This window comes from Haemorhous mexicanus, chromosome 12 (assembly GCF_027477595.1).
Source record: "Haemorhous mexicanus isolate bHaeMex1 chromosome 12, bHaeMex1.pri, whole genome shotgun sequence".
Classification (NCBI taxonomy): Eukaryota; Metazoa; Chordata; class Aves; order Passeriformes; family Fringillidae; genus Haemorhous; species Haemorhous mexicanus.
In genome coordinates this window covers 20,349,964-20,579,850 of record NC_082352.1, presented here as the reverse complement: position 1 = coordinate 20,579,850, position 229,887 = coordinate 20,349,964, and the positions used below count along the sequence as shown (strand labels likewise).

At 57.1% G+C, this 229,887-nt stretch overlaps 6 protein-coding genes and 1 long non-coding RNA gene across 15 annotated transcripts; 4 read left to right on the top strand and 3 right to left on the bottom strand.

The window, feature by feature from the left end:
* Positions 1-36,110: 36,110 nt before the first annotated feature.
* On the top strand, positions 36,111-135,353 carry GSE1 (Gse1 coiled-coil protein). Of its 5 annotated transcripts, none has more exons than XM_059857474.1 (17): positions 36,111-38,039; positions 70,868-71,030; positions 119,428-119,646; positions 122,902-123,101; positions 124,427-124,608; positions 124,741-124,938; positions 125,133-125,324; positions 125,892-126,202; positions 126,558-126,882; positions 128,529-129,109; positions 129,656-129,768; positions 130,231-130,501; positions 130,605-130,727; positions 130,835-131,203; positions 132,157-132,432; positions 132,805-132,908; positions 134,420-135,353. In XM_059857474.1, the coding sequence occupies exons 1-17, from the start codon at positions 36,111-36,113 to the stop codon at positions 134,552-134,554; spliced, it is 5,691 nt and encodes a 1,896-aa protein (XP_059713457.1). In that variant the 3' UTR covers positions 134,555-135,353. The 5 variants fall into 5 exon arrangements, with proteins under 5 accessions (XP_059713457.1, XP_059713460.1, XP_059713458.1 ...); XM_059857477.1 differs by having other exon boundaries at positions 36,910-38,039; positions 124,430-124,608; positions 130,620-130,727; XM_059857475.1 differs by having other exon boundaries at positions 36,910-38,039; positions 124,430-124,608.
* Positions 135,354-137,599: 2,246 nt separating this feature from the next.
* On the bottom strand, positions 137,600-142,217 carry GINS2 (GINS complex subunit 2). Of its 2 annotated transcripts, none has more exons than XM_059857471.1 (5): positions 142,061-142,217; positions 141,283-141,397; positions 140,529-140,628; positions 139,287-139,413; positions 137,600-138,851 (listed from the first exon to the last, which is right to left on the bottom strand). In XM_059857471.1, exons 1-5 carry the CDS (start codon positions 142,148-142,150, stop codon positions 138,726-138,728), a joined length of 558 nt encoding a protein of 185 aa, XP_059713454.1. In that variant the 5' UTR covers positions 142,151-142,217; the 3' UTR covers positions 137,600-138,725. The 2 variants fall into 2 exon arrangements, with proteins under 2 accessions (XP_059713454.1, XP_059713456.1); XM_059857473.1 differs by having other exon boundaries at positions 137,600-138,797; positions 142,061-142,192.
* A 1,785-nt stretch (positions 142,218-144,002) lies between these two features.
* On the bottom strand, positions 144,003-147,147 carry LOC132332836 (uncharacterized). Its single transcript, XR_009487995.1, has 2 exons — positions 145,689-147,147; positions 144,003-144,376 (listed from the first exon to the last, which is right to left on the bottom strand). It is a non-coding gene; the product is annotated as an uncharacterized LOC132332836 (long non-coding RNA).
* A 6,738-nt stretch (positions 147,148-153,885) lies between these two features.
* Positions 153,886-160,713, bottom strand: EMC8 (ER membrane protein complex subunit 8). The gene is made up of 5 exons (XM_059857470.1): positions 160,446-160,713; positions 157,124-157,200; positions 155,804-155,873; positions 155,241-155,335; positions 153,886-154,560 (listed from the first exon to the last, which is right to left on the bottom strand). The coding sequence occupies exons 1-5, from the start codon at positions 160,641-160,643 to the stop codon at positions 154,401-154,403; spliced, it is 600 nt and encodes a 199-aa protein (XP_059713453.1). The 5' UTR covers positions 160,644-160,713; the 3' UTR covers positions 153,886-154,400.
* A 1,666-nt stretch (positions 160,714-162,379) lies between these two features.
* On the top strand, positions 162,380-166,619 carry LOC132332834 (cytochrome c oxidase subunit 4 isoform 1, mitochondrial). 2 transcript variants are annotated; one of them, XM_059857468.1, is made up of 5 exons: positions 162,380-162,484; positions 163,198-163,277; positions 164,034-164,201; positions 165,415-165,546; positions 166,354-166,619. In XM_059857468.1, the coding sequence occupies exons 2-5, from the start codon at positions 163,199-163,201 to the stop codon at positions 166,488-166,490; spliced, it is 516 nt and encodes a 171-aa protein (XP_059713451.1). In that variant the 5' UTR covers positions 162,380-162,484; position 163,198; the 3' UTR covers positions 166,491-166,619. The 2 variants fall into 2 exon arrangements, with proteins under 2 accessions (XP_059713451.1, XP_059713452.1); XM_059857469.1 differs by having other exon boundaries at positions 162,407-162,484; positions 164,037-164,201.
* Positions 166,620-167,406: 787 nt separating this feature from the next.
* Positions 167,407-183,220, top strand: LOC132332833 (dual specificity protein phosphatase 22-A-like). 3 transcript variants are annotated; one of them, XM_059857466.1, is made up of 8 exons: positions 167,407-167,533; positions 167,653-167,728; positions 169,038-169,071; positions 169,561-169,643; positions 172,593-172,642; positions 175,429-175,503; positions 176,412-176,583; positions 181,848-183,220. In XM_059857466.1, exons 2-8 carry the CDS (start codon positions 167,708-167,710, stop codon positions 182,085-182,087), a joined length of 675 nt encoding a protein of 224 aa, XP_059713449.1. In that variant the 5' UTR covers positions 167,407-167,533; positions 167,653-167,707; the 3' UTR covers positions 182,088-183,220. The 3 variants fall into 3 exon arrangements, with proteins under 3 accessions (XP_059713449.1, XP_059713450.1, XP_059713448.1); XM_059857467.1 differs by lacking the exon at positions 169,038-169,071 and having other exon boundaries at positions 167,491-167,533; XM_059857465.1 differs by lacking the exons at positions 167,407-167,533; positions 167,653-167,728; positions 169,561-169,643 and having other exon boundaries at positions 168,829-169,071.
* Positions 183,221-186,353: 3,133 nt separating this feature from the next.
* On the top strand, positions 186,354-195,597 carry IRF8 (interferon regulatory factor 8). Its single transcript, XM_059857463.1, has 9 exons — positions 186,354-186,424; positions 188,755-188,929; positions 190,608-190,791; positions 191,779-191,867; positions 192,299-192,410; positions 192,689-192,736; positions 193,383-193,769; positions 194,276-194,391; positions 195,319-195,597. Exons 2-9 carry the CDS (start codon positions 188,756-188,758, stop codon positions 195,487-195,489), a joined length of 1,281 nt encoding a protein of 426 aa, XP_059713446.1. The 5' UTR covers positions 186,354-186,424; position 188,755; the 3' UTR covers positions 195,490-195,597.
* Positions 195,598-229,887: the final 34,290 nt, after the last annotated feature.

The following is a 229,887-nucleotide window of genomic DNA, read 5'->3' as shown; positions in this document are numbered from 1 at the left end:
AAAACCAAACCACCCCAGCCCCTCGCCTGGTGCCCTGGGTGTGCATCCCGTGCCCGGGTAATCTTCCTCGCTGGAGTAATTTCCTTGCCCCCAGCGGGACTTCTCTTGTGAATAAAGCCATGTGGGATAAGAGGCTGAAAACCACAGCCTGGGAAATTTATGCAGAGGAGGGAAGGAGGGAAGGAGGGAGATTGTTCCTCGCAGGCGAGCGGTGGCTCTGATTGCTGTTCTCATGGCAGGCGGAGCGGGCTGGGGCTCATTAGCAGGCGGCGGGAGGCAGGGCAGGGTTCCCGAGCTCACAAATTGCCTCGGAGCAGAGGCTGGTGCCTCCTGCCCTGGATGCCGTGCAGATGGGTGCCCAGGAGGGTGGGGTTGGGCTGGGAGCGCTCCCCGTGCCAGGTGTGGGGTGCTCAGTCCTGCCCCCATCTTCCAGCAGCCTGGAGTCTGTGATGCTGTTTCCTCTCTTGAGCAGGAGGGGAGCCTGGATGTGCTGCTCTTCCGAGGCTCACTGGCAGAGAGTCGGGGTCTCTCTGTTTGTGGTGTCCAGGGTGGGGTGAAGACAAGGGCTTGAAAGATCAGGAAAGGGAGTCGTTGAGAAAAAATACAGAGTCCCAAGCTGAGAGGTGAAATTTGAGGTATCATGGGCAGGAAAAGGTAAAGGCTGATGGTTTTTCATGGGGAGAGTGCCAGGAACAACCTGGGCTGAGCAGAGGACACGGAGCAGGGCAAGGGCAGAGCTGTGATGAGACACATCCCCTGGGATGTGTCTCATGGTCCTTTTCTTGCAGACACAAGGCAATGTCCCCATTCCTGTGGGACTTCCCAGGAGTGGTTCCACACCCAGGCTCATCCTAAACCCATCCCTGTGGACTGGCTGCCCGCAAACCCTTGGCAGAGGGGATCAGCATAATCCCCCCAGACCCTGCTTGTCACACTGAGCCCCGGCAGAGCCAGCGAGCTGCGTGTCCCCACGCTGGCACTGCCACCCCAGGTGGCCTTGTTTTCCTCGGCAAAGGCGGATGGGAGCCACCATCTTCTGAGCAAAGAGCATTTTTAATCTCCTGCTCCCGCTCCATGCAATTAACTTGATTCCCTCCCCTCGTTTCCTGCAGAGGTTTAATTAAAATGCATTGTTCGCCTCGCCAATTATTTGCTCTGTCCCCCGGATAACCTCTGTGCAGCGGCTGCTTCTTGGGGCTTTTTTTTCTTCCTTTCTTTCTCTTTTTTTCCCCCCCTTGTTGTTACTGAGGTTTCTCTCTGCTCCCCCCTCGGCAGCTCCAGCAGCGTTTACCTGCCCGGGAGAGCGGGATGGGGGAATTATGGAAGCGCCGCAGCCCTGCACGCACAGGGGCGAGCGGGGGCCGCTGCATCCCTGCGGAGCCGGGCGGGGGGAGCGCATGGAGCTCCGTGCCCCCGAGCAGCTGAAACAACAAGACCTTGTTGACTCGCTTTGAGTTCCCGGCACTCGGCAGCTGCTGCTCCAGCAGGTGATAATTGAAACCGGGAGCGAACCTGGATGGCGGCAGGGGTCGAGATGTAGTTCAGCCTTCAGCCCCCTCCCTCCTCGCCCTGCTGCCACCGGGATTTGCACAGGGTGGGGACCCTGGGGGCGGTGGGTGACAGTCCCCAAGGAAAGGGGTGGTGGAGCAGGGAGTGAGCGGCTGCAGCTCTGCAAGGTCATCCCTGGAGGAGCCGTTTGGGAGAAGGGGTGTTCAGCGCTTTCTAAAAATAACCCCGGAGCAGGACCGAAATAACAAGCTGCTCTCGAGCAGTGCTGGGCTTGAAGCCGGGCCAAGGCAGCTGCTGCCGGGCCGGCGGCGGCCCCTCGGGTGTGCCGTGCAGCTGGACCTGGCGGGGGGGCCACGGGAGTCCCCCACACCGGCCAGGGGGCGAACATCGGATACGGGCTGGCTCGGAGACACGCTGATGCTCAAGCTGAAAGAGGGGGAAAAAGGGCAGGGTCTGCTCGTGGGAAGGTCCCTTAGGAAGTGGGGTTGATCCCCTCGGAGGAGCTGGGTGTTGGGAGGGGGGACACGGCCATGTGGTTTCCTCCTTTTCCACGGGGTCCAGTTTGGAGAGCAGGACTCGTGTCTGGATCTGTTGGAAAATGCTGGGTGTCTGCAGACTGTCAGCATCATCTCCTCCTGCAAAGTCTCCTTAATGTGTCCCCAAAGGCTTCCCCACTCCTGCCTTTTGCAGATCCTGCCCCAGTTCTTGGCTTTCCTTGCAGGGGCTCTGGCAAATGTCACATTCCTGGTGGTCCCACACACTGGGATTTGCTGACTCGCTGATATCGAGGTGAAAGTCTGGCCTTGGGGGGGTCATCAGGCTGTGTGCAGCTCCAGGCTGCAAAGCAGGGGCTCCTTGACTGCCCTGGTAGCCTGAGGGGAATTTCTGGAGATCTGGGATGATAGAGAGACCTTCTCACTCTCTGCACCCTCCTGAAAGGTTGGAGCCAGGTGGGAATGGTCTCTCCTCTCAAGGAACAAGGGACAGGATGAAGAATTGTGAGATGCTAGAGCTGGGGAGGCCAGGCTGTGTTTTCTTGTTCCCTGGAATGATTTTGGGAGCCAGCACTGCTCTTCCCACGGTGATGGGGTTTATTGGAATGTACAAGGGATTGCTGAGGATGGGATTCAGCTGTTCATGGACCTCTGCTCCTTGAAGTTCCAACCCAGCAGCCTGGCTGGATCTCAGAGAGTCACCCCTGAGAGATGCAGGTGGAAATTCCTCCTACAGGACGTTGGGAAGAGCTGCTCTTGGGGCTCCAGGCTGAGCAGACATCCCTCAGGGAGGGTTGGCTGGGCACTGCATTCTAGCCAAGCTCCCCTCTTCTCCCACCCACTTTTCCAAATCCAGCACTGCTCCAACTGATGAAACTTGGAGCAGTTTCCAGTCTAATTGCAGCTTCAGAGTGGGAATCCCCAGCCATGCAGGGAGGATAAATCCTCTTTTATCCCTCTGGAAGAGGGTACAGCAATAGCCTGGGGAATGCAGCCCCACTCATGCATCCTTCAAGGGAAAGGTCCAAACCTGCCTCATGTTCCTGCTTCAAACCTGGCTCGAGCTCAGCCCTGGCTCCTCCCAGCCAGACCTGCAGGGCTGATTTCGGGGAGAGAAGGGCCCAACTCTGTGTCACAAGCTGTTGGCACTCAGACTGGGACAAGCACATCCATGGGCTGACAGTGGTGGCCCTGCTCCACCCAGCCAAGCAGCATCTGGTCCCTCCTGGGGCAGCATGTCCTTCCGAGTGCCTCTCATTTTGTTTTTATTTTGATGTTTTTTAGGCTTAAAATCCATACTCCTGGCTGTTCCTGCCCTTATATGCAAGTGCTCTATAATTGAAAACTCTCAGTTGTGTGCTTCTCCCATGCAAAGAGAAGGCTTCAAAGCAGCAGGTGGAAATTGAGCCAATATCTTGGCTGCCAAAGTGAAAATTTGAATGAAAATTTAATTTTTCCTTCGCAAAGCAGGGAATTGGGTTCCTGGGGCCTTGGCCAAAAGTCTGACATGACCCTAACTTGCAGGGGCAATGAGGGGAGCAAACCCCAGCTCTGGCCCAGGGATAGAGGAGATGCAGTAAAGGAGATTTTTCTGGAAGTTCTCTTGGCCAGATGAAGTTTCAGCTTCTGTGTAACAATAATGTGATTTCCTGGTGGTTTTATGGGTTTAGTGGGTTGAGGAGAGGGGCCTGAGTATCTCCTGGGTTTTGAGCATCACCTGAGGGGCTCAGTCCTTTCCTACAAGGACACTCAGCAGCCTCAGAGCCTGTTGATGGCGTTGAGTGGTGCTCCCAGACTCCAGCTGTGCTTCCTCCAGCTGCTTTTCTGCAACATCAAGCTGTTCTCGATCCTCTTTGGCATGCTGCTTTTCATCCCCACCCACCTGGTGGCCCAGGACCCTGTGCTTTCTGCCACTGTCACCTGCAGAAGACAGTGATGAGCATCTCCTCCTGGGCTGGGGGCACCCAAAGCCTCCTGGGGGGTGCCAGGGGCTGGATCCACTGTGGAGGGTGCAGGACAGGAGCTTCCCATCCTCATGCCCACATTTGGGGACTCGAGGGATTGCAGGGAGGGAGGGAAGAGAGGAGAGAGAATGTGGCTGTGGAGTCACTGCCTGAGCTGGAGCTGTGCCACTGCCGCCTCTGCGAGGGAGGAGTGTTCCCCCGGGGGGCCGGGGGCTTTCAGGGGGGCGTGTGGCCCCTTAGGAGCGTTCTCTTGCATCCCACGTGGATTTGATTTCCCAGCCCGCGGATTCCTTTGGGCTGAGGAAAGCCGGCGGAGCCGCCTGGGCGAAGGAGCCTCACGGCCGCAGCGGGCGGATCCCTCCCGGCTCTTATTTTGTGTTTGTTTTTAATTGAAAGACAAAAGGCCGCGTGCTAGAGGCAGCCTGCCTTTCCCTTTGTCCTACGTCTTCATGGGATGAGGAGAGGGAGGCGAAGGGAACACAACAACCCCGATGTTACCCATCCCTGGGGCCAGCATTCCCTGTTCCCATGGGACCCCCAGACCCCACCGAGTAGCAGCTGCCCCTTTCCTGGGGGTGAAGGGGGAGCAGCTGCGGGGTGATGCCACAGGCAGGTGTGTCCATCGCTCCTGCTCTCCTGGGCTTTAGTCCTTTCTTCTTTTTTTCCCTTTTAATCCCTGGAAACAAAGCCAGAGGGCAGCTGCACCTGGCAGCGCATCCCGCTGCAGGCAGGGCGGGGGCTCTGCTCGCATGCGGGATCTCGGTTTGCAGGTGATTCCCGAAAATCCCTTTGCCAAAGCCAACCCTCTGCCTGCCGGGGGCCCGGGCAGCTCAGGGTGTTGGCCGGAGCAGGGATGTTTTGGGAGTCCAGGAGGAGAGGAGCCCACCTCGCAGCACCCAGGGCTGCCCAGCGAAGGGGCGGCTATTTCTGGGCTGCAAAAGGAAAATTGTCCAACTGCTGAAATTGGCAGTGAACCCCAGGACTATAATAAACAACTTCCCGGCCAAGGTCCCTGGCTATTTTCTCTCTGTTTTGGCTTGGAGAGGAAGATTTATTTTGTTTGCTGCTTGGAATTTTTTCCCTTGTCTTTTTTTCCCTCTTCCTTTGGAGGTATTTAAAGCCAACAACCCCCTCGAGGTCAGGCTGGGGTTGCTGCTCTCCAGGATGTCCCTGGATCTACAGAGGTGTCAGTGCCACCAGCTCCCATGCTGGCACTCCAAGCAGAACTTTTTGGGATGTGTTCAAAGCCCATCCCTTACAGACCTTCAGGGCATTTGTAGCCTCCAGATGGGCTTTGATAGCAAAAAAAAAAAAAAAAAAAGAAAGAAATAATAGAAACCAAAGAAACAACCAGGAAAAAATTCCGCCAGCTTCCAGGAAGGGTTTTCTTGGCTGTGGGACTGACCAGTCAAGCAGGAAGATGGATTCTCTGCACAACCTTTTCCATCCTCATTCTCCTTGGGGAGGTGTGGGCTGCCAAAGCCTGGTTTGGGAGCTCCCACACTGCTGTGCAGTCCCTGGGTGCCTCTTTCCCCACCCTGCAGAGAGCTCCCAGGTGCCACAACCCATTCCTGTGGGATACAAAGGGCACCAAGCTGGATAAATCATGCTCAAGTGACGGGGGTATGCAGTATCTCTGCAGGGTGACAGCTTCAGTGGTGCTGCAGCTTCCCAAACCCTGTGTCTGCAGGAGGCTGGGGCACTGCAGGTGGGATATCAGGAGTTGAGAGCTGTGTTTTGGGACCGCCCTTGCTTTGCACAAGTGATGGAGCAGCAAAGTGAGGGACTGCCAGCACCCAAACCCTCTGGGAGCAGGGGAAGCTCTTGGCACAGGGCTTTCCTTGCAGGTGGAGGGCGAGGATGCAATTGGAAGTTTGTTGTGGAGGGGGTTTGGTGAGAGGCTGCTCCCCTCTGTTTGTTGATGTAAACTCTCTTGGAATGACATTTTCCCACTCAGTTTTCCTGAGGCAGGACACACTTTGCTCTTGAGCCAGGAGCAGGGTAAGTCCAGGTGTGTTTTCCCTGATACTGACTCCTCAAGGTGCTGCCAAGGACGTGAGGATTTGGGCAGAGTGCGATGCTTCAGCCAACTCTGGTGCCACAAAGCCACCAGCTGTGGCAGAGGGGACCCCCAAGATGGATCCTTTAGGATTTTGCATGGAATTTCTTCTTTTTCCCACAGAGCCAAGCTGGCTGGTTGTTGTCAAGCTGAGTGTGGCCATATCCAAGGTCTCTTCCCAAGGGAGGACCAGTGTTTGGCCACTGATTCCCTTACTCTGTGATGTCTTGGCTGTTGCATCCTGGATTTACTGGGGTCATTCCCCACCAGAGGGGAAGGGCAGGACAGGATGGGCAGGTGGGGTTGGCAGCACTCCCACAGGTGCAGCACCTCTCTGCAGAGAGCCCTGTGGAATACGAGGTGCTATCCACAGTGGGGTCCATTGGCATGACCCACATCTGGCTGGAATTTCTAGGATGCTGGGAGCCAGCTGGGAGATACAGAGTGGGGCCAGGATGAAGCTGTGCAGAGCGCATGGAATCAGGGGCCAGGTCTCAACACAAATATGGGAAAGGATCCCTGGGGCTGAAGCTTTCTGAGCTGGGTGAGCTCAGAGCTCTGTTTTCACCTCTATTCCAAGTGGATTTGGTGTGTTTATATGGACAGCTATCCCTCAGCAACCCAAAAGTGTATCTTCCATCCCTATAGCTGGAATTGGGAAATGGATGGGATCTTGGAGGGATTTCCACTAGGGCTGAATGGGGACTCCCCTCATGGAAGCAGGATGAGAGCTGGGGTTTGGCTGTGCCCTTGCTGCATTTTCCCAATGAAAACGAGGTGCTGCCTGTCCTGAACCCACATCCCTGGATCCATGTGACCTGGGGAGGCTTTGCAGCACCTCCTGGGTGAGCTGCAGCCCTGGGGAGCTGACGCTGACACGAGCCAGATTTCGGAGCCGGGCACAGGAGGCTGGCGAGGCCTCGCCTTGGCAGAGCAGCCCGGGGAACAGCTTGTGACAGCCTCTCTCCCTCTCCGAGCGCCTGCTGGGGTGCGTTCCCTAACCTTTCCTGCCTCCATTCCACTCCTGTGTTTCTCTCTCTCTCCTCTTTTTTTTTTTCCTTCCCTTTCCCCTAACTGTAAATGCGCCATAAAAATGGATCAAATTGCTTAAATCACTGTCATTAAATCAGTGTGAGTCCCCCCTCCGCCCCTGTGCTCGAAGCCTGGCAGAGAACATTTGTTCCAAAGGCTGAACAGCCGTCTTATTGCTCTGAAAGCATATTTGCTGCTTGATGGAAGGAGGAGAGGAGGAGAAAAACAGCCTGCAAGGGAAGGAGGGGGGGTGAAACCACCGGGGGCTGGCTTTCCTTGGACACAGAGGGGGGAGTGGGGGCTGTATCCTGCAGGCTGGGTCCATGGGAGGTGATGGGGGTGACAGAGATGAGGGGACTGGGGCACCCCTGGGGTTGACTTTGATGGTGAAGCTGGGGTTTCATGGTACAGGGGATGCTGGAGAGGGGTGGTGGGGATCCCAGTGCCAGCACAGACCACACAGACCCATCCTGCAGTCCTCCAGAATGCTCTCCATTGAAGCCCAGCAGCGATGCTGTGGAACAGCTTGGTCTGGTGCAGCACAGGATAGCAATGAATTCCCAGTAAACAGGGCAGGTTGGGCTGGTGAACCTTCCCGAGGCTCTGGGCTGATAAAGCCCTGCCAGTCCCAGCTTAAAGAGTGGCTTTAGACCCGCTGGTGTTTGCACATCCGAATAAAAAGCTTTTGCAAACCCTCACCACAGGCCCAGGGGAGCTGGGGAAAAGTGATTGCTCTGTAAATTTGGAATATTTTGGGAGCCTGGGTTTGGCACGGCAGAGCAAGGCAGCAATGGAGGCAGAGACAAGGCTGGCTCCAGGAGCTGACGCCGGCACCGGGCCACAGGGGGGAATGCAGGAATGCTTCTACCCAGGTGGTCTGGAAAATCCCTAGAGAGAGCAAAGCGAATGCAGAGGAGAGCCGGGAGCTGGAGGCGGATCAAAGGGCTGGGGAAGGGGCTGCCACAGGTGGCAGGTGCTGGCAGGGAGAGCACATCCCAAAGGCACCGCTGTGCCCAGCCCTCCTGCTTTGCCAGAGCTCCTGGCTCTTGCTAAGCCGTTGCACTCATCAGCGGCTTTCAGGCGCTTTGTCCCCAGGAAGGTTTCTCAGAGGATGCCGATTCCCCCTGCCTGCATCCATCACCCTCCGCCCCGCTGAGCCGGGACGCCGCCTCCTCCCCTGGAGCTGCCTCCTGGGCTCTGCCTGAGGAACGGACTGAAGTTGTCTCCAGGATCAAAACGTGACCCCGAGGGTGCTGTGCTGCCCGTGTACCATGGCAGGGCTGGTTGTAGCCTCCTGCTGCACCGATCCCAGCTCCAAAGCCCTGAGGAAAGCAGGAAGATGAGATGTGCTGGCACAGATCCCTGTGTGTGGGGCAGAGCTGGGGGCACAGCCCTGCTCCTGCCTCTGCCCTGGGTGCAGGAGCTAAAAGCCAAAATGCAGAACAGCTCCAAGGGCTGGAGAGCTGCCCGAATTTCCGTAGCTCCAGATTAAAAACGCACCAGCTCGGAAAGGCTGCCCAGAGGCTGGGGAAAGGCTCAGCCTCCCCGAGGCTCAGCACGCTGGGGATGCCTCCAGGTGCTGCTTTGGGGAGCCAAGGTGGCCCTGCCCAGCCCTTTGGATGCCCTGTTGTTCCAGGCTGGCAGGGACTCCCATGCCCTTGAAGACCCCGTAGATGGTGAGCAGGGACCCCCTACCACGAGATTGGATCTGAATGGAACCTTTCCAGGCTCCCCCTTGGAAATGGGAGCACGGAGAGGGCAACACAGCCCTTCCCTCCTCCGTGGGCTTTGCAGATTAATTATTCCCAGGGTAAGGAGCTGCTTAATGGCTCTCCCCCTCCACCCCCTCCTTCCCATGGGAAACTGCAGGGACAGCTTCTCCTTGTCCCTCAGGGGTGATGCATGTCAGGCTGAATCCCTGAGCATCCTGCTGCTTGCTGGGGACACTCAGAGCTGATCCTTGGCCCTGGTCTGAATCAGGAACCCCTCCCTTAAAGGCAGCAGCAGTGAGTTAGCATCTCCTGATGCTGTGACACGGGAATGCTCCATGGAGGAAAGCAGGATTGATAGGAATAATCAGGGTTTGTTTAACCATATTGAACTTTAGGGTGAGGGGCAACTCCCCTGTTCCCAGCTTTTGGTCTTTACTTTGGTTTCTGAGTGCCTGAGGGCAGCAAATCTGTCTTGACAGAAGTGCTAATGGAGAAAAAAAATGGATATTAATTCAGGGGAAGTGTTTCCAGACAGGGATTCATCTTTGTAAGCACCACTGAAGTACAAGAGCTGCTCTGCTCAAAGCAGGAGCAGTGATTTTTTTCCAGCTGCATCCCACAGGGATGCTGAGAGACAAAGCTCACTTTGGGCTCTTTTGGACCAGATACAGACCTGGGGGTTTCCCATCTGACCGAAAATCCACTCTACCTCCAGGTTCCACATGCCATGAGGCAGTACAGCGGGTAGGGAGTGACTTCCCTCCTTTCCACCCCCAAAAACCCTCTGAGAAGCAGAGATGTGTCATCATCTCAGGCATGATCCAACCCTTGACTTGATTTCCCTCAGCCAGGCATCCCAGGACCAGGAATTTCTGCCCAGGGATGGTGAGGGGAGGAGGGAGCAGATCCCTCCTGGCAAAGGCAGTGGCTGCCACAGAGCTCTCACAGCTCCCTTCACAGCAGGTGTGTGTTTATTGCTTCCTGCTGGGAAGGGTGACACCTGGGATCTGTTTGCTCAGGACCTTGTTAGGGGCTTGTGGGCTCAGCCACTCTCTGACTTTGCCTGCCTGGAACGCTGCAGCAGGGATAAATCCTGGCAAACCTGGCCTGGCACAGGGCTGTGAGCTGCTTCACCAGGAGATCCACCTTGTTCTGGGGGCTGCTCACCTTCTGAAGTTAGGAAGCCATCAAGGACCTCTCTGGCCAAACTCTCCATGAACTTCATCCAGCTCTGCCTGGGAGCAACTGAAGTTGCCAACAATGGTCAGAAAAATTGAGCCATTATGTTCCTAAACATAAAGAACCCTCTTTCTCACCTCCTCAATGGCTAGGCTGTCCTCCTCCTTGAGCACTTGTTTTCTGTTGGGGATTAGGATTTTTCCTTCTCTCATGGAATTTTGTCCCATCTGTTGCTAAGAGAAAATAACGACCGGCATTTAAGAGACAAAGGAAATGGCCAAGATGGGCAAAGGGTGCAGCTGGCTACTCTCTTACCTGGGGGGTTTTCTCTTTGGAAGGGCAAAAATACCTCGAGACTTTGGTGGGGGCTGAGGGGCTGGGCTTGGCTCCTCTGCATCTGAGGGGAGACAGGCTGGGGTTGCTGTGGGGAGAATTCGCCACCATTGCAGGATTCTGCCTCCTGCTGTGAGTGAAGTTCTGCTCATAGGAGCAGCCATTGCACTGGGACCTTATAACACCCAACCTCACTGGAAGGCACCCTCACCATCCACTCGGGTGCCTCAGGGGACAACCCAGAGCCCTGGGCCCTTTTCCTCTCCAGACGGCCTATCCCGGCCATGTTCACGAACCTGGCTGCCGCTGCCCTTGGTTTTTTGCTATGCTGTCTGCCGGGACACCCTGTGGCTCCTCCTACAGCTGCAGAGTTTCAGATACATCTTTAACTTCTGCTGGATCTGCTCCTCCCCGCCCTTCCAGCCACCGTTCCTGCTGCCGCCTGCCCTCGCCACCCATCCCGGCCGCCATCACGGCGTGAGGGAGAGCCGCGGCGCCACAGCGCCCCCTGCAGGCTCGGAGGAACCAGCGCCCCTCCCTGCGCGGCCGGGAGCCAGCAGTGCCCCTGGTGGCCGTGCCCGGAACTGCAGCGCAGGGGACGCGCCCGCAGGCGGGAGAGGCCGCGCTTGGGTTTCTGCTCTTTTCGTTGTTTGTTTGCCTTTTTATGCATTCTAGTAAAGAAACATTGTCCCTTTTCCCCTTATTGTCACCTGAAAGCATCTTCATTTCAAAGTTATAATAATGCGGAGGGAAGGGCGTCATATTTCTTTTCTGTTCCAAGGGTGGTTCCCGCCGTCCTTGGCAGACACCTGTCTTCCAAACCAAGATGCTTTCCCAGGAGTGGTGTCTGCCCGTCGGATGGACCCTGAGGCCAAGAATCCAGCAGAACACAGCTGGACAAGGTTGGCAGGAGTCATGCTCGCTCCTCCAGCCTCTCAGTGGTTCCTGCCCTTCCCAGTGCTGGTAGTGCTGGTGGGCTCTGGGCTGATGACTGGCAGGACCTTGAGTTTCTGTGTTCCAGTGAACTTCTTCTTCCCACTCCTCTGCCAAAACCAAAGCATTTCCAAGCCACTCTGGTGCTCCTAAGCCATATGGGGTCACATCCATTCACCCAGATGAGCTGGGGACTAATGAGAGAAGGGAACTGGGACCAGTAAGGAAAAGATGGGAAGAGCTGACGTGAAAGTGAAGAGTGAGGGAAAGCTGTGGGGGCTGAGGGCACATCTGGGGGTGCTTTTCTCCAGACACAAGGAGGATGCCGGGTGGATTGGGATGCACAGCTTGAATCCATGGAATCTTGGGAACACCACCAGAGCCAGCAGGTCCACACCAGATCTACCTGGGAGGTGGGAGAGTGGTAGGAATGAAAGGGGTGTCTCTGCTGGGAGGAACACCTTGGGCAGGAAGGATGATGCAGCCTGGTTTGTAGCTGCCTGGGAACCTCTTGAGCTCTGGAGCTCTTTCCTGACGAGGCCCCACAAATCCCACAGTGGGATCTTGGCTCAGATTGCACAGAATAACGTATGGATCCAATAGAGCACAACCCCTGCTTGTCAGAGCTGCCGCCGAGCTCCAGCAGATGCAAAGTTTCGAGGAAATTGTGGTTTCTCCATGTGTCTCTGAGCACCGGATCCAAACAGGGTCCTTCTCCTCCACCTCCTGCTCTCGCTGGGAGGTAGCAGGACAGCAGGATGTTTCTCTCCCTGCTTTCCTCCCTTGAAGGGATGCAGGAGGGGCTGTGATTCCCTGCACATGGCTTTCCCTGGGGAGCTGTGCTGGTGGGAGAATAATCCCTTGTGTATTTGGAGAGCAAAGCTGTTGGTGGCAGCCTGCTCCAGCATCCCCACGCAGGTAACAGTGCCCAGGCGTCATTGCTGGGCTCGTTTTCAATTAAAAACTGATTTGCTACAGCCTTTTGCTGACCTTCAGCCTGGCAGGCTGCTGCTCTGTAGGAGAAATCAGCCCCGCTCCCCACCTCCCTCCCTCCCTCCCTGCTCTTGTTTCCTTCCCCCATGCCCGAGATAACTCCCTGTCTTGCTCTGTCATCATGTCTTTATCTTAACCCTACAGATTTTTCCCTTCCCCAGCGAGCTGGATGATTTCTTAATGCTTATTGACAGGGGTTTGTGAGCACGATACAGGACCCGGGAGCAGGACACAGAGGAACCTGGGGGAGGTCCATGCTCCTGGTGGCAGGAGGGGCCACGCACAGACAACACCCTTGGCTCGCCTGACAGACCCACGGCTGTGCCCACACCCTGTGCTTGCAGCTGATGCTGCTGCATAACCAGGGTCCCAAGGGATTCTCCTTCCCCAAGGCCCTGAGACATCTCCCATTCCCACAGCCTGATGCTGCTGCATAACCAGGGTCCCAAGGGTTTCTCCTTCCCCAAGGCCCTGAGACATTTCCCATCCCAAATTTGTGCCAGCACTGCTGCTGCTGCATAACCAGGATCCCATGAGATTCCCTTTTCCTGGGGCTCTTGAGGCATCTTCCCACTGCTCACAGAGCATCATCCCTCCTCCCTGTGTGCCTTGGAGCTTTCAAGGCCGTGGCGTGGGCAGGAATTGCCAGGCAGGCTCTGGCTCAGCAGCTCTGGTGCCAAGCCTGGGGACCCGCAGGCAGGGCAGCTTTGGCCGGGCCCTCTGCCAGTGCTGGGACTGCAACGACAGCTTTGGATTTAGCAATCTGCAGACTTTGCCTTCCGGATGCCAGCCTCCCTGTGCCTCCTATGGATTTGCTTATGAGAGGGAAAATTACGGAGCTTTGGAGTGAGGGAGGGAGGAGGGAGTTACCTGTTGGGATGGGCACTTTCTGCCTGGGGATGGAGATGGGGGTGGGAGGAAGCGTGACTCCAGGGTAGGTTGCAATCCCCTGGGGGTGGAGATTGGATCTCTACCCCGGAGATTTGATTAATTTCCTGGAGATTTGATTTATTTCTTGCGTGGAAGGCATTGCCCAGCTCAGCTGAGTGTCTCTGCAGGCTCAGCTAGCAGCAGTGCCTGTAAGGAAAAGCCTGAAGTGAGAGATAACAGGGACATGGGACCAGAAAGGCTCTTTGCCAGCCAGGGGGGTGGAACAGGCACACACGGCTTTGCCGAGGCGGTGGCAGCCGGGCTGAGCACGGGCACACTCAGCACACACGTGGCAGCGAGGGACAGCGGTGTCCCGGCCAGCCCGGCTGGAGCCCCCGGGGTGGGAGCCGGGCTGTCCCCGCTCTCCCTGTCCCTGGACCAGCAGAGGGCAACAGTGACCTTTACAACCGCCTTGTCCCCAAAAAAATCACCCTCCCTGCACCTGGGAGGCTCGGCTGGTGCATCCCGGCTGCGGGGGACACGGGGGCCCCGGGTGGTCCCATGGTCGTGACCTGGGAACGCTCAGCATCTGCTGTGCAAAGTGGTGGCACCTGGAGTGGTGACCCCATCGGTGGAGTGACAGTCGCCACCTTGGAGCCCATCCATGGGAAGGAATAATCTCTCCAAAGTGGGAATGATCGTCTCAGTGATGGCTCCGAGCTGGGACTCGTCACCCCATCCATGGCCCATTATTGAGCTCCAATGTGGGCTATCACCCAGGGAGAGCTGCTCCGAGCCCAAATTTTGGGCCTGAGCAAGGCCTGGAACTGCCTCCAAGGGTGATGGGCTTACCAGCAGCAGAGCTGCTGTGTTTCCTAGCCTGTGAATCCTCCCCGTGGACACAATTTCAGATAATAACCAGTCGATGAGAAGTGCTTGGATGCTTCCTTGAAGCCCGAGTAACATCCCTGGTGCTTTGGGAGGGAATGACTCGTGGGAAATGTGCTGGGATGGGCTGCGGGATGTGGATCTGGAGGAACAGGGCTGCTGGAGCAGGGCTGCAATGTGCGAGATGGGCACAGCCGGAGCCGGCTCAGCTGCAGCTTGGAGGCTGCGGCAGGATGAGCGCCGAGGGACCTGAAACCCAGACAAGATGTGAACCATCACCCCCAACCCTCAGCGGCCAGCCCCTCTGCAATTAGCCTCCTGAACCAGCCAGCGGGCTGAAGCCGCAATTTTCTTTCTGGAACAGCTCTCTCCCTCGACCTGCGCCAAGGTCACCCCCAGAGCGGTCGTTAGCGCCGCATCGACCTCCCATTAACGCCCCGAGCTGCCGGGAGGGGCGGTCGGGCAGCCCCAGCCCTGCCAGCCTGGCCTGTCGGAGGGGTGGGAGGGGGGCCCTTCGATCTTCCCGCAGCCGTGGGAGTCGATCCATTTGCTGAAATGAATGGGAAATGCTTGAAAGGCTAAACCTCAAATGAGGTATTGACTATCTGCCGAGCCGGGCAGCGCTACCTGCCGCAAGCTGAGCCCTGCTCCCATCGCTCTGAGTGTGCCTAAATCCTCTGGACCCCCCCCCGGCTGTGCCAAAGGGCTGCTGGCATCCCGGCTCAGGGATGCTGGAGCAGGCATCACCTTGGCATCAGGTTTTCCAGGGCCCACTCGCCAGGGAGCCGGAGCCTTCTGTGGGGCTGAGCTCCAAGGCGAGACAGTAGGGCTGAAATCCTGCCGTCACGCTTGGGTTAATATTAAACCATTAAATGTGCTCAGGTCTTAATAGAGGGGCTGGTTGGAGTCTTAACCCTGTGTTTGCTGGCAGCCGCTGAGTGTCCGCCTCTCCTCTGCCAGGGATGGCAGTCCTGGCCCTGCTTTGCACGCTCTCCCTGCCGAGGTGTTTGCTCTGCAGGCTGTTTTCATCTATTTTATTTAATTTAATTTCATTTCATTTTCATTTCCCCCCCACCCCAGATATTCTCCTGCCTCCTTTCCCGGTCCCAAATCCAAGGCCACCCCGCCAAATATGTTTTTAAAAGTCTATTCATTCGAAATGCCGCGGTACTCTGCAAAAAAATGGTGTTTGAACAAACTCGAAATCATACTTTAAAGAAAACACAGCTGTTTAATTACAGCCTGCATGCAAAGCAGCCTCCATCATGGGAGTGGAGGAGCTGGGTGCTGACTGTGTGTTTGGCCTCTGATCCCCTTTAATCTCCGCAGTCAAAGGATTTTGGTTTGATTTCCTTTTATTTCCCCACCCGCCTTGGAATCTGCAACCAATTTGTTGTTGTTGTTTGGGAAATAAACCCCAGGGAAAAGGTCTGGATCCGGCACAGCCGGGCTCGCACCGGCTCTCGCCGTGCCGCCTCCTGGTTACCCCAGCGCCAAGAAAAAAATCTGTTTTCCCTTTGCCCATCCTGCTCTGCTTTTTTTGGCCCGTCTCTCTCCCGCCCCGAAGGAGCCGATGACTTTCGCATCTGCTGCTGCATCTGTTTTCCCCATCGGGTCCGAGAGCACCGATAGCTTCAGCTGGGAATGGGAACCCACTGCCGAGCCAGGGCTGGGGGGAAAGCCTTCCTCCAGAGTCCCTCCTCCGTGAGGAATTGAGTGTGAAAAACAGGGGGGTATGTGAATGGCTGGGTGTTCCACCGGGGCACGGAGTCCTTCAGAGGTGGTAAATCCAACCTCGAGTTTTAGGCAGTGGGAAGAAGACGGGGATTCCAGTTGCACAGCCGCCTCCCACATCACATTTTTGGGATGGGGAGCCTGTGTTTTTTGGGGATGGTGAGGGTAGCAGGCTGCTTGGCTGGTGAGGACACACAGATGTTGCTGCAGGCTGCAGCCCCGGGTTCATCCTGGTACAAATCCAGCGCTTCCAGGCTCTGCCTGAGGGGGATCCAACAGCAGCGAGCAACAAGGCAAATAACCCCTGGCCCTGGATTAAAGCACAGAGCTCCAGGCGAGCCCTGGTTTGCATCGCTGAGGAGTGGCCGGGGGCTGTCCCCAAGCTGCAGTGGCAGGGGTTGGTGTCCCAGGGGATTGCTGGCTGCAGAGCAGGACCACCAGGGCAGCAGGATGAGCTCCCTCGGCTCCGGCAGTCAGCTATTCATCCAAACAAGATGTGGGCAAGGTGGGAGGGTGAGTGTCCTCATGGTATCTGGGGTCACCAGCTGTTGGGGACAGTGAGTGATGTCTCCTTGGGCTGCTTTGTTTCCCTGAGGTGACCCTGGGCTAACTTTGGCCAGGCTTCACGCAATCCCAACCTTTCCCTGTGCCTCTTCTTGCCCTGCTGAGCTTTACCCCGTGCCTCCAGCCCGGTCAGCCCCTGACTGGACCCTGCACCTTCCAAGGGCTTCAAGCTGTGCTCAGCTCCAGCCTCCAGCTTTGATTCCCCCTTGGAGGCTGCACCAGCCTTTCATTCCTCTCTGCTCCTCCGTGCCCGGTGCCTGTGCCATGAGCCTTTCCAGGCGAACATTAAAGCCTTTGTCTGGTTGGGAGTGCGGAGCAGACCATTTAGGAGGAATTAGTGGTTACATTGAAAGGGGAAAATAAGGGCTCCTGGGTTAAATGCACTTTAAATGTCTTAATAATTGCAATTGGCCAACTCGTTCCTCCCCGGAGCCAAAAGCCTGTAATATGGGAAGCTTTTCTCTAATCAAGAGCAGCACTGATACCTTATGTAGGAAGCCACATAGGATGGAGGGAATTATTTCTCAGCGCTGCCTGTCTGTCATCCCCCCGCTCCCGGCCGGCCCCTCCGAACCCGCCGGTCACAGAACAGCCGGGGAGGCTTTGGGTTTGCTCCGAGTCCCAGGTGCTGCCTGTGGGATTGCAGCCACGCTCCCTGCTCTGAGCCAGGGTGGCCTTGCTTGTCCCAGTGCCACCCCCCGGGCTGTCCCCCTGCCTGGGCAGCCTGTCAGTGCCATCCAGGTGGCTGGCTGAGCCCCCGTGCAGACACAGCCCGGCTCCCTGGCTCCAGCCGCCGCACAACCACGTCATCCATCAGCGATGACAAGCTCCTTTTGCAAGGAGCCTTTGTTGGCACCCGGTGCCGAGCCAAGCGAGGGGGGAAAATCGGGCTGGCTGGCTTGCGGCAGACCTCCAAGGCGAGAGCGTTGGCCCCGGCAAGGAGCAGCCCCCTCCCTGCCAGCAGCCGGGGGAGGGAGGTTAAAAGGTGCAGCTTGGAGGAGGTTAAAAGCAAAGCAGCTTTTAATTTATAACGTGGCCGAAAGAGAAATGGTAGCCAAAAAAGATAAAGATGCTGAAATAGCTGGAATTCTCCAGCCGCCGCGACTCCGAAGGGTAAAGCCACTGGAATGCGTGTGTGTGGTGGGTGGGGGTTCTGCTCTGTCCCCCTCGGGGTGTCCCCCACATCCCCCTGGGGAGAGGCAGGAGGGAGGGAGGTGGTGATGCCCGAGGGTGTCCTGGCACCCACACAGCTCCACCAGGATTGGGACTGTGGGGTGCAAGCCTGCTGCCACCCCGCCTGGGTGGGGGCAGGCTCGGAGGTGCTCCCAGGGCAGGGCTGGGGGCCAAAGCACCTCCGTGTTTGGGCTCAGGGCTTGGCTTGGGCTTTCTGAGCTAAAATTGAACGGCTGCCTGAGGAGGAGGCTGCTCCTGCCCTGGAAGGCAGAGTGAGCAGGGGCTGCCCCCCAGCTGGGTGCACCCCCACTGGCAAGGTGGGTGGCAAAGAAGGGGTGCAAGCCAGAGGGGAGGTCTGCTCTTCCAGACGGGCCATAAGGCTGGGTCTGCCCTTTTGCAAGGTCTTTTGCAGCTCGGGTTTCTCAGATCTGGGTAACCTTCAAGCAAGGCTGGCCTTTAGCACCTGGCTGCATCGCTCAGGGCTCGGGCCACCGGCCCGTGACGGGGACCAGCCCGCTCCCCATCTGCTCCCTTCTCTCTCCCCATCCACTCACAATAGCCCATTCACAATTCCATCCCTGCTCTTGGAGGAGAGGAGGAGGAGGGAAAGAGCCACCAAACCCTGTCTAGATGGGGAAACACCCCCAAAAATGACTGGGAGTGATCCATCCCCTCACTGCCACACTTGCACGGACGGGGCAAAACTCATCCCAGCTCCAGGGGTGAAATGCCTCTGTCGGGGAGCCTTGAGATGGAGCTGGTGGTGCCAGTGCTGCCTTCCCATGCTGTGCCATCTGCTCCATGCTGGGAAAACCTGCTGGAGCTTTATTTTGGGGACCAGGAGAGGAGAGATGCCCCCAGCACACCAGTGTGCCAGAGCAGCACTGCCCTGAGGACACTCAGTGGGAGCTGCGCGTGTCCTGGCTCCCTGCTGGAGAATCCAGCGCTCTCCCCGGGCTGGCAGCACCTCCAGACGTGGGTCAGGGGGAGAAAGAAGGGGCTGCTGGAGCTCTGTGAAGTGCAGGGCCTGGCTGTGGGTTGGCCTCGCAGGGCCTGGCAGAACAAGGTGTCCCTGTGTGGCTCTGGCAGCGCGCCGGGCGCAGCTCGGCCGCAGACACCGCTCGTGTGTCTGCCAGCGCTCCCGCCCGGAGCTGGGCTGGGTGTGCACACACAGCCCCTGCTCTGGAGCTGGGCTGGACATCCACACCCAGCCCCTGCTCGTGAGCTGGGCTGGACATCCACACCCAGCCCCTGCTCTGGAGCTGGGCTGGACATCCACACCCAGCCCCTGCTCTGGAGCTGGGCTGGACATCCACACCCAGCTGCTGCTCTGGAGCTGGGCTGGACATCCACACCCAGCCCCTGCTCCTGAGCTGGGCTGGACATCCACACCCAGCCCCTGCTCTGGAGCTGGGCTGGACATCCACACCCAGCCCCTGCTCCTGAGCTGGGCTGGACATCCACACCCAGCCCCTTGCTCTGGAGCTGGGCTGGACATCCACACCCAGCCTCTACTCTGGAGCTGGGCTGGACATCCACACCCAGTCCCTGCTCTGGAGCTGGGCTGGACATCCACACCCAGTCCCTGCTCTGGAGCTGGGCTGGACATCCACACCCAGTCCCTGCTCTGGAGCTGGGCTGGACATCCACACCCAGCCTCTACTCTGGAGCTGGGCTGGACATCCACACCCAGCCCCTGCTCTGGAGCTGGGCTGGACATCCACACCCAGCCCCTGCTCTGGAGCTGGGCTGGACATCCACACCCAGCCCCTGCTCTGGAGCCTGGAGCTGGGCTGGACATCCACACCCAGCCCCTGCTCTGGAGCCTGGAGCTGGGCTGGACATCCACACCCAGCCCCTGCTCTGGAGCTGGGCTGGACATCCACACCCAGCCCCTGCTCTGGAGCTGGGCTGGACATCCACACCCAGCCCCTACTCTGGAGCCTGGAGCTGGGCTGGATGTGCACACCCAGCCCCTTGCTCTGGAGCCAGGGCAGGTCTGAGCCTCCTGTCCCAGCTTCACCAGCTCTGCCTGCACGGATGGATGCTCTGACCCAGTTATTGGCTCTTTGCTATTGCAAACTCCAGCCAGGCATGAAAACCAGGCCTGGATGGACATGGGGGAACTTTTGGGATTTGTTTTCCTTACAGGGCTGGAGGCAGAACCTTCCCATCCCTTCCCCAAACAGCACAAAACCACCCAGGGCATCATGGGTGGTGTCAACAGAGCCAGGCTGAGCTGCTGACACTCATTTCAACTTCCTGGTTTCTCCTTTCCATGGTTCATTTTCCTTCCCTTCATCTGGGAGATGGGACAGGAGGCTTCCTTGATTTTTTCCACGGTGTTTGTGACAGCAAATCTTGCACCTATGGTTGTTTAGTGGGAACAATGTTAAAGCAATGGAGTTTATTTATTGCAGCACCCCCAGGCTGCCAGGCATCCCTTCCCAATGGGATTGGAAGCAAAATCCAGGATAGGCGGCCAAATTATCCATGTTTTGTTTGTGTGGCAAGAGGCAACAGCTCTTGGGATGGCACAACCCTGCTGTTGGAGTGGAAAAGCCTGGGATGCTTCCCCTCTAGGATGAAAAAAATCCAATTTTCTGGTGTCTACAGGGAAATCTGAGGAGATGGGTGTGTCTTTCCCCCCCATTCTCTTCCACACTTTCACAGACTCAGCTTCCAGCATCCCTTTGGCCAGAGAGGAGCCCCATCCCATCTCCCATCCAGATCCCAGCTGAGGTCTGCCTGGCTGCTTTTATCCCAGGCTTTAATACAAATAATATTATTACCAGGAGCTAATGAGGCAAGAGCGCCTCAACTTCCCTGCTCCTTGCTGCACCTTCCTTATTTACTTCAACTTATTTAGAGGGAAAAAGAAGTAAAACCAGAGCCGAGCCCTCCCCCATACCCACTGCTGCATAATTAGTGCTACAGCAAACCCCTTAATGCCATCCCTGGAACAGGAACTGCTCCAGCTGCTGGCCTGGGAAACAAAAGGGATTTTTTTCCCCCCATGGCTTTATTGTTATGGGAATACCCAATGCCCTGCTCAGAGCCATCTCAGGCAGATGTTGTCAGCCTGAAAATCCCACCTCCTGAAATCCCACTCTTCCCTAGTGCTCCTTCCTCTCACCACCATGGAGGGTTAGCCCTGGGGAGTGGGATGAGGATGGAGCTCCTTCCTCCTGCACCATCCTGAATGGGAGCAGACACCAGAGGGAATCTTCGTGGATAAGCCAGGGAAGTGGTGATGGGGAGGGTTGTTTTCCCTGCTAGAAGCTGCTTTGCTGCTGAAAAAGCTGCTTTATTTTACCCAAGGTAAGTCCCACCCAAGAACTTCCCTGCAGCAAAAGCTCCAAACCCAGCAGGTCCACCCAGGAGGGTGCCCGTGGCCCAGCACAGGGAGTTATTTCATCATGAAATTAAAGCAGCTCCTCTCTCTGCTCTGCTTTCACCCCGAGACTCAGCAGACACCGCTGAGCTTTTCCCAGCTTGTTAAGCTCAAGCCTAAGCTTTGAAACGGCAGCGCTGTCCCTGCGCTGGGACACCGGGTAAAAATAACGCCGGGGGGATGAAAGAGGATTTGCCATTTTTAGTTGAACTGCTGGAAGTTCTGCTTTTTGGCAAGTCATCAGGGCACTGCAAGGGGGGCTGCTGCCGTGCTTCCCACCCCGTGTGGGCTCTTGGCTTCGGTGGGGTGGAGACCTCACCAGCGTGGAGCTGCTTTAACTAAAGAGAGCGGCTGTGCCAGATGGGAAATGTGTTGTTTTGCAGCTTATGTTAAATATTTTTTAACCTAGAAGCCATTAACAAATAAAAACTCTGCGGTATAGAGCGAGGCGATGCTCCTTGTGCTGCTTTTCCATCACAGTGTGCCCAAGGGCTGCAAAAACCAGCTCAGAGGCTCCTCTCTCCTTATCAAACTGAGCAAAACCTCTGGTTTTCCAGTGGCTGGGTGTCAGGATGGCAACAGGAAAAATCTGCCTTCAGATCCAGCTGGATTAGGACTCCACAGCCTGAGATTTCCTCTTGTGCCCATGGTTTTTATCACCATCAATGTCCCCACAGATGGTCTTGCTGTCCATATGACGGCCTAGGAGATGTTTATTTGTTGGGAAAGGAATTAATCCATGGCTTTAATCCTGCTGAGCTCCCAGATTTGCTGCTGCGGAGCCATGAGGAATTCCTCAGGTTAGCACTGATCTCTGTTCTGGGGAAAAAAAGGGAAGTAATTTTCTTTCCATGGGCTGGTTCTCCCTGCTTAATGCTTCCCCTGCAGCTCTCCCAGTCCCTCTGCATCCCATTGCCCAAGGCCTTATCCTTCTGCTCCTTCATTTCTGCACTTGGCTTCCCTGCAGGGAGGCAGCATTGGGCAGCTCCAGCCCCTCCTCCTCCTCCTCCTCCTCCTCCTCCATCGCCTTCGCTTCCTCTCTGGTGGTGCTCCCCAGGCTGGGGTGCAACACGAAGAGTGGTTTGCATTGATCCATCTGCTGCCTCGCTTGGATCTCCCTCCTGAGGGATTTGGGCTCACTCTGAGCCTGGCAGTGTTCAGGAGTCGCTCTCTCCATCTTTCATGCTGCCGAAGCTCAGCTCCTGCTGCCTCGCCCCAGGCCCTTCCCCAAAACCTCTGAACGTGTTCAGCACCGGCCCCACAACCCCCTGTGGTATTCTCCAGCAGGATCAAGCCTTTATTCCCTCCCTCTGGAGCTGTTTCCAGCCTTCCCAACCTCGCTGACCTCTGCAGAGGCTGCGGCAGCCTCTGGCAGCGCTCTGCACCCTCCACCTCCCAGCCCCTGTCCCCTGCCACGCACCAGCCGTGGCATCTCCCTCTGAGCACGAATCCTGCTCAGCCCCTGGCAAATTCCCGTGCCAGGAGCCGTTAGTGGGAATGTCTTGGCTTGGCCAAGCTCCCTAATTTGAAGGTTTGCCTCCAACACGCCCGTGCTGGCGCCCAGCGCCGTGTCTGTGCTGCCGCGTGGGTGGTGGGAGCAGGTTCAGATGGTTTCCCTTTATGGAGCTGGGAGGGAAAAAAGGTTTTCCTGGGGATTTCTCAGCCAGAAAGCTGCTATTTCTTTTCCATGGATGGAGCCTGGGATGTCCTGCTCGGGTGCAGAAGCAGGGAGTGATCAGGGAGATTGGGGCTGAGAATTCCCTTTTTCCAGATCCCAGCTGGTGACAGCGGTCCCTGGACTGGGGAGGGGGAGCCTGGATCACATTTATCCAGGAAATCCTGAAATGTGGAGAGTTTTCCTATGCATCCCAGCCTCTCCCCTCCCTCTCTGGGAGTCCTGGCCCTAGGGGAATGCTGGGGGCTCCTCAAGCTGAACCCCTTTGTCCTGCTTGGGGTGAGGGGGCTGATATTTATAGGAACTATTTCAGTGCTGGTTCAAAAACCCCACGGAGTGCCGGGCTGGATCCGTGTTCTCAGGGACTTTCCCTCCTGCATTTGTCAGTGTCAGCAGGAGTAATTTCATAAATATGCTGGGAGCAGGGGTGGGGACTTCACCCAGACTTTACGTCAATGTAAACAGCCCTAATTGGTGCTGGAGCCTCATAATTCCAGGATTCTCCCCCCTCCTTGCCCGCGTGCATCGAGGAAACTCGCGGTGCCAAGGCGAAACGTGTTTTCATTCATAAATCCTGGGAGGGGGGAGCAGGGCCTCGCTGGCATTGCATGCCTGGGGGTGCTTTTTTTACATCCCCCTCTTCACCCTCCTCAATCTGACTTATCACTGGCTTAAAGCAGTGGCAGAAACATGGAGTGTTTAATGGGGGAGTGCTGGGAAGAGAATAAAGCCATTTACTGCTCAAATGCTATGCTGGAGGCTGCTGAGGGCCTCTGGGAGCCTTCATCCCTCTCACATTCACTCACTTGATGGCCTCTGTGTGACTGGAACCATGTGGGCTTTGTCGGGGGGGCAAACCCACCTGCCTGCACCCCACCTGGGGGTTTCAGGGCTGGGACAGCCCCGGGGGTTGTGGGATGGGGTTGGGCAGGTCGGCTCCTTGGAGCAGGCAGTGATCCCTGTTTTCTTGCTGGCCTGCATCACCTGGGGGCTGCTTGTGTTTAAAAATCCATCCTGTGCTGGGAAGCAGCTGGGAAGGGAGGGAGATGGGTGAGGGTGCCTAGCAGGGAGGCACAGAGCCCTCCAACTCCTCCTGGGCAGCCCCCAGCCCAACATCCCCAGGAGGCAGCTGCCAATCACTCACTTGCCCTACAGCTCTTTTTTTCCTATAAAATTAGGTTTCGAAAAGAAGAAAAATAAATTTTGTAGCCTCTGGGGCTGTGTCCTGCTTCGCTGCAATCATCCCTGAACCACAGCAAGAGTTGGCAGCCATGGGATGTGTCTCTTCTGGCTGCCCTGCTCCATGGGGATGGGTGTGAGTGTGGATTTGGGGTCCCAGGAAGGGCAGCTTCACCCCTTCTTCTCCTTTCAGTGACTCAGTGGGTGCAGCACGGTGTGTGGGAGGATTGTGGTCCCTTTTCTAGGCTGGGAAAAGGGAAATGACTTCTGGTGTCCCGACTTAAATGCTTCCCACCCACTCATCCCCAAATCCAGGGGAAATCAGCCATTGTGGCTGTGCTTGCTTCCCACATCTCAGTCTGTGGGGACCGTGATGGATGGCAAAGCCATGTCACCAAGCTGGGGGAGCCCAGTGGGTCCCTGGGGGGCTGCCCATGGGTCAGACCCCTCAGCACCCGGAGGGTGTGGCTGCAGCTTCCAACACCTGGGAGGCTGCTGTGGGTGTTGGATGTGCCGTGGTGGAGCCAGGGGCTGCTGCTTATGCTCCCAGCACAATCTGGGCTTGTCAGGGTGACTTCAGAATGACACAGAGCTGGGCTCCATCCTCCCCAAGCAGCTCTGCTCTGAAAGGCAAGCCTGCTGATTTAATCCATGTTTTAGAGGACACGGTCTCAAGCTATGTCAGGGAAGGTATAGGTTGGATATTAGGAAAAAATCTTTCACCGAAAGAATAATAAAGTACTGGAATGCTCTTCCCAGGGAGGTGGTGGAATCACCATCTCTGGATGTGTTTAAAAAAAGCCTGGCCATGGCACTTGGTGCTATGGTCTAGTTGAGGTGTTAGGGCACAGGTTGGACTCCATGATCTTAGAGGTCTCTTCCAACCTCATTATTCTGTGATTCTGCAACTCTGTGATTCTGTGATTAGCACCTCTGTGCTCCAGAGCTGAAGGGAGAAGCCCGGGAAGGGCAGCGGGCAGGATCCGGGTGTCCCCAAGCAGGACCAGCTGCCCTTGTGCCCAGGTGCGGGACGTGCTGGCCCCGGTGTCACCCTGCCCTGGGGCACACACACGCTCATTTGCGCCCTCAGCCCCCTGGCTGACTTTGAGGGATTGCAGATGTTTTCTTTGCAGCCCGGTCAGTGCGGGAGGAGCGGCTCCGTGTCCATCGGAAGCGCTGTAAATCACCGCGATGGGTTCCTCAGAAGGGCTTCCAGCCAGGGCCATAAACATCTTGCCTCGGGCCAACGTGACATCCGTGGAGCTCCCCGGCCGTCCCCGGCCGGCGCACGGCTCGGCGGCTCTATCCCATCCAGCTAGCACTCAACAGCTGATAACTTTTCCCCCCTGCCTTTTCTTCCAAGAGCTGGGCCGTTCTTCAAACTCAAAAGCTCGGAAGGGCCTCCAGCCAAGGGTTTAAAGCCCAAGGAGAAGGTTTTGTGAGCTGGGTGGTTTAGCAGTTACAGAACACGTGCTCCAGGACCCCCAGCACGGGCCAGGTCCCCCCAAGCAGAAGCTCAATCCCTCCCCTGTGTGCAAAGGCTCTGGTGACTCTGGAAAAGGAAATTTATTTCTACTGGCCACAGCAACTCCCACTTCTTTGGGGAAGCAGTTAAAAAAACAAGAAACCTTTGAGCACAATTAAATTTTTTAAACCGTAGTCATCCCCTCTGTTCTCCAGTGATTTCCCACCGGCAGGGTTAGGAAATCATGTTTTACATCATTTTGGCTGCTGACCCTCATGAGAGCTGCTGGATTTCTGAGAGGAGCTGGAAGGGATCTTCTGAGCTCACCTCAGCCCAGGCAGAAGAAGCTGTTTCATAAAGAAGTACAATTAGCAGCTTGATCTAAAGAAAATAGCATGGAAAAAAAAATCCCAGAGTGATGGATACTCTGTTTGCATTGTGGAATATCAAGTCTTCTGTGGGGAAAAAGATTCCCTGTGAGCACTCCTGCTCTGTGTTTCTGGGTCCTTTGGGACCTTCAGGGAAGGGGTGGCCTCCCAAAAAAGTTTATAGTGGATGTGGTCTGGTGTGGAAAAGTACAAACAAGGGATTCTAATTTAAAGTTGTCAATATTTAATCACTGCACAGTCAGTGTTTCATCCCCAGGTCGCAGCATCTTCGGCAGGATGAGCTGGGTCACAAGGACATGGTGGGGCTGTGGGACCATCATGAGAGTGGGAGAGTTTTCCAGTCCCTTCTTCTTGTTCCTTCAGCAGGGTCTGGCTGGAATTTTATCCTGGCTCCCAGTGGGTCTCTCCATATGGGTGGCTGCTTGGCATAAGCCTCTGGCACAGCAGAGCTGCCTGCCCTGGGAGAGCTCCTGAGAGCCACCACTTGGCCTGTAGACAGGTATCTGCTGCCTTTCACAGCATTTGATGCTCTGCCCCTGTCACCTCCAGCTTTTCTGTTGATCCTGGGGGATTTAGGGGCTGCCCCATGCCGGGGTGTTGCACGCAGCATCCTGGCTGTGCCACCCACCCCAGAGCACCGTGCTGCAGGTGAGCTGCTGGCAGCTGAGCAAGCCGGGAGCTGCTCCCCCACCTCCTGCTCTCCCTCCCTCCCTCCCTGCAGAGCGTTTGGACAAATAAAGTTCGGAAAAAATCCGAGCTGGAGCTGCTGACTCCTTGTGCAAGCGGTTTAAAATAGGCCACGCTGTTCCAGGCTGGCGGCAGCCAGCTGGCCCCGCGGCCTCCCCGCTGGAAAACAACCGGGAACAATAACACGGGAGCCCCGCGCCGAGCCTGTCACCGCGGCCGGGGACGTGACCTGCTGCCACCCGGCCTGCCCGGCCCCCGCACGGGGCTCAGGGACACTGGCAGGAGCAGGAGGGCAGCTCCATGCCACATTTCCCTTGGCCGAGCAGGTGGGATGCCAGGGCGGGGAGGCTGGGATGGGCAAGGAGCATCTCCGGTGGCATCTCCGCGTGCTGCTCCGGCTGTGCCCGTGCCGCTGCCCCAGCGGGGTCCCGGGCAATCCCCCCGCTGCTCCCATTGTGTTTCTGGGTTTTGAAGACAAAGCAGCGCTGCTGGCCGGGAGCCCAGGGGGAAGTGGCCCCAGGTGGGCTGGACAAGGTGCCGGGGGGCAGGCCCACGTCCCCCCTGGGGCTGGCCGGTGCCGGAGCCCGCGGTGCCTTTTCCGTGCTCGGCGGTCCTTCGGGGACAGGAAGGGCTGCATTGTAAGATGGCCTTCCAGGATTTCCTCCAGCAGCCCTCGGGGCAGGATGAGGCCGTGCACCAGCTGCCAGGAGAACCTGCAGGGATGCTGGGGTGTCCTGGACACTCTCCACAGATCCTTTCCAAGCCAGCCCCAGGGCAAGCCCAGGTGTTGTGGTCCTGGTAATCCCAGGATTGGGTAATTCTTCAGGGGAGGGCCAAGAACCCAACAAAGACACGAGAGCCCCATCAGCCCTGAACTGATCCAGCTCACCCAACAGAGCCTTTCACCTCCCTGGCCCCAGAAAAGTGTGTGAAGACAGCAATGGGATCCCAGTGCAGGTGGGTTAGCTCAACGATGATCCTCGGCAGTCTCAGGGCATGATGTGGCAGTGAGAACTCAGCTGAACACAGAGCAGGAGGAGCACAGTCCCCTGAGGGAGATCTGAACTGCAGGTGTGGTGATGCAGCTTGTGAGGATGTGAGCAATGTCCCTGAGCTCCCAGGGGTCCAAGGATGTCACCCCATCCCAAACCTGCTTGCACACACAGTGAGACTGTCCCTGCCTTGTTCTCTTGTCCCTGAACACCCCTGCTGGCACCTGCTTTGCTTCCCTTTGTCACAGTGATCATTTTGGATCTTCCTTCCAATGTGGCCTGGGAAAGTGGGAGGGCAAAGGAGCCATCCACAGGAACAGAGCAGCTGTTGTGTGCTCCAGCAGCACATCAACCCTGGCTAGGGGCATCAACCAAAACCTCTCCAAGGAGTGCAGCAGCTTCCCTGCCACCGCCAAGGGGGACATTAGAGCTGCCACTGGTCCTCTGTGCCCTGATGATGACTATTCCTTCTTGCAAGGTTTAATGGTTGCGTGCAGCTTGCCTCAAAGAGCTCTGCACCTTGGCTGGGGGGAGGAGGAGGAGGAGGATTTGGCAGCCGGGAGCAGGGGGATTAGCAGAGATTTGTTGGATCTCAAGGAGAGAGGTGCCAAGTTTTATTTGTCAGAGCAGGAGTCCTGCGGGCAGGGCACATCCCCAGGGATGCTGCGTGTCCCTGTCAGCTGGATGCAGCACCCAGGGCTGGCTGAGGGGGATCAGGGATTTCTGTGTGAGGAACCCCATGGGCCACTGCTGGGGGGAGATTCCAGGGAGGCAGATTTTGGTTTGGAATAACCACAAGCTCCTGGATGGCATGGGGGTATCCTGGAGGATGGAGCTCTGTGGGGCAGTGAGAGGTGCTCCATGAGATGTGCTGTTAAAACCAGCTTGAGTTTAAGCTGAGCCCATGCAGTGCTAGTCCCAAAATGCCCTTTGGAGGCAGATCCCTGCTGTGGGAAGCAGGGAAGGTGGTGAGCTCGTACCCAGGGCACGGGGAGCCTGCAACATCTTGTGTAACAAGGAGCGAGCATCAAAGGGAAATGCCTGAGCGAAGCAATAACCCATGCTAACAACAGAAAAAAAAAAACCCTCTCCCCTTTCATTTCCCTCCCTCCCCTCTTGACCTTGAAGAATGCTGGAAGGTGTCATGTCATCAGCATTTCCCAGCCGCTGGGAGCTTGGGGGGGGGATTTTTTTCTTCCTTCAGGGCACCCTGCCAAGAATAACAGCCGACTCCAGCAGGTCGGCACAGGAAGGGAACGGCTGGAACCTGATTTGCAGTCAGACGCTCCGAGAGCCAGAATGCGTTTTATTGAAGAGGTCTCCAAGGAGGCATAAACCTTTCCCCCCCTAAAAAAAAGGAAAAGAAAAGAAGAAGAAAAAAAAAAAAAGCCTTTCCGATGAAGCTGTATTTTTTTATATGCGTTTTAAAAAGTCTTTAAGATAAATTTGCTTTTGGGTCATGCTGCTGGTGTTGATTTAGGGCAGGAGTGGGAATGGGGAGGAATGGGCTGCATGGAATCCCTTGGATGAAGGGACATTTATTTTCCTGGTGGGATCAGGCTTCATCTCTGCCTCCTCCAGCAGGGCCAGCACATCCCTTGGGATGGATGTGTTTAGCAGAGGTCAGAGAGAAACACAGGCACAATTCCTCCCAGGAAGGGGATGTTGCTTGCCCGGGAGACAACCTGGACACAGGTCAAGAGGTCCAGTGTCCCCATCATGACAAGTGCTCCTGTGTCCCACAGTGTGGGAGGTGTGGGGGGCACCGAGAGAGTCTGGAATGGGAAAATCCCTGCTGGAAACCCAGGTTTGGTCAGGGAAGCAGTGAGCAGGACAGAGGGCTGCACCTCAGCTGGACAGACAGGACAGGAGCTGGCAAAGGAGGCGATGCTTGGCCCATGTGGAATCTCTGGGATGAGGGAGGGCTCTGGGGCTGGGGGTGCCTCTCAGCAGGCACGTGGGGAGCAGGGCTTGGAACAGGGAAGCCATGAGCTGGTGGTTATGGGAATTTGGAAGGGCTGGGCTCACATTCCTGCAGATTCCTTGCCTCAGTTTCCCCAGATGTGAGAGCTGCAGCGTGTCCGGAGGGATGTGCCCGTCACGGCTGATGGGCTCCAGTGCCATGTGGGGAGGGTGAGCCCACAGTGACAGGGGTGAGTGCCTGTTTCACCTGGATGGTGGCACCTTTCCTGGGCATCCGTGCTTGCCATGGTGGGGCTGGGCCCTTCACAGGCTGCTCTGGCTGCTGCATGGCCACGGATTCCCGTCCCATTATTGCCAACAAGAATCTTTCCAACGCAGGAGTTTCGCTTGCCACCCTTTGGCTACACAAGGGGACAGTGACTCCTGATCTGGTCCATTGTTTCCTGATCTGTTCCACTGATTCCTAATCCCTTCTAACCTGCCTACACCAGCCTGCCTTCAGAAAAGAACCAAACCAAATCCCATCCATTGCTTGGCACCCCAAGGCACAGGAGAACCTCCCAGAAAAGCTCTTCCACCAATTCTTACAGGAAAGACACTGGAGGCAGCCCTTGATCTCCAGCTCTGGGGGTGAACCTGCTGAGCTCCCAGCCCTTGTTCCTCTGACCTCATCCCCCCAGCTCTCTAAATCCAGCAAGACATTCCCAACCAGGAGCACAGCCCCAACCGGGCTGGGGTTGTTTGCAGAGCTCCATCCTTGGGAACATCTGGAACAGCTGGCTCGTCCCACCTCCAGCTGGCTTTGGGGGAGCAGCGACTGTGGGTGGTCACACCCTGCGGAGCCACCCCGGGGTGCCACAGGGCTGGTGACAACATCCATGGGATGGATCTCTGTGCTGGCAGCTTGGCTCCTCCTGGCACATCCCCATCCCAGCCCAGGCAGGATCTGAGGGTGAGGTGATCCATGCAGCTCCCAGCTCCCTTCTAATTCCTTTCCCAGCTGCTTTTGCTCATGGCCATGACCAGGCTGTAACCGGAGCAGGTCAGCGTTTTGCTGATGGAATGTTTTTCCATCGGGAAATACCAATTTCTGTGGGAACATCTCAATTTTGACCAAGTTTTCTCTTTTTTTGGGGAGGTGTGGGAGGGACAATACTTGAAAACCAGGCTTTTCCAGAGGTTAACCTTCTGCCATTGCTTTTGAGATGAGCACAGAGGGTGGCTGTGGCATGGGGAAGGTGGGAATGAAAGGTGGTGTGGGAATAAGACCATGGCTAAGGACAGACCACAGTACAAAACAGTAAGCAAGAATAATTTTGAAAAAGTCAAAATGAAGTGAACTGGTGTATTATTCTCAAAAATACTTTCATTCCGGGTTTTGGAGTAAGATTTGGGCTTTGTCTATCTCTTCCTCTGCTTGCTTTATCTTTTCCCAAGTGGTGTTACTTGAGCATCCCCTACATCCGCTTGGGTTTGACATCCTGGCAGGAGGGAGAGGGGATGCCGAGGGGGATTTTCAGCTGGGCAGGAGCTGTAAGCTCCACCTGCCTCCCAGGGGGTGAGGCTGCTTGCCTGCAGCCCCGCATCCAGCCCCAGCTCCCGTGGCAGCCCTGTGGGGCAGATCCACCTTGGGCTGCTGAATAACGGGCTGGCAATAGAAAGCTGAAACCCGAGACCGCGTCTTCCCGTTGCATCTTCGGAGTCATGTGAGAGGTTCCTTCCCTCCCATCCCACTCGGCAGCAGCCAGGGCTTGCCTCGAAATAGCTCCTGGCACTCACGGGGCAGGACCTGGACCCCGCCCGTCCCGGGGAGCCGATGCCATGCCCGGCCCTGCTGCGGCTCCCTGCAGCAGAGCCTGGAGGCCAAGCAGGAGCACAGCAGGCTTGGAAAACCCTTGGAGCTTGAAAAACACTTTGTGCTGCCCACAGGGGATGCCAAGTTGCTGGGATGGGTTTTTGCTCTGGAAGGACACAGGGTGCAGAGTCCCTGCTCGATGCCAGCGCCCAAGGGCACTGCAGGGGTCCGGCTGCTGCTCCCGGATTTTTACTGCTCTGCAAACTGTTATTATTTGCAGTGACAAACCTTTTCTTCTCTTTTTCACCCCCCTCTCCCTCTCCTCTCCACCCTTTTTTAATAGCAGCCTCTAACAGCCACACTCATTCTTCTTTGTTGACACGGCCCTTTGGCATCAGCACTTGGCATTTGCAGAGCTGCTTGCCCTGGAAAGGAAAAGAAAAAAAAAATCTCTTAAAAAAAAAAAAAAACCTTCTGAAAAAACCCCCAAGCCAGCAACTGGGCCCTTGTGCCTTGCAGGGGACGTGGCTCCCTCCTGCCCACGGGGACACGGGGGGAATCAGAGCTGGTCCCACTGGAGGTGAGCAGGAGGAGCAGCACGAGGTCAGCACTGTGGGTGCCCATGGAGGGATTTGGGGCATGGACTGAGGCTGCTGGATCATCCCCTTATATTCATGGACTCACAGGGTGCTCCTGGGGATCCTGGTTGGACTCAGCCCCCGTGAACACCGTGCCAGGCACCGAATGTGTCCCCACATGGCTTTGTCCTCCAGCTGTCACAGGAGCAGCAGTGTCTTTCCCACAGCCTGGGAGCGCCCAGAGAGGCTCAGAGTGTCCCCACCGGGCTGTGGTGGCACTCAGTGGTCCCCTCCTCTCCCCAGAGTCACCTCCTTCCTTCCTGCCTGCTAAGGACCATGCCAGCAGCATCCTTCCCTCTTTCCCTGGCTCCTCTCTCAGCCTGCAGCTGTGATCCCAGCGTGGGGTGGCCGTGTCCCCTTCCCCTCCACCCTGTCACAGCTCCCTGTCACCTGTGCACAGCTTTCCTTGGGTCATTATTTTTTGATTCCAGGCTGTCTGCTGTGCAGAGGCAGATGTTCCTGCTCTCACCAGCTGGGATCTTGGCCAGGAGCATCCTTGACTCACCTGCGTGGCCAGGCAAAGGACTGGGGGAAAACAGTTTGCAGGAGAAAAACTGCCTGGGCTTTTCCAGCGAGAAAATCAATGAAGTCAGTCCAGAAGTTCAAAGAAAGGTTGAAGCAGCAGATAAAGGATATATCCCCACTCTTTCCATGAACCAGCCCTATCTCTCCCATCTGAAAAATCAGCACCAACTGAGTGCAGAGATCAGCCTTTTAAAAAACAACAGAAAAAAAAGGAAATAAAAGCTTGCCGAGACAAATACAGCTGTTGAGTGCAGAGTTCAAGGTCGCTGAACTCCAGACCAGTGTCCCAGCGTCCCATGGCAGCCACTCTGCCACCTTCACCCCAGGCAGGTGACACTGTGGAGCTCAGCCTGGCCACCCCGTGCCTCAGTTTCTCCAGGTGGCATAGCAGGGATCGTCACCCATGCTGGCACGGGGTGGCATTTAGATGTCCCTGCTGGATTTTGAGCAGGGATGATGCCAGGCCTGGGCTGCCCTTCCCAGTGCCCTTCCCTGCCTGGCTCTGCTCTCGGGCAGGAAGCCAGGAGCCCACGGGTGGAGTGGGAGCCTGGACAGGCGCCGTGGAGGCAGCGGCTGTTCTGCCTCCCCGGCCACACTCGGCTGGGAATTGCCTCCTTGGAGAAATATTCCCTTTTCAAACACCAGACCCTGCCGAGGATTATCCAGAGGGGGTGGCTGGGGCAGCAGTCACGCTGTCTCGAAGGCACTGTGTTGTTTGAAATGCTCTTTAAGGCACTTGATGACTCACAGCAACAGCTGGAAGGAATAAGCAGTTGGTAATTTCCATATTAACCTCCCGGTCCCAGGGATGTGGGATCTGCAGCACGTGCCTGCTCCTCGGGGTGCCAGGGAATGGGTGCTGCTGGGGCCTGTCCTGCAGGGCCCCAAGGGCAGCGGGAACTGGGAGAGAAACTGGGATAGGGATAGGGACAGAGATGGGGATCGGGATGGGAATGGGAATTGGGATGGGGATGGGGAGGGAGATAGGGATAGAAATGGGGATGAGGATGCAGATGAGGATGGGAATGAGGGTGAGGATGAGATGGGACAGAAGTGGAAAAAGAAAGGAGTATAAGGATAGAGATGGCAATAAGGACGGGGTGGAAATAGGAATGGGGATGGCGATGAGAATAAAGATAAGGCTGGGGCTGGCAGTACGGATGGAGGGAGGAATTGAGGCAGGAATGGGGATGGAAATGAGGATGGGGACAGGAATGGGAATGGGGACAGGGATGGACCCAGCACCCTGTGGGCTGCTCATGCCTCCATCCTCAATCCCTGCCCCATAGAAGCCAGAGGAACCTCCCCGCCCCATGGGGCCGATCACAGCTGTTTGCACAGCACCTTGCACAACTGGTGCTGAGTCCTGATGCAAGACAGGGCCTGTCCCCTACCTTGTATGGGACATCTGTCCCCAGGGTTTGTCTTTGAGCAAGGCACCCCCTCTGCACCGCAGCCAGCAAGGTACAATAGGACATTGGCCATCCTGAGCGAGGCAGGAGCCACCCTGCCCTGCCTCCCACTGTGCTCACAGTGCTGGGCTGGGGGAGCAGACCTGGCTGTCACCACCCTCAGCCCAGGGGTGGCTGTGCAGGCCCAGATCTGGCAGGAGGGCCGCGCGCCAGCGGGAGCCGCGCTGGAAAATCCTGCGCTAGGCTCGCCTTGATCCCCGCGCGCCCCGGGGGACGCGTTTGCCGCCAGGGCATATGTTTTCAGTTCTTGCCGAGGCCGACTTGAGAAATTTTCTCTCCCTCCCAGCTTCTCTGTTGCAAACAGCAACCGCAGGGCTGGGGCGGCACAGGATGATAAATGAGCTGCTCTGTCCGGGCGCAGCCAAGGCCCGGGAAGCTGCTCCGAGGCCGCGTCCCAGTGGGGCGCGGGGGGAACGGGGGAGCCGGGGGCTCGTGGTGCCTCCGGAGAGGGGCACGGAGGGTCGGTGTTTCGGGGCAGGGTGGGGAGGGGGGTTTGGTCCTGCTGAGCTCTGGACTTTGAATACGGCGTGTTGTTTTCTCGCCCATCTGTGGAGCAGGCGGGAGAGCATCTGTCGGCTGCGCTCGAAGGGTGGGCTGAGCTGGTGGCCGCAGCTCCCGGGGGAGCTCCAGCTGGGCAGCTGGGTGAGGCATTCCCAGATCCGGTGCTGCTGCCTGGGGTCAGGGATCCCATCCGGCCCAGTGGCCCTTTCCATCCGGGAAAAGGGGTGACTCCGAGAGACCGTGTGCATCTTTAAAGAGCATCTGAGTCATGCCCACCCCGACGCGCGGCGTTCCCACTGCTCTCGGTGCATAGAGCAGCCACCACATCAGCCCTATAAATAAATAAAATATAACGAGGCCCTGCTGCCTTCTGGAAACCCCTGAAAAAGCCCCGTGGAGCCAGTTCTCCCAAGGTATCGTATTCCCGCTTTGTGTGTTGCCTCCCACCCCCTGATTCTTTACTACCGGAGCCATCTGCGTGGAAACTGGATCCGGGTCCCTGAAGAGCCCTCCTGCCCCTGCCCGCGCTCCAGCTGATGTCACACAATCTGTTTGATCTCAGGGCCAGTTGCCGGGGAGCACCGGACGCCGTCACCCGCAGTCCGGGTGGGAGGTGACACCAGGGGTTGGTCAGCCTAAGGGGGACCCAGAGGGGTGGCCCGAGGAGTGATGAGGAGCAGGGGACAGCGTGGCTTCTGTGCATCATCTGGGTGTGCTGGCACGTGGCTCAGGCATTCCTCCTGCTGTCCCTCTGTCCCCGTGTCCTATCCAACCACTGACCTTGCCTCTTTGGGTTTCATCCTGCACCCTCCCAGCTCAGGGAGATTTGCAAGGACAGCACCTGGGATATTGCAGTGACTTGCCGTGAACTCAAACTCCACAGCGCTGCAGGGAGCAGGCTTCCTCCTAAAAAGATTATTTGAAGAACAAAATCCCCCTTCCAGCTCCTAATATATTTATTTAATCGGGAGAGCCGTGCCGAGCCGGTGGGCACGCTGACGAGCCGCTGGGGTGGTTAATCAGTCAGGTTTAATTGAGGCTGGCCCTGGGCGCAGTTAGCGCTTCCGCGGTGCCTATTGTCCAAGGACAGCAAAGTGCTTTCCAAGCATTAAATCTTATCGCGGGCTGCGAGGCAGGTAAGGATATACCGGGATTATTGCATGCGCCGCTGAAACGCCGCCAGCTCCGGCTGGGAACGCATCAGCTATTTACCAGTGAGTGGCAAAGCGACGCAGCATTTTAGGACCGAGCGGGAAATAGAATCTGGTATTGAACTGGAACAGCGGCAGTAGTTTGAAAGTGGGAAATAAATTACCGGGGGTGGTCGGGACACCGAGTTAATGGCTGGAAAGGGCAGGAAAGGGCCGCTGCTTTCGGTGGGATCCGTCCTGCCGGCGTGAAGCAGGACGTGGTGCCTTTGGGGAGTGCGAGCCGCACAAAGCGCCCTGGTGCTGTTAGGGGGTGGCGGGCGGGACACGGGTGACGGGCGCGGAGGGGACAGCGCGTGCGGGCCGCCCCGCGTGGGGCCGGTCACAAACCCCCTCGGGGGGCGGCTGTGTAAATCCCCACGTCCCTCCCCCGTGGGGTCCCTCGGCTGCGCTCCGCGCCGGGCTGGCGGCGGGCGGGCGGGCGGGCGGGCGGGCGGGCGGGGGGTGGCAGCGGCTCGTTCCTCCCTCCGGGCCCCCCCGGGCGGGCAGGTCGCGGCGGGGGGGCCGGGGAGGAGCCGGGCCGGGGGCGCCGGGGCCGGGAGGCGGCCGGCAGCCGCCCTTCCTCCGCGCCGCCGGCGGGACCCAAACTTTCGCACCGAACTTTTATCCCGGGTTTATTTTTGTTGCTGTTCGTGGATATTTTGTTGCCGCGGGGAGCTTTTTTTTTTTTGTTGTTGCCGTTGTTTTATCATAATTTTTTTTTTCTTTCCTTTCTCGCTGCCTTCCCCCGGCGGGAGGAGGCGGGCGGAGGGGTGGGGGGGGAGCGCTCCGCAAACCCGCCCCCCGAGCCTGCGTGTCCGGCGGAGCCGCGGGATGAGCCGGGGGCGGCGATGAGCGCGGCGGGGCCGGGGGCGGCGGCGGGGCCGGGGGCAGCGGCGGCGCCGCTCTCCCGCAAGCAGCGGCTGATGGCCGCGCTGGCGGCCGGCGAGGCGGCGGCGGCGGCGGGGGGGGGCGGCCCCGGGGCCGCGCAACCCTCGGCGCCCCCGCTCTGCTGCTTCATCTGCGGCGGCGGCATCAGCCGCGGCAAAGAGCTCAAGCTTCAAGTGCGACCCCCCCGCGACCACCGGCCCTTCTTCCCCTTCCTGCAGCACCAGGAGCCGGCGCCCGGAGCCCGCGCCGTCTCGGCGGAGGGCTGCGCCCTGGTCTGCGCTGTCTGCCGCTGCTTCCTGGGCGAGCAGTGGGACTCCTTCGAGCGCAGCCGCACGCCGGTGGAGAAGCGCATGTACTGGCTCAAGCGGCCCCATCAGTGCGAGGCGGCGGCAGCGGCGGCGGGGGGAGCCGGGCTGCGGCGGGGGGCCACGGGCTGGGACCCCGCCGCGCCGCCGCGCCGCGCCGCCGGCCACCCGGAGGAGGAGGAGGAGGAGGAGGAAGAGGAGGAGGAGGAAGGGCCGGCAGCCGGCTCCGAGCTCTCCGAGCTCTCCGACGCCGAGCCCCTGTCGGAGCCCGAGGGGGCGGGCGGCGCGGCGCGGGCCCCCCCGGCGGCGGGGAGCGAGCGGGGGCCCCCCTGCTGCTCCTCGGACAGCGAGATCAACATCACCAGCGAGGAGGAGGAGGAGGAAGGCAGAGAGCGGCCCGCTTGGGCACCGGGCACCGCCTGCTACATCTGCGGCAGCCCCCTGGCACCGGGCGCCCAGCACCGCGTCCACGTGCAGAAGCAGGAGAAGAGCTCGCCGGGACCTTTCTTCCCGTTCCTGTGGCTGCACAGCCCCCCGCCGGGCGCCCAGCCGCTGTCCCCCACCGGCAGCACCCTGGTGTGTCCCTGCTGCTTCGCCTCCCTCATGCAGCAGTGGCAAAGCTTCGAGCTGGCCAACGTGCCCGTGCTGCAGCGGCTCTACGTGGTGCCCCTCGGCGCCGGGGCCATGCCCGCCAAGGGCCGCCGAGGGATGAAGGAGGACGGCACGGGCATCCCGCCGGTGCCCGAGGCTTGCTACCTCTGCGGGGAGGAGTGCGGCAAGGAGGCGAGGCCGGTGGCGGCCAAAATCACCAACGGCAACGCGAAGAGCACCATGCATTTCCCCTTCCTCAGCCTCCTGCCCTGCCCGCCCGGCGCCAAGGGGCTGAACAAGCACTGGGAGGTCAGCAGCTGCCGCAAGTGCTTCGGGGTGCTGCAGGACCTGTGGGCCATGTACAGGGCCTGTCACAACGAGGAGCTCATCTCCTCCGTGCAGAGTTTCCTGGGGAGGTACCACCAGGTCTTCTCCGCCGGTGACCTCGCCAGCCACCCCGCTGTCATCAAACCCGGTCCCACCTCTGTTTGCTACATCTGCGGGGCCGAGCTGGGAGCTGGCAAAGAGTTCCAGCTCAACGTCAACCCTCCAGGGCGGTTTGGGGAGAAGGAGCCCTTTTTCCCCTTCTTGACCGTCTACCCGCCCGCCCCGCGGGCCAGACCGGCCGACTCCACCGGGCTGGTGGCCACCTGCATCCTGTGCTACCACGACCTGCTGGGACAGTGGCTGCAGCACGAGGGCAGGAACTCCCACCACCCCAGCAGCGCCTGGTCCCGGCAGTACAAGGTGGAGACCTTCGTCTGCTTCTTCTGCCGGCAGGAGAAGAAGCGATGCCTTGGATTAAAAGCGGTTCAGGTGGCCAGGCTTCCCGTCTTCCTCTACACCCTGCGCGTGGCCAACAGCCTGCTGGTGGACGATGGGAAGCAGCTGACCATCGGCGCCTGTGCCGAGTGCAGGGCCGTGGTCCTGGCTGGCAAGAGCATGACCCCGCCAGAGCTGCTGGCAGTGGCACCCCCGACTCTCCTCCCCAAGGTAAGGCAGCTGGCCCGGACCCCATCCCTCCTTTCCCAGTGCTTCCCACCTCTGGAATCCAGGAGGAGTTGGAGCAGTGACATAGATGGATGCTCTTCTTTTGGGTCTGGGTCCTGGGGGTGGATGCTAATGGATGGGGTGCCTTTAGCAGTGAACTTTTGGAGCTGTCAAGCTGTGAAGGAACAGATAAAAACCCTTCCGGGAGGAGGGAAGAGCCAAGACCTGTCCTGTTCCAGAAGTGTCTGTGTTGTTGGCAGCTTCGCGTGAGGGAGGTGGGAGCCAGGACAGAGGAAATCCCAATCCTGTCCTGCTTGCCATCAAGGGTGCTCAGAGGTGCCAGGGAGGGCTGTCTGTCTTGCCCTCCCTGGGAGCATCCTTGGGAAGCTGGAAGGAGCTCATGGGCTCTGTAGGAAACTTCCCTACTTATCCCGTTTTACAAGGTGCCTTAATGAGGGGATTTCCCTCGGAGAAGCCCCAGTTCTTCCCACAGCTGCTGGGTGAGCACAGGGCTGGGTTCCCCCCACCCGTGCTGCTCTGGCTGTCCTGCAGTGAGGGCTCCCCAAAAGCCCTGCAACCCTGAAGGGTGTCACAGGTGTCATTGCCCAGGTGCTGCCACATTCCCCAGGTGCTCCTTTCTGTGGCTCCCCCTGGGGTTACACAGGTTGCTTTGAGGGCATCACCTCAAAAGCACATGGCAGAGCAAAAGTTCATTCCTCCCAAGCTTGTCTTTCCCGTGGGATGGGAAAATAACAGCTTTTACTCCCAAATTTCCAGCTTGTGGGAGCTCTCCAGAGTCACTGCTCTGTATCACCAAACCAGGCCCCAGGCTGGACTCGTCAAATGCCAGCATCCCAAATCCCCGAGGTCATTTTCAAAGCCTTTCAGCTCCATCCATAGCCAGAACCCTGCAGCTCTCTGAGGCGCTGGCATTTTCTTTAGAAATGTAAACCAGTCCTTCCCAAGACAGCGCTCCTTTTCTCTCCCAACACTCTCTCTTGGCTGCTTACAAATATAATTTCCCCTTCAGCTGTGCTGGCTCCTGACCTGGGGGGGACACTTGGAAAGCCACCAGGCAGGAGCTGCATTCACCTGGAGCATGCCAGGATGGCACAGGAGGTTGGGTTGGCACCAGTGCTGGGAATCCTCTGGAAGCTGTTGCTTTTGGGGGGTTTCCCCCCAGCTCTGTCAGCCTGCGCCGGATGGTCCTGACATAATTTTGGGTCGTTTGTGGATGCATTTCCATGGTTGCTGGGTGGGTTGTGATGCCCACATTGTCATGGGTCTGGTGGCATTTGCAAGGTGCTGGTGGCCATGGAGGCCTCAGGAGTCAGGTGAACAACCTGTGGTGCTGATCCAGGGCAGGTGCTGGAGTACCCCAGGTGGGTGCAGCTGATGAGAGGGGCATCACCTGCATGTCCCCAGCTGGTTTTCCAGGCCTCTGCCCCCTTGGTGTCCCCAGACCACCTCATGGGGACATTATCAGCAGCAATCCTGTTCCAGCATGGGTGGGTGCTCTGGGTGCTTCCCGTGGGGTTCCTTAGAGACCCCTCCCTGGATCCCAGCATTTTTCAGGCACACGAGTCCTTGTCTCCACTGGCTCCAATCCCAAACTCCCAGGATGGCCCAGAGTGTGTCCTCAGGAAGGGACACTATTGAGTTCCTCCTCTTGTTCCCAGGTTTGCTAATGAGCAAATTAAGGGGCTGCTGCAAGGGGCTGGTGGCAGGAGGCACAGCAGAGCTGCCTGGGGACATTGTGGCCGGGCTCTGCCCTGTCCTGGTGGGGACTCTGGCTGGCCAGAAGGTCCTGGCACATTTTCCCTCCCTGTCTCCACATGCTTTCCAGCAGGCTGAGACCTCACAGATGTCAAGGTTATTTAAAACACGGCTTAATGCTTGGGTAGGGCACTTGGTTAATTTAGCTGTACCCTTGTTCAGCCATTCTTGCTGCTCAAAGTCACCCCAGATGAGCCTTTCACTCTTGTGTGACACCCAGGTCCCCGTTCTGGTGGGACCAAGCTGGAGGGAACGAGCCTGAGCAATTAAAATCATCTCCCCAGTTCTCCTTTCAGCTCTGCAACTTCATTTTTGGGCTGCACTTGCTTTTTTGCATCCCCTGCACACAGCTGTGGCGTGCTGCTGTCTCGCCTGTGTATGGTTGACACAAATGGCTCAAAGCTTGAGGTCAAATACCCCAAAAGCCACCAGACACCCCCACAGGTCCCTCTTCTAGCAGGGCAGCAAGAGCAGGGTGGGGCTAAGGTCCCCTCTGTGACAGCATGGAGGGGCTGATGGGGGACCCCCACATCTGGGGCTTGCCAGGAGGGAGGAGCCACCCATATTTTGGGTGGGTGGTGCCTCTGCTGCTGGTTTGGTGGTGGGGAGCAGTGGAACGAGCAGTGCTCTGTGGAGGTGTGGTGGTGCCTGAAGTTCTCCCTGCTGCAGGAGGATCTCCTGGAGGTGAGCTCTGCAGAACCCTGCTGTGGCTGGCAGGTGTGGGGTGGGCTTGGGTTGTCCCCTCCAAGAAAAAAAAGGCAGTGCTGGGTGTAGGAAGGGCGTCTGGCATCCTTTGGTTTGTCACCCTTGGTCCCCAAATGTGCGCTGTGAAAATGGATTTTCCGTCCAGCTGTGCCCCTTACAAGGGGATGCTGTGGAGATCAATGCACTTATTGATGTAGGGCTCTGACTTTGGGGTGTCCAGGTGGGAGATCTCCTGCTGCTGATCTGGATAAATTGCCTGTGCATCCCACTGGGATGTACATCCATCCCAGGAGGAGCTGGTTCCTCGAGCAGCTGCTGCTGGGAGCTGTGGCTTTGAATAAATCACAAAATGCCCAGACTTGGTTGCTTCCCAGAGGTGACAGTGACCTGTTCCTGGCTGGCTGTGCCTTCTCAAGTCACCCCCAGGCTCTCCAGCCCTCTCCACAGGGGTGAAGTGATGCATTCCCAGCTCAAGGGCTGCTTGTCCTCAGCCTGCCTGGCATTCTCAGTGTCCTGTGTTCACCAGGAAAAGTTTCCCCTGTCCTCCAGCTCTTCCCATCTTCACCTTCCATCGCTCTCTCTGCACCTATGTACCTGTAAAAGGACTCCTCTTGAGGTTTTCTGGGTTTCTTTCCCCTTAAATGCAACTTTTTGGAAATACTTCTTGGTGTCTGGAAAGCTCTCAAATCCTACCATAACTCAAGCCCAGCTGTTCAGGACAACCGAGTGATCAGGCCCAGCCCACAGGGGTTCATAACCAGCAGCTCCTTGTCACCTGATGTCCTGTGACAAAGTGACCCCCACAGTGGCTGAGGGAAGCCTCTGGATCTTGTCTGTGTGGTCTTCAGTAAAGGCTTTGGCAGCATTTCCCGGGAGAAACTGGGTAAAAAACTGTTCCATGGGTATAAAACTGTCTGGATGCTGGGCCTGCAGGGTGGCAGGGAATGGGGACATGTCCAGGTGGTGGCCGGTCACCAGTGGTGTCCCCAGGGCTCAGCATTGGGGCAGCAGAGCTGGGAAGGGGCTGGAGCCCCAGGAGAGGCTGAGGGAGCTGGGAAGGGGCTGAGCCTGGAGAAAAGGAGGCTCAGGGGGGATCTTGTGGCTCTGCACAACTCCCTGACAGGAGGGGACAGCCAGGGGGGTCGGGCTGTGCTCCCAGGGGACATTGACAGGAGGAGAGGGAACGGCCTCAGGCTGGGCCAGGGCAGGCTCAGGGTGGATATTAAGGAAAATTTCTCCATTGAAAGGGCCATCAGGCTGTGGCACAGCTGCCCAGGGCAGTCGTGGAGTGGCCATTCCTTGAGGGATTTAAAAAATGCAGCCCTTGGGGACATGGTCACTGGTGGCCTTGGCAGTGCTGGGGGAACGGTAGAATGATGATCTTGGAGGGTTTTTCCATTTTCCAGCCCAAACAAACCCGTGGTTCTGTGCTCAGTGTCCTTTGGTGCTGTGGAGGTGTTGGCTGGATCTCACTGCTGCTCCCAGTCTGGTCCTCAGGCTGCTTTCTGGGAATCACATGGTGTTTTCCATGCCCCATTCCCACTTTTCAGAGCACACCTGGGGCTGGTGGTGTGGCTGCTCCCAGCCTGGGCCTCAGGCTGCTTTCTGGGAATCACATGGTGTTTTCCATGCCCCATTCCCACTTTTCAGAACACACCTGGGCTGGTGGTGTGGGGCTGTGCCTGACAGGGCACAGTCAGGCCCCAGGGGCTGAGTTCACTGTATTTACTAATTGCCAGCAGTGCTGTTGGCTCAGCTGGGGATTTGGCCCCTGCTGCAGGTTCCCAGCTCCAAAGGTCATGGCTGCATTTCCAAATCACTGCGTGGAGCTGACAGCTGTTGGTGGGCACTTTCCTTTTGGCTTTCGAAAAGGCTTTTGGGCAAAAATCAAAGAGTTCTTGTGTTCTCCACTAAACCTTGTCCCACTGATGCTGAGCAGCAGCCAAAGCTCCTGGATGCCAGGAAAACAAACCCAGAAGGCGGGGAGTGATGCCTGAGCCCTCCTCCTGCATTGCACCAGGCCAAATTATGGGATATTTGGGTGCACTGCAGCATCAGAATTAAGAGGGCCTGTGTAGGAAGAGCCCCAGGCACCTCTGCCTTCTTTGCATCTTTTATGGATTTTGAAGGAAATCCAAAACCTTCTGGCCACTGGCAGTGTTTTGGGTGGTGGTGCTTTTTTGGCCAAGCTGGTGGCACCTCTGTGTCCCCGCCCCAGGCATCATGTGTGGGCTCCAAGGGGGTGGCACAGGCTGCTTTTGGCTTCTCCTCATCCCTTAAACAAGGAGCAGAGCTGGTCTTACTCACCTCAACCCTCTGGCTTCCAGCTTGGGTTGGTTTTGGTGGTTCTACCTGTGCTTTGTGTGGCAATTTCTGCCATCACGAATTCCAGCAGATTCAGAGCAGAATTTCAGCCAGCTTCATTGGGATAAACCTGTTCAGTTTGCAGCGTGTGAAGTTGTTTTTAGTGAGGCCTTTCAGCAAAGCAGCTGCTCAGCCAGCACCGACCCGGGCTGGCATTTTCAGACGAGATCTCAATCCCAGCATGGAGGTGGCAATATAATCATGATATGACTTCATGTCTCGGGGCACGGCCTCCCTGGGGATCGTGTTCCCACATGGCAAACAAAGAAACAACACGGGGAAAATCCGCCCTGGGCTTTCTCCTACCGCTGAGGTCAGGGCTGCTCTGCTGTGTGGGAGCTCGCACCTGGCTGTCCCTCCTCTTCCTCACCTGACACTTGTCCTGTGTCAGTCACCCCCTGGGGGGGTGGCTTGTCCCCGTGGGGTTTCCAGCTGGGGCTGTTTGTCCTTCAGCCCTGCTGTGGGGAGCAGCTCAGGGGTCTTTGCTTTGGCCGAGCTGACCTTGCTGGACCAGCTGTCCGAAATTCCAGGGCTCCCGCGCCGCTGCCAGCGCCGTGTCCTGCAGGCCTTGTGCTGACTCCACAGCTCACCAGCTGGCTGCTATATATTTATTTTTCACCCTGCCCTCCCTGCTCTTTGCTTTCTCCCCGCCTTTCCCAAAAGCAGCAGTGCTGCAGGACTGGCAGCTCGAGCAGGCACCTGCCAAAAACGCTGCTCTGACAGTGTGCTGCACCCCCCAAAACACCCCCTGTGGGCACCCTGGGGAGAGGGACCGGCTCCACTCTTACCCCACGCAGTGAAAATGCTTTTGCAACCTCTGGAGCATCCTCTGGAGTCGCAGCCAAGTCGGGAGATGGGGTAAAGGGCCGGCTGGCCGGCTCTGGCTGCTGCAGCTGGACAGATGTTTTGTCCAGACACTTGGCCCTTCTCAGCCGTCCGGGAAGCTCGGTCACAGAGGGCAGCCTGGGATGCTCTTTGGCTGCTTCCCAGCGAGGAGGGACTTCCCTGCACAGCAGCGTGGGTGCCTGGTTTTCCAAGTACATCAGGAATGGCAGGAGTTGGCCCTCAAGAGACCAGCTGGGTCCTGTCCTGACGGCCCTGTCACTGTCCTTGAGTGGCAAGGAGCCATCTGTCTCCTGAGCAGGTTTTGGGGACCCACAATGTTTTGGGGCACCGGGCACAGCTGGTTTGCCAGGAGCCTGTTTACACCTCTCTGGCTGCAGGAGGTGCCCTGGATCCATTCCCACTCTGGTTTTTGGGGTGGGGAGAGCTCTCTTTGCTCCCTGATGACACCTTTGGCTCCTTTTTTGGAGATGGTCCTGTGCTGCTGGGCAACATCTGGCCAGATGCTCCTCCCTGCAGCAAAAGGCCTGTGCCACACGATGCCATCCTGGCCGGGAAGGAATGGCATAAAAATGTCCCTCTGGTGTGTCGAGGGGACACTGCCCTCTTTGGGGACTGCCAGGGTGGGGACTTGGGTACAAATCCAGGGAGATGGTGAGGCAGGGACATCCCTGGGAGCTGGGGCAGGAGCCCGGCTGGCGGTGGCAGCCTCCCAGCCATGCCGAGCTCTCTTCTGCCGGGAGCAGCTGGTGGCGGGAGCCTTTCCAGCAGCACGATTCCCCTGGGACCCGTCCCAGGGCAGTGACAGCCCCGGGTCCCCACAGCCAAGGCGGGTGGCAGCGGTGCCCCGGGCGTGCCTTGGCTCCTGGCGGCGCCGGTGCCGCGCGGTGCCACGTGCCAGCCGCGCCGCGGGGACCGCGGGGCTGCTCCTGTGCCAACGGCATCGCTCCCAGCCTGGTGGCCTTCCCTGGGCCTTGTGGAGGGTGCCAGAGCCCCGGTGCCAGCCCAGGCTGCTGCGGGCAGGTCGTGGTTTGCTCCCGGTGCTGGGGGAGCAGCTGCTGCAGCCTCTCCCCGGCACATGCAGCCGAGCCGTGCCCTGGCTGGATGAACAGCCTCATGCAGCTGCTCTGGCTGCTGTGTGACTCCTTTTCCCTGCTGGATCTTTGGTAGCAGGGCAGGGATGAAGGGGATGGCTCCAGGGTGGAGTTTTGGCTGGGCTGGGAGAAGGGTGACATTACCTGGGAGTGCTTCGCAGCCTGGCGTGGGTATGACGCTGCTTCTCCCTCTTTGGTTTCCTTCTTTTCCTCCCCTCTTCCACTCTAGCACAAGTGCTGCTGGGCTTTAGTAGCTCTCAGGAGACTGAAGTCATCTGTTTACCCACAGAGCTGGCGTGCTTGGAGCAGCAGCTGCCCCGGCTTTCCCTCTCCAACCTGCCAGAAAGGTGCCTGTGCTGAGCGTGCCGTGACCTGCACTGGGGCAGAGGAGCCTGTGGCTGCTCCAGGCTGCCTCACATCCCACCCCATCCCATCCCATCCCATCCCATCCCATCCCATCCCATCCCATCCCATCCCATCCCACCCCATCCCACCCCATCCCACCCCATCCCAGCATGGGGCTGGGGTGTCCATGTGCTGGTGCAGCTGTAGGAGCTCCCTCCATCCAGAGGACTCCCAAAATGCTGTTTTGGTGGCTGTATCCAAGCACCAGTGCTGGGTGGGCCATTCCTGGTGCCACAAGGACCTGCTGCAGGATTTCCTGAGGGTTATTCCATTCCAGCATTGCCTGCCCTGGTATCCTGGCAGAACCAGGTCTTGGCAAGGGTGAGCAGCTGGGTTTTGGGGCTGGCTTTGACCAGGAGTGCATGGGGAGGGTCCTGGCACCCCCACGAGGGATGTGACGAGGGCAGGAGGGCTTGCAGGGACTGGTTTGCTCTGTCCCAGTGAATTTTTGTCTTCCACTTTAGATCTGATACAAAGCTGAGGCCCAGCTGGGATGGGAGGGAAGGTCCTGATGGGAGGGGGGTGGTGGCCACCCCACAGCCAGGGGCATCCCCCCCAATTTAGGATGGACAGCTGCCTTCCCTGGCCAAAGGACAGGAGCCTGGACTGCTCCCAGGCTTCCAGCCCCTCTGTGACCCCCTGAGGCGTGCTGTCACCCAGTGTGTCCCCAGCACCTGCTGTTTTTGGGGCTGGGGATTCCTGTTGTGGGTGCCCATCCCTGCAGGATGTGCATCCCATGGCCACAGCTGCCACAGCCCCGTGCAGGTGGAGTTCTCCCAGCTGACCCTCCAAAATGGTTTTAATTGTCCTCCCCAGCTTTGTCCCTCCTTGGAAATGGGGAGTGCATCACCTGACGGATCTGAGGGACCGCCAGCAGCCACCTCTGTCCCTGGGGACACCAGGGAGGGACCTTGGAGCCAGGAACATTTTGGTGACAGTCAGGACGTTGGGATCTCACTCAGTGTTTTGCAGCCATGGTGGGACAGACAGACCCAGGAGCGAGGGGCACACAGACAGCTGAGGGTGTGGGGCACACAGCAAATTGCTGCCATCCCCTTCCAGCTGCTTCCAGCATGTTTCTGCAAAGGGGCTGACTTCAGTGAAGCTTTACATCGAGTGATGATCAAGTGCTGATGATTCCAGTTATTATCCTGGCTGGGAATAAGTGTATATATATATATTTATATTTATATATATATATATATGGATGGATGGATGGATGGATGGATGGATGGATGGATGATGGATGGATGTCTCCTGCCCCTCTCCTTGTCCTCACTGCCAAACCAGCCGCATTTTCTTCTCCCCATCTCTCCCCGTGGCTGTGGGAGCAGGCAGCAGGAGTTATCCTGGAGTGAAAACACTGCAAAGACAAGGCCTTTCAGTTCTCCCTGGAGGCAGCGCTGCCAAGGTCAACTGCTATGGGGACAGGGCTGGGTTGTCCCTGCTTGCCCCACTCTTGGTGCTGGGTTGTCCCTGCTGGCCCTGCTCTTGGTGCTGGTGGCACCCCAAGGGTGTCCCAGCTGTTCCCAGTGTGGGGCTCTGGGGGTGTCCTGGCTGTTCCTGGTGTGGCATCCCAGGGATGTCCTGGCTGCTCCCAGTGTGGGGCTCTGGGGATGTCCTGGCTGCTCCCGGTGTGGCACCCCAGGGATGTCCTGGCTGCTCCCGGTGTGGCACCCCAGGGGTGTCCTGGCTGCTCCCGGTGTGGCACCCCAGGGATGTCCTGGCTGCTCCCGGTGTGGCACCCCAGGACTGTCCAGGCTGTGCCCGGTGTGGGGCTCCCAGGGATGGAGGGAGCCAGCTCTGCTGCCTGCAGACACAGTCCAGATGCTCCGGCTGCGGCGTCTCTGGAGGGGGAGATGAATTCGCTCCTGCCGTCTTCTGTTTTCAGTCCAGAACATCTGCACAGTAACTGGGAAATCTGGGCTTTCTCCTGCTTCTCAGCCAGGTCCTGTCAGCCCTTTCCTCTTCCAAAAAGGGGTTTGGTGGTTGGTTTTTTTTCTTTTTTCCTCTCCTTCCCGCTATTGCTTGTGCTGTGTAACCTGCTCCCTGCTGTGCATCCTGTCAGGGCTCTGCTTGGATTTTACTCCAGCAGGAGCTCATGGATGTGGATCCCCAGGAGCAGATTTTCCTGTGGGGCTGTTCCCTGTGGCACTGGGATCACCCAAGCTGCTGTATCACTCATTGCAGTTTTTCCCCCCTCGCTGATCTCCCCGTGCTGATCCTGGAGCCTGGGTGCTGCATGCTGAGTGCCTGGGGCTGGACAACCCCTCCCAGAAGCTGGCACTGGGAAGCATTTGAGGCTGCAGGGTGGCCCCCACCCTGCTCCCTGTTCTTTCCAGCAGTGAGTGGCTTGGCCAGGCTGGCCCTGGGCTGGCCAGGACAGCTCTGGGCTTGGCAATATCCCACAGGGGTGAGGTTTGTTCCGCAGCCGCTGGCTCAGGCTCCTGGCACAGCTCTGGTGGGTGCTGGGCACCTCCTTTTCCTTGCTGCTGCTTCCACCATGCCATGGGGACTCTCAGGAAGTGTCACCCCAATAGCTGAGTCCCTGGAGGAGGAATAAATCCTTCTGTCGTGTCCTTCCTCCCTTTCCCATGCACAGACAGTCTGTGCTCTCACCCTGACCTTCTCCACCGGAGCTGCTGGGGTCCAGTGAGCCCAAATCGGGCTCCATCCTTTATCCACCGTGCTCCTTCTCACCGATTCACACCGATTTCCTGCCTCTTTGCTCATCTTTTAGTCCTTGTGCTGTGTTTTGCCCCACCCCTTGCTGCCCTAGTTCTGGCTGTGCTGGCGCTGTGCCCGGTGCCCTCTGCTCCGAGCGGAAGGAAGGGCTCCAGGGAGGGATGGCAACGTCGGGGTGATGCCAGCAGGGGTTTGGCTTTGGCTGGGGCAGGGGACTGAGCCCTCAGAGGGGCTTTGGGGCCATGGATATCGTGGGTGCTGCTCCCCCAGGCGAGCAGGGGTCTTGCAGGACACAAAGAGACGGTGGAGGAGGGAGATGCCACCTCTCCTTTTGCATTTTGGGGACCTTGGGACAAAATGCGAGTGGTGCTGCTCCCCCTTGGGCTCCCTACTCCCAGAGCAGGGGGGGAACCCTCAGGATGAGATGATTTTGAGTGGTCTTGAGGGCCAGCAGGCTGGCTGGGCAGGCTGGCTGCGAGCTTGGCACCCGCAGGCACCTGGAGGTGACGTGTGCCCGGTGTCCCTGTCCTGGGGACAGCCACACAGCTCTGGCCTCACAGCTGCTATTTCTGGCCAGCCCTTGGCCTCTGCACCGCAGCCACCACCGCCGGGGCCAGCAGCTGCTGCCCTTTCCCTTCCCATCCCCTCGGATCCGTGGGATGGTTGGAGACAGGATGAGGAATCCCCCCAGCGTGGGCAGCAGCTCAATCCCCTTTGGGATCCTCCCTCCAGCCCCGTTTTCCTCCCGTTTAAGCCCGGGATGTGCCTGTGTTTCGTGGGCGGCTGTAAAAATAGCGCTTGGTTTGAGTGAGGAGGGTGGCGGGGAAGGGCCGGGAGGGGGCCGGGGTGCAGGGGGAGGTCCGGTTTCTCCCTTTCCTGGAGGAATTAGGGAGGCCACATGCTGCCAGGAGTGTTTGGCTGGTAGAGGCAAGCGGAGGCTCCGAGGAGGCGAGCAGGCATCCGCACAGATGGAAATTTGATCACCCACGGCTCAACAGATTGTTTGATTTATTTTAAAATCAAGCAGATGGCTGCAACAGGAGTTTGTTTAAGTTCAGCTCCGAGCTGGGCCAACGGCCAGGATACTCGGGGGTAGGCGTGCCAAAAAATGTTCAATGACTTTGGTCATCACCCACCTCTCCTCCTCCTCCTCCCTTGCCTCGCTCCAGCACACACACCCCGCTCCCCCTCTTATCGCATCCTCGCCTTCATCTCTTGGCTCCTGCATCTCGCTTTGTCTCTCCCGGCGGGCGCAGCCTTGCCCTCCACTTTTCCTCCCCTTCCACGAGCTCCAGAGGGTTTAACTCTTCCCCAGCCATCCCCTCGCCTTGGTTCCCCTCTGCTGGAGGGGTGCAGTGGGGGTTGTCCCCAGGGGAGAGAGGGAGAACCCCCATCCCTGGGCTCTCTCCTCGTGTCTGTCTTCTCTGGGACCAGTCTGGGGGGAGAGGAGAGCTCTGGGAGCTGGCTGGATGCACAGAGGGATGCTCTGACCCATACCCTGACCCCCATGGCTGTCCCTCTGTGGTGGGGAGGGGGTGGATGCATCCTGGTGTCCCCCTGCCCCGCCCCGTGTTGGTGGCAGCCTTGATGAGTTGGGGTCCCAGCAGCCTGGGACCCCCATGGTGGGCTGTGGGGGGTGAGCTGGGCATGGAGCAGAGCCCCTGCTGCAGCCCGTGGTGGCTCTGGATGTGTTCCTGGCCTTGCTGCCATATGGCCAGCAGGGAAGGGGCTGGAGGAGCCAGTGGGACCAGCCTGGGATGTGCTAAACTGCTGTAAATGGGATGGGGCCTGCTGTGCTCAGGGCTTTAAATCACCCAGTGCCACCAGGCTGGCCCTGCCTGGGGGGGTCTGACCACCCTGGGGTGGCACAGGGTCCCCAGCACGTGTGGCCGTGTCCCCTCAGCCTGCCAAGGGCCATCTGGGATGCTCTCTGTGGCAGGGACAAGGAGCTCTCTGCACCTCCTGGGCTGAGTAGGTGGGATGCTCCAGGACCACCGGGCATCCTTGGTGGCCTTAGGATATCCCTGTGCCCCACAGCAGCTCCCAGCACCACGGCAGGTTCAGTGCACCCTCTCCCTGCAGGCTTTCCTGCCAGAGGATTGCCCATTCTCCTGTTTTTGGGAGCAGGACTGTGTGATGAGACCTCTCCCCAGCTCCCCTCTCCTCTTCAGCCATGGCTGGGGGCTGTGGCTCCTGCTGGGAGCAGCGTGTGGGGCTGGAAGGGGTTAAGGCAGGCAAAGGAAAACAAGAGTGCTGCAGGGCCTGGGTGGCTGACAAGCCAAACAACTGTTTTTGACTCACTGTTGCTGCCTTGCCAAGTGCAATTGCTTCCACATTCCCATCCCCTGGCTGGAGGGGCGCTGGGAGATGTTGGCTTTTTGCGGTCAGGAGGGGAAGGGGGATGCCGGGGGAAGGGCTGGCTCTGCACTGCTTTTTCTCAGCTCTTCTCTCTTCAATTCCCCTCCCTGGCCAGGGCCAGGAAGGGGCAGGGGGTGATGCTGCCTTGGGGGGTGATGCTGCTTGGGGGGTGATGGTGCCAGGGTCACTCGGCCCAGCTTCTGGTGGAGCATCCCCTCTGCCAGAGTTAAAGGTGGGAGAGGGAATGGGGAATGGGGGTGTAAAATGCACCCCCAGGGTGTCTGTCCTGCCTTTTCCTGCTGTTTGTCTGCAGGGAGGAAGCTGAAAAGTGTCTCCTTCTCTGTCAGGGGGTGCTGGTGGGTGTTGGGGGCCAGCAGCACCCATTTCCCCCCTCCCTCCATCCCCTCTGGAGTGGAGCCCCACATCCCCAGTGTCCTATTCCGACCCTCCTCAGGGGTGGGGAGTGATCCCATCGCTCAGAGATGTGAGTTCTCATGTGGGGCTGGGCCCCCCACCTTGCCTGGGTGGGGGCAGATCTGTCTGCAGGGCTGGGGGGGACCCACACAACCCCAATAAAATCCCCAGGCCTCCGGGTGCTGGTGCCGTTGTGTTGGAGACAGGAAGAAATAATTCCGTGGAGAAGAGGCTGGGGAGTTGCAGCGAAGATTTGAGCTGCTCAGGGTCGCTGCTTTGTGGAGTTAATTATCCTCTGAGTCTGGGTTTTTGGGTGTTTTTTGAGTTGGTGGCTTTTGGTTGTTTTTTCCTCCTTGGGATTATTTCTTGGCAAATGAGGCGTCGTTCTAAAGCACTGAGCTCTGCTCCCTCAGAACTCCTGGCTGCTAAGCGCTGTGGAGGAGATCCTGGTCTTAAAAAAAAAACAAAACAACACACCAAAAGAAAAAAACCACCGTCAAAAAAAGCCCTGCTGCTTTTGTAGTGTGAATTTGGGGTCTGGGATAGCTCAGGAGGATTATGTGTTCCTGGAGGTGTTTCTCTGGGGAAGCTGGAGCAGGAACCTCCTGTGGGCACTGGGATGGGCAGGGGAGGATGTGGAGATCCTTGGAGGGGTACCTGGTCCCTGCAGGGCTGTGAGCTGTTTGGGGTCCCCCACAAAGTCCAACCTGGACTAGGGGTCTGGAAGGAACCCCCAGCATTTGGGAAGCTGTGGGGGTGCGCTGTGGGCTGACCCTTGGGTGAGGAGGGGGTTTATGGGGCATCTTGTGTGGCAGCTGTTTCCCCATTTGGGATGTTGAGAGGTTGGGACATCACTCCAGGATCACATTCCTGTCACCCTCCGGCTCTTGGGGCTCTGCTGCTGCCTCCTCCCTCTTTGGAGAAGCCATTTCCCCCTCCTGACTGTGGGGAGGGTCAGACTGTGCTGGGACAGTGGGACTGAGGTGCAGAGGATGGCCTGGATGCTGTGGGACAAATGGGATGCACACCTGGAGCTGCTCCTGCGGGATCTGACTCCTCCCTCTCCTGCTGCTGTCCCTGGTCAATCTCAGCCGTTTGCCGAGTCCCAGGGGAGGGAGGCAGCAGCAGAGCAGGAGCTGGTGGTGCTGGAGGTCAGGATGCAAATCCCTTCCCCTGTTCATGGTGAAGGAAGGACCCCCAGAGCTTTCCCCAGAGTATCCCAATGTCCACCAGGGATGTGGGAGAGCACTGGTCTGGCAGCTGAGACTGCACCACTGGGACAGACACACCATCCATCACCCCAGCTTCAGCAGAGCTGCAGCCCAACCTCTGCCCCTCTCCTGAGCACCCACCACCCTGCAGGACCCATCCACGCCACTCCCAGCCCGCTGGCACCAGGGGTGTCACCACTGTCACCAGGGCAAACCCCCCAGACTCTGCGCAGCAAACCCGAGGTCCTCCCAGCCACAAGTGGCAGGGGATGCTGGTGTCCCCGATGCAGGACACCTTGTCAGCTCCTAATCCCGACATGAGAAGGCAATTAGGGGCCGGGATGCCCTCGCCGAGGCGGCAGATGGGGCGCAGTGCCGCCGTGGGGCTGCCGCTGGGGCCGGGGCCGGCTCTGCCTCCTCCTAATGTGTTTGCAAATCCTCCCCAGCTGAGGGGATTAAAGCCGGCATCTGGCTCGCTTTAGAATATTAAAACAAAGGGAGTTGTAGGCGCCATGATCGGGGGCAGGCGAGGGAGGGAGCGGGGCCGGGGCTGGGGGGGCTGCTGGGAAAGTCTGCAGGAATTCCCCCCCCCGCTCTCCCAGCCTTTCCACGAGGTTCTCCCTAAGGAATAAACCCCGCCGTGGGTTTGCAGCAGGGCACAGGCGGCAGCACCCGGGCACCAGGGGGATGCTGGAGGCGGGTGGGCCGCGGGGGTGCTTTTTGGGGGGGCGAGGGAGGTTTCTCTCTGCTTTTTCCACCCCGTTGAGCTGTTCTGGAAGCGGCAAGAATTCAGGAAGCCGGCGTGCGGCGAGTGCCAAGTCAGGCTGTACCGCAGCCAAGCCCCTGCTTGTTTTCTCGTCTTGCTGGAGCCAGTAAGTGACCTTATTAGCTTAGGGGGCAGCTGCCTTATTAACACACATCTGGCGGCGAGGGGGCCGCATAGGCCCGAGATTGTCTCCCTGCCTGCTCCCAGCATGGCTGGGGGGGCTCCCCTCGTGGCTTCTGCCACCCCTCCCGGTAGCAGGGCTGGTATCCAGGCAGCCCCACTGCCCCCATCCCCCTGGGAGGGGGTTTGTGCTGGGGGGGCAGGATTAGGCAGATGGGGTTTGGATTTGTTGGGGATTAATAATTTAAGGTTAAAATCTGTGTGAGGTTATAATCTGCAGGGGAGGGAGGGGTGTGGGGTCCCCCAGCAGCGTGGAGCCTGTGCTGCTGGCATTCCCATGGATGCTGCCCCATCTCCCATCTTCCTCATGGGGCAGGCTCTGCTTTTTGGGGCTCAGCATCACCCTGCGGGGTGGGATCACTCAGAGGGGCTGGACCACCCATGCAGTATCCTCACATCCCTGCCAGCAGCCGGGGTGGGCACTGGGATTTCCTTCTGGATTGGTGTCAGCATCTCCTGCAGCAAGGAGAACCTCGAGCATGCTGGCTTTGGGGCTTTTCTAGCACATTTGGCTCTCGAAGTGTGGGGTTCCCAGGAGGATGGGAGCTGGGAGACTCCTGCCGTGCCAGCACAGGGAGCTGAGGGCTTTTTGCTGGTGTTGAATCACCCCAGGCTCTGCTCAGGGCAGTCCCTGTGGGTGCCCATCCCATCACAGCCACCCATCATCCAGCCCTGTGCCAGCGCCCACCCTCACCCAGAGCTGCCCATTTCTTCTCCCTGGCTACATTCAGAGCCAAGCTGGGAGCACCCCTGTGCCACATCCCCTGACCTGGCACATCCCGGGGGGAGCTGGGCGCCCGCCCTCCCCTCCACCACACAGGGATGCCCTTTGTCCTTCTTGGCTTGTGGGGGAACTCGGCAGCTCTTGGCTTCTCCCTTCTGTTTTGGAAATTCAAAACATTTGCAGGGCGGCCCACTCGCGCCCTGCCGCCACGGAGAGAGGCACTTGGCTGACTCCTCTGCTTTCCTTGGCCGCTGCTCCCTCCCGCTCACGCTCCCTGTGGGGGGGGGGGGGCTTTTCTCCACCTCCTCACCCCTCTTCTTTCTTTTCCCCCCCTTTTTTTTGTGTTTTTTTTTCTTCCCTATGCTGTAAGCTTGGAAAAACACCCCCAGCCTGCAGGAAGGGCCATCGAGGGGGCCGGGAGGCAGAGCCCAGGGCGAGTGTTGTGCCCTCCGGCCCCTGGCACTGACCTTGCTGTCTGCTGGGAAGGGCGGCTGTGCCGGGTGGCCGGAGCAGCCCCGCGCTGCACCGGCACTAATGAGCTCTGCCTGAGCAGCAGGATTAATTAGCTGCTGGGAGGAGAGGGGGGAGCATCCTTCTGCGGGGGCTCTGTGCCACCCGAGCCTGGCACGGCGCGGCGCCCAGGGCTGAGGCGGTTTTGGGATGCTCCAGGAGGAGATGTGGCTCTCCCTGGAGCAAATGCCGTGAGCCAGGAGGGGAGAGGGAATCCCAGTGCCACACTGGGAAGGTACGAGAGCTGCTGATCAATCATGCAGGCTCCTGCTCTCTGTATTCCATTTCTTCCCCCAAAAAGAGCCTTGTAGGTTTTTTAATTGATGTTCCCGTGCTGTTTCCGAACCCAGGGTGTGACATGGAAGTGTTAAATATGTCCTGTGCAATCTAAAATGACAATGCAGGGGACAAAGTGGCAGCTGGGTATGGGCAGGGCCTGGCTGTGTGCTGGGGGTCAGCCCTCACCCCAAAATCCCTAGGGCTCAGGGATGCTCAGGAGCATTGTGTTGGGGACTGTCACCCTCCTGGAGGGTGTCCCCAGGCTGGCTTTTGGTGTCCCATTTAGCTGGGTGGATTTTTGGGGGGGTGGCTCTGTGCCTTGTCCTCCACCAGCTCCTCGGTGCCCCTCTCCTCTCTGGAGAAGCAGGCACGGGGCAGACGTGACATCAGGGAGCCCTGGAGAGACAAGCAGGGACACGGTGTTGAGGCCGGGAAGGTCGCGAGGACGCGGAGCTCGAACTTGAATTAGATGGTAATTGCGACGTGCCTAATTACAGGGAAAGAGCAAATCACTCCGGTGCTTCATAAAGTGTCTGACACGGAATAACGAGGATAATTAGCAATCAGATGGGAAGCTGCTGCCTGCCCGGCCCCCGAAAGCCCTGGGGAGCCCCGCACCCCCTCCCCTCCCGCAGCATCTGCCCCTGCCTGGGGTGGTTTGTGCCCCCCAGCATGGGACACCTGCCCCCCAGCCCCCCCAGAGTGGGACATTGGCCCAGCAGAGCCCCCCAGGCTGGGCTGAGGGACAGCTGGTGGCCGTGTCCCCTGCCCAAAGGGGTCTGGTGGCTGTGCTGTGTCCCTTGCCATGTATGTGCGTGTGTCCAGGTGTCCGTCCCCAGCGGATCCGTGTCCAGGTGTCTGTCCCCACCCCCGCGTGTCCAGCTGTGCAGCCCGTGCCTGCTGCCAGCCATGCATTAATGCTGCCTGACGCTAGAGCGCACCAGAAGCATGTCGTGACATCCTCCCGGGGACACGGCTCCCAGCAGGGCCACCTGCCCCGGCCACCTGCCCGCAGCCACCCTGCCGTGACCCCGGAGGCACCCGCGGCCACCCCGCTGGGGACCCGGGCTGGCCTTGGTGGCCGCAGGGGACATCAGTGGGTGTCAGGGCTGGGATTGATGGTGCCTGATTGCACTCGGAGGGAGTGGGAAGGGTGGAGAGTTGTGGCACCCCAAAAATCCCCCCTGCCATCCCAGCCTGGCTGCTGTCACCCCTGGGGGACCGGGAGGAGGGCAAGGAGTGCCTGGCTCCCAATTAGCTGCACTTTTAATGATGCTGCTGTTGGTTTAGGGAATGTGTGTCCCCCCTCAGGGAGGCTGGGCTGTGCTGGGGAGCTGATCCTAAACCTCCTGTCCTCCCATCCCAGCACCAAAAGGCTGAGGAATATCCTCCCTCTGGCATGAAGGGACCTCCCAGCCCCAAAATGCCCCTGGCTGAGGGGTGCCAGGCTGCTTTGGTGACTTCACTCCAACTCCTGCTTCCCCTGGAGCCACCTCGCTCCTGTCCCCCGCCCAACACCAGCAAGGCCCATCCCCCTGTCCCCTTCCCAGCACCTTCTGGGAATCCCACAGCAGATCCCACCAGGATTTTTGGACTGGTTTGCAGAGAGGGCTGAGCAGGCTGGTACCACCATGGGGATGATGTCCCTGGTGTCCCTGAGTGCTGGGGCAGGGTGGAGGTCACGCTTGCTCATCCTCCTACGTGCCTGTCTCCTTCCCGCCTCTCCTGCTGGCTTCTCCTTTTTTGTTTCCCCCTCTTGGAGCAGCTGTTCTCTAATAAGCTGTTAATGATGATACAGTAAGTAGGAGCAGAGAGTCCTGCGGGAGCTGCCACGATTTGTGTAATTGGCCTCAGAGGAGACAGAAGTATCTAATATTTACATGCCGGTATTAGTCCCCTGGGAGCCTGTCTGGGCTGGCACGGGAGGCAGCTCCCAGCCTCAACCTGTCTGCTCCCAGCTGATGGATCCTCACATCTCCAGTGGGTGGGAACTGCCGGCTGGGAATGGGGGGCATCCCCCCCAAAAAAAACTGGGGGTGGCTGAGCATCCCCAGCAAAAGCTGGGGGTTTTTTGTTGGTGTTGAATCACCCCAGGCTCTTCTCGGTGCAGTTCCTGTGGGTGCCCATCCCCTTGTCCCCATGTGCCACCAGCCCTGTGCCAGTGCCCACCCTCAGCCAGAGCTGCCCATTTCCTCTCCCTGGCTGCAATCAGAGCCAAGCTGGGAGCTCCCCTGTGCCACATCCCCATACCTGGCAGGGGGATGTCTGTGGGAGCAGCGGGGCTGAGCTGAGCTCCCAGAGGGGATTTGTGAGGTTTGGGGAGGAGGCAGGAGCTGGGCATGTCCCAGAGTGAGTTTACCAGGGCTTTGATCTGGCTCTTGAGGCACAAACATGCTCCTGAGCTGGCTGGTGCCTAGAGCAAGGAGTGGCAGTAAGAGGGATGCTCGCCGTGTGGCCACCAAGCACCCTCTGCCCTGTGCCACTGGCTGGGGTGGGTCCCTGGGAGCTGTGCTCCTGGAAGGGCAGGTTTGGAAGCAGCACTGTCACCGTGCTCCCAGTGGGCTGGGTGAGCCGTGGGGCTGGGCAGGGATTGCTGAAATTGCCCCTGCCTGCAGCCATGAGGCCGGAATGCCAGGGGAAACTGAGGCATGGCTGGGAAAACTGAGGCATGAAGGGCTGAGGAGCAGCCTGCCCACCCTCCTGCCTCTATGTGCTCTTGCCCTGGGCTCCATCCTCTGCTGTAGTGTGGGCAGGGTGCCACCAGGGCTGTCCCACTTCCCTTGGTACCCCCTGGTGTCCCCAGAGCTCTGGGGTTGTCCCCTCCTGCTGGGGGTCAGTCTCTGGCCAGGATTCCCTCAGCTGAGCTGTTTTGGGATGCTGGGGCCATGCTCACTCCAGTGCTCCCCTTCCTGCACCCCCAGAGCAGAGGGTAGGGACTGGCATGGGGACACCAATGCTGAGCAGTGGGGCCAGGCAGTGGCTACATCCCAATTCCCTGCCTGGGGTGGAAGCTGAGGGGTCCCCCAGCCCATCTCCCATTGCATACTGGTGTGCTGGAGGGGCCCCCAGCCCTGTAGGATTGCATCCCCAACCTTTCCCACCCAGATTCCCACTCTCCATTGCCTTGGCAACCCTGGAATTGTGGCTCAGCTGCGAGGGGATGGATGTCTCACATCCGTGCTGGGGGTGCCTCCAGGGAGGGTGAGGGGGATGTGGGGGGCTGATGCAGGTGGCCAGGGGGGTTTTTTAGTGGGGTGCCAGGCTGGGCACAGCTGTTCACCCTGCACAATCAAAGGCACAGTGTTCTCCAACTGTTTTCCAGAAGGCAAGTGGGCAGCTTTGCTTTGGAGGTGGCCTCATCCTGCCCGCTGGGACTGGGCTGGGAGCCACCAGGACCTGGCATCCGGGGTTCTGTGGGGTCTCCAGGGGGCTGTGGTGGGGAATGGCTGTGGGCTGGAGGTCGCTGAGCTCTGGCAGGGCCATCAGACCCTGAGCTGTTGGCAGGATGGAGACGCTTGGCTGGAGCCCTGTGGCTCCACCACGCTGCTGTGGTGGGGGTGAGGAGCTGTTGGCTTCTGTTCTTCCCTCCCTGCCTCCTTCCCTCATCCCTCCTGTCATCCCTCCATCCTTCCCTCTGTCCCTCCCTCCCTCCATCCCTTTTCGGTTGTCCTCCCTGCTCAGGACGTTCCAGCCTCTCTGTCCCTGGCTTCCTGCCAGCCTTTTCCCACACTCCCTAATCCCGGGCTCCAGCCCTGGCTGCTGCTGCCCCGGGAGCAGCTGCTTCAATCTCCCCGAGCCAGGGAAACAGGACCTGGCCCTTGACCTCCCAGGGAATCTGGGGGTGGCAGGTTTGGCCTGGGGACAGCAGGGGTGTCCCCAAGTCCCCTGCTGTGTCAGCCACCCCTTGTCCCAGGCAGAGCAGGTGGATTTATGTTGGCAAGGGGTGCGGTGGGGAGCAGGGCAGCACCCCTGGGTGCACACAGGCTCCTGTGGGGTGGAGGGGGGTGTTCACGGCCCCTCACACCCCTGTTCTGTGGGTGTTTGGGGGGGACATCCCCCCACCTCCTTCCCTCCCTCCTGCCTGATCTGTTCAATCTGCTAAGCAGGGGAATAGTGCAGCAGCCATCTGTGAGCCTGCCAATAATGGGATTAACTCCTTCCCCTGGCCGGGCCGAGCCTGACGCTCGTTCTGGCACCCCCTTCCCGGGGCACCCCCTCCTCCCGCCTGCGGGGGCAGCCAGCGCCGCTGCTGATGCTCCAGGGCTGGCTGGGGACAGCCCCGATTTGCCCTCCCGCGGGTCTGAGCCACCAGCATGGACTCACCCTCTCCTGCCTCAGTTTCCTCTCTCTCCTCCGTGTCCCTCTGCCTCAGTTTCCCCCCTCCTGCCTGTTTTCCCCCTCTTCTGCCTCAGCTTCCCCTCCCGCCTAGCAGGGTGGATTTGGGGCATTCCGGAGGGTTTCCCTGCGTGGGAGTGGGAGCACACTGAGCTGTGCGTGAATCCCTGCGTGTTTGTGGGTCCCGCTCTTTGAGGCAGAGGAATGCACGATGAGAGCCCACCCCTCTCCGGGGAGGGATGCAGGGATGCAGGATTAGAGCCCAACCCCTCCCCACCCCTCCGAGACGCTGCCCTAGGCTGGGGCAGAGGCGACACCGCACGTGGGGGGGTTCAAGGGACCCCCACCCCCAGCCCTGCAGCTTCAAGCCCTTTTGCCGGGGGCGGGATGCCCCCGCTAATCCTCTTAGGCTGCGCCCCGGAGCAGCTGGCGAGGCCGGCCCGGCCGCTGCCCATCCTCCCTCCCAACAGGTGCCCCCCGGCCCCCTCCCCGCCGGGGCTGGGCGGGGGGCTCGGGGCTCCCCGCAGCAGGCAGCCCCCCCTTCCCCTTCCCCCGGGGCCGGCCCGGGAGCGCTCATTAATTATCTAATCTTCCCTTTATGTTTAATTTACAGCCCCGCGCGGCTCTGGCCATATGCTGCTTTTGTTGTGTCTGGCTCTTTGTTGTGGCAGGCAGCGGGGGCTGGCGAGACCCCCCCCCCCAGCCTTTGATCCCCCCCTCCCCTCCCAGCGCCACCCTCCAGCCACCCCCGCGGCACGGTGGCGAGCCCCGCGGAGGGGGTAAGTGCCTTTTTCTCGGTTATTAATTTCCCTGACCCCCCCAGCTCACCGCAGCCCCCACCTCCCCAGCAGTGCGGGGGTGTGTGTGTGTGTGTGTGTCCCCCGCCTCTCGCCGCCGGCTCGGGATGTGATCGCGCGTGTGCGTGTGCGCGGCGCTGCCTCCTCCCGCTGCCGCCGCCGGGGTCACCGCGCCGCCCGCGCCCCGCACCGCGCCCCGCACCGTGCCCCGCAGGTACGTGCAGGGCAGGCAGCTGCCTGTGCCCTCCCCTCGGACTGTCCCCCCGCCTTACCTGTGCCCCCCCCCCACACACCCTGGTTGTATCCCCCATCCCATCCCATCCCATCCCATCCCATCCCATCCCATCCCATCCCATCCCATCCCATCCCATCCCAGTACCACTCTTACCCTCGGTGTGCACTTCCCTCCTCTCTGCCTGTACCCCCCTCACACTCGTACCCCTCCATCCCCATCCTAAATGCCCCCACCCCTCCTGTATCCTCCCACCCCTCTATGCCCCCCATGCACTGCCTGTGCCCCCCACATGCCTGTGCCCACCCTGTACCCCCAATCTCTGCCTGGACCCCCCTTGCTGTAGCCCCCCTCCCACCCCTGCGGGGATTGTTGCACCCTGTGGGGATTGTTGGGGGGATAAACCCTGTGCCCCCCCGACTTGTTGTGTGTCCCCCCAATTTTGCTGGCTGTGTTTGGGGTGGCTGTGGAGGGACCCCTGTGGCGCCCTGACCCGTGGCAGGTACTTGGGGGGGGCTTTGTGGAACTTGCTGCAAACTTTGTGTGATGCTGCCAGGTGCATTCTGCACTTCCCGTTTTTTCCCTGTGGTTTTATTTTAAAAAGTAGCAAAATGGTTTTCCTGCACCCCAGCAGGCCCATACACAGCTCTAATGGGCAGATGTGCCCACCCTTGGGGGGTTCAGGTCTGGCTCCTGGGGGGCAGCAGGGAAAGGGTTTGGGTCAGCATGGGGCTCCGCTGTGGGTGATGGGGGACGCCCCTGGTGCTCTGCTGGGTGCTGAGCTGGGATTTGCTGAGCTGGGATTTGCCCCCCAAAGAGAGATGGTGCTGGCCCATGGGGTGCCCCCGTGGGCTTTGCCAGTCCTGGTGTGGGCAGGGGATACCCAAACCCCCACCCCAGAGCTCGGGGCGGCGCACAGGGGGCTGTGCTCGTGCTGTCTGTCTGTCCACACCTCCCGCAGCTGCTGCTGCTCTCTCCCTGCCAGCCCAGGGTGAGGAGGGTGGCTGACTGCACCGTGGGAGGGTGGGTGCCAAGCCAGCAGCCCGCCTTGGCCGGAGGAGCCGAGTGCTGGGCCAGGAGCTGGGCTCGGAGCACTCCGACAGCGGGGTAAGGTCACCGCCACTGCCAGCCAGGTGGCCCTGCCAGGGCGTGCTGGCTCCTGCGTGCCAGGAGCCACGAGGTGGTGGCAGGAGCTGGACCTGGGGTCACTGAGCCGCTCACCAGGTGAACAAATCTCCTTTCATGGGCACAGGAGGCAGCTGGCTCTGCAGGCATCCTACCGCCTGACATTGCAGGGTCTCTGTTGGACAAGGGGCTCCTTGTCCCCAAGGGGATGCAGTGGCTTGGGGAACCCATGTCCTAAAGGTGGGATGTGGCAACAGGGGACAGTGCCAGCTGCTGGTGTGGGTAATGACATGGGGGTGGCACTGGATGACCAAGGCACCTGTCCTGGCAGCAGAGAGGGAAACAGAGTGGACACCACCAGCACCCCTCGTCCCTGCAGGTGGGGCTGGCTTTTCCCATGCAGCCCTGCGTGCCATCAGGGTGACTGGACTGGCCCTTTTTGATGTTGTTTTCTGCCCACCAGGTGTGGGGAGCTGAGGAGGGGTCATGCTGCCATGCCAGGTTGCCAGTGCTGCCATCTGGCCATGCTTGTCCCCATACAAAGCCCCGGCCCCACACTGGGTGTCCCTTCCCAGGGAAGTCACCACAGCTCTGTGTCATGGCCAGTTCACACTGCATGTCACAAGCAGCCACAGCACGAGGCTGGGTCCCCCCCCATGGCAGCCCACCCCCTGCCAGCTGGGGAAACTGAGGCAGTGGGGCAGGAGGTGGCTTGCCCGAGGCACCCAGTGCCAGGGCTGGGGAGAGCAAACAGGATTCTTGGCACGGGCTGGCAGTGCTGCTCTCTGCCTGCAGGCGAGGGTTGCTCTTTGCTGGGTGTGCAGTTTTGCTGCTGCTTTGCACCCCAGCTCTGGCTCCCTGGGGACTGTGCCTGTGTCCCCACAGGTGATACCCCTCACCGTGGCACTGCTGAACAGGGCAGTTGTTTTTCCCCCTGGGGGTGGTCGGTGCCCAGCACTGTGTGTGGCAGGGCTGGCACGGAAAGCAGCTTGGCCTTGGCCCCCTGCCTGCTGCCGTGCCCTTTTCCAGAGGCAGCTGCCTGTGGGCATGGCTTGGCAGCTGTCCCTGCTGCGGGCTCGGCCGGGGCAGGACCCTGCTCCCCTGGGCTGCCGGGTCACCTCCGTGCAGGCTTGCAACACGCGGGGCCACCGCTGCCATGAGTTTGCAGTTCTCAGCTCAGCCCTGGCTTTTTCTCCCGGGTTTCTGTGCCAGCTCCATCCCTAAAGCAGAGGAGGGGATGAACAAGGAGCCGGTTCTCCCCAGCGTGCCGAAAAGTCCCTCTGGAGAGGCGCCCAGTGGCGTCACCCCTTGTAGAAGCGATGTGTCAGCTCTGAAAGCCCCTGGTTTTCCACCTTGGAGCTGTGTGCGGGAAGGGGGCGGTTCTGTCCCCGCTTCCAGGGCACACGGGAGCCCTCGGGGTGGTGACATTCCCTAGTCCATGCTCGGTTCCGTGCCTCCCTCCCAGCTCGCTTGCCAGCTAATGGCGCGGCTTATTCCTATGGCTTTTTAAGTGCTTAATGGCGCGCGGGGCTAATGATGCAGCTCCCTCTGTTCCTGCCGCCTGGATGGAGGGATGGATGGATGGATGGATGGATGGATGGATGGATGGATGGATGGATGGATGGATGGTGTCAGATAGCGCTGCCCGAACCTCCGGGAATGGGGACAGGGACACGAGGAGGGGCCCAGCCGGTGCCCCGTGGTGCTGGGGCTGGGAGCGGGCGTCCTCCTGCCTCTCCTCCCTCCCCTGCACGGCTGCTCGGAGCAGTAATGTCACCATAAACGATATTTATCACGAGGTGATAAAAATCTATTTCCAGCGACCTCTTGGAAATGGCCCTCATAAAACCAGGCAGCAGACGGAGGCAGGAGGCAGACAGCGGGGAGGGGGCACGGGCAGGGAAATGGCTGTAATCAGCCACGGAGCAGAGGCTGGATCTGCCGGGGAGCCAGCCCTGCCTTTCCCGACCCCGGGAAATTGATGGCAGCCGTCAAGGCCAGAGGGCTGCCTGGGCACAGCTGGGAGGATGCTCGGGCATCCCAGGGCTTGAGCATCCTGGCATGGAGTATCCAGGCTGTGAAGGGAGGGCCAGAGGGATTTTTGTCTTTAGGTAAACAGGATGGGAGGGTTCTGTCCATCCTGGGGTGTTCCCAAAGTGACACCTGAGGGATCTTGAGCTGGAGTTGGTCCTGGAGCAGCAGACTGGGATGAAATGCTGGGCTACCAGCTTTCCTCCAGTGTTCCCAGCCACAGGGATGGCCCCCTCCACTGTCAGGCACTGCTGGGTCACCCCAGTGCCCCCTGTGTCCCTCCTGGGGGGCCACCATTGGTCCCAGAGCCCCCCCCAGCTCCATCCCTTCAGTGCTGATGGCCAGGTGCTGATTCAGCATCCCAGCACTAATTACTGAGCCCATGGTGGATCCTGGCTGTAAATTCTCCATCAGGAGTGGTGGAAAACCTCCCTGGCTCCTTTCCCTGCTGACTTGAGCAGGGGCTTGTGATCCCGTGTAATTCATTGGGGTGCTGAGTTGGCAGGAGGTGTCTCATCCTTCCCCACCCAACTTTGGGGTTCACTGCCCCCCAGGAATCCCTCCTCTCCACAGAGGTCATTCCTGGATGTGTGATGCTCAGCCCAGCTTTGTCCCACTAGCACTGGGGACAGCCCGGGTGACCCCATGTCCCTTCTGTACCCCAAGTGATGCTGCTGGTCTGGGCATTCCTGGGGGCTTCACCAGGCTGGGGGGACAGAGGAGACCTGGACCACCCTTTTGGGGCTGGGGAGGTGGGATTGCTCCTAAAAATGGGGACAGTGCTGGACCCCCCTTGTTGTCCCCTGGGGGAGGAGATTGTGAGGGAAAAGAAAACAGCTCCCAGCTGCAGGGTCTAATCTGCTGCCCTGATGAAGAGACTTTAATCACTTAAAGTAATTAACCAGGTGGGGCATTGGCTGGACCCCCCCACACGCCTGAGTGTCCCCTGCCTGGGGTGGCTCCTTTGAGGGGGGACACAGGCTGGTGAGGTGGGGGCTGGCTGGGCGTGCAGTTCCCAGCCGTGCATCCTCACAGGGCTGTGCCAGGAGGGGACAGCAAGGACGATGGGGACATCCCGGAGGATGGGAACATCATGTGCAGACCCTCAAGAACCCCGTGGAGGGACGTGGTGCTGCTCAGGGACTCGATGCCACGGCGGGGCTCAGCGCGGTGACACGGTGGGGTGTGTGTGGCAGGTATTATCCTGCATTAAAGTTTCCCCTTGCAGATGGTTCACATTTAATCTGCGGCTTAAGGCAGCGCCGGACCTGGCTGTAAGTCTGTCTTTAGATGGCAGGAGGGAGCCGGGAACGGGCGCTAAGCTGCCCGGGGATGGAGAAGGGGACACGCACTGGGGCTTTAATGCCACCCTGCCACAAGCTGATGGCCCAGCCGGGGCGTGGCCCGCGCTGGGATTGCCGTGATGTGCCCTCCAAAGAGGGATGGGGACCCCCAAATGTGTCCCCTCACCCAGCAGAGCCTTGCACTGACCTGGCTGCTCCTCCCTGCCTCAGTTTACCCCTGAGCACGCAGGGATCGGCATGTTTGGGAATGTCCCCAAAACTTGAGCCGCTGTGGGGTGGGTGGGGTTTTCCGGAGTGAAAAGCCCCTTGTGGCTGCCTCTGGTTCCCATGGCAGGTATTTAGGGTGGCGGGGAGGGGACATTGGTCACAGACTGCCCGGCAGCTCTGGAGCTGGAGGTGGGTGAGCTGTGCTGGGTTGTGGTGTCCCTGAGATGGGGATGGGGAGCAGGGGCTGGGGCCGAGCAGCTGCGTGTCCTGGGGGTCTCAGCAGGATTTGGGTGGCAGACACCAAGCTGCATCCCTGCCATCCCAGCTCTGGGGGTCCTAGAGCCGGGGCTGGGCTGTGGTGACAGAGGGAGGTGGGAGCTGCAGGGACACCTGAGGCCAGGGAGCGACTGCCCCAGGCAGGGCAGTTTGTCTCAGGGTGGAATGGCAGCATTGCAGCTGTTATCTCTCGAGTCTAATGATGACTGCGAAGGCTCTGTGCTGCACAACCTTCAGGAAATCCTTGTGGATTTCAAAAAGCTGATTGTTCCCTGCAGGGCCAGGACCAGGAGTGGCAGTGCTGCTGCCAGCCCTGCTGTCCATGCATGGGTGGGATGCTCACACCCTCCTCTGCCTCAGTTTCCCTGCCTGGAAAGGAGGCTGAAGGGAGCATTCCCCAGCCTGGCAGGGACTGGCAAACACGAGCTAGAAATGTCCCCATAGTAGGACAGGGACCGAGCAGATCACATCCTGCCCAGCCAGCCTGGGGCTGGGCTGATGGAAGGATGAGCATGGGGAGAATTTTGAGTGGATTTGGAGCATTGTGGAACACAGCACTGCCCGGGCACGGGGTGGAGGTGCTGACATCCCCACCAGCCACTGCTCTTGTCACAACCTGGAGAAACTGAGGCACGGGAGGTGACACGGCGTGGCCGGGGCTGCCGGAGCAGCGAGCAGCCGCCAATCCCCACGCCCAGAGCCCCAGAGGAGCTCGAGGAAAAGCCGGGAGCGGGCGGCTGTGTGCCCCCCGCCTCCCCCTCCATCACCTCCCTGTTCGCTGGCGAACAAATGTCTGTTCTTGCAAAAAAAAGAAGTGACAGGGGTCGGCGCAGCGCTTTCCACATGACCTGCCCGGGAACAGAGGACGTCTTTGTTAATCCAGCGAGCTGTCAGTTCAGCCTCTTCACAAAAGGCATAAACCACTTATTGCTGCTCTCACCCCTGACCCCGGATCCGCCTGCGCGCCCTCCATTGTGCCGTCTCGAGGAAGCTGGCAAACAATTTCGGCTCCGGCTCCCCCTCCCCACCGGCGGCTGCACGCGGGGGCCGCCGCTTGCCCCGCCGGCGTGGGGAGCCGCTGCGGGGGACCCCCCTACACACACACACACACACACACACACACACACACACAGAGAGCATCTCCCTCCCCCGGCCGCATCTGCGCGCCCGCCGCCTCGCCTGGCAGCTGCTGCGAGGGGATGGGGGCTGCCACAAAGGGAGCACCTCCCTCCCTCCAGCCGTGCCTCCCTCCCGGGGCTGCCGGAGCAGCTGGCCGGAGCCTGCAGGCTGCAGAGAGGGGGTGCTGGGTGCTGTGCCCTGTGGCCCCCTGGCCAAAACCCCGTAATGAGAGGGGACAAAAGCTCCTTAGGGTCCCCGGCTGGGACGGGCTGGGACGGCGGCTTTAGCCAAAGCCGCTTATGGCCTGGCACAAAGCTGCTGGGAACGGCCCAGCTCCTCGGGGCTGGCGTGGATGGGGTGATGGTTGTGCCCTGCCAGCCTCAGGGTGCCCGTGGGGTCACACGGGGTGACAGCTGGGGAAGGGGGCTGAGCGTGTGCCACTCACCCTGTCCCCTTGAGCCCAGCACCCGGACCCCGCGGCGGGGCCGGTGTGCGCTGGAGCAATTAGACGCAGTCACTTTGGGGCTATATATAACCCAAATTGCTGCCTGCAGCTCGTTAGCTGCTGTCAGAGCCGCTGCGGCCGCAGCGCTGAGGTGGTGTCACTGGGGGGGGGGGCTGGAGAGTGACGCAGGGACCTGCTGCTCCCCAGGGATGGGGCATGAGGGGGGCTGTCGTCATGCTGGGGTGGCCACAGGGTCAGACCTTTACTGGGGATGGGGTCCTGGGGGGATGTGCTTCACCCCGTGTGTTGTACCGGCTTCTGTTCCGTGTGGTGCAGGGTGGCTGCAGTGACACACGGGGGTCACAGCCAGGCCTGTCCCCCTGTCCGCTGTTCCCAGGGCTTGTGGCACAACCTGGGTGAGTGTGCTGGGGCATGGGGAGCCACTGGTGCATCCCTTGCCCATGGCAGTAGTGTTTCCAGCCTCGTCTGCCCTTGTGGCATCCGGCCTGACCACAGTCTCCAGCCCCTTCCGTCCATGCCAGTTCCCGCCCGGGCTCCCGGCACGTCGCGGCTCTGCCGGCACAGAGCCGCCCCCGCGCCGGCGAGGAGCGCGGCACCTCGGGCTGTCTGGGGGCAGCTGCGAGATGAGTGCGAACATATTGTGTGGGCTCCTGGAGCAGGCGTCACGGTGTCGCTGCTGGAGAGCGAGCGGGAACCGCAGCCCTGCCGTGACAAACGGCTCTGGCACAGCCACAGCCGTGCCCACGCGGGCGCCGCGGCACAGCCGCTGCACCAGGACACAGAGAGAGGATCCAGGTGGGCACTGATGCTTATGGATAGACCACCGGTGCGTGGTGTCACCTGCCACCACTGTGGCCCATCCCTCCAGCTGTAGGAATTTCCTGGAGGGCCATATCCCTATCTTGGGAAGGGTTAACGGCGCTGTGTCTCAGTCTGGAGCCTTTTGTTTCTTTGCCTATTTTTTTTTTCCCCCCTTCCCCTCTTTAATGAGGAGTTAGCACAGCTGTAATTGTAGGTTCCAACTTTCCACCAGCAAACACGCCTGAGAAACTTTAAATACGGTGGAGATGCATGGAGCCAGCCACCACCCCTCCTGTGGGCACCCATCAGGGCCAAGCCGTGCCACCAGCAGGCACCCCAGCTCCCCAGGGGCACCCCAGCCTGCTCTTGTGGGAAACCCTCTGTTTTCAGGCTGCTGGGACAAGGATGAGAAGGGCAGAGGCTTCCTGGAGGGAAGAGCAGCTGGAACTGTCTGGGGGAACACACGGCAGGGGCTGTGCTGTGATAAAGCCCCAGCAGGAGCCAGGGGGCTTGAGGGCCTCAGCGACAAAGGGAACTGGGGGGAGCCTGCTCCTGCAGCCCTCAGCACTCCAAAAGCACCTTTTATCCTGAGCGCCGCCTCCAGGCCTGGGGGGAGCCAGGGGACAGCGAGGGGTTCTGTCCCCCAGGCCTTACAGCCAGCCCCTGCATCCCCTGGGAACCACAGGATGCAGCCCCTCCATGCTGGGCATCCTCCTCACCTCATCCCGTGCTCACTCACCGGAGCTGGCATCGGCGCTGTGCCAAAGCCCGGAGCCGGTGCAGCTGTGCCGGTGCTCGCCAGGCTCTGTGCCCGCCGCCCTGCCAGGGTGATGCCAGCCAGGGGCCAAAGATTGCATCCACCCCCAGTGCCCTGGCTGCTGGCAGCACAGGGGTTTTCCGGGGTGCTGCCAGCCGGGAGGGTGGAGGTTGGGGTGATGCGGTGGGGGCTCTGCCGTGCCGTGCCCGCGGCATTCCCGTGGGCGGCATTTCCGTGGGTGGGTGGCACTGCTGCTGTGCATGCTGCAGCCTGTCCCAGCAACAGGGGAGGCGGAATAGGGAAGCCACGTTTTTGGGTGTCCCGGAGGCACAGGAAGTGCACTGGCGTGGCCTCCTGCCCTTTGCTTTCCCACTCCACCACTGCCATCCCAAAGCTGGGGCAGAGCTGGGAGCTGCGGCAGGTATTGAGCCCAGGGATGGGAGCAGAAGGAATGTGTCCTTGGTGGGGAGGGACACACTGGGGACAGTGGGAACACTGGACATGGGGACACTATCCCTTGGTGCCATTCTGTCCATGGACTGCCACGCTGCCTGCCCTGGGCACCATGCCAAAGGCAGGGGGGCACCCTGCTGGTGGTGTGGGGCACAGGTGACATGAATGATGTAGTGTCTGGCAGTGCCTCTCTATGCCTGTCCCTGGAGGCCACCAGCTCTGTTTTGACCCCACTTGAGCTCTCCACATCCTTCATACCAAGAACCTGCTGGGGTAGATGGGGACAGATGCCACCCAGAAGGGGTTTGGGTAGTGTGATGCCATGGGGCCATCCTTGCCAGCTCTGGTTGGAGCCTTTTCCCCATGGTTTTGCCACTTGTGGAGCTGGCCTCTGTGCCAGCTCCATTCTTCCCATGTTAATAACATCACATAACGATGTCACATCGCTGTCACCTTGCTGCACACCTACCCCTGACCTGGACGTGCCTGAGGCTGTGCCCTGTGTCCCTGATCCCTGTTGTGGATCTGTCCTGGGAGCTGTTTCAGGCTTGTCCATCTGAGTGTCACAAGTGGGCCGGCCTCAGCTCAGTGTCATTCAGCAAGCACAGATCCTGGTCCCCTCTCTCCATCCCTGGGAACATGTGGGATAAACATCTCCCAGATCCAGGAGGAGCTGAGCTTCATCACAGTGGGACATGGGGGATCTGCCAGATCTCCCCTCAAATTTCAGCTCTTGGTGGCAGAGCACCCTTCCCTCCCAACCTCTTCCCAAGCACCTCAGGGTGCTGCTTAGCAAATTAGCACCCAAATCAACCTGCTCACCTTTAATTGGGGGTGAGTCTTTGAGGATGTGACTGAGGAGGAAGGCCTCCACTCTGAGGGGCTGCTGCCATGCTTTATCTGGGTGGACAGATCCCTCCTAATTGAGCAGATATTCCGTGTTCGCAAACAGATGGCTCCTTTGCATCAATTATTCCTTATCTGTGTAACCGGGGATGATTTGCTGACAGATAGTGCCGGGTGAAGTTAAAGCAAGGAGGCAGCCGGTGCTCCGTGCGGAGCCTGGGGGTCCCAGGGGACAGGGGTGGTGAGGGGGGGTGGGATCCTGGCTGCCCTTGGGCAGGTGGGACCCATCTCTGGTGCCTTTGCATCTCAGCATCCCTTGGCAGGAAAAGATAGGAGGTGGGGGCTGTGGGGCTGATGGGTGGGTTGGGGTCTGGGGTGCTCCCTGGGGAGCAGGAGGGTGCCAGCCTTGGCCTAGCTGTCAAAATCCACTTTCCCCACCAAGACCCTGGTCTGTGACTTCCCAGCTGCGTCTTGCCCAATGCTGCTGTGACACGTGATGGGGAGTGATTAATGCTAATTAATGATTAGTTGCTCCGGGTATCAAAGTGCGCCCCAGCCTTTCCCATGCCCACAGGTAGGGGATTGCTGCCTGCTGCTGCCGGTGGCATTGTCCTGGGAGGAGGAGCAGTGGCACGGCCTCCCCCCTGAGACATCCCTGCCACCTCCAGGGATCCCACACCCAGCTGTCAGAGATGGGGCCTGATCCTTGGGCTTGTCCCCTGCCCGCTGTGAAAGTCACCTTCTGTTAATCACTGGGAAAGAGAAGAGCATCCTGCCATCACCGGGGCAGCTGGTGGCACCCCGCCAGTTGGGGCTGGGACGTGGTGGCACTCGAGGACTCACGGGATGTGCCAAGCGCTCGCGGTTGTGCGGCGCTGCCATATGGATTCCATAAATTAAACCCTTCCAGGAAGCAAACGGTAAATTTATACGTCCTCTCATGTGCGTGGCTCATTGAGTCTAAGGGCTTCCCAGCTAAGCATCCACCGATCATCCATCTCCATGTTTATGGGAGTAATCCCGAGCAAAACAGGATCAACATAAAATCCTCACCATGGTCCTAATGTCCCCAAATCAGGTGCACCGTGTCAGCTGTGGCAGAGGGAGGTCACCTGCATCCCACCTTACCTGGGGTGGGCACAGCATCCTGTGAACCTGGGCTGTCCGTGTGTCTTTCCCAGGGTGGCACAACAGTACTGGAATGAGCGTTGTGTCACTGGCTGTTGCTTTATTAAAGCTAAACAGGAGCGGTGACAGCCCAAGCTGTGTGCCCGGGCAGGAGGGTGACAGCTACAACAAACCCCGGGCCACAGCAGCGCCCGGAGGTCGAGGAGGGGGACTGTCCCCAAACAAGGCACAGCGGGAATGCCATCCCCATCCCAGCAGCACGTTTCCCTCGCCAGCCTGGCAGGGAAGGCGATGGGGGGTTGTTGATCTCGAGTAAACACTGCCCGGTTGAGTAATCGGGAGCTGCCTAACCGGCCAGCTGCCGCCGGCGGGCGAGGGGACGCCGCTTTGATTCATGTCCTCACCCCCCCTGCAGCCTTTCTTGTCTGGCTGTGCTGGGAGCCATCGGCCGGATCCAGCTGTAGCCCCGCGGCGCGGGCTGGCGTGCGGCTCCCGTGCTGGCCACGTGCACCGGCCGGCAGGAAAACAAAAGCATCTTGTGTCTGTGCGCCCCGAACCCCCCTGTGCCCCCCAGCCGTGCCGGCGCTGCTCCGACCGGGAGAGGCAACGGCGCTGAGTCTCTGTCCTGCTTCTCTTCCAGGCGTCCTCTTCGTCCCTGGAGACAGCCGCCACCAAGCCTGCGGCCGGTGAGTCCCGGCACCGGGTGGCCAGCGCTGGGGAGAGCCCGGGAACGGGCAGCACTGCCCCAGACATCGGCCAGCGGACGCCTTTGGATGCGGAGGGCGTGGACGCTGGAGCCACAAGTAGGTGATGCGGGGGGATACGGGAGGGTACAAGGCTGCCATTCCCAAGGGATGTCCCCTGTCCCACTGTGGGGTGACCATCAGCCCGATGTGCTGCTTGGGACTCCCGGTGAATGCTCATGCTCAGCGGCTCGGGGTTGGGATCCAACACCCGCAGCCCCACTGGGAAGGTGACCCCGACAGCACCGCAGTCCCTGCCCGCCATCCCCGGGGCCGTGAGTCAGGCCGTGAGCGCCAGGGAGAGCTGCGGTGTTGGGCTGGCTGTGCTGGGGAGCTGGGGGGCCCCCGGGGCTGGGATGGACCGCGGCTCCAGGGACTCGGCCGCCCTGTCCGTCAGGAGCAGCAGCATTTTTAGGAGAGGTATCACGCTTGCTTCCCTCCTGCCGCCTCCCTGGACCGGCTTGTTTGCCAGCCCTTCCCGGCGGGCGCGCCTGGGCCATGCCAGGCTCCTTTGATCCGGTAACAACCGCCGATGCCGGTTCCTGGCGTTGGGCTGGGAAGAGTCAGGAACCGCAAGGTGCAGCGGGCGGGAAGCTGGGGCAGGCAGGGAGAGCCACGGGGCAGCCTGCAGGGCCAGGGGGCTGCTTGGCAGTGGGGATTTGTGACCCCTCACATTCCCTAAGAAGGAGGCTTCTCAGGAATGCAGTGGCCCATGTCACCCATCGATCAGCCCCATAGGGATTCGGTCGTGGGTTGGGGACCCCGCAAGGTGCTGTGTCCCCCAGGGGGGCTGGGATGCATTTACAAGCTGCTCACAGCCCAGCCGGCAGTGGTGTGGAGGCAAGCTGGGAGCCGTGGCCTGGAACGGGCCCGCTGGAGTCAGCCCGGGATTTATTACCCTGCCAGTGGCTGCCGGGCAAAGGTGACAGTGACTAATGGCTTGTTACACGCCTGCCACATCTCATCTGCGCGCCGCGTCCGGCTGCTGCGCTCCCAGCCCTGCTGTGCAGGCAGCCTGCGCTGCGTCCCTTCCTGGGGGGGACACAGGGGTGACCCTCCCTTTGCCCCCGCGGGGACCTCAACCAGAGAGGGTGACAATGACAGCTGGACAGCTTGGCATGGCATCTATCCCCGTGCTGAGCTTGGAGACCCACACTGTCAGTGTTCCTTGTGGCCAGGCAGAGCCATGCTGGCATCTGTGGGAGCACCTCCATATCTTGGGGTGGTGACACATCCCAGGGTGTCCTGCTGAGCCTTGTGTGACACACGGGACTTCCCAGTGCACAAAATCCCTTTGTGGTTGCCAAACCATGAGGCACTGCTCTGCCAGCACGGTGTCAATCCCATGCCAGGGTGGTTGGGCTGGGATGCCGAGGGGATCCTGCGTGCATGTCCGGATGGATGCTGACAGAACCACAAATGCATTCACCAGGAAAATTAAAAAATTAACAGGCATTGGCTCGCTCTAGATTAGTAAAGGCAGGAGATAAAAGCGGCTCTTTATACCTTGTGAGAATTGCTGATAAGGGCATTTGTTCCTCTGTATTCTTTAAAAAGAATGCAATAAAAATTTAAAATAGAACGGGAAAAGGGAGTTGGGGGGGGAAGCACGAGGAGGACTGGGGGGGTGGCGGACAGCAGCAGTAGCGTGGCAGCACCGGCGTGGCGGGCACTGGGGCCTGTTGGAGGAAGAGGAGGAGGAGGAGGATGGAGGGGATGCAGAGGCGAGGGTGAGCTGGGAAGGGATTTGGGGGGGGGGGGTGTGTGTTGTGGTGTGGCAGTTTGTTTGGGGACAGCTGAGTGTCCCTGTCATGGCCTGTGTCTCCTCCTGCAGAGATGCCAGTTCATGGCTGGCAGTGCCAGGATGAGATTCCTCACCGAAGCCTCCTTCCTGCCCGAGGGAGGTGGGGGTCTGGCCTGTCCGAGCCAGCTGAGCTGGTCTGGCACGTGGAGCCGACTGATGTGGCCGGTGAATGATGGGCAACTTCCTCCTGTGCCAGTGGGCTGAGCCCCACCCCACTCATGTCACTGGTGTCCCCAAGGCCAGGTGGTGGTGGAATGGCACAGTGATGACCACCATCCTCCCCACCTGGGAGGGACGGTGCTGTTCCCTCTCCCACACTTCGTGCAGGGGGTGCCTGGGGAATTGGGGTGCCCCGAGGGGGCTGTGCTGTGAACACCCCTTATTTCCACAGGGTCTGGGCTCAGGACCACCCTGGGTGCTCACTGTGCTGAGCGATGCTGGCACCCCTGAGCCCCAGGGTATCTTGGAGCAGTTTTGGGGTGAGGGTCAAAGGCCTGGCTCCCATCCCAACCCCTTGCCCCCATCAGTGCCTGGCACAGGCTTGCCCCCATCTCTACATTTGGGGAGGGGTCACCCCCAATGTGCGCCGCGATCAGGAGTGACACCCCCATCACCCTAGTTCTTGGCACGCTGCAGAGGGACGGAGACCCCGCACGGAGACCCCGCACGGGGGGAACCCCGCACGGGGGGAACCCCGCACGGGGGGGAACCCCCATTCCCGGTGAATTCCCGGTGTTCCCGGGTGGGTGGGTTCCTCCCCGCTTCCAGCATCCCTGTTTTCGGAGCGCCCCGTGCCTCGCTCCCGGTGCCCGCCGCCCCCGCCCCCGCGGCCCTGCCCTGCCCTGCCCGGCCCGGCCCCCGGTGAGTCACGCTCCAGCCGTGCGGCTCTCGGGGCGGCGGGCGGGCGCCGAGGGAAGCAGGAAGCGGCGGGGGAAGGCTCGGCACGGCTCGGCTCGGCTCGGCTCCGCTCCGCTCCCTCCGGCGCTGCCCATGGAGGAGCGCAGCCCCCGTTGGACAGCGCGGCCCGCGGGTGAGTGACCCCCCCCCCCACCCCAGCAGCGCCGTGGGGAGGGGGCAGCGGGGTCCCCCCCCCCGGGGAGGAGTCGTGCTGGAGGGGTGGGATGGGGCTGGTGTGATCCCGCCGCTCGCAATCCCCCCCAGCCCCTCTGCGGGGGGTCTGGCAGGGGGGATGGAGGTCACCCTGGGGACCCTGTGGTGGGAGGGACAGAGGTCACCCTGGGGCTGAGAGAGACTGTGCTGTGGGGGATGGAGGTCGCCCTGGGGTTGGAGGACCCCATGGTATAAGGGATGGAGGTCGCCCTGGGATTTGGGGGCACGGTTGTTTGGTGAATGGAGGTCACCCTGGAGTTGGGGGACCTCTCGGTGTAAGGGGCAGAGGTCGCCTTGTGTTTAGGAGAACTCATGGTATGGGGCATGGAGATCAGCCTGGTTTGGGGAACCCCGATGTAAGGGGAACAGAGGTCACCCTGGGTCTGGAGGAACCCATGGTTTGGGAGACCAAGGTCACCCTGGGGTTGAGAGACCCCATGGTTGCCCTGAGGTTGGGGCTCCCTGTGATGTGGGGGCTGGAGGTCACCTTGGAGTTTGGGGACCCCGTTGTGTGTGGACTGATGTCACCCCAGAGCTGGGGGACCTCATGATACAGAGGGTGGTGGTCACCCTGAGCTTCGGGGGTCACTATTGTTTGGGGGATGGAGGTCACCCTGAGGCAGGGGGACCCTGTGGCCTGGAGGATGGAAGTTGCCTTTGGCTTGGAGGCCCTTACTGTGTGAGGAGTGGAGGTCACCCTGGTGGAGAGGTACCCCATCGTGGGGGGGACAGAGGTCACCCCGAGCTTCAGGTGCCCTGTGATGTTGTGGACAGAGGTCACTCTGGCCCCCAAGGAAAATGGAGGTTGCTTTGGAGTTGGGGATCCATCTGGTTAATGTTGTGGGGAGACCCTCTGAGTTCTGTGGCCTCAGAGTCTGGGGCCAACTGAGGTGCTCAGTCCCCATGACCCCCATTCCAGAGAGACCCCTGGGGTCATTTCCCATGGCTGGCAGGGCACAGGGTGGCCCTGACCTTGACCCTTCTCCTTGCCTTGCTGCGTGCCCATCTCTCCATGCAGGCATACAGGGTGCAGTGTAGGGCCGTGCCTCAGTTTACCCACCAAGATTTCCGGACACCCAGGACTGCTGGAGCTGGGGAGGGACCGTGTTGCTGACTGAGCTGGACGCGGGGAGCCCGGGCACCGCACCCTGTGCCGGGGTGATGCCACGGCCCCGGCGTCTCGCCTGCCTCCACCTTTATTGCCCTGCTCCGTCCTGGCTCTTCCAGCCCTGCCTGTGCTGCCTGCCGTGCCCTTCGCCCTGGGGCTGCCGGCTCACCGTGCCCTGTGTCTGCTTTGCATGGTGACATGGGTGCCAGTCCCCAGTGGGTGGCATCTGTCAATCGAGTGCCCCGTTGGTAGCATCTGTCCCCATGCTCTGGGCAAGCGCCCACTGCCAGCTCTTGGAGCAGCAGGGGTGAGTGCCCCGCTCTCTTCATCCTCATCCCCATCCTCCTCCCGTGGCTGAGGGCACAGAGCTGTGGGTGCCTGCTGGGCCACGAGCAGGATCCAGATCCAGGGAGGGAGTTAATGGAGGGAAAAGGCAGCGGGAAGCCAGCGCCTCTTCCTGCAAGGGCGCGCGTGCGCCGGCAGCACCGGGGTGAGCCCGTGTGGTTTGTGGGTGTGAGCGAGGCGAGCGTGCGCCCGGCTGCGTGTGCGCCCTGTTTGTGTAACCTGCCGGGGAGTGCCACGGGCACGGCGGCCTGGCAGGGCTGGCCAGCCAAGGCTGGGGGGTGGGTGTGCAGGGGGGCTGGCTGTGAGCACACGTGTGTCCCTGCGTGTGTGTCTGTGTGAGCATTGCACAACCTTGGGGTGTGAATCTCTGCGTGCTGAGCGCGGTGACCCCTGGCTGGGGGCACGCGGGGTGCGTGTGCCTGCACGTCCCGCGGGGCTGAGCTCCTGTGTGCACACACGGGGCCTGTTCTGGCCGGCACAGGGGGGTGAGCGTGCTGGCTGCAGGGCAGGGAGCTGCAGCAGGAGATGGTGGCTTTGGCGGGGGGCCAGGCTGCCGGGGGGTGCAGGGGGGGTGCCGAAGGACGCAGGAGAGTTTATTCCTTGCTGGCACGCCAGTGGCTGGGACGGGGGTACAGGTTGGGGGGCAGCTTGAGGAGGTGGTGTTAGTTTTAATCGCTGCTCCTCTGTTTGTTCCCAGCCCTCTCCCTCAGCATGCTGTCTGGCCCGTGGGAGATTGAGGCCTAAAGGGGCTGTTCCTGGGGGGTTTGTGCCTGTGCCAGCCATGTGGGAGGTGCTGGTGCTCTCCCCCACATCAGGGCACAGTGCCATGGGTCACACCTCTGTCACGGAGCCCTGGCACTGCCGCCAGCTCCGCGTGTAAGGCCTGGCCTTACTGTGGGCAGCAGCAGATGGCCTCTGCCATCACGGCCCAGTGGGGACACCCAGCCCAGACCAACGTGTGCTGGCAAAGCTGGGGTGCATCACCCACCTGGGGGGTGCTGGTTGCCCCCGAGGGGCTGTGGGGCAGCCCCGCCGAGCCCTGAGAAGGAGCAGCCGGGACAGAGTTTGGCCTCCGGTGGCTGCCCGGGCAGGCTGCCAGGGGGATTGCCCTTGAACTGGCCCTTGCCATGCCTCGTGCTTCATGCCCCAGCTGTCCCAGGTCCCCCCCATGTCCCCCCGCCCTGGCACCCCACTGCCCGCTGGCGGTTGCACCGCGGGGCAGGAGGAAGCGCCCCGGAGCTCCCGCGCCCCTAACGGCGGCCGCCTTATCTCGGGGCCTTCTGGGCCCCCCCACCCCTTATCTGCCACGGCCGTTGGCCCTGGCTGGGCTCGCAACCCCCCCTCGGCCCCCCCAGCCCCTGCGGGGTCAGCCCTTGGGGGCGGCCGCTTGGCAGCCTGCCCCCTCGATCCTTTTTGAAGTTTCAAATCCATTTAAGTCAAGAGGAGGGAAAGTTATTGCCTCTAAAGCCCCTTGCGTTGAGCAGTAAATCCTCTTTGCTGGGCCAGCGCCGCCTCCGAGCACCCGCGGGCCCGGGGGGGGGTGACTCCCGGCAGGAGGGGGTACAGCCTGGATGTGTGTGTCCCCAACACCCTGCAGGTGGCTGCTTTGTGGCTGGGAGAGAGTGGGAACCCCAAAACATGGTCAGTGTGGGGTTGGGGCTCCTTTGGAACCCCCCAGCTGAGCAGGCAACAACATCACTGTTGCCTGCCCACCATTTGCTCGCTGCCTCCTTGCTCACCCTGATTTGGCCCAGCAGGGGGGTTCCCCTTGTGACATCAATACCGTGGTGTCCCCAGCAGCGTGGCACAGCACCCCCCTGCTGCCGTGCACCCTCTTTGAGGCGATGGAGCAGGAGCTGGATGTGCTGCCAGCACGCTGGCGCGTTTTATTTGATTTCCTTTCTCCTGAGCTGGCAATATTTAAATATTAATGCCTGCCTCTAATTGCTGGGTCAGAGGAGCGGGGCGGTGCGGGAATGGGTGCCGGGGCGGCTGATTTTGTTGTCTCGGGGAGTGTTTGCCGAGGAAAAATGTTTGTGCACACACACATAATTTTACTCCCTTGGGATTTACTTGGCCTTGGGAGCGATGCAGTGGGGGGAGGTTCAGCTGTGATGCCACCGGGCCATCATTTTGCAGCAGGGCACCCACCCCCCGCATCCGGGGGCCCTTCTCCCGCGCCCGCAGAGGGATTGTTAATAGCAGGGGAGGGGGGTGTTTTATTTTCTCTCCGGGCAGCGCGGCGTCAGATGCTTGCGTGCTCGCTTCCTGTAATAAAGCGACCGCCGGCGCGCTTGTCACCTGCTCTCTGTTGTGCTGCCAAGCGCAGACATGCCGCTTCTCGCTGCGGGCCCTGGCGTGCTCCCCGCTGCCGCTCCGTGCCCGCCCCGGGCGCTCGCCCCGTGCCAGCGCGGCGGTAGCAGGTGTTTGGGCAGGGTGTGATGGTGCCTGTTGCCGCACGCCCCGTGCGGGCGGGGGCCGTTTAACTGTTCCTCACCGCGGCCGGGCCCCCTTTGATGCCCTCCCTGCTCGGCGCTGGGGTGTCCCGCTCCCCTGCTGTTCGCCAGCGCCGTGGCAGAGCCAGCCCAGCTGCAGGCAGGTGGCTCTGGTTGTCCCCAGCTGTGCCGCGCAGTTGGAGCGGGGAGGTCCGTGTGCTGCAGCGTGTGCCATGCAGGGGATGTGCAAGCTGCTTGGCACTGCTGTTGCCCACTGTGCTGTGCTGTGCCATGCAGCTGGCTGGGACACCAGGCCACTGCCCGCTGTGCTGTGCAGCCACCTTGGAGTGCCCACTGTTCTATGCTGTCCCTTTGCCTGCACAGCCCTGGTGCTGTTAGGGGATTTTTCCCCATTGGGAAATATCTCTGCTCCCCTTTGGATCCCTCATTGGTTTCCCACCCACCGCAGCCGTTGGTTCTTGGCTGTGCAATCTCCTTCCTCCTGCCCGCATGGCAGTCCTGGTTAACCGGTGTTTGCTGGGTCCTGCTCCTGTTAACCCCGGCCAAGGGAATTCTGTACCCTTGAACCTGGCAGGGAGGCTCCTTGCAAGGGGCTAACACAGGGTCTGCTCCCCACAGGCAGCCTGGAGCATGGTAGATGTGGGATTTAGGGATGAATTACACCCAACTATCCCCCGTGGAGGAGGCAGGCTGGGTTTTCCTCCTTCCCACCCGCATCCTGCCCCGCTCCAGCCCCGGCTCCCGGCGCTGCCTTTGTTTCCGCTGTATAACAAGATGATGGGTTAGGGTCAAGCTGCGGGTTCATAACTTGTTGGAAGACTTTGCCGAACAATAAAGGTGTCTGGCTTTATATCTGCTCGTATTTTATCCGCGCCACGGCCTTTCCCCAGCGCCGGCTGGGATTTATGGCGGGGGATATTTGAACGTGTCGAGGCGAGCTGGGGAAGCCGAGGCCGACCCCCTCCCCACGCCTTTGCATTCAGCGCCTGGGCGCTGAAATATTTACCTTCCAGCTCCTCTGACAGTTCAAGCCGTCTCGTGAAGCAAAGGTTATTGAACTGCGAATGTTATGACATTACATTTTTGTGTCTGCACTTTCTAGATGCGTGATGCAGCCTGAATGATAAGTGATCTCGGGGTTAAGGGTGGGGTTTTTTTTTTTTTTTCCCCTTTCTGTTCCTTTCCCTCCCTCCCTGCTCTCCTCCCTGAGCTGTCAGCTCTGTTGGCGCTTGATAACGCTCCCTTTTATTGCCCTGCCTTTGCATTCCTGCTGCTGGGCTCCCTGCAGTTGAGGTGGGTGCTGGGAAGGCAGGAGAGGGACATTTCCAGCTCAGAAGCCTGGCTGCCTTGCTGTGTGCCTCAGTTTCTCTAACCCTCATGCCCTGAGTGATCACCCATGCCAGCAGCCCCTCTTCATGGTTGGTACTCCCAGTGCAGGGAAATGCTGCATCCTGTATCCCACCAGGAGCAGAGAATCACAGGATAGTTTGAGTTGGAAGTGACCTCAAAGCTCCTCTCATTCCAACCCCCTGTCATGGGCAGGGACACCTTCCACTAGTCCAGGTTGCTCCAAGCCCCATCAAACCTGTCCTAGCCATGCTGTGGGACAGGAGGTGATGCCTGGTGTCACTGGTGCCAGTCCGTGCCCATCTTGCAGCTGCATTGGTGGGATTTTGGGGCGCTGAGGTGATGCTCCTGGTACCCTGGTATCCTGTCTGTCAGGACTCTGAGCATCTCATCAGCTGTCCCCACTTGAGACGCAGCATACCAGGTGGCCAAGTGGCCAGGGGGACAAGTGACAGCAGGCCTGGGCTGTCCCATACACACTAGAGGGCAGCAATAAACTGGATCAGTGGGCTGTGCTCTGTCCCTGGGGGCATTGAGGGGTCGCACCCCCCAGATTTGCTCTGGCACAGGGGGTTTGCAGCGGGGACACACTTATTTTTCAGGGGTGCCTAAACAAAACCATTGCAGTAGGGTGAGGCCCCTCCAACCACCCTGACCCACAATGTCATTTCATCCCAAGAGCAAATTAATTAAGTCATTCTATAAGTTTGGCTGCTGGTGAATCACATCTGCACCGCCCTTTCCCCCAGCTTTTCCCTGGGCTCCCCCTCCCTGCTCAGCTCCCTGTAGGAGTCAAGATCTCACCCTGCAATGCCTGGAGATTTTCATGGGCTCGGGGCTGGCCGAGCATCCCGAGCATCCCGGGTTGGGGTGGCTGCCAGAGCTAACAGAATCCAGCTGTGCTCCCAGGCAGGCAGGGGGGGCCGTGGGGAAAAGGGGGAAAAAAAAAAGAGGTCAGGGCCCGGGAAATTAAATGTTCATAAATGTAGGCCCGAGCGCTTAAAAAGTAGGGCAGTGCCATTAAATCTCATTAAAGTTTAATACCTATCAGTGCCACTTCAGGCAGCCCTTGGACATTGCTTTAATTTGATGGGTGTTAAGGGAGAATTATCAAATAATTGTGCTGGCTGGGGACTTGCTTTTATCATGTTACATGGAAAGCTCTCCCGGCTTTGTGCCGCACATCAAAACAGCGGCGGGTAGGTATTGTTCTGGGGAGGGGATGGGGGCAGCTGCAGGGGGGTCCCCACTGTCCCCATTGCCCTCAGCGGTGACAGGAGGGATGAGGGACACCAGATCAGGTTGTTACAGGGATTAGTTGCCCCAGTGATCAGCTTTTTCTGCCCCAGTTTAACCCATCTGCCCCCAGCGGGGGTTTGCTGCCCCAGGCTGGCAGCCTTGAGGGTGACATGGGGACAGGGAGCATCCTGCCATTGTCCCCCTTAGTTCTGCTGTCATCCCTGTGACTTTGCTGGTGTTCCCATGGCTCCTGCCACCATCCCCAGGGGCCTTACTGGTGTCCCCAAGGGTCCTACCATCATTCCCCTTGGTCCTGTCATCATCCCCACGGGTCCTGCCATTGTCCCCATGGGTCCTGCCAGTCTCTCCATCAGTCCTTCTGTTGATCCCATGGGTTGTGCCAGTGTCCCCATGTCCCAGCAGGGTTGTGCCACTCCTCCTGCACTTGCTACCTCAGGATGATGCCAGTGTGGGGCTGTGGGTGCTGCTAATTATTGCTGATTTTTGGAGAGGCTGTGGGGTCTGTGGGGAATTGCAGATGGGAGGAGCTGGGGATGGCTGGCTCCATGCAGAGGTGAGGACATGGGCCCATGCATTTTTTATAGAGTGCACCCGGGGTTATTTTTATTTCTTTCTATTTCCTTCCTCCTCCCCTCGCTGTAAAAGTCCCTGTTGATAAAGAATTAGTGCCAGGTCGTTAGTCCTGGTTTTTATGAGATAAACCCAGGCACAAGGTGCTGTCGTGTAAACGCCGGGGCCAGGGGAGCGCAGGGACGGGGAGAGCGGAGCTGCTGCCATGAATTATTCAGCAGCTCCTGATTTCACATTATTCTCACTGATACTTTTACAACCTGTCAGTAAATAAAAAGATTCTACATTATTTATAGAAATGGACCCGAATTGGGTAGGAGAATTTACTGTCGCTATTATTAGGGGCCGCTCAGCGCCGCGTTAATGAGGGACGGGTGGTGGTAAATGCTGCTTCCTGTGGGCATGGTGTCCCCTGTGTCCTTCCGGGTGCCACCTCACTCGCCAAGGATCACTGTGTCTCCTGTCTCTCACTGCTGGGGCTCCACGGGTTTGGGCTGTTTGAAGGGGGATATCTCCTTCCTAAGGACATCTTCTTCCCAGTGACACATCCCTGCAGGTGACGCCTGCCCCAGGGCATCCGTGTCAGGGAGGTCACCTTCCAGGGGATGACATCTTCCCAGGGATGTCTCCTTCCTGGGGACATCTCCTTCCCAAATATGTCTGCTTCCTGGGAGCACCTTCCTCAGGACTGTGTCTTCCTGGAGACATCTTCTCAGACACATCTCCCTCCTGAGTATCACATCTTCCAAGGACAATCCTCTTCCTGACACTTTTCCAGAGACACCTCCCTGTGGATGACACCTTCCTTGCGGGGGATGTCTCCTTCCAGAGGATATCTTCCCAGAGACATCTTCTTCCCAGGGACAACTCCCTGTGGATGACACCTTCTCAGCAAAGTCCCCTTGCTGGGGACATCTCCTTCGAGGGATGTCTTCTTCCTGAGCACATCTCCTTCCCAAAGACATCTGCTTCCTGGGGTCATCTCCTTCCCAGAGACCACATTTTCTCAGGGTCATGCTCTGCCTGGGGATGTGTCCTTCCCTAGGACATCATCTTCCCTGGGACACCTTAGCAGGGACATCCTTGCAGTGGATGTTTCCTTCCAGGGAATGACATCTTCCCAAGGACATCTCCTTCCCAAAGTTATCTGCTTCTTGGGTACATCTTCTTGAGAATGTCTCCTCCCTGGGGGACCACATTTTTAGGAACATCTCCTTCCTGGTGACCACATTTTCCCAGGAACTTCCTCCCAGGGATGTCTCCTTCCCAGATGCTAGCCCTGGGACACACATCTCTGCCAGAGGAGGATGCTTTCCAGTCACCATGCAGTTACATTTCTGTCCCCATCCAGTGAATTGTTCCCACCATCCCTCCTGGCTCTGCATCCCACCCTGTGGCAGGAACTGGAGGGGCTCCACTTCCAGCCTGTCCCCTCCTTCCCATTTGCCTGCCGCCAGCACGGGAGCCATCCCACCCACACCCCGCCAGCCCCCCAGATCCCATCTGGGCTTCCTGCATCCCTGATGTGACAGCTCCAGGGAGGTGGAAAAGCATCTCACGGGGTTGGGAAGCCCCAAGGAGGGGGGTGCTGGGCTGTGGGTAAACCAAGGCACGGCGGCGATGGAAAAACCAGGAGGAAACCCAAGCTGTAATGGTTTGTCTGCGGTGTCCTAAGGTGGCTGCTCCCAGGCTGCCGGTGACAGGTTTATTGGCAGGCAGGCCGGGCTGGAAGGATTGTGGGCTATTTACAGTGCTGGGGCCGTGACTTTGCGAGCAGACAGTTAACATAAATTCACATGATGGATCAGTTATCACTTCATTGAACTGGTGGCGGATCCATTGAAGGCTGTGCAGTAACATACTGTTTCCTGGCTCTGTGCAGCGCTGGGATACATTAAATACACTTTATTTATAGCTTACCATTGCTGCACTGTGGGCAGGAGAATGCAGCTTTTGCAACTATCATCTAATTTTATGATGAGCATTAAAGCAAGGCCTATAATTTGCACCTTTTTATTCATTAGACACTGGTGCAGCCATAAGTCAAGAATGCCCAGGGATTTAGATGCAGATCCAGAAGATAAACTATTGACAAGCCAGATGTATTTTTACATTAGTGTGCCTTTACAATAGTTTATGTTGAGAGTGGAATATAAATTGCATTATTAAATACGAACCACTCTTGTAACTGCTGCTCTTCCTGCGTGTGTGCAGGCAGGGTGGGATTCGGAACCACAGAGCACGGAGGCTTTGCCTAATGGCTCCAGGTTGGGGGGGGATTGTTATTTTGGCTTATTTTATCTGTGGATATGCTGATGCATCAGAGCAGGGGTCTGTCTCAGCGCTGCCCCTAGGAGGAGGCATCCTGAGGGATGAAGAGATGTGGGATGTCAGAGCAAAGCCATCCCAACCACGTGCCCCCAGCAGGGACCTCGGCTCGGCCGCTGCCACCTGGCCAGCAGCGAGTTAAATCCTTTTGTTTCTGAGGCAATACAGTTTATATTATGAGCATGAATAAAAGATGGTTGTGCTAGGGGTAGCTGTCAGGATCTTCGCCGCCTATAAAGGCTTCTACTGTAGCTTGACAGTAAAAGACTGTGTTTGGGGACTGATGTGGTTTCTCAAAGGAGCTAAATAAATAAGGGACGCTTATTTTTACACCAGTAAAGGCTGCTGGAAATTTAAAGCCCTGTTTATCTCGCTGAAATCACGGTGTTTATTGTTATCTCGTGGAGGGGGAATTTGCATGTTCACTAATAATTAACCCAGCCTAGCGTTCTCCCTCCCGTACCTGTGGCAGCCCTGCCGTTATCTGGGGGGAGGAAACGCTTGCAAATCAAATGCAAATATTGACCCTGCCTGGGCCGGGCGCAGTGGTGGCAGGAGGGCAGGATGGAGGGGCTGGGTGCTAGTGTGGGACATGAGGGGGCAGATAGGAGCCACCCCCATGGCCACCCCATCCTTATTTCTGCCCTATTCCCATTGACATCTCATCCACACTGATGCCCTTCTATATTTCCACCCTATTCCCATCCCCATCCTGTCCCCATTGCCACCCTGTTGCCATTACCACTCCATCCTTATTTCCATCCTATTGCCAGGGCCACCCCATTGCCATTGTCACCCTCTGCTGCCCCATTCCCATTGTCACCATGTTGCCACCCCATCCTTCTTTTCACCTCATACCCATTGCCATCCCATGTCCACCCCATCTTCATTACTACCCAGCACCCATTGCTATCCTGTATCCATTCCTGTCCCCATTGCCACCCCATCCATATTTCCTCTCCATCTCCATGGCCACCCCTTGCCCATTGCCATTTCATCCTTATTTCCACCCTTGTCCTACAGTCACCTCATTCCCATGATCATTGCCACCCTATCCTTACTGTCACCTTATCCCCGTTGACGCTCCATCTTCATTTCCACCCTATTTCCTTCACCACCCTATCCCCATGGCCACCCCATCTTTATTTCCACCCCAACCCTGTCCCCACCCCGTGGCCACCCCTTTGTGGTGGGCGCTAACAGGCGTCCTGTCCCGTTTGCCAGTCCTGGTGCCACCAGATGCTGCCGCTCCGTGTCACACCATCATGTCGCTAGCAGAGTGTAACGGGGAGAGCAGTCGGTGCCTTTGTTTCTCCTGCTCTCCGCACAGCTGTCACTTCCAGTGATCAGTAGAAAAATCATCACCCCACCGGATCATACATATGGAACGGTGTCTGTGCGGAATATTTATTGTAACATGTGTCGAGGCCGCGCCGGTCACGAGCCCCGGGCTGGGCTCGCGCTGCGCCAGCCCCCGAAGGATGCTCCAATCCCCTGGGCTCTGCCTGCTGGGGAGCTGTGGATGTCCCCACAGCAGTGTCCCCACAGTGGCTGGGGGACTCGGGGCTAATTGTGCTTTGTGGCCTCAGGCTGTGCAGCATTGTCTGCCTCGTGGGGGACTGGGAAAGTGTTCCCTCTCCCAGCTTGTCCCCACCTTGCTCCCAAAGGATGTCTTCAGGCTGGGGGAGCAGCTGAGTGTGGGGGTTTGCAGAGCTGCAGCTGGTAAAGCTGCAGGGGAACAGAAGCCTGGGGCCTGCCCTTTACTGGGGTCACCTGTGGGGTGGCCCTTGGGATCTCCAGGGGCAGGAGGTGAAGGCACATGGGCACCTTGGCCCCGTCAGTGTCTCTGGGAGCTCTCTCCCATCTCTGGAGCTGTCAGCTCGGCACCTTTCATGTGTGATGGGTAAACAGCGTGGCGCGCCTGCCGGGGAAGGCTGTTGGATCCCTGCTGGTGCTAAAGCGACGTCTGGCAGGGACGGGGAACGTGCCGTCGCCTGCGCGAGGCACGGCGGACGTGACACCCCGCTGGGGCTCCGTGTGGCTGTCCTGATGGAGAGCAGAGCCCCAGCCGCCCTGGTGTCAGGGCGAAGCTGTGCTGGTGGCATCCGTGGTATTCCCTGCAGGTGTGCCACTCCCACCACCAAAAACCAGTTCTCACATCCTCATCCCACATGCTGGTGCTGGTGGGGACACAGACCCCCCCCGTGCCCCCTCTCTATGCATTTTCCCTCTCCGGGGTGGACAGATGCCGCGCGGGCAGGACGGGGTCACCGGGTGCCCCCAGCACATGGCTAGGGGAAGGTGTTGCCAGCGCCTTTTGGCACCCGCTGCCACACGAGCGCGCTCCTCTGACAGCTTTATCAAGCCTCCAGACTTCCCAATTCCATTGTTCCTGACATCTGTTTCGGTAAGTGATTAATTGCAATTAGTGAACGGTTTGAAAGCCTGTGGAAGAATATTCAGCAGAAAACTCGTCAAGATTAATGAGTGGTGGCAGTTGTCAGAAGGGCTGCTGCCTCGCCGGGATGCGGCGGCAGCGGGGAGGTGCGGGAGGCTGGGCGAGTGGGGTGCCCCCCTCCCCGCGCCCGTGTCCCCCCCCAGCGTGTCCCCCCCTCCTGGAGAATAACACGGGCTGATTTTTCATCCGAACGCATGAATTATCCACTAATGCGCTATTAATAAAGCGCTGTGGAGTTTCACCGAGATTAGGTCCTAAATCATGCAGAATGAATTTTAATCAGTCCGAAAGACACCGGTGCTAGCCACTCCCGGGGACCTGTGGGAAACCAGCCTGGATCCGGCTGGGATCTGCTGCTGGAGCAGCCGCGCCTGTACCTTTACCCCCGTGCCTTGCCGTGCTACCTGTGGGTGGTGACAGAGCCAGGCACCTTTGTGCCTGGCACGCCGCTGCCATGGCAGGAGGGTTGCAGGCTATGAGCTCTGTGGGCACAGCCAGCTCTCCGAATCCTTGCCAGCGGGCACAGGAGGATGGCTGCCTGTGAGGTGGCACCTGACTGCGATGCCCGGGGTGCCAGGAGGGAGCAGGGATCATCCTCTGTGCTGCTGTGCCATGCCCAGATTCCTGAGGGCCCCATATTTTGGGGGATGTCACTCCTGCAGTGAGATTCCCAGGTCTCTGCAATGTGCCTTTGCTCTCTGTTTGTGCCCCCAGCTCGGTGCAAGGGACCACCCCGAGGTGCCGGGGGTTTGGCGGGGTGACACACCCTCAGCCCCGGGGGGGAAGGGAGGGTGCGACATCTGCTCCTGCAAATTGTTTGCCTTGCCGAGGTCAGGGCGGCTCGACAGCCCCAGGTCCTGCGAGCAGATGGCTCCGGCATGTTCCCGGCCGTGCTCCGCTGTGCCGCACCCATGAAATTCCCCATTAACTGGCTGTGACCGGAGGGTGGAGGGGGAGGAAGCAACCCTCACTCCTCTGCGCTCAGCCTGGGAGCATGCACAGCCTGTGTGTGTCCCCAAGGGCAGTAGGCACTTGTCCCCTCTGCCGGGGAGGGGGATGGCTCCCATGCTTTGCATGGCCTCCCTAATCCAGGGGGGCTGCGGAGCAGCCAGGGCTCATCGCCCAGGTGCTGGGGGTGCACCCACGTGCTGGTGGGGAGGAAGTCCCCATCCCCATCTCCGCCTGCCAGCCTGTCCCTGTCCCATCTCTTTGATTTATTGCTCTTTTGGCGGAGGGCAGGGGTGGCGGGGTTGCCAGGGGCTGGCAGGGTCGCGAGGTCCCGCCGTCGGCCGCCCTTTGTTGGTGTCCGGCACAATGACCCGGCGCGGGCTGTTTGCTCGGCGCGCTGGGTAATTACCGTGCCGGGGAGGATGAGGAGGTCAGGGCCGATGGAGCCGCTGTGACCTGCCGCCGTCGAGGCCCTGTGTGGCAGCGGCTTGTCCTTCCCCTGTCACCATCTGCTCGGAGGCGGCCGCTCGGAGCGGCGGGGCTGCGGCGCTCAGACGGACGGACAGATGGTGGTGGGTTTGAAGAGGTAGAGTGTGTACTTTGTTCTGGAGAGCTTGGAGGAAAAAAACATTAGAAGGAGAAAAAGACAGGGTGAGGAGAAGGAGGGGATGTCTTCCTGTGTCCTCACTGCCTGCCACCGTGCCACACGTTGTAGCGGAGATTGTCACCATCCCATGGATAAGGCTGTGAGTCCTGCACCACGGTGTGCCGCAGTTGGAATGACGGAGATGGGATGGGTGGTCACTGCCCCTCTGAGTGTCCCCTGTGCCACCACCCCAAGGGATGTGGGCATCCCTGCGGTGTTGCCAGGGATGCCATAACCCCGCTGCGCCTCTCCAGGGCCTGACCCCAGCGAGCTGCCTGCCGGCACTGCACGTCCCCGCCTGCCAGCGGTGCCAGCCAGGCCGGGGCTGATGCAAGCGGCATTCCCGGGCAAGCCCGGCCGCTTCCCAACCGGCTGGGGCAGCCGGACCAGGGGGGAGGTGCGGGCGTGGGGTCCCTGCAGCGGTGCTGCGGACGCCGGGCACAGGCAGGGCAACACGGCGTCTCCCCGGGGCGCTCCTGACCCGCCGGACCCGCTCGGGGAGCGGTGGCGTGGGTTGGAGGCTTTGGCTCCGGTGCAAGAGGTGGGGCCCGGCCGCCCCTGCCGCCTCGCCGCCGCCTGCTCCAGCGGCGCCGGCCCTCCGTGTCCCGGCATCGCCTCTGCGCAGCGGGCCGCGCTCGACGCCCATGCAACGGTGCCACGGCGAGGCCTGCCCGGCGCCCGCGGGCAGGGCAGGGGTGCTGGCACTGCGTCCTGGCACCTGGCTGGCTTTGCTGGAGTGTGCCGCTGCTGTGCTATGCAGGGGGGATTTGGCGTGAGCAAGTGGGGCTTGAGGCCACGGTACACGGGGCAGTGTGCTGGAGTGGGTATGTGAGTGAGCTCCCTGAGGAGGGATTCCCACGGAAGGCAGAGGCTCTGGGTTTGGGACTCTGCCCGCTGCCTGCCACCGTTGCAATTCTGGCTTTGCTGCCTTTTAATTACCGCCCGCGCCAGGCCTGGCCCTGCGTTCCACTTCATTACGCGATTGCGATCGGGGCCGCTCCTCCCTCCCGGCCGACTCCGGTGGATAATTAGGTGTGTTTTCTCCCGCGTGCAGACAGACACTTAATACAGCTTTAATCACCTGCTCCGGCGGCTCCCACCCACCGCCCTGTGCCCGCTGCTGCCGCTGCCCGCAGCCCGCCCAGCCAGGTAATGACAGGCTGTGGGTGCCCAGTGGAACGCCCGCTAATAACCCCCAGAGCAAATGCCCGCTGCAGGTGCCCAGTGCAAACAAACACTCCCTGCAAGTGCCCAGTGAGCGTGTCCACTGCAACAGCCTTGTGCCAGCACACCTCATGACCATCCCTAGTGCAAATCATGGAATCGTGGAATGGTTTGAGTTGGAAGAGACTTTAAAGATCTCTTTGTTTGAACCCCCTGCTGTGGGCAGGGACACCTTACACTGGACCATGTTGCTCCAAGCCCTGTTCAACCTGGTCTTGAACACTTCCAGGGATGAGGAATGCCCAGTGCCAATGCCCAGTGCCCAACCTGATGCAAACGTGCCACACAAACACCTTGTGCAAATGATCAGTGCGAACGCCTGGTGGACATCCCCAGCACAAGTGCCCTGTTCCAATGCCCAATGCCCATCCCTGGTGCCAGTGCCCGGTGCAAACACCACCCAGGTGGGGAGCTGGCGTGTCCTGGGGTGCTGTGGCACTGGCAGGCGGCGCTGCCCGGCTCCCGGCCGGCTTCTCTGGAGCAGGCGGCCGCCGGCTCCTCGCAGGTGTACGCACAGACTCCGCGGCGCCCGAGCTTCTGTGCGGCGGGCGCGTGCCAGCACACTGCTGTGCCTTGCGAAGGTAGCAGCCATCTGCACTGTGATAAAAAGCCCTGAGGATGATAAATAGACAAGTAGCACTTTTATTGGATTGCCGTTCCGAAGCAGCCACTTTGGGTTTGGCACGGCGCTAACGACAGACTCGCCGCACGCTGTGCCCAGCCGCCCCGGCCGGGGGAAAGGGGCTGCCCAGCAGTGATGCCAGTGCCTGCCTGGGCACCACTGCTCATCCCAGAGCGCTTCCCCTGCCCCTTCCTTCCCCCCTTGGTTTTCAGGAGTGACATGGATCTGGGATGTGGCGGATGGGAGGGCAGCATGGCTGGCTGTGGGGCAGGAGTGGGGCCGTCCAGCTGGCACGGCGTGGCACAACGTGGCACAGTGTCCCAGCTGCTGCGCTGGCCTCGGCATCACCTGCACAAAGCAGCTTGTTTGTCAATAATGGAGCAGGGAAAATTGCACCCGCAATGCCTCTCGGCTCTGCTTTGTGCTGCCTTAATGCATCCACCCCAGTGGTGCCGGCTCGGTGGCGGCACAAAGGCTGCTGGAAGGGAGGGGAGGAAGGGATGGGGAGCTCAGAGAGGTTCCAGGGGGAATTTACTCCCCACTGGCCCACACAGACCCCCAGTGCCAGGGTGAGGGGGCAAAGACAGGCTCTGACCCATGTGGATGGCAGCATCATGCCCCCACAGCTCGGCCATGCCTGATGCCAGGGATGTCAGCCCAGTGAGACTGATCCCAGGGGGATGTGAGTCTTGGGAACAGTTTTAGGTTGGCAGCATTGCTTAGTCCTTGCTCAAAACGCCTGCTGCTGGGAGCAGGCAGTGGGGTCCTACCAAATATCCCCATCTCATTGTGCTGGGACATTGCTCCGGCCTTGGAGATGTGATTTCCAGTTAATTCCACGTGAGCATAGCTGCAGTTGCAACCCCACCCTGCCCGTCCCACTAGAGCCCTGACATGGAGGTGACTCTGGATTTTGGGGTGGCATGGGAAAAGCGGTGACCCCTGGTCACTGGTTTGGCTTGGGACACACTGGGGTGGTTGTGGGGTCTGTCTGTGTCCCCCTGTGGTGGCAGCTTCTGCAGTGGATGGGACAGCTGGGGACAGCATTTCAGGGATGGGACAGGACAGACTGGAGACCCCAGTTCAGGGATGCTACAGGACACCACAGCTTGGGGACACTGTTTCAGGGCAGAGTCCCCATTTTACAAAGGGAGGCTGGGCTGGCAGCACAGGCACTGGGGGTGCTGAGGGGGGGTGTCTGTCCCCACACCCTGCCAGCCCCCACCTGCAGCTCAGGGGCCGCACGCAGCTGCCTGCCCGGGTGTGCATGCCAGGAATTTGGGAGCGCGGGGGGGCCGGCTGCCTCCGTGCCCTCTGACCCCTGGATGATACAAGCCCTCTTCTGTTTCTCCTCAGCCCGCCGGCGGGGTCAGCCTGACGGCTGGCGCTGGCTGCCTCGCCGCGATAAAACAGCTCGTCTGTCACGACACAATAGATCCGTCAGGCTGCTGGCACGGCCCAGGGGACATGGCCCCGGGGCTGGGTGGGTGCTGGCGTGCCCCTTCGAGGTCCCCCAGCCATGCTGGGGCTCCCCAGGGTGTTCAGGGTCTCAGCAGAAGGGTAGGGACAGAGACAGGAGCCAGGTGTCCCGGCTGATACCCCTGCCAGCTCCTGCTCTGCCACAGGGAGATACAGCCCCGTGTCCTGGCTCCCTGCCATGCCCGCTGCCCTCACTCCTCACCATCCAAAAATATCTCGGGAGGCCCCGGCATGAGGTGCCCCTCATTCAGGGGACGTTCCCGAGGGAATTGCTCACCTTCATCCATCCCAGAACCACTTTCCTCCTGACTTCAGGGTCTTTTAATCCAATTTTACATCAGCTTCTCAATAATTTCTGGGATCTCAATGTCCAGGATGCAGGATGCTGATGGATGCAGGCTGGGCGCTGCATCCCCCTGCAGCACCACCCCCTGGCATGGGTGCAGGACCCCCCCAGGACCCCCAGCCCCAACTGGGTGGTTTTTGAGAGCTCAAAAGCGTCTCCAATTAGGAGCAGCGGTGCCGTGACACTCTGGCGAGGCACTGGGGCTGTCACTGTGCCGCCTTAATTAGCAGCGCCAGGGCAGGGGTCAGCACAGCTCGGCGGGCTTGACAAGGCTGCTATCAAGTGCAAGGAGGGAGGAGGAGGGAAGGGAGGGAAAAGCAAAGCTCCCCAACTCAGGACCAGCCTGGGCAGCGGGGAGGGGGAGGATGAGCGCGCCGGAGCCACGCAGGCAGAGTTAAAAGGCAATAAAATGGTCGCTGTCACCCGCCGGCGGCTCAGCGCCGGGGCTGTGCCTCCCGCTGCCGGGGTGTGGGACCTGTCCTGGGCCCCGCCAGCAGCCTGAGCACCGGCCTGGGGAGGGGGCACAGGAGCCTCGCCATGCTGGAGATGAAGAGCTGGTCGTCTTTGCTGCAGAGCCTCAGTAAGTGACGGGGGTGGCGAGGCTGGGGGCTGTGGGGACACCCCTCCTGTGGGGACACCCCTTCCTGTGGGGACACCCCACTGTGAGGTCCCCACAAGCCGTCCCCTCCCTCGCCCCACTGTGCAAGGGGAAGCGGGTGGGTGGCATGGCCAGGGCGAGGGTCCTGCAACCCCGGGCCCCGCGTGCTGCCCCGTCCCCTCTCCGGCGTCCCCGGCCGTGGGGTCAGCGCCCGGCCGCGGCCAGGCTTAACCTCTGCCCTTACCCTCCCGACCTCCAGCCCTGTTAAAAAGGATTTAAATGCAAAGTTATTTGATAGCTAATCCCAGCTATCCTGGGGGCAGCCCCGGGCTTTGGTGCTGGGAATCGCCCCGAGCCGGGACCCTCAGGCGGCACCGCCGGCACAGCCGGGGTTGCACCGGGGCTGGAGGTCAGGCAAACGCGCCGATTAAAGTCCGGCGGGTGAAAAGAGCTTAAACAAATCCCAAATCCCTCAGATGCCAGATGAGGCTGGTTGAAATTTGCTCGGAAGCCACCATGGGGAGGGGGAGAGTTGCTGAAACTGGCGGGAGCACTGGCAAGGCCGAAACTGGGGAGGCTGGAGCTGTGTGGGTGCTGGGAGGGCTTGGGACTGGGCAGGGGGCCAGGCTGGTGTTGGGGGCCCTGTGTGCCTTCCTGCCCTACATCCCTTTGCTGCTGGGCCATGAGGGACCAGCATTAGGGGACCCCCTGTTTCGCCGTCATCTCCCCATCTTAGCACACCTCTCCTCCAAAATGCCACTTGTGGGGTGCCAAGGGGAGACACAGGTGAGTGGCCTCACTGCTGAGCAGTCACCCAGCCAAACTTGGGAGCAAAAGATCCTGATTTTTCCCCTTCCTGGCATCATGATGTGGAGATGCTCACTCGTCCCCAGGGCTGTGCCACTGAGGAGGTCATGAGTCCTTGGCCTGCTGTGTTCCCTTGCTTTTCTCAGGGATAACGTGTCCTGGAGGTGCCAGGCTGCAGCCTCACATCAGCAGGATAGGCAATGAAGTGTTCTCAGGTAGCCAGATCCTGCCATCCTGTTGTGATGCCATTAGGGAAACTGAGGCAGGCACAACCAGGAGATGCTGGTGTGGTGGGACCTGTGGGGTGGGGTGGGCTGGGGGCTGTGGGTGGGAGGCAGCCAAAGGAGGAGGAGTAGGGGGACAATTCCTGGTGACAGCTGTCTGGCCTGGGGCTGGGGTGGCCCGACAGGCTCTGTCCCCTCAGTCCTTACCTGTCGCCCGTGGCAATGAGTCCCCAAAGAACCGTCCGGGCCAGCTGAACCCCAGCCCAGGGACGGAGGTCACAGATGCTGTGAGGAGCCACACAGACCCCCAGGCCTCCCTTAATTGGGGAGGATGGATGGGCTGCAGGAAGGGCTGGGGACCCCTGTGCTCCCTGCCCAGTGGGTATGGGATGCCCTGTGCTCCCCTGCCAGCCTCTGCATTGTCGCCTTGCACCTCCATCGTAGTGCCCATTCCATTGGGGTGCACCCGCCTTCACACCCCCTTGTGAGCACTGTGACAGCCCCAAATCAGGCAGCTGGTGGCAGGGTGTTCTCTCTGCAGGGACCACCGGCCTCCCCAGCTCTGTCACATCCCACATTCCACATCCCTGCCCACCAAGGGTTAACCCTGCAGAGGCAGGATGCCTGCAAGCCCTGGTGCCAGTTCAGAAATGAATGTTGCCTTTAATATACCATCCTTCAATCCTTATCTCTCCTAATTTATTGGACATAACTGGTTGCGCTGATGGATTCGTGGCTTAGACCTTGGCTTCTAAATTTCAGCATTAATAATCTGCCCCTTCATTCTGCTCTCCAGATGTCTTTCATTTATCTGCTTATTCAGTAGGGGTGCAACCTCGCGTCCTCCGTGCCAGTGCTAATGTGGCCCGGTGACAATAAATTTGGACTTGTAATAACATGGCCAGATGAATGAATTGACCTCTTGGTGACTGTCACTCCCAGCCTCCCCCCTCGTTAGGGACTGCTGGGGGTGAGGGGGGCCCCTAACAATGGATGCTAATGTCAACCCCCTCCTCCTTGCTTTCTTTTACCCCAACTTTGGGAAAATTTGTGGGGAAGCAGGTGAGGGGACTGCTTAATCTTTAATCAGCTTTGGAGCAGGGTGAGAGCAGCCATCCTTAGGGAAATCCTAAATCCAGGGAGCTCTAATAGGGCCCCCCAGGGGCTGTGACCCCTCACCCAGGTGGGGATGTGTCAGTGCTGCCGGGCTGAACCTGAACCGGGCAGGTTGCACACCTGAGAGCGTGCGGAGGAATGTGTTTGCTTAATTAATTGGCGGCGGGAGCGCGCCGGGGGTGTAAATCTAACGTGGGCCTTGGCAGCCTGCAGTGCTGCGCACGCAAGACTAGACTTTAAATAAGGGTGCAATTATTGTTTGAATAATTGACGAACAACGGGCGCGCATCGGCGCTCAGCCTAATGGGCTTTGATCGCTCGCCAGGGCCGCCCGGCGCGCCGGCATCCCGCCCATGGAGGATGTGAGGGGTCCAGCGAGGGGTGTGGGTGGGTCACAGGGGGAAATTGGGGTGCTGCTCCCCTCTGGGTGGGTTTATAGGGCAGATGTGGAAAGTGGGGCGTTATTCCCCACCCGCCCCGGCCGACTGCATGGCGCCGTGGGGTCGGCCGGGGAGGAGGAAGAGGACCCTGCACGTAGCAATTGATTTAAATCATTTTAGAGAGGACCTATGGAAAATAAAAAGCCTTTAATCACATTTGTATCCATTTCCAGCCTCGGTAAATCAATTTGGATTGAGCTGGGTGCCACGGTTACAGCTGATTAGCGCGCGGCGGATGGGGTCAAATTAATGCTAGCTGGGTTCGCTTAATGGGGTCACCGTTGTGAGCATCCCTCCTCCGGGGCGCTGCGGTGGGGAGGAACATTTTGGTCCTGTCCATGCCACAGGGAGCTTTTCCAGCCAGGAAGTGCCAGGGTGTGAGCTCCATGCTGCTCCGTGCCTCAGTTTCCCCTTGCACATCAGCATTAACCATCGCAGAGGAGCCAGCGAGCAGCGCTGGGCACGTTTAGGGGGATGTTTGGGTTGTCCCACCTTCCTCCCCTGATCCCACCGTGCATCACCCACGTGTCAGAGCCACTCACGTGTCCTCCCTGCTGCCCCACGGAGGAGCCATAAACAGGTCCCCGCGCCCCGGTGCCGGTTAATTTGTTTTCAATAGGTTCCAATCAATTAAGCGTGGTCCTGGCGAAGGGAAAAGTGCCCTGGTAATTGGTGAAAATAAATCACTCGGCAGAGCCGCGGTGGTGCCTGGGAGCCCGGGCTGCAGCCGCGTGGCACTGTGGGGATGAGGACACTGGGGATGGAGCCCGCTTTGCCTGGCTGGGATTCCTGTGGGGCTGGCGTGTGATCCGCTGGGAATGGCGTGCTTGGGAGCTCCCAGCTCGCTTCCTTCGCGTCTCCCTGCCTGCCCTGCCTGCTCCTTGCACGCGATGCCTGCCTGCACCCCGGGGCGAGGGCGATGCCTCCCTGCCCGTCCCCACGGTGGGGAGCATCCCCCCCATCCCTTCACCCACCTCCCCCAGCCCTGCCCCAACCGGGGCTGTAATTACCGCACGCTGTGCTTTGATTGCTCCATTCCAATTAATTAAACCCGGCGGTGACCCAAATTATGATCCCTTGTCTTGTCAAGCGCCGTATTTTTAACCTTAACTGGCTGGGCTGTGTTTAGATTTCCAATCCGGGCAGAAATGTCACCCGGGGAGAGTGACTGGCGTTGAACCCAGCCTTCCCGTGACGAACCCCGTAATTAGAAACCCTCGTGTCCCCGAGACGGGTCTTTAAAGCTGTCAGAAGCCAAGATCCAGCCATTTGATACAAGACTATCATTAGCTGCGCCCAACCTATTAGCTGCAGGTAAATAACAGGCTGTACCGGAGCCGGGGAACAGGCGGGTTGGGGAATTGGATGGTTCTTAATTAGGAGAAGCGGTGCGAGGGATGCTTTCCTCTCTAATTGCCTTCGTTAGCAGCCTGGGTATGTGTCCCTGTGCCTGCATCCTCTTTCCTGGCACGGTGACGGCTCCTGCACCCCATCTTCCCATCGTGGTGGCCGTCCCACCTGCTGGCTCGGCCATGGGATGGGCACCGTGATGGGGAGGCAGGGGTGTGGAGCCATTTCCCAGGGTTGGATAGGGATGGATGGTCTCTGGTCCAAGTGGAGGAGAAATCTGGGCTTGCCGCCGCTTTCCGAGGGCTTGTCTGGGTGACATATTCGGTTGGTTTGAATGTCTGGATGGAAAATCAATCACCGGGGCTGTTTCCGTCCCCCCTTTCACGCTACGTTTTAATTTGCCAGGCTGCAGGGTCCGTACTCCGAGGATCCATCTATATTTGTGTCAAGTGCCGGCGTCTTTGTCTCCCTGGTGCAGAATTGTCCTTCCCAGCTTGGCACACTCTGCCCTGGGCACAGTCCTGTGGTGCACGTGGGCACCGGGGAGGTCTCCAACCCTCCTGGGGTTTTACCTGATGTGGAGCTGCCCTCCTTCACCAGATGGAGGGCACGGAGTGTGGGGAAACTGAGGCATGCAGTCTGCTCCAGGCTCTGCTTTCCCTGCTGGATGGATGATGAGGATGCCATCCTGCTCTGCCCCCCCTTACGGCAGGAGGACCCCCCATATCCAACATATGGGGGGGGTCAGGAGACACCGGGCAGTGCCGCGGCAGCGGTGCCGCCCGCCTGGCCCTCGCCGGCCTGCCCCCGCCTGATCCCTCTCCTGCAGACGCTCTCCCTGACACTGGCTGACAAGAGCCATTTCCAAGATGGATTGATTCAATTTAGCACCGATTTTTTGCCGGGGCCGGTGACGTACGGCTCCCCAGCCGGCGCTGGGCGGCACGTGACTCCCCAGCGCCCGCCGTCATTAGAGCAGCTCAGCACCGGCTGCTGCAGCCTAATCAGCCCCGGCCGGTGCGGGAGGGGGCCTCATCCTGCCCTGCCACAGCTCCACGAGGCTCCTGCTCCGGCATTCCCGCCAGGATCCAGCCCTGGGAATGCTGGGGTGGTAAGGTACCCAGGATTGTGGCAGCTGGTACCCAGGGATGCTGGTGGTGGTACCCAGGGATGCTGTTGGTGGCAGTCAGGGACTGCCAGCAGTACCCGGGGATGCTGGTGTTGATTCCCAGGGATGCTGGCAGTGGTACCCAGGGATGCTGGCAGCACTACCCAGAGATGCTTGCAGTAATACCCAAGGGTGCTGGCAGTGGTACCCAGGGATGCTGGCAGCACTACCCAAGGATGTTGATGCTGATACCCAGGGATGCTGGCAGTGACATCCAGAGATGCTGGTGGTGGTGCCCAGGGATGCTGGCGGTGATACCCAGCAGTGCCAGAGCCGCTGGTGAGGCTGTGCAGGGGTAATTTTGTTTGTTCCCTCGTTTTCTGGGTTTTTCTCCAGGCTTGATGAGTATGTCTGGTTCTTTCTCGCTGTCTGTCTTCTCTCTCCTTCCTTTGGAGGCAAATGGCTGACTGATTGCTTTTCATCTCCCACTCTGAGGAGCTGTAAGAGCTACTTTATACAAACATCAATTACAGGCACGTAATAAATTAAGGCTCCCTTACACCGAACCCATTAGAGTCCACTCTCATATCAAAGCGCTCCCATCACACACGGATTGGGGTGGAGTGGGGGGGAGGAGGGAGAGGGAGGAAAATGTCTTATTAGCCGGCAGATTGTTAGCAGAACACTGATTTAATTGTGTCCCCGCGCCCGAGCGCGGGAGGAGGACGGAGGGGGGTTCAGAGGGGGGGGCACCCGGGGCCTGCCAAAAAAGAAATGCCCAGGGATTGTTCCCTTCCCCGAGGTGCTGGGGGGCCACCTCTCTCCCAGGCTTGTCCCTGTGCCAGCGCTGGCTGCCAGCGATTCTCCTGGTAACGGCCGAGGGGGCCACGCTTTGGAGGTGCCCCCCACCCCGGCAGGCACCGTGCCAAGGAGCAAAGCCCAGGGGTGGGTAGGGGTGGGTGCCCCCCTCCTCCTGCCCCCACCACCTTTGGGGTGCCACCTCCAGTGTCTTGGCCTGACAGGGTGATGCTGAGGGCTGCTGGGGAAGGGGGAGTGTAGCAGCTGTCCAGTGTCCCTGTGTGCCAGGGTCTTGTGGCAAGTCCTGCCATGGCACAGTGGACACCAGGGCTGGGAACCCCGGCCTGGGAACTCCTCCAAATGGCTCCCTGTGTTTGCATGGTGCATTGGGTGTGGAGGTGGAAAACCAGGGGAGATGGGGGCCAAGCGGGAGGCAGGGAGCAAACTTCCCTGTAGGACAAAGGCGGCTGCATCCGCCAGCAGCTCCCGCTGCCTCTGCCTGCGAATAAATAGCCTCCAGGCTGTCAGTCTGGCACTACCCCGGGGCTGGAGGCTCTTGGAGAGGAATGGAGCCCAGGAACAGCAGGCATGGCTGGAGCGCTGCCCGCCGGGGCTGTGCAGGCGCTGGCACGCCGCACCGGCGCGCTCTGCCCGGCCGGGGCTGCCTCCCAGCCCGGCGTGCCGGCCCTCCCATGGCCTCACCACACATCCCTCGGGGTGGGCACGGCTCCCCAGGACTGTCCTGGGTGCGTGGGGGTGCTCAGGTGGCGGGGGGGTTGTCCATGGGTTGTGACACATGGCAGGTCACCGAGGTTGTCTGTCCTCCTGCAGAGGTGAGGCACGTGCACATCCTGCACTTCAAGGGAGGTGTTGTGCACACGTGTGTGAGTGCACACACAGGAATCCACCCCTGTCTGCTGAGGGTCGCTGTGCACACGTGTTGGTGCTCACACACACACATCCCTCTTGGCTGAGGCTGTGCATGGTGCACACACGTGTGCCCACACACAAACGCACACCGAGCTCCTCTCTGCACGCTCCATCCCAGCTGTGCCTCCCCTTCCTGCACACCCCGGGGTGCGGGCTGGGGGTCCTGCTTGCCCCCCTCCCTTCCAGGGCAGGTTTTATCTCCCGGCCTGCTCCTTGCTTGCCGTTCCCTTGCTGCCCTCTGAGCCTGACATTTACATATTAATATTTTCCAGGGAGGCAATGCGTTGCGGTGCAAGTGTCTGCATTGTGGTTGCACATAATGTAAAGTGAGATAAAGCGCCCAGCTCCGCTATGAATAACTGCAAATGAAAACCCATGTGGCCATAAAAGCCTTCACATTTGCCCTGTCAGCATGTGGTACATCGGCTAAACAACTGATTTAGCTTTTCTCTTTTTTTTCCAAGGTTTATCACCACTTACAGAGGACATGCTCTTTGTGTACTGCCTGTCGCTTTCTGCTCAGCTTCCTTGTCACTTCCCCTCGGCGTCCTCCCAGCCGGGCCCCGAAACGATGCTCTGCTCCTCTAAACCGCCCTGACAGCCCCTATTAGCTTCTGGCCGAGTACAGCTTGGCGCTGCTGGGGCTATTTATCTCGCCGGCACAGAGGGCTGTTATCTATCACCCTCGCTCCTCACGGCCCCGCTCCTTCGCTTCTGCTGATGGCAGGGATTTGGGATGGGGTCCTGCTGGGGCCTGGGGGGAGCGAGGGGACCTGGGAGCGCTTATCCCTCCTCCCAGAGGGGCTGGATCCACCCACCAGGCTTTGCTTTTTTGGCCAGGGTGGCTCCTCGTCCTGGTGCTGCCGGGCACTGCCCCTCTCTGTGCCAAGGAGGATGCAGCCAAAACCGCTCGGGATAAGCTGGTGAATTATTCCTGCTCTTGCGCGGCGTGGCTGGTGTCATCCCCACAGCGGTGGCCCCGGGCAGGGGTGATGTCCCTGCGGGACCGCTGGCTCCCGAAGGCGCCGGCTTGGGTGCCAGACCTGAAATACCGGGTGGGGAGGGAGCGGGCGGGGCGGTGACGCCGGGGAGCGGGACGAGCAGCTCCGTGCGGCGCCTGCGGCAAGGGGGGAGGACGGGGGTCCCCGCTCGGTGCCCGCGGAGCTGCCTGGCCCTGTGCCAAGGGCGCTGGCACCCAGCCGGCCCCCGGCACTGCCGGTAACCAGAGCTGCCTCCCCTCGCTGTTATTTCAGCAGGTGGGGGCAGATCGGTTTACAAGGCCAGGGAGATGCCTATCAGTCCCCTCCCGCCACTTCGTCCCCACGCCACCTCTGCCAGGTCCCTGTTAGCAGGGCTGGACATCACCGGTGATGGCAAATGCCAGCACCAATGGTGGCCTCTCCTGGGCACGCTGCTCTTTGGGGTCTCCTGCACTGCCTGGTGCTGGCAGAGGGACCTCAGTGTCACCAGCCTGGTGTGCTTTGCCCCTGGCTGCCCCGTGCCACCACCTCGGCTCGTCCCCTTGAGTCACGCCGGCAGCTGGGATGTCATGGCAGGCGCCAGCGAGGAGTTGTCCTGCAGGGCCAGCCTGGGCTGGCGCAAGCTCTGCGTCACCCCACGCCCTGCCCGGGCTGCCAGCATCCCTGGGCACCGGGCAAGGGCTGGGGGGGCCCTGTCCCCCTGGCAGGGCTTGCATCAGAGCGTGAAGGGGGTGTTGCACAAGTGTTTTCTGTCTCAACCTGCCCCTGGCCAGTGCTTGGGGAGGGCTGTGGGGGGCCGTGGGTGGGAAGCGGGGGCCGGGGGGGTTGTTTACAGCCACGGAGCTTGTTTCCTTCCACCTGCCTCGGGGGAAGCAGTTAGCGATTTGTTAGTCAAACCAGATGAGCCTTCCTGGAGCGGCTTCCTGCCAGGCTCAGTGCAGCCTGGCTGCCCTGCTGGTGGGGTCCCCATGTCCCCTCGCCCTGCCGTGTCCCCCGCTGCAGCCAGTGCCACACAGGAGGTGTGTGGGTGGGGTGTGGTGAGGCTCGGCAGCCTCCAGGCATCGCCACTTGGTGTGGGCACCCCTGGAGCAGCCTGTGTGGGAGCGTGCTTGGAAAAGCAGGGTGCTGCTTGCTTCGGGGCCTCTCCCCAGATACCTCCAGGGAGGTTGTGCTGGCCATGGCAGAGCCCATGGTGGCTTGGCGGGGTGGTGAGGTGGAAGGGTGCTCTCCAGGGAGATGTTTGGGTGCTTAAGTGATGGTTGGGTGCCGTGTGATGCACTAGAGCACCACTGTGACAAGGGCCATGAGTGTCAAGGCCCGTGCACTGACCCCTGTGCATTGTGTGTCAAGCCCTGTGCATCATCCACGATGAGCCACGTGTTGTGCATCGTGTCCCATGTGCCACATCCCTCGTGGGCATGCTATGCTGAGCCCCACACACCACCACACATGGCATGTCAAGCTGAAAATGCCGCATCGAGCGTGTGCTGAGCACCACACTCTGACCCCCATGCACCAAGCACCAAACCCCCACCTATCCCACACACCTGGATGGTGTGCCAGGCCCCCTGCACCGAGCACTCTGTGCGTCAGGAGCCCCAGGGTCAGGCAGGCTCTGTGCCCTGAGCCTCGGGAGCCCTGCACCGGGTGCATCCCGCACACATCCAGCACCCCTGACCCTGCGGGACCAGGCCCACGCAGGAAGCTGGAAGTGCCAGCCCGCGCCCCCTCGCTCACCGAGTGGCGCCGGGTGATAAATAAGGAAGTTAACACCCAACCCGGGTTGCTAATTAGCGTTTAACCTGTACTAGCAGTTAACTACAAAAGGCAGTCATTTGTTCCGGGGAGCTGGTAGCGTAGAAAGAACGAAACATGGCCAATTTTGTTCAGGATGAATTAAGACTTGCAAATGTAAAATGAGTTCATCTATTTAATTAAGTAGCGGCAATATGGATGTTAAATTAAGTTAATGGCAGGCATGCCAAAACAAGGTTATACAAATCTTGTCCTGGCGGGGTGGGTTCCGGATCCGGCCCTTGGATGTGGGGCGCTGAGGGGGGGCCCTGGGCTGGGCTGGTGGCCCTGGGGACACTCTGCTGACCTCCTCAGGGATAGGGGGAGAGGGAGATGGAGGTGGAGGGAACAAAAAACAAGGCAGGAGGAAAGGCAAAGCGCGTCTCGCCCAGCGCCGCAATCTTATCAGGGCTGAACTTTACTCTCCCGCTGAAGATATAGGATACTTTAGGGACATCGGAAAGAAATAATAACCCTCTGATTTGTAGCTCTTGGGCTCTGGCAACCGAGGGGGAAGGAAGACTGTCTTCTGCCATTACCATTTTTTGTATGAACTATTCCCCAAAGAAATCAAACCCTTGTACAAGCCCTCCCGTGCGGCAGCCCCTGCTCCGGCGCTGACCCGAGCCGTACGGATTATCACCGCGCATCGCAGCCGGAGACAGGAACATTCATTAAAATTTGAAACACAAATGGAAAATTGCTACTTGAAGCCTCCTTGCCGGAGAGCCAGCCGCTTGATCAGAGACCTCATTAATGTATCTAATGTGTAAGGAACAATTAGACTTTTCAAAGACATCCTTTTCCCAGCCAGGGGGGAAAAAACCAGAACACCAGAAGCAGCTTGAACCCCCCCACCCCAGTCCAGAGCAACCCCAAACCTGCCTCAAGGGATCGGGGTGCACAACCCCAGGGGGAGCCTGGGAGCCGCCGGAGAGTCTCGGCTCCATCCCGGCGCCCGAAATGCCCCTTTCTCCTTAAGTTAGATGGGGAGGAAAGTGGGCTGATTAAAAAGCTGATTTCTTTTCCCAGCGACCGGCGGGGTTTTGCCATCCTCCCGTAATTAGCCGGTTACACGGCCGTATGTTTTATTTATGAGCCGAGGGCGGAGGGAAGGGGAAGCGGAGGAACGACCGTGCCCTATATATCTGCAAATAAAACACTTCATTTCCCTCCTGGGGAATGTCACCTCGAGAAACCATCGCTTTCCTGCTCACTGCCCCGTCCAAATCGCAGGCTGTAAATGGCTTTGTGGGCCTGGCTGGCGCTCAGATGGGTTTAAAATATGGATTTATGTCTTTATTCTTCATAGTCAAAGGTCAACAAGAGCAGGAAATCATCGCTGAGCTGCTTATTTATGATGGGAGGCGACCGCTCGCTCCTCTTGATCCTGTGTCCCCACTGCTGGATGCTTCCCGGGTGCCGGGCTGCAGGGAATGTGGTGGAGCCCGTGCCTCAGTTTCCCTAGAGCGGGCATCCCTTGGGGTTGGGCATCCTCGTGCTGGATGTCCCCAGCATGGTCACATCCCATTCTGTGGGGAGACCCGTGGGGAGACCCGTGGGGAGGCCGAGCATCCCCAGGGAGGGGTGTCCATCCCGGTGTCCATCCGGGATGCCCGTGCGGATGGTGTGGGCAGGGCCGGCCCCGCGAGCTGCGCTCTCATGCTTTGCTAATCCCGCCTGGCACCTGCCCCAGCTCCCGGCGGCTCCGCGCGAGCAGAGGAACCAATTAATCCTCCCGGCGCTCGGGGAAGTGGGTCAGGCTCGTCAGGCTCTCCCGCTAACGAGGGGCGAGGCGCGGCGTGGCCCAGCCGGCTGCTGGGTGGCCGGGCGGGTGTCTCGGCCGGTGCCCGGCGTCCCGGCTCCCGCGGGGTTGGTAAGTGGGTAAACTGAGGCAGGGTGGTCGCCCGCCTCAGAGCGGGGACAGCCCAGGAGGGTGGCGGATAATTCGGTTGGGCCGATGTCGCAAAGGTTTCCCAACGGGGCTGCCCCGGCCGCTGTGCCTCGCTTTCCCCATGCCGGCCAAGCAACGGGTGCTCCTGGTTTGGGGTGTTGGGGTTTTGGGAGGCAGGGCGGGGAGCGCAGGCAGGGCAGGCAGGGCGCCCCTTTGAAGTGGAGCCCAACTTCCAGGAGTGAAGCAATTCTCGTTTGCATAATGAATAAAAGCAGCGGGGGGGGGGGGGGGGGGGGGAGAAAGGGGGGTGGAACCCCAAAACCGGAGCTGGCAGGCAGGTCTGCCCTCCCTCCCCTCCCTCCCCTCCCTGCCTGCCCGCTCCCCCAGCCGCCTGTAATTACAGGTTTATTGCCTGCACAGCTATTGTGTAATGACATGTTTGCAAATTAATTTTTACGGCTCCTGCCGTGGGGGGGGGGGAGCAGGGGAGGGGTCCCCCGGTGCTTGCCTGAACCCAGCAAATCCAACCCCTCTGCAAGCGAGGTGGGGATTGGGTGGTGTGGTGACCCCAAAACTTTCCCAGCCTGGGATGAGGGGTCCCCATTGCCCCCACACAAGAAGGGGCAATGGGTTTGGGGGTGTGTCACCCCATCAGTGGCATTATAGAGTGCACCAGTGAGGTTGGGGGGGGGCAGGGGTGGGGGGGACATGGTGGAGCAGCGGCCCAGGGGTGGGAGCAGCAGCTCCCAGCGCCCCACAGAGCACGGTGACACAGGGGAGCTGCCTGGGAGGGAGCGGGGCGAGAGCGACGATGACTCAGGGGACGGGCCAGAAATACTCCCAGCGCCGATCTTGACAGATGTAGGTTAGGAAGGAAGAGAAGACATAATAATAATCCCCCGACCTGGAATCGGGAAAGCAATATTTAACGGGGGAGGGGGGAGGAGGAGGAGGAGGGTGCAGGTTTGCACAGGCTCTGTCTCTGCCGAGTGGGATTTTGGGGAGCACGGCTGGCAGGGTGGGAGTGCAGGGATACCTGTGTGTGTACACACATGCACGTGTGTGCATGCAAGTGTGCAGAGGTGTGCACAAGTGTGTTTGCAGCCAGAGGACCTCTCACAAACCCTCTCCAACCATCCTTGCCCAGCCGTGGGGTTTGGGGTGATACTGTGGCCCTCTTTTCCCCGTTGTGCCCACGCTCTGGTGAAATTAGGGCAGGCAGTGGGCACTTGGGAACGGCTGACTGGATTTGGAGTTGCCCTGCGACCCCTGTACCCCCCCATCCCTACACCCCGTGCAGGCAGTGTCCTCCTGGGGACAGCTGGGCGGATTTGGGGTGACACCGTGACCCCCATGCCCCTCTGTGCCCACGCTCTGGAGCACGCGGGGGGCCACCTGGGAACGGATGGATGGGTTTGGGGTGACACGGTGACCTCCGTGCCCCCTGTCTCCACGCTCCGGGGCAGGCAGCGGGCGCCTGGGAATGGCCTCTGTATCTTTAAGCTGTTTGAAGGGCTGGTCATTATCATACAGGATGTGGCTTCTCTTGCAGGGGCGAGATATCACACGTCGCCCCGGTGAACTTTGGTGTTAAAACCAGTTTGGGAAGAGAAGGACGGAGCTGGGCGGGGGCGCGCTGGGAGCCGAGGGTGGTGGGGGGGGGTTGGGGGTGGTCAGACGCACATGTAACGCTCAGGGGCGCGCTCCCGAGAGAAGCGCGCTGCCGCTGGAAGGAAGCGCGTGCCCGCGGAAGCGCGCCCGTGCGTGCCTGGAGGAGCCAGCGACGCTCCCCCCGCCTTGCCGAACCACCCCGTCCCCTCCTTTCTCCACCCCGCCTTGGCTGATCGTTTGCTTAAAGCAAATTAAGCCGGGCCCTCGTTACTATGGTGCAGCCAGGATCTCCAGCCTCCCTCGCGCTCCCGTAATAGCATTTATTAGCCCTATTTGCCTGCAAGCATGTCTTCCCGGATCTGCTAATGCATCAGCGGAGAGGGGATGGGGGAGATCCTATCGGGCGGCTCATTACAGCCCCCGACGCCCAGCGAGGCCGGCGAGGGGGGATTTAGGGGCTCAGAGGGGATTTGGGGGGGCAGCAGGAGCTCGCCCCCAGCCCCCCGCGCCGGGGTTGGGGCAGGCGGCTTTGCTCGCCTGCCTTTTGTGAAGCAGCAGGCAGCTCCCGGCAGGCAGGAAAGTTGGGTTATTTATTGTTTTATTTCCTAATTTTCCCTCCCGAAGCGACCGAGGCGGGGAGGTGGGGGGGGCTTGCCTTCCTATTTTTATTTTACATATACCTCTCTCTTCCCCCACCCCGCTCCGCCCGCCGCATCGGCAGCTGTTTGAAAACAGAAAAAGGCAAGAAAGAAAAAATTTAAAATTATTCTGTCTGTAGGCGAGGAGGAGGAGCGGGGGGTGAGGGGAGGGAGGCTGCTCCCCGGGGCGCCCCGGGGGTTCACCCCCTCCCCCGAAACCGCCGGGGCCAAAGGCTGGAGCCCGGGGGACGCGGGCGGTGGGCGGAGGGTGCCGGGGCGAGCAGCTGCCGGCCGCCCTCCTGCCCGCTCCCCGTCATTAGGGGAGACAAATCTGCTGTCAAGGAGCCAGATTTCCAATTTACCGATAATGATTCTTGCATGAAAATTGATCGAGGGGCAAGTCTGCCGCCTCTCGCCCGCCCGCCTTGGCGCAGCCCGCGGAGACGGGGCTTTCCGGCCGCACGGACGGACGGACGGACGGACGGACACCGGCTCGCGACCCCCGCGAGGGTCACCCGCCCCTCGCCTCCAGTCCCCTCCCCAGCGTGGGGGGACCCCCAACTGCACTGCTCAGGGGGTGCGTTCCCCGCCGCCGAGGGTCCCACCGCCTCTTCATCCTCCTCCTCCTCCTCGTCGCTGGCTTTTTGTGTGCCTGCGGTTGGCAGCTGGGGGCTCAGCGGCAGGAAAACCCCCGGGAAGGCGTCACGCGTGGCAGCCAGGCTCCTGCCCTGGCCCCGCCGGTGACAGCCACCACCGCCACCCTCCGCCGGCGCCCTGGGCTCGCTGCTATTTCAATTTTTATTTTTCCTCCTCCCCCCACGCACTTGATTCCCCCCGCTCCTCCTCCTCCTCCTCCTCCTCCTCCTCCTTCTCCTCCTCCCCGCTCCACCGTATTTTTTCGCCTCTGGTTTATTTTTCCAACCCCCTCCGTGTGGCTTGGTGCTAATTTTTGGGGTTTTTTTCTTTTTTTTTTTTTTTCCTTTTTTTTTTTTTTTTATTGCTTCCTGGCACATCCTCCTCACGTTGGCTCTTTTATTTTTATTTTTAATTTTTTTTTTTCTTCCTGGCTGCAATGGAACTGTAACATAAATCATGTTTGGGTTGAAACCACCTCTCTATTACTTACCAGGTAAGGCTCCGAGCGATGCTGCCGCCAGCCCTCGGCACTCCCTCTCCCCCAACTCCGGGGTCTCCCCCGGGGTCCCCCCCAACCCGGGGTCTCCCCTTTGTCCGCCCCAGCCAGCGGCAGCCAAGGGCGATTTGGGGGTGAACTTACTTTCTTCCAGCACCTTATTGGAGGTTTTGGGATCGGGGGAAGTGGGGAGAGGGGGGAGCAGAGAGCCCTGTCACGGCACTGCAGTGTTTTGGGGTGCTCGGATCCCCCTCTCTTCTCCTGCTGCCACTCCCTCACCCTGGGGGTTTCTCCCTCTCCCCGAGGAGCCGGGGACGTTCTGGCCGGGGTGGGATGGGGAGAAATGCCGGATGTGCTGTGTTTTGGGGTGCCAGCCTCGTCACTGCGAGGGCACAGGGATTTGGGGCACCAAAGTTTGCTGTGCCACCCCAGCCAGCAGCTCCGGCCCCTTCAACTGCTGGTGAGGGAGGGGGATCCCCCGGGGGGGTTTGGGGAGCATCAGTGGGGTTGGGGTGCTCAGTGGTGTGTGCTCTGGGTGAGTGTTTTGGGGGGGCTTTGGGCTACTTAAGAGTGGGAGCTGGAGGTGCTCTGGGGGCGCAGGCTCAGAGTGCGTGTTTGGGGTTCAGCCTCGGCGCGCTCGGGCTGTGAGCTCAGGCTGTGATCTTGGGGTGCTCTTGGGGTTCACGCTCGGGGTGCAGCCTCCGGATGCAGCCTCGGGCTGGGAGCCCCGGCCGTGAACTCGAGGCGCTTTCAGGGTGCGGGCTCAGGGCGCTCCCTCCGAGCTGGGGAGCAGTGGCAGGGCCCTGTCCGGGGCTCGGTGCCCACGCGTGGCCGTTCCCCCGCGGATGGCTGTTTGTTTCAGGAAATGGCTTTGGCATGTGGCCGTTCTTACCGGAGCCAGCGGCTCTCCCGGCGCGCCTGCGCCGGAGCGCACGAAGGCGAGCCGGGGAGGGCGGCCGAGGGGCACCGGGGTCCAACTGGGGGTCCCCCCTGCTCTGGAAGGGGTTGCGCTGTGACATCCTCTGCCAGCGCTGTGCCACGGTGGGGACATGGGTGACCTGCTTTCCTGTGACACCCTGAGCGCTCCCACCCTGCTCCGACCCTGCGCCCTCCTCCATGCCGGCTGTGGGGGTCCCGTGCCCCGTGTTCTCCCCAAACCCCATTGCCTCGCCTGCTCCTCGCTCTTCTCCACTGCCTGCAGCAGCCCTGGGTGATTCCTGCCCGGCCTCGGAGCGGTGCAGACCCTCCAAGGGCTGCAGGTGCAGGGAGACGGGTTTGGGGTTGGCTTTTCCCCCCTTAAATTCCATATTTAGCACGCGCCGGGCGAGCCGGGGTTCCCGGCGGCAGCTCCTGTTGCGTGAAACTTCTGGTTTTGCCGTTGTGGCTGATGCACTAATTCCTGCGCCCTGGAAAACCCTGCTCCGGCCGGCTCCCCAGCCACCTGGGAGGAGGGGGAATAATAAAACCGGAGGAGAAAAGCAAGACGGAGAGGAACATGGAAGTGTCAGGCTGCGAGGTTTAAAGCAATTAAGGGGAATGGTGCTGGAGGCGCTGGCACGCAGCGGGATCGCTGGCGGCAGCTGCCGGGCGTTGGGAGATGCCGGTGGGCCAGGTCGGGTGGGAGCAGATGGAGACAGGAGCCTTCCCCCCGCCCTGGGCTCGCGGGGCTCTCAGCAGCGCGGGGCTGGTGGCGGTGACTCAGCGGCGCGAGTCCTGCTGGGGACTGTCACCGCCTCAGGGACTGCCTGGCCGTGGCCCGTGTCACACGCTCCTCCTCGGTGGCTTGTTCTCCGAGCTTGGCTAGCCCGGGATCCAGCCGGCTCCTCTGTGTCCCCTCTGGTCACCAATGCTGCTGTCCTCTCTTGTCACTGATGCTTCTGTTCCCTGTGTCCCTTTGGTCACCAATCCTGCTGTCCTCTGTATCCCTCTGGTTACTGATGCTACTGTCCCTCTTGTCACCAGTGCTGCTGTCCCCTTTTATCCCTCTGGTCACCTCACCAATGCTCCTGTCACCTCTGTCTCTCTGGTCACTGATGCTTCTGTGCCCTTTTATCCCTGTGGTCACCGATGGCTCTGTCCCCTGTATGCCTCTGGTCATGAGGCTGGATTTGTGCCACAGGGCTCAGCCAGCTGCCAGGGGACACCGGGCACTGTGGGAACCTGCCACTGGGCATCACTGAGAGCCAGGGCACAGGGAAGGGACCCCATTCCCTGCTGGTCCATATGGCAGCCATGCTCAGGCTCATCTTCCCTGGGATAACGTGGCTGCAGTTGTCACCCGGTGGCCGGTGTCAGTGTCCCTCGGGGACACCACCCTCCTTTGGGGACAGCAGCACCGCTTGGGGACACAGAGCATCCCTGGAGGGCCTGGCTGTTTGCTCCAGCAGGCACCAGGGTGGCACCTGGATACACACAGCTTTCTGGGGGCTCCCCCATCCTGTGAGTGTCCCCAAATCCGGCGATCCCCCAGGTGCCGGCGGGGCCCTGGGGCTCCCCGGCGGGTGCCTGGCGTGCCGGGGAGGATGGCGGTGGGTGCCGGCAGCGGATGCTGCTGACTCAGGACCTTCCCAAATGGTTCCTATTTTTATGCCGGGGCCGGGAATATTTAGCCCCTGGATCAAAGCAGATGGAAGGAGCTGGGTGATGCCGCGTAAACACCCGCTCGGCGGGTGCCGCTGGCGCGAGGTGTGAGTCACCGGCGGCTCTCGGCAGCGCTGGGCGGGCACAGTCGCCCCCAGGCTGGGTTTGGGGTGCTCAGGGCTGAGCCCTGCTCTTGGCATCCCCCCAGCTGGGTCTGGGGTTTGGGGATACCCTTCCTCATCCTCGCCGGGTGTGGTGTGGAGGGGTGCACGAGGAGGTGTTGGTGGGGTGCTGAGGGGGGCTGGGTGGTGCCCAAGCTGTGTTGGGGTGCCGGGAAGTCCCCCTGCCTTCCTCCCTTGCCCACCCCACCATCTTCCTCCTCCTCCTCCTCTCGCCAGTCCTAAATTCGGTCGCCATGGCAACCATGTCAACCACTTTCCAGCTTCCCCGTGATGGTTTGAGGAGGGGAGGGGGGAAGAGGGAAGCCAGGGGAAGGGGGGGACTGGGGGCATTGCTCGGAGCTCGGGGGGGGGACGCTTCCCAGATGGTTTTTTCCTGCTGGATCTTGTCTGGCAAGTGAGGCCAGTACCAGCCCAGACTGTGCCAAGGGGTCAGGGGGTCCTGGCCTGGGGAGGGGGCTCTATCACAGCCCCCCAGCTATGAGTGGGTGGGTGGGCACCCTGAAAATCCGGTGGCTTTCTGCAGCCATCCTGCTCATGCCATGGCCCTGCAGGCACCCGGGATATCAGTCGCCACACAGCCAGGAGGGGGGTGAATTATTCCCAGACACCCCCTTTTTCCTTCCTTCCTTCCTTTCTCACCCCCCTCCCCTCTGTAATCTCTTTATTCCCAGGCTAAACCCGGTTCCTGGTGGTTTTACAGGCAGATTTCTCAGTAGCTATATAGGACAGGGTGCAAAGCCAAGTGTCTGGGTGGGTGGGTGGGTAACGCCAGCATTGGCATCACCCCATGGTGGGTGGGCACCCGTCTGTCCCCCGGGAACGGCTGTGCCAGCACAGAGCTGCCGGGGGAGAGGTGGAATCACCCCAGGGGGAATTTGGCTGGCAATTTGGGGCACCCCTGCCACAGCCCCCTCCCTCCTGGCCCCACCGCACCCCAGTCCCCGGGGGTGCAGCGGGCACCGCTCACCTCCAAACCTCCAGACCTCCAAAGGCACCGCGGGGTTTTGAGGGGGAGCAGGTGCTGCCTTTCTCTCCGGCGTGTCCCCCCCTTCTCCCTCGCCTTGGCACCGGCTGTCGGCACCTGCCGGGATGCTCCTTGGCACGGCACCGCGGCACGTGCGCGGGCACCGCCGGCGGCAGCCGCGCTCGAGGCACCAGCGGTGGCAGCCGGGGGGGAGCGGGGCCAGCCCTGCCCCGAGCCTGGCAGCGGGAGCATCCCCTCCCTCTTAATTTTATGACTGATTTTTAACTTTTATTTCCCAAACGCTGCGCTTAATTAAACCCAGGCGCCTCTCGCCGCGAGCCCGACGTGGGGGATTTATGACTCCAAACATCGACCCCCGCCGAAAAAACCCCTCTGACAGATTCTTCTCCCGGATTCAAAGTGGGGGTGACACTCCAAACCACCACCCCCTCATCCCTTGCAAGATGCTCTGAGGGGGAAAAGACGGCTGTGCTTCAGCATCCCCAAGCTTCCTCCTTCCCCCCTTCTTTTAATAATAATGCTTTAAAGATGTTTGACATCTGTAACAAACAGCTGGCATCCTGTTATGGAAGAATGTCCTTTTATTTCCGAGCAGGTTGAACTGTCATTAATAGTATAATTAGGTGATTATCGGCGTACAGCAGAAAACTGCTTAATTGCACAGCCAGCTTTCCGAGGATCCCAGCTCCTTTATTGCTGGATTTGTTTTAGCCGCCTGAATATTTTCTCACTGTTTTGTTGGGTTCGGTTGTTGGTTGGTTTTGTTGGTTTTTTGGGGGTTTTTTGGTTGGTTTTTTTTTTTTTTTTTGCCACGTTGATGATTATTATTTTTTAATGCGTGTGACAGCTGAGGGAATGTGGCAGTGCTGGGGGGGGGGCACACGCCAGCTCTGGCACTGGTCCCCATGTGTGTCCCCTCCCTCCAGGTCCCCAGGGGGTTTAGTTTTAACCCCGTGTGTGCTGGAGTTGGGCAAAAGGGGTTAGAGGTGGTGTTTTGCTGGGGGCAGCACCCATGGCTGGGAGCTGAGAGTTATTTGGGGCTATAAAGGAGATGTCTTTGTTGGGCACCAGAGCCGTGGCACCTGCTTGGAGGGCACCCATCACCCTGGGCATCCTTCGCCCACCCTCCCCGAGCCCTCCCTGCTGGGACCCTCCTTTTGGAGCTCCGTGTCACACAGACGTGGTTCCCTGTGCTGCCGCCGTGGTGTGGCTCCGTGGCCATCCCCACCCTCATCCCTGTGCCCGGGATGTGTGGGTTTGGGGGCACAGCAGCTTTTTTGGCGCCTGCCAGACAATAGCGCTTTGTATCTCCCCCCGGTGCCGCCAAACACACTTGTTAGCGCCGCAGCTTTGTGCTGTAAATTTCCATGGAGTAATTACGTCTTAATTTATGATAATCCCGGGCGGGCGGTGGAGGGGGGCAAGCGCCAGTCAAGTTTGGAAGTTGCCCGCCGGGGCCCGGGGTCCCCCGTAGCTCTTGCATCCCGTGAACTTCTCCATCCCGGTGGGTGGGGAGAGGAGCATCCCCGAGCAGGGGCCGGGGCTGTTCCCGGGGCCAGCAGCGAGCGAGGCCACCTGGATTTGGGATTTGGTGTCAGTTTGTCGGGCCGGAGTGTCCCCAGCGCTGTGTGTCCCATCCCAGCGGCCATCCAGGAGCTCGGCATCATCCCGGGGTCAACCCGGGGTGAGTGTCGCGTCCTGTGTGTGTGTCCCCAGTGCTGGCTCCCCCGACACAGAGGGAATCTGGCTCCCCCAAGCCCCTGGCACCGCTCCGGCGTGGGGCCGGACCCTTCCCCCTTCCCGGCGCTGAATGGCTCATCCCGCCTTTGTCTGGAGGGCTTATTACCGGCAAAATAGAGGCTCTTTTCCCTCGGCCTTCCCAGCGGGCAAATTAGATGCTTTGGCAATTTGCGAGGAGGAGGATGGGGAGGGGAGAAAGGCTCTCATCACCCGGAGGGCGACCACAGTGCCAGGCAGGGCGCCGGCATCTCCGGCACTGGTGTGGGAAAGGGAGAGGGGGGCTCCCCGTGTCCCCTGCAAAGCCACCATGGTGGGAATCCCGTGGGATTTGGGGAGCTTCCCTCCACAGGGAGGTTTGGGGGATGCATGCCTGGTGTCACTGAGCATTCCTGCAGAGCTGGGAGGCTGCTGGCATCCTGGCATTCCACTACCCTGGCCAGTGGGGCCTGTGGGCACCCTGTGCCCTGCTCCAGGGTGGGATTTATCCCTGGAGAGTGCTGAGAGCCGCGGGCTGTGCCCGCTGCACCTGCAGCTGGGTCCCCGTTGGGAGGCAGCGTGCACCCACTGACATTTGCCAAGCGTAAAAATTCAATTAATTCCAGCAGGCAGATTAAATATAAGTGAATTTTAATAATTTGCTCGAAAGGCTGAGGATTACTGCGGGCGAAAAGGAAAGATGCTGCTCATGGGGGCACGGGCCGGCCTTCCCAGCACCAGCACATGGGATCACTGGTATTAATCACCCTAAATCCCGGCGTGGGAAGAGAAGAGGGGTCTGCTCCCTTTGCTGGGCTTTTGGTTGATTTTCCTTGCAATGAGGAACGTGCTGGATCTGTCCCACCAGTGCTGGCAGCGTGTCCCCATCCCTGGCAGATTCTGGCTCCAGGGACATCTCTGCTCCTTCAAACCTTCCTCCTTTTTTATGGGGCTCCACAAAAAGGGAAACACCCATCAAGGCAACCCTGGTGACACTGCAGGTGCTCCCAGGCTTGGAGAAACCCAGGGTCTTCCCAAGACCTCCACAACATCTCATAGCTCAGACATGGGGCACTGATCAGGAGCAGATGGTGCTGGTATTGGGAAAATGAGAATCCACACAGCAAATTCTCTATTTGCCAGGGATAATTTCTTATCCCAAGGTAAAACCTTTCACTCTGGCCCGTGCTGGGCCACCTGCACCACCAGAAACTGCTGGGGGATCCCGGGGGTGAAGGGGGGACCCCCATGCTGCCTGGACCCCCCCATGCTGCCCGGACCCCCTGCTCTGCAGCGGGATTGATGGAGATTGCCTGTGACCTTTGCTAGGACACGAGGAATTACCATTAATACTCCTGTATTTCCGGCCTTTGCTCCATCCATAAATCTCATATCAAGCCGGGCGGGCGGCGTAATCTGCCAGGCGGCGTTATTAATGCTCCTTATTAATGCTGGTTATTAATGCCCGTTATTAGTACTCGTTATTAATACCTGTTATTAGTACCTGTTATTAATTGCCCCTCATGCCTGGCATGAGCTGCCCGTGGGTGGGGTAAAGGATGGGGGCTGCACTGTGGAACCCCTCTCTGCTTTTTGGGGTGCAGCTGGGGTGGATGCTGGGGAGTGCCTGGTGCCAGCAGAGTCACCCACCAGCAGCAGGGGTTCCCTGTGGGCACCCTCCCCATGATGGGGGCAGGTTTTGGCTGTGCTGCAGGGGGGTAGCACGAGGCATCTGCTCACCTTGTCCTGGCACTTCCCAGCTGTGTCCTGCAGACCCTTCCCTTGGCTGAGTCCCGGCCTCCCACCCTGCCTGCAGCCCCCTGGCCCTGCCTGCAGCCCCCCTGCCCTGCCCCTGCCCCTCCTGGACCTGCCCCATGCAAGATCCAGCCTGCGTGAAACTCTAATCTCCAATTTTATTCGCCCGGCTCCAGCCGATTTGCATAATCCACATAATCACCCTGGTTTTAATTGCCTACAACTCTGCAGAAAGATCATGTGGTTAAGTGGTAAATCATAATTAGATAAATAATTGGCTTGGCCGCAGCAAGCTGCTTTGTTATACCTGCCATCTGCTGGGCAAGGGATCCTGCGCCCAAAACAATGCGCTGCTGCTGCACGCCTGCGCCAGCCTGGGGACCTGGGGACATGGGGCACGGGCATGGGGACATGGGGCACTGGCACGTGGGCACGGGAGGGCAGCCTGGGGGTGCCAGGCATTGCCTGCTCTTGGGCTGTGCCGTGGCTGGTAGCTCTGTGTAAGTTTTGGCAGCGCTGTGTGGTGCCTGGCTCCAACCCAGGTGTTGCCCAACGGCTCTGTGGAATGCCCAGTGCCGCTGTGCAGTGCCCTGTGGCATCTGGGAATGCCCAGTGCCACCTCCAGGGGATGCCCAGCAGCACTGTGGAATGCCCAGTGCTGCTGTGCAGTGCCCTGTGGCATCTGGGAATGCCCAGTGGCACCATTTAGTGTTGCTGTGCTGTGCCTGGCAGCACCAAACAGTGCCTGGCAGGAACATTAGGTGCCCATCAGTGCAGTGCCCAGCTCTCTCTCAGACCTTACCCAGCATCCCAGTCAATTCCCAAATCTCCTCCAGGCGATTCCCAGCATCCCAGTGCAGTGCCCAGTCTCTCCCAGGTGATTTCCAGCATCCCAGTGCAATGCCCAGTCTCTCCCAGGCGATTCCCAGCATCCCAGTGCAATGCCCAGTCTCTCCCAGGCAATGCCTGGCAGCCCCATGGAGTGCCCAGTGCCCCTCAGAGCCACTGAGCCCCAGAAGACACCAGGGTGAAGGGGTGAGGGCTGTACCCCGCTTCCCCAAAGCAGAGGGATCCTCAGCAGACAGCTGGCATTTGGATCTGGGCATCAGGAGCCAAGAGGAGCTGCCAGCCCAACCTTGAAGCTGCACGGGGGAGTTCAGGACCCAGCAGCATCCTTGGGGCAGAGGGGCTTGATTTTCCAAGCTCCCAGCTTCAAAACAGGGCAGAAAGAGGGGAGAAAGTTGCTTTAAAGTAAATCTTTTCCTGGCTCTATCTTCTGAGGGCTGAAAAGGCTCCCAGGGCTGCTTGGCTGGGCACGGGGGGGTTGGGAAGGGAGAGAAAGCACCCGGCATGGCTCCATCCCCAGCGCTGCGCCCTCCAAATGAGCTCTTATTAGTTTGCTTGTTGTCGTTTGCCAGATCAATGGTCCATGGAGGAGTGATCGATGGAGGCCCAGCCTCCAGGATAATAGTGCCGGATGCCAGGCTCCACTGGGAGCCCCAAATCCCACCCAAGGTGCTCCTCACCGCGGGGAACCCATCCAGGCCCCTCCAAGAGGATGGGGGGGTGTTCCCAGGAGGGGCCCTGGGTTCTACCACGAACACCCTAAAATTGGACAGAGGCTGTGCCTGCATCTCTCTGTGCCTGGGGACACTTGGGGACACCAAGCCCGGCCACCTCCCCTCGTTTCAGCTGTGTGCTGGGAAGGGGGGAGGAAGGGCAGGAGCACGGGCTGGGATCGATCAATTAATTAATTAATGGAGCATGCTGGAGGTGCAGCAGCAGAGCTGCTTTAATGAGGGGTGGAAAACGTGCGGCGGCTCGGCAGGGCATCGCCGGGAGAGGAGCTGGTCACCTCTGCCTGTCCCCTGCCTGTCCCCTCTGCCTGAGGGGGTGACAGGGTGTGTGACAGGGCCACGGCAGCACGCGCTGGGCCTGGCCCCCTGCCCTCCATCCTGGGGCTCTGCCCGCTGCGTTCAGGCAGAGGGAAGGGGGGCTGACAATGCGAGGCCATTAGCATTGAAAATCCATGCAGAGCAGCTGTTCCTGCTTGGAGCGTGCAGCTGGATGCGGCTCCGGAGCGGGAGCAGAGGCGCTGGGAGAGGGGGAAAAGACTGAGGGGGGACCTCATCACCCCAAATCCCTCGGGGAACCATCAGCAGTCAGCGTGGTGGAGCCTTCCAGAGGGCTTGGCCAAGTGGGCTCCGTCCCAGCTGCGGTGCTGCGGGGTGGGTGCTGATCCATCCCCGGGGAGGAGGAGGAGGAGGATGCAGGATGCTCGTCTCTCCCCACTCCCTCGGCTTCCCGCCGCACTGGGTTTTTTTCCGCTCCATTTGCCAGGGGCTGGAGCTGCTGCCTGATCGTATTTGGTAATAAATTATTAGTTCCAGCACTTGGGAACCCGGCAGCTCAAAATAGCTGCTGTAAGAGCGGGCGGCTGGTGCAGGTCGAGTTCAATGGCAATCTGCTCCCAAGGGCACTCCACGCTCATTAGAGGCCTTTCAAGGTGCTGGGAAGGGGGCAATCGGGAGCCAAGATGCTGAACCTGCCCACTTCCCGTTTCCCGACAGCCGTACCCCTGCCCAGGGATTTCAGGGTGCTGGGAGCCCGTCCCTGCCCCTCGCTGCCCGCTCCTGCCTGCCCACAGCGGCTGCCAAGGGGTTTTATTTGTCTCCAGCCCCACCAGGCAGCCAGACTGGTTCTGCTCTCGCTGCCGGAGGAGGCTCCCGCTGCCAAAAAACCCGCCAGCATCATCAGGAGCAGATGGAGAGAACATGGCACGCTCCCAGCTCCCGGCTCCCAGCCCTGAGCCGGGGATGCGGGGGCTCGGGGGGGTGGCAGCGCCGCTCCAGGAGTCGGGGCTGGGGGGTCCTGTGCCCTCGGAGATGCCAGCCCCGTGGCGGTGCCGTGTGTGGCGCTGCGGGGAGGGTGAGGGGAGCGTGGCAGTGACCCTGCCATCCCCGCTCCTCCTCCTCCTGTGCCTGCTCCGCGGGCAGGCAGCCAGCGGGCACCGGGAATGCCAGACACTCCCTGTACTGCTGTGCCCGGGCACATGCTGTGGGAGGGACGGGGACAGGGTGACACATCGCCTGCTCCTCAACCTCCCCCTTGTGGCCTCAGCGGGGGACCCAGGTGTCACCACAGCCCCCCTGCCTTGGTGCGTGGGGGGTTTCAGGCATCGCTTTCCCAGGGAGGGGTACATGGGAGTGCCAGCCCTGTACCCACACAGGGCTGGGGACAGTGGAGGGACAGCCTGTCCCGTTTTGGGGTTCCTCTCCCCACCCCGGTGAGGCAACTGCTGCCATGACCCCGGGTTGCTCCAGGCACCAAACTTGACCTGTTTTTCCGCACGGATCTGCCTGCTTAGAGAAGCAGCCGGGGAGGGGCAGAGCTGGGGGGGCCCCACCTCACCGTGGGGCGTCACGGCGTCCCCAGCCACCCGCAGGGGTGAGTGGCACCCACGCCGTGCTGGCAGTGGGATGCCAGAGGAATGGGGGGACGCAGCATGGCAGCCCCACATCCCATCCCCGTGTGGATGCTCCCGCCCAGCCAGCTCCCCGTGCCTCAGTTTCCCCAGCTGGCAGCTGTCCCGCAGAGCAGCCCAGGGACGCCCGGACAGACGGACGCCAGCGCCGGCGGGGCACGGCGGGTGAGCGGCGCTGCTCGGGCCCCAGCCGGGGCGGAGGCGCCGATTTTATCACCGGGAGGGAGCGGCAGAACTGGTTTGGAGCGCGGCTGGGGCAGCGGCTCAGCTCAGCCCGGGGGCAGGAGAGCTCCCCGCACGCTGCCCCGGCCACTCGCCCGCTCCCGGCTGCCCTGAGCTCGCCTGGCAAATCCCACTGGGATCAGGAGTTGGCCGGGAGGCGTTTGGGGATCAGCTGAGCATCACACGGGTGATGCCCTGCCGCCAGCCCTGTGCCCGTGTGCCAGCCTGCTGATCCCTGCTGATGGCTGGAAAAGCGTCTCCAGACCTGGACTGGGGCTGGAAATGGGGGTTATGGTGAGGTTAATCGGTGGGGAGGAACTGGGGGGCACTGGGAAGTGTTTGGGGCTGTGCCTGGAGGCTGTGGGGCAGTGCCGGGGGGTGCAGGATTGTGCCTGGGGATGCAGGATTGTGCCTGGGGGATGCAGGGCTGTGCCAAGGGGATGCCAGGCAGTGTCTGGAGAATGTGGGGCAGTGCCCAGTGGATGTGGGGCAGTGCTCAGGAGGTACATGGGAGTTGCAGGCTGTGCCTGGAGTGCTGTGTCCCCTTTGGATGGTGCGTGGGTGCCTGGTGCTGCAGGCAGATCCCGGTGCCCCGCTCTCGGGGGGGCACCGAGCCCCCACCCGGGGCTGGAGCAGAGCCCGGGGGTGCCAGTGCAGAGCCCGGGGGTGCCGGGGCCAGGCTGGCGTGGCGGGTTGGCTTCCCAGCTGTTCTGGTAATGAATTTACATGAGCCGAGCGTGTCGACAAGGCGGCAGTCAATGGCTGAGAGCACCGGAGTTAATAAATGCTTGTATAATGAGGGCAGAGGGGAGCGCGCCGCCGCGCCGGCCGCCTCTCCCGGGGCCGGGGGGCAAAGATTAATCAACGCTGAGTGCCCCCCGTGCCCCCCCGGCTCCCGCGGCGCCCCCCGCCCTCCCTGGCCAGCCGCTGCCGCGGGATGCTCCATCCTCCCTCTGCAGTGGATGCTCCAGGTGTTCAATGCCTCGAGCTGCCTCCAGGCTCGCTGGGAGTTGGGGGCTACCCCACGACCCCCCACCCCACCCCGTCCTCCTGCCCACCTGGGACCCGGGCTAATTTTAGGCTGGTGTTAATGAATCTGCTGGGTGAAGTCTATTTTAAGGGCCCTGACATCAGCAGTTGCTGTTTTGGGAGGTGGAGAGCCCTGGAGCAATTGGTGTGACAGCTGGGGGGGCTCGGGGAGGGCTGCAACCTCCTGCTCAGCACCTGAGCCTCACTTTTGGGGTCACTGTGCCCTTTAGGACCTCGGTACTTTGGGGTGCAGTGGGGGGGATTTGGGGCGTGAGGATTTGAAGGGGCAATGTGGGGAGCTGGGGGTGCAGTGCTGGGGATTTAGGGATGCAATATTGGGGTATTGGGGTGTGCAGTGCTGGGGATTTAGGGATGCAATATTGGGGTATTGGGGTGTGCAGTGCTGGGCATTTAGGGATGCAGTATTGGGGTATTGGGGTGTGCAGTGCTGGGCATTTAGGGATGCAATATTGGGGTATTGGGGTGTGCAGTGCTGGGGATTTAAGGGTGCAGTTCTGGGGATCCAGGGATGTGTTATTTGGGGTTTGAGGGTGCAGTGCTGAATACCAAGAGATAAAATATTGTTAATCCAGGGATGCAGCAGTGGGAATTTCGGGGTGCAGTGCTGGGAGTCCAGGGATGCAATATTGGGGATTTAGGGGTGCAGTGATGGGAATTTGAGTGTGCAGTGCCTGGATTTGGGGTACAATAGTGGCAATAAGGGGTGCAGCAGTGGTGCTTTGGGTTTTGGCAGCGCCATGCGAGTCAGGGGACTGCGCCTCTCCCCACCACCTGCATCAGGATGCTGAAGTCCCCGTGTCCCCCAAAACACCCTGCAGAGCTCTGCTGAGCCCTCCTGCTCCATTATCCTGGGGGTTGTGGAATGCTGGGACACACTTCCCCCCATTGCTGAACTCGGGCTGCATTTTGGGGTGGGATGGCGAGCTAGAGGAAAGGAGCTGGTGGTCCCAGCTCCAGGGGGAAACTGAGGATCCCATCTCCACGTGTCTAACCCGCTGTCGCTGGTTCACAGGCATGAGCCATGAGCCGAAGTCGCCGTCCCTAGGAATGCTCTCCACGGCCACCCGCACCACGGCCACCGTGAGCCCCCTGACCCCGTCGCCCCTGAACGGCTCCATCGTCCCCAATGGCAGCCCCGCCGCCAGCAGCACTTTGTCCGTCCAGGCAGCACCTTCCTCCAGCTTCGCCGCCGCTCTCCGCAAGCTCGCCAAGCAGGCCGAGGAGCCCAGAGGTGGGCATGGGGACAGGGGCAGGGACAGGGAGGTGACAAACGCTGGCGCCTCTCCCAGGAGCTGGTGCCATTTCCCCACCAATGCCTTTTGCTGGCGTCGTGTCTCGAGGGGGCAGTTTGGGAATTCAGTTCATCCGGAGTGATGCGAGTGCTGTATCGCTCACTGTGCCCCGGGAGAGCACAGCATGGCAGGGACCAGCCCTGCGCCCTCCCACCACGCTGCTCTTTCCAGAGGTTCCCCAAATTTGCTGCTTCCCCAGCCAAATGTCCCAACTGAACAGCCCCAAGGGGAGCCCAGCCCTTGTCACCCACATCCTCCATCACACCCCTCTCTCTGTTTGCATGTGGGGTGCTGGGTGTGAGCTGCCTCTGGAGCACCCCGAGGTTCCCCCTGCCACAGGGAGCGTGTCCCGTGGGAATTGCCAGGGCCCCCACATCCAGATGGGGAGGCAGCCAGTCCCCAGGCTGGGAAGTGTTTCAGGAGACTGTGGTATCACCAATTTGGGATGAAGTAGTCTTTATCCCTGCTGTTGGCATTGGTGGGTGCTCCCCTTGGATCACTGCCCACTGCCTGGGCACTTTAATCCCTGGAAAAGACACCCAAGATGTTTTTTGCAAAGTCTTTTTGGAAGACCCTATTTAAAAGGCCACTTTGGCACAATCCTTTTTCCCAGGACCCCTTTCCCTTTTGCAGGGCTCTTTTTGGAAAATCCTATTTGGAAGTGCCATCTACAAGACCCTTCTTGCAGCCCAAAAATCTCTGGCACAGCCATGACCTGAAGCATCAGCTGCTCCCAAGGACACAAGTGGGGATACCGGGTCCCTGTAAGTCTGAGGGAACCAGGTCTTGGTGATGCTTCATCCTCACTGGAAGCTCCTGGTTTTCCCCAGCTGCTTCCTCTGGAACCCATCTGCTTCCTTTGGAGCGATTGATTGAGTTTGGGGAATTATTTTGCTTTTTTTCCCCTTCCCACCCCACAGCTTGTGCCCTCCCTGTGCTGCTCAGCCCATCCCAAGGGACATCAGCAGGTTTGGGCATGGATTTTGTGGCACTGGAGAGAAGAAGCCACATTCCCTTTGGATTTCCCCTTAACACCTGCATAGTTTGTTTGCAAAAACCCCTCCCTTGCCCATTTGGGTGCCTCAAGTGGCCCATCCCAGAGGTTTTTGATCCGTGTGGGTTTGGGTGCGTGTTGGGAAGGGGGTTTTTCTCCTTGCTGTGGTTTTTAGCACCAGGAAACTAATTGCTTTTCCCTGAAATCCTCACCCACTTCCCACAACGGGAGATCTCCCTCCACTTCCCTTCCCAGCTCGGGAGATGCTCTGCTGTGGCAGATGCCGGATCCATGCAGGATCACTGGTTTTATTCCAGCTTTATGGGCTCACAGGTGTGCTGGCACATCCCTAGGGATCCCCTGCTGCTCCACAGCATCCCAAACTGTCAAGGCTCATCCTGACCGACCCCTTCCCAGCAGAGCCCCACAAAGCCACCGCCTGCCCGGGGGCTGCTGCCTCTTGTCCTGCCCGGGGCTGTCCTCAGGGTGGGTTTTATTCCACTCCTCCCTCCCTTCCCTTTCCCCAGTTCTCCGTCAGGGTCTCAGCTGTTAATTACATTTGCCTGTCAGCCCGGGCTGCTAATCTGCTATCGCCGAGCGGGAAGCGGGAGGTCAGAAAACAAAGGTGACACCATCACACTGTGCCTCTTGTCATCTCCAATCCAGATTAGTTTCATTGACTAACTCCTGGCTGAATACCACCAGTTAATTATAACGATCACAAACCCTCCCGTTTAAAGCCACACAGCGAGAATTAAGGTTCTGAAGTAAGACTTTAGCTTCATTAATTGCCGGGCTCATTGTGATGGTATTGATTGTTAACGCTATCGCGTGGTGAGTAATGGCTTCCCAGCTCAGAGGGGATTAGGCTGCTAATTGTTGTTGGCCTTGCGCTGACAAGATAGACTTCAGTGGGTGTCAAATCGGCCTCCTTTGTCGGGGACAGCCTTTCTCCTTCCCCCAGCCTCGCTGCTCTCCAAATGAAAGCGACTCGGAGCGACTCGGGAATCATTAATCAGGGAGGGCGGCCGGCCGCGGGATGCTCCTCCTGGCCTCTGCTCTGCTGAGCATCCTTCCCACAGAGCATCCTTCTGGAGCATCCTTCCCACCCTGCAGCCCTCCTGCTGCCTGGGGATGCTCCTGCTTCCCCCAGCATTCCCAACCCCTGGCTCCCTCCTGCTGTTGTGTGGCCTGAGGAGAGGCAAGAGGATGAGGTGGGGTGCGGGGTGAGGAGCTGCTGGCACGCTCCTGCCGTGCCCACAGGACACACTCAGGGGAGTGGCCTTGCACACTGGGAAGGTGAGGGGACACCCTGCACACTCAGGAGACACCCTGCACAGTCAGGAGACACCCTGCACACTCAGGGGACACCCTGCACACTCGGGCCTCTCTCCGTGCCCTGCTCACCGCCTGGGAGCATCGCTGTCACCTCACCCTGTGACCACAGCCCGCTCCTCACTCTCCAACAGCTGATCCCTGCTGGCATGTTGGAATCTCCCTCTGATCCAGACTGTGGGATGGAGGGAGCAGAGTTTGGGGGTTCAGAGCCCCCCAGGCTGCCCAGATGGGTTTGAGGAATGGGAAGTGTTCCGTGGAGCAGACACCAGGCTCCCTGTGCCACGGTTAATGTGGAATTTGTACTTCTCTGCTTTTCCTGTTCTCCACTTTCACTCCATTTCTGTTTTCCCTTTGGAAATATGGCCAGCATCCCTGGGGTGGGGATAACTTAAAGTACAGATGTATTATGCAAATGGAACCAAAGCCTTGCCCAAGGGTTTCAGAGAGTGTCTCCAGAGGCCCTGGCCTGTCCCTGACAGCTTCTGCAGCTGGATTAAGGAGCCCCTGGGTCTGCCTTGGGAAGATGTGGCTGCCTGGGGCCAGCATCACATTGGTGTCACTTGTGCCAGGGGCTCTGTGGGACTGGGGCTTTGCCAGTCCCTGTTAGGGGGGAGCAAGAGGCTGCCCCATCCCACCATGCTGGGTGGAACCTTGAGTGCTACTGGGAACTTCTGGGATGGGAAGATGGGAGACCTCCTCCAGTTTGGGAGTCTGGCAGGACGCTGATCACCCTGAGTGCATCCCAGCCCTGCTCCCTGCAGTGATGCATCCTGTCAGGAGCAGCTCCAGCTCCTTCAGAGGATGGCTCCATCCAGTTAACTCCCTTTCTCCTAACTTACTTCAATCTCTGGTTTAATTCCAGGGTCCTCACTGAGCAGCGAGTCGTCCCCAGTGTCCTCACCAGCCACCAACCACAGCTCCCCTGCCAGCACGCCCAAGCGTGGCCCCATGGGCCCCATCATCGTGCCCCCGGGGGGGCACAGCGTGCCCAGCACGCCGCCCGTCGTCACCATCGCCCCCACCAAGACGGTCAACGGCGTCTGGAGGAGCGAGGGCAGACAGGTATGGCTGTGGCTCCAGCCCCCCTGAAGGATGGAGGCTATGGGATACCATGCGTGGCTCCCAAGGGACCACTGGGCTGACCACATTTGGTCCCTTCCCCTCCCTGCTGTGTCCCCGAGCTGGCACCGTGCTGACAATGTGTCCCCCGTTGTTGTCACCAGGGCTGCCATCCGGAGGGGAGGGCAAGGAGGGAGGAGGAGGAGGAGGAGGGGGGGGGGGAGAGCAGCTAATTAAGAAGCATCGTTAGTGGTTCTCCTCTCCTCTGCATGCTACAAGCAGATTCCCGGGGGGATTATGCCACTTGGAAAGACTAATTAAACCACAAAGAGAGGCGAGGGTAGGGGATGAGAAACGCCGAGGGCGAGAGGGGGGGAAATAAATGGAACCGGTATCCCCGGCAGCTCAGAGGGGTGTGTGGGGTGTCAGGGTGCTCCCCAGCCCTGTGTCCCCCCCGTGTCCCCCCCAGTGTGGGGGCTAACCCTGCGTGGGGATGTCTGGCAGAGCCACGCTCACAGCGTGGTGCCCCAGCCAGGAGGGAATTAGAGCAGAGCCTGGCACGCAGCACACTGGGGGACACCGCACCCTTTGTGGTGACCTTGGGGCTGGCCCTGCCCTGGAGGGATGGGATGGCGTGGGGAGGGATGCAGGGAGGGATGCACGGAGTGGGGCATGCTGTGGGTGCCACCATCCTCCTCCTCCTGAGCTGCTGAATGGAGACGGTACGATGAAAAATCATAATTTTTAAACCAAAACTTGTCATGCTGGTGGGGTTGCCCCACTAATTGTCAGATCCTGTAGGGTCTCTTGTCACCCCAAGTGGCTTCCCCTTGCTAGGGGTCCCTCCCCAGCTGGAGGGAGTGACCTTCATGCTGACACCAGGGGTGGAAGCTGATGGAAAGCAGCCGAGGCCCCGTGGGAGGGTGCTGATGCCGGGGGGACTGTGGGCTGACCCCTGGGTTATGGCCCTTATCAAAGGCCGGCTGGATTTCCCCCGGCCGTGTCACTCCTCCCCGCATGATTAATAGCTCAGGAGAACAAAGCAGCCATAAATCTCCAGGCAGGTAATGGGTGTCTTGCCCTCAGCTCTGCCCCGGCTGTAGCACCTCCTTTCCCAGTGGGGCCCCCTGGTGCAGCCTCCCAGACCCTCCCATCCCTCCAGCTGCCCTTCCAAAGCCTGGATGCAGGAGATGCCCTGGTGGATGAATTCTTCCCTGGGTACTGGTGCCAGCCAGGGCACGCTGGGGACATACTGAGGGTCTTGGGGTGGGGACACAGCAGGGATTCCCCATCTCCTGCTGTCCCCTGATGCCCATCTTGCCTTGCAGCAGGAAGCAGGGTCACGAGGCAGCAGCAGCAGCGCCGGCCGCGAGCGCCTCATCTCGGAGCCCCCCCTGACTCAGGAGAAGGCAGGGGGTCCCACTGTCCCCTCCCACCTCCTGGGGACACCCTACTCCTTCGGGCTGCCCCCCAGCTCCGTGGTCCAGGACTCCCGCTTCCCTCCTCTCAAGTGAGTCTGCTCAGAACGGACGGGAGCGGTTGCAGGGTGAGGGTGTCCCCTGCGAGCTCTGCTCCCACCTGGGGGAGGTGACATCTCCCCGGGGGGACAAGGAGGGATGGTGACCATCTCCTTGCCCCCCAGCCTGCAGCGGCCGGTGCACCACGTGGTGCCTCCCAGCGCAGTGACCGAGGATTACCTGCGGAGCTTCCGTCCCTACCACACGGCCGAGGATCTCCGCATGTCCTCCCTGCCGCCCCTCGGCCTCGACCCCGCCACTGCCGCTGCCTACTACCACCCCAGCTACCTGACACATCACCCCTTCCCTCATCCTGCCTTCAGGTGGGCACCTCCGAGCCTTGGGATTCCTGGGAGATACCTCTGGATGAGCTGAGCTTTGGGGTATTGGGAGGTGGGAGCACTGAGGGCATTTTGGGGCTCTCCATCCCTTTCTTGCAGTAGGAGGCAGCCCCCATCTGGCTCCTGGGAGGGGAACTGGGGGGTTCTGTGCCAACTGAGCATCCCTGTCTCCCCAGGATGGATGAGTCGTACTGCCTGTCGGCACTGAGGTCCCCCTTCTACCCGCTGCCAGCGCCGGGCTCGCTGCCCCCCCTGCACCCCTCGGCCATGCACCTGCACCTCTCGGGGGTCCGGTACCCCCCCGAGCTCTCCCACTCCTCCCTCTCCGCCCTGCAGTCCGAGCGCATCTCCAGCCTCGCCGCCGAGAGGTACGGGATGCTGGGGGGATGGACGGGGAGCTCCAAAGGATGCTGATGGTGGGGGATGGATGGGGAGCTCCAAAGGATGATGATGGTGGGTGATGGATGGGGAGCTCCAAAGGATGATGATGGTGGGGGATGGATGGGGAGCTCCAAAGGATGCTGATGGTGGGGGATGGATGGGGAGCTCCAAAGGATGATGATGGTGGGGGATGGATGGGGAGCTCCAAAGGATGCTGATGGTGGGGGATGGATGGGGAGCTCCAAAGGATGCTGACAGTGGAGGATGGATGGGGAGCTCCAAAGGATGCTGATGCTGGGGGGATGGGTGGGAAGCTCCAAAGAATGCTGACAGGACCAGTGGTGGTTTTGGGGTGCTCTAGCAATGCTGGCAGGTGACTTAGGGATTTGGGAGTGCTGCAGAGGGTGCTGGCAGGTGCCCAGGAATTGTTTGGGGGTTCTCTGGAGGTTCAGGGGTGTTCCAGGCGATGCTGACAGGCATCCAGGGTTGATTTCAGGGATGTTCCAAGGGGGATGATTGGGGTTGGTGCTTTTGTTTTTGGTTTTTCTCTGCAGGCTGCAGATGGACGAGGAGCTGCGGCAGAGGGAGCGGGAGCGGGAGAAGGAGCGGGAGCGAGAAGCTGACCGGGAGCGGGAGAAGGAGCGCGAGCGGGAGCGGGAGCGCGAGAAGGAGCTGGAGCGGGAGCGGGAAAAGGAGCGGGAGCGGGAGCTGGAGAGGCAGCGGGAGCGTGCCCGGGAGAAGGAGCTGAGCATGGTGAAAGCCATGGAGGGGCCCTTCCTCCCCGTGGCCGAGCTGCACGGGCTGCGGGGGCACCCGGCCGAGGAACGGGGCAAGCCGGTGGAGCCGCTGGCACCCAGCAGAGCAGGTAATGCCCGCCTTCCAGAGCTTGCCTTGGTCCCCTCTCCCCTCCAGATGGCAAAGCCGAGGGGGTTGGTGGCCTCGGGAGGTGGCTGGGGACGGGGATGGGCTGTCCTGGCTGCCAGATTGCTTTGCCAGGAGCCCAGCTGCGGCAGCAGTGCCTGTGCCATCTGACTCGGGCTGGCCTGGCACCGTGCCCAGTGCATGCCGGGCAGCTGGGCTGGCAGCGAGTGGGCAGCCCAATGAGCTGAGCTCTGACCGGTGGCTGCCACATAGCTCCCTCCCACCCACAGGGATGCTCACCCCAAAAACACCCTCCGTGTTCCACACCCTGACTCTCCATCACTCCTCTTCCACCACAGACAAGCTCAAGGACTCGGTGCTGCCAACGCCGAAGCCCATCCAGCACCCTCTGCACCCGCCACCGGGCTCCCACCACCCCGTGCCCAGCCTCATCCCCAACCACAGCGTGTTCCCTCTGCCGGGGAGCAGCGCTGCCACGGCGCTGCTCATCCAGCGCACCAACGAGGAGGAGAAGTGGCTGGCCCGGCAGCGCCGGCTGCGCCAGGAGAAGGAGGATCGGCAGTCCCAGGTCTCGGAGTTCCGGCAGCAAGTGCTGGAGCAGCACCTGGACATAGGGCGTGCGCCCAGCCAGGCTGAGCCCGAGCACCGGCCCGAGCACCCCAGGTAGGGATGGGATGCTGCCAGCCCCGCTCCAGGGATGGAGCTTTCCCCCAAAACTGAGCTGTGTTTTCCTGTGTCACTGCTGTCCTTGCTGGAATATCTGTATCTTAAGTTGGAGAGGGACTATGGACAAGGGAAAGGAGTGATAGGTCAGGGGGAATGCCTTTATATAGAAAGAGGGTAGGGTTATGGCGGATATTGGGAAGACGTTCTTCCCTGTGAGGTGGGGAGGCCCTGGCACAGGGTACCTAGAGAAGCTGTGGCTGCCTCATCCCTGAAAGCGTCCAAGGCCAGGTTGGATGGGGCTTTGAGCAATCTGGTCTTGTGGAAGGTGTCCCTGTCCATGGCAGGGGCTGGAATAGGATGATCTTTAAGGTCCCTTCGCCCCACACCATTCCATGATGCCATGATATGACGATTTATAGGATTTCCCCCCCTACCTGTGGCTGTGCCCACCCCGTTCCCCATCTCTGCCCCCCATCAGGCATCCACCACCCCTTGGCTGTGCCCCTCACACATCCCATGAGCCGAAGCCACGGTGCCTGGGCGGTGCCAGCAGGTTCCTGCCACTCGGTGCCAGCCAGGCCGGCTGTGCTGGCAGCACCAGGCGTTCCCGGTGCCCGACATCTGCGCGGCGGCAGGCGCCGAGCCCGGGAGGTGGCCGAGGGCCAGCGGCGAGTGGCCAGGTGCTGCCCAGCCACCAGCACCGCTAATTGCAGCTCCCCCCTTCCAAGCAGTGGGGCTGGGCGGTGAATGCCTCGTTTGGGGGGCACCTGTGCCGAGCCTGGGCAGTTTGGGGGGCAGCAGAGCGTGCCCACACTCCTGGACTGATTGACAGGGCCTTGCTCACCCCCGTGGCTGAGCACTTAAGCGGTGCAGGCTCATCCAGCCAGCTCTGCCGCCTGCTCCCTTTGTTATTTTTGGGTATCCAGGGGATTAGCGCGGCTCATCGAGGATAATAAGGAGCGGATCACGGGGCGGCACAAAGGCGAGCGCCCGCCGCAGGCTCCCTTCCCCACCCGCTCCTCCCACCCCAAAGCGGAGAGGAGACAGCAAGGTCACCCCCAGACACCTGCAGCTGGGGATATTCCATCCCCATCCTTTTCCTGCATCCAGCAGGGCAGGAGAGGGATGGATCCCGGGGGCAGGCGGTGCTCCCCGCCGGTGGTGACTCCATGGCGGCGCTGAGCTGAACTCGCTGCTCCGCGCGCGGAGCTCCGGGGCGCTGGAGCGGAAAAGTGTTAAATGCACAGCTTGGGCACATGAAATATTTATCCTGCAAACGGGCTGGCTCCGGCTCCTGCTGTCAGAGGAGGGCTGCGCCGGGGTGCTGCCCTCGCCACGGGGCTGTGGCAGGGCTGGTGGCTCACTTGTCCCCACGCTGGGGTCAGGGCTGGGGTCTCCAGCTCTGTGCTCCTGGGATGCAGCCACATCCATGCTCAACCCTCTCATGCACAGCCTTAACTCTGCCTCCATCCCTCAGGTTTGTGGCATGGAGGGGACAAGTGTGGCAGCCCCACGTGCACAAACCCCTCTGGGTGTTCCTAACAGGCGTGTTTCTCCCCAAAATCCCCCGGGGCTGGAGCGCTGCCAGCTATCCGGTGGCAGTGCCAGCTCCTCACCGCTCCGGTGCTCTCCTCTCCCCGCAGGTTGGGATCGAGCCGCCACGAGCCGAGCAGCCGGGAGCCAGGGCAGCACTTTGGCGGGCCCCCACCCCTCATCTCCCCCAAACCCCAGCACCACCCTGTCACCACGTCCCTCTGGAACCCCGTCTCGCTGATGGAGAGCCCCCCCGACCCTCCCCGGCGCCTCCCCGAGCCCCACGCCCTCCACGGCCACCCAGCGCCCTTCGAGCCCGGCCGCCAAGGCATCCCTCTGGTGAAGGTGGAGAGGGTCTTCTGCCCGGAGAAGCTGGAGGAGGGCCCGAGGAAGAGGGATGCTCTGGAGAAATACCCCCCGGGACGGGAGCCCGGCGCCCCGGAGCACGGGGCCTTCACCCATACCCCCTTCCTAGCTGAGCTGGAAAAGTCCACTCAGAGCATCCTGAGCCAGCAGAGAGCCCCGGCCACCCCGTTCCCCGAGGCCACCAAGCCCAGCTCGCCCTACCGGCCCCCCCAGCCCCGCGCCCAGGACCCCATGTACATCTACGACGAGTTCGTGCAGCAGCACCGCAGGCTGGTCAGCAAACTGGACCTGGAGGAGCGCCGGCGGCGGGAGGCCCGGGAGAAAGGTGAGGGACCAGGATTCCCCCCTGGCACCGGGACCTGGCCGGGGTCTCCCAGGGGTCTCCCGGGGATGCTGACGTTCCCGCATCCGTGTGCTTCGGTAAACCCTGCGCTGCAGACATGGCCTATGAATAAATGATGAACTGGAGCTAATAAGAGGCTTTTAAATATTGATGGGGCTGCTGGAGTAGGGATGAGAACAGCGGTGAGGAGGAGATGGAGAGCTGGGAGGGGCTGGAATTGTTGTCCCCACTCCATTGGGATGGGGGCTCTGCCACAGTGTCCCCAGTGCCCCATTGACTCCTGCCACCCATCCCAGAGCGATGCCAAGAGGATACACAGGGACAGGAGATGCTCTCCAAGGTCCCACAGCTGGTGGAGAGGGGACAGGGCTCCAGTGGGTTGCACCCCCCACATCACTCCTCTCTGACATCCTGCTCTGCTGCACCCCCATCCCCAGTGGGGTTCCCTGGTGTCCCAGAAGATTCCCCAGGGTCCCAGCAGGTCCCTAAGGTATTCCCAGCCTCACAGCAGCCTCTCCCCATCCCCAGGGTACTACTACGACCTGGACGACTCCTGTGACGACAGCGACGAGGAGGAGGTGCGGGCCCATCTCCGCTGCGTGGCTGAGCAGCCCCCGCTGAAGCTGGACACGTCCTCTGAGGTACTGGTGGCACCCCTGTCCCCTCCCTGTCCTCTCCCTGTCCCCTGGGGGAGCAGCCCCTCTTCTAGACCAGTTCCCAGTGCCCAATACAGCCACCATCCCCCCGTGTCTGCAGAGGCACCAGAGGGTTAGAGATGGGGATGATGAGGATGGGGATGGAGATGGGGATGGAAGTGGGAAGGGGAATGGGGATGGCAGTAAGGATGGGCATTGAAACGGGAATGGGGGTGGGATGAGGATGGGGATGGGGATAGGAATGGGAATGAAAATGAGGGTGAGGGAAATGGGGGTGAGAATGGGGATGGGAATAGGAATGGGGATGGGGATTGCAACAGGGATGAGGGTGGGCATGAGGATGGGAATAGGAATGAAGCTGAGGATGACAGTGGGTGTGGCAATGAGAATGGGATGAAGGCGAGGATGGGATATGACCCTGCTCTGCTCTCCCCCTGGTCGCCCCAGAAGCTGGAGTTCCTGCAGCTCTTCGGGCTCACCACGCAGCAGCAGAAGGAGGAACTGCTGAGCCAGAAGCGGCGCAAGCGCCGGCGGATGCTGCGGGAGCGGAGCCCCTCTCCGCCCACGGTGCAGAACAAGCGCCGCACGCCCTCGCCGCGCCTCCCGCTCTCCACCCGCTACAGCCCCGACGAGATGAACAACAGCCCCAACTTCGAGGAGAAGAAGCGCTTCCTCACCATCTTCAACCTCACGCACATCAGCGCCGAGAAGAGGAAAGGTAACAGCCATGGCCCGCGCACGCTGTGGCCGGGGGGTGCCGTGGGGGGTCTGCCTGGGGCCCTGAGCTTGCTCTGCGGAGCTGAGGCTACACTAAACCTCAGCTTCCCATGCTGCAGACAAGGAGAAGCTGGTGGAGATGCTCCAGGCCATGAAGCAGAAGACCACGCCGGCCGCCGTGGTGGTGAAGAGCTCCCCGCGGGACAGCCCCGGTGCCCCCAGCACTGGTAAGTGCCCCAAGTCCTTGCCTGGGTCGTGGGTTGGGGGGCACAGCTTTGCCTTGAGGGGCACACAAAGTCCTGGCTGCAGCCAACTGCTCCTCCTCTTCCCAAAGAGCCTTCAGTGCCTCCGCTCCTGCTGGACCTGGATAAACCCGTGGGTATCGCTGTGTCCGTGCCGGAGGTGCCGAAGGCAGCGGAAGCCTCCAGGTTAGAGCAGCTGAGACCCCAGGAGCCAGGCAGGCCCAAGGAGTCGGGCACGGCGCCAGAGAAGCCCCGGCTGAGCGACGGGCACCCCGGGAAGAAGGCTCTGAGCATCCTCAGCTACGTCAGGGGTCCCCTCCCCAAGGACATCCCGGTGCCGCTGTCCCACAGCATGAACGGCAAGAGCAAGCCCTGGGAGCCCTTCATTGCTGAGGAGTTTGCCCACCAGTTCCATGAGTCGGTGCTGCAGTCCACGCAGAAGGCGCTGCAGAAGCACAAAGGTAACGTTGGAAGTTGTTGGGAATTAAAGTCACTTAAGGAGTCGGCATCAAAAGTGTCAGCAAAGCCAGGTTTAGGGTAAAACCGGCATCACAACAAAGTTGGTTGGCAAGATTCTCTCTCCTGTTCATTAGATGGTTAAAGCACTCTGAGGAAAAACAAACCAAAATGCAAAGTCAATAAATAAACCCCAAATAATCTGTGTGGAGGCTGGAGGAGGGGGAAACAAAAGGATAGGAAAGGGTAAGGACAAAAAGGAATATGGAAGACCCTCGTGTTGAGTCACATGTTCAGAGTAAACCCCTGTGCTAAACTGAGCCTGGACTTGATCAACAGGTTATGTTAAAGGCTCAACAGCACTTAAATTTAACAGCACTTAAACTTAACAGCATTTAAACTTAATTGATAACTTAAACAATTTAGCAAGGGATTCATAGAGAATTTACTATACCACAAAACAATAACTTCCTTACAGGCCTAAGTTACAAATCTAAAGTACTCAAGAATCCAGGAGAGTATTATTCTGAACTGAGTGCCACAGCAAGCCCTTCTTGGACCCCTCCAGGGATGGGGACTTTACCAGCTCTCAGGGCAGCTCCTTTTAGTGTTTAACAACTAGAAGTTCTCCCTGATGTCCAGAAAAAGAAGCAGGGATGCCGGAGGCTGGTTGGGTGCTGGGATATCACCCCCTTGTCCCACCCATCAGGGTTTGGCACTGGCACCCTCAATGCTGGAGCATCCCATGAGCTCATTGCTGAAGCTAAAAATTAGGGCCAATACAGCTCCAAAGCCTCCAAACTCACTCCGTTGAGTGGTTGAAATAAACAAAACCACTCCAGCACGCCAGGAGTGATAAAAACCCACTTGTAAACCCCCAAAAAGTCTGGGAAGGGAGGAATTAATGCCTTGAAGGGGGTGTGGGGAGTGGGCAGGGGCTGACTGTGGCTGCCCACAGGGGGCACGGCGGCGCTGACGGCGGAGCAGAACCACAAGCTGGACACCTCCATCCACTACAACATCCCCGAGCTGCAGGCGTCCTCCCGCCTGGCCGGGCCCCCGCACAACGGCACGGCCGAGGCACCGCCCCGGCCACTGCCCCCCCTGCCCCGGGACTCCGCCTCCGAGGATGAGGAGGAGGAGGAGGAAGAGGAGGAAGAGGAGGAGGATTACCCCAGGCCCAAGTGGCAAGGGATCGAGGCAATTTTTGAAGCTTACCAGGAACATATAGAAGGTAAGGGGTGTTGGGCAAGGAGGGTAAAATGCCAGTTTGTGCTTTGGGAAGTGTCCCTGGTTCCTGCTGGGATGGGCTGGGGAAACACTGGGGGATTTCCAGCAGTGCAGGAGCAGCTGGAAAGCAACAGGCACTGTTGTTTTTGCAAAAATTGATGCATGCATGAAAAATCAGTGTATTCACAGCTTCCCAGTATCCTCCCAGGGGGACCTAAAGGTTCCCCACAGGCAGTGCCAGGGTTGGGAACGCTCTGGGATGCTGGGGGCAATCACTTCTGGCTGGGCAGAGCCTAGAGCAGGGCTGGCACCCTTCATGGGTGGTGCAAGGAGCCAGAGGAGCCGGTGCTCAGCCCTCGTCCTTTGGATGTTGCAGAACAAAACCTGGAGCGCCAGGTGCTGCAGACGCAGTGCCGGCGGCTGGAGGCCCAGCACTACACCCTGAGCCTGACGGCTGAGCAGCTGTCACACAGCATGGCGGTGAGTGAGACAGCACCCATCCCCTGGGCACCCATCCCTTGGACACCCATCCCTATGGCACCCATCCTCTGGGCACCCATCCCTTGGACACCCATCCCTTGGACACCCATCCCCTGGGCACCCATCCCCTGGACACCCATCCCTTGGGCACCCATCCCTTGGACACCCATCCCTTGGGCACCCATCCCTTGGACACCCATCCCCTGGGCACCCATCCCTTGGACACCCATCTCTTGGACACCCATCCCTTGGACACCCATCCCCTGGGCACCCATCCTCTGGGCACCCATCCCTTGGGCACCCATCCCTTGGACACTCATCCCTTGGACACCCATCTCCTGGACACCCATCCCTTGGACACCCATCCCTTGGACACCCATCCCTTGGGCACCCATCCCCCGGGCACCCATCCCTTGGGCACCCATCCCTTGGACACCCATCCCCTGGGCACCCATCCCTTGGACACCCATCCCTTGGACACCCATCCCCTGGGCACCCATCCCTTGGGCACCCATCCTCTGGACACCCATCCCTTGGACACCCATCTCTTGGACACCCATCCCTTGGACACCCATCCCCTGGGCACCCATCCTCTGGGCACCCATCCCTTGGGCACCCATCCCTTGGACACTCATCCCTTGGACACCCATCTCCTGGACACCCATCCCTTGGACACCCATCCCTTGGACACCCATCCCTTGGGCACCCATCCCCCGGGCACCCATCCCTTGGGCACCCATCCCTTGGACACCCATCCCCTGGGCACCCATCCCTTGGACACCCATCCCCTGGGCACCCATCCCCCGGGCACCCATCCCTTGGGCACCCATCCCCCGGGCACCCATCCCTTGGGCACCCATCCCTTGGACACCCATCCCCTGGACACCCATCCCTTGGACACCCATCCCCTGGACATCCAATCCACCTGGGCACCCATCCCTTGGACACCCATCCCTTGGACACCCATCCCCTGGGCACCCATCCTCTGGGCACCCATCCCTTGGGCACCCATCCCTTGGACACCCATCCCCTGGGCACCCATCCCTTGGGCACCCATCCCTTGGACACCCCATCCCTGTGGCACACCATGCCCGGGGCACCAGGCTCTGTGAGTGCCCAGCCTTCTTGGGATCTTCTTGTGTGCCCCAATCCTCCCACAGCACACATGTGTACCTTCATTGCACCCAGCCTGTGCAGTGCCCATTCCCTGCAGTTCCCCATTCCCTGGAGTTGCCATTCCCTGGAATTCCCCATTCCCTGCTATATCCCAAACCCTGCACTGCCCATTCCCTGCACTGCCCATTCCTTGCAGTGCCCATTCCCTGCTACATCCCAAACTTTGCAGCACTCATTCCCTGTCCATTCCTTGCACTGCTCATTCCCTGTCATGACCGTTTCCTGCACTGCCCATCTCCTGCCATATCCCAAACCCTACACTGCCCATCCCAGCCCCCCACCCTCTCCCCCTGCTGTTCCCGTGCCCTCTGACCGTGGCCATTCCCTGCCTGCAGGAGCTGAGGAGCCAGAAGCAGAAGATGGTGTCGGAGCGGGAGCGCCTGCAAGCCGAGCTGGATCACCTGCGGAAGTGCCTTGCCTTGCCTGCAATGCAGTGGTCTAGGGGTTATTTCAAGGGGTATCCCAGGTGACGCTCCTTGGGCCAGGCCGAACATATAGTCTAGAAATAATAATCTATTTTATTACCTTGAATATTTAATATTTTTCACTGGGAGGTTTGAAGCTACGAAAATAAAATTAAAAAAAAAAAAAAAAAAACCGAACGGAAAAAAAAACCAAAAAAAAAAAAAAAAAGAAGAAGAAGAAACCCAAACCGCGACAACAGAATCATTAATAATAAAAGGAAGAAAACAAAACAAACAAAAAAAAAAGAGAAATAAATAAATGGAGAATGTGCCATGCATGAAGCAAACGGGAGCCGGGAGGAGCCGGGAGCCCATCCCACGGCCAGCAGCCCCGGCATGTCCCCTCCTGTCCCCTCCTCTGGGGACCACGCCTCTGAAGCGCCCCTCTCCACCCACCCACACTTTATAACGCTCATTTTTGTTGGTTCTTTGATTTTTTTTTTTTTTCTAAAAAAAAAAAGGAAAAAAAAAAAAGAAAAGACAATGAAAGACTCCACCGACAACACTAAACCCGGCGGGGCCCCGGGTGCTGCCGGATCCCACTCCCAGCACGGCACCCCCAGCCCGGGGCTTCCCATGGAAATGCACTTGGCTATCAAAAATAAAGTCAATAAACTGGTTGAAGGTCCCTTTTTGTTCCTGGTTGGTGGGGAAGGGGCAGGGACACACGTGGGGTCACTTTGTCACCCCGGCTTTGGGATTGAACAGGCGGAAAAAAAGAGAAAAAAAGAAAAAGGTGCTTCAGCCTTGTACTGTGTATATATATTAAAAAACAACAAAGTTTTGTATGTTTTTATTGCTTTAATTATTGTTATAAAAAGCTTGCCTTTTTTTTTAAGGTGTTTCTGCTTTTTTTTTTCCTTTTTTCCCCCTCCTTCCTTCTCCCTCCCTGTTTTTACTTTCTTTCTAGTTTGTTTTCTTTTTTTTTTCCTTTTGGCAAAAAGATTAAATCGCTTTTAGTGTTTGTACTGCTGCTGGTCGGGCCAGAAAAGATATTGAAATGTTTTAAAAAGAATTGAAACCCAGGAAAAATAAATCCCCCTTTTCCACTGGGGCAGGTCCTGACCCACCACCAGGCCCTCGAGAAGCTGAGCCCTTCCACCCTCCTGTGGTTTTGTTTTTTATTTTTACCCTTTTTCTTTGCTTCCTGGGGCTTTTTCTGCTCCAGCTGGGTTGTTGTGGGTGTCACAGTGCTGGGTGGTGTCTGAGCCTTGCCCAGGCTCCATCTGCCAAAGGAAAAATCCCAAGGGATTGCGTGGAGAGGGTGGAGGGTTGAGGGGTGGGTGGCACTGGGGTGTCCTTGTCCCCCCCCAAAAAATACCAAGACAATCAGAGCGGCTCTAAGGCAGTTTGGGCACAGGGAGAGTGGGTCCTGTGAGGTCTCTTGGTGGCACTTTGGGGACAATCCGTGTGGAGCTGTGCCCGCAGGCGGGCAGGGATGTCCTGGTGCCACCAGGGTCACGCTTGGTGCCATTTTTAGCCACTTGCATGTGCCCCGCCTCCCCTCCCCCGGGGGAGCCTTTTTATTTGATTGTTATTTTTTAATTATTTATTAGAAATTGTTTTTAATTCGCCACGAGACCAGCTCACATCTCCGGGAAAAGGTGACCTCTGCTTCCTGCTTTAAATTCCCTCGTTGCGCCGGCAAAGGAAAGCATTAACCCCCCCACGCCCCCCCTGCTCCCTGCTCTCTCATTGGCTTCACCAAATAAAAAAAAGCTGGGCGAGATTAAAAAGCAAAATGCCCTTGTGACAGAAATTAGTTTAATCTTTTTTAAATCCCCAATTGCCTCGCCAGCCTCTGGCCTCGCTGCTGCCAACTCCGGGCTTCGAAGGGAATTCTAACACGGCGAAATTCGCTCCTTTCCCTTCCTGTGTGCCGTGGCAGAGGGAGGGGGAGAAGCCAGGGATGGAAAATCATTGGCAATTTATCCCTCGCCGTGCTGAGGAGCCTGGCTGGGATGCAGCCTCGCTTTGTAGCAGCTCCTGTGCTGCCTTTCCCTCCTCACCAGCCTGCATTCAGGGTTTTTGGACCGATTTTCCCCCCGCCCCGGGGTTGTGGTGAGCATTTGTGTCCGAGCAGAATTGCTGGAGGAGCAGCTGTGCCAGAGCCTGGAAGGGCTGGGAGGAAGGAGAGGAAGGCAGAGCCTGCTGGGGGCAGGCTGGATGCTGTGAAAGAAAACAAAAAAAAAGCCAAAAAAGGAGAAAAACCCAACCCTAAACATGTTCAAAGTGTACCTTGTTGGAATTAATTGTAATGTAATATATTATTTGTTGACTGTAGTAATTAGGTATTTATGAATATATTGCTGTAATTCCTGAAAACATCCCCAAAAAAACCCCAAATAAACTCTTCCACAACGACGGCAAGGAATCCTTTCTCCCTTGGGAAGGCAGCCCTGCTCCGAGCATTCCCGGCAGCTCCTGCCGTCATTCCTGCCATCCTCCCCGCCGTGCCAGCCCCGCGGGGCACAGCCCGGGCAGGCAGGGCACAGATGGCAGCGGGAGCCCGGCCCAGATGCTCGGGGAAGGGCAGCGCCGGCAGCCTGGCACCCTCGGGCACCGGGAATAATGAGAGCTGCCATCAGCACAGCCCTGCTCCGGCCAGAACCCGCCTGGATCCGCCTGGATCCTGTCTAGATCCTGCTTGAATCCTGTCCTGGATCCTGTCCTGGATTCTGCCTGGATCCTGCTTGAATCCTGTCCTGGATCCTGCGTGAATCCTGCCCCGGATCCTACCCTAGATCCTGTCAGGATCCTGCCCTGGACCCTGCCAGGATCCTGCCCTGAAACCCGCCTGGATCCTGCCTGAATCCAACTTGGATCCTGCCCCAGATCCTTCCTGAATCCTGCCCTAGATCCTGCCTGGATGCTGTCCTAGATCCTGCCCTGAATCCTGCCCTAGATCCCGCCTGGATCCTCCCTTGAATCCCTCCAGGATCCTGCCCTTGCCTGTCTCTCTGCCGCAGGGAAACAGGGCTGGAGCCAAAGGGGAGCTGCAGGATTTTCCAAGCATTGTTTGTGACACAGCCCAGGATTCATTTGATGCCGTTCTTCAGCTGCAATTATTTTTTTATTATCTTTTTTTTTTTTTTTAATTTTATTACAGACAGCTTCAGATTAAAACGCCAAATATTACAAAAATAAAGATGGTTGATATTCTGGTATTTCCCCACAGCCTGGCATCTGAGAGGGAAAACCATTTTCTTTTGTCCTTCTCCAAAGAGCAGATGGATCTGCTTCCCAGCTGATCTCCCCAGCAGACACCTCATTGCCGGCACATCTTCTCTTCTTTCTCTTTTTTCTATTTTTTTTTTTTTTCCCCAAGGCTCTGAGAAAATCCATGGAAGCACCGCCTCGAAATTTATGGCTTTCAAGGCAGTGTGTGGCCTGTGCTGCCCTCAGAAGTTCCCTCGCTGAAGTACAACCCGAGAGATCCGCCCAGAGTCACCGGGGAGAAGCCGCTCAGCTGCAGCCGCTGGGGCCAGAGCTGCTCCGGGAGCTCCGAGCTCACCGAGCCGGCACATCCAACCCCGAGGGGGCGAGGAGGAGCCCCGAGGGGACATGGGGACAGTGGCATCGCCCTGCTCTTTGTGCCCCGAGGGGACATGGGGACAGTGGCATCGCCCTGCTCTTCGTGCTGGGAGAGTGGGGGGAACCTGGACCGGGACAAGGACAGGACAGAGTGACTCCAAGGGGGAAGACACACAGACAGGACAGAGTGACACAGAGCTGATGTCCCCAAGCTCGCCCCATGTCCTGTGTCACTCACGGTGCCACATCCCAGAGCTGTAAATAGGGGAAGGAGAGAGGGACAGGAGAGTGGGACTCCCGGGGGCGGGAGGTGACACTGGGACCCCCCTGTAGGGTGGGGAGGGGACATGGACAGGGCTGGGCTGTGAATAAAGTTGTGTTTTGGGGAATCTGGGTGTCGGTTTGGGGGGGTGACAAAAATGGTGGGAGGGAAAAAGTGCCCCAAAAGGGGTGGGGACAACCCCAAGAGGGAGAATAAAAACCCCTGGGGGAGGGAGGGAAAGCCCCTGCACCTAGGCTCTGGAGATGCCCCAGCAGCTCTAGAGCAATTCCCACCTGGCCCTGAGGGGACATTTGAGGGCTGGCAGGTCCCTGCAGGGAGGTGGGGGTGGCTCAGATGAAGCAGCTCCTTCCCAGCTCCCTGTCAGAACTCCTGGGAGTGGGAGCCCTCGCCAGGCTGGAGGTTAGTCCGGAGCTTGTACATGTGATCCAAGGCCTGGGTAAGGAAAGTCCCAGTGGTGTTGATCTCCATCAGGGTTAAGTTATCCAGCTAAAAGGGGAAATAACAGGATCTGGGAAGACAAGGTACTCGGGAAGCAGCTCACAGCCCACAGTTGCCTTTGGACTGACCCAGCTGCCAGCCCTGGGCAAGAGAAGCACCCGAGCACCATTACAAGAGCATTCCCCATGCCTGGGAGTGTTCAAGGACAAGCTGGATGGGGCTTGCAGCTGCCTGGTCTAGTGGGAAGTGTGCAAAGGGGTGGAACGAGACCTCCAAGAGCCAACCCAAGCCATCCCATGACTCCTCTGCCTCCCACAAGGCCCAGGCAGCTGCCCAGGGGCACAAGGTTTAACGCACACCTCCAGCTCCCCAGTAACACACCCACAACCCAGGACAAGCATGCCCCAAGCCAGCTTTTCCCCAGCAGCTCATCCCTCACCCCTCAGCACCCCGGATCCCTGCTGGGAGGGGGTGCTGGCCCACCTTGGCGTGAGCCTCCTGCTGCCGCACGAAGCTGTCGGCGGACAGGCGCAGCTTGGCCATGCGCGTGTCCCACGTGTCCTTCACCAGCGTCCGGATCTCGTCCGCCCTGGGGATGTTGTCAGAGGCACTGGGGCAGGGAAAGGGAGGGCAGGCTCAGGGCAGGCTCTGAGGGCTGTGTGGTTATGCCACTGAGTGGTGGTGTCACCCAGCGGTGGTGTCACCCAGTGGTAGTGTCACCCAGTGGTGCTGTCACCACCTCACCCCACCCTGAGCCTTGCAGGACGGTTTGCTAAAAACCTGCTGCTCCACACTAAAATCCTCTCTGCTCCTTGTCCTGCTGGCATTTCTGGGATGGGTTCTTTCCCCAGGAATGCTCAGCTCCAATGCAGCAGCTGGCTGTCACTAGAATCCTTCTGCTCTTTAATTGCCCAGCTGGTACGAGGCGCACAGAGGGTCCCAAACCCGGCCAAAGTCACAGCCAACTGGGGAATCCAAGGGCTCAGGCAGGATGAAATTCCCAGCTCGGGGCTCCTGGGGCTCCAACAGGGAGAAGTAAGCTGGAAGGACAGGATGGGATGTGCCACATCACCCCATGAAGGCCACTCAGCGCTGCCATAAGGAGCTGGGAGACAGGATGGATGCGCAGGGACAGAGCTGTCAGGGCTGCTGGAGCGTGCTGGGAAGGAGCAGCACGCCAGGAACCTCCTCTCCAGAGGGAAAAGCCAGAGCTGGAATGCCCACCCTGCTTAATCGAGGGCTTAAAAAGTCAGCAGAGCCCTCGCCGAGACAAATACCAGCCAGCAGATTTTACAAGTGAAATGCCTCAGCAGGCAGGAGCTCAGGCTCGGAATATCCCCGGCCTCCTGCTTCCCAGGCTGAGGGAAGAGGAGCTTTCCTCCTGAAGGAGAGCCAAGGCAGGAGCCTGGAGGCTGGAGGCTGCTGAACAGATTGCAGCCGTGGAACGCGCTGCGGCTCCTCCAGGCCTCCACGCTGAGCTGCTGCTCAATAAAGCAGCACAGCCCCAATTATGAGGCCACGGAAGGAGCCATCCCCAAGTTCCTGAGAGGCAGAGTCACCATCAGGGAAGTGCTGCTGCGAAATCTTGGCAGGCTGAGGGATGAACCCTCCCTCCACTCTCCCTTTCCCCACTGCCCTGCGGGGCTGCTGCCAAGCAAAGCTTGAAAAATCCTCCGTGCTCACACCAAGTGGGGTGGAAAATGGCCCAGCTCAGCTCCTACTCACTAGTTCAGCAGCAGCTTGGTGAGCTCCATGTAGTAGGGACTGGGCATTGGAGTGAAGGTGTCCTCTTTCCGCTCCTGATCCCGGATTTCCTCCAGTTTCCCTAAAACACAACCAGGGATGCTCAGCTCTTGCCAGGCTTTCAATGCTCCAGGTGTTTTTCCCCCTTCCTAGAGAAATCCAACTGTTTCTGTAGGATCAGCTCAGTGTCCAAGCCTCCAGGGAGGTGAGGGCAGGAAAAGGCTCCTGTGAGGAGGCACACAAGGGACATGGATGCCTCCAAGGTCTCCCTCCTCACAGAGATTTGCCCAAGAATTAGTGACAGGATGAGAGGAAACAGCCTCAGGTTTTGCCAGGGGAGGTTCAGGTTGGACATCAGAATTCCTGGACTGAAAGGGAGTTAAACACTGGAAGGGGCTGCCCAGGGAGGTTTGGAGTCCCCATCCCTGGAGGTGGCACTCAGTGCTCTGGGCTGGTGACAAGGTGGGCACAAGCTGATGAGGTTGGAGGTCTTTTCCAACCCAAAAAATTCAGAGATTCTGTGACCCAAAGTCCCTAAAGATTCTTCTGAACAAGCCTCACCACCCTCAGAGCAAATAAAGAATTCCAGTGGTGGGACATGAGATCCTTCTGTCTCAGCTGCTTTGTGTTTCCGAATTAAGCTCCCCACTAATGGTGAAAACCAGATTACTTTTAATTTCATGTTTCCACTGTGCCCATTGAAGGCCAGAGCTGAAGCCAGAGCCTCCATCCTCACCAACATCCATCCATTCTGGGGGAATGAGCCGACACTTCTGCCTCTGCTTCAGATTAATGGCCAACCACACAGGCACTTCCACTGGCAAACCAGGATTGAAGGGACCCAGATCTCCCTGGAAAACAAATTAAGGATGAGAGGCGGCCAACAACCAGGGCTTGGACTGCACAGAACTTGTCTGCTAATGTGGTGAGAGTTTCCAGAGGATCTGGAAAAGCCTGAGTCAAACATTTTATCCTGCATTTCCCCCTCTCGTTTCATTTTCTATTCTAAGGTGTTTCACAGGAGTTACAAACTCCATCTCCCTGGACGTGCAGCTCCCAGAGGCTCCCCAGGTTCTGGTCAGCCCCCAGGACAGCCGGACACTCCCAGCCGGGCTCAGGGGCTGCACAAACCCCCTGAGATGTGGGGGACAGCACAGCCCCCTCAAAACCTCCTGGGGGCTGCGCTGCCTCTTCTCCCAACCCTCTGCCTGTCATTCCCGAATCCCTCCATCCCGAATCCATCCCCCATCTCCTCCCCTGTTCCCAATCCCCCCAGACCCACCCCAATCCCCTGAAACCCACCCTCATCCCCCCAGCTTCTCTCCCTCACTCCCCCAGCTCCTGCACCTCAATCCCAATCCCTAAAACCCCATTCCCCAGACCCAAACCCTGACCCCAAGACCCACCCAGCCCCCATAAGCCGCCCGGACTCGTTCCCGGTCACCCCAGGCCGTGTCCCCAGTGCCCCAGGCCCGTTCCAGCCCCCTCAGCCCGGCCCGGCCGGCCCCGCCGACCCCAATGAGGTGAATCCGGTCAAGGCTGAAGTTGGGCACGATCGTCACCAGCTCCTTCTCGGCCAGGAACTCCACCTCGGCCGGCTCCATGGGCCCGGGGCAGCCAAACCGGGACCGGGCCGGGGCCGAGCCCGCCCTCGCTCCCTATTGGCTGCGCAGCCCCCAGGCCGAGCCCTCCCTCGCTCTCTATTGGCTGCGCAGCCTCCAGGCCCCGCCCACCACCTCCCGCCCCTGCTGCCCGGCGCGTTTTCGCGGTCTTCGAGGGTAGGCGGGGCCTGACGCGGCGCGGAGCACGCTGATTGGTTGCATCTTCTGTTGCCGTAGCGCACGCCTCTCTGATTGGCTGTACTGCTCGCGGCGCGCTCTGGCCGCGGCCCCGCGGGGGGAGGTCCGGATGGGGGCACGAGGACCAATCGCGGCGCTCCCCGCGGGCACTCGGCCAATCAGCGCTCGGCACTTGTTGCCGGGGCGCCGAGGGAGTGGCGGAGCCCGCTGCTGCCGCCCCCTGGCGGCCGGGAGCGTCAGAGCCCCGCGGGAGCGCTTGCGGGTCCCCGCGACCCCCGGGCCGCGATGGGTGACACGGACCACGATGGGTGACACGGGCCGTGATGGGTGACACGGGCCGCGATGGGTGACACGGGCCGTGATGGGTGACACGGACCGCGATGGGTGACACGGGCCGTGATGGGTGACACGGGCCGCGATGGGTGACACGGGCCGTGATGGGTGACACGGACCGCGATGGGTGACACGGGCCGCGATGGGTGACACGGACCGCGATGGGTGACACGGACCGCGATGGGTGACACGGGCCGTGATGGGTGACACGGACCGCGATGGGTGACACGGGCCGCGATGGGTGACACGGACCGCGATGGGTGACACGGACCGCGATGGGTGACACGGGCCGTGATGGGTGACACGGACCGCGATGGGTGACACGGGCCGCGATGGGTGACACGGGCCGTGATGGGTGACACGGATCGCAATGGGTGACACGGGCCGTGATGGGTGACACGGACTGTGTGTGGCTGCCCCTGGGCTGTACCCAGGTCCCAGCAGCCGCCCTCCTGTGCACACACCGGCAGCACTGTCCATCTATCTGTTCAGTGGCCTCTGTTCAGACACCCATGCTCAGGCACCTGCCAATACTCACCTGTCCCTTTCCTCTGTTCCCCATCCACCCACCTATCCCTCCATCCATCCATCCCTCCATCCATCCATCCCTCCATCCATCCATCCCTCCATCCATCCATCCATCCACCCCCTCCCCACACCCAGTTCAGCCAAGTGGTTTCTGGATGATTTTGGGGTGGGGGCTGCATCCCATTTGCAAGTTCCCATGGAAACCCCCTCCCCACCAGACGAATCCACCTCTCCCCAGTCCCCTCCAAAACCACCTCAGGCTCAGCCCTGGGACCACCCATGGAGCATCCACGACCCTTGGGATGAGCGTTACTCCCATCCTGGGGTGGGTGCCAAGCCCTGGGGACCCCCCAGCCCACCCCCGCCATGGGTGGCACCGGGAGGGTCCCCGAGCCCCGTTCCCGGAGCAGCCCCCGGTGCCGCCGGCACGTGCTGGGCGCTCCAGGAGCGTCTCCCCCACGCTGCGCCTCCCCTCGCGTGTCTTTTGCCATCTGCTGCTGTCATTAAAAAATTAAATTTCCATCTGCTTTCACACTCCCGCCTCTCCCGCCGGCTCCGGTGCCGCCGCTCCGCGGGAAGCATCGCCCCCGGCTCCCTGCCGGGATGCGGCCGATCCGGCGGGATGCAGGTGACAACGCCGAGTTCATTTTCCCGCTGCTGTTTGCTGAAATGGATCCTTCAATCCCCCCTGGAGAGGTGGAGACCCCACTTTTGGCCCCCACCAGGCACCGGGGTGGTGCTGGGGTGTTTTTGGGATGCACCCACCCTCCCCGTGCTGACACAGCCGAGCTGGGGGTGCGGAGCCCCAGAGGTTTTATTCACCGTGGCGGGATGCCCCCTCCCCGGCGCTGTCAGGAAAAGGGACAAACCCCAGTCCCTGGTGTCCACACCCACCCGCGTGGGTGCCCCGCGTGTCCCTGGCAGATGCAGCCGTGCCCTGGGGGCTGTGGCTCCATCCCGACGGAGCGAGGACAGGTCCTGCCGGGCCGGGTGTCCCCCGTGTCCCCTCTCAGCACGGGCTGCAGGGTGAGGGGCCCTCCCCACGCCGGGCCAGCGCGGTGCCCGTGGGCGTGGGAGGTGTGACGATGATGGAGGGCACGTGCAGGTGCTTCTGTCCCGCCCTCGAGGTCCCCTCGCCGCCGTTCCCGCTGCTCACACACATCTTCAGGCCTGGGGACATTTGGGGGGTAAAAGGAGATCAGGCACCGGGCTGCAGCAGCCCCCAGCTCCCCGCCCTCCTCTGCGCCAGCCCTTTAGGAGCCACTGGGGAATCCAGAGCATCCTCACATCTCCTCCCCTGGATCCACCTTGGATTTTGGGGGGTTTCAGAGGTGGATTCCCCCCCCTCCCTCGACCACCTGCCCAGCCCACCCCCTCTGAGGGGAGCAGATTGCTTTAATCTGCTTTTTTAATCAGGAGAAAAGCCCCGTGCGGCACAGGCAGCATCCAGGGAGGTTTCAGCTCTTCCCAAGCAAGAAAATGCCTGGAGGGGACAGACACTGATATTTTTAATCTCTTTTTAATTAAGGATAAAGCCCTGCCTTATGTAAGGGAGCTGGAAAAGGGGGAGGGTCTTTTCTTTTATTCCAGGCTCCAAGCTGATCAGAGGGGTCTGGAAGCATGGGGGAATATTTCGGGGCTTTGTCCTGGATTTGGGGCAGGATTGGGATTCCTTGGCTGCTTGCTTCCACTCTTCAGTTATCCCCTGAGTAACAGGGGATAACTGAAGAGGGACAGGGGGGGTTGTGAGGACCCCAAATCCCCTCGACCACTCCCTCCCAACCTCCCTGAGGCAGAGAGGGGGCAGAGCTCATTTTTGGGTGATGCATCCAACTCTGTGCCCATCACAAGCAGAATCCCACAGAATCTGGGCTTGGGAAGAGCCAGCCCTGCATCCTGCAGAGGGATCCTCATTAAGCCCCATCCCTAACGACCCCAAGGAGGATTAGCAGGAGTCAGAGGGATGCAGAGCTAATGGGAGATGCCATATCCAGCCCTCGCCCTGCCAGGCCAGCAGCACTAAAAGCTTTGCCCCTGTGCAGACATCCCTGACGCCATTCCCAGCCTAAATCCATTAAGAAAATTCAACTTGGGGAAGAAGCTCCTGGTTGGAGTGTCCCTGGGGAGAGTGGAGCGGTGAGGGATGCTCAGGGCCAGCCTGGAAGCTGGGAGCCAGGCTCTGGGCTGAGCCCTGCATCCCACCCACGTGTCCCTGAGCAGCCCTTTCCTGCCTTTGAGGAAACCCACCTGATTTATTGAACCCATGGATTCTCCAGAGCAAAGGGTGCAGGACAAGCACAGGACTGGGAAAATAAAGCTGGGAAAATCCTCTTTGGGGTGATCCAGGCACAACAGGTGGGAATTCAGAAATTCCACCACATTCCCAAACTCCACCAAACCCGCCCACACCTGAATCTCCTGAGGGTACAACCATCCCTCAGGTGCCTTCAGGGAGCACCACAAAGCCCTGCCCCAAACTCACCTTTCAGGCAGGATAACCTGAGCCCCATGTTTTCATCCTCTCAGCGGGATCCAGCTCTCCAGCTCCGCCGCCGGCCCTGCCCGCTGGCGCTGGGGAAGAGAGGAGAGGGCTGAGGGAAGCGATCCTGGGGGGAGGAAGGAGCAGGAGCTGAGAGCTCACATCTCTCCCTGCGTGTCTGTGTCTACAGGAGCCACAGGAAACGCGGCTGCTCGCTCGCAAAACCACCGCTGATGTCACGGCACTTGGGTGACTCAATCTGGCCCGATGAGGTCCAGAAAGAACTTTTTGGGAGGGTGGAGAAGGAGCCTGGTGCTGGCTGAGTGGTCCCATCCTAGCTTCTCCACCCCTGGGGTCTGGGCTGAAAATATTTCAGGATTTGAAGGTTGGGAGCAGGTGGAATTGGGTTGGTTTTAGGATGGTTCTTGCAGAGAAAACCCCACAATTTCTCTGTTTCCCCGGTGTGATCCCAGAGCTGCCTCCCTCGGGTTGAGCTGGAGCAGCTGCTGGGATGCACTGCTGGAATCCACATTATCCTGCTCCTCTTGGGCATCCCTGATGTCCCCAGAGCTTTTAGATGGATAATTCCCACTGAGGGACACCATTTTTTCAAGATGCTGACAATTTTTTCGGCAAAAAAAAAAAAAAAAATCCCTTTATTGGGAAATCTTCACCCCTCCTCCCACAGCTGCTGGGAAAAGCTTATTGGGATGAGGGTCAGTGACTCATTTTGGCTCTTCCAAGCTCTGGGCCACACAGAGAGCCAAGGAAAGCCTCTGCTCCCCCTCCTGACCTCTGCCTTTCCAAGAAGCTCTGAGGGGAGTTGGCAGCAGCCAGTGAGGGGAAGTGAAAATTTGCTATCTCTGCTTTTAACTCTGTATTTTTATCAGTTCCCCAGGTGCAGCCTGAGCTGTGACCTCCCCCTCCTAGGGCTGGGGAGTGGAGTCCTCCCCAGGACCTCACTTTGCAGCCCTCCTGGAGGCCGCCCAAATATCAAGAAATCTGTTCTGAGGCAAATCCTGTGGGTTTTGGCACCTGCTGGTGGCTCACACCACTCAGGGACAGAGCAGGGTCCTGCTGGGGACAGCCAGCTCTGTGCACAGGGGGTCTCCATCCTCTGGGATCTCATCCTCTGGGATCACCCCCTGTGGCCAAACCCTTGCAGAGGACACAGCAGCCCCCTCCCCATGGATAAGGGCCAGATTCCAGCTCCAGAATTCGGGTGGAGAACTCCCCCAGCCAGCATTCCAGTGGGATTCCCGCTGCTGGGGCTCCCAACTTCGCTCCCGTGTGCCAGCACCAGGCCGAAGAAACGTTTGCATCCCGACGAGTTCACGCTCCAAAAAGCCCCAGACACTCATGGCAGGCGTCACTGGAGCGGGGACCGAGCCGCCCGCCCAGGGGGGACACTCGGAGCGTGCACTGGGAAGGGGAAGAAGGGACAAAGCCGGGGCGCCGAGGGGGTGGCACTTACCCGGTGTCCGGAGGGGCGATGCCCGCGGTCGCATCCCACCTCCCAGCGCCGCCGGCCGCTCCCGGGTGCCGGAGGCTGGCACGGGGGATCCCTCGGGAGGAGGGCGGCAGGAGGTGGCAGCCGGCCGGCTTTGGGTTTGGCGGGGTTGGTTGGAACCCGGTTAATGAGGTTAGCGGGGCCCCGGCTCCTCCCATCCAGCCCCCGCTCCGAGCCCATCCGTGCCCAGCAAAGCCCTTGGGTGATGAGGGAACGCTGCTTTACTCTCACCCCGCTGCACAAGGCAGTCCAGAGCCGAGAGAGAGATGGGGGAATGAGTGCCCTGGGCTGCCGGCAAAGCCCCCGGGCATCCAACATCCCTACGAGCAGCCTGAGGGCTACCAAGTGCCCCGACAGGGCCAGTGAGTGTCCACACCCAGCCACCGGCATCCCTGAGGTCCTGATGTCAACCTCTGGGAGCACCTCCACCTTCTCCAGCTTGCAGGAAGGATCTTTTCCCCTTCCCAGCCCCAGAGCCAGCCTGGCAGCGGGAAGGGTTGCTCACCGTTCCCGGGATGAGCGCTCCGGGCCGGGTCCCACCCCGCCGGGAGGATGCCCGGGGGAAGGCTGTGCCTCCGGAGCAGCCGCCTTCGCCTGCATTAACAGCAGCCAGAGGCTTTTCCATGTTCGCCCTCCTCCGCAATTAAGAGGCGAGGCCCCGCGCCTCTCAGGCTCCTTTTCAGGCGCGGTGAAAAGCAGCGGTCCGAACGCAGGGAACGCCGGGCGCACATCAAACACCCCCGGCTGCGGGAGACGGCGCTGGAAGGGAAGGGGAGCTTGGAACTTCCCCCTGAATCAGGAGAGAGCTGACCCCAGCGGTTTGGGATGGATGTGAAGGGCAGCAGGGAGAGCAAACGGGTGGTTTTGCTCCACTTTCTGCTGGTTTGGTCCTGCCATGTCTGATGAAAATCAGAAACCTGGGAAGAGCTGATTTCCTTCCCGACCTGACTCCTCTGATTTGTCAAATAACTGAGTTATTGCAGAGCTCCAGGCACAGGGACAAGGCTGCAGCTCCAGCTGCGGGCACAGTCCCAGGCAGAGATGTTTGCACCCCACAGCTCCCTTTTTACCCCCAGAAAACTGACAAATTAATTGGTTTATGTGGATTTTTTCACCTGTTCAGCTGCTAAATCTAAGACTTAGAGACAAGTCCTGAAGCAGAGCCTGGCAAACCTGATGTTTCGGGATCCCATCCCAAACTCAGAGCAGGCAGCATCCCATGGAGCCAGGGATCACTCCAGTCAGAGTGATCACAAATCCAGTCAGAGCAGCACAAATCCTGCCTCCACCTTGAGCTGTTTTACTGCCTGTCTCCAAAACAACCTGTTTGCAGCTGCTGGGTCAGAACAAACAGCCCCAAACCCACGAGGGCTGGAATTAGCCTGGCCTGGAGCAGCAGTTGTTGCTTCAACAGTGACAAAAAGCGATTGTCTTGCTGCAGCAGGGATGGGAAACATAAACACCAGGCTGCTAAAATACCTGTGGTTAGTTCTGCGGGTGCAGCACAGCTCCAGCTGCTCTGCTGACACCTGATAGGCACAAACACAGCGTCAAACACCCCTTCCTGTCCTCCCCAGGGCTGGTGAACAAAGCAAAAACCTTTGTGAAGGTTTAAAATTGGGGGCTGTGCACCTTGAGGTGACTGGGAATGGCCTGGAGCCCCCCTGGTGTGGGGCCCTGGTCACTGCTGGGTGAGCTGAGTGCCAGGAACAGGAGCAGCCCAGTGGGCTCAACATGCCCTTTCCAGGGTCACATCCCTTCCAGGAGCTCCTGGTTCCTGTCACGAGGCTCTGAGCTGTGACTTGCTGAGCATCACGCCAGGGCAAGTGGCCAAAGCCCACCAAGAGCCAGCTGGCCAGGGGAGGGAGAGGGTGGGCTCAGGGGGTGGGTGGGTATGGAGCCACCTTCACTCCCTATGGGAAGATTGTCCTTGCAGAGCTGGCCAGAGCCTGGATGTCCCCTGAGGTGGACACTTGCTGGTTTCCAGTCCTGCTGTGCCCCTTTGGTACTGGGCTGCTCCTCTTCCTGTGCTTCCCAACCCTCCTGCTCCATCCTGGCCCGGGGCTGAAGCCCTGCTGGGAGGTGAGCATGGAGGGCGGCCTCTCAAATTCCCTCTGGGGGAAGGGCAGGGAGAGCTGCTGCTTCCCAGGCGCCAGAGGAACCGCAGGGACAAGGGACGCGTTGTGCAAACACTGGCCACAAGAAAAGCTTTGGCTGGAGAGCCCGGAGCAGCTCTGCTGGCTGCCTTCAGGAGCTGCTCCTGCAAACACCAGCTGGGCTCCCCTTCCAGCAGGGAGGGGGAGGAAGCAGCTTTCTGGGTCACAGAGTGCCAGAGTGTGCTAACGCAGGTGACACGTCACCCCGGCTCCGTGCTAACGGAGCAACGAGGCCACCTGTCCCCTCCTGCCCCCGGCCCTTCTGGGAAAGAAAGGGCTGCTCCCAGCCTGGCTCTGGGGCTGCCCCAGAAAGGGGCTGCTGGAAGGTCCTGCCCAGGGCTTGCCAGAGCTGGAAGTGGCAACCAGTGCTGGGAGTGGAGAAGAAATTCCCTCCCGGAGATCCAGAGTCACCAGGGCTGGCGAGCAGCCCCCGGAGGGGATGCCAGGCGTGGGGAGGGAGGGAGGAGGATGTCACGAGGAGGCAGCTGAAGATGCAGGCTCCAGGGGAACTGGAGCAGCTCCAGCACTCCCCAAGCACGGGCTCTTGGCAGGACCGGCAGAGCGAGACAGCGGCAGGAACCGCGTGGGCTGGAAGAACCCCCGGAGAAAATCCAGCGGGATGGGGCAGGAGAGGGGGTCGGGAGGGAAGTGGGGAGCGAGGACATACCTGAGGCACAGAGCTCCTGCATCCAGAACAAAGCACCTCTGCCCCAGCATGGATTCAGGCCGGGAATTGGCTCAGGGACCTGGCCACGGCTGCCGCGCTTCCCGGCTCGCTGAGCTCCAGGTTAATCTGGGCCCAGCTTTCCCTTTTATCCCCTGCTGCTACAACCTCGATAGAGTTTTTCAATTAGGTCCATCTTTTAAGCTCCAGGGTGCATTTCTAGGAAGGGCGGCGGCCTTGGCGGGCTGGCCGTGCGCAGAGAGGGCCGTGCCTGGCACGGATCCTGCCCGCATCCCGCTGGAGCTGCAGCCCGAGCATCCCTGCCTGGAAAGGCTCCCGGAGTGACCCCTCACCCCCAGCCCACCTACCGGGTGTTCCTAAGAGCAGAGTTCCCTGCTTCCCTCATCCCAGCTCCGGCAGGCTGGAAGTGCCACACGCAGGAGCGCTGTCCCCCCTTGCCAGCCCCCCGTGTCCGTCCTCTCCGAATGTGCCTCTGGAAACCAAGAGGAAGGGATGCAGCTGGGGTGGACTTTCGAAGGAGAAGGCTGGGTGAAAATGTGGTCTAAAAGCGACAGTGAAAAAAAATAAAAAAGGGAAATCGATAAAGCCCTCAGCGGCTCCTTGGGCGCACAGAAAGCGCTGCCGGCTGCGGGAGGGCTGGCTCAGGGCGCTGGGGGAAGCGAGGAGGGGGTTGTGCTGCAGGACTGGGATGTGTGGAGGTGCTCAAGCTCAGCTGGGAATAGCAGAGCCTGGGCAGGATGGGAGGGGAGCAGCCTAACCGGGACCAGCTCGTGTGGGTGCCCCAGCTCGGCTCCAGGAGCTGAATTCCACCCAAACGAGCAGCAGAGCTCACGAACCGAGCACATTTCCCCTCGAGGCCATTTTCCAGGCTGCACTCAGCCGCAAGCCCACCCCGCTAACAGCCTCCTCCATTAGCATCATCGCGGCTCTCCCTGGCAGTGCCCTCCTCCTCCGGCATCTCCAGCTCGGAGTGCAGCGATTAGGCTCGGAGCCAGGGAGCAGAGAGACCGGGCACTGCTTCCTGCATCTGTCACCGTCGCCTCTCCTCGCCTGCCACTCGCTGGAGGAATTCTTGGGGGCAGGGAGCCGCCTCTCACGGCTGGGGTGGGCTCTGCACATCTGTCTGCTCCTGGCTCCAGCTGTGCCAGGTGATCTCTGAACCACTCACCTGCTCCTGCATCGGCTCCAAGAACTGGAGCTGTTACATCTCTGCTCACTTTCCTCGGGGAGGGAACATCCCAGGAGCAGATGGGAAGAGGGAAAATGCCAGCAGCAGGCTGCTTTGCTTGCTGGATGGGGAAAAAACTTCCCCAGATCCTCGTAAGGACACACAGAGTGATGAGCTCAGGGAGAATGTGGGACCTGGCATTCCCTGGGAGCAGGGACCTCACCTGTGAGTGCCCCAGAGCAGCTGGGCAGGGATTCTGTGGCTCCTGTCACCCATCTGTCTGTGGGGATGTTTGTCACTGTTCTGGAAAATTGGGTTGTGTGGGGAAAAGAGAATCCCACAGGCTGGCAGAGCTGGGGGTGCTCACATGGAGAGAAGGATCCAGAGAGAGCTCAGAGCCCTCCCAGGGCCTAAAGGAGCTCCAGGAGAGCTGGAGAAGCACAAGGGATGGAGGGACAGGACACAGGGAATGGCTTCCCACTGCCAGAGGGCGGGTTTAGATGGGAAGGAATTGTTCCCTGGCAGGGTGGGCAAGCCCTGGCACAGGGTGCCCAGAGCAGCTGTGGCTGATCCTGGATCCCTGGAAATGCCCAAGGCCAGGCTGGACAGGGCTTGGAGCACCCTGGTATAGTGGAAGGTGTCCCTGCCCATGGCAGGGGGTAGAATGAGATGATTTCAAGATCTTTTCCCACCCAAACTATTCAGAAATCCTTTTTTTTCCAAGTGCTTCAGGTCGTGTGGATGAGGTAAAAAGTTGGGAGGTAAAAAAACATCTGGGCAGGCAAACGCCAAATCTCCAAATTTTGGTGGACAGGGAGAAAAAAAGTTAATCCTGGAAGTCATTAAGTGCTAACAAACCAAAAGAGCAGGACACACATTCCCAGCGCTGCCTTCCCAGCTCTCAGGGAGAGATGCCTTCCCCAAGATTTCCTCCCCCTGAAGTTTTAAAAGGAATTACCTCGAATTCCTGCCCTGAATCCAGAGGATCAACCAGCCAGGAACAGCATTTGCTCCAGGCACATCAGCAGGAGAGGGGAACACAGCCTTCCCTGAGCCCTGCAGCTTCCTCATTCTTCCAGGAGAGCCACGGTGGCTGCCTGGATTTATGGAATTGCTGCTTTTGTCCAGCCTTCAATGCAAATAGGCCAGGGGAGATAAGATCTGCAGGTTTGTCCTCTTTGCTTAAAGCCAGCCTGGGCTTCTGCTGGTGGCAAAAAATCCTCGTTTGAAAGCAAAGAGAAGATTAAAAAAAGGGGAAGACAAAGCACTAAAAGCTGCTCCCCTTCCAGCAGCGTGTCCCAGGTTAGTCACAGGGAATATTCCAGCAAGTTACACACTGAGGAGACAAACCGCCTAACAGGGGGAGCAGGATTAGCCTGAATTTGCATATTTATGATCAAAGCTTGATTAGGAGATGCTGTTACAAAGAACAAGAAACACATTTCCTGCGGCTCAGGAGACCCAGCAGCTCCTTCTGACAACCCCACACCAGGAATCTGGCTAAGATAAGGATCTGCCTCTGGAACAATACCTTGGATTTCGCTGGCTGTTTGTACAAAGTCCTCTTCCTGCAGCCTGGGTGCTTTGCATTCTGCTCCAGGGAAATCTTTTCCTACAGATATGGAGTGGAGCAGCCACTGGAATGTGTTATCTCACTGGTTTGGGGAGCTAAATACATGTTTTCAGTCAACAAGTGAAAACATTTCCCTCTCTGCAAGCCTGACTCAGCCTAGGGAAGGTTCTTGACTCCGTTCCAACCTCTTTGGAAATCACACCTCACCCGTGCACAGCAGGGAGACAAAAACCAAAGTGCCCAAAGCTTCCTCTCCTCCCTCCCACCCCATCCCATGGCCCTGGGGAATCTCAAATGCAGGGAACTCCACAGCCTGGGGGCATCCAGGGTCTATTCCCTGCTGCAAATGGGATTTTAGCCTTGCCCCATCCCTCTCCAAGACCAGGAGGAAAACTTGGGCTTATTGACTCAAAATTGTGAGGTTCTGACAATTCCATTTTTAAAATTAGCCCAGGTTGGATGGGGCTTGGAGCAACCTGCTGGTGGGGAAGGTGTCCCTGCCCGTGGAATGAGATGATCTTTGAGCCCCTTCCAACCCAAACTTTGCTGTGATTTTAATTCTAAGATTGGAGAGAGGCGGACATTTTGTGGATATTTGGATCTTCCTTGTGACAACATTTCTGAGCAGGAAGGGAAGGAAATCTGGAGGAATTGTTGCGGGTTGAGGCTGTGTTTAACTACAGTTAGGAGAGAGGCAACAAAGAGCTCTTCCAGGCTGGTATAAAGCTGCATTGTCCAGGAAACTTCTCCTTGGAAATAAATATTAATGGGAAAGACAAGGCAAGCTGAACTAGGCTGTACCCAGGCTCCCTGATTCCATGTACTTGGATCATGTGGAAAATGAGATCTGCTGATTAACTCCCCCCACAAAATGCACCAAATTAATAAAGCATTTCACTACTGTAGACTCCAACTGCAGATTCAAACTCAGCAGTGTGCTTCCAGTCCTTTTTATAAATCATTTACTTTGGGTTTAACATATTCAAGCAGTAACTGTGCTTGCCAAGCCCATGGAGAGCAGGAATCACCAGATTATTTAGAAATACTGCTTTAAAACTCTCTGTCATGCTAAAGCACTGCAAAACAGGTGACACATGAGCATGGAACATCCTCAGCAGTTTGCATTTTACTGTGCCAAGAGAGTTACAATTCCAACCCAGGCCAGAAGAAACCATTCACCTCCCATTCGATCTATTTGCCCTTAAAATCTCTCACCTGAGGACAGCATTGATTTTTTTTTTTTGGAAAGGTACTTCCAGAAATCATTAAAAAGTAACCTCTCTAAAGATTAGAAAAGCTGAAGTCAAAACTTTGTAACAGGAACAGTGGGGGCCAAGCAGAAGCAGTTCTGGTTTCCAAGGAATAGCAACATTCACTACAAGTGGGATGGTGTCCACGAGGACAGCTGGAAGTGACAGCTGGCAGCTCTTCCAGGGAATGTCACCACCAACATCCCGTGGCTTTACGGACACAGCACCGCGCCACGGGACAGGCCACTCCTCTTTAATCAGTCAGCTTTCCACACAAGGTACTGAATATTAATTCTATTTACATTCAAAAATAGCATTTTTCTCTCTTCAGTACAGAGTGGGAATGCCCATGGATTAGTCAGGAGGATCCCTCCTAGCAGAGGTGCAGCACAGCTTTGTTGATCTCGGGGTTTGTCCAGTCGTTGCGGATGTCATCCAGGTGATTATCGAAATCCACCAGTGTCTCGTAGGACTTGCTGTCCAGCAGGGAGGCAGCGATGCGCTGGGCTTCGGTCCAGTCTTCACAGAAGTCACTAGGATGGAAAAGAACCAGGCAGCAATTGGAATCTTGGATGCTGAGGGTTTTTAACTTTCTGTGCTTATAAGAGAACACTGCATTTGACCTGAGGCCGTGGAGAAGGCTTCCAAAATTAATTGGTAGTAGTGGGATGATGGGTGTGGAGCTGGTTAGAAGTGTGTAATAGCACAGGGTAGAAAACTTTAAGTTTGGGGTTTTAGAATATAGAAATAAATATGAAGCAAGATGGAGGTTTTAGGGTGGAGGCTGGTTGTTGTTCTTTACCTTCTTCTTCCTTCCTCTTCATGGGTTTGGGTGATGTTTTGTAATTGGACAGAAAAGTCTGCATTGCAGACTTCCAGGGATCAGTTATTGGGTTAAAAGGGAAAATAATTTAGGTGTCATATCTTAACTGGATAGTTTAGTCTTAAAAGACCTTGTAACAAGAGATAGTTAGCCATTTTGTGCCTGGCTAATGAAAGGCTGCAGGACTCATGGTTGTGAGACTGTTTCACTGATAAGAAATAATAAACACCTGAGTCTGAACATGAACTATCATCTCAAGTGCCTTCAATCCAGACCCAGAGAAACTTATAGGAATCACCACAGAAAAGCTCTGAATTCAGCCAGGCTGCAGCATCCTCCCAGGGACAGCCTGTTCTTCCCCAAAGCCCGTGGAATTCGTGGTTCACTCACACGTGGGGGTCCTTGCACCTCCACTTGTTCTCGTGCAGCTCGTACACGTGGATGGCAGGCTCCACACACTCCATGGTGAACTTGGTGTTGTCAACCTGGGGTGGGACATGGAAACAGCACCTCAGTCTCCTCCTCAGCATCCCAAGAGAGGAAATAAACCCAAAATCAGTTTGTAAAAACAGGACATCTTACACCCACCCACCGTTTTACCCTCCAACTGCCAAATGTAAGCTGCCAATGTCCTTTGTCACAGCAGTGAGGAGGCAAAGCCCGGTTTGTGACATTAAATGTAAGAATTTAAGTTGCACGAGGTGGGCTGGAGCCAGAAATTGCTGCCTGAACACGTAGAGAAAGCCACCAGTTCTCCTGAGGTGGCAGAGAGCTCACCACAGTCTCTCTGTGGATTTACACCGTACTTCACTGCTCATTGCATCTCCTCCCCAGAGCATTTTGGAGAGGAAGAGAAACTGAATTCCTCCTGAAAGCAGCCAGAGAACAGCATTTCCCTGCTCCAGCAGCAGGGTCAGAACACACAGCGGGGTGGGGGGAAGGAAGTTCTTTACCATGATGAGCGCAGTGTCCGTGAAACCCTCGGCAATCCTGGAGGCCACTTTCTCTGCAACCTGGTTTGGGCTGGAGCAGAAAGGAAAAGGAACTGAGTGATGGGAGCCACCACTTTCAGCTGAAAGCAGCAGGAAACGAGCTCAGAGAGACGTGAGACTGAGTTTTCTCCCCAGTCTGCACTGAAAACTTGTCCAAAATCAGATAACCTTTGACAACCTTTCCCACGTTTCAAAGGTGACAATCTCTATGTGGTGCCACTTAATGTGGTGCCATTGACAATCTCTGTGTGGTGCCAGTTATCTTCAGAAATCAAACCGAACTTTCAAAAAACCATCAAGCCTGTGACATTCTTTCAAAACCTCAAAGAGAAAAAAATGCAACTTCTCCTTAAAAATGTGTGCAGATTTACAAGGAAAGGACAAATAATGCTTTTATCCCTGCTAGACACCTTAGAAGTCACAAGTGTTCCTTAAAAAGCATAACTGAGTCTGAATAGACATTAACAAATAACTGGAATCAGAGCATCATGGAATGGTTTGGGTTGGGAGAGACCTTAAAGGTCCTCTCATTCCATCCCCTGCCATGGGTGGGACACCTTCCACTGTCTCAGGTTGCTCCACACCCCATCCAACCTTGGACACTTCCAGGGATGGGTCATAATACTTTAAACAAGTTACTCTTATTTTAATTAGTCCCAATCCTGGATTTGTCCAACAGATAGAGGGGAAAACATGGAATACACAGATCTAAAATTAAATTGTGGCTCCACAGGAAGGTTCCTTATTGTTTAGTGAGTAATCTGAGTCAGCCAGCAGGGAAAAAAAATGACTAATCCTGAGGAAAAGAAGTGATAAATAAGAGCTATCACTGCCTGACTGACATCATCTTCCACTTCTTTACCACGTAAAAAACTGCTCTGAAAAAACTCAGCCACGATGAAGAAATTTAGAAAGAATCAGGTCACTCCTGACTTTCCATAAGATCCTGGGATTCGCCAGACTTTCCAAGATCCATACTGCACGAGCAAACACTCTGCAGATTTTGGCTTTTTCCCTGACAACTGCAATTCAAGAAGCTGGCACTCGTTCAAAGAGTGGCCTTTTATAGCAGCCACGGGAGGAGAGCAGGGATTCTGCAAAGCCAGGACTTTCTGCACCTGACCAAAGGCCACATCCCGCAGCCCCACGGAGACAATGTGGAAGCAGCTGACAGTTGTCAGAGTGAATCACACACGCCTGATTTATGGGGATGATTGCTGCTGGCAGAGTCCAAGGTACGAGCTAAAAGAGCAAACAGAAGGAAATATTGGCCCAACACACCTGGCATCTTTCACGCGTTCGTTCGCCTGGTAATATCCAGCTATCACGTAGCTGTTCTCCTTGCACCAGGAATCAATCTGGAAAAGCAATGGCAACAGTGAATCCTAGGGAAAAAACCCCTCCAGGATCAAGAAAAAAAATAATAAAACAACTCAGGATGAAGGAAATCTCATGGCTGTCCTGTAAATAAAGCAGTGTTGCTCCATCTCTGCCACGGGGTTCTTGAAATAAATCCATATTTCTGTCTGGTTGTGGGAGTGCTCACAGTTGGGCTGATTGAGCTGGGATGGAGAAACCCAGCAGAGCATTTGGAGGATGATGGGAAGCATTAACCAAATGGAGCAAAAGAGCAAGGAGCTGTCTCAAAGCCTGGCCTAAATCCCAGTGACAGGACAATTAAACTCAGCCTGGAGAGGGTTTGGGTCTCACCCACCAAGGGCTGGGACAATTTTCTGTCAGTGCTCACCTGCCAAGGCAGTTTAGAGAATGCTGCCCTGTCCTTGCAGAAAGGTTTTACTTCTGATGTCCCATTTCTAGGGGAAAATGCCACCATTTGGGGCCTTCATTAGAAAACCAAAGCTGGAGGTGAAAGGTGAATGTGAGGCAGAAGTTTGTCCCATTTAGCAGCTTTTCAACTGAGATAAAATTGTTTTCCTTTGAGACTTCTTCCTTATTTAATATTTCTATGTAAATGCTTAACCAGATGTACTTTTGGCATATAATTTAGACAATTTTTTGATTTAAACTTAGGTAGTTTTGTTGGTTGTTGCTTTTTAATTAAATGCATTGAAACACTGCTGCTCTTGCTGCTTTAAACTGGAGCTGGATTCCTCCTGCTGAGTCTGACTTTGAAAATATCTATCTCTATATATATATACATGGTATCTATATATATATGATGTTTTTTATTAGAATTGAGGGTATCAAGTCAGCAAAATACAAAGACAGAAGGGGAGGAAGCAGCTAGAATCTTCCTTTGCAGTCCCTAGAGAGCATGGCCTCAAAAAACCCTCCCCAGCTCTATTAAAAAGGCCTCCAAAAATACATCTGGTGCTGACCTGTGGCATCCTGGGAGTCAAATCAATCTCATTTTCAGCAATAATTATTGTATTAGACTGCAGAACCAACCAAACAAAGCAGCCATGAGAATAATCCAAGGGATGACATGGATTTAAGTGACAAAAAAAAAAAAAGCTGTGCAGCCCTGCAAGAGCTGCTGTTTCAATTCCAAACCCATTTTGAGGGCTTAGGACTCTGGTTTTAATTGTTAGTGGTTTGAAAGCTTGGCATTAGAGCCAGCAGCCCAGGCAGTAAAATTAATAATAATTATTAAAAAAAAACCCAACTCCATCAATTTAAAAATGAAAAACCACAGTCCTAAATCCATTTTTGCTCCCTACCAAAAATTGTCTTGAAAAGAAAGAAGAGAATGATTTTAAGTTCTCACTTTCCTAACTGGTAATTAAAATTTGCTTCTGCATAGAACAAAGGGGGAGAAAAAATATCTCATTTTGGAATGAAAGCTGTTTCCAGCTGTAATTTCCAAGCTCAGCACTGATCCAACAGGTATCCTACAGCAATTAGTTCCTGTTAGAAATATTAGAAATATTTTAAATGTTAGAAATATTTTTAATGTTAGAAATATTTTTAATGGTAGAAATATTTTTAGTATTAGGAATATTTTCAATGTCATAAATATTTTTAATGGTAGGAAATATTTTTAATGTTAAGAATATTTTTAATGGGAGAAATATTTTTAGTCACATCCAGTCCTGCCAAGGAAAAATCCAAAGTGGTTTTGGTTTGCTGCAGCCACCAGGGCTGGAAAACCCTGAGAGGAGGAGGAGGAGGAGGAAAAGGAGGAGGAGGAGCTGAGTGCCGTTCCAGGAGAGGGAAGTGCTCCTCGGTTTCTCCTTTTTGGAGCTGTGGTTGTAAAACCACATCAATTAGCAGAGAAATTCAGAGGCTCGAGTGCAACTTAATTCACTTTTTCTTCATGACTCTGGCTTGGGAAAGGATCTCAGAGTGCAAATTAAACACGGGAGTGGCTGCTCTGCCCTCTGGAGCTCGGAATCTCGGGAAATCAGAGGATCCTGGAATGTCCTGAGCTGGGAGGACCCTCAAGGATCATCAATCCAACAGACCAAAATCCCTCCCCGTGCCTGGCAGCGCTGTCCAAACGCTCCTGGAGCTCTGGGACCTTGGGAATGTGAACATTCCCTGGGGAATTCAGTGCCCAACCACCCTCTGGAGGTGCTGTTTGGGGTTTTTGCATTCCTTGGACCCCCCCTAAAGTTTTAGGAGGCAAAGCCTTAAAGTTTGGAAGTCCCTGCTTTGGCTCTGGGATAATTTTCTTCCTGCAGATGTTGCAAGAAACAGGATTTATTTCCTAATAATCTGATCCTGCTGCAAGATCTACACTAAAAAGCTGCACTGAAGGCCTAAAGCTTACCAAAATTCAGTGCCACAGACCCTGTGGAATGACATTTAATCCTGATGTAATGGAAACACACAGTGCTCTGCTGCTCTCACACTGCTGTATATAGATTTCAAATGATAATTTTGGCGTGTTTTATGGTAAAACTAACTGGTCAGGGCTCAGGCTCAGCTCCTGTCCTGTGCCTCTGGCTGCATTTCATCATTTTAGGCTCCACAACGATGTCAACACTGCCATGGCATCATCTCAGCTGGAGAAAACTGGAATTGATTTCTGAGAAACTGGAATTTGTTTCCAAATAAAATCTTTACTGGGATGAAAAACCCTGAAGGAGACATTAAAGACCACTCTGGAGGAACCAGAAATTTGTTATTTTTAACAGTATAAAGAAGGGATAGATCTTCTTTTGCTCACAATCATGGGATGGTTTGGGTTGGAGGGGCTCATTCCATTCCATCTTCCACTGTCCCAGGGTGCTCCCAGCCCTGTCCAGCCTGGCCCTGGGCACTGCCAGGGATCCAAGGGCAGCCCCAGCTGCTCTGGGCACCTGTGCCAGGGTCTACCCACCCTCACAGGGAACAATTCCTGCCCAAAATCCCATCTAAATCCACTCCCTGGCAGTGGGAGCCATTCCCTGTGTCCTGTCCCTCCATCCTTGTCCCCAGTCCCTCTCCAGCTCTCCTGGAGCCCCTTTAGGCCCTGGCAGGGCTCTGAGCTCTCCCTGGAGCCTTCTCCTCTCCAGGTGAGCACCCCCAGGTGTCCCAGCAGAATTCCCCGAATTTTTGGAGCATTTCCCCACCCTGCCCTGCCCGGCACCTCCCTGCACCCCCCAAACCGCTGCCAGCACCCCTCCGCACACCCCTCACCCCTGCGGGAACACCTCACCAGGGTCAGGGCCACCTCCAGCATGGGGGCGAGCGCCAGCGTGCCGTGGAAGAGCGGGATGCAATCCACGAACAGCGCGGGCTGCGGCGGCCGCGGCGCCGGCGGCCGCTCGGCCACCAGCAGCCCGTTGACGGCGCAGTGCGGGTACTTGGCGCCGTGCAGCACCATCTTGCAGTAAGCCTGGGTGGTCAGCTTCATGGCGCCGAGCCCCGGCCCCGGTGCGGCCCGGTGCGGCCCGGTGCGGCCCCGCTCCCCGCCGAGCGCCGCTCCCCGCCCGCCGCACAGCGCCGCCGGCTGTCGGCAAGCGCCGCCAAGCGCGGCCGGCTTTGCGACAGCGATTTGGGGGGGATTTGGGGTGTGGGGAGGATGCCGAAAGGGCGGGAGGATCCCAAAAATCTGTGGGATGGGGGTGCGGGGTGAGCGGGGTGAGGGGCGAGGAGAGCGCGGAGGGCTGGAGGCGGTCGGGGCCGGCGGTGCCGCGGGACCGCACCGGGGAAAAGCTCTGGGGTCATGGGGTGGGAAAAACCTCTGGGATTGTGGGGTGGGAAAAACCTCTGGGAAAAGATCTCTGGGATCATCGGGTGGGAAAAACCTCTGGGATTGTGGGGTGGGAAAAACCTCTGGGAAAAGATCTCTGGGGTCATGAGGTGGGAAAAACCTCTGGGAAAAGATCTCTGGGATCATCGTGTGGGAAATCATCGTGTGGGATCATGGAGTGGGAAACGATCTCTGGGATTGTCGGATTGGAAATAATCTCTGGGATTTTTGGATTGGAAATGATCTCTGGGAGGATCAGGTTGGAAAAGATCTCTGGGGTCATCATGTGGGAAAAACCTCTGGGATCACGGGGTGGGAAAAACCTCTGGGAGCATCGGGTTGGAAAAGATCTCTGGGATGATTGGTTTGGAAAAGATCTCTGGGGTCATCATGTGGGAAAAACCTCTGGGATCATCGGGTTGGAAAAGATCTCTGGGATGATTGGTTTGGAAAAGATCTCTGCGGTCATCTTGTGGGAAAAACCTGTAGCATCATCGTGTGGGAAAAGATCTCTGGGATCATTGGGTTGGAAAGGATCTCCGGGATGATCCAGTCCAGGCTCTGGCCCATCACCTCCATATCACCATGAATTACAGGATGGTTTGAGTTGGAAGGGCCTTAAAGATCCTCCATTCCCACCCCTGACACCTTTCCCTGTCCCAGCCTGCTCCAAGCCTGGCCTTAGGCACTTCCAGGGACGGGACATCCCAAATAATAAAGGAAATCCCAAATAATAAGGAAAAGGGGTTTCTGTACAAAAGGCACCACCCCAAATGACTCCAGTGATGCCTCGGCCGGGTCTGTCCCCGGCTGGCACACGGATCCCCCTCATGGTGCTTTTCCATCCTGGGCTCCAAACCTTGAACCCTGTGCCAAATTCGGGGCCCCTCACGGGACCATGAGAGGCTGGAGCATGTCCGGGGAAAGGAATGGAGCTGGGAAAGGGTTGGAGAATCCTGAGGGAGCTGGGAAGGGGCTGGAGAATCCTCAGGGAGCTGGGAAAGGAGCTCAGCCTGGAGCAAAGGAGGCTCAGGGGGGCCCTCCTGGCTCTGCACAGCTCCTGCCAGGAGGGGACAGGTCCCAGGAACAGGGACGGACAGGAGGAGAGGGAACGGCCTCAGGCTGGGCCAGGGCAGGCTCAGGTCGGACAGCAGCAGGAATTTCCCCATGGAAAGGGGGGTCAGGGATGGGAACTGCCCAGGGAGGGTTGGAGTGCCCATCCCTGGAGGTGTCCCGGGAATTCCTGAGGTGGCACTCAGTGCTCTGGGCTGGAGACCAGGTGGGGATGGGGCACAGCTGGGCTCGCTGATCCCGGAGCTCTTTCCCACCCTCAGATTTTGGGAAGCCGGGATAAACCTCCAGCGGCGGTCCGCCCGCATCCCATCAGTCCCCGCGCGGGGCCGCTCCTGCCCGGCCCGCTCGCTGCCCCGCGCTCCCGGCGTGCCCCGCGCATCCGGCCGCGGCTCCTTCCGGTCCCGCCAGCCGTAGAGGACGGTCGCCAGGTCGTGGGGCCGGGCCGGGCCGGGCGGAGCCCGGAACGGGCTGGGAGCGGGCTGGGAACGGGCTGGGAGCGGGAACGGAGCCTCCCCGCCATCGCTATCCACGGCCGGGCTGGCGGGGCAGCGCGGGTTGGGGGTTGCGGGGAGGGCTGTGAGGGGGCAGCGGTGCGACCCCTCCGGCGGGGTCCGTGTGGGGTTCTGTCACCGGTGTCGCGACATGTCGGGCGGGACTGAGGTGACAGGCAGGGAGGGCAAGGTCAGGGGCAGACAGCGGGTCCGGGTGGGAGCTTGGGCGGCTTTGGGCTGGGCTGGGGTCAGCGGAGGACCCGGAATCCCGTGTGGGTGGGAATGCCTTGTTGGCATCCCGCCCTTCTCTGGGATGCTCCCTGCTCAGGGGTCGCTGCAGTGGCTCTGAGATGTGCTTGGGGCTCCAGGAATGGCTTATTTGGAATAACAGCGTCCTAGAAGGGTGGTTTAAATAAGGCAATGTCCTTTGCTTCCAGTGCAGAAGGCTCGGGTTAAAAACAGAGAGAGAAAGGCTCATCCAGATCGGTTTAGTGGGAGAATATCCCACTAAATCTCCTCTCCAGCATGGAGTGCTGCCCTCTGGAGAAAGAGCAGGAAATCTTTAGGCTTTATTTTTTTTTTTAATATAAACTCGTGGGAAATGTTCTTATTTCACCTTGGGCACTGACTGTTGCTGCCTGGCCCTGCAGGATGTTGGCTTCCAGAGTGTTCAGCCTGGTCGGGAGGAGATCCATCTCCACCTCCCTGTGCCTCAGGGCACATGGACACGGTGGGTCGGGGAGGGGGAATAAAGCACAGCCTGGAGGGGGGGAGCACAGCAATCTGCCCAGGGTGAGGGGAGGGTGGGGATGGAGGGAGCCTGGGGAGGTGGCAGGAATGACAATCATGGCATCATCCAGCTGGGAGAAAGCTGCAAGGTCACCAAGTCCCAGCTGTGCCTCATCCCCACCTTGTCCCCAGCCCAGAGCACTGAGTGCCACCTCAGGAATTCCTGGGACACCTCCAGGGATGGGCACTCCAACCCTCCCTGGGCAGTTCCCATCCCTGACCCCCCTTTCCATGGGGAAATTCCTGCTGCTGTCCGACCTGAGCCTGCCCTGGCCCAGCCTGAGGCCGTTCCCTCCCCTCCTGTCCGTCCCTGTTCCTGGACCCTGTCCTCTCCTGGCAGGAGCTGTGCAGAGCCAGGAGGGCCCCCCTGAGCCTCCTTTTCTTCCCTCAGCTGCCCCAGGATCCCTGACAGTGCCCAAGGCCAGGCCTGGAGTCCTGGCAGAGTGGGAGCTGTCCCTGCCCACGGCAGGGCCTGCAATGGGATGGGCTTTAAGGCCCTTCCCAATCCATCCCAAACCCTTCTGGTAGAACACAAAAATTCTCAAGCTCAGCATTTCTCTTGAGCCCTTCCACCTCCTTCCTGCCCTGCTGCACTTGTGCACTGCTGGGCTGTGACTTGAGACCAGTCAGAGCTGCTTGTGACCAATGTCCCTGTGTGTGTGTCCCCATGTGTGTGTCCCCGTGTCCCTGCCCTCAGCAGGCGTGGTCAAGGCTGAGGATTACACCCTGCCAGTGTACGTGGACCGCCGGGACGTGCCCCTGCCCGAGGTGGCCTTTGTGCGGGACCTGTCAGCGCAGCAGCGGGCGCTCAAGGAGAAGGAGAAGGCGTCCTGGAGCGCCCTGTCGGCCGATGAGAAGGTGGAATGTAGGTTTGGGGGGCTCGGAGGGACCTCCCAGGCAGCCACAGCACGCTTTCCATCTCTGTGGATGGAGTGGGTTGGGTGGGAAGGGAGCTTGAAGATCGTCTCATTCCAGCATCCCAGGCTGCTCCAAGCCCTCTCCAACCTGGCCTTGGGCACTGCCAGGGATCCAGGGAGCTCTGGGCAACCTGCCCACCCTCACAGGGAACAATTCCTTCCCAAAATCCCATCTAAACCCACTCAGCTCAGAGCCATTCCCTTTGTCCTGGCACTCCAGGCCCTTGTCAAAACTCTCTAGACAGCTTTTTGTCCAGGCCATGCTCTTAATCCTTGTTTTTCCCTGTGTCTGTGAGCAGAGCTGATCCATGAAGGAATTTTCTGAATTAGGATGGAGCTCCTTGTGTGCTCCATGGTTTTTATTCCCAAGCTCTTTGGTGCTGTTACAGAACATGCAATGCCTGTGCTGTGGCTTCTGTTCCATATCTGAGGTCACATTCAGCCATTCCATCCCCTTCCAGAAACCAAGTAATAATAATAATTAGATTTATTTCTTGATTCCCATCTGCTTTCAGCCAGCCAGGAAAAAAAATCTCTTCAGTACAACACCGTGCCATTGTCAGTCCAGCTGCGTGAAGTGAGCCCCAAACACAAACATGGATTTGAATGTTAACAACCACTGACCTTGGCATGAACCAAATTCCAGCTAATGAAGGCTCCCCCTGGGTGTTTTGACTTGCAAATAAAATTCCCTCATCTTTTCTAAATGCTCTCGTGGTATGAAGGGAGAACCTGGTCTGGGAAAGGTTTAAATCTTTTTGAGGAATTGCTCCAGATTTTCTGTTGCTTTGGATTTTAAATTCCTGTGGATTTCGGCAGCAGCTGAGCTTGAAACGTTCCTGTTGGAATTATTTGTGCTAGGAAGCTTTGGGGTCAGTAACTACACTGGGAATTGGAGGGGAGGAAGGAGAACTCCCAGTTTTCCTTCTTTCAGGTCTATGCTGCAACTTGTGCCCAACTTTAGGATAATCTGTAAAATGGAGACCACAACTGATGTGGGGTGAAGGAACTGGTTGGCTTTGGTGTGTGCCAAACCTAATTTAACATCCATCCCCTTTTGGGCAGCCTCAGCCTTTGTTCACCTCCCTCTGCTGAGTTCCTGGTCACCTGCAAACCCCAGGAAAAGTTAAAAGAGAGGATTTGATACTTTTTTTTCCCCAGTGTATCGGATAAAATTCAAGGAGACCTACGCGGAGATGAAGAAAGGGACAAACGAGTGGAAAACCATCCTGGGGGGAGTTCTGTTCTTCCTTGGTCTCACTGGCGTCATCCTCATCTGGCAGAAGCACTTCAGTAAGTAACTTCCATGGAGAGTGGGATCAGGAGATGCCTGAGGGGAATCCTGTGGGGCCAGGATGGTTTAGGGACCAGCCAGAACAGGGACTTGCAGCAGGAGCTGTCTGGTAGTCCCTGAAAACTCCATCCTGGAGCTGTCTCTTGCGGGGATGTAGCAGAAATAATCAGGAAGCTGACTCAGAGAAATCTGGGAGGACAGGAAATGGAAGGGAATGAGTGGTGAGATTCCTGATCCCAGAGCTTCCCCTCTTTTGCTGCCTTGGGTAGTGAACATTTGGGTTTCTGCCACGTTTGGCTGCCTTCCCAGCTAAGGATTCAGCCTCCAGGGAGCCTCCAGCTGCTGGGAGGCAGAGCAGCAGTTAAAGGAGCTGCTCCCTGCCTTGAGGCTCCCAAAAATAGGAAAGCAGGAAGCTGCTATCTTGGTGATGGAGGAAACCACTGGAGAATCCATGTGGGAGTGTGGTTTGAGCTGGGTGCTGCAGAGACTGCATGCAGGGAGTGGAGGTTTGAACGGATCACAGAATCACAGGCTGGTTTGGGTTGGAAGGGATCTTGAAGATGATCCCATTTCACTTCCATCCATGGCCAGGGACACTTCCCACTGTCCCAGGTTTCTCCAAACCCCATCCAACCTGGCCTTGGACACTTCCAAGGATGAGGCAACCACAGCTTCTCTGGGCAACCTGCTCCAGTGGGATGACTTCAGGGGACTAAAACACCATTTATTAGCAAAACTTAGCCCAAAATTCCCAACTTGCTGACGTGGCATGAGGACATAACTCCATAATTCCCTCCATCCTGCAGTGTACGGCCCTGTCCCTCACACCTTCTCTGACGAGTGGCTGTCAGCTCAGACCAAGAGGATGTTGGACATGAGGGTTAACCCTGTGCAGGGCATCACAGCCCAGTGGGATTTTGACAACAACGAATGGAAGAAATAAAGCAACTCAGTGGAACCTGCTCTGCTTGAATATGAAATGATTCCATCACCCGTGTGTGACCTCGTTGCTTGTTGTACTGGAACACCCTCTCCACCTCCAGAAATGCTAATAAATGTCTGGTTAACTTGAGAGCTGGTGTTGCTGGTCTCTGCATGGGTTTCTTGGGGTGGGACATTGGGTTCCTGAACAAGATTTGCTGCCTGGATTCCTTTTTTTCAGGGCTAAGAAAGCTGCTGCCAAATTTCTCCCTTAGCTGAGCTGGCATCTCCTGGACCCTGCAGGTTTTTAGCAGCTCTTAATCCCTGTTTTTCCCAGTGTCTCTGTGAGCAGAGCTGATCCATGAAGGAGTTTTCTGAATTATGATGGAGCTCCTTGTGTGCCCACACATGGGCATCCATGGTTTTTATTCCCAAGAACTTTGGTGCCTCTGATCCCTGCCCTTCTGAAGCCTAAACCAAGCCTGGACGTAAGTTGGCTCTTCTCCTGATGGGACAGGAAACCGTCAGGAAATTGATGTTGTGGTTTAGGAGCTGTGGTTGGCTGTTGCTGGCCCCCCCTTTCCCTTCCACTCATAAATTTGGGAAGGTTTTTAAGGTGAGGTAATCTGGTGGGAATTAAGCAGTGAGCTCCCCTTCCTACACCTGAAAAATCCCTTAAGTGATAAATTTATCTCTGGGGTGCTGAGAAGGATGAGGGTGACAATCCCAGGCTGGTGATGGCTGGAATTCTGATTTTCCCTGCTTTTTGCACAGCCCCTGCTGTGGTACTGACCTGGCTGAGGCACATGGAGCTGCCAGGGTTTGTGCCTGGAAAATTGATTTGTTTTGGAGCAGATACTGGAGTTTCAGTGCTGCTGGGATAAAGGAGTTGTTCCTCCTGGGTCTGTCCTTCCCAAAAAGCTGTGGAACCCCAGGGAGGCAAGGAGAGAAACCTGAGCCTTGCCATGATCCCAGATCCTTATTTCATCCTCCCCTTCCTGGCACCAGCCACTCTCTGCTCCCTTCCCTCCAGAGCAGCAGCGGGGCCCGCTGGAGCAGCCTCAGGTGAGCTGAGTTTGCCAGGGCTCTGCTTGCTCCCCTCCTGGCATGTTTCCCTTCCTCCTGCCCTGAGAGGGGATCAGACCTCACCATCCTCCCTGGGAATTTGGGGGGTTTGTTTGCAGGTAGCCTTGGAGACTGAGAAACCACCCGATTCCTGATCCTGGGGAGAGAAAACCCATGGGGACTGGAATGAGCAAGGTACAGGGGACAGTGGGATGGGGACCAGCACCTTCTCTTCTTCTGCAGCCCGTGGGTGCACTTCCCAGGTCCCTAAATACAGCTATCTGCACCTTCCCCTTTCCCACAGCCCTTTGGAATTCCAAGCACTTCAAGAGAATTAGGAAAGCAAACAGGGATTTAAATCCAAGGTTTATATCTGGGTGAAGAGCTCAGTGTCTGCAGGTGTCAGAAAAGTGACTGCTGGGATTAAATGCTCATCCCTGGGGTGGTAAAACCTTGGCATTTTCATCCTCAGGGATAAAGGGTTCCCTGCAGGGAAATTCCCCCCTTTCCACCCTTGGGGTTTGCCCCAGCAATGGGGGAAGTGTGGTCTCAGTGCTGCTTTTTCCTCCAGGGCTGGAGGATGGGATCAATTTCTGTTGCTGTCCTTAAATAACCACTTGGAATGTGAGTCCTCCAGTTTAAAATTAGACTCTGGGACAACAACAGAGAGATCAGATCAGGGCAAACTCCCTCTGCACGGCTCTGATGGGGTTTGACACCGGGGATTCACCCCCTGTGAACTCAGCCTGACAGGCAAAGTGCCTTTTACAGCCCCCAGTGCCACCAAACCCTTTGGATAGCCCAGGCTTCTGTTGCCAAGGGCTGGATTGCTGCAGACACTTTTGTAGGATCCAGTTTTGGACTCCATAAGATGCAGGGCTCTGAATTCCCCTTCACAGGTTGTGCTGTGCTGAATCCAGGTGTTAGCACCCAGGTATGGGCTGGGGTTCAGCTGGATGTGACCCAGTGCTGTTGAAAACCCTAAAACTCCTCAAACCAGGGCTCTTCTGCAAGAAGGGCACCAGCAAGTCCAGCTGACAATCAGCTCTGTCTTTCTGTGCCTCTGGAAATGCTCTGGCAGGTTCTTACACCCCTTAAACACCCTCAGCTGTCCCTTTTCTCCTTCATAACCCTGCAGCAGCGAGTTGGAGACCAAATCTGCAGCCTTGACATCTCTTAACTGCAATAAATAGAAATCCTGCTATAAATAGCATCCATCCATTCCCAGCTGGCAGATGCAACCTTTGAAACTCCAGAGGATCACATCCAAACTCCTCCCATTTCTTTGCTGAGTTGTTCCTGAGCTCTGCTCTCCTGAGGGGTTTGGGCTCAGCCTTTCCTGGTTGTTTATGAAGGTGATCCATGGATTTGGGTGCTTGGTTTGGCATGGCCTGGGGTGTTTGGTGCCAGGTGTCCTGGTCCTGCTGGCGCTCATTCCCACCACATCAGATGTACCTTGTTCCTGGTGCCATCTGAATTCTCTCTCCTTTCTGTCACCGCCCAGATTGTCACCGGCCTCTACCTGGGGAATATTCGTGGTGAGTGCCTTTCCCTGCCCCTCCCTGGTGCTGTGGGATCCTTGGGCAGCTGGCAGGGCTGGAGGATTCCTCTCCTTGGCAACTCCATGTGCTCCCAGCTGGGAATCTCAGCATCTCCCAGAGCTCCAGAGCTGCCCCAAATCCCCATCCCAATTTCCAGTGATCCCAGTCCAGCCCAGGAAAGGGATGCCCACTGGGAGCTGTGCTCACCAGCCATGCTGGAGCCCCAGGAAATTCATGGCATATCTGGAAACTTCCTCAACAGCAAAGACACAACAGCCTAGTCTGAGTTCTCAGGGTAACTTCTGATGTTGGGGGCGGCTTTAGGAACCTGCTGAGTACCCAGAGCATCCCAGGGGGATTCTGCCTGGAAGGAGGTGTCCAACCTCCTCCCTGCACCGAGGGGGATGAGAGGCAGGGCTGGAATGGGGGTCAGGGGTTGGGGGGTCCCGGCAGGGCAGGTAATTCCCATGTGGCTTCCGTTTCCAGACTCTGAGGACCATGAGAACCTGCTGAGCAAGGGGGTGACCCACATCCTGTCCGTCCACAACGGTGCCAAGCCCGTGCTGGAGGTGCGTGCCTGGCTGGGGGCCTGGGGACCACCCGGGGCAGCAGGAGCTGGGAAGGGACACATGGGAGCTTCTCCTGGCCTGGGGAGAAGCAATGCTGGATTTGCAACGATTTGCACTGCCTGACACCGATTGACACCAATTTACACCGAGTGGCACCAGGCGATGCTGCCCAAAGGGGCTCAGTGATGGATTTGGGGAGGGGGCAGCAGGGTGTTTGGGTGGTTTTTTGGGGGCAGCGGGGTGTTTGGGTGGTTTTGGGGGGCAGACAGGACCCGCAGCGCTGCGGGGCAGTGCCCGGAGGGTGCCCGGTGCTGCCGGGGGGTCCCCACGAGAGGGCGGCGGCGCCCCGCGAATGGAGCCCCGGCGAGGAGGGGACACGGCTGGCACCGGTGTCCCCTGCTCGGTGTGCCCGCTCCTCCGGGCTCGCTGACCCCCGGAGAGCTGCGGGATGCTGGGTGGGGAAACTGAGGCAGGAGGGAGCTGCCGCTGGGATGGTGGCAGAGGGGTGGGACAGGTCGCTTGTGCTCAAATCCCGTCTGGATGGTTCTGTGCGCCGGGAGCAGCTGCAGGTTCGGCTCCCAGAGGAGTGAGGGGCACGGCCATGGGGTGCTGGGGACCTGTTGGGGGGCAAGGACACCTCCCACCATCCCAGGCTGCTCCAAGGCCCAATGTCCAACCTGGCCTTGGGCACTGCCAGGGATCCAGGGGCAGCCACAACTGCTCTGGGCATCTCCCCACCCTCCCAGAGAACAATTCCTAATTCCCAATATCCCATCCAGCCCTGCCCTCTGGCAGTGGGAGCCATTCCCTGGGTCCTGTCCCTCCATCCCTTGTCCCCAGTCCCTCTCCAGCTCTCCTGGAGCCCCTTCAGGCCCTGCAAGGGCTCTGAGCTCTCCCTGGAGCTTCTCCTCTCCAGGTGAGCACCCCCAGGTGTCCCAGCCTGGCTCCAGAGCAGTTTTCCCAGCTTTTGGAGCATCTCCCTGGCTCCTCTGGGCTCTCTTCAGCAGCTCCACATCCTCCTGGTGCTGGGGGTGCTTCACCCCAATATTGGGTGCTGCAGAAAGGGAACGGGACCACCAGGACCCCTCATTCTTTGGGGCCACCACGGGGGGACCCCAAAAAAACCCCAGCTGGGCCTTTTTCCTGCTGAGGCGCTGAGTACCGGGAGTGGGACAGAGCCATGGGGAAGGACAAAGGACAAACGGGCCGGGGCCGGGGCAGCAGCCAGGGCTGGCGAGCGCGGGGCTGGGCCAGACGGGGAGCAAAGTGCACGGAGTGCTTACAACTGGGAGCAAAGCAGACAGGGCACTTACACCACGGAGCAAAGTGCTTGGAGCGCTTACATCATGGAGCAAAGCGCTCAGATTGCTTACACCATGGAGCAAAATGCTTGGAGTGCTTACACCATGGAGCAAAGTGCACGCAGCTCTTACACCAGGGAGCAAAGCACACACAGCCCTTACACCATGGAGCAGAGTGCACAGCCCTTACACCACAGAGCAAAGCGCACTCAGCCCTTACACCATGGAGCAGAGCACTCAGAATGCTTACACCATGGAGCAGAGCACACGTAGCCCTTACACCAGGGAGCAGAGCACACAGCCCTTACACCAGGGAGCAGAGCACGCAGCCCTTACATCATGGAGCAGAGCACACAGCCCTTACACCATGGAGCAGAGCGCACACAGCCCTTACATCACGGAGCAGAGCACTCAGCCCTTACACCGTGGAGTAAAGGACATGCAGCCCTTACACCATGGAGCAGAGCACTCAGCCCTTACACCATGGAGCTGAGCACTCAGCCCTTACACCGTGGAGTAAAGGACATGCAGCCCTTACACCACAGAGCAGAGCACACAGCCCTTACACCAGGGAGCAGAGCCCTCAGCCCTTACACCGTGGAGCAGAGCACTCAGCCCTTACACCGTGGAGCAGAGCCCTCAGCCCTTACACCAGGGAGCAGAGCCCTCAGCCCTTACACCGTGGAGCAGAGCCCGCGGAGGGGAAGCGGAAGGCCCGGGGGGTTTTGCAATGTGTCAATCACGGCCCCGGCGGTGACCGCAAACCCCAGCGGCGCTGCCACGGTGGGACAGGGACAGGGACGGGGACACACGGCCCCGGGAGCAGCCCCGGGGTTCACCCCGGCCTGGGGGCTCTGGGTCGGCCTCTGGGGAGGGTCGAGGTCCTCTTGGCTTCTCCAGGGTGGATTTGATGGCTCTTCCCAGCCTGGGGACTCGTTGAGACGCTCCAGGCATGGAGCTGCGGCTGAGGTGATGCGTGGAAAGCCTGTGGGCCATCCCAGCACAGAATTATCCCTGTGCCCATCCTGCTCTGCCCCTTCCTTCCTTAAATAATCCAATTTTCAGCCTCCTGGGCTGGAGGGTGGTCCGGGGCGTTGGGCCGCCTGAGCCAGGAGGGACCTGATGGAGATGGGGCAATCCCTGGAGGTCTGGCTGCAGGATTTCACCCCCATTTTGCTAAGAAAGGATTAAAAACAAACCCCCAACCCCCAGATAAAAAGGATCTAAATTTAGCTGCAAACAGGGAGGATTGAGGAAGCGATGTTTTAAGGAGAGGAAAGTAATCTGACCTAGGCCAGCAGGCAGCAGATGATTTATGGGGTATTAAAAGGACAGGGAGGAAATAACTCATTGATGAGAGTGGCTTTGTCAGTGCACATCTTCCTGGTGGAGTTTGGGGCTCCCTGGCTCCGTTTTGGGGGGATCCTGAATATTTTAGTTGTCCCCACAGCCTGGCCTGTCCTGTGGGATTGAGAGGAAATCAGTGGGGTGGGATGGGTGCACCCATCCATTGCTGTGGGGCGAACCCCAAAGTGGTTTTCAGCTTTCTTCTCCCCTCAAGGTCAGCTGAGAAAGGAAAAAAAAGAGAGAAATGGAGGATTTTGTGATTCTTGGAGGTATTTCATGACTGCTTTATTTGGTATTGCAGGACATGACCTATCTGTGTATCTCGGCCTCGGATTCATCCAGTCAGAACCTGTAAGTGATTTCCCATCCTTTTCCTGTTGGCAGCTGTTGGTCAATAAAAGCTCAGGTTGTGCAGGACGAAGGTTTAGTCCATTCATGCTGTGAAATTTCTCATAATCCCTGAGCTTCCCAGAAGCTGGGGTTCATTACTGTGTGGTAAATAACATTTTAGGGCTTAAAAATCTGTTTTTAATGCGTGTTTGCAGTCAGGAAATGTGATTTTTTGGTCAAGTTTCAAAGTTATTCCACTGGGCAGGATTGTAAACTGGAGAGTTAGAAAGATGATTCGTGTCAGTCCTCAAGGCATTTTTTTCTTAAAGAGAAATTTATTAAAATATAAATTATTTTTGCCATATAAAGCAATGACCCACGCTCATAACTCTTGGAATGCTGTTTTGGAGATGAAGCTGCTGAGAGGAGCTGGGAGGAACTGCCAGGATTTTGTGGGATGCTGCTGCTTTGGGTGACGAGCACCCATAAATCCTTGATTTGCACCAGCAAATTGACAAATCCACTGGACTTTTCTCTCCAATCAAACCCTAAAAAGCATCAAAACTTAATTCCCAAGTCCCTGCAGCCGTGCCTGGGGGTGGAATCCTGCTTGCTCATGCTCTGGCTGAGCGGAAAGAGAAGCTTTACAAGAAAACCCTGCCTCAGCAAGAACTGGGATTTTTGGTTGTTATTTTTTTTCCCACTTCGCTCATTTCTTTGCGCTCGTGGCGTGTCTACGAAAGGGAAAAAAAAAAAATAGGGAAAAAAATAAAAAAAGAAGATAAGGCTGCCTGCAGGAAGGAAGAGTTATTCAAGAAACTATTTTCTGCTTGTCAGTTTATGCCTTGGGTTTCACAATCCTGGTGAACTTTGTGTCCTGCTTGTGATTCGGGGGCTCAGCACTAATTCCACTCCCTGATCCCACGCTGGAAAAGCACAGGCAGAGCTTTCCCTGTGGGAAAAACCCCCGTGGAGTGGGTGAGGATGGATGGGGGAGCTCAATTCCTTTGGGATATTGGGACAGGGGTGCAGGCTGGAGGCACGAGCATCGTGTCCTTGCAAGCAGAGAACATTCCTGCTGGTCCTGCCGAGGGGCTGAAGGGCAGGACTGGGATGTGGAGAGTTTGGAGCTGAGTGGGCAGCGCCTGCAGGCCTGGGGGATGTTGTGTGCTCTGTGAAGATCAGCAGGACAAGCAGGGAAATCCCCTGGGACAAACATTGATGCCTTATAAAGGCTGAGCTAGAGCAGAGGCTGGACAGAGCTACAGAATAAAGCAGGGATTTATTGAAAGGATCTCCTCCATGGATCCACCTTGGGCAGCACAAGAGCCCAGCCAGGGCTGAACCCAAGATGAACCAAAATGGCCCCAAAATGAACCCAAGATGAACCAAAATGGTCCCAAAATGAACCCAAGATGAACCAAAATGGCCCCAAAATGCACGAGCGCTCCCGGGGTCTCTCCCTGGGATCAGCTCTGCTCCATTTGCACCTTGCAGTTCATTGTCCCAGCCCAGCTTTAGCCCAGGCAGTGCCACCCTTGTTTTTCTCTCTCCAGCCCACGGGGTTTGTGCTCCTGGGCTGAGATTTGGATCATTTGTCCTTGGTGCCCAGCTGGAGCAGGAATTGTTTTGTCTCCCTGCTCTGTGCACAGAGCTCAGCATCCCCTGATGTGAACCCAGCCCCACACACTAAAGCAGCACAGAATGTGAAAAGTATAAAAGCCAACCCTGAGGCATCACTTTGGGCAGGGAAAATCCTCCCAGACAGTGATGCTCCATTTGCTGGAAGATCCTTGGATTGACACCTCCTTCCAGGAATGAGAGGCTCAGTATTTTTAGCCTGCTGACGATGTCAGACACTCCGTCACCTTCTGTTCCTGGGGAGCAGAACCCCCTGCAATCCCTGAATTAATTCACTTTGGCTCCTCAGAGGGCGCCGAGCCCCGCGCTCCAGGGCAGGGTGAAGAACCAACACCCTCCTCCAGTGGCCAGCAGGGATGGAGGAGCTTCTGGAGAGTTCCCAGAGGGAAAACAGCTCCCTTGGCAGTGGGAATGACTGCAGGAGGTCAAGCTGTGGCTTCTGAGAAATCAGGAAGGCAGCGTGGGCTCGCCCACCCCGTCACGCGCAGCGGAGGAAGTCCGGCGCCGCTGCAGAGGGGCTGCCAAAGGGACCCTCTTCTCCCTGGATTTTTTTGTTTTTTTTTTCTTAAAGTTGGGATAAAATGTGTGAGATGGCATTTTTTGTTTGGATTTAGAGGTTTATTGGTTTTTATTTATATTACAGTTTCACATGTGGTGAGTTTTACAGTGCTTTAATAAGTTAAAAAGGGAGTTACATCTTTTTTTATAAGGTTTTTTAAAGGATAAACTGTTTAATTAAGAAATGATACTTAAATTATTTTTGTTTTTAACTTAATAACTATCTTTTAACTAATTTTTAACTTAATAACTAATTCTAAATTTAATAACTAATTTTTAACTTAATAACTACTTTTTAACTTAATAACTTAATACTTACTTAATAACTAATTTTTAACTTAATGGCTTAATAACTCTGTGCAGAGAGCTCACCATCCCCTAGCATGAAGCTCAGACCCATGCACTAAAGCAACACAGAATCTGAAAGATATAAATGCCAAAACCTGAGGCATCACCTTCACCTGGCAGAGGAAGGATCTCTGCTCCTACCCGGCGCTGGTGGCCCCAGGATGATGGAAAACCCTTGGGAGTGACAGTGCTGCTGTTTGCAGGGTGTCCTGCAGGGACAGCCAGCCCTTCCCTCCTCACCTCTGCCTCTCCCCCTACAGGCTGCAGCATTTTAAGGAGTGCATCCAGTTCATCCACGAGTGCCGGCTCGGAGGGGGAGGCTGCCTGGTGCACTGGTGAGAGCTCCTGGGACCCCTCACAGCCCAGCTGGCCTCTGGGAGCTGGGGATGGTGCCTTGGGAAGGCTGAGCTAGTGCAGAGGCTGGGCAGAGCTAAAGAATAAAGTAGGGATTTATTGAAAGGATCTCCTCAATGGATCCACCTTGGGCAGCACCAGAGCCCAGCCAGGGCTGCACCCAAGGTGAACCAAAATGGCCCCAGAATGAACCCAAGGTGAACCAAAAGGCCCCATAATGAACCCAAGGTGAACCAAAATGGTCCCAAAATGAACCCAAGATGAACCAAAATGGTCCCAAAATGCACGGCCGGGCACGGGGTCTCTCCCTGGGATCAGCTCTGCTCCATTTGCACCTTGCAGTTCATTGTCCCAGCCCAGCTTTAGCCCAGGCAGTGCCACCCTTGTTTTTCTCTCTCCAGCCCACGGGGTTTGTGCTCCTGGGCTGAGATTTGGATCATTTGTCCTTGGTGCCCAGCTGGAGCAGGAATTGTTTTGTCTCCCTGCTCTGTGCACAGAGCTCACCATGCCCTGATGTGAACCCAGCCCCACACACTAAAGCAGCACAGAGTGTGAAAAGTATAAAAGCCAAAACCTGAGGCATCAGGCATGGGCTCCCCAAAAGTGTCCTTGGTGTTGAACATCACTGGGGAGGGGGAGGAAGATGAGGAGGAGGCCCAGAGCAGCAGGGAGGACCACGGGGAAGGCCCCTGGATCCACAGGGATGGGTGCTCCCTGCACTGACCACCTGAGCACCCAAGATGTGGCTTGAGGAGGGGACAGCGAGGTGACAACAGCAGTGAGAGTGTGAGAGGAGAGCTCCTTCCCCCCTCTCAGCCCAGCCAGGGATCTGCACCCCAGGGGTGACTCCCGTGGGATCCCCTCCCTGACTGGGCTCCTCCTGGGACAGCCTGGCCGGGGTGTCCCGCAGCAGCACCCTGCTGGTGGCATACCTGATGACAGTGACAGAGCTGGGCTGGCAGAGCTGCCTGGCTGCCACCAGGGCCGTTCGTTCCTACGCCAGCCCCAACCCCGGCTTCCAGCAGCAGCTGCAGGAGTATGAGAGCACCCTGCTCCACGAGGTAAGGCCCCCTTGGCTGCTTCTGGAGGGGTTTGCAACCAGGCACGGCTCCTTTGCATGCAGCTCTTTGCCCCAGCTGGATTTGGGAATGCCATTTATCACCTGAGGATTTGGGGGTTTGCGTGCAAAAACAAAAAGAAATTTAAAAAGGAAAGCCTTGGTATTGTGTGAGTGCATCTTAAAAAGTTCTTAAAAGCCCCAAACTTAAAAACCCCAAACTTAAAAACCCCAAACTTAAAAGCCCCAAACTTAAAAACCCCAAACTTAAAAACTCCAAACTTAAAAACCCCAAACTTTAAAGCCCCAAACTTGAAAACCCCAAACTTGAAACCCTTGGGTACATCTTGGAGGGGCTTGCAACCAGGCATGGCTCCTTTGCATGCAGCTCTTTGCCCCAGCTGGATTTGGGAATGTCATTTATCACCTGAAGATTTGGGGGTTTGCGTGCAAAAACAAAAAGAAATTTAAAAAGGAAAGCCTTGGTATTGTGTGAGTGCATCTTAAAAAGTTCTTAAAAGCCCTAAACTTAAAAACCCCAAACTTAAAAACTCCAAACTTGAAAACCCCAAACTTAAAAGCCCCAGACTTGAAAACCCCAAACTTGAAACCCTTGGGTACATCTTGGAGGGGTTATCTCCAGACTTGAAAACCCCAAACTTGAAACCCTTGGGTACATCTTGGAGGGGCTTGCAACCAGGCACGGCTCCTTTGCATGCAGCTCTTTGCCCCAGCTGGATTTGGGAATGCCATTTATCACCTGAGGATTTGGGGGTTTGCGTGCAAAAACAAAAAGAAATTTAAAAAGGAAAGCCTTGGTATTGTGTGAGTGCATCTTAAAAAGTTCTTAAAAGCCCCAAACTTAAAAACCCCAAACTTAAAAACCCCAAACTTAAAAGCCCCAAACTTAAAAACCCCAAACTTTAAAGCCCCAAACTTGAAAACCCCAAACTTGAAACCCTTGGGTACATCTTGGAGGGGTAAACTCCAGACTTGAAAACCCCAAACTTGAAACCCTTGGGTACATCTTGGAGGGGTTTGCAACCAGGCATGGCTCCTTTGCATCCAGCTCTTTGCCCCAGCTGGGTTTGGGAATGTCATTTATCACCTGAGGATTTAGGGGTTTGCCTGCAAAAACAAAGAGAAATTTAAAAAAAAAAAAATTGCTTTGAGATTGTGTGAGTGCACTTTAAAAAGCTCTTAAAACCCCTGAACTTGTTTTCTCGAGTTGGGATGCAGCAGGAAGGATGGGAGAGCAGTTTGTCCCTTGGGAAGCTCGGGAAGGAGCTGGGCCAGTTCCCGGGAATGCGGCAGGGAGAGGGGGAGTGGAAGGGGAGGAAGGCTCTTGTGAGGATGTCTGGGCACGCTGGGATCTGCCAGGGCTCCCTCTGCCAGCCAGTGCCCTGCTCTCAGGGGCAGGGGCAGGCAGGAGTGGAGAAATCTCCTCTTTCCTGCCCAAAAGGAGGTTTGGGAGAGCAGGAGCTGAGGCTGGCTGGTTCCCAGAGGGGAGGGAGGATGGAGCAGAGCCCAGCTGCATTCCAGCAGCTGCAGAGCCCTTAGTGCAGAGGTCAGAGCTGCACGTCTGACCTGGAAAGCCTTCGAAAGCAGAGGGAAAGGCCTTAAAAAGCAAAGGGAAAAAAACCTTAAAAAGCAAAGGGAAAAAAACCTTAAAAAGCAAAGGAAAAGGCTTTTAAAAGCACAGCTCCCACCTGGCTCTCCAGCTGCCTCCAGCCTCCCACTCTGAACCGTGCTCCTTCACCCATCCCAAACTTCCCATGGGACACAGACACTCTGCAAGGAAAGAGAAACCCTGGAAATGAGGTGTGCAAGGGATGTCACAGCTCCTGTCACCCCTAAACCCAGTGCCACCCCTGGAGGCAGAGCCCCCCGTGCACTGCAGCCACTGTGCAATGGCCCCGTGGCAAACAGGGGGTCCCTGTGCTCCCCCTGAGCCTTTGGGGGATCCCTGTGGCAAACAGGGGGTCCCTGTGCTCCCCTGAGTCCTTGGGGGGATCCCTGTGGCAAACAGGGGGTCCCTGTGCTCCCCTGAGTCCTTGGGGGGATCCCTGTGGCAAACAGGGGGTCCCTGTGCTCCCCCTGAGCCTTTGGGGGATCCCTGTGGCAAACAGGGGGTCCCTGTGCTCCCCTGAGAATTTGGGGGGATCCCTGTGGCAAACAGGGGTCCCTGTGCTCCCCCTGAGCCCTTGGGGGGATCCCTGTGGCAAACAGGGGGTCCCTGTGCTCCCCTGAGGCTTTGGGGGGATCCCTGTGGCAAACAGGGGGTCCCTGTGCTCACCCTGAGCCTTTGGGGGGATCCCTGTGGCAAACAGGGGGTCCCTGTGCTCCCCCTGAGCCCTTGAGGGATCCCTGTGGCAAACAGGGGTCCCTGTGCTCCCCTGAGCCCTTGGGGGATCCCTGTGGCAAACAGGGGGTCCCTGTGCTCCCCTGAGCCTTTGGGGGATTCCTGTGGCAAACAGGGGTCCCTGTGCTCCCCTGAGTCCTTGGGGGGATCCCTGTGGCAAACAGGGGGTCCCTGTGCTCCCCTGAGCCCTTGGGGGGATCCCTGTGGCAAACAGGGGGTCCCTGTGCTCCCCATAGCCCTTTGGGGGATTCCCGTGGCAAACAGGGGTCCCTGTGCTCCCCCTGAGCCTTTGAGGGATCCCTGTGGCAAACAGGGAGTCCTTGTGCTCCCCTGAGCCTTTGGGGGGATCCCTGTCCTGGCAGGAGGGAGCAGGGACAGCCTGTGACACTGTCCCCAAGGCCAAGTTTCCTTCCCCGGGTGCTGTCACACGAGGGATGTGGCCCTGCCCCGTTGTCACCAGCTGCCAGAAACGCCCCTGGAGGAGGGTGGAAAATGCTCCTGGGGATTACAAAACACCCGCGGAGCTGGAGATTCCCTGCGGGGCTTCCCCTGGCAGGGCCAGCTCTCCCCAGCCCTTCCCACGGACCCCGGGGTGGGCTTTGCTGTGCCCTCCCTCCATCCCAGCTATTCCTCCTGCTCCCAAAATCCACCCTGGACACCACAATTTCCTCCTTTTCCCTTCCAATCTGCTTTTTCCATCACCTCACAGTTTTGCCAGTGGCTTTGCAACCCTTTCCCTGAAGCAGCTGAGGGTGGAGGGGCTGGGATGTGTTTTCCACTCTGTGGGATTTAGCAAGAGCTGCTTTTTCCTTGAAACTCCCACCCGTGTTCCCTGTGATGTCAGCCCTGGAATGGCCCTCGTGGGTGGGAAACCTCAATCCTGGCTGGTTCAAACCTGGGAGGAACAGCCTGGACCTCCTGGGGACCTCCTGGGGCTGTGGTGCCTCAGTTTCCTTCACCTCAGGGAGCTCAGATGGGAGGAGGGAATGGGGAAGATGCTCCAGCCTCGCTGCTGGAGCGTGCAGCTGTGGTTTCCAGCTGGCAAATGGGGCTCCTGCGGGCTGGAGGGATGGAGAAGGAAGGAAGGGAGCAAGAGCAGCAGCAGGATGATGGGCAGGGTTAGAGAAGGAAGTCAGTGTGGATGTCACAGGGGGCACAGATGGACATTCTGGTGACAGAGCTGTCCCCTGTGGTGCTGGCACACCATGGCCACGCTGCCTTTTTCGCTCCTGGCCCGAGAGAGGAGGAGGAGGAGGAGGAGGAGGAGGAGGAGGAGAAGGAGCAGGGCAGGGGGCTGGTGCCCAGCACTGCAGGAAATGGGCTGGAGCCACTTCTTGCTCTGGCTTTAGGAGGAAATGCCTGGCAGCTTCCCCCATCTCCCACCCACTCCCTCCCTCCTCCCCGGGTGGGGGGAGGCAGCTCCCAGCTGGGTGCTGAGCCCTGCTGGGTGCCAGGCAGCCCTTCCCACGGAGCTCCATCCCTCTGGATGGTTGGCACAGAGGGAAGGTGCCCCCCAGGAGATCCTGGCATGGATCTTGCCCCAAATGCTGTCCCAAACCCTCAGGGTCTCACTTCCCAGGGGGTGTTTTCTAGCAAGGAACACAGGCCTGGCTCCCAGGGCCACCCTGGGCAGGGATGTCCCTGCTTGCAGGTGGCAGCTGTGTGACAGTCCCGGTGAGTCCTGCTGTGGGAGGGAGTGGATTTGGGAAATCCAGACATTCCCAGTGGAAATCCCCCCTGCCCCAGCTGATTTTCCCTGGCTGCAGGAGAGGGGGATACCACCAGGGTCACTCTAATTTTTTTTTCCTTGTGGCTGATGCAGTGCTGAGCTGCCAGTCCTGCTGCACTGCATCCCAAACTTTTTCTGGAAACTTGGTGGCTCCTGCCCATTCAGGAGGCCAAATCCCCAGCGAGGGCACCTCACCCTGGGGGTGCCAAGGCTGGGCAGCTCACAGGAGCTGCTCCCTCTCCCCCTGGATCCCATCCCTGTCCCTGTCCCCATCCCAGGGCTCCAATGCTCGGTCCCTCTCTGCACCCACAGGTGCCCTCCATCCTTTCCTCGAGGTGTTTGGTGTTGCTGGGTGTGCTCCTACCACTCATCCCAGTAATTCCTTGCTGGATCCCAGCTCCTCAGGGAGATGGCAGAGCCCCTGGGAGCCCTGGAGTGGTGAATCCTGGCAGAGCTGCCCCTTCCTGCCCACACTCCTGCCTGCTGCCATTTGGGGCTGTCTGGCTGTTTCCTCCTCCCAGCAGGAACGGGAACAGTTCCTCTGGATCATCCCTTGCTTCCAGGCCTCAGCCTGCTGCCAGCTGGCCCCTGGCCACCAGGGTGCTCCTGCCTCTGCCATAATCGGGATCAGTGGGGTGAGAGGCTCCCCACAACCTCCCGAGGTGCTCTGACATCAAACCTGCCCCACCTTGCAAGGACCAACTGCTTGTGGGGGCAAAAAAAGCTTTGGGAAGCATTCCTTACGGGAATTCAGGCACAGGAGGAGCAGCAGCAGCTTCTTGGCAAGGAGGAATAAATAAAGCTGCTGTCCCAGCTGCAGCCAGGGTGGGAAGCTGAGGGTGCTGCCAGCTCTGTGCCGGGCTGGGGATGTGGGGAGTGCTGGGATGGGGGATCCACTGCCTCTGTGGGACATCCACACTGACTTCCTTCTCTAATCCTACCCATCATCCTGCTGCTGCTCTTGCTCCCTTCCTTTTCTTCATCTCTCCAGCCTGAGTGTGAGCTCCTGTGGGATGGGACCTTTCCGCATGCTGGCCGTGCTGGGGATGCAGCAGGAATTGCTTTGCTCGCTGCTTTCCCCCGCAGCTGCCGCAGCCCTGCTCTCTCTCTCTCCCTCTCTGGGGTTTCTCAGCTTTTCAGATCACCCTGACAACCTCTCCTGCCTTTTTCCCTGCAGTACCGCGCCTGGATCCGCCGGGAATACGGCAGGAACCCCTTCCAGGACCAGGAGGAGCTGCAGCGCCTGCTGGGGCAGCAGCAGCAGCCCGGGGGCAGGGATTGCTCCCGGCCCCGCTCCCCGGCTCCCACCTTTCCCCCTCCGTGCCGCGCAGCTGGCACCGCTGCTGGCACCGCTGCTGGCACCGCTGCTGGCACCGCTGCTGGCACCGCTGGCGGCAGCAGATGGATGAGCAGATAAGCAGCCAGGCTGTTCCCGGGCAGGAATTTGCCCTGGGGTTTGGGAAACTCTGTTTTACCCTTGCCAAGCACCTCCAGGGATTGGTGTCTATGGCACAAAGCTGCCAGCACCAGCCTGGGCTCCAGGGCTGGAGCAGGGCACAGGAGCCACAGAGCCCCCTGGCAGCTGCCAGCTCCACGAATGGGTTGCAGTGCCCTGCTGTGTCCCATTCCCCATTCCCAGTGGATTACAGCCACCTTTCCACCCTCAGAGCAGCAGCCAACCCTGTCCTTCTGTCCTCATGACAATATCTGGGCTGGCAGGGCACGGCAAAGGTGGTGCAGGCCTTGGGAATGAATCCAAGGTGGGAGGAGATGGAGAGGGGCCACCTTGTCCTCTGCTTCCCTGAGGAAGGAGGGACAAATCCTGGGATATGGGGGTGCTCTGAGCCTCAGCTGGCACCCACTGGGGTGGGGAGAGGGGCTGGAGGTGTTTTGGGGCTGCCCCTCACTGTGCATGTGCTTGGCAGGTGAATATCTGGCATTTTCCTTACCCCAGCCCCAGGGATAAGGGGAAAGGAAAATTCAAATTTACCTTTTATCTGGAATTTTCCTTATCCCAGCCCCAGGGAGGGGGGAAATCCAGCACTGCCTGTCCCCCTGCCTCCATCCCTGGCGCCAGAGTGGGTTTGGGATTTCCCTGAGTCCCATCTGAATGTCCCTGCTTGCCAAAGAAACCAAAAGCTTGGTTGGATTCACTCAACCCATGGACCAATTTAACTCTGTCCCTCTCAAAAAATCTTTTTGGTACCTAAACCCTGTGGCCATGTCCAATTTTTCATCCCAAACTTGGATTGTGCTTTTCCAGAGCTTTCTTGGCAGAATTTCCCCCCATCTGCCTTACAAGGAGGGTCCCATCCCATGGATTCAGCCCTTCCACATGGGAACCTTCAACCCTTCCGTGCCATCTCGCCCTTTTACTATAATTACCCTGTTTGTCCATTCAAAAAATGTCTGTTCTGCAATTCCTTCTAAGAAAAAAGGGATTCAAAACATTTCTAGGAATTCTCTGGATGAAGATTTTTGGGTACACATCGTGTGACAGCACCAGGGGTGACTCAGCCAGCTCCTAATAAAGAAAAAAAAGTGATTAAATCCTGAGGGTGCCTGGACTTGATTTGTGGTGTTCCTGGTGGGAATTACAGAGATGGACTGAAATGACCTCCCTGCTTCCAATTTTCTTGGTGAGAACCACCAGCAAAACGAAAAGTTTTAATTAGTCTATGTTCAGCCATTATGTATAGAATTCCAGGGGAAAAAAAAGTGTTTTTTTCCATTTATTTCAATGGAGAAAAGGGTCCCTGTGGCTGTTATTCCACATGGAAGTAATGGGAAAGCAGTGAATGAGGTGGAGGCTGTTGATGGAGTGGGCTGAAGGGAGGCTGAGCAATCAGCTCAGGGATCAATACTGGATTCAAAGCCTCTGTTTTCATTTTAGGAAGCAGAAAAATGGAACTTGCACGCAGGAAGAGAAAAGAGAAGAAAGTGGGAGTTAATAGGAAGTCATTGGAGATGGGTGATAAGCAGAGATTAGATGTGCAGGAGGTGTGATAAGATCCACAGCCCGGGCTTCAAACATTCCCAGGGAACCACAGCACCAAAGCAAATCCTGGGAAAATCCCCCAGATTTGGGGAATCCCAGGGAATGCAGCAGCACCCTCCATGCCTGACATCACAGCCACAACCATGCTCCAAAACCTCCTCCTAAGCCAAATTTCTCTGGATTTGGGGGTTATCAAAGATCTATTTTTTATATGGATATATCTATTGTTCCACTCTGGCCTCCATCAGTGAGACCTGAGGGGGCTTTAGGAATTCTGGGAGCTGGGAGGCAAACCCCAAACAGGTAAAACTGGGCTGGTTTCCACTTTTTGGACATTGCCAAGAGCACCTCAGGCTCGGCTGCTGGGCTCTGCTGTCCCACCCTAGGGTGCTGCTGACATGGGAAATTATTCCCAACACATTCCTGGCCCTGCTCATCTCCCCTTCCCAGCAGCATACAGGACTGGGGGGCACCTCAGCCCCCTGATTTAACCCCCTATTTTATTTGGATTATTTTTTTATCCTCCCCACAGGAACCCTCCTCACCCCAGGGAATTTGGATTTTCCTTTCCACCTTTACCTTTACCTTGGCTATGAAGCTGCAGAGCCAAAGTGAAGGTGGGAGTGATGAGGTCACCACTGCAATGAATTTCCAGGTTTTTAGTCTCCAGAGGGGATGGAGAGTTTGGTTGTGTGCAGACACAAGATTTAAAAAATCACAAGTTTCCCAAGATTTTAACAAAACAAAGAGGTTTTTACAGGAGGGTCTCTATCTAGCAGGAGGATGCAAAACCCCTGCAAAGCTTAAAATTGTATTTTTTGGTCAAAAAAGAAAAGGAATCCCTCTGACTGTATCTGGTTGCAGAAGATGGGTTTGGGCTCACCCCAAATCTCCTGGGGGCAATCCAGTGAGGATCAGTGGGGTGTTTAAAAACAAGGGCCATTCCAGCCATCCTTTATTAGAAATGACAGGAAAGGTTGTGCACCTCAGAGCGTTATTTTCATTAAACCATCTGTGCAGCTCCATACATTTCCCATTTCTCTGTATCGCCCACGTGGGAGCAATTGTGGTTTTCTTCCAAGAAATGTGTGTGTAATCTGGTAATCCCAAAAAAATCCCCCTCTGAAGTCAGGCTGCAGATGGTCCTTCATGCTCTGGTGGGTCTGGCTGGGCACAGTCAGGACACCAAATCCAGACTGGGAACAGTGGGAGCTGCTGGGGCAGGCAGGGAGGGAATGATCCGGGACTGGGGCTGATCCAGAAAGGAACTGGGAACTGCCCAGACTAAACTGGGACAGGGGATGGACCAGTCTGGGACTGGGGAAAGTGGCCTGGGAATGGGAATGGACTTGGCTGGAACTGGGGACACTGGTCTGGGAGCAGTGGTGGACTCATATGGGACTGGGGATGCTGGTCTGGGACTGGGAAAGCTGATTTGGGGTTGGGGATAGAATGATTTGGGATTGGAGAGTGACCAGTCTGGGACTGGGGAAACTGGTCTGGGACTGGGGATATTGATTTGGGAATGGGGAAACTGGTCTGGAAATAGGGAAACTGGTCTGGGAACGGAGAAACTGGTCTGGGAATGGGGAAACTGGTCTGGGACTGGGGAAATTGATTTGGGACTGGGGAAACTGATCTGGGATTGGGGAAATTGGTCTGGGATTGGGGAAACTGATCTGGAAATGGGGAAACTGGTCTGGGATTGGGGAAATTGATTTGGGATTGGGGAAATTGATCTGGGACTCGGGAAAATGATCTGGGACTAGATTGATCTGGAACTGGGGGGGGTGGTTTCGGGCATATACTGATCATGGGCTGGGGGTGGACTGATCTGGGACTGGGATATTGGTCAGAGCCTGGGAATGGATTGATCTGGGACTGGGATATTGGTCAGAGACCGGGAATGGATTGATCTGGGACTGGGATATTGGTCAGAGACTGGGAATGGATTGATCTGGGACTGGGATATTGGTCAGAGACTGGGAATGGATTGATCTGGGACTGGGATATTGGTCAGAGACTGGGAATGGATTGATCTGGGACTGGGATATTGGTCAGAGACTGGGAATGGATTGATCTGGGACTGGGATATTGGTCAGAGACCGGGAATGGATTGATCTGGGACTGGGATATTGGTCAGAGACTGGGAATGGATTGATCTGGGACTGGGATATTGGTCAGAGACTGGGAATGGATTGATCTGGGACTGGGATATTGGTCAGAGACTGGGAATGGATTGATCTGGGACTGGGATATTGGTCAGAGACCAGAAATGGATTGATCTGGGACTGGTAACAGACCAGTCTGGCTCAGGGAAGACTGCTCTGGGACTGGGGAAGCTGGGTTGGAACTGGGAATGGATTTACTTGGGATTGGGAACGAGGGGACAGATCCGACCCGGGATAGACCCGGGACAGGGGCGGGTCAACCACGCCCCCTCCCGCACAAGCCCCGCCCCTACATCTAGGCCCCGCCCCCGGGTCAGCTGATTTCGGGGAAAGCCGCGCTTTAAGAGAAACTGCGGCGCGCGCCCCGTAGGGACGCTCCTCATTGGTCAGCCCCGCACGGCCCCGCCTCCCCATTGGGTGGGGCGGGAGCAGGGGAGGAGTCGGTGATTGGTGGATCGTGGAGTGGGCGCGGTAGTGGGCGTGGCCGCATAATCTCGCTGGTATATATAATGAGCTCGGGGAAACCGCGGGCGCGGCACCAGGAGCGCGGCAACGGGAACGGCGCCGGGACCGGCCGGGGGACAGGTACCGGCATTCCCCGTGGGTGGGCAGGGACCGGCCGGGGGACCCATTCCGGCATCCCGATAGCAGCATCCCCCGTGGGAGGGCAGGGACCGGCCGGGGGACGGGTACCGGCGCTGACATCCCCCGTGGGAGGGCAGGGACCGGCACCGGCATCCCCTGTAGGAGAGCAGGGACCTGCCGCAGGACCGCGTCCTGTACCGCCATCCTCTGTGAGAGGACACCGGGAAGGCACCGGCAGCGAGCGGTGAAAGGCTGGGGCCGGTCCCGAGCCCTACCCCGGTTTCCCGCACGCCTGCGGGCTGCCGAGGAGCGCAGGGGGTGTGCGGGATCGCACGGATGCGGGATGTCCCCGTGTCGCGTTCCCCTGCGCAAGGAGCGAGCCCGCTGCGGGTGGCAGAGCCCGGGATGGGCGGGTGGAGCCGCGGCGCTGCCGCTGCCAGCCCGGTGGAGGCGGCTCCTCGGTGTTGTCCCGGGCGGGTGACTCCCTGTCGGGGAGGGAGATGGAGCCCCGGCCTCCGGCAGCGATGGGAAGAAGCTTTCTAGGAAAACAAGTGTCCCATTTCTGCGGGATTTCTCAGGTTCTTCCCTTTTGGCATCACTCAGGGCGGGTGCTGGAGCCCCCAGAGAAGCTGTGTGTGCCCCATTCCTCCAGAGATGAGCTGTGGCATGTCCTTTGGGACATCCAGCTGGCATCCAGAGCTGTGCCCTCCGTGACGTTTTGGCTGGCGGTGTTGGTGCTCACCATCCCTAAAAACCAGGGGCTGTGCTCTGAGTAGCCAGGGCCATCTAGAAGGGATGGAATTTGGTGGCACTGAGCTGGTGGCAGCCCATGGCGAAGCAGGGACCACTGGCTATCAGGCTGTGCTGGGAGCATCCTTGTTTTCTCCCCAAAAATCTTCCAGTGGGGCAGTAAATAACAAATAAACAAGGCAGAGGCAGTCCTGTAAAATGTAGAGCCAAAATGCCTGGGAAGTTGATCCAGGGGCTGCTGATCCCTTCTGCCAGGCCACCAGCTCCTGTCGTGGCATGGAGGTGACAGGGAGGGTGAGCCTGGCACTTTGCTTCCAGCAGCTGTGTGTTCCTTATCCCTGGGAGGATTTGGGATGCAGTTTGGAGCTGGGATCTGCTCCCCAAGTCGTGCTTGGTGAGAGGAGCTGCTGCCCCCTCCGGGACAAATCCTTGTGCCAAGGCCAGCCAGGGACAGCTCTGGCACCCCAGCAGGGCCTGCCCGGTGTCACTTGCTCAGGTGACAGCACAGCTGGGGGCTTTAGTCCCCATCCATCTGCTTCCTCTGTGATTTATCCTGCAGCAAAATAGGAATAAGCAGAGCACTGAGTCAGCTGCTTCTGGGAGCGGAACTTTGGTAGAGCTGGAGGAGGAATTTGTAGTAACTCAGAAGGAAATTGCCTTCATTTTTCTTTCTTTTTTTTTTTTAAATAATTTTAAAAGAAGCAGAGGATGGAATGGGGGATGTGGGCTGGGGGTGTTTTAATCTTAGAATTACAGAACTGTGGGATCACAGAAGGGTTTGGATTGGAAGTGACTTTAAAGTGGGCAGACATTGGCATGTGGGGCTTCCAAAAGCTGCAGGTGGTGCTGCTGCCAGCTGAGCACGGGGCAAAGGGGCAGAGCAGCCCAATCCCTGTGCTGGGATGGAGCTGGGATGGAGCTGGCAGAGCTGAGAGGGCTCGCTGGGTGTCTCTGCATGTGAAAAATGCCAATCGCTTGTTTTGAAAATTTAAAAGTTTAATAGTAATAAAATTGTTATAAAATAGTAATATAATTAGAGTAACGATAATTTGGACAGTTTGGATTAGGACAATATGAGACAACAGAAACAAAGAGTTATGGACAGTCCGGGTACCTTTTCTGGGCAAAATAAGCCCAAAAAAGGACCCAGGTTAACAGGATTAACCCTTAAAAGCAACAGCCTGTTGCATATTCATACATCTCATCCATGCTGCATAAATTCCATTCAAACACAGGATTCTGTCTGGGCAGTGTCACCTTCTTCCTCTGAATCCTGACAGCATCTTTAGGGCTGAGCCAGGCAGGAAGAAGTTAGTTTCTTCTGATAAGAGAGAATTCTGATAAATTCTCTTTCTCTGAAAGATTCAGGTGTCCTGTGGCTGCTGTCTCGGTGTGAAACCTTTCTTTAAAAAGAGTATCTTACATAGTTTCTATTTTAACATTTTGTTATAACCTAAGACTGCATTCAACAGGCTACTCAAGAAAACCAACGCAGCCCAACTTTCTAACACAACACACGCAATATTCACTTGAATATTTGAGAAAAGGCAAGGACAAACGGTGCATCTTTGGCCCTGCAGGATGTGTGACAGGAACGGCGGGCGGCGCCTGCGGCAGTGGCTGATCGAGCAGATCGACAGCGAGCTCTACGCCGGGCTCATCTGGGAGAACGAGGACAAGTCCATGTTCCGCATCCCCTGGAAGCACGCTGGCAAGCAGGACTACAACCAGGAGGTGGATGCTTCTATTTTCAAGGTAGGGAATGTCTTCTCTTGGTGGTTCCTTGTTGGAACCAAGGAAATCCCTCTGGCTGCCCTGGAGGACTCGAGACCCTGCCCAGGGGGCTCACAGAGCCCAGGTCCCCTGTGCCTTTGATCCTCACCCATGGAAAAAACAATTAGCAACCTTTATATGAAGGATTGCAAGTCAAGAGAGTTTGAGTAGAATGAGAGTGAATTCATCACAGGGTGAAAATGTAGAATTTTGGGGTTTTTAGGATGGGGGTTCAGGGGGCAAGATGGAAGAGTCTGGGTATGTCCAGTCCTTCTCCTTCTTCTTCTAGGCCTCCATCTTCTGCTGTGATGGTGGCACTTTTGGATTGGTTTAAGGTAGAAGCTCACTGTCTAACATAGGTGATGGGTATTGAGAAGTTCTGGTAAATAAAGTACAGGTAGTTTTTAGTATAAAAAGATAACACCAGTGTGCCTCAACCCGACCTGCCAGACAGACCTCAGGTCAGAGAAAGAAAGAATGGTATAGATGAAGAGTAATAAACAGCCTTGAGAACGAGAACAGAAAAATCCTGACTCCTCCTTCGACAGCCAGACTGGGAAAAAGAAGCTTGTACACATCTCAGGGTCACTCTGAGCAGCAGATTCTGAGAGCTCCTGGGCTCTGTGCTGCTGGTTTTGTGCTTGGTGGGACATGGCCATGCTGTCTCTGGGTTTTGTGCCTTTAACCCTTGCAGGAGATGCTGCAGTTGGTCTCCTGGCTTTTTTTTTTTTTTTTTTTTTTTGGGATGATTTATTCCTTTTCATCAAAATTTAGGACCAGTTTTAGGTTTGTTTTCAGCATGTTTGAATCCAGGTGTGATGTGAGAAGCAGCTTTTGACCTGGTCTAAACTTCTCATCAGCTTGATGATAAAATGCTGATGAACTTGATGATAAAATGCTGGGTTTATGTTAAAAAAAAATTAAAAGGACTTTGTAGGTGGGAAGGAAGGATTTCACTGAAGGGGGGGTTTCCAGTTTTGGAAAAAATGGGAAAATTCCATCCTGAAGCAAAAAGTTCAGATTTTCCCCAGGAATTCCCTTCCATCTGACCCCACTTCCAAGTATCTGTACTGGTGAAGGAGTTTAATTTCAGTTAGAACTGGTTTGGGAGCACTGAGTTATGAGGATAGCCTTGAACTCAGCCCTCTGAAAATGCAGAAGTCTCTATAAAAGAAATCAATCTGTATATTTAAAAAAACATGTAATGTTTTTCATTCTTCCTTCAGTGATAAAATATGTTCTTCTGCTAAAGGACAAATTCTGTTCTGATCTTAGGGAAACCAGTTTTATTTATTAAGTAGTCAGGAGCTGGGAAATGAGGTTTATTTTGATTTTTGATTGAGCAGCGATTCCTCGTGCTCCTGACCTGTAGGTGCAGAAGTGAAGCCACAAGTGATGATTTTGACCTCTGCTTTTTGCAAACCTGGCTTTTGCAAGCCTGTTCTGTATTTCTGAGGCAGGTAGTGCTGCTCTGGCCCCCAAACCCCCCAGGTGTGGTGGCTGTGCAGGTGGCCGCAGTCTAGGAGTGAAACAGCAAATCCCCAAGAGATGCTCGAGAGGGTGCAAGATGCAAAATGCTCTCTGCAAGCCCAGCTCTTCCTCCCTGAGAGGGCTCACAGGAAGGGTTTTCTTAGGGTTTTTTTCTCATTCTTTGCTTCAGGCCTGGGCTGTTTTCAAAGGCAAGTTCAAGGAGGGCGACAAAGCCGAGCCGGCCACGTGGAAGACGCGGCTCCGCTGCGCCCTGAACAAGAGCCCTGACTTTGAGGAGGTGACAGACAGGTCCCAGCTGGACATCTCTGAGCCCTACAAGGTCTACAGGATCGTGCCAGAGGAGGAGCAGAAGTGTGAGTTCCCCAGGAAGGGACTGAGCCCTGCTCTGGGTCCATCCTGTGGGCGCAGCCCTGCGCCTGAGCACGGCTCCCTGGCCAGCCCTGCTCTGTGCTCTGTGCTTGTCCTGCTCTGCAGATGTCCCCTGGGGTGACAGGGAGGGGAGGAGAAAGGCCAGGCTTGGGGTTTTTAACCCCTTAAACCCCTAGGAAATATGGGACAGCTGCAGCCTCGTGGGAGCTCCCATCCCCTGAGGATGTTGTAGGGGCAAATTCCACTTTCCCTGCCTGGGGGAGGGACATGAGCCTAACCTTATTTTTTTCCTCCCAACCCCTGCCCTGTGAGGATGGTGGGGAGCTGCAATAAATCCCTTTTCTTGCTGGAGGAGCAATAATTTTGCAGAGAGCTGCTCTGATGTCCGGTGTGGCTCAGCTCACACTAACTATAACTCTATTTGTGGTTAGGGGAGCCTGTGTGCTTTGTCCTTTTTTTTTTTTTTTTAAAGTTAAAAACTTGCAGAAAAAAGCATGATTTTGCAGTCAGGAAATCTGCCTTTAGCATCTCTGTCCCCTCCAGCCCGTTCACACAGGGGCTGTGCTGCACCTATGCAAATGGCACTGCAGGTTCCCACCAGCAGCAGCCCCACTGCCCTGGGGTGGCTGGTGGAAAAAAGAGAAGCAGCAGCCCCAGCCCCAGTCTCTGGGGTGCTCAGAAAAACCCCAAACCCTCTTCTCTGCTCCAGCTCTGTCTCTGTCACCAGCCAGGCTTTTGATTTTTCTTGCTGCTGGTCCCTGTGCAGGGGGGAAAGGAGTTGTAAAGTGATTTTTGGTCCCAAACACGCAGCTCTGGAGGGGCTGTGAGCCTGTCCAAGGTGCTGTTACATGACTCTGCTGTGGTTCCTGCTCTCACCACTTTCACTGGCCGAGAGGTTCCCAAAACCCTCCGAGATGAGCTGTGCTTGGCAAGTGTGGGTGTTCTGACTGCAGCCCCACCTCTCCCTCCAGGCAAGGCAGGGGTGGCCACCGGGAGCAGCCTGAACGAGGTCACCGACATGGACTGCAGCTCCTCTGCCATCGACGACCTCATCAAAGAGGTGAGGCCCCACCCTGGCTGCAGGTGCAGGGCTTGGGCCAAGCTGGGTGCTGTGGGACAGCACTGCCTTCCCCAGATTGCCTCTGCAAAGCTGCAGGGCTGGGTTTGCAGCTCCTCCAGGTGAGCCAGCACCGGCACTCCAGGCTCTGATGTTGGCTCCTGCTTTCCTTGTGCATCCAGCTGGGAGACACCCTCACTAGGGATGGCTCTGTCACAGCTCTGTGCCCCTCCTCGGCCTTGTCACACCTGGCTGCTCACCTTCTGTAGCTCTGGAGGGTCTTATTCAGATGTACAACCTGGGCAATGCCAGACTTGGTCTTTCCAACCCCACAAAAATTGGCTGGTGATGCCATTTGGGCCCTCCCTGAGTGCTCCAAGTGCCTTGCTGGAGGCATCAAACCCGCTCTGATCCTGGTGTCTGCTGTCCCACAGCCCTCCTGTGTGGATGAGTACCTGGGCATCATCAAGAGGAGCCCCTCACCCCCCCAGGAGACCTGCAGGAACCCCCCAATACCCGACTGGTGGGTGCAGCAGCCCAGCCCTGGTAAGCAGCCAACAGCTCGTGTGGTGTTCGGGAGATTTTTGGGGCAGGAAAAATCTTCCTGTGTGGGGAAAAACTGCTCCCCATGCTGTATTTTATCTTCCTTATTAAGAATGTTTGAAGTACTCATAAAGAAATCCAGCTGGGAGCTTTTTGCTGGCATTTTCCACCTGGGAGCTGGGAAACCTGGGGCAGAAAATGAGGGGGGTGGTGGGGGGAGCTGGGGGATTGGGATTTGGGATTTGGGATTGCAGGCTCAGCTTGGTTTTCTGTGCCCACAGCGTTGCCCCTGATGAATGGATACTCCAGCTATGAGCAGTATCACTCAGGTAAGGCTCCTCACCTGGCCAGCAGGCGCCCCTCTCTGTTTGTGGTGGCAGGAGGTGGCTCTGACTCTGTCCCCCACCTTGAGGGAGGCTTTGCTTTGATTTTGGGAGGAGCTGCACCCTCCTATTATCCACATTGCCATGCTGGGATGAATCCTGCCTGGTGGCATGGGGGCAGAGAGCAGCTGCTCAGGATGCTGGGACCAGGCAGCCTTTGGGATGGGGGAGTGTGGAGCAAAGGCAGGAGGGAGAGGTTCAATGGGTTTGAAACTAAACCACCAGAAGTTCCACCTCAACATGAGGAAAAACTTCCCATGGATGGTGTCAGAGTGGAGTTGTGGAATTTCCCTCTCTGGAGACATTCAGAGAGGAATTCCTGGAACAAACCCCACCTGGATTTGTTCCTGTGTCACCTGCTGCAGGTGACCCTGCCTGGACAAGGGGCTTGGACTGAGTGGTGCAGAAATCCCTTCCAACCCCAGCCACTCCATGATCCTGTAATACTGGGAGCTCTCACTTGCTGGTCAGCCCTGGAGATGTCCCTCCACCAAGAGAGAATCACTCCCAGGAGATTTGGGATTTGGGCATGGCAGCGAGGAGCGGCTTTGTCCTTCCCTGATGCGACACCCACAAACCCCTCACCTCCCAGGTTATTCCCAGATGGTGATCAGCTTCTACTACAGCGGGAGGCTGGTGGGCCACGTCAGCACCTCGTGCTCTGAGGGCTGCAGGATCTCCCTGGGGCAGCCCTCGGGCCACGGGGAGAAGCTCTACGCCCCCGATGCCCTGGAGCACGTGCGGTTCCCCTCGGCCGACGCCATCCAGAACGACCGCCAGAAGCAGATCACCAGGAAGCTCTTTGGCCACCTGGAGAGGGGCGTCCTCCTGCACAGCAACAAGCAGGGCATCTTCATCAAGAGGCTGTGCCAGGGCAGGGTCTTCTGGAGTGGCAACACCATGGCCTACAAGGACAGGCCCAACAAACTGGACCGGGAGGACGTGGTGAAGATCTTTGACACCAACTTGTTCTTCCGAGGTTTGTAGGAGCCTCCTGGTTTTTTTTTTTTTGGTGTTGGGATTTCTGTTCTTTCCTGCATTAGGGGGTTGAGGGTGATCAGCCAGCAGATGTGGTGGATAATCCTGGGTGGCAGCAGTTTGGGGTGGAGGGTGGAGGAGGGGATGGGAGAACAGGGATATGACTCTGGCCAGAAACTCCCTGGAAAAGCTGAGATAATTCGGGGATCCCAAAACCTTGGGACAATGCACAAAGGGTTTCTGGAGTTTGGGACCCCCTTGAGCCCTGTGGTGGGGTCAAAAGGGTGCAGCCCTTTTTCCTTGCACACTTTGAATCCCTCCCTGCTGGGTTCCCAAGGATGAGCAGGTGACACTACCAGACCTAGGAAAGGATATTTGGGGTCGTGTGGCAAATTCCAGACCGGAGGCTTTGCTTGAGCCCTCAGCTTCCTTGTGGGGTGCCTGCTCCCAGGGATGTGTAACAAAGCCTCTGGAGGGCAAATTCCCAGTTTTCCTCTGTCCTTGCAGAGCTGCAGCAGTACTACAACAACCAGGGTCGCTTCCCAGACAGCAGGGTGATGCTGTGCTTCGGGGAGGAGTTCCCAGACGCCGTGCCCCTGAGGTGTAAACTCATCCTTGTCCAGGTACGGGGGGCTGGGAGGAAAGGGAACCCAGGCAGAGTGGGAATTCTGCCAGCAGAGCCCCACCCCTGCAGCCACGGGGCATTTGGGTGCCTGGATTGGAGTGGAAGAGGCTTTTCCACAGCTCCTGAGAGGTGCTTGGGCTGCTGATCTCAAATTCCTGGAGCTGGGTTTGCAAATGAAGCTCCCTAAGGGCAAGAGTTTTGTGAACTGCAGGGAAATCTCCCCTCTTCCTCCTGATCCTGCATTGGCACTGGGACTTCTGCCTTTTCCTGTGGGAAATGGGGAAGTATAGCCCTGGAGTGGTGGATTTAAGATCAGTCAGTGGTGTGGTCAGCAGCTGGGACTGGCAGCAGTGGGGCTGGGAGATCTTAGGAGGGGGGAGAAGGGGATGGGATGTGGGGTCAGTCCTCATGGCCCTGGACAGAAACTTCTCCTTGGAGAAGCTGCAGCAGCTGTGGGGTTGAAAAGGCTCAGGACAGGGCATTTCTGGAGCCTCTTGGGCCAGCCAGGCTGGGGCAGCAGGGATGTGACAGGGAGGGCACAGGGAGGGTGTGGCATCCCCTCTTGAGCAAGCAGAGACCCAGCAGGTCTGTGAGGCCCTCTGGGGATTTACAAGATCACAGACTGGTCCTGTGCCTCCTGCACAACTCCTGGCCTCGTCACCTCTTGCTGTCCTGGATGGATCCTCTGGACGTGCTGGGGCACCCCCAGCCTGTCCTTGCACCTCAATATCCCTGCTGGCAGGAGCTCCTGGGGCTGCTCCTTTATTCCTGGAGCTGCTTGTGGAGCCAGACCTGCTGTCCTGGCAGGACCTGGCCCCCTGTGCTCTGCCATGCATCCCCCAGCCCATCTCCACTGGCTGGAGCAGCAGGAGATGACCCAGGAGTTCCTCCTCACTCAATCCCTGCCCTCTTTCCCGTGTCCCAGGTGGAGCAGCTGTACCTGAGGCAGGTGGTGGATGAGGCTGGCAAGAGCTGCAGCTCCAGCCCCATGCTGCCCGTGGCTGAGGAGCCCCAGCACGACCAGGGCTACCGGATCTTCCAGGACATCTGCACACCCCGGCCGCTCTTCCGAGAGAGCCAGCAGATCGCCGTGTGAGCCTGTGCCCTCCCCCTGCTGGGCTGGCCTGCCCACTCCCAGACTGCTCCCACCTGTGCCTAAGGGTCTAAAAAAGTGACACTAAAAAGTGTCCTTTTTTTTCTTATTTTTTTTTCTTATTTTTTTTTCTTATTTTTTTTCTTATTTTTTTTCTTATTTTTTTCTTATTTTTTTCTTATTTTTTTCTTATTTTTTTCTTATTTTTTTCTTATTTTTTTCTTATTTTTTTCTTATTTTTTTCTTATTTTTTTCTTATTTTTTTCTTATTTTTTCTTATTTTTTCTTCTTTTTTCTTCTTTTTTCTTCTTTTTTCTTCTTTTTTATCTTATTTTTTCCTTATTTTTTTCCCCCTTTTTTTCCCCCTTTTTTTCCTCCTTTTTTTTCCTCCTTTTTTTTCCTCCTTTTTTTTCCTCCTTTTTTTTCCTCCTTTTTTTCCCTCCTTTTTTTCCCTCCTTTTTTTTCCCTCCTTTTTTTTTCCCTCCTTTTTTTTCCCTCCTTTTTTTTTTCCTCCTTTTTTTTTCTCCTCCTTTTTTTTTTCTCCTCCTTTTTTTTTTCTCCTCCTTTTTTTTTCTCCTCCTTTTTTTTTCTCCTCCTTTTTTTTTCTCTTCCTTTTTTTTTCTCCTCCTTTTTTTTCCTCCTTTTTTTTCTCCTCCTTTTTTTTTCCCTCCTTTTTTCTTTTTTTTTCTCCTCCTTTTTTTCTCCTCCTTTTTTTCTCCTCCTTTTTTTCTCCTCCTTTTTTTCTCCTCCTTTTTTTCTCCTCCTTTTTTTCTCCTCCTTTTTTTCTCCTCCTTTTTTTTTCCCTCCTTTTTTTTTCCCTCCTTTTTTTTTCCCTCCTTTTTTTTTTTTCCTTTTTTTTTTTTCCATATTTTTTTCCATTTTTTTTTTCCTTTTTCAAAGTTGTGTTTGGTTCTTTGCTGTTTCCAGTGCAGAATCTGTATAAATCCAGGGGTGAAAATTGCCATGAGCAAACAGGTTGGATGTTCAGTGTTTCTCCTGTCAGGGATTTATGATAAAAGTGACTTTTCTCGTCCCAGGACTGTCTGTAGCTGGTGGCTGGGGACATCCAAGCTGTGCAGGAAGGTCAGGGCTGGCTGTGCTTTGTGTTGCCTTTGTTAATGGCCAGTCAGGCAGAACCAAACCCCAGCAGCTGTAACCACCTGCCCCAACAATCTGCAGCTCAGACCTTGCTGAGAGCAGCAGTTCCATAGGAGGTGACTCTTGGAAGAGCCTTAGAATGCTCCAATTTAGGAAATTCTATCCAGGAATCAGCTTTCCCCCTTCAAAGAGTCCTGCTGGTGGAAGGCAGGGTGTGCCTCCCCAAGAGAGCTCCTGAAGTTCCTCTTTATTTTTGCTGTGAGATTTGTGTGTTTCTCTTTCACGCCAAAGCGGATTGAAATTTGGAAACCCATGCAGAGATTCTGGATGTAAATATTGAATATGAAAACTTGGGAATCTTCATTTTTCCTGACCAGAGCCGGAGTTTATATAAATATAGAGAATTTTAATTTTTAAGATTGCAGCCTAGTGTGAATAGCTTGGCTTCACCCTCCCAAACACACGTGTGGGGCTCTCCCAGGCGTGTCCAGGCAGCATCATCCATGTGTAAATCCTCATTTTCACAGCCTCTGTGTGCCCCCAGCTCTGGGGAGCTGCTGGTGCCCCCCAGGGCAGGGCTGCACATGTCTGTGTGCCACCAAAGCTGCCTATTTATTGTATGCCTGAGGTTTGTTCATTTTTGGAGTAAATTTTTATATCTCCCTGCCATTAAATGCTATATTTTGTATTTCTCTTGCAGTGTGGTTTTTGGGTGCAGTGGGTGGGGTCTCAGAGCTGCTGGGGGGAGTCTGGCACCTCTGACTTGCCCCTAATTTGGTTTTCCCTGTGGTGGGGTCTGTGTTGAGCCTCTGTCACCTCCTTCCTTTTGCTGGATTCACCTCCAGGCAGAAAGAAATGAGTCAAAATGCTGCAATGCAGTGCAGGGAGGGAAATGGGATCACTTGGAGAGCCTTCATTCCAGGAGGAGGAGGATGTGTCCCTGCTCATCTGCCACAGCACTGAGCTGGCTGTGATGCTTCAGGGTCACGGGGTGGGGGCAGTTCTTTATGGTTGTGTCCAAAAACTTCCTCTTTTCCTTTTCCCATGGGAAATGGGAGTGTTTCCCCACTGACCTGTGGTGGTGTAATCCCAGCTGACAGCCAGGCGCCTCCCTCATTCCCTGGTACCCCTTCAGGGGGAGGGAAGTTGGAAAAAAAAGCCTTGTGGATTGAGAACATTTTAATAATTGGAAGAAATTCTTTACTTTGGGAAGGAATTCTTCCCTCTGAGGGAGGTGAGAAAAGCTGTGGCTGCCCCTGGATCCCTGGAAATACTCCAGGCAAGGTTTGGTGGTGCTTGGAGCAATCTGGGACAGTGGAAGGTGTCCCTGCCCATGGCAGGGTGGGGGAATGAGTTGAACTTTAAGGTTCCTTCCAGTGCAAATAATTCAGGGATTCCAATTATAAAAATATTGAGTATAGTGATGGTGATGAAAGGGAGAGAGGAGTAAAAGTGAAGGGAAGCAGGTGCTGCAATTGCTCATCCCTACTGTGAGGAAAATGAGCTCTACCCCAGCAGGAACCAGGACACTTCTCCATCCAGGTTGCTCAGGGTTCTGGTCCAGGGGGGTGCCCTGAGATGGGAGAACCAGCTGGAACTTTGTGATCAAACCTGAGGACTGAGGGCATCCCTCCAGGCTCGCCCCAGCCCCGTTGGTGGGGTGCTCGTGCTCCTGCAGGCACTGCAGCACCTGGACTTGGGGCTTCTGAGGAGAACTGGCTGCACACCAGGAGTTTTTAGGATGCACCAGGATCTCCAAAGGAGACCCCAGCTCCTGTAAGCTGCTATGGGATGCTGTGCCACGGCAGGGGCACTGTGAGCACTGCTCAGCCTTTCTCTGCTCTGCCTGAGCATCCCACGGGCTTTAATCCTGCTCCAGCCCTCACTGCTCCCTCAGGGGGGGTGAGGAAGCCTCACCTGTCCTGGTGATGCCTTGGGAAGGCTGAGCTGAGGCTGGACAGAGCTAAAGAATAAAGCAGGGATTTATTGAAAGGATCTCCTCCATGGATCCACCTTGGGCAGCACAAGAGCCCAGCCAGGGCTGAACCCAAGTTGAACCAAAATGGTCCCAAAATGAACCCAAGATGAACCAAAATGGCCCCAAAATGCACGAGCACTCCCGGGGTCTCTCCCTGGGATCAGCTCTGCTCCATTTGCACCTTGCAGTTCATTGTTCCAGCCCAGCTTTAGCCCAGGCAGTCCCACCCTTGTTTTTCTCTCTCCAGCCCACGGGGTTTGTGCTCCTGGGCTGAGATGTGGATCATTTGTCCTTGGTGCCCAGCTGGAGCAGGAATTGTTTTGTCTCCCTGCTCTGTGCACAGAGCTCACCATGCCCTGATGTGAACCCAGCCCCACACACTAAAGCAGCACAGAATGTGAAAAGTATAAAAGCCAAACCCTGAGGCATCACCTGTGGGCCTGGCAGGGTGGAGGTGGGGCTGAGGTACCCTCTGTGGGCTGTGCTGGAACAACTCATGATGGGCACCAGAAACCCACTCGTGGTTTCCCCAGATGTGCAGGGCCAAGTCCTTCCTCAGAAACCACCACCTTGTGCCCCCTGGAGCCACCTGCTCCTGCCCAGGGCTCTTTCAATTTCCACCCCAGACTGTGGCAGAGCCGTGGTGAGCTGAGGTGCCTTGTGCTGCACTGCTTATTTTTGTTCTGCTCTGATTATTTTTGTGCTGTCAGCGTTTCTCAGAGCCACAGCTCAGTTTGGGACCTCAACCAGCACCGTGGCTTCCATCCCACAGAGATTCCAAGAGGAAATGCCTGGTGGGTGAGGAGGGGCTGGGAAGGAGCCAGTGGGATGCAGGAAGGGTAACGAGGTGGGAACATGATTGTGAGCTCAGGTAGGGCTCACAGAAGTGCTGGGCTTGGGTTTAATGTCTGGGTTTGGCTTGGGTTTAGGCCTAAGCTGGGTTCCCTCATCCTGCAATCCACCATGAGGAAGCCTCCGAGGCTGATGTTCCAGCACAGATTTCCAGGTGAGTGCAGTGATTTCACCCAGGGGTGAAATCTGGCCCAGAGTCCCCGTGGCCTTTGTGAGATTCCAGAAGGAATTCCTGCACGTCTCTCACTTTTCCTGCGAGCCAGGCAGGAAGGGCACTGCCATCCCCAGCTGGGAAGCTGGTGGGCTCTGGAAGAACCCCAATCCAGAGGCAGTGCCTGCATCCTGGGCACCCATCCCTGCACCTTGCTGGGCCCTGGGCAGCTCCAGGGAGCTGCTGCTGCTGCAGCTGTGCCCTGCCTTGGTGGTTTTGGGTGGCTGGTGACTCAAATACTTTCGTTGGTTTCGTTCATTTGGGTTCCTCTCCGTCACCTCCCCAAGTGAAACCTCAGTGCCAGCGTCAGCTCCTCTCTGCCAGTGGCTTGTCTGCTGGCAGGTCCCAAAAGTGACCCAAGTTTTTGGCTGAGGACCCTGTCCCCAAACCCTGGGGGTGATTTATCCCCTGCATCCCCTCCAGCGAGTGCTGCTCCGGGTGTAGCAGGAGAGTGGAGCACAAATGAGATGCTCAGACTGCCCTCCCCGAAATTCTTGCTGCTTTTTTTGGTGGTTTCCCACACTTGGAGTCTGAGCAGCAGCACCATCAAAGTCCTGCTTGATGTCAAGGTATCTCCTTGTGTCCCAGGGGGTCCTGTGGGAATGGGAAGGGAATTTCTGGGAGCTGCCCAGGCTGAACTCCTGCCTTCAGGAGCAAAACGTTCCACATGGGAAGGAGAGTAGAGCTTGGTTTCCACAAAGGAAGCCTCAACTTGCAGGACATCCAGGGTTCCCTCAAGAATATTTGGGAAGAAGCCATGTGCTTACCAAATCCCCCTGACATCAGGCAGGGAAGGGTGGACCAGGGCAGGAAATTTGTGGGAATTTTCTAAGATTTTCCAGCTTGAAGATTTCTACTCCGTGGTAGAGGAACATTTTGATTTCTGGGTGCTGCAAAGGATGTGATCAACACCGCAGCCCCTTGATGTTCTGCTCACTGACTCAGGGATGTAATTTGGGTCCAAAGCCAACCTTTTTTCCTGAGCTTTGTGGCTGGAAGGCAGCTGGGCCTCTGGGAAGCATTTTCCTTGGGAGAAAATGAGCTGGGTCATATCCTGGGTTGCATTAATCTTGTTCATTATGTGTTTCTGGAGTTTGCTGAGGGGCATGCAGGACATGGTCCTCACCAAATGCCAAAAGCACCACAGAAGGTGGCTTCAGGAGAAGAATCCAGCACCCATGAGGACAACAAGTGTCCATCCACCCCTCCCACGTGCCTGAAACCCTGTATGAGGAGTCACCTAGTGCCAAATTCGTGTGAAGAACAAGTTTGGTGGGCTGGCGAGGAGGAAGGCGAGGTTTGTCCCAGCTAAATCCTGAGATTTACCCCAGCTCAACCTGCAGAAAGAGGAAAAGCTCTGCAGGCATCTCCATCCAGTGCTCTGCAACCACAAGTCAGCGGCAGGTCCCAGCTCACAGTTGAACTGCTCGGGAATCCAAGAGCCACCAGCTCCAGCTGCTTCCTCCAACCTGCCCCCGCCTGGCACCGGCCCCCCCAGGCGCCTCTCCAGGCGTTAGAAAACAAACAGTCACTTTTTATTTCGAGACACCAGCCTCTCCAAGTGGTCTGATTGCTCAATGCCCCCCTTTCAGCACAGCAGCCTGGCCAGAGCCAGCTCCTCCGGGCTCTTCCTGGCAGCGTGTTGTAAGCTGGGAGCAGCCCCCTCCTCATGGGCAGCAGGGTGTCTCCTTGGGATGCAGGAAAGCTCCATGGAGGCTCCACCTTCCTTTTCCAAAGAGTTTTATACCCCCTGGGTGGTGGTTTTATGGCCAAAGATGATGATTTGTGGTGGAAACCTGTTTTAATCTGGGAGCAGCCCCCTCCTCATGGGCAGCAGGGTGTCTCCTTGGGACTCAGGAAAGCTCCATGGAGGCTCCACCTTCCTTTTCCAAAGAGTTTTATACCCCCTGGGTGGTGGTTTTATGGTCAAAGATGATGATTTGTGGTGGAAACCTGTTTTAATCTGGGAGCAGCCCCCTCCTCATGGGCAGCAGGGTGTCTTCTTGGGACACAGGAAAGCTCCATGGAGGCTCCACCTTCCTTTTCCAAAGAAAAGAAATCCTGCTTATACCCCCTTGGGTGGTTTTATGGCCAAGAATGATGATTTGTGGTGGAAACCTGCTGTAATCTGGGAGCAGCCCCCTCCTCATGGGCAGCAGGATGCCTTGGGATGCAGGAAAACTGCATGGAGGCTCTACCTTCCTTTTCCAAAGAGTTTTATACCCCCTTGGGTGGTGGTTTTATGGCCAAGGATGATGATTTGTGATGGAAACATGTCAGCAAAACCCATCCAGAGCTGACTTTGGTGGCTCTCAAGGGCTTTGCCCCATTTTGTGTCTGTTTTTTTGACACGGTTTCATGTGACTCTCTTCAGTTGCCTTTTGGTTTGGCTGGGTGGTGGGACTTGGTTCAAGGGCCGAACCACGAGGTCAGAGCTGTGGAGGCAACACGAGGATTGGCCAAAGGCACCTCCTCAGCTCCATCAGAAGAAGGAAGAGGAGGTGCTGGGAAGAGCTGAGGGTGAGGAGGCTGAAGCTGCAGGAATTCCTCAAGCTGGACTTGGCTGCAGGAAGGTCTCATGCAGAGGAAAGGAGATCCCAAACCCCAGAAAACAGGACAGCCACTCCATTTTCAGAATCAGCTTCTGACAGGTGCCCTGTCCCTCTGCAGGTCTGTGCCTGAGCACCAGGTGCTGAAAACAGCAGAGAGAGCAGCAGAGTCAGCACAGGGACGAGGAGAAACACGGTGACATCTGTGCAGAACTTTGGGTTGGTTGTGAGACCCAGCCCAGGCTGAAATCCCCTCCCTCCCCCCTCAGTCTATGTGTGCTCAGGGGCTGGGTCCTGCTCTGACATGTTTTTGTTGCGGGTGATTTGTTTGTGATAATGAAACGCCCGGGTGCACCGAGCAGCCAGAAAAATCAGCCTGAGATTTCTGTGTGGGTCTGGGTGCCCCAGAGCCACCAGGTAACAGGGCCTCTGCTGCTCCTCCTCAGAAGAATTTGCTCTCAACCCTAAAAATGGAAATGGGAAGAAGCAAAAGGGCATTTCAGGCCATTGCACAAGGAGGTCTTTGCAATGTGGTGGTTAAAAAAAAAAAAATACTCCAAGCTGGAGAAATATTCCTTTTCCTTCTTTTTCACCCCAATGTGTGAATGTAGTTGGGTGTTCAGAAGAGTTGCTCCAGCTCTTGCTGAGAGAATAATTCACATGGGTTATGTAAAACCTCCTCACTCTGTGCTGGGTGTTTTTCAGAGAAATGCAAATCACAGAAACATGGAAGGATTGGGGTTGGAAGGGACCTTAAAACTCATCTCATTCCAACCTCTCCCTGAAGGCTGGAACACCTTCCACTGGACCAGGCTGCTCAAAACCACCAAAACCAACAAGATTTTTAGTTTTTGGAGCAATTTGTTTCAATAATATCACTTTCCAGTGTCCCATGGTTCCTGCTTTTTTCTTCTGTTGGGCTTCAGAGGGAGGACTGAGAGATGTGGAAGCAACAGTGGTTAGAAAAAAGAGATTCCCTGCTGGTGTCTTTCTGTTCTGTATTTGAGGAGTAACCACTTCTCCCTGAGGTAAATCTGGCTCGTGGACAGGTCTGAAGGGTGCAGCAGGCAGGTTGTTCTTCCCAGGGACCACAGCTAGAAAAGAGCAGGAGAGATAATTTTGGGGAATGTTTTCACCTCTCTGCCCCAGAAATACAGCCTGGTTTTGTTTTGGAGGGGGGTCTGGATGCCACTTTTGTGAAAATACCAAATATTTCAAATTTGCTGATTTGCTTTGCTGCTCCAGCCCAGGTTTGCTCCTAAATGCTCACGACCAATGTGACCTCCAGTCCTTCCTTGGGCAGATGGTGAGGTCTGGAGGAGACCTGGTCCAAGGAGAGATGGGAAGAGCCTCTTTTTCAGGTGGAGAAGGGAAGGGACCACTCGCTTGCATTTAAGGCGAGGAAGGGAAAAATCAGCGGGAAATGTTCCCTTGTGGTGTCCCCAGCAAGGGCAAGGAGAGCCTGCAGGAAGGAGGCTCGTGGCTGGGAAGGTGGGGAAGGTGGTCTGTGGGGCTCACCACCGAGCAGGAGGTGGAAAAGGTGGGGGAAAGTGGGAGAGGGTGGTGGTTGGAGGGAGGTGCATTGCTGCTGCACCTCAGGAGAAGGGTGAGCACCTGCCCTGCCCGATGTCCAGCCCTGGTCCTACACAACATCACCCAACAGATCCCCGGGAGGGGAGGGAGCAAGCATGGCTGAGTTGAACCCCAAAACCAGGGGCTGAGGGAAGCCTGGACTGCGGCTGTGGCTGCAGCAGGGAGGCTCAGAGCCCCCAGCACAGCCCTGCTCCATGGACATCTTTAATGCCCTCAACCCTCTTGTGGCTGTGAGGACCAACCCCTGTGGAGTGATGGCCAAGAAAGAGCTGGACTCTGTGGGGATGGGATCAGAAAGGAGAGAGGGGTTCCACCCTGCTGGGCAGGACACAGCACCCATCTCTCCTGGGAGAGGGGCAGTCTCCTGGGTTCCTCCTGAGGAGCATCTCTGGTGCACCAGTCTGCTCGATTCCTCTTTCCTGCCCACAGCCACTGGCGGGGCTGGGTCTCCTTCTGTGGGCTGAGATCAGGCAGGAGACCAAGATCAGGCTGAATGGTGGGGAGACAAACCCTCTGTACCCACCCTGGGTGGCTCTGCCCTCGGGGGGGATCTGGGGAACTCTCGGTCTTGATGAGAGTCTGGAAATTCTGGGGTAATTTTAACCTTGCTGTGGGTTGTGAGAAACTGAGGGGTTTTACAGCTTTGCTGTGCTGGGCACTCAAAGTCACGGGGTGCAACTCCCCCAGGAGAAAGAGCGAGTCCCAGCTGGAGCAGGGCAGGATCATGTGAGCCCTCAGGGCTGGGATCCCCTGGAATGTCCTTTCCCACCTTCTCAGGCTGAGGGCTGTGCCCTCTGATGAGATACAGAGCAGTGCTGGCTCAGGGGAGGTTGGTTCTCAAGGAGGGTTTAGAAAAGGCACAATTTCTTCATTTTCCCCCTTCAGATTTTTCTGGGTGAAGCTCATGCTGTAAGGATGAGCCATGAAGCCAAGAGGTGTCAGGAGGGTTTTGAGTACCAGAGAGGATTTTGTGTGGCAGGCTGGCCAGCACCCATCCCATTTGGATGGCCTTTGGGCCATCTAGCTTGGGCTAAACGACCTTTAATAATCCCTTCTGTCCCAAATTATTTTACCTGGCCTGGAACTCCTCCTGCTGTGAGTTTGAAACTGCAGAGGTCTCGATGTGAAAGCAAAACCTGGCCTTGGGTTTTGCCTTGTTGAGAAATTATTCCGTGTTTCTGGTAAAGTGACATCATCCTTTCGAGCTGCTGCAGGAAAAGGTGACACTGTGTCATTTCTGCTCCTGTCTCCTAATTTTGGCTCTTACTCACAGAATCCCAGACAGGTTTGGGTTGGAAGGGAAACAAAGCTCATCCCATCCCACCCCCTGCCATGGCCAGGGGCACCTTCCACTGTCCCAAGGTGCTCCAAGCCTTGTCCAACCTGGCCTTGGACATTTCCAGGGATGGGGCAGCCACATTTTGAAAAGTTTAAACACTTTGAAGAGTTTAAACACTCAAGCACAACAGTGGAAAACTGGGGATTTCCCTGTAATTTTTATGAAACTGGTGGAGTTTGTAGCAGCCTCTTTCTAAAGTGAGAAATGAAAGGAAGGCAATAAATAATGCCTGGAGCCTCTGGAGTATTTTTGCACAGAAGCTCCAGCCCCAGGTGCAGGAAAATCTTTGCCTGCCCATGAAGGTTCATTTTCTAAAGGCTAAATATCCTGAATATCTCACCTTGCCCCACGGTGAATTTGTTCATCTCCAAACAACCAGGAGCTGTTCAGGAGGAGCTGATTCATCACAGCCCAGTCCTTGAGACATCCTGCTCCTTATCAGCCCTGCAGGGCTATCAGGAGAGGTGAGGCTGGAAAGGAGCCCAGAGAATTTAATAATTCACTCTTGATTTGTGTGGCCAACACTGATGGACGCTGAGGTGCTGCCAGAGACAGGATCTGATTCCAGGGCAGGGCCAGATCTTAAAACAGGAGGATGGGAATGAATGGTAACGTTTGTTTTCCCTTTTATTGGGGTGCTGTAAAGGTTCACCTGCAGCCTGAGCTGTCAGTTGGGCACGATGTGGTAACCCCAGGGTTCCAGGAATCGAGCCTGAGGTGGACCTGTGACCCCAGTCTGAGCTGAGTTAGCACACCTCTGTTTTTTATTGAGATAAGAAATAGAGGTGAGTTGATCATATCTCTCCCGTTCCCTACTTTTCTGCTGGTTTAGCTATTTTATTAGGGTTTCTTGGTCACAAGGGGAGGCTGGCAGAGCCAGAGCTGCTCTCCTGTACGTTCAATCAGCTTTTCTCAGGCTGGATTTGGGACAGAGCCAATTCTCCCCAAAACCAGCATCTTTCCATCACATGCTTCAGCCTCGGAGTCTGCAGGTGTGATCATCCCATCTGGTTCTGAGGTAGCTCCACTGCCCACAAAACCCAAGTGATTAAGCTTTGAAAATTCACAGAACTGCAAAAAATGTTCCCCAACTCCTTTCCCCCAAGGAGTTGCTCTCAGTTTTGTGCTGAAGAAACCTGGAGTTTCACTGAAATGAGCTGAGAAAAGTCCTTTCCATCCTGTAACCCCTCTCTTTTTCCAGATATTTATTATGTGCTTGTGTTACAGCCTCCTCCTGAATCTGGAATTTAAGAGGAATTCTGGCTTGAGACCAAATTTTCAAAAGAAATTAGAGAAAAAAACTAAACCAATGAGCTGCAGTCCACAAAACCCATGTGCAGAGAAAAACAAAATTCACAAAATAAATATTTATTTTATTCTACTGAAGCTTCCTGAATAGTCAAGTAGGACTTTTCCTGCTGGGATGAGCCAGGATGAGATCCATTCCCTGTGACAAAACAAGCCTTGAGTTCAGACTTTGGCCTCTGCTGAGAATTAATTATTCTGCTCTTAGCGAGATCTCAGCTCCTGGGTTTCCCCCCGTGGGATGCTGAGCCCGAGGGTGCTTTCAAAATCAGAATTTGCTTGCAGAAATTCTGGCAGAAAAAGTGATGAGTGCCAGAGTGGGTGCAGGAGTGGCCTGGGGGCTCATTTACATTTTTGGGTGAGAACTGGGGTGTGAGCTGCTTTCCTGTCAGCGCCAGGCTTGGCCCTAAAACCCCCTGTTGGTTTGGTGTCCCTCAGGGCTGGAGCAAGGTCTTGAAGGGGGAAAAGCCCTGAGAGCTGCCAAACCTCTTTTCCTCGTGGGGGGATTGGCTGGTGTCCTGTAATGGGGTTGAGCCTCTCCTTTGTCACCTCTGTTGGTGGCTACCTTGGCTCATTAAATGTCTGGGCTTGATGATCTTAGAGATCTTTTCTGACCTCAATGATTTTATTGTCCTGTTTCCTCCTCCCAGGTGGCTTTCTCCATTCTTGGAAGTGTTGGATGGGGCTTGGAGCAAACAAAATTCTCCGAGAAAAATTCCCCAAGGTATTTTGTCCAAGCCTTTGGACCTGAAGGAAACAGAAGTGTTTTGTGGAGGGGAGCTGGTGTTCCAGCCGTGCTGGGAAATGGATTCCCTCGGGCTGACCCTGGAATGCTGCAGGATCCCAAGTCCCTGAAGCCCCAGCTTGCTGGGCATGGGTGCAGGAGCTGAGCTTGAGGACATTCCTGTGGAAAGGGACACGTTTAATGGAGTCCTTAATGAAGGAGCTTTTTTTGGCACCCCAGACTTTCCTTAACCAATAAATGCTGTGCCAGACAGGCTGCAGGGCTGGGGAGCAGTGTTTGTTCTGCCATATTGAGTATGCCAGGGAATGAGAGAAATCTATTTTTCCTGCTTTATTTCCTTTTTCCTGCTGTTGCTGACGGACTCCTTGTCCCTTTTTTCCCCACTGTTTTTGGTGCAGGAGGTTGCAGGGTGGAATGGGACATTAATCCTTGCACTCCTTCCACATCCTTGTGTCTACGCCGAGGTGGAAGACAGAACTGAGCATCCCTTCAGGGCAAAAGGGTGTTTTATGGGAATAAACAACAGAAAAAGAGAGAGCAAACCAGGTCAGAGATGAATCCAGGCCTCGGGGGGAGTTTGCAAAAGAGCTGGAAATCTCACAAAAGGCCTCATGAGATTTCTGATACTTCCCACTTCTGGCTGGGCCAGAAATACCACAAGAACAACGCTGCATCATCATTCTCAGCTCTGGCTCTGCTCTTCCCACACTCCCAGCCGGGATCAGCCTCCCAAACCTCCTCCAGGCCGAGGATCCGCCGGCACCGCCGAGCAGCGCCGGGCACAGACAGCACCCGGCTTTTCCTTTCAGCCCCAAGCCTTCAGCAGGGAGATATTTTTGGTCCAGAAACCAAATGACTCATTTTGTGGATCCCAAGGACTATTTTTGGGCCGGGGCGTGCGCCTCCCCTCTGTGATGCTGCCCGGGCATCTCCAGCCACCCGGGGCAGGTGGGTGAGCAGAGGGCATGACACCCTGAGCCTCAAATCCAGCTGGATGGCAGAGCCTGGAGGCTGCCCCTGCCCAGGGCTGTTGTGCAATCCCTCTGTTCACGTTCCAGAGCTCGGTCCTTACCCTTTCCGCCCTCCAGGCCGGGTTTGTAATGCAGAGGAAGCTTCTGAGGAGCCCCGACAAACAGACAGGAAACCGAGTCTTTCACCGGGCGGACACATTGTCTGCCCCGGGCTAAATTTGAACATTAAAAGGCCTTATTTATTTCTTTTATTTATAAATCCTGAGCTGTGCGCTTTGAAGAGGAGCCCTGGGTGGGAAGGGTGAGGGGAAGGGCAGCCGGCACGGCGCGGGCCAAAGTTCAGCTCTGGTGTGTGGGGTGGGATCAGGGCAGGCTTGGATGCTCCATGGCCTGGCCTGGAGTGATGTCCAGGTGGAAATGGCCACTGAGATGGTGGGGCTTGGATGGGACAGCTCTGGGTGAGCAGCTGTGGGGTGGAGACGCCGCTCAGGAGCTCACGGGCCTCCCCTGAGTGGGTGATGGTGCAGGTGATGCTGGGATCCAACCTAGATTGCCTGGCTGAGGCTGAAGTCCTGGGGGGCTCAATGTCCCCTCAGTGATGCTGGGTGAGGAGGGATTCACATCCAGGACTGGATCCCTGGAAGTGTTTGAAGCCAGGCTGGATGGGGCTTGGAGCCATCTTGGCTAGTGGAAGCTGTCCCTGCTCATGGCAGGGGTTGGAATGAGATGATCTTCAAGGTCCTTTCCAACCCAAACCATTCCAAGATTCCAAGGTCAGGTGGCCACTCCATGTCTACACCTGGAGTCACCACCACCTTGGCCACCACCTCTGGATGAGCTGCTCATGTCTCCAGTGGCATCAGAGCTGCCTACCATTAACCCACGGCCTCCCGCTCCCACCAGTGACCCTGGTGAGGCCATCAGAGGAGCCAGAGGCTCCTTTGGAGATGTTTTTTCTTATTTTCCATTGGGTATTTCCAGGCAAAGGTAGTGTGAGAGAGGCAGGCAGATCTCAGCCACCACAGCAGGCTTTAAAAAGTGAAAACACGAAGTCGAAAGCTGCCAAACCTGCAGCAACTTCCCAAATCCCACCTGAAATTTAGCAAAAGGCACAGGGAAAGTAAAAGTTCCAGCATTGCTTTTTTGGGGGCCGTGGTTTCTTTTTTAATGTTGTTGCTGCTCTTGGAGAAACATCTCCCTTCATTCTGAGAAAAGGGAAGCGCTGGGGCCGTGGCTTCTGGGGAGTTGTGGATCTGCCTCTCAGGAGAGCAAAACTGGGGTCAACTCCAGCACCCAGGGTTGCACCAAGGCTTGGGTGATGCTGAGGTCCCTGTGGCAGAGCCAGGAGCTGCAGGAGGGCATACAGGGATGACAGAAGAGGAGAAACCTCTTGTCCTCTCTCTCTGCCCCATCCAGAGCACAGATGGGTTTGGGCACAGAGCTGCTCCATCTCTCCCCTCCTGAGGGGGAGGTTGGGCTCAGCTGCACCAAAACCCACCAGTCCCAGCCACCCTTTTCTTTATTTAACCCTGCCCGAGCCCAGGATTGAGGAGCCACTTCCACATTTGCTGCTGGCCACGGCCAAGAAGCCCTTGGAGCCGTTTCTGCTCCTCCTGCCCGGCCGGCCGCGCTCGCAGATGCTCAAACCACACCTTCCTTCACCCAGCCCGGCCCAGCACAGCTGGACACAGCTCAAAACACCCCAAAATAACGCCTGGCCTGGCCACAGCAGTGCTGTGAGGGTCTCCCAGCCAGAGCAGCTGGGGCTGAGGGGACAGGCTAAAAATAGGGGTGTGGTGCCAGTTTCTGAAGATCCCAAAGCATTAGGTGAAACTCAGTCTGGGTTAACTGAAAAGCTGGGGGTGTATTTGGGGTTATTTCTGCTTGGAGGGCTCAGCTGGAGGAATGGGGGAGCCCTCTTGGGCAGGGGTTTAGTGGAGGTCTCCCCATCACCTCTGGGCATCACCTGTGTTTGCTTTGTGGGGTCACCACCTTGGCAGGGAGCTGCATTCTGGGGCCCAAAGCTGTGCTGTACCCACAGATTTTGGGGTTTTTTTGGGAGAAATCTGCAGTTTTGGCACCTTTGCCTCATAGAGAGGGTCCAGCCCAGCATCCCAGTGTCGCTGCACACTCCAGGTGAGCCCCATCCTGCCCATGAGGACGCCCAAACCCTCCATCCCTGCACGAGGACAGCGTGAAAATCTCTCTCTGGTATTTCCACCCATGGCCCACGAGCTGAGGACACGCCTGGAATTTTGTGTGGGACCCCCTGGGCACACCAGAAGCTTAGAATATTGGATGCAAAGAGCTCAGGTGTTGGGAGAATTGGGAAATTTGTCAGGTTTAGTGACTCTCCAGGGGTTTGAAATTTCACAAGATGATGTACATCTCACTGATATTTATCAAAAAAAAAAAAAAATCAGCTTCCAGGTCCATTCAAAAGTGGGGGGAAATAGGACTGAAAGCCTTAAATAAAGTGTCAAACCAGATCTAAATGAGGAAAAAGTGAAATAGCAAAGATGAGAGTGCTGTTCCTTCCCATCCATGACTTTGGGACCGCTGTGTTCCCCGCCAAGCCCAGGAGAATCCATCCCATCCCTGTCCCCCCACCTTGCACAACCCCCCTGGCTCCTTCTCCTTTCCTTCCTCACCCTGGGTGAAATCAGAGCTGTTATTTCAAAGAGAAGCTTGTGATTTATCGCTGTAATCTCAACCACAAGTTGAGCTGGCAGGAGTTAGGGGAGCCACGAGGAATGGCAGAGGGGTTGGCCATTCATTTCAGCATCCTCTGCTCTCTGGAGGTTTTTATTTCCTCAGCACAACAGCAGGGCTGTATGAGTTTCTCACAGAAAGAGGAGAAAATGAAAAGAGAAAAAGAGGATTGCCCGGGGTTTGTGCTGAAGTAGCTCAAAATGGGGCTGTTTCTCTGCATTCTGGTTTTAAAAAATCAGCTTTTTGAGCTTAACAACCTGAGATCATTGCAGCAACTAGAGGAGCCAGCTCTGTCTGGCAAAGGGGGACACCCCGGGATGGTGCTGCTGGTCCAAGGGCAGAGCTGAGGGGGAGTTTCTCCTCATTTTTCCCATTTTGCCTTTCTCCATAAGTCACTTTCACAGCTCCCAGCAGCCAGCCTGGCAAACACAGCTTTGCAGGGACGTTAATGAGTCTTTAAATCACAGGTTTGTGGTGGCCAAAGCAAACCTGGTGTCTCCTTCCAGAAAGGGGCTGCACAGGGAGCTCCCAAACACTGCTGGCTGGGAAGGAACAGCACTCTCATCTTTGCTATTTCACTTTTTCCTCATTTAGATCTGGTTTGACACTTTATTTAAGGCTTTCAATCCTATTTCCCCCCACTTTTGAATGGACCTGGAAGCTGATTTTTTGCTAAGTATCAGTGAGATGCACATCATCTTGTGAAATTTCAAACCCCTGGAGAGTCGCTAAACCTGACAAATTTCCCAATTTTCTCAACACTTGAGCTCTTTGCATCCAATATTCCAAGCTTCTGGTGTGCTCAGGAGAAATCCATCAATTTTTTATTCCTTTTCCTTGTTTTACAGAAGGAAAGGTTGTTTTTCCAGGCTGGCTGCAGGCTGTGGGGGAGTCAGACAGATTTTAACCCACTCTGAGGAAATGACAAAGCATTAACTCCCCTGCGAGGCTGAAATAATTTTCATTAAAGCCAATCTTTGCAAGGAGTTGTTTTCCAAGCCAAAAAAAAAAGAAAAAAAAAGAAAAAAAAAAAATTTGCTCTTTCTGGGCCTTTCTGCTTTGCTAATCCACTTTGACATTTATTAGCAATTATTTATTTCCTTCCCTGTTGGCTGTTTATGGTGCAATTTTTCACCCAAATAGGCATTACTCAATAATAACCCCTGCAGAAAGGCAATTAGGAAACATGAAGGGGGTGGTTACAGAGATTGTGGGGCTTTTCCCAGCCCCAAAATCTCATTTTTTTGGGGCCCAAACAGAGCTGGAGATGCCTCTCAGAGCAGCAGAACCCTGCCAGGCCCTGGGATTGGAGCATGCCATCCTCATCCCATCCTCACCCCATCCTCAGCCAGGGCTTTGTCCCTGCTCTTTGCAGGTCTTGCAGGGAGCCACGAGCTGCAAGCCCAGATTTAGGAAGGCTCCACTTTCGTTGTCTCCTGGGTAATAATCTTCTTTCTTCCCTTTGGGTTTGGCTGATGAGGAAGGGCTGTAAAAAAACAGGATTCTTGTTCCTTAATGAAAACGCTGGGCGCCCAAAGAGGAGTTCCCATGAAGCCGCAAGGTAGTGCAAAACTGAAGAGAAAATTAAAAAAATCTTTCAAAAACTGGCTCAGCCTTTGGGTGCAGCATCTCAGGAGCGTTTCCCCATTCCACCCCTCTGTGGGGACAGCTCAGGGCAGGTCACCCACCCTCCAAAATCCCCCCTGAGCCACGGCTTTCTCAAGAAAACTCTCCTTGCGTGCGAGAAGCCACAGTGGAGGGGGAAAAAACGAGATTTGAGTTGAAATGATGGAACTTATAAGGAAACGAAGGCTTTTTCTGGCCATGCCTTGTGCTTGATCTTCCTGGGGCTGCTGAGGGGAGTCAGGGCATGGTGCTGGTGGGGTTTGGGCAGCTCCCTCGTGTCACAGACACATTTTATGAAAATGTTTCGTTAGGATCTTTTCTCCTGAGAAGCTGAGAGGCCTCAGAAACAAAATGTAAACAACAATTATCTGCTGCAGTGGAATGCAACAGGTGCATCTGCGATTGGTCTCATGTGGCTGTTTTTAATTAATGGCCAATCACAGTCCAGTTGTCTCAGGCTCTCTGAGAGTCACAAGATTTTGTTATTCATTCTATTCCTTTCAAGCCTTCTGATGAAATCCTTTCTCCTATTCTTTTCGTATAGTTTAATTATATCCTTTACTTTTAATATATCATCTATCATAAAATAACAAATCAGCCTTCTGAAACATGGAGTCGAGGTTCTCATCTCTTCCCCCGTCCTGGGACCCCTGTGCACACCCCCTGTGAACACCCTGGTGCCACCCAGCCGGGGCTGAGTGACAAAAGGGACGGGGGTGACAGAAGCCCCCCCAGGCAGGGCAGGCAGGAACCACGCTAGAGAGGGGTGAGAGCACAGCGGGTGCAGCTCGAAGGTGGGGACAGCCCAGGCCTGGTTCTGCTTGGCTGCAGCTGCCACCCAAAATAATCAAACCTCACCCCAGAGTTTCTGCTGCTGAGGGAAAGTTCATTTTCTTTTTCCGACCGCTTTCCCGGCCGGGACGTGCCAGGGCTGCTCGGGGTGGGGGGTGTGGGGCACCAAGGGGCACTGAAATGCCACTTGGGCTGGCTCTGGGGGGGCTTTTGGCCAGGGAGGGGGGCTGAGAGTGAGGTGGGGAGGGGATACAGCCAGAGCAGCACTGGGAGTGGGATTAGGAACCACTGGTTGGTTTGGGATGGGAGGGACCTTAAATCTCATCTCGTTCCAGCCCTGCCATGGCAGGGACACCTTCCAGCATCCCAGGGTGCTCTGAGCCCTGTCCAGCCTGGCCTTGGGCACTGCCAGGGATCCAGGGACACCCACAGCTGCGTTGGGCACCTGTGCCAGCACCTCCCACCCTCCCAGGGAAGAATTCCTTCCCAAAATTCCCCCTAATCCTGCCCCCTCAGTGTGAGGCCATTCCCCTCTCCTGTTGCTGCAGCTCTTGCCCAAAGTCTCTCTTCTTTCTGTCTCTCCATCTTTGCTGCGGGCTCCCTTCAGGCCCCAGTGAAACCACCCTGAATCCTCCCTTTCCCAGGCTGAGCAATCCCAGCTCTCCCCTCTTTTCCTCAGGGCAGAGCTGCTCCGTCCCTCTGATCACCCTGGTGCCTCTGGACCCTCTGCAGCAGCTTGGGTGGGACACTGTGCTGCTCCCAGCCAACCTCTGGGGTCTCAGATCCACTGGGAAGGTGTCCTTGCCTGTCACTGTGATATTTTGTGAAAAATCCTTTTGCCAGGATTTTTCCCCCGAGAAGCCTCAGAAACGAAATGTAAACAATAATTATCTGTGTAAACAATAATTATCTGTGTAAACAATAATTATCTGTGTAAACAATAGTTATCTGCTTGCTTGGAATGTGGTTTGAAGGTTGCTCCCCACCAGGTGCACCTTGGATTGGTTCCATGTAAATTGATTTTACTTAATGACCAATCCCAGTCCAGCTGTGTCGGGACTCTGCTCAGTCACAGGTTTTTGTCACAATTCTGTTCTAGCCTTCTGATGTCTCCTTTCTCTCTTTCTTTAGTATGGTTTTAGTACATCAATATAATAAATATAATATAATATAATATAATATAATATAATATAATATAATATAATATAATATAATATAATATAATATAATATAATATAATAAATATAATACAGTATACTATAATATAATAATATAATATAATATAATATAATATAATATAATATAATATAATACAGTATACTATAATATAATAATGTAACTTTATAATATAATATAATATAATATAATATAATATAATATAATATAATATAATAATGTAACTATATAATATAATATAATATAATATAATATAATATAATATAATATAGTAATGTAATAGAATAGAATAATATCATATAATGTAATATAATAGTATAATATAATATAATGTAATATAATATAATATAATATAATATAATATAATATAATATAATATAATCAGCCTTCTAAGACCTTGGAGTCAATTCTCATCTCTCACCTCGTCCTGGAGACCCCAGCAACACCACAGCAATTAATAACCACACTTGCCCATTTCCAACCCAAACCATTCCATAAGTGATACCCTACCCCCCTTCCAGGCTGGGATAATCCTTAAACCATCCCCCCTGTACCCCATAAACCCTCCACAGGCACCTCCAGACCAGATTAAGCTCAGCAATAACAATTCCAGGGTTTTTTTCCCTCGATTTCTGTGGATCATCAAGGCTTTTGGACAGCCCCTGGTGCATTCCTTGATGTCTGCCATGAATCCCACATTCCCTGCTGCCCTTCCCCAGCCAAACCCCTCCCTCCACGTGTATTAAATATTTCCTTGGTGCTTCCAGGGGCTAAACACATTTCTCTGTGTGGATTCCTTTAAATCCCACCCCCTGGATCACTGGAAGTGGGAATGTTTGTACTGAGGGTTTTACAGGGAGCCTGGGAATTGTTTTGCTGCTAACAAACTTTGCTCACGCCTTTACAAAATGCAAATATCCCAATTCCAGTGTTGCTACAACACAGAGCTGAGATCACAGGGACTTGTTCAGGGTGTTGATTTCTTTTTTAGCTGCTTATTCTTGGTATTTGCTTGGAAAAAAATGTGGTTATCTGTTTGTAAAAAATAGAGCAGCGTGAAAAACATGACTTCTAAGCAAATCTCTGAAATTAGGAGCTTCAAATCCTTCTGGATTTCCCCCTTCAGAGGGGAAAAGATCTGTCTAGAAACAACAAGCACAGCCTGGGAAGTGAACAGTGGGAATATTCTGTCTGAACAGGAAGAATGCACAGAACCATTAGAGTCAGTGTTAATTAGGGCTGATTGACTGGGAGCAGAGTCTGGCACCAGCCTGGCAGAGCTGCTGAGAGTCCGTGTCCAGTCACTGGGAAAACCACAGGCTGTTGTTAGAGGGAGAAAAATTAACACAAAAATATAAATCCATGAGCAGGTGCGATTTTCCATGGTCCTGAGTGATGGAGGAAGCTGGAATTGGGGATCAACCCCCACTAGTGGAGGTGGTGCCCCTGCTCTGCAGATCCTGCCCCCTCAGAGGGTGATGGGGAATCCTCTCCTGGCAGATTCCATGTCTCTGCCAGGGATGTGGAGGCAGGAAAGTGGCTCCAAGTCCTCAAAAGGTGGGGATTTCAACCCCCAAGATCAAAATCAAGAATTCAGTCCTCCATCCCTCCCCAGGGAGAGCTCCTGGCTGGGTCCAGCCCTGCCTCAGGGAGCTCCTCTCTCCACAGGAAGCTTTAGGGCTGTGGAAAATCACTTCCCCAAATCCCTACTGCTCTTTCTCCTCTGGAAGGTCCTGCAAAAACCAGATGGGCACAACGTGTGTTACTGAGGGAAAATGTGGAGAAAGTAGAGACAGTCCCAGTGAGGGAGGGAGGGAGGGTTCTGCAGCCTGGAAGCAGCTCCTTTGGAAGGAGCCTTTGGAATGTGCTTTCTGCAGCTCCGAGCATGGAAAGCCTCAGGGGCTCCGTGGAGAGGCCCTTCCACTGGGAACCATCTCCCTGCCCCTTCTTCCAAACCCTGAAACTTCTGATTTCACGACTTTTCCATGGTTTTCTTTTTGCTGCCATAAATCCCCACTGCTGTGACATCAGTGACAATCCCAGCTGGGGCTTCTGGTGCCTTCTGCAACACCAGGAGGAGATCTCCATCAGCACTTCCCATAGCCTGATTAGGGGCTGGTGATGCCTCAGGGTTTGGCTTTTCTATTTACACACTCTGTGCTGCTTTAGTGTGTGGGGCTGGGTTCACATCAGGGCATGGTGAGCTCTGTGCACAGAGCAGGGAGACAAAACAATTCCTGCTCCAGCTGGGCACCAAGGACAAATGAGCCAAATCTCAGCCCAGGAGCACAAACCCCGTGGGCTGGAGAGAGAAAAACAAGGGTGGGACTGCCTGGGCTAAAGCTGGGCTGGGACAATGAACTGCAAGGTGCAAATGGAGCAGAGCTGATCCCAGGGAGAGACCCCGGGAGCGCTCGTGCATTTTGGGGCCATTTTGGGTCATCTTGGGTTCATTTTGGGGCCATTTTGGTTCATCTTGGGTTCATTTTGGGACCATCTTTGGTTCATCCTGGGTGCAGCCCTGGCTGGGCTCTTGTGCTGCCCAAGGTGCATCCACTGAGGAGATCCTTTTAAGAAATAATAAATCCCTGCTTTATTCTTTAACTCTTTCCAGCCTCTGCTCTAGCTCAGCCTTCTCAAGGCATCACAGGGAGATGACAAAAAAACCCCTCCACCACCCCTTTGCTGTGTTTTTTTCACAAAAAAATTGCAAATCTGGGGTCTGTTTTGGCTCTGTCCCTCCTTCCTGCACACCTTGATCCCCTTGCCCACGTGCTGCAGCCATAAATGCAACGGGCACGGTCAGAGTCTCACCATTATTGTTCACCCTGTTTTATAGAATAACCAAGTTTGCTCTTTTGACTCGCCGACTGCTCCCTCCAGCAGGAATTGTGCTGAAAATCGATCCAGTTGATGCAGGAAGTGGTCACTGGCATGGAAAATTTCAAATACTCGATGAGATGGGCTGGTTTGCACCTGTTGTTTGGCAGGGCATGGATTTGGGTGGGATGTTGCACTGTCTGCTCTGCTCTTTGAGGCTTTTTTCCCTATAAAAATCGATTTTTGTGCTAAAATCCACTCGGTGGAAATCCACTGGTGGGAGGCAAAAGGAATGGGATTCATCTGTGGCCACCTTGGAAAGGACCCCTGAGTGCCCATCCAAGCCCAGCAGCTCCAAGTGGAGCACTGAGGGGAATTGCTGTCCCAGAGCCGTCCCAAGGACCTGCCTCACCAATCACTGCTGCCTAATCCCCTGTTAATCACCTGTTTCACAGCAAAGCTCTGACTGCCCTTGCTCGGGGTGTTAAAGCTCTCCCTGCCTGCCCTGGGAGCAGGGACATGGGTTTGGAAAACGCTTTCAAGGACCTGGAGTGATTCCCGGGGCTGACCAGAGCAGGGTCAGCAGCGCTGGCCCTTGTGGGTCCCTTTGAGCTCGGTTTGTTCCATGGGTGCTGTCCCTTCTGCCCCCAGCTCCGTGTCCCACCCTGCAGCCCCTGGGACCGAGAGGGGTGGCCGTGCCCAGGTGTGCATCAAAGCAGGGCTGCAGCTCAATTTCCTGCCTGAGCCCTCCAGCAAACCCCATCCCAGAAATAAATCAGGGTTTATTGCACCCAAACCACCGGGAATTTGAACCCAGGCAGGATGCAGCAGATAAAATCTGGAAGATACCCAGCAGCAGGAGGGAAAGCTTCACCTTTAACCACCACCCTGCCCTTCCTGCCAAGCCTGTTCAAGGGATGCTCCCCAAAAATGAAATCCCTTCTCTCTGCTTGGGCACAGCTTTTGGGGTGCTGAAAGCCAGAGGTTCTCCCTGGCACAGCTGCCAAGGTAGAGGTGGTAGAGGAACAGAGAGAGTTTTGTATTTAGGAAGTTAGAGCAGGAGTGAGTTCCCTAAAGGGATGGACTGTCAATCGTGCTCAAAAGCTTTCTACAGTTTTAATAAATGTTGATTGGGATCTTTAAAATATTCTTGAATGGTATAGCCAGGATATTGTAATAAATTGGAATCCTATTTGTCTCCAAATTCTGTCTAATCCTTGATTTTTTGACTTTTGAAGGAGGAGATGACAGAAAGTTTAAAGAAAAAACACCACACCGAGTAAACATGGATTATTTGCCATGAGCCCACAGACTCAAAGCTGAGATCTATCTCTGTTTTATAATCTCAGTACATTGTGGATTTTGCATGCAATCTCCAGCTGTGATGGCTGGGAAAATCACTGCACCTCAGTGAAACCATCAAGAGCTCCACAGCCTTCAGCCACAGATACATGGCAGGTTAGCTAAGGCAGAAATGAGGAGATGGTGAGGAGGCAAAAAGCACACGGCTGTGGAGCCACAGGGACCTCTGTCTGTGTCCCCAGTGTCCCCAGTGTCCCCTCTGTCCCCAGCACAGGCACCGGGAGCTCCCAGCACCGGCTTAGCTGCGCCCAGGTCACCCCGAGCCGCATGATCTGCGAGGTCGGAGCAGCGACAACAACAGGAACAATCTGTGGGAGAGGAACTTAGGGATGAGCCCAACTTCTCTAAAGTATAAAAAGAGCCTGGGGGGCCACAGAAGGCTTTGCACGTCCTCCCCTCCCGCCGCCGCTGCCGCCTCCGAGCGCTGACGGTTGGGAGCCGGCGCTGGCCCGGGGTTGTGCAACTCCAGTTGTGAGCTCTTGGCATTGCCTCCACTGCCCTCCCAGGGAAGGAAACACAACCCAGCCAGGCTGAAGAGCCTTTGCAGGGGCTCAAACGGCTCTGCTCGGCCTCTGCCTGGCTTTGCCTGGAAGGGGGAGCAAAGCCCTTGGTCAAACCCTGCTAAAGAGCAGCAGGGGTGGGGAGTGTAAGGAGTGGCTGTGCTTCCTGTCAAAGGATGCTCGTGCACCTCAAAAAATTCAATTCAAAGTCAAGCAGACTTCTAGCATCTTGTATGCACAGCTACACCAGGGTGAATGAGAGTTTTTTGGGTTATTCCCAAAAACTCCCATGATTTTTTCTTTTTTCCTTTGATTTATTGGTGTTTCCTCTTGCTGGCCCAAAGCAGTGGGGGAAGGATGTGTCCCTGGTGCACCATGGCTTTCACAGCAGCCCTCTCTCTCTCTCTGCAGGCACCCTGAAAATAATTACACATTTGAAAGCCTATTTTTGGCTTGGGGAAACACTCTTTCTGCCTGAAACCTTCCAAAGAACAGAAAAACCCCACAGAAGATGAAGGCAAAACTCGTGAGGCAGCCCCACTCCAGACCAGGCACATGCCACAAAATGCCAACCTCCAAGGCAGACCTGGTGGCACCCCCAGGAGATGGGGCAGATGCTGGGATATCATCAGGCACATCTACAGATGTTTGTGATTTTTACCATGGGTTATGAGCTTGAAAAAGTGTCACCCCATGTAAAAAACCCTGTTTCAGGTGTCCTTTGGCCCCCAGGATGTGATAGAAGCCCTGCATGCTGTGACATTTTCTCCTCCTCTAAAGGAAAATGTTTTGCTGATTGGAGAGAGGGGAATAACAGAGGAGAAAATGAGATCCTAAATTCCAGGTACTTGTGGTTGCTGGAAAATTGGCCTTTAGTATTAAAGCAAACTGATGGGACCAGAAGGAGAAAAAATCAAAACGTGATGGGATTTTAAAACTGCAGCTGAACGAGGAGTTCAGATTCCAGGAATTTGGGTTTTATTTAACTTATAGGAAAGGAGGAAGAAGCAGATGGAGCCACTGCTCCTCAACTAAAAATACTGTTTAGAGAAGGACATCCGCAATGCTGCTTTGAATGTCAAGGTCCTCAGTGTTTGGGTTGTTCTCCTTCAAATGTCACCTCCTGATGTTTGGAGAGGTTGAGAGGCTGGAAATGCAGAGATTGCAGCCATTCCCTTCTTCCCTCAGAAATACTCGTTCGTCTGGAAGTTTTGCAATGAAGGGGAGAGGAAATCCCATTTTCAACTTGTGGTGCAGGCACGGGGATGCCCCTGTCGTGTCTGTCCCACTTTGGCATCCCTGAGGGCTGGATCTGGACTGGTCCCAGCTGCTGGAGGCTGTCTGGGGACATGAGAGTCACCAAGAAATCCGACAAGTCATTCATAAAACTTCTGGGAGAGTATTTGTGAAAGCCAAGCGAATTCTGCCCCTCCCAGCATGGAATAAGTGACCTTTGTCCTGGCTTTTATTTTCACTTTCGAGCTCCTGCCTGCTGAGGTCAAGCTGTTTATATAAAGTTTAGCAGAATTAAAGAGGCAGCATTAATCACCTCAATTATTTTATCTTGCTGGCCACCATCTCTGTGCTTTTGCCAAGGCCAGGAATTAAGCAAAAAAAAAAAAAAAAAAAAAAAAAAAAAAAAAAAAAAAAAAAATCAAGGTGTCTCAGGTTGCCACAAGTCAGCCCCGAGAGAACCCAGAAAAATTGGGTTAAAAGGCACAATCTTTGCAAAAATACCCCTTTGTGTCTTGTCCTTCCATTGAGGGAGCCCTGGCAGTTCTTGTTTCTCAAAAAAAGGAAGAGTGATATGCTCATGTAATGACAGGACTCCGGGAGCTGGAGGTTTACAGGGAAAAAAAAAATAACAAGTATTGTACAACTTGTCCTAAAGGGGTGAATAATCACCTGTGCTTCCTTCTGGTCCTGTTAACCACTGCTGCAATAAGGGACTCTCACTTTTCTTCTTTGGTTTATAGGATTACATCGATATGAGGCAAAGAGTGAGCCAGTCAGGCCATAAACTCCATCAGCTCCGGTGTGTTTTTTAACCCCTGGTTATTTAATCCCTGATTATTTAACTCCTGGAGTAGGATGTGCTATCTCTTATCAAGGCTCAGGGGAATATGTGATAGCAGCAAGCCCCTAATCTGGAGTTAAACATTAATGAGCTGTCACAGTGCTGGGTTCCCAGAAATCTGCTGGGTTTAGATCATCCTCAGGGATGAATAATGGGCTTGGTCTGAAATATCTCCAGGACAGAGTGGGTCAAGGCTGTGGGGGAAGACTCCCGTGGGTGTCAGCAGTCCCTGCTGTGGCTGAGGTCTCTCTTGGCCAATGCCAAGGCTCCATCAGGCTCTTGCTTCAGTCTTGTGGTCCAGCAGCTGCTTCCCTGCAGATGTTGAAAGGAAAAGAGCGAGAGAGGAGGGGGCTGGGTGTCTGAAAGCCCTTTCAGAGCCGCTTTTGTTGCTGTTAATGGCAGAGCACAAGGAATTCTCTCTCCCTGCTCAAGTGAACCTCTTCAGATGGTGGCTTCAGCCTGAACTCCCTGCTCTAATTACCTCTGCCAAGTGCAAGTGCTGCCCTTTGGGGGGGTTTGATTTCCCATCTATTCCTTTCATCTAATGGCTCCTTGTGCTCGGGGTCCAAGCCATGAAAACAGCTCTTAATCTACCTCCTGCCTCCCACCAATTATTTAATACCTGGGTTTTATTCCTTCTCATTTGTCTTTCTAACTACCCTAATTTCTCTGGTTTCCCTCATCAGCGTTTTCCCAAGCTCTTTATTGTTTTCTGATTGCTGTAATTCTGCAATATCTTTTGGCACTATAGCTCGGCTCCCCAGAGGAATGGGCTCATGAATTTATACAGTGGCATTACCCAGGCTTTGCAGATTTGGCTGCCCAGAAATGCTCCTTCTGTTCCTGCCTCTCCTGTCACTGCATCCCTTTACCGAGGGGGAATTGGCAAAGCAGGAATTGCACTCTTGGTATGAAGAGCCACGAAAGTCTGAGTCAAGAATTTTGGAGATCAAAAGTCGATTAAACATTTGGCCTCCTCCACCCTTCCCCACTCTCTGTGCCCATGACTCGGCAGAGAATTTCTCTCTCCATTCATCAAGCAAGAGTTTCAGCCTGGGAGGAAATTTTCCCCATGGTATTAATTTCTTCTATTCTTGCAACTGAGGCGCATTTTAGAATTCGTTCCTGAAACTTCCCATGTTCTAATTTTACATGACGGGACTGTCAGAAGCAGCACATGAGAGAAATGAGATCTCCTCTGCAGCTTTGGGTGCCTGTGCTGCCCTAGAGGGGCTGATGAAACCCAGAGCTGCTCCCCTGCTCATTAATATCAAATTTCCTGCCTTGGTTACAGAGCTTTTAAGTGACAAAAACTCAGCCTGGGCCAGGCACGACTTCCATGAAATCCTCTTTAAGCAATGCCACCTCTTTTTTTTCCTGCTTGGCAGATGAATCCGCCTTCTAACCAAATACTTGAATGCACTCATGCCAGGAGAGGAGATTTAAATATGATCACTATGAGGAAATTCACTGGGGTGCTGGGAATAGACACGTTCCAGGGCGTTTATCTGTTTATCTTCCAGGGCTGCCCCAGATTAAGGATTGGTTCAGACAGGAGTCAAATGTTGCTCTAAGGGTGCTTTGCCTCTTCCAGTAATTTGTTTCTTTTTCTGTCTGAGAATGGAATTAAGAGAGCTGCAAGCCGTGACGAGGGATTGTGCTTGGGAAATATTCTGCATTTTTTGGAGGGCAGGAGGAGGGAGGCAGCTGCGTGGTGACTACTGGTGGGTGGATGGGGATCTGGTGGATCTGCCTGGTCAGAGACCAGGATTTGAATCCCTGATCCTCCATGACTCCTTCTGGTAGCTCATCCTGCTTGAAAAGAGGGAATAATCGCAAATCCTGTCAGAATCCAGTGCTCCTAAAGGTCCTCAGGGAGGCTGCTCAGGGTCAGAGTGTGAAAGTGGTTTCCTTGCTGGCTCGTTGGTTATCGGCCTCTCTCGAGTGCAGGATGAGATGAACAGAGCCTGCTATGGGATCTCCTGGTTGGGAACCAGGAAGAGCTCAAAAAGCACCTGAAGATCCAAAGACCTCTGATTCTGGGAAGGTTTGGGTTGGCACTTGGTGGTGGCTGGGTTTGACCTCTGTTGTCTTCAGACAGGACTGAATTTGCAGACAAGTCTTAGGTCAGGCTTTGATCATGAATTGATCCAGGTGGGCCTGAGCTGTTGCATGCCAAGGCCTTTGAGGCTGAGGGCTGGAAATGCCATCAAAGAATGAAACACGAACAGAAATCAATGTCTGCCAGCTCCCATGATTGCGGCTGGGAGGAGGAAAACCCTTTCCTCATTGGATCAAGCTTTCTCCACTAGATTTCTCCTCCCATACCAGCTGGACAACAAGAGCAACAAGTTCCCAACCCGGGGCCAAGCCTTGAAAGTCTCCCCAGAGCCACACCCAGTCCCAGTCGTGGTGCCCAGTGCCATTTCCAGGCCCCAATCAGTGTGGTCATTAGCAGGGCTGGTCGGGGGGGGCTGACACCTCACCCCCAGGGCTCTCTGTGTCTCACCACCCCAGATGTCTGTTGGCACGCTGTTTTTTTGGGCCCAAAACTGTTATTGTCACCTTCTGCCCGCTGGGTTCTTTCCTCTTTTCTGGCCCTGTGGTGGCCTGACGGGAGCGGGTCACGGGACAACCTGTCATGTGGAACCAACCGCCCGCATCTTGGCGTGGTCCGTGCCTACCTTTTTTTATCTTTGGAGAGACCAGATTATGACCATAAAAGGGAAGAACGGAATTTTGGGCGAGGAGCCCCGCTCCGATTGGCTGAGTGCCGGTTCGCGATGGTTTCGGGGGAAATAACCAGATGGGAGTAATTTTTGGGCCTGAGAATAAAAACAATACAGCAAAACCATGTGGTTCACCATTGAAACCAAGACAGGACTTTCGGTGCTGGTGCCTCCCGTTGCTCTTGGTTCCACCTGCATGAAACTGCAGGAGGGCCCTCACTTCCACATGGGCACAGCCACACAGGGCTCCTGCTTCCCATGAAACCTCTCTGCAGACACAACCAGCTGATGGCAACTAAGATAACATCTCCTGGCTGTTAACAGGAAGGACCTGGTGGTCAGGTTGGTTGAGAAAAACAATTGTGCCCACCTCCTGCGACTCCATCTCTGCAGCCATGAGCAGCGGATGTTACCTGAGGTAACATCTGGAGATGGAACAGCTGGAGGCCCAGTTGGCCAGAAACCAGATCTGCAATCAAACTCTGTCATCTTCTAGGTTAGGAAAGTCTGAGCAACAGTTTGTTGTGGCTGAGTATCTGCAGGTCCGTGTCTGAAAATCCAGCAGGACAAAGTCTCTTTGTGCCTGAACACGTCTTCCACCTAACCCTTGTTATATCATTTGCATTATTTTAAAACCAGGCTTTAATCCCTTGAGACATTCTCCTCAAAAGTGCCACTAGCACTGAGTTACAACACTGAGCAAATATGATAAAAAAAGGCTTGGAGGCTTTCCTGGAAACTTTGGCAGCCATTCTTTGGGAGCAGATGTTGGTCACCAGCAAACTTCCTGTAAGCCATGGAGATATTTTTCTCTTTAACACTTAGCATGAGAAATGTGCCAGCTGATTTAGGGCATTTGTGTCCATGAGCACAGAGAGAGGAGATGTTTGCCTCACCCCTTCCGGGAATGCCACACCCACGCAAATCCTTCACTTGGTGCCTTCATCCGATAGGAACAAGATGGTTTTTGATGGCTGATGTTGTTCTTGGAGTTGGAAACGGGCTCTTGTCACTGAAGTGATGACAAACACGTGCTTTGCTTGTGTGCTCAGGGTGGCAGTGGGGCCACCTGTGACCAGGAGAGGAGAACCCAGCCTGAGGAAGGAGGTAGCCTGGCTGCCATGCTGGGGGAGGTTTGCTTCCACCACCTTCCAGAAGAAGTGAGGCTGGCAGCCTGTGGTTCCTTGCCTAAACTGAAGTGGGCTCTTGGTGCCCCCTCACTGGATGCTCCAGGCAGGATCGAGCCCATGGCTGGCTCCTTTGGCAAGTCCATCCAAGCCCACAGAGATGCACCTTGCAGGTGACTGCACAGAAGTCTCACCTTGCTCTGTTCATCCCTTTCTTCAACTTTCCTCCCCATTCCTCCTCATATCCACCCTTCCTTCCAATCTCCTCTTTTCCCCATTTCAGACAAGCACCAGCACCCCTGGAGTGACCCACCCCACCCCTCCCTGTCCCACCATGCCCCATCCTCTGCCCCTGCCCCAGTCCCAGGTACCTTGAGCTGCCCCGTGGCAGCAGTTCCTTGGTTCTCCTCACTCCAGCACCCACTGCAATTTCTCTGCCTGCTCCACTGCACTATTTCTTCAGTGCTGACCACAGTGGTGGCTCCCAGGACCTATCGCAGCATCACAACCATGGTGCTTGCCCCCACAAACCCAGAGGGGAACCACAGCCTCTTACTCACCGCCACCACCCAAGAGATGCTGCCCCATTGCCTCCTTCCCGCTGGGCAGTGGTTTGGGGGCAGGGGAAGAGGTGGCTCTGAGTGTCTGCTCTGGGCTGTCCTCCATGGCCATCACCCCAACATCTTGGGGCTCTCCAAACCCAGCCTTGGCTGCACAATCGTAGGTCTGGTTGATGCATCCCTGTGATTCAGGGATAAAGGAAGGTGGTGGTTGAAGGTTTGTCATCACTGTGGTTCAGGGCTGAAGATGGTGATAAAGGTTTGTCCTCGGTGTGGTTCAGGGATAAAGGTGGTTGTTGTCAGTGTGGTTCAGGGCTGAAGGTGGTGATGAAGGTTTGTTGTCAGTGTGGTTCAGGGCTGAAGGTGGTGATGAAGGTTTGTTGTCAGTGTGGTTCAGGGCTGAAGGTGGTGATGAAGGTTTGTTGTCAGTGTGGTTCAGGGCTGAAGGTGGTGATGAAGGCTTGTTGTCAGTGTGGTTCAGAGATAAAGGTGGTGGTTGCAGGTTTGCCATCAATGTGGTTCAGGGATAAAGGTCTTGGTAAGGGTTTGTTGTCAATGCGGTTCAGGGATGAAGCTGGTGATGAAGGTTTGTCCTTGGTGTTGTTCAGGGATGAAGGTGATGGTGGCAGGGCTGTTGTCACTGTGGCTCAGGGATGAAGATGATGGTTGAAGCTTTGTTGTTGGCATGGTTCAGGGATGAAAGTGGTTGAAAGTTTGTCATCACTGTGGTTCAGGGCTGAAGGTGGTGATGAAGGTTTGTCATTGGTGTGGTTCAGGTGGTTGCAGGTTTGCTGTCAGTGTGGTTCAGGGATGCAGGTGGTGGTGAAGGTTTTTTTTGGTGAGGCTCAGGGATGAAGGTGGTGGCGAAGGTTTGTTGTTGGTGTGGTTCAGATGGTTGCAGGTTTGCTGTCAGTGTGGTTCAGGGATGCAGGTGGTGGTGAAGATTTGTTGTTGGTTTGGCTCAGGGATGGAGGTGGTGGTGAAGATTTGTTGTCAGTGTGGTTCAGGTGGTTGCAGGTTTGCTGTCAGTGTGGTTCAGGGATGAAGGTGGTGGTTGCGGGTCTGTTGTCACTGTGGTTCAGGGCAGTGCTGGTGGTGAAGCAGCTCTGGAAGCTGCAGTGGAGACCTGGGCAGAGCCAGCCCAAGGAATGGTCTGTGTGGTGGTTTGCCTCTTGCTGAGTTAGGCTTGACTCACCAGGGTTTGAGTCTAAACTGGACTGTTCTGCAGGATAAGTGACAAAACTTGCTGGAAGCACAGCTGAAGCTCTCTGGGTGTTTCAGATATTCCCTTGTGCTCAGAATTCCTCCCTGAGCCAGGACTGTGCTGATGTCCCACTGCCCTGGCTGTGAGCAGAGGCCAGGGACACGCAGGGATTTACCCAGGGCTGCAGGAGCTCAGAGAACCCACTCCAGCTCCCAGTCTGAGCAGGCTCCAGACTCCCAGACCACAGGTTTCCTTCCCAGTCCTCCAGCCCTAACCCCAAACCAGCCTGCACAGAGAGAGGAGGAATTGCACAAAAGCCTTGGCTGCGTTTCAGAGCAGCCTCCTGACTATTGCCTGAGTGCCCCAAGATGCTGGCAAGCGCCCCAAGATGCACCCAACCCTGCCCAAAACAGCCTGGGAGAGCAAACTGGGAGTTTTAAGGATAATTCAAATGACAAGGAGCACAGGATGGAGAAGGGTATGGATGGGGCTTGGAGCAGCGTGGTCTGGTGGGAGACGTCCCTGCCTGTGGCACAGAATTGGGACTGGATGGGGTTTAAAGTCCCTTCCAACCCAATTCCACAGCTCTGTGTCACTGTGCCACCCCTGCAGACAGCCCATAAACCCCAGCAAGATGCAGCGGGGCGAACAACAACAGGCAAATGAGCATTGAAAAAAAAAAAAAGCAGCATAATTATATATTAAAAAAAAACCACTTTAACTACATGACAGCTTGGTTGAACCCCTGTTCCTGCATTTGCTTAGCTGAGGGCTATCTTTACAAGTCCTCGCTGCCAGATGTTCCCATATTTGCATGCGGGGCGAAGGGGAGGGATGCTCGGCGGTGCCGGCGCGCAGCCGGATGGCGATTGCCACCCAGTGGCTGCTCGCTCCGAGCCGCCTCTGCCTCGCGAACGCCCCAAAAATCGCTTCTCCGAGCGCAGAAAAGCCGTGGCTTTTCCCTCCATCGGGGACCCTGAAACCCGCGGGCGCTGCTTTCCCAGCCAGGGGGATTTGGCTGCCTTGGAGGGACACAAAACTGATTTTTTTTAAAGTGCGAGCTGTTGCTGCAGGGAAGCTCTGCAGCTCTGGGGAAACCTTGCTGATACACCTGGGCCCCATCCTGACAGGGGCTGGCAGACCCCATCCTCAGGGATGGGGGAATTTTGCTGGGGGAATTATTTCAGCTCACATCTACAAGGCCACTTTTCATAAAACCACGGAATTTTAGGGTTGAGAGGAACCTCTGGAGGTTAAAAGCCCAACCTCTTTTTCCCCCCTGAGCTTATTCCTCAGCTCGGGTCATACCAAACAATAAATCTGGGCATAATTTCTAAATCTGCTGCAAGTTTTTGTCACAGAGAAGATGCTCAGAGACATCCCAGGCACCAGGGACCTGGGCTTTGATGGTTTTCCAGCTGGTCCCTCCCATGTTTGGGCTCATTTTTGACCCTCACAAATTTTCTGTCTGGAATGGGAACAGCAAAGTCCCCTCAGCAAACACAACTCTCTGCTGTGGCTCTCCTAGGGATTTTTTTTGAAAGGCACATTTTGTATTTCTGTATTTTTATCTCTGGAAATCATAGCAAATGAGTAGAATTATTCTGTGTACCTACAACAGCACTAGCCCTGCTCCTAAAACAGCTTTTAAAATCCAATTTCCCTTTCTTACTCAGCAAACAATGCTCACCTTTACACAGACACCTCTCCCACACACCTATTTAACCACCAACCCTTTAAATTCAGCACAGTGTGCCTTGCTGTGGTTAATGAGGCTAATTAGGAGCAGAGGAAAGGAAATGCTCTTGCTGCAGCATGGTTATTTATTTTTTTCCCTGATGCTTCAGTGGTTGGAGCAGCTCGTGTGAGGCTGTAACCTACAAGGGCTGTCGGTGTTTGCTGAGCCAGCTGCTTGTTCCTTTTTGCTTCCAGCAGCTGGTGGGGCAGCAAATTCCCTGGATTTCATCTGAAATGTGCTCTGCATCCCTTGGAAAGGCTTGGAGGAGGCTGTTCCTGAGCCAGGGCTGCCTGAGCCCGGGGGGAGCCTTATCAGAGTTAATGGCTGCTGGCAGATTTTCTTTAAGACTTGCAATGGAGCAGAAATTCCCTGATCCTGGGGCTGGAGGGAGATAAGTGGGAGTCCAGAAATCCTTTCTGGTGGAGCAGTGACTGCTCTAGGGCAGCTGGGGAGGGGATTGCTGGCAGAGCCCATCCTCAGGGAAGGTCCCAGCAGGGACCTGGGGGAATTATCCTCAAATCTCCAAGGCTCCCTTTTCATAAAACCACAGGATTTGAGGATGGGGGTGAGGATGGTGGTGTGCCCTCTGCTCTGCTCTCTTCCCCTCCTTGGGGGTTTCCTGCTTGGAAAAGCAGAGAAGTGTCTGTGTGAGTTGGTAAATAAATAAATTGTTGGGCAGCTGATGAGGGGAGTGTTGGGATGAGCTCCCTTCCCTTCTCCATCCCACAGGGAATGGGAACAGCCCTGGGACAGCTGCCTGGGGACACCCTGGGGTGCTGCCTCTCAGTGTCCTCCTCCTGCACCAAAGCAAACCTGGCCACATGAGCAGGGCTGGAGGTCTGGGAGGGCTCAGGGGCTCTCTGGGGGCTGATATTGGGTGTCCAGAGCCAGAAAATTCACTTCAAATCCCCTGATCTGAGGTGCAACTCGGGCACTCTGCAACTCTGGATTAAAAATAAATAATTTTCTCAATCCTGCTCTCAAGGCACAGGGTTTAACCTCAAACCTGCTCAGCTGCTTGCTGGCAGGAATCACCTGCTGCTTTCCCAGGGAAAAATCCCAGTTCTGGTTATTCCAGCACTAAATCCCAGGGCTGCTTTTTCCAGCTCTGGAGCTGTCTGGGCACCCCAAGGCATCACTGCAGCAGCATTTCCTCCACCAAACCTCGTGCCCTGCAGCACAGCTGAGCCCCCTCCTGCACAGAATCCCCCGTGGGAACTGCTTGACCACTGCTAAACTTTCTCCCAGTGCAAAACTCCTTCCCTGTTGGTCAGCATTTCATTTACACTCGGTTCCACTGCAAGAACCAACAACAAAAAAAGAAGATTTGCAGCCTC

Excerpts from the sequence above, each read along its gene's own strand:
- GSE1 (XM_059857474.1), top strand. The coding sequence starts at position 36,111 with ATGAGCGCGGCGGGGCCGGGGGCGGCGGCGGGGCCGGGGGCAGCGGCG. Across the intron at positions 124,609-124,740 it reads TCCCGCTTCCCTCCTCTCAA|CCTGCAGCGGCCGGTGCACC; the intron begins GTGAGTCTGCTC and ends CTTGCCCCCCAG. Across the intron at positions 126,203-126,557 it reads GCTGGCACCCAGCAGAGCAG|ACAAGCTCAAGGACTCGGTG; the intron begins GTAATGCCCGCC and ends CTTCCACCACAG.
- IRF8 (XM_059857463.1), top strand. The coding sequence starts at position 188,756 with ATGTGTGACAGGAACGGCGGGCGGCGCCTGCGGCAGTGGCTGATCGAG. Across the intron at positions 192,411-192,688 it reads GGTGCAGCAGCCCAGCCCTG|CGTTGCCCCTGATGAATGGA; the intron begins GTAAGCAGCCAA and ends CTGTGCCCACAG. Across the intron at positions 193,770-194,275 it reads CACCAACTTGTTCTTCCGAG|AGCTGCAGCAGTACTACAAC; the intron begins GTTTGTAGGAGC and ends CTGTCCTTGCAG.
- LOC132332834 (XM_059857468.1), top strand. The coding sequence starts at position 163,199 with ATGTTGGCTTCCAGAGTGTTCAGCCTGGTCGGGAGGAGATCCATCTCC. Across the intron at positions 163,278-164,033 it reads CCTCAGGGCACATGGACACG|CAGGCGTGGTCAAGGCTGAG; the intron begins GTGGGTCGGGGA and ends CCCTGCCCTCAG. Across the intron at positions 164,202-165,414 it reads GGCCGATGAGAAGGTGGAAT|TGTATCGGATAAAATTCAAG; the intron begins GTAGGTTTGGGG and ends TTTTTTCCCCAG.
- GINS2 (XM_059857471.1), bottom strand. The coding sequence starts at position 142,150 with ATGGAGCCGGCCGAGGTGGAGTTCCTGGCCGAGAAGGAGCTGGTGACG. Across the intron at positions 141,398-142,060 it reads ACCGGATTCACCTCATTGGG|GGAGATCTGGGTCCCTTCAA; the intron begins GTCGGCGGGGCC and ends TTTGTTTTCCAG. Across the intron at positions 138,852-139,286 it reads AGCAGGAGGCTCACGCCAAG|CTGGATAACTTAACCCTGAT; the intron begins GTGGGCCAGCAC and ends TTCCCCTTTTAG.
- LOC132332833 (XM_059857465.1), top strand. The coding sequence starts at position 168,883 with ATGAAGGTGATCCATGGATTTGGGTGCTTGGTTTGGCATGGCCTGGGG. Across the intron at positions 172,643-175,428 it reads GATTCATCCAGTCAGAACCT|GCTGCAGCATTTTAAGGAGT; the intron begins GTAAGTGATTTC and ends CTCCCCCTACAG. Across the intron at positions 176,584-181,847 it reads AGAGCACCCTGCTCCACGAG|TACCGCGCCTGGATCCGCCG; the intron begins GTAAGGCCCCCT and ends TTTTCCCTGCAG.
- EMC8 (XM_059857470.1), bottom strand. The coding sequence starts at position 160,643 with ATGAAGCTGACCACCCAGGCTTACTGCAAGATGGTGCTGCACGGCGCC. Across the intron at positions 155,874-157,123 it reads GAACGCGTGAAAGATGCCAG|CCCAAACCAGGTTGCAGAGA; the intron begins GTGTGTTGGGCC and ends TTTCTGCTCCAG. Across the intron at positions 154,561-155,240 it reads AGGTGCAAGGACCCCCACGT|TGACTTCTGTGAAGACTGGA; the intron begins GTGAGTGAACCA and ends TTTCCATCCTAG.